The 288,358-nt window shown below is 39.0% G+C and overlaps 1 protein-coding gene and 1 pseudogene across 6 annotated transcripts; one reads left to right on the top strand and one right to left on the bottom strand.

The window, feature by feature from the left end:
• Positions 1–62,580: 62,580 nt before the first annotated feature.
• On the bottom strand, positions 62,581–274,878 carry PDS5B (PDS5 cohesin associated factor B). Of its 5 annotated transcripts, none has more exons than XM_084879314.1 (35): positions 274,704–274,878; positions 210,627–210,753; positions 206,858–207,061; positions 203,856–203,942; positions 203,646–203,743; positions 202,909–203,035; positions 183,751–183,831; positions 176,320–176,460; positions 173,847–173,962; positions 168,182–168,276; positions 159,903–160,048; positions 156,535–156,686; positions 154,777–154,890; positions 150,695–150,776; positions 147,790–147,838; positions 144,556–144,695; positions 143,045–143,160; positions 135,439–135,544; positions 132,056–132,216; positions 119,687–119,810; positions 115,986–116,144; positions 113,354–113,422; positions 111,615–111,751; positions 108,726–108,849; positions 98,812–99,016; positions 95,481–95,595; positions 92,994–93,126; positions 92,562–92,681; positions 90,993–91,055; positions 88,878–89,023; positions 83,611–83,716; positions 75,195–75,637; positions 74,994–75,104; positions 67,148–67,286; positions 62,581–65,149 (listed from the first exon to the last, which is right to left on the bottom strand). In XM_084879314.1, the coding sequence occupies exons 2-35, from the start codon at positions 210,732–210,734 to the stop codon at positions 65,114–65,116; spliced, it is 4,353 nt and encodes a 1,450-aa protein (XP_084735440.1). In that variant the 5' UTR covers positions 210,735–210,753; positions 274,704–274,878; the 3' UTR covers positions 62,581–65,113. The 5 variants fall into 5 exon arrangements, with proteins under 5 accessions (XP_084735440.1, XP_084735441.1, XP_084735438.1 ...); XM_084879315.1 differs by having other exon boundaries at positions 83,617–83,716; XM_084879312.1 differs by having other exon boundaries at positions 74,994–75,101; positions 274,704–274,838.
• LOC311620634 (D-3-phosphoglycerate dehydrogenase-like) lies at positions 262,212–263,813 on the top strand (annotated as a pseudogene). The gene has a single exon. The product of its transcript is annotated as a D-3-phosphoglycerate dehydrogenase-like (transcript).
• Positions 274,879–288,358: the final 13,480 nt, after the last annotated feature.

The raw sequence follows: 288,358 nt of genomic DNA, 5'->3' as shown, positions 1-288,358 counted from the left end.
TTGGAGTCACTCATAACTAATTGGCACATTCTTTAAGAGATGGTAAGTTCCTGCTGACAAAATGGAGCACTAAAAGTGTGATTTGTACTTCCAGTCTGGTGAGAGTGACACCAAACCTGCTGTCTTCATACAAACACAATCTACTGAGAAAACCTCTGTTTCCAGTTCTACTACTAATGCCACATGGCTTTTGTTAAGCTGCCTTAGTTACTTAAGGTTTGTTTTATCAGCTACCCCCAGATGATGTTTGTCCACTTGTCCTGGAGCCTAAAGATACATGAACTAGATTGCCTTTAATGAAGGAGAAAGAGCTGAAGAAGTCCATTGCCCCTATAAACATAATGCAAATTGAGACATCTGAGCCCAAGTGAAAAGTATAAGAAAGATTTCCATTTAAAAGGGAAATAAAGAAATATTGAATGAAAGTGTCTTAGCCTGAGTTCTTCCAGAGACAGACACCAAAATAAAGATTTGAGTATAAGTATTTGCAAGTCACAAGCAACAATTTCATGGAAGTATGAAAATGATATAGAGAAAGACAGCAAATAAAGTATGAATATTAAACCATCTCAAACAGTGGGTAGCTAAAGCTTAATCCTGCAGAGTCTGTTGTACCACTTGCTCTTGTACCACTCAGATGCACTTTTATTATGTTTTAAGTTCACTCTATCTGATCAATGCTTCTTCAAGATGATGACTTATAGGTTCAATGTAATCCCCATTAAAATACCAAGGGCATATTTCAAAGATCTAGAACAAACTCTCCAAAATTCATCTGGAGTAAAAGACTCCAATTAGCTGTAGCAATATTGAGAAAGAAGAACAATATTGGAAGGATCACAAGCACAGATATCAAGCTATATTCAAAGCCACTGTTCTCAAAACTGCCTGGCACCGGCACAAGAACAGACATATAGACCAATGGAACAGAAAAGAAAATCCAGATATCAACCAAAGCCATTATGCTCATTAATATTTGACAAAGGAGTCAAGACCATACAATGGAGTCAAGACAGTCTCTTCAATAAGTAGTGTAGGGAAAATTGATAGATACTTGCAAAAAAAAAATGAAACTAGATCACTAACTTACTCCATACACAAAAACAAACTCAAAATCTATAAAGAACTTAAATGTAAGATGAGAAACCATAAAAATCTTAGAAGACTTCATAGGCAGCAAAATAGAAGACATATGTTATAGTAATATCTTTACCGACACAGCTCCTAGGGCAATTGAAACTAAGGAGAAAATAAACAAATGGGACTAGATCAAAATAAAAAGCTTCTGCACAACAAAAGAAAGCATCAACAAAATAACAAGAAAGCCCACTTCATGGGAGAACATATTTGCCAAGGTTATCTCTGATAAGGCGTTGACGTCCAAAATTTACAGGGAATTCACACAACTTAACAAAAGGAAAATAAACAATCCAATCAAAAAATGGGCAAAGGACCTAAATAGACACTTTTTGAAAGAGGACATAGAGAAGGCCAAGAGACATGAAAACATGCTCAAAGCCACTAATCATCTGAGAGATGCAAATCAAAACAACAATGAGGTACCATCTCACACCTACCAGAATGGCTATCATCAACAAATAACAAACAAGTGCTAGAGAGGATGCAGAGAAAAAGGAACACTCTTGCACTGCTGGTGGGAATGCAGACTGGTGCAGCCATTGTAAGAACAGTATTGCATTTCCTCAAAAAATTAAAAATAAAACTTCCATTTGACCCAGTGATCCCACTTCTAGGAATGTATCCCAAGAAGCTAAGAAACACCAATCAGAAAGGATATATGCACTCCTATGTTCATAACAGCACAATTTACAATAGCTAAGATTTGGAAACAGCCTAAATGCCCATCAGCAGAGGAGTGGATTAAAAAAAACAGTGGTACATCTACACAGTAGAATCCTATGCTGCTGTAAAAGAGAAGGAATTCTTACATTTGCAACAGCATGGATGGAACTGGAGAGCATTATGCTAAGTGAAATAAGCCAGTCAAAGAAAGATAAATATCACATGACCTCACTCATTTGTGGAATATAATGACAGCATAAACTGATGAACCAAAATAGAACCAAAGAAGCATCAAACAGACTGTAAAACCTATGAGGGAAAGCAGGGTGTGTGTGTGTGTGTGTGTGTGTGTGTGTAAGAGATCAACCAAAGGACTTGTATACATGCATATGAGCAAAAACTATGGATTCAGACAGTAGTGGGGATGAGGGCTTGTGCTTGGGGGAGGGAGTGGCGGGGGAGAGGTCAATGGGTGAAAAAGGAGACTCATGTAATTCTTTAAACAATAAAAAAAATTTAAATGATGACTGATCACAACTTCTCATAGAAAAGGCTTACATCAGGAAGCTATCACCTCTATTGCTGCTGTTCACCTTACTGCTACTGTTGGTTCCAAGGACCAAAAAATGTAACTGATAATTTATCACCTCCATGTTTAGAATCCATTCTAGATTCTCCCCACTGTCAGACAATTCTACTGGTCTAGGTTGCTAGCCCAGCTTTTCAAGTTAGGTTGCTGACCTAATAAGGTAACACACACAGACTTTCATCTTTAACATGTCTAAGCCCCTGGTCATCATGCCCTTGACAGGCTATAGCTTCTTTATTTACCCATTTATAGTTATTTCTGGTAATGGAAGTATATCTTTCCTGCCTGTATTATGGAGCAACAACTCTATCTTTTCAAGATACCAGGGTCAATTATCTCTGTCAATATGGCAACTTTTTTCTTTGCCTGCTGATAAAATTACATGAGAAAACTAACACATTGAATAGCATCCATAACTAGATTTAGTAGAAATCTTATTGCATGGGGGAGAATCCAAGATGGCTGCTCGGGTAGGCACCTAGCCGCAGCCGCACGCAACAATTTCAATAAAATACAACTAAAATATAAAATGGACATTACCCAGAACTACAGGAAAGTTGACTGACTGGAAATTCTACAACGAGAAGCAAGGAGAAAACCAGAAGGAAGCGCGGAGGAGCTGTAAAAGCCCAAGGTACGGAGACACGCGGCGCGCGGAGAGGACGGAGCCGGAGAGGAGGGAGGCCGAGTGCCTGGCTGGCGTTCCCTAGCGGAAAGGAGATAAAACTCCAACTGTGCTAGGCCCCCGACTGCTCTGAACCCCCGTTCTAGGCCAGACCCCGGGGACCCAGGCTCATCCAGAGGGAGCTGGGCTGTAAGGCGGAACCCGGGGAAGCGGCGAAAGGAGGTCCCAGAGGCACGCACACTGCGCGCAGAGAAGGGACGGCCGGCTGTGCCGTAGGACTGCCCTGGCGGGAAGGAGACAGGGGCTCCAGACTGCTCTGAACGCCATCTCCAACTCCACTTCCAACTGAACTGAACCCCAGTTTCGGGCCCATTGCGGGAGAGCCTACACTGTTTGGTAGCAGGCGAAAATCGAGGGCACCTTTCTCTCAGAGGTGCTTGCAACAAGTACTGAAGGACCCTGAGTCTCAGGAGTCCCATAGGGCGGGGCTGATGGAAGCCAAGGCTGTAGGCTCCACCCTGAAACCCCGCCCTATCAGGAAAGCTGCCTGCGAAAATGCCTAAACCAAATAGATCACAAACGAAAGAAATGGAGGACAAAAAGCGACTGGATATAGAGTTCAAAACCACACTTATAAGGTTTTTCAAGAGTCTCCTAGAAAAGGCCGATAAAATAAATGAGACCTATGAGGATATGAAAAGGGATCAACAAGAAATAAAGAATACATTGTCTGAAATAAAAAATATTATACAGAGTCCTAAAAACAGAATAGAAGATCGCAAGAATCAAGTCAAAGATTTGGAACATAAAGAGCCAGAAGACACTCCTCTGCAGAAGCTAGAAGGCAAGAGAATCCAGAAAATTGAAGATAATGTAAGAAACCTCTGGGACAACTTCAAACGATCCAACATCAGAATCATGGGGGTCCCAGAAGATGAAAGAGAGCAAGATATCGAAAACATACTGAAAGAAATAGTGACAGAAAACTTCCCCCACCTGGGGAAAGAATTGGACTTACAAGTCCAGGAAGCACACAGAACTCCAAATAAGAGGAATCCAAAGAGGACCGCACCAAGACAAATCATAATTAAGATTCCAAGAGCAAAGGACAAAGAGAGAATATTAAAAGCAGCAAGAGCTAAGCAGGTTGTTACCTATAAAGGAGCACCTATACGATTGTCAGCTGACTTCTCAACAGAAACCATGCAGGCCAGAAGGGAATGGCAAGAAATATTCAAGGTGATGAATAGCAAGAACCTACAGCCAAAAATACTCTACCCAGCAAAGCTATCACTCAGAATTGAAGGTCAGATAAAGAGCTTCACTAATAAAAAAAAGCTAAAGGAGTTCATCACCACCAAACCAGAATTATATGCATTGCTGAAGGGGGTTCTTTCAGAAGAGAAAGTAAATAAAGATAAAAATTGTGAACAACAAATACGTAACTATCAACAAGTGAATCTAAAAACCAAGGAAATTAAAAAAAAAAATCTGATGAACAATATTAACTGTTGAATATAATAGAATCAGAGGTATGGAAGGGGAGTGAACTAATGATTCTTGGGGAAAAGGGGAGAGGAGGATGTGGGAAGAGACTGAACATAAACTGTGCACCTATGGATGAGGACAATGGGGAGTGGGGAAAGGGCAGAGGATGGGGTGGGAAAGGGGGGGGGAAGGAACACTTGTATAATATGAACAATAAAAATTTATTTAAAAAAAAAAAAAAAGAAAGAAATCTTATTGCATGCATTGGTAGAAGAGCCCTCCCTGGAACCAGAACCTCAAATCCAGCTGAGCTGAAGTGACAGAGGGGGCTAGAAGCACAAATTCTAAGTGGGCTACTGGAAGTAATGGTGAAAAGGGCAGCTATGTTTATATCAGGGGGGAAAAAACTTTAAGCCAAAAATGGTAACAAAGGACAATGGCGATCATTAAACAATAATAATGGGGTCAATTTATCAAGATTTATACAATAATCATAAATCTATGTGGACCCAACTTCAGAGCACCTAAATATACAAAGCAAATATTAACAGAAATAACAAAAATCAGAGCAAAAATATGAAATAAAGTCCAGAAACACATTAAAAAGGATCAATAAAACTAAGAGCTAGGTTATGTTTTTTTAATATAAGCAAAATTGGCAAATCTTTAGCTAAACTAACTCAGAAAAAGAAGAGATAACTCAAATAAATAAAGTCAAAAATGAAAGGAAGCATTAAATTAATACCACAAAAATACTAGTACAAAGGATTGTGACAATTATATGCCAACAAAGCAGATAACCTAAAAAAATAATTCTAGAAACATACAACCTACTGATACTGAATCATGAAGAAACAGGAAATCTGAAAAGACGAATACCAAGTAAGGAGATTGAGTCAGTCATCCAAAACCTCCCAACATGGGAAAGCCCAAGACTAGATGATTTCACTGGTGAATTTTACCATTTAAAGAAGAATTAATGCCAATTTTCAAACTCTTTCAAAAAATTGAAACTTCTAGGAGACCGGCAGTGCTGTTGGAATTGTGCTGGCAGCACTGGTTTGTTGGTAACTGGCTCCCCATTCTCCAGAGATTGGACCTGCAGGACTACTGAGGGAGTGAGTGGCTGCCACCTGGTTGGTTGGCTGCTGAGATGGGTTGGTCAGTTGAGCAGCACTCCCACTGTGGGAGTGCACTGACCACCAGGGGGCAGCTCCTGAATTGAAAATATGCCCCCTGGTGGTCCGTGTACATCATAGAGACTGTCAATTGATTGTTTGGTCATTCTGTTGCTTAGGCTTTTATATATATAGATATCAAATCCATATGTTAAACACCATAAACTTACACAATGTTATGTGTCAATTAAATCCCAATAAAGCTAGAAAATAAAATAAAATAAAGCAGAAACGACTAAGGCACCACACCCTGCGATGCCACAGGTTCCCTCCTAGGGGCCTTCAGGCTTCAAGGAGAGCAACCTGGCACACACCCAGGGGCAGCTGGCTCTGCTCCTGAGATGCTCCTTTAATACATCAGGTTGGGAGACGGCAGCACCTCCTCCCCCATATATGTAGCTTCTTGCATGAGTGAGATGAGAAACCAGCCTTGCACTAGCTCAACTCCTATAAAAATGGCATCCTGCCATTGGAAGGAATAGAACAGCAAAAGTCAAGGGAATTGGGTCTTTCTATTGAACAAAGGAAATAAAACTCAATGGCCCAATACCCTCTATAAATGATTTCTTACAGAAATCTTGTTTCTACCCAAAGCAGCTCCCACAGAGCCTTCTTACCCACAGGATTGCCACAGGCCCTTCTCCAGGCCTGGCCTGCACCAATCAGGCTCCTTATTCTGCAGATGAGCTCACTGAAGATCAAATGGAGCCCAGTGCCATTCCTCACAGAGTCACTGGGACTTCTTCTCTTCTTTTTCTTTTTTCATGGATAATTCATTTATACTTTACTTTTTTGTTTATAGATTTACAAATTGAGGTAAATATGTCTCCTTTTTTCCCCCATTGACCTCCCCCAAGCCTCTCTACCACCCAGCACATGCCCTCACCACACCACCCCCCAGCCCCCAGTGTCTTGAGTCCATTGGTTATGCTTATATGCATGCATACAAGTCCTTTGGTTGATCTCTGACCGCCCCCCTACCACCACAACTCTCCCCTGCCTTCCCGCTGTAGTTTGACAGTCTGTTCAATACTTGTTTGCTTCTGTATCTATTTTGGTTCATCAGTTTATAATGTTCTTTATATTCCACAAATGAGTGAGATCATGTGGTATTTATCTTTCACTGACTGGCTTATTTCACTTAGCATAATACTCTCCAGTTGCATCCATGCTATTGTAAATTGTGCTGCTATGAACATAGGGGTGCATATATCCCTTCTGATTGGTGTTTCTGTTTTCTTAGAATATAGTTCTATAAGTGGGATTTCTAGATCAAATGAAAGTTCCATTTTTAATTTTTTGAGGAAATGCCATCTTGTTTTCCACAGTGGCTGCACCAATCTGCATTCCCTCTTTCAAGTTGCAGAGTTAAATGGTTTATTAACAGATTTTCTTGTTTGTTTGTTTGTTTGTTTGTTTTTTATGTTGTTGTTTTTTTTAGGTAGACCTGTAATTCTGTAAACTTCCCTCTCAAGACTGCTTTCACTGTGTCCCATAGGTTTTATTTGTTTGTTTATTTATTTATTTTTATTAAGGTATTATATGTGTACATATCTTACCATTGTCCTCTCACCCCAGTCCCATACATGCCCTCACCCGCCAATGTTTTGCATCCATTGGTTATTCTTATATGCATGCATATAAGTCCTTCGGTTGATCTCTTATCTCTCCCATCCCTCCCTAACCTTCCCACTGTAATTTGACAGTCTGTTTGATGCTTTACTGCCTCTGTATCTATCTTTTTGTCAATCAATTTATAATGTTTTTTATTATCCATAAAAGAGTGAGATCATGTGGTATTTTTCTTTCATTGACTGGCTTATTTCACTTAGCATAATGTTCTCCAATTCCATCCAGGTTCCTGCAAATGGTAAAAATTCCTTCTTTTTTATGGCAGCATAGTTATAGATTTTGAATTGTGTTTTCATTGACTTTTGTTTCCAGGATATGTATTATTTCTTCTTTAATCTCTTTGGTAACCCACTCATTTGCTATCCAGCCTCCAAGTGTTTGAAATTTTGTGATTATTTTTATTGTATTTTATTTCTAATTTTATGCCATTATGATCTGAGAAGATGCTTGATATTATTTCAATCTTCTTAAATTTGGAGAGACTTTGCCTGTGTCCCAATATGTGGTCTATCTTTAAAAATGTCCGATGTGTGTTTGAGAAGAATGCATATTCTATAGTTTTGGGGTGGAATGTTCCAAAAATATAGATTAAGTCCATCTGATTTATATAGTTGCTTAACACAGCTGTTTCTTTGCTAGTTTTTTGTCTGCAGGATTTATACAGTGATGTTAATGGGGTATTAAAATCTCCTACTATGATTGTGTTGCTGTCAATATCTTCCCTGATATCATCCATTAGTTTTATTATTTTTTCTTTCATTTTAAATTATTTTTATTACTTTTATTTCTTTATTGATTAAAGTATTACATATGTGTCCTTTCCCCTGCCCCATTGCCCTCCACCACCTCCCACTCATGCCCTCACACATTGGTGTCTATGCCCATTGGTTAGGCTTATATGCATGCATACAAGTCCTTTGGTTGATCTCTCGCCCTTACCCCCACCCTCCCCTTCCTTCCCTCTGAGGTTTGACAGTCTGAATGATGCTTCTCTGTCTTTGGATCTGTTTTTGTTCATTACTTTATGTTGTTCATCATATTCTATAAATGAGTGAGATCATGTGATATTTATCTTTCTCTGACTGGCTTGTCTTCTTGTCTGGTCGCAATGGCTAGTACCAAAAATCAGAGTCCCCTAGCACATGTCAGGAGTCAGAGTTCCTATGTGCATGTGCTGAGAATTGAGTATCAAAATCTCTGTCACTTGGTGCAGCCTCACACTGAGAATCAGGGTCCCTGTGTGCACATGCACTAAAAATTGTAGTCACTGGCACTCAGTGTGCATGCAGTGAAAATTAGTGATACCATGCGTGCGCAATGAGATATAGAGTCCCAGTGTGTGCGCGCTGAGAGTCGTGACTGGTGCTCAGTGCTTCCTTTTGGGGCAGTGGGCTCAGGAGGCCTACATGCTGGAAAGGCGTGACTATGTTGTGCGGCAGTTGTCAAGTGTGGATTGGGAAGACTCAATTTTTGCGGCCAGGACCTTGAGCCTTTGGTTGGATTTGCACACGCCAGCAGCAGCTCACAGAAGCACCTGGGGGTTGTTTGCCAGGACAGAGCAGTCAGAGAGGCCCTCATGCTGAAGCTGCATGACCCACGATGTCTGTGGGCTGGCAGCCAGGAAGGGGGTAGTCCCAATTTTTACTGCCGAGGCTTGCGCCCTTGTTTGGATATGAGTGTGCCCAGCAGGGGCTCACAGCTGCACCCCAGAGCCGACTTTAGGGCGGTGGGCTCAGGAGGCCTGTGTGCTGGAAAGGTACAACTGCAGTGTCTGGAGCTCAGCACCCAGGAAGGGGAAGTTGCATTTACTGCTGCGGGAGCTGTGCACTGTTGGAGGGGGAAGTACTAGGGTCTGCAAGTCTGCGGGCGGGGCAGCGGGATTTTGACTGGAGCGGCTGCAGGACCGTGGGCAGTGTCCAAGGTCAGTCTGGGTGATAGTGCTGATGAGTTCCTAGAAGAGGCTGTTCTTCCCTTCAAGATGGCAAGGGCTCCATCTGGAATTCTTTTTTTGAGGCCAATTACAGGTTGTTTAATTAAGAATCATAAAAATTCCAATATTTTGTATTCTTAGCAATGACTCATTCTTAATTACCATCACAAATTGTTTTTCTGGAGCTCTGGAAAAAGAGCCACTTGATGAATAGTTCATTTATTTCTATGAACACTAGGCACTGTTCCTTGCTGTTGCTCATGGAGGAATTTTGATTGCTTCAATGGAGACAAAAAGTATATTAGATGACAAAGGAAAAGGGAGAAACCACACTTGGCTTTGACCTTGGATGGTGAGTGAGCCAGCTGTCTTTGCAGGCAGGCATGGCAGGAGAATGATGACTCCTCAGAAGAAGCCTGACCAAGGGCAGAAAAACAAAACAGAATTTCATTTATAATTTCCTAGGGCACTGAGAAGAGCAAATAACTCTAGGATGCCTCCCATTCTTTAAAAAACAAACAAATAAAAAACCCCACTAATTTTGTTTTTCTTAAGTTTTGACAAAAGAAGTTTCTTCCTAGCATTTCTGAATAACTGATGGGCAAGCTTCACCCTTGGTGCCTGCAATGGAATAACATTAGATCTCCCCAGACAATGAAGTTGCTGCTGGTTGATCCACCTGGACACCTCACCATTGACTGGCACAGGGTCTTATATCTGGTAAGTGCTCAAAGTGTTGCAGAATTACCCCTTTTCCTCTAAAATAACCAAAGATTGTCTGGTTTAAAGACAAGTCTCAGGACTCCAGTACTGTAAGGCAGTCCAAAGCTTTGTGGTCCTTGGACCTGCTGCTCCCCTTGGGATCTTGTGAGACATGAGAAATCTCAGGCTTCATCCCTGAACTTGAGAGTCAGAATCTGCATTCTGACAAGAGATCCTGGTGGTCTGCATGCACTCGAAGTGGGAGAAGCCCTCCTTTAAGAAGCTTGCCCTGGACTTCTGATTCACAGGTCAATAGCTTTGCATTCCTTGAGATATCTATCTCTGCAATACTATATTAGTCTGCTAGGGCTGCCATAACAAAATGATGACACAGACAGGCTTAAACAACTGAACCTAATTTTATCTGCGGTACTATATTACTCTGCTAGGGTTGCCATAACAAAATGGCACAGACAGGCTTAAACAACAGAACTTTATTTTCTCACATTTCTGGTTGCTAGAAGTCCACGATCCAGGTGTCAGCAGGTTTGATTTCACCTTGGCTCACAGAGGACGTCTTGCTTTGTGCCCACCTGGTCTTTCCTCTATGTGAGTGTGTCCCAGGTGTCTCTCTGTGTATTCCCTCTTATCCTAACATCAATCAGATTTAATTATGGCCCATTTAATACAACTACCTCTTTAAAAGCCCTATTGCCAAATACAGTCACATTCTAAGGTCCTGGAGGTTAAAGCTTCAACTTATGAATTGGGGAAGGGGACACAACTCAACCCATAGAAAACATTACTGTGTCCAGGCACTGTGCTAAGCCTGAGTTACAACCATGAAGGGGATAACCCAAAGATGGGCAAGCTTCTCGTTATCATTCTATGCAATTGCACGGATATCCCTGGTCCATTCTTCTACTGATGATGTAGGCATTTTATCATGTGGATTGAAGGAGGGGTTTAGTTCAGTTCTAGCTCTGTGTTTTTCATCAGCTCATGGTATGTTGCCATGTTGGCATTAAAATTTAAGTTCCCGGTCTACAGAGACTGACAATCTTCTTCATGTGTGCCTATAATGCAAGAAATAAATAAAAGCTTACCATCCTGGTGTTCAGTTCCCTCTGCTTCTAGAACAAGGTAGTTTTCTCCCTTTCTCTTAGTCATTCAAAAAAAAAAAAAAAATATATATATATATATATATATATATATATATATATATATATATATATATATATATTTGCTATATTTTATCCAGAATTTCTGGGTGTTTTTAGAAGGATATGAGATTATTTCGTTCTACATATTTTGAACTAGCATAGTTATTGAAAGTTGGTTCACTTCCTGCCTCCACTCACTTCCTGCCTCCACTCCCTCCATTCCATTTACTTCCCAACTTTAACAATCTGGCTTTGTGCCCCTCTCTCTGGAGCAGTCCATTCTAACAATATCAAGTGTGCACACTAAACTGATCCTTCTACCTAAAATCCCCCTGTACCGTCTTGACTTATTTATTGTACTTAACTCTTAGCTATTGATTAACCTGCAGGGCACATTTCATCTTCTCTAAGATTTTTCTTTAAACCTCTGTAATATCCCATGGACCTATGTCACATACAAGTATCTTTATGTGACATTAAAATAAAAGTATCTTTTAGTGTCTCCCTACTCATTATAAGATCCTTAAAGTCTGGGGCCATGATTTACTCAGTGTAGCCCCAGAACCTAGCATAGTATCAAACATATAGTAGGAGTTTAACTGAATCAGTAGTTAATTGAATCAGATCAGTCCCATAATTATTGCCTTTGGTAAGTTTAATGGTCCCCCAGGCTCTGGAAAACATTTTTGCAAGACATTGTTTGTGGAAGAAGAGGGAAGTAAGTAGAGATCAGAGCACTGTATACCGGGATAAATGACTCATTGTGCTCCCTCCACTTAGGAGAGCAGCCTGAAGTAGATGCGAAATTCATTTAAACTTAATGTTTAAATTTTCCCCCATGACTTGCCATAAAATGTAGTACAAAACTTCAGCCTGTCCTTCAAGGTCATCCAATATCTAACATCTAGTCTTCCTTTCCAGTATCGATAGACCTTCACTCTTTCTCCAAACTGATTATCAATCTCATGGTAAAACCCCTTGACCCAAACCCCTCCTTAGTCATGCTGTTTACAAGGATTCAAATAGAGACAATGTTGTTTTAAGCACACTGTTCAACTTTTATTTTTACTATTAGTTTACTTTATGTTGTTTAGATATATCAAATAAAATTTATATATATATATATATATATATATATATAAAATATATATTTATATGATATATGTAATATATATCAAATATATTTTATTTGACATAAATATATATATTTATATAAAATTATATATATTATATATATATTATATATATATATAATTTTGCCTTCACTACCATAAACTTTATATTAGAGTTGGCACTCAGTCTGTGAGCAAACCTCCCACACTACTTAATTCCCACAGCTCAGCTCCAAAGGACAGAAGAGCAGGGGAGAATGAGGCTGATGTTTCAGGTCATGGCTCCAAATAGCAGAATCATCTTTTCTCTCCCCACCACGCCCAAGGACCATGGCTTTAGTGAGCTCCCTGATTTGTGGAACTCTCTTCTTAAGATTTCACTTTTCCCAGTGAAATTGTTTTTGTGGTCAACTGAGACAATATCACATGAGAAATAATAACATGTGGCCCCAAATGAATTCAATTTGGCAGATGCAGAAACATGATAGCAAAAGAACAGCCTCTGAATACCTGGCTAATTAATGTCAAACAACTTCTGGTCTGCCTGAAGCTCATACTAGGAAAATGCCCCAGCAGGAAAGAACATTCGTGCTCTGCTGTCCACCCCCTCTCCCAGTACAGATGAGGAAACTGAGGCCAGAGAGGAAATAAGGTCAGAAACCTCATCTGCATCTTTTATTCTAGGATTTCTTTTTCTGGAAAAAATGTAGAAAGCACTGATGACCCAAAGAATTATTACCTTTGGATTTTCCTAAAAGAGAGTATAAGTCATAATGAGGCATTTTCAAACATCTTTAATCTATTGAGAAGCCAGTGAACTCCATTGATTGACATCCCAGAGATGTTTCTGTCCTCCTCCAGGTGGCCCCTGCTCACCACAGAGCCATGTGAATGCGGAATGTTGACATTGAGCTCTGGACACTGAGCCCCAAGCCCTGAGTTCTGAGCTTTAAACATTGGATGCTGAGCAATAAATAAGCCTCCTGGCTCTTAGCCCCTTGTGAAAGGAAAGCAACCATTCCCTGGGTCCAGCCAGTTGTCCTAGCTCTGATGGAACATGTCTCAATGCGGGGAGACTTTATAGATTTCCTCTACATTCAGAAAATATTCTGAATGTCTTTTCTACTCTTTCTTTATATGCAGTTCATAGCAGTCTCTAAATATCAACCATATCCTGAATTTGTTTCTGGTCCAAAAAGAGCTGCTCCCCTCCTTCTCTCCCAGCTTTGCCCTCAGGGCAGAGAACAAGCTTGGGTAACAGCCTCGTCCTGCTCCTCTTCCTCCTCTTTCTGTGGCTGCTGATTTTTCTTTTTCATAAGGCCATTCCTCTGGCCCCAATATTATTACTCTCTGCTTCCTCTGGCTTCTCAACAGAAATCTCTACTTGGTGTCGTCACTTGGCTCTCATTCGAACTGAGATCTAGGCATAGGAACTGAGTCACTGCACCCACCCTTATTCCCCATGGAGCCAGCACTTTACTGGTGCATTCAAGGAGCTCAATAATAAACGCTCTGATGATAAAGGCATGGGGGAGTGCATGAGTCACTGTATTTCTCAGGTTGCCTCCTCATCCCCACATGTTTCTCTCTAGACTCTGAAAGCAGAAACTTCATAAGCACAGTGCTCCTATGGGAAAATCTAGCCTTGAGTTTCAGGGACTCATTCGCTATTCAAACCTGGCCATGATTCTGACCCACTGGAAGTTTTAAAAAATTATTTTCACCTAAAGTTAACAGTACTGTATTGTATACTTGAATTGCTAACAGAATAGGTCTTAATTATTCTCACCAAAAAAAAAAAAATGTTAAAAATAAAAAGGTAACTTATATGAGAGTGATGGGCGTGTTCAACTAGACTGTGGTAAAAATTTCGAGATGTATAAAAATTCACATTGTACAGCTTAAATATAATTAATTTTTATTTGTTACTTATACCTCAATAAAGCTGGAGAAGAAAAATTATTTGTAAAAATGATGAAAAAGAATCCCTTTCATGCTATATTCTGTCCTGACTGTATACTTATAGGTATCATTCTGGACCTTTCAAAAAGCTCTTTGGAACTCAAATCTAGGACTCTGGAAAGTTCTAAAAAAGCAAACTCTGAAGTGAACAGGCTCTTTGAACAGGGAGGAGCAACAGTTTTGCATAAGGGCCAACTTACAGAAAATGTCTAAGGGCTGCATTTTTCTTCCTTGGTGAGAAGTGCATATGTAGTCATAGAACTTAGATTTACCTTCTTTATTGAATCAAAGAATATCCAGAGAGAAATTGTCAATTTTTCTGCCACATTCGCCTACAAATATTAATGTCTCAACTGACCTGAGAAATTGTAACCTGAAAAGGGACCTGGCCCTTGGTGTGTCTGCCTCGGGACAGTCAGCAGTATGTGGGTTCTATATGCAGGAAAGATTTCACAAAATGAGTCCAGATGAATTTTAGAGGACATTTAATAAAGCTTGGGACTGTGAAGCCAGAAAGAGCTGAAGAAATGAGCCTAGGCTGGTACCTTTGGCTCACTAGGAAGTCAGAGCAAAGGGGACCTTGGGGCAGGTTCAGGAGGTTTGTCTGGGGTGAACTGCCACATCACTGCTCCCTGGTTAAAGACCTCAAGGGGTCCTTTGGAGTTTAGGAGATGCATGCATGTGGGGAAAGAAGAGGTGGGGCAGGGGTAGGGGCATGCTCCTAGGAAGGAGCATATACACTAGGCCTTTGTTTTGAGGGGTTTTAAAGGCTGGGCTTTTAGGGAGTTCTTAGAGGTGGATCTCAACAGAATATTCATCAGCTTTAAGCTGATGCACCAAAATGAGATTTATTCTCATGACTTCATCTATCAATAGGTGTTGGAAAATAGCATTAATTGGATTTCTATTGTTTCCCTGATTAGGGTGATTTAAGCTATTTATCCTCTGGTTGGGGAGGAGAAATGCAAACCATTTACTCTTGTGTCCCTGGCTTGAGAAAGATAGGATTTACTAAATGGCTAAAACTGTTTGGCATCTTGATTTTTCTAGATGGCTGCAAACTACTCTTTGACTATCTGTCTGGGTTTCCCTATTCCACTTATCTTTGCTTACTGGCCTGTCTCAAAATGACACCATAAGTTTTGCATCCTGATGTCCCTGTCATTTCTTCCTGAGATATGGGGTAGGCAACAAAGCCCTGGCTTTGTATTACTGAGCCCAGTTGCTGACAAATTTTCAAATCCCAACCATCCTCATTCTGTATCTGAAACTGATCTTCCCTGTGCTCTGCATTCCAGCAGCTACTTACTCTTCAGATGCTAGTAGTAAGGGACTCCAGAATGTGCTAAAAATGAAATTTTAAAAAGTATGATGCATATCAACAAACGACAAGTGCTGTCAAGGATGCAGAGAAAAAGGAACCTCCTGCACTGCTGGTGGAAATGCAGACTGGTGCAGCCATTGTAGAGAACAGTATAGAGTTTCCTCAAAAAGTTAAAAATGGAACTCCTATTTGACCTGGTGATCCCACTTCTAGGAATATATCTCAAGAAACCAGAAACACCAATCAGAAAGGATATATGAACCCCTATGCTCATAGCAGCACAATTTACCATAGCTAAGATTTGGAAACAGCCTAAATGCCCATTAACAGATGAATGGATTAGAAAACTGTGGTACATCTATACAATGGAATACTACACTGCTATAAAAAAGAAAGAATCAAAGATGGAACTGGAGAGCATTATGCTAAGTGAAATAAGCTAGTCAATGAAAGAAAAATACCACATGATCTCACTCATTTATGGATAATAAAGAACATTATAAACTGATGAAGAAAAATAGATACAGAGGCAGAGCACCATCGAACAGACTGTCAAAATACAGCAGAAATGCTGGGAAGGGTTGGTGGGTAGGAAGGTAAGAGATCAGCCAAAGGACTTGTATGCATGCATATAAGCATAACCAAAGGACACAGACACAGGGGCCGGGGGGAGGGAGGAGGGTAGAAGAGACCAGGGGAAGGTCAATGGGGGGGAAAAGAAGACATAGGTATTACTCTTTGTAATTACTTTAAGCAATAAAATAATTTTTTTTTAAGTACGATGTGCCGTAACCAGTTTGGCTCAGTGGATAGGGTGTCGGCCTGCAGACTCGAGAGTCCCACGTTCGATTTCGTTCAAGGGCATGTACTTTGATTATGGTCATATCTCCAGTAGGAGGTGTGCAGGAGGCAGCTGATTGATGTTTCTCTCTCATCAATGTTTCTAACTCTCTCCCTCTCTCTTCCTCTCTAAAAAATCAATAATATATATTTATATGTGTGTGCGTGTGTGTGTGTGTGTGTGTGTGTGTGTGTAGTACGATGCATTATAAACCAGTTATTAGAAGAGCTATTCAACGATGGAAAGAGAAGCTCCGGGCCTTGGGGTTCAAAGCCTGCCAGGGAATGACTCCACTATTATTGTTTTGGTTTACAAAGAAATGCCACTTTTGTGGTGCTGAACTTATTGTTAGTTCTGTGATAATCAAGTCATAAACATTTAACAAGACCAGCTCAGGCATGTGCACATACACACACAAATACACACAACTAGTCTCTTAACTAGTTGGAAGAGAATGACAAGAGAACTTTCAAAAGGTCTCCGTTTTTATTTTTCCTTCCAGAAACTTAAAACACGCCCACACACTAGGTGAGAGACACTGGGGAGAATCAAATAATTTGTTGAAGTGACCCTTTTGAATTAGGCAATGGTTACACAATTCACATGTTACACACCAAGGGCACACCCTGTGCTACCCTCTGTGATGGAAAAAGGCTCGATGCTGAAGAGGCAGAGGAAAAAGAAGGAAGAAGGTTGTAGCTTTTCTAGAAGGAAAGTTTTTCATTAAAGCCTCATCCAGCTAGTGAGTTGGGATTGGGGGATCCCAATTGCTTCTTGCTTAGTGCCCCGCTGCTTCTCTCTGAGCACACTGGGCTGCACCAAGTATTGGTTTCTTTACCACTGTGCTCACCTAATGGTCACACTCTTATTTGCATGATAAATACAATCCTAAAATCTGACATTCTCCTTCTCTCTCCTGGTTGCTTCCATTATGTTGGGATTTTCTAGAAGGCTTCTGATTCTGCTTCTGCTCCTGCCTCTGGTTCTGCCCCCAGAGAGCTCCTCACTGTTCTTGTCTGCCCATTAACAGCCAGAAGAGAGCAGCACTAAACTGGCCCCTGGGATCAGGAGTTAATTGGTGTCTCATGCTCCCCAGAAACCTGCCTGTCAGGCACAGGAAGTAAGTGTAAAGACAAAGGAGACTCACCCTTGCCCCTTTTCCCCTCATTATAATTCTTAGCTCTCACAGTCCTGTATCTATGGTTTAGTGTTCAATAAATATTTCATCCCAAGCTGCTGATTCATGAGCCAACCCCTTGTTCCATGCATGGTCAGGGCCAAGATTCTTGAAAGAATCAGGTTGTTCCTATAGGCCTCCCTGGAGTAACAAATGTGACAAATTAGTTCATGAGTCAGACAAAGGTGAATTTGGATCTGAAATGTTCTTACAAACAAGAGGAGTTGGACATTATCCACCCACGCTGATGCCACAGCACATATTTTCCAGGACTGTGAATCAAATTCATTAAATCAAAGTCACAGATGATTTAAGTTACACTCAGCAAGGAACGTGTGAATCCGCAGTTCAATGAAGGCACTAAAAAAGAGGCTGTTGTCAATGAAATCCTATCTTGAGATTCAAGTTATTAAAGGAGAGTGTGAGGAATCAGCATATGTGATTGTCAACAAGCACAATTATGTGAGCAGGATAACCCTGCATAGGAGCCTGGCCTGAGACTAGGAGACCTCACTCTCCCGGAGACCTCTGGGCTGGACACATTGCTCAGGCAGGAAATAGAATGCATCAAAAAGGGAAATAAATAGAACTTGAGACTTAAAAATAACAAGTAGTGGCAGGAAGAACAAAGAATGGCCCCCAAGTCTAGAGGCTGAATAAATCGAGACAGAGAGGACAGTAAGGCAAGAGGAGCTGAAATGGAGATACTAGGGAGATGATGAGTTCAGTCTTGACACTTGAGTGACAGTCATTGGGTATTTATTTGTCTATTTCTATGTAACAAATTATCTCAAAACTTAGTGATTTAAGCAACATGCATTTATCATCTCACAATTTCTGTGGATTGGGAATCAGTCACAACTTAGTTGAGTCCTTCTCTCAGGGTCTTTTACAAAGTTGTGATCAAAGTTGTCAGCTGATACTGGTGTCCATCTGAGGGCTCAACCAGAGATGGGTTCACTTTCAAGGTGACTCATGTTGTTGGTGCCAGGATTCAATTCCTCATATGCTGTTAAGTTGAGGCCCCTAGTTCCTGGCTGGCTATTGATCCACTCTCAGTCTCTTGCCATGTGGGCCTCTCCAACATGGCATCTTCATCAAAGTATGAAAGCCAAAAAGGCAACAGAGAGAGTCAGCCAAGGAGGTATAAAAGTCACACTCTTTTGTAAGATAATTATAGAAATGACATCTCTCAACACTGCCAAATGACTGCAAGGAACCTGTGAATCAACAGTCTTCATTATATTTGTTATAGCAAGTACTCAATGTTGTATTTGCAAATAATACCACTGATAAAGGTTTAATCTCCAACATCTACAGACAGCTTATACAACTAAATAAAAGGAAGATGAATGATCCAATTAAGAAATGGGCAATGGACCTAAATAGAATATTTTCAAAAGAAGACAGAAGGAAGGCCAAAAGGCACATGAAAACATGCTCAAAGTCACTAATTATCTGAGAGATGCAAATCAAAATAACAATGCGGTACCATCTCACACCTATCAGAATGGCCAACATCAACAAATCAACAAACGACAAGTGTTGGTGAGGTTGTGGAGAAAAAGGAACCCTCCTGCACTGCTGGTGGGAATGCAGACTGGTGCAACCACTGTGGAGAACAGTGTGGAGTTTCCTCAAAAAACTGAAAATGGAACTCCCATTTGACCCAGTAATCCCACTCCTAGGCATATATCCCAAGAAACTAGAAACACCAATCAGAAAGGATATATGCACCCCTATGTTCGTAGCAGCACAATCTACAATAGCCAGAATTTGGAAACAGCCTAGGTGCCCGTCAGCAGATGATTGGATCAAAAAACTTTGGTACATCTACACACTGGAATACTATGCTGCCATAAAAAAGAAGGAATTCTCATCATTTGCAGCAACCTGGATGGAATTGGAGAGCATCATGCTGAGTGAAATAAGCCAATCAATGAAAGAGAAACACCACATGACCTCACTCATTTATGGATAATAAAGAACATTATAAACTGATGAACCAAAAGATAGATATAGAGACAGTAAAGCAACAAGCAGACTGTCAAATTACAGTGGGGAGGGGAGGGAGATCTGGGGGAGATAATAGATCAACCGAAGGATTTGTATACATGCATATAAGTACAACCAATGGACATAGAACTCTGGGGAGGGAGGGTATGTATGGGAGGGAGGGAGGGGGGCAAAAAAATAAATAAAAATAAATTAATTAATTAATTAAAAAAATTACTCAATGTTGTGAATACCAGGAGACAGGGTTCACTGGGGTGTGAATTGAAGTTTGGGAGTCATCTAAATGTGGGAGAGAATATAAAATTATTAAAGGAAAGAATGTATATGTCAAGGCCTGGAGGATAAGACACATTTAAAAATAAGAACAGGAGGTAGAAAAGCCTACAAAATGGAGAAAAGGCAAATTGAGAGAATAACTTCACCAAATCCAAGAGCATCCCTTTCTTTAAAACCTTGAAGGAAAGACATCTCCACCAGGAAGCTTTCTTAGATTTTTTTAGATTGATTTGGCTCTACCTGATCCTTCACTAAGAGACCAGAGTCCATTATGTGCAAAGGCTACCAAATTGAATGGGATCTCACCATATCTCGAAGGAGCTTACAAATTAGGGAGTTAAGACAAATTTATAAATATGAACATCAATAGTGGCATGAGAGTGGTACACAAGACAGAGTCACAGAATTGCATAGTGAGAGAGGTTGCTTCACTGGGGAAACTAAACTTCTGTATGTACCTGGCAAGGCTGCATTTGATTCTTCTTGTAAACGTATATCTGTACTTGGCTCCCAGGACATTTTGTGTGCCTCTGGTTTGTTTCCCCAGCTGGGTTCTATGCAGCTGAGTGAAAGCAGAGCCTGTGTTTTCCAGACCTTCCCTGCACTCTTGTGGGGCCCAGATGGTGTCCTGCGTTGGTCAGTTCTCAGGAACTGCCTGCCGAAGAAAAACTTCCTCTCATGTGATCGAAGCAGCAGCAACACAGGACACACACAAACTGTCTGAGAATACAGTATTTTTAAGGCATTTAGCTCTGAGCAGAGAAAGGCCTTCATGGGAGGAATGGCGTCTCTCTCCAGCATTCTGTGAAGCTTCTGGTGAACATTTCTTTATTCAGTGATTAGATTTCATTTCACAAAATCAATTCAGGAGAAAATCTCTCTAAAGGAAACCATTAGTAAGACCAGATAAAACAATAGCCACTTTTCAAATACCGCTGGAGGTCAACCACATCCCCAGCCCAGCTCAGACTCCATTTGTAAGGTGCCTGGAAAATAAATTCTTGGAGACACACACTATCCACTGCCCTTTCTCTGGCTGGGCCCCAGGGGGGTTGCTGTGAGAACAGGTCCTAAAACTAAACATAAAGGAGTAAACGTGGACAAAAGGAAAAATAGGCATCAAGGGTCACCTTTCTTCTGAGAAAAAAAAGGTTCTTTCTGAACCAAGGCTGAGTTGAGGCGAACATCTCTCAAAATCCCACGGGTGAGGCAAGAGGAAGACCCAAGAGCCCCACAGTGAGGCAGGAGGGAGGGAGCAGTTCGCTTTTAGCCCCAGGAGAGGTTGGGCAGTTGTTACTGAGTATGACTGTCCCCAAAGAAGGCAGACTCTGAGCTGACCACCTAAAGGATGCTAATAAGAATTAGCAAGTTGCCAGCATCCCATCTATCGCTCATTGATAATTTCTCTGGATTCCCAAGGCACCTATTTGATTCCCAATATATCACAAAAATCACTACTGAAGGTTTTTGTTTTTTTTTTAACCCTTTCTGACATTTTATGAGGCAGGAGCAGAAATTCACTGTGGACAGTCTAGGGACTGGGTCTGGAGACCAAGAATCAGCCTTCTTATTTTCTGCTAATATACAGGGGCTGGGCACTCAAACCTGCCTATCAGAGGTGGCTGAGCTTGCCTGCTTGCTTATTGAGGCCTCAAGTCTTGAAGTGTGGACTAGCAGCATCAGCCCATTAAAAATGCAGACTCTCAACCCTTCACCAGATTAGAAGAATCAGATTCTACATTTTATAAGACCCTTCCCTCAGATGATTCACACATGCCTTAAGAAGTTCTGCTCTAATTAATCCAAGAGCTGATTCTTTGAAAGTGAAAGGATAAACAAGATTGATGAACCCTTAGCAAAACTCATCAAGAAACAAAGAGAAAAATAAAATAAAGAATGGAAAATACAATATAACAACGGACACCACAGAAATACAAAGGACTGTAAGCAAATACTATGAACAACTATATGCTAACAAACTAGACAACATGGGCATAATGGAAAAATTCCTAAAAACATACACTCTTCCAAAACTCAATCAGGAAGAATCAGAAAGCCCAAATAGGTCAATAACAATTGATTAAATTGAAGCATATTTTAAAACTCCTAGCAAACAAAAGTATTGGACCAGATGGATTTACAGGACAATTTTACCCAACATTCAAAGAAGAACTAACACCTACCCTCTTTAAACTATTTCAAAAAATGAAAGAAGAAGGAACATTTCCAAGTTCTTTTTATGAGGCCAGCATTATCCTAATTCCAAAATTAGATAAAAACACTACAAAGAAAGAAAATTACATGATGAAAATTACATGATGAAATTATTCTGATGAACATAGATGCTCAAATCCTCAACAAATATCAGCAAATCAGATCCAGCAATATATTAAAAAGATCATACGCCATGATCAAGTGGGATTTATTCTGGGGATGCAAGGCTGATACAATATTTGCAAATCAATACAATATTTGCAAATCACATGAGCAAAATGAAAAATCACATGATCACATCAATAGATACAGAAAAAGCACTCAATAAAATCCAGCATTGTTTTTTTAAATTAATCTTTATTGTTCAGATCTTTACAATTGTTTCTCTTTATTCCCCATACCTCTTTTATACCTGGTTCCCACCCTACCCTCTGCCCTTACCACCATCTCCCCACTTATCCTCACCCATAGGTGTATGATTTTTGTCCAGTTTCTTCCCACACTCCTTCCCCCTGACAATGGTCAATTTGCATGTTACTCTTTTATTAGATAGGATACTAAGATTTGGAAACAGTCCAAATGCCCATCAGTAGATGAATGGATAAAAAAGCTGTGGGACATTTACACTATAGAATACTATGCAGCTATAACAAAGATGGATCTCTTAACTTTTGGGACAATATGGATAAACCTGGAGAATATTATGAAGTGAAATAAGCTAATCTGAGAAAGACAAATATCACAAGATCTCACTTTTTTTGTGGAATCTAATCAAGCATCTTCTCAGATCACAATGGCATGAAATTAGAAATCAGCTACAATAAAAATAGTAAAAAACAATCAAACACATGGAGGCTAAATAGCATGTTATTAAACAATGAATGATTACCAAAGAGATCAAATAAGGAATGAAAAACATCCTGGAAACAAATAAAAATGAAAACACAATCATCCAAAATCTATGGGACACAGTGAAAGCAATCCGGGTAGGGAAATTGATAGCATTACAGGTCTACCTCAAAAAATAGAAAGAGGAGAAACCAAGATGGCAGCATAAGGTAAACAACTAAATGTAGCCTACCACAACAATTTTAACATTACAACTGGAAAACAGAGCAAACATCATCCAGAACCACCAGAAGGCTGGCTGAGTGGAAGCTCTACCAACTAGGAAAGGAAGAGAAAGATCACTGAGCATCAGGAGCTGTGGAGGTGCAGAGATCTGTGCACGCGGAAAGGATGGCCGACTGAATACACTGCTGGCTTACTCACAGCACACGGCTAGCTTGCTTGTTCAGGAGGAAAATAAAACCTCCCTGTTGCACTGATAGCCAGTTCCAGTCAGAAATAAATTGGACTGTCAGGCAGTGGGCAAAACTCTCTCAGAGTGTGCATGGCCAGCAGCCATAGCTACGGGACTCGGCGAACAGGACCTCCTAGGGCAGGGCTGATGGGAAACTAAAGCTTGTCTGTGCCACCCTGAGACTCTGCCCCATCCAAGCGGAACACAGAAGCCCTCCCAGTGGCTAGCTTTCTCAACTGGGAGAAAAATAAAACCTCCCAACTGCACTGATAACCAGCTCTGGTCCAGGAAGAAACAAACTGTCAGGGAGCAGGCAAAACCCGAGAACAGCCTTCTCCCAAGAGGTGTGTGTGGCCAGCAGCCAGTGTTGCGGGATTTGGCAAACAGGACCCTCTAGGGTGCAGCTGATGGGAACCAAAGCTTGTCTGCACCACCTTGAGACACCACCCCATCCAAGATGAGCACAGAAGCCCTCCTAGCTGAGACACTGCTGATCCTCACAGCCAATTGGCTTGGAGATCAACTTTCCCCAGTGATACCAACAACAAGCAAGGCTTAACTACAACAAGACTGCACACACAGCCCACAAAGGGCTGTACCAAGTCTGTCCATCTCAGGTAATTGGGGATGCTGAGCTACTGGGCCCTGCTAGGACACCTAGCACTCAAAGCTACTCCATCAACTCAGGGAAGCAGCTAAAATGCAAAGACAAAGAGGCAGACCACAAATGAAGAAAATGGAGGAAAGCAAAAGAATGGATATAGAGTTCAAAACCATAGTTATAAGGTTTTTCAAGAATTTCCTAGAAAAGGCTGATAAGTTAAATGAGACCTATGAGGATATGAAAAGGAATCAAATAGAAATTAAGCACACACTGACTGAAATAAAAAAATATTATACAGAGACCTAAAAACAGACTGGAAGATTGCAAGAAACAAGTCAAAGATTTTGAATACAAAAAGGCAAAGGACACTCCTCCACAGAGGCAAGAAGAGAAGAGAATCCAGAAAGTTGAAAATAGTGTAAGAAGCCTCTGGGATAACTTCAAGCGTACCAACATCAGAATTATGGGGGTCCCAGAATAAGAGAGAGAGCAAGATACCGAAAACATATTAGAAAAAATAGTAAAAGAAAACTTCCCCAACCTGGTGAAAGAAATAGACTTACAAGTCCAGGAGGCACACAGAACCCCAAACAAAAGGAATCCAAAGAGGACCACACCAAGACACATCATAATTAAAATTCCAAGAGCAAAAGACAAAGAGAGAATATTAAAAGCAGCAAGAGAAAAGCAGGTAGTAACCTATAAAGAAGCACCTATACGATTGTCAGCTGACTTCTCAACAGAAACCATGCAGACTAGATGGTAATGGCAAGAAATATTCAAGGTGATGAATGGCAAGAACCTACAGCCAAAAATACTCTACTCAGCAAAGCTATCATTCAGAATCAAAGGCCAGATAAAGAGCTTCACAAAAAAAACCCAAAAAGCTAAAGTAGTTCATCACCGCCAAACCAGAATTATATGAATTGCTGAAGGGGGTTCTTTAGTAAGAGGAAGAAGATAAAGATAAAAATTATGAGCAACAAATACATAACTATCAACAAGTGAAACTAAAAACCAAGGGAATTAAAAAATCTGATGAACAATATTAACTGGTGAATATAATAGAACCAGAGGTATGGAAGGGGAGTGGACTGATGATTCTCGTAGAAAATGGGAGTGGGGATGTGGGAAGAGAGTGAACAAAAATCGTGCACCTATGGATGAGGACAGTGGGGGATGGGAAAAGGGCAGAGGGTGGGGTGGGAACCTGGTGGAGGGGAGCAATGGAGGGGGGGAAAAAAAGTACATTTGTAATCATCTGAACAATAAAGATTTATTAAAACAAACAAACAAACAAAAAAAAACAAAGAGGGAAGATGCAGCCACTAAGGCAAATATCCTAGTGACTTCTGAAATCATGGAAAGCTGTGGGCTTTAGGATGTGGGCACAGGTTCCTGATAGACTGGAGGCAGAGCAGAGCTGAGTGCCCAGTGTTGCCCCATGGCAGAGCCAAGCCAGTCTAGAAAAGAGAAGGAGCAGGGTGAGCTAACCTGCAGGGCCTAGAAACAGGCATCTCACAGTCCGGTCCCTTGGGACCAGCTGTTCACCCAGGGTGCGGTGCGTGGTGCTGAAGGAAGCTGCATACACTCTGTCCAAATTTAAGCAACATTCTCCATCTGGGCAGAACTAGACTGGCAGGATCAAGGCAGGTCCCATAGACACTTCCAGTTAGCAACTCCAGCCCACACTCCAGGCCTTCAGAGCTGGGAGGTACACAGCCCTAACAGGCCTTTTAACTCTCTTCAGCTACTCATTTCCATTTCTGTAAACCAGGGGACAATGTGGCTTTGTTCACAGCTGGGATGTCTAGGTAAAATACTGGATATGCTTCATGCCTGTCTGATAGTGCACAGCAATGCCCAGTTAGTCCTAGTCGTCTCCTGTCTGTCACATGTTCTCCCACAGGAAGCCCTGCTTCCTTGCCCTGGGAACACACATCAAGCGTCTGTATTCGTTATGCCCCGGCACATCTACATTTTTTCAGTACTCACTCACCATGCCTGGTTTTATCACAAACAGACAAGCAGCACCGATTAAATCTACTGTTTAACCATCACTTCTGTGGGTGCCTTCTCCCTTCCCTGAAGCATTATGCCATTCAGCAAATGCTGCAGATGCACCCCTCAACCAATTAGACTCTTCCAAAGACTAGAACCCATCCTTGGGCTGAATCTGACCACCAGCCCATCTTGATGTCTTGAGCTGGGACTCCCATCGTTCTCCCAATGAAAGGGCAACTTCCTCTGAATTTGTGCACATTTGGAATTTCAGACTATGCTATGTGAACACAGATTTCAAAATCTGTTTTTCTTTTATCTCAAGGCCAACCCTCAAAGTCCAGTTGAAAAGTTCAGCCGATGTGGTTCGCTTTGCATGATGAATGGGCGCCTTGGGAGAAGTTTGCCTGTTGGGAAGAAAGGCTAAGAGAGCTCAAGAGTGCAGTCTGCCGATGTAGCAATTGCTCCTCCACTCCTGGGCTGCATCCTCTTCCCTGGCCCTCGAATGGTGGAAGATATTGGGTAGGGGAGAGTAAGATATGAGTCACCCTTTTCAAATCAGCCTTGCTTTGACCATCAGAACCGAAGACTCTGAAGATCAGAGCAAGTCTATATTCCAAGTCTTCAATGGGCCATGTCCTTTGAACATGAAAGCCCCAGTGGAGGCTCCCAAGGCATGGGATCACTTAAGCAATGGTCATCCTAGGCCCAGGTCCCGCTGGATCCATGCTGGTGGAAGACATCACCTTTGCCCATGTGACACGGAGGGGTGGTTGAATTTACTGGTATTCCAGGATGGGCCTCCCTGTGGATAGTCCCACAGGTGATGGCGCGATGGAGCTGTTCATGTTGGGCCATCCACGGTCTCTGTGAACAGGCTCTATTCCCTCTCTAGTCCGGGAGAGAGGAGGGCAGGGGAAAATCTCACTGGTGTCCATGGAGGAACAAAGTCTTTGCCAGGACTGCAGGGGATGGAGAAGGTTGCAGGGTCTTCCAGGCTTCTGCCCACACCCTCTGGCTGCACACAGACTGAAGGCGGAGGCCCCAGGAGATACCATTTAATCTCCAACTGGGCCAGGGAGAACACAGGGGCCGAGAAACTGCATTCTAAAACAACCACGGTTTGCTTTTCCAGCTTGGGCTGGGTGTAATGGCTCCCGCAAAGAAGGATGGTGAGAAGGGCCATCCTGCCATCCACGGGGTGGTGACCAGAGAACACACCGGCAACATCTCAAGTGCATCCGTGGGGTGGGTTTCAAGAAGAGTGTCCCTATGGGCACTGGTTTGGGAGAGCAGCACGCATCCTATTAGTCGCTATGGACTGCAGCTTTCTTAAGTCTTTGGTTCTGCCTCATTAGGGAAATAAAGAGTAGCTTTTGGGGTACCTGACTCCGACTTGTCCCCAAGAGTCACTCCCGCACAGATGGCTCTTCTGTTTCCTCCCGTTTCTGCAACAGGCTGCAGGCTCACCCTGAGCCACTGCACCCCGCCTGAACGTTTTAATCATGTTGATTCTGCCAACCCAAAAAATATATTATTTTACTTGTATATATTTCCCTCTATCTCTTTTTTTAATGTCCTGTAGTTTTCCAAGTACAGGTCTTTTACCTCCTGGCTAAGTTTATTCCTAGGTATCTTAATTTTTTTATTGCAATGGTAAATGGGATTATTTTTTTAGTTTCTCTTTCTGTGAGTTCATTATTGGTGTATACAAATGTCATAGAATACTGGTTATTAATTTTGTATCCTGCTACATATTCATTTACTAACTCTAACAGTTTTTTTTTTGTGGAGTCTTTAGGGTTTGCTATGTATAATATCATGCCATCTGTAAATAATGATAGTATTACTTCCTCTTTTATAATTTGGATGCCTTTTATTTCTTATTCTTGTCTAATGACTATGGCTAGCACTTCCAGTATTATGTCGAACAAGTGGCATCCCTGTCTTGTTTCTAATGAAAATCAAAGAACTGAATCTAAAACTACACTATCCAGCCAGGCTATCATTCAAAATTGGAAGTGAAATCAGCTGCTTCACAGACAATTAAAAAAAAAAAAAAAAAAAAGACTAAAGTTTATTACCAACGAATCAGCAATGCAAAAAATCCTAAAGGGACTTTTGTACAAAGAAGTAATAGAAAGCGCAAGAGGAACACAACCATAAAGAATGAAAATGGCAACAAACAAATACGTATCAAAATAACTTAAATGTAGCTGAAACCGGTTTGGCTCAGTGGTAGAGCATCGGTCTGCGGACTAAAAGGTCCCAGGTTTGATTCCGGTCAAGGGCATGTACATTGGTTGCAGGCACATCCCCGGTAGGGGGTGTGCAGGAGGCGGCTGGTCGATGTTTCTCTCTCATAGACGTTTCTGGCTCTCTATCTCTCTCCCTTCCTCTCTGTAAAAAAATCAATAAAATATATATATTTTTTAAATAAATGTAAATGGATTAAATAGTCTAATCAAAAGACATAGGGTAGCTGAATGGATAAAAAAATATAACCCATATATGTGCTTTATGCAAGAGACCCAACTCAGAACAAAGGACTCACACAGTCTAAAAGTGAAGGGATAGAAAATAATTCTTCAGGCAAATGAAAATGAAGAAAGAAAAAAAAAAGAAAGCTGGGATAGCTATACTTATATCTGACAAAATATACATGAAAGAGAAGGCCATAGCAAGAGATAAGGAAGGCCACTTCATAATACGAAAGGGATCAATACAATAAGAGGCATTAACTGGTAAATATATATGCACCCAATATAGGAGCATACAAATACATTTAAAAAAAAAAAACTTCAGGAAGATATCAAGAGAGAGAGGGATAGCAATACAATCATAGTAGGGGACTTTAATACCACATTGACATCACTGAATAAATTTTCTAGAAAAAAAATCAACATGGAAACAGCAATCCTAAAATGACACACTAGATCAGATGGAACTAATTGACATCTTCAGATCATTTCACCCAAAAGCTAAGAATAAACATTCTTCCTCAAATGCACATGGGACATTTTCAAAGATAGATCACATGTTAGAACACAGGCTAAGTCTCTACAAATTCAAGAAGATTGAAATCATATCAAGCATCTTCTCAGATCACAATGTCATAAAATTAGAAATCAACTACAATAAAAACACTCAAAAACAATCAAGTACAAGAAGGTTAAATAGCATGCAATTAAACAATGAATGGGTTACCAAAGAGATCAAAGGAGAAATAAAAATACATCCTGGAAAAAAAATGACAATGAAAACATAACATCCAAATCTATGAGACACAGTGAAAGCAATCCAGGGAGCAAAATTCATAGCACCACAGGCCTACCTAAAAAAAAAAAAAAAAAAAGAAAGAAAAAAGAAAAACTTGTAATAAGTTATTTAACCCTAGAACTTAAAGAATTCAAAAGAGAGCAACAAGAAAAGCTCAGAGTAAATAGAAGAAGGACAATAATAAAGATCAGAGTGGAAATAAATGACAGAGGGGACAAACAAAACAAAAAACAAACAAAAACAACAACAACAATATAAAAGATCAATAAAATCAAGAGCTGGTTCTTTGAAAGGATAAACAAGATTCATGAATTTCTAGCCAGGCTCACCAAGAAGCAAAGAGAGGGAACCCAAATCAACAAAATCAGAAATGAAAGAGGAGAAGTAACAACAGACACCACAAAAATACAAAGGGTTGTTAAAAAAAAAATACTATGAAAAACTCTATTCCAACAAACTGGTCAACCTAGAAGAAATAGACATATTCCTAGAACAATACAATCTCTAAAACTCAATAAGGAAGGATCAAAAAACCTAAATAGGCCAATAACTACTGATGAAATTGAGGCAGTAAAAAGAAAACTTCCAGCAACAAATGCCCTGGTCCCTACGGCTTCAACAGGGGAGTTTTATCAAACATTCAAAGAAAAACTAACACCCATAACCCTCAAACTATTCCAAAAAATTCAAGAAGAAACACTTCAAAGCTCTTACTATAAGGCCAGCATTATTCTAATCCCCAAACCAGATAATGATGCTACAAAGAAAGAGAATTATAGGCCATTATCCCTGATGAACATAGATGCTAAAATCCTCAACAAAATATTAGCAAATTGAATCCAGCAATACATTAAAAAGATTATATACCACGACCAAGTGGGATTTAGTCCAGGGGTACAAGGCTGGTACTACCTATATCTGCAAAGAAATAAATGTGATAGAGCACCTTAAGAGACTGCAAGACAAAAATCACATGATCATATCAATTGATGCAGAAAAGTATTGACAAAAACCAGCACACTTTTTTGATAAAAACTCTCAGCAATGTGGGAATAGAGGGATCATACCTCAACATAATAAAAGCCTTGTATGACAAATCTTCAGCCAACATCATACTCAATAGGCAAAAACTAAAACCATTTCTCTCAAAAGCAGAAATTCAGAGAGTTTTGTAAAGCCCATAGACTTGCCATTATTGAGGTTATTTCATTAAAGCTAAGACATCACAGATTCTTATGCACACCATTATTTTCTGTCTAAACTAGAGGCTTGATGCACGAAATCCATGCAAGGGGCTTGGCCTTCACAACAGCAGTGGTTTGTCTCGGCTTTCATAGCCACTGAGCCCTCGCAGCCCTGGCTTCGTCTGGAAGGACATCCAGAAGGTTGTTTGGCTGTCCAGTCTAATTAGCATATTATACTTTTATTATTATAGATGCCAGCAATTAAACTATGACAAACCATTGTCAGTGAGATGCATCTTTATTTACATGATGCTAAAATGAATCCCCAAAAAGCACATCTTAGAACTGATAAAATACAGTAAGTGAGGAGATTAAAACAGTATAGTGGTGAGAAGGACACACACAGGATAATGTAATAACACAAGCTTGGCTGGCCTTAGGATAAAGAGAATTTGCTGATATTACATGCATGAATGAGGCAATCATTTGAGGCCATGTGCCCCTTCAGTGCCCTCAGATTCCAGCATCCAGAACTTTGGATTTTTCATCCAGGACAGAATGTCACTGCTGCCTACTTGGGTTGTGCAGCTTGACCCAGCTGCCTACTCCCCTCTGCCCCAACTGGAGCAAATTTCTCACAAATACCCATGGCAGAGAAGGGAGAGGAGACAAGTTCAGAAGCATCACCTACTGCCTTCCACAGAGTAGACAGCATTGGCTCTACTGATACACTGATAGAAAGAGCACTGGCATGTTCACTTCCTTGTTCAACTCTGCACAGCTTAAGGAAACTGAGATGGGCAGCAGGATGTTTCTTGATGATGTGTTTCCTAAGGAAATCAAGGGGGCTTTTGTCTATTTATATCCTTATGATAAAAGGATGTAGCTCTGGCTTGAAGTCCAGAGAAACTTACAGATTGAAATTTTTTTATCATCATTAGGAGACAGAACCTTAATTTCAGATCAGAAAACATCCCTTCTGTGTCACTCCAAAACACACACACACACACACACACACACACACACACACACACACACACAGTGAGATGGTGAGACATTTGCCAGATAAAAATATATATTATTTTTTATTCTGATATGTTTGTCAGGAGGTTTTTGAGACAAAGTCTAGACATGGTTAACTTTCAGTTTGCTTTATGGAAGTTACTTCTGGCTACACATTTGTCCACAGTATCTTTAAAAGCAGCAAACAAAGTATTTTCATTCGTGTTTCACTAGTAATTATGTTGCTTATAATTACTTTCTAAGTCAGTCTGTTTCACACAATAATGGTGTTTTCTTTGCCTATACAATCGAAAAGATAGTAAGAAAGTTCTTTGTTATCAAAAGGGCATATTCTTAACCTTTGTTATGGAGCAAAGGAGATAAACTAAAATGAAAATACAACCATTTTCATTGAAAACTCCTTGTTAAAATGCATTCTAGATGCAAAGGGAATAATACAAAGACAGATGCATCTAAATATAACAGGAGTAACAAAATACCAAAATGGAAATTTGACAGTGGGGACAGATTAAAAAAATTAATAATGCAGTCATGCTGTTTAAATGCCAAAAGCATTTCTCACCAAAATGAAAAAAGGAAATTGGATCATAATGAAGGTCACTACATAAGCCCTGTACTCAGAAAAATCTAAGTTTGTTTCTTCATTGAATCAACAAACATTTCCTGAGCACTGTGCTAAGTGCTGAAGACACAATAATGAGCAAAAGGCAGAAACTGGTTTGGCTCAGTGGATAGAGTGTCGGTCTGCGGACTCAAGGGTCCCAGGTTCGATTCCGGTCAAGGGCATGTACATTGGCAGCTGGTCGATGTATCTCTCTCATCGATGTTTCTAGCTTTCTGTCCTTCTCCCTTCCTCTCTGTGAAAAATCAATAAAATATATTTAAAAAAAATAATAATGAGCAAAAGGTCGCTGCACCACTGGAGCTTAGCACTGATCCCTGGGCTCACATGTGCGCGCGCGCACACACACACACACACACACACACACACACACACACACACAACACGACTTAGTAACACCCTGGGGAGCAGGGGAATGGGTGCTGCTTGGCAATTTCTCATCAAACTGTACAAAGCACAGGCAGACTCTGCAAATCCCACTTCTACTAACTCATCTTGGACAATTACCTCTCTGTGCCTCACTTTTCCCATCTATAAAATGGTGATAATACTAGTACACTTATCTATGGGAAAAGGCTCCACCCAACAATTTCTACACAGGGACCTCTCATGCCAACTGCACTTCATGGAGAAGCCTGCACTGAACTACCTGCTTCTGCACTGAGCTGCCTGCCTGTACGGTCTGCCTGCCATCTGTGACAAACCTTATAAAAGGGTTTCTGGAATCCTATTTCAACTAATAGGACTGAGGCTTTCTCCATCCAATTGGAGTTAAGCAGCTATATCTTATTCAACACTTTCACCAACCAATCAGAAAAGGTCCATCCTGAACAATCAGAAAAGTGCATTTTGTACCAAACTGCAAGGCTTAGGAGTCCTCATTTGCACGAGGACAGATCAATTAGGGACCAGGGACAGTGACTTCTGTTTACGTAAGCCATTTCCCCTCTGGCCTTGAGAGCACATCTTTCATTTCCACCAAAGACTAAAGACTGTGTTTTCCCAGCTGAGCTAAAACACTGTCTTGCTGAAGCACAGCAGCACAGGCCAGAGCAGACTGGCACAGAACAAAGCAAATCAGATCAGAGCAGAGCAGACCAGCACGGAGCAAAGCAGAACAGGTCAGTGAAGCCAGAGCAGAGCTGTCTAGCCAGAGAGGGGCCAGGCCAGGGCTGCCTCACAGCCATGCTGTGTCATACTGAGCTGTAACACTGTTGAGCTCTTCCACAGCTGTACTGTTTTCACATAAATGCTTTGTCACAACTGAGCTGTTTTGCACAGAATAAAGTTCCCTTCTTCAACACATCCTAAATTGAGGATTACTATTGGTGTCGAATTGGCAACAATGACTATTGGTTGGTGTACCTCATAAGAAAGTTGTAAGGATTCCATAAGTTAAAATACATAAAGCACTTAAAACAGTGCTAGAATAAGTAGATAAATAATAAACAGATGATAGACGATGATAGATAGATAGATAGATAGATAGATAGATAGATAGATGATAGGATAGGAGGAAACTTTTGAAGTATAATATGTGTCATTAAGTATAGTGATAGTTTCATGGGGGTAAATTTATCTCCAAACTCATCAAGTGTGTACATTAATTATGTATAACATTTTGTATGTCAATTATTTCCTCAATGAAGTGGTTGAAAACAGTGCTGGCCCTGGCTGGTGTGGCTCAGTTGGTTGAAGCGCCATCCTGTGCACCAAGGGGTGGTAGGTAAGATTTCTGTTCAGGGCACATACCTGGATTGTGGGTTCAATTCCCCGTTGGAGCAAATGTGGGAGGCTGCCAAAAGATGTTTCTCTCTCACATCGATGTTTCTTTCTCTCACACTCTCTCCCTTCCTTTATTTAAAAACCATCTATAGTTTTTAATTTAATAAAACAGTACTAGATGTAGTCTAGGCATTATTATAACAGTTAGTCATTGTATCCTTCCTACCTCTTTACAGTTTTGCTATAAGGTAAAAATTCTGTTGTGGAGCTTCCTAGGAACCCCTTGGTCATTTTTTTAAATTTCTCTCCAGTCTACAGTGGCGCAGAAACACCTGGAGAAAGCCCCAGCAGTGATCCATAGCAGGTGTTCAATGTATGTTATCCCTTCCTCCGTCCACTCCCTACTTAACATCCTGCCTCATTCTAACAGCACACTGAGCGGCTCTACTGTCACAATCTCATAATCCCCTTTCTTTGTTTGGAAGAGGGGGAATTTTATTCATGGATAGAATGTTCTTAATTTAAAATTTATTCCAATACATTTTTCCTACATTGCTGGTATCATTCTACCTCTATCATACATACAATAGAGATTAGCATGAGAAAAATTCTGCTTTAGCCAAAAATTTAGTATTTAGGTCAGAAATGAAATTATATTGTTTTCCTAATAGGAATGAGAATCAATGCTTCAAGGTGTGATAATGGATATTAGGGGTGTAATTCCCATGGACATTTTGTGGTGTAAAGAGGAAAAGTGCAACCAACAACAAGTGTTGGCGAGGTTGCGGAGAAAAAGGAACCCTCGTGCACTGCTGGTGGGAATGCAGACTGGTGCAACCACTGTGGAGAACAGTGTGGAGTTTCCTCAAAAAACTGAAAATGGAACTCCCATTTGACCCAGTAATCCCACTCCTAGGAATATATCCTAAGAAACTAGAAACACCAATCAGAAAGGATATTTGTACCCCTACGCTCATAGCAGCACAATTTACAATAGCTAGGATTTGGAAACAGCCTAGGTGCCCGTCAGCAGATGATTGGATCAAAAAAACTATGGTACATCTATGCAATGGAATATTATGCTGCCATAAAAAAGAAGGAATTCTCATCATTTGCACCTGGATGGTATTGGAGAACATCATGCTGAGTGAAATAAGCCAGTGAAATAAGAAAGAGAAACACCACATGACCTCACTCATTTATGGATAATAAAGAACATTATAAACTGATGAATCAAAAGATAGATATAGAGACAGTAAAGCAACAAGCAGACTGTCAAATTACAGCAGGGATGGTAGGGAGATCTGGGGGAGATAAGAGATCAACCCAAGGACATACATGCATATAAGTACAACCAATGGACACAAAACTCTGGGCATGTATGTGGGGTGGGGGCAATGGTATATGTACACAGATAATAATTTAATAAAAATTTTTTTTAAATGTTCTGTAAAAAAAAAAAAAGGAAAAGTGGTTGGGGGAGTTGGGACTGACTAAGAATATGGAATGCAGCGCATTTGAGGGCTGTCTAAAGAAGTGAATTAATTTTAATAATCAATTGGGCAAGGATTTGGAGTGAGGTGATCTCCCAGAGCAGGCTTCTCTCAAAAAAGAACATCAATGCTTTGATCTGGCCAGCCTGACAGGATGGTCAAGGTCCAAGCATCTGTGGCCGACGATGGAGATGTGGAGGGAATAGGTGGGACAAGGGAAACACAGTAATGTTGGGCAGGGACAGGCAACAGCTGGAAAGTCTAATAAAAACTTCCGAAATACCTTTACCATAAACAAACAAAGCTCAAACAGGCTCATAGACACAGAGAGTAGACTAATGGTTGCCAGAGGGGTAGGGGGTTGGAGGGAACTGGGTGAAAGAAGTGAAGGATAAGAAGTACAAACTGGTAGTCACAAGATAGTCATGGGGATGTAAAGTACAGCATAGGGAATATAGACAATAATATTGAGATAATTATGTATTGTGCCAACTGGGTACTGAAATATATGATTCTCTAACCACTATGCTGTTCCTGAAATCAAAACAAAGAAATAGTGAAAGTAAACTGTGACTTAAATATTAAAATTAAAACTAGAAAAAGGAAGCATGCCTTTTCCATCCAGAGCAGTAGCAAGTGCTCAAGAAAATGCTACAAACACCGAGGATCCCTCACTCATCTAGTTGCTAAGGCCTCTCTCTTTTCAGAACAGCCTCAGGGGCCCAGGGAGATATATCCTCAGGTACTCAGTGGCCTGCACCTACCGTCCATGAGGACCCACAGAGAAGAGAGCAGGAACCACTACTGAAATAATGAATGAGTGAAGAATGTAGTTGGCAACTTTATAGCATTTTTCTCCCAGGATCTGGTTTAGACATTTTAGCTGTTCAAAGAGAAAGTTTGAAGTATGGAAAGAATAAGAGAGCCCATAGGAAACACAAACAAGCCACACTTTGTGGGCTCACATCAGAAGGTTCCTCCAGTCAGGACACCACGTGGACTTAGAGAAGATCCTGAATTGGCTCCAGGCATTCACTTTGTCCTCCACCTCAGCAAAAGGCACTCCCAGAATCCTCCTGCCACCAGCCATTCATTGACTTTTGGATACCATACAGCTCCCTTCCATCCATAATACACAGTTTACCACATCACTGCTGTCTCCCCTTGACCCACCATGGCCCCCTTGCCAATCTTTTCCTTATTCCAGTTTCATCCTGCACTGTCCATACACCCACTTTCATTTGTTTCTCAGCTCCTGTTCTAGATATGCATGAAGATCAGACTCATTGTTTTTAATATACCAGGCTTTGTATACCCAAATGGGTTCTATCCTTCATAGCCCTTTGAGAATACACTTTTATTCCAATGATGCTGCATTAGCCTAAAGCAATATCAGCACTCCTCTGTGGATTTGTGTTCAAACATTTATCATCTCTAAAAGAACACTTACTTCATGGTGTTGTATCAGAGACACACTCACCTCAGTTTAATGCAAAAAGCTCTGGGCTTGGAATCAAATGACTTTGCTTTTTATCTTAGATGCACCATCCACAACCTTTATAAATTCAGTCAAACTCACAAGGCTTCTGCAACTTCATTTCTTAATGAGAATAGTAATAACTCTTCCATTTTATAGGCTTTTGTGAGGATCAAATGAAAACCTATACAATAAGAGGTTAATATGCAAATTGTCCCCTCTAATGGCAGTTCTACCAGGAGTTCTATCAGAGGACGGGGATAGCCGGCCAACCTCCCATGGCCCCTTTCCTCCACTGGCCCAACCTGATCAGCATGAATTTGTGCGCCGGGCCTCTAGTCCTATATAATAAAAGCCTAATATGCTAAGTGTCCAGTCGACTGGTCAGCCATTCAACCAACCAAATCGTAATATGCTAATGATATGCTAAGGCAGTTCAACCACTCACTATGACGTGCACTGAACACAAGAGGGCAGACACTCTGACCAGTAAGTTAGCTTGCTGCTATGATCTAGTTCACACATGTCAAACACAAGGCCCGCGGGCCAAATCCGGCCCGCTAGGCCTTGCAATGTGGCCCGCACAGCGCTGTCATCACTGCACTCCGCTGCGTTCCATCACAATGACGCGCGGTGACATAGGAGGCTTGTGATCTCGCCGGCCGCCTCGCCGGCCGCCACTTGCTATCTATTACACATGCACATAGATAACAAGTCACGCGAGATTCAGGAGGCGTGACCTATAGTCCGGCATCCGATGTGGTTGTGCGGGTGGCAGAGCAGAGGAGAGAGTGAGTGTGCGGGCATAAAAAATACACAGCAGAAGCTGCCAGTTCCTGGCATAAAGTGCAGGCATAAAAATCGCAACAGAATCTGCTATCTGTACCCAGCCAGGCATTTATTGACTGACTTTTTTTTTCTCCACTCCATCTGCCAAATCAAGCTATCCCTGTGCAGTTTTCAACTTTTTCCTTCTAACGCAGATTTCCAATAAACTACATCTTTTACTGCCAATATTGATCCCAAAATGTCCAGGAAAAGAAAAGTTGATGGTGAAGGCAGACAATTTAATGACAAATGGGAAAATGAATACATGTTTGTGCTTAGAGAGGGCAAACCAGTGTGTATATTGTGTTAGGAGACAGTGTCGGTGATGAAAGAGTACAATATACGTCATCATTTTGACACCAAACATAATGTTAAGTATGGCAAATATACTTTGGAAGAAAAGCATAAAATTGTTAAAGAACTAAAAGGCAAACTACAATCACAGCAGCAAATGTTTACAAAGGCTACAGTGAAAAATGATGCTGCAGTGAAAGCAAGCTTTATAATGGCTGAAGAAATTGCCCGTACTTCAAGGTGTTTTTCAGAGGGTGCCTTTTTGAAGCAGTGCATGCTAAAAGTGTGTGAGCAAGTATGCCCAGACCAGATACAGAGTTTTCAAAATGTCAGTTTGTCAAGAAACACCATTGCAGATAGAGTTCAAGAACTCTCAGGAAATCTATCATCACAGCTGGCCGAACAGGCATGCAGTTATCTCGCTTTTTCACTTGCTATCGATGAAAGCACAGACAACACTGATACAGCGCAGCTGTCCATCTTTATACGTGCTACGAAGACCGACCTCTCTGTCACTGAGGAACTTTTGGATGTAGCTGCCATGCATGGGACAACGACTGGTAGAGATACATTTGAGGCTGTGGAGAAATCTATAAATAATTTTAAATTACCCTGGGAAAAGTTGGTGGGGCTAACTACCGATGGCGCACCTTCAATGTGCGGAGAAAAAAAAGGCTTGGTTGGACTAATGAAGGAAAGAATGCAAAAAAGTCACTGCCACACACCCTTGATTACTTATCATTGCATTATCCACCAAGAGGCTATGTGTGGAAAAGTTCTGGACATGAATGACATAATGACCACAGTCATTAAAACTATTAACTTTATACGGGCATGTGGCCTGAATCATCGCCAGTTCCAGCAGTTTTTACAGGAGGTGGGTGCAGAGCATGGAGACGTGCCATACCACACAGAAGTAAGATGGCTGAGCAAGAGCGCAGTCCTCAAAAGATTTTTTGAGCTCAGAGAACAAATTGCTCTTTTCATGGAAAGTAAAGGAAAGCCCTTGCCTGAACTGTCGGATCCCGCCTGGCTATGTGATTTTGCTATGATGTGTGACATATGCGAGCATCTCGCCCAACTGAATCTGAAGCTGCAGGGACGCAAACAAGTCATCACGAAGATGTCTGACATGATCACAGCATTCCAGCGTAAACTTCAACTATGGAAGTCCCAACTGGAACAGGACAATCTTGCCCACTTTCCCGTTTGTTTGAGTATCTCAACCACTATTTCTGGTACTTTTCCTTGCAGTCGGCTGGCTACCAAAGTTAGCCGTTTACTAAGTGAATTTGAGCGGCGCTTCTCTGACTTTAGAACACAGCACTCAGGCTTTGACATCTTTGCCAATCTTTTTACAGTTGATGTCAACAATGTGCCCCATCACCTTCAGATGGAGATAATCGAGCTTCAGTCTGACAGTGGCCTGAAATCAAGGTTTCAGGATGTTGAAATTGAGGACTTCTACCCTCTACTGCCCCCTGACTCAATATCAGAGCTCCGACTTCATGCTGCCTGTATTCTATCCATGTTCGGGAGCACCTATCTTTGTGAACAGATGTTTTCAATAATGAATCTGAACAAAAACAAGCACAGATCACGCATTACCGATGACAACCTCCATGCTGTTTTGCGGGTTGCTACAGCCAAGAAATAAAACCGAACATTGACTCATTGATCCGGGGAAAACGGTGTCAGACATCTAGCCAGAAAGCAAAACAATGAGCATTTTAGGTACATTCCAATATTACTGTTTTGCTTGATACCAATATTACTGTTTTGCTTGATAGCATGTGAGTTGGTTAACAGCACTGTTAAGGAAAAGATTGTTCCACTCATTTTAAATTCACATTTCTGGTTAACATTGTCAGTTTATGACTGTTCAGTAAACCATTCGGCCCGCGATTTAGGCTGGATTTTAGATTTTGGCCCCTTCTCTGATTGAGTTCGACACCCCTAGTCTAGTTGATTGGGACTGAACGAGACAGGCCTGACACACCCTGGAACCCTCCCGTGTCCCTCCCTGGCCCTGAGCATGCATGGTAAGGTCCCTCAACCTGGCCTGCGCCCTCTCACAACCCAGAACCCCTCCCCCACTCAGGGGATGCAGAGAGCCAGTTCCAGCCCGATTCCACTGGTGCACGAATTTATGCACCGGACCATTAGTCTACACTAATAAAAGAGAAACATGCAAATTAACCATCACTCTGTAACACCAAGCCAAGCCACCAGCCAATCAGAGCGAGTATGCAAATTAACCCATAAAAGATGGCGAGTAAATCTGCATACGCAGGCAGGCGGACAGCGCCATGGCCTGCCCCTAGGGGTCCAGGTTCATCGAGGCTGGGGGAGGCCTGGCAGGGCCAGACACACCTGGCAAGGTACCAGTCCATCGGGGCCCTGGGAGGTGGGGTGGGCAGCACCAGATGCCACCCGTGTGGTCTGGGTCCATTGCAGGCCACAGGAGAGGTGGCGGCCTGCCTAGCCACCCCAGCAGGGCCCTGGGAACATTGTCACACAAGGGAGGAGCAGCCGGGTCTGCTTAGCCACTCCCATGGGACGCTGTGAACATCACAGCCCCGGGGAGGCAAGGCCGGCCTGCCTAGCCACTCCTGTGGGGCCCCAGGAATAGCCCTGTGGAGGGGAGACCAGCCTGCCTCGCCACGCCCGCGGCCCGGGAACATTGCTGCCCCAGGGAGGCTGGGCTGGTCCTGCTCAGCCACTCTGCAGGTGCGGGGCTGCTGAGACCCAGACCAAGTCTTTGGCCACAGATTCACAGCTTCACTGAGACCAACTCTGCCAGGTGCCCAGAGGCCATGTGGCTGGGCCACAGGGTGCCCGTTCAAGATGTGACACAGAGAGGAGGTGCAGGAGGAAATCCAGAGAATGGGAGGTGGGGGTTCAAGACTCACTTCCTTTGGGCTTTGTCCTTCTTGGTCTTGGTCCTTTTCTTTCGGAGCCCAAGCACTGCAGGAGAGAGGGATGGATGAAAGCCGAATGTGGAAGAAGAAGCAGGCCCGACTGCAAGGCTGTCTGAGGAACAGCCCCAGGGCGAGTGCCACAGCTTTGGTAAAGCTGTTGGCCAGGAGGCAGGCATTCCAAGGGGTGCCTCATAGCACCTCATCACCCCTCTATGAGGACACCCCACACAGGCGCTGCCTTCGCCAGCAGGCTCTGGGACACATCTGCAAATGCTACTACAACCTCTAGCATTCTGGGCAAAGAACTGACCCTATGCCCCTCTGGGTACCAGGCTTGCTAGGAGTGTGCTGTCACCAATGCCATAGATCAAAGGCAAAAATCTGATGAGGCAGGGTGCACCAGAGGGGGCTCGGGTTGGGGCAGGGGACCAGCAGGTAGGGATCTGCCTCGCCTGCAGAGAGAGGTTCTGCAGTGGCCCTAAGATGCGGGTGAGCTGGGCCAGGGATCAAGGGGCATGGAAGGACACCGGGCGGAGGGGCAAGGACCACAGCCCTGAGGCAGAGGTTGAGGAGTGGTGCCACCTCAGTGGAGGGGTGCTGCACTGCAGGGTACCAGACTGACTGACATGATTCAGAGAAGCTCCCAGTGCTAACCAGCCTCTCCCAGGCGGCCTTCACACTTCAGAGGCGGTGACTCCTATTCCCACCTTGACCCAAAAGCAACCCACGCTGTCCTGCCCCACGGCAGAGCATGCCTAGGCAGTGAGTGCGAAGCCTTCCACCTGCTCCGGAGACAGGGGGAGGGGGGAGGGAGGGAAAGGGAGTAAAGAATGGGGGCAGGTCTCCGGGAAGAGAAAAGAATGTGGAGTGTCCGCAATGAAGAGGTGCTTGAGAAAGAGGCTCAAGGGCCTGATGGGAAGGTTTGTTCTGTTTGCCCCGCGGCTGCCCCTTAGGAAGGACAGAGAGCATGGCTCTGAGGGCTCCCTGTGCACTGAGTCAAATTCCACAGCCAACTGGAATTGGCCTCAGTGTCCTGGATGTAAAATGGATGAAGTGTGTCCCAGTGCCTTCACTGAGCTTTGATGCCAGTTGAGGTACTATATAAGGAAAGTGATGAAAAAGTGAGGAAAAACAAAAATAAAAAGCAAACAACCCAAAAGAAAGACTGGGAGGAACCTGTAAACCCATTGTCACTTAAATAGGGAATTAGTCAATGTGTTGTAATGATGGTATGATGCCAGGTGGGTACTGGAAATATCGGGGAACACTTTGTAAAGTATATGATTGTCTAACTACTATTCTGTAACTAATATAAAACCTGAAACCAATACAAAATAATATTGAATGTAAATAAATGAAAATTGGAGTGAAATTTTTATAAATTTCAAAGTTTAAATAAAGTCTGTAAAGGAAGGAAGGAGGAGAATAAAAATAGTGTTTTTCATTTTATTATTTCATTATCTTTTCAGTACATGAAAAAGACAGTTGTCTTTGAGAGGGCAGGGTGGGGCGAGGATAAAACTCCTGACTCCACTGTGGAGCAGGGCAGAGTTATCCTCCATTAACTGGACCCTAGCCCAACCAGGGTCAGCCAAAGCAGTGACATCACCACCAGAGTAAAACCCCAGGACTTGGCAAAATTCGCTCTCTTCTGCCATGCTGCCGGCGTGAGTGGGACAGAGCCCATGCTAGCATGGAAAAGGCTCTTTTGTTTATTGCATCGGACTCGGCTCCCTGGTGGTTCTTGGGGATCACAAAGTCTGGGCGTAACAGTCTTTATATGGTACTTTTATACTTTTCTAAGTCATTATCTCATTTTAATTTCAGGGCAACTTAAAGACAAGATAATTATTCCCTCCACCATTCAAAGAAAGGAAATCTTGGTGTCTGGTCCCAATGATTCAATTGTCAAGCCCTTATTGTAAAGCAGGGTTAGTAACATTTTCTGTGAAGGGTCATATCTATACTAATAAAGGCCTTGGGGTGATCAGGCCAGCAGGGGAGGGTAGATGGGGGCAATCAGAGAGAGATGACCTGGATGGCACTGGATATGGAGACCACAGTATGGGTGCAGTGGCAAGGGTCTGTGACTAACCCCCCCCTACCCTGGGAGGGAGCAGCATTAACACCCCACCATCATCCAGCCTGGGAGGTTCGCCTTGATCTGCATTTGCAGGAGGGGCCATGTGGGGGCGCTCAGGACAAGCCTCCAGCAGAGGGGACTGAAGGACACACCCAGCATTGAATCTGATGGATCCCTATTTCCTGGAGGCACTAACAGCAAAGAGGAGAACAGGGACTGGACAATAGGACCAAGAAGGAGGAACACAGAAAAGATGCTCTGGTCCCCACCCACAGAACGGCTGCTGCTGACCTGACCTGTAGCAACCCAAGGCAAGGGGGAATGGGCCGGAACAGGGAATCTGCACCTCTATAATTGGGGCTGGTGGCATGGGATATCTGAGTATTTGGTCAGAACCTGGGCAGAAACCCCACTAGTGGGGGCTAGTAGTGCTGAAAGTTTGGAGTGTTAAGCTGGGCTGATATTTTGCTTGTTTGTTTTATTCCTCCCTGCTAAAGGTGACTGCGGTGGGGTGCAAACAAGCCAGGCAGATCTGCAGCATTGGAAAAAGAAGTGCCTGCCTCCACTCTTACAAACTATGGACACCATCCCCAACATGAGTGCATTCAAAACATTCTGGCCAAGACCAGGATACCCCTGCAGAGCCTATTTCCATTGGGGAAGGAATACCAGCTCAGAACAGGGACATTCAAGGAGTGAGACACGATATACCCAATCTCTGGGCAATGGAGGCCCAGCTTAGAACCATTCCCCATTGCCTCAGACTACATGTGGCTCCTTATCAGGCCTCAGGTAGGGTGCCCAAGGCCAGGCAGGAGCAATGACTCATATGGGCCTGCACCAGAGAACTTCCCGGGAGCCCCCAGGATACACTGGTACATGCCAAATATCAGATTCAATAACATCAGAGCAAATACAGTGAGCTCCACAAATGGTAAATCTAAAGGTTTGGGGGTTTTGTTTTTTTCTTTCTTCTCTTTTTTCTGTCTCATATCTCTTATTTCTCTTATTCATTTATTCTATTCTCTCTTTCCTTCTTTTTATTATAATTCTAATTTTTCTTGTTTTACATATGTTAATTTTTCTCTTTTTGCTTTTCCTGTTTTTTTTCCTATTCTATATTTTAATATATTCATTATTGTTATTTTTAAATTTTCTTTATTGAGTAAGGTATTTGATATGTATTCTCATCCCTCCACTGCGCGATCCTCCCTCCACCGCCCCCCCCCCCCCCAACCTCCCAATCATGCCCTCAACCCCTTTTGTCTGTGTCCATTGGTTAGGCTTATATGGATGCATACAAGTCCTTTGGTTGATCTCTCCCCTTACCCCCTTCCCTCTGAGGTTTGATGGTCTGATTGATGCTTCTCTGTCTCTGGATCTGTTTTTGTTCATCACTTTATGTTGTTCATTATATTCCATAAATGAGTGAGATCATGTGATATTTATCTTTCTCTGACTGGCTTATTTCACTTAGCATAATGCTCTCCAGTTCCATTCATGCTGTTGTAAATAGTAAGAATTCCTATTTATTACCACAGCGAACTATTCCATTGTGTAGATGTACCATAGTTTTCTAATTCACTCATCTGCTGATGGGGCACTTAGGCTGTTTCCAAATCTTACCAATGGTGAATTGTGCTGCTATGAACATAGGGGTGCATATATCCTTTCTGATTGATGTTTCTAGTTTCTTGGGATACATCTCTAGAACTGGGATCACTGGGTCAAATGGGAGTTCCATTTTTAACTTTTTGAGGAAACTCCACACTGTTCTCCACAGTGGCTGCACCAGTCTGCACTCCCAACAGTGCAGGAGGGTTCCTTTTTCTCCACATCCTCGCCAGCATTTGTTGTTTGTTGATTTGTTGATGTTAGCCATTCTGACAGGTGTGATATTATATCACATTGTTGTTTTGATTTGCATCTCTGGGAACATGTTTTCATGTCTCTTGGCCTTCCTTCTGTCTTCTTTTGAAAAGTATCTAATTAGGTCTGTTGCGCATTTTTGGACTGGGTTGTTTATCTTCCTTTTGTTAAGTTGTATGAGTTCCCTGTAAATGTTGGAAATTAAACCTTTATCAGGAATTACATTTGCAAATATGTTCTCCCATACAGTGTGCTTTCTTGTTTTATTGGTGGTTTCTTTTGTTTTGCAAAAGCTTTTTATTTTTATGTATTTCCACTTTATTTTATCTTTAGTTTCCATTGCCCTATGAGTGGTATCAGTGAAGAAATTGCTTTAGCATATATCTGAGATTTTGTTGCCTGTGGATTCCTCTAGTATTTTTATGGTTTCCCGTTCTATGTTTAAATTCTTTATTCATTTTGAGTTTATTTTTGTGTATGGTGTAAGTTGGTGGTCTAGTTTCATTTTTTTTTTCTGCACTCATCTGTCTAATTTTCCCAACACCATTTATTGAAGAAACTGTCTTGATTCCATTGTATGTTCATGTCTCCTTTGTCACATATTAATTGAGCATAGTGCTTTGGGTTGATTTCTGGTTCTCTATTCTTTTCCATTGATCTGTATGTCTGTACTTGTGTCAGTACCAGTCAGTTTTGAGAACAGTGGCTTTGTAATACAGCTTGATATCTGGTATTGAGAAGAACCTACTTTGTTCTTCTTTCTCAGGATTATTGCAGCTATTCAGGTTTTTTTTGTTTGTTTGTTTTTTATTCCAGATGAATTTTTGGAGAGTTTGTTCTAAGTCTATGAAATATGCTATTGGTATTTTAATGGGGGGTGCATTAAATCTATAGATTGCTTTGGGTAGCATGGACATTTTAATGTTGTTGATTTTATCAATCCATGAACATAGTATGTTCTTCCATCTGTTTATGTCTTCCTCCATCACTTTTTTCAGTGTCCTGTAGTTTTTCACATATAGCTCTTTTACCTCCTTAGTTAAGTTTATTCCTAGGTATCTTAATTTTTTTGTTGTGATGGTAAATGGGTTTGCTTTTTTAGTCTCACTTTCTGTAAGTTAGTGTATAGAAATGCCATAGATTTTTTTGGCATTAATTTTGTATCTTGCTACATTGCCAAATTCATTAAGACTAATGATTTTTTGATGGAGTCTTTTGGGTTTCTTATGTACAATATCATGACATCTGCAAATAAGAACAGTTTTATTTATTTTCCAATTTGGATGCCTTTTATTTCTTCTTTTTGTTTAATCACAATGGCTAGTATTTCCAGTACTACCCTGTTTCCCCGAAAATAAGACAGTATCTTATATTAATGTTTTCTCCAAAGTTGTGCTAGGTCTTAATTTCAGGGGATGTCTTATCTTTCCATGCGTTAGGTCTTATTTTTGGAGGATGTCTTATTTTCGGGGAAACATGGTATGTCAAACAGGAGTGGTGAGAGTGGTCATCCCTGTCTGCATCTACACAATGGAATACTATAACACTATTAAAAAAAAAAAAAAGGAACTTTTACCATTTGCAACAGCACAGATGGACCTGGAGAGCATTATGCTAAGCAAAATAAGCCATTGGGAGAAAGATAAATATCAAATGATCTCACTCATATGTGGGATATAATGATCAACATAATTCGATGAATAAGAATAGATCCAGAGATAAATGGTAGGGGAGAAGGGGTTTAGAGAGCAACCAAAGACTTGTATGCATGCATATTAGCATATCCAATGGACACAGGCACTGAGGAGGTGGGAGCTTGCCTGGGGTGTTAAGGTCTGGGGGGCGGGTCACTTGGGGAAAAAGAAGACAAATGTAATTTAAAAAGTAAAATAAAAAAAAACACAGAAAAAAATGTTAGCTATAAAATTCATAATGTCTTTATGAAAGATGAAAAGCCCATTTTTATGAAGAAAACAATAAAACTATATTGAAGGGAAAATCTTTTAAAAGATCTATCTTAGTGGGCCTAATCAGTATTATAGAGAAAACAAGAACAGTAAAAAAACAAAAAACAAAAAACAAAAAACAAGACATTGTTAAAATTAAAACTTAGGGTACATTTTCTGATCAAGTATAAAAACATAATATAGGTATAACAATTATGTTAGATGTTGGTATATGCATAGACAAATAAATCAATAAAATGAATCCAAAAACAGATCCAGATATATAAAGACATTTAATTCATGATACCTGTGCCATTTTAAACCAATGGAGATAAAGGAAACTATACAAAAAAAAAAAAAAACAAAAACAAAAACAAAAAAAAACCAACAACAACAAAAAAAACTGTATTAAGAATAGTATACACTTAAGGAAAAATTAAGTTAGAGAACAATTTTATACACAAAATATAAAATTAGTCTCCAGATGAATTGATTTAATGTAAAATAAAAAAGTCTAAGTATTAGAAGAATAAACAGGACAATACTTTGAAAGTCTTATAAAAGACAAAACCCAGAAGTCGTAATGGAAAATACTGATAGATTTGAGCTCACAAAGAGAAAAAATTTCTGAATATGATAGAAAAATTTTTTAAAAAATTTTAATCCTCACCAGAATTTTAATCCCATTGATTTTCAGAGTGAAATGGAGTGGGGGAGGGAGGGCGGGAAGAGAGAAATAGTAATGTGAGGGACACATTGATTGGCCGCCTCTGCACATGCCCTGACCTGGGTCGGGGATCGAATCTACAACCTAGGTGTGTGCCCTTGATTAGAATGGAGCTGGCGACACTTCAGTGCACAGGTCAATGCCCTAACCACTGAGAAACACCAGCCAGGGCAAATATACCATTTTAAAAAAATCACTACAAGATAACTTCCACATATTTAGCAAGAGAATACTGTGAGAATACTTGGAAGAGCTCGAAAAAATACACTTTTAGCATAGTATATGCCTGCCCAAAACTGCAGTACCTTCTTATAAGAAATAAAATGTATAGTGTGTCTAAAGTATAACTAATTCCTTTGTACCCAGATATAAACAATAAAAAGATTAACAACTAAAGAGAAAAATGGGCAAAGAATATTAATAATTCATAGATTAGAAACAGCAAATCAAAATGGAAACAGACAACAATGCTGTTTCATTTGTAATTGAAGAAATGCAAATGAAAACGAAGTAATTTTGTATTCACTGGGTTGGTAAAAATAAAAAACAGCATTAATTGGTGGACTTTTTAGAAAGCAATTTAGCACCCAAGTATAGGATCCTCAGGGGCTTAATGCAGAAGACTATATAGTGTTAAAGGAACTCCACAATTCTCTGAATAAGAATATGTTTCTGACAGGAAATCTGGCACTCTGGCACGAAGACATATACAAGAGATCATCATTTACCACATTGTTTGTAAAAGTGTAAAATGCAAATAACCCATCCACAGAACAGTGACTAATCAAATCATGGCATGTCTATACAATGGATATTATGCAACTGTTAAAAAGGGCAAGATAAACTGATGTGCTGCTAGCACTGTAGGAACATTAAGTAGAGGAAAAACTATGGAAAGGTACAGGATGATCTTTACATAAAAACAAAACATATATAGGATGTTGCCAAATACATATATATATATATATATATATATATATATATATACACTTTGAATAATTATAAAGGCAGTGTTTATTAATATACTTTTTTTTAATTGAGCTATCAGCTGTTAAAGTGTATATACTTTTTTTTTTTTTTTTTTTACATCCTGTATATATAAGTGAGAAAGTGACAGATTAAAATTCTAATCTACTGAACTGAGGAGTTATTTTCATATTTTGCTCTGAATGTCTGTGTTGTTTCTATCTCCTCCTTTTTATTCTTTAAAAACCACCATGTTAAAAGTTTCCTTATCTTCTGCAAAAGCTGTTGTCAATAGCACCCTTAGATAGCTAGCTTTGAAATTCAAAGACCTACAGAATGTTCTCCTAAACTACTTTTGTAAGAAAATCTCTCCACAATTCAAAAGGTTCTGATGAACAATAATAGCAGTTCATTGTAGTAGAGTCGGTGATATTGGAGGGGAGTGGACTGACTGTTCTCGGGGAAAGGGAGGGAGGAAGAGACTGAACATAAACTGTGCACCTATGGATGAGGTCAATGGGGGGTGGGGAGGGGGTGGAGGGTGGAGTGGGAACCTGGTGGAAGGGGGAAGAAATGAGGAACCTTTGTAATAGTATGAACAATAAAGATTGATTTAAAAAAAAAAAAAAAAAAAAAAAAGGTTCTTCACTTCAGCCAAATTGTTATCAATTACCAAATGAACCTAATCTGGTATGCACCCAACACCCATTCACATACCATCTAAAAAGTGCTAACAGTATTTCCTCCTGCCACAATTTTATACATGGTAAATATAGGCACCCAAGTGGCTCAATGCAGAAGACTATATAGTAAACCCAGTTAAATTTATTAACTCAAGAATTTATATTATGTAACATATTTACATTTTTCCCATCACTTTCTAAGACCTCAGTCTGACGCATTTTATGTGCTTTCAATAAATAGAAAGCAGCTTTGATTTAACTAAGTTATTTGAATTCTAGTCCAAATCAATGGTGTATTAAGACCATCAATTCTAATTGGTTCTAATTTGTGACCTTTGGGCAAATCTAGGTTTATTTGTAAAATGTTCTTAATATGTGTTCCTTACAATGGGAAATAATGTAGGGAAACAGGTAGCAGACTATTCAATTAAATGTGCCTAATATTATGTTCACCCTCTTGACTAAAAAATCCCAACACAATATCAGAATTGTTATCACTACTTCTTTAAAAAGTATTAACATTTATTCATTCAATGTTGACTTGTTGATTAGTATTTGAGGTGCATTCAGAAAGAGTATGGCTCTGGAATAAAACATTTGATCAAAATCTCAGCTACCATTTTAGCAATGAGGAACATTGAATAAACCACAATCTCTGTTCTTTGGGCATGCCATCAATTACCACACAGAGCTATAATACCTGAGATATTTACATGAGATAGTTGTAAACTAATTATCAGGTTCCTTCATAAGGTCTGTTATTTATCTACATTTTAATAACATAATTAATTTGTTTTATCAACATTTTTGAGTACTAGTGTTGAGTACTAGAAATAGACTAGTAAACAAAAACAAATATCTTCTCTGTCTTCATGTAGTTGACCATACTGGAAGCAGTGAGATTGTGCTAAGTGCTTATGGGAGAGGTAAGCTAAGAGGGCACATAATAGTATGTGTGTATATGTGGGGATGTTCCGTTCATGGACAATCAAGAAAGGCATCCTTAGGGAAAATGAGTAGGAAATAACTAGATGTAGCAGAGGAAGAGTGCTCTAAGCATAGCTTATAGAATATGCTTTATCTTTCTGGTGTCTATATACCTTTATATGCACTCTAATACCTCTGGCAACTAGGTATAAGGGACTGAAATAGTGTAGCTGGCACAGGTGATGAAGAAGAGACTGGCTAGATAGGAGTGACCAAAGATGCAGAGCTTTGTAGCACACATTATCCTAAATGCTATGGTAAACTGTTACAGGGTTGTGGGGGTTATACTGTTTTTGTTGCTATGCTGTGGGGGATACATGAAATCAGTATTTCACAATTGTGTAGGTTCACGATGAACTTAAATTTGAGGTCATGCAAGAGTAAATGTCAGCAGATCAGTATAGAGGCTGTTGTGGGGTCGAACCCTGGGTTCAAAATAAGACCACCAGAGGCTGATGATTAATTAAAAAAAGCAGGCAAGAATCTATTGAAATATCTGGCCAGGACAGACACGAGAGCACCACACGCAGGTGGTCTCCACACGACTGCCCTGTTTCAGGGGTAGGAAGTCCCTTTTAAAGGTTCAAACCACAGGAATTTTCCTTTGTTCTAAATTTTAAATTCTAAAGACTACATTCTAAAGACTGGGGTCAGCCCGCAGGGTCGTTGCTAGTCACATCCTGCTGGACATTGGAATTTGGCCCTATCTTGTGATAGCCAATAACACCAGAAGGAGAGCCCAGAGGTTATCTACAGTTTCTATCTCTGAAGGTTACTGAGTTAGTGGGAATTACTCTCCTGTGCTCCTGGTCCCAGGCAAGGGAAAATTGCCTTAGCCTCCAACTCTCCACCTGAAAGCTAAGGTAAATAGCTTTCTCTCCCCCCCGCCCCCACCCCCCCTGTGTTTAATCAGGTGCAAGAGCCAAACTAGAAGGGTTAAAATTCAAACAGCAGTTTTTACCAAAGTATGGTTGCCACTGTATTTCATTCCCCACTGGTTTTATGTGTATGAGTCAAATCATTGACTCATCCTACTTCCTTTAAGGGCATTTTTTTATTCTGCTCTTTCTCTCCAGTCCTATAGCACATTTAGTCTTACTTAGCTCTGGACTTTCTCACTGGCTAGTAAAAAAAAACCCAAAAACATTCTTACAGTTACCAAAACCTTTAGTACCACAGTCCCATTAGTACTGTCCTCACTGAAGTCCAATTCCCCTCCTGCAGGCATCAAGTCTCCTCCTGGCCTGTGTGGAGCCCAGGCTAGGGATCTCACGGTGAGGCCGCTGGTTGCCAGGATTCAGGCCGTTTTCTGTGCAGGAGCTGGAAGTGGTGTAGCCAGGTCTGGGTGCTGTCTACTTCAACAGCCGTGGGCGTGCTCAGGGTAAGAGTGTAGCATCCCTTTTAGGTTGGGTGAGTCCTTGGGCAGTGAACTTCTTTACCCACCCAGAGTCTCCAGGCTAGAAGGGGTGTACATGGTCCGCGGTGGGCACTGGCAGTGCATTTGGAACAAGCTTATGGGTGGCTCTCTGGGTAAACTGCAGAGCCTGTAAGGACTTGAGCAAGGGAATGGTTATGAATTCCAGCTTTCAGTTTCTCCCTGACCTTGGGAAGGATGGAGAAAGGTCTACCATACATGATCTCAAAATGGGGGAACCTATCCCAGTAGGGGGTACACTTGGCCCATAAGAGGGCGAAGGGCAGGAGGTTGGTTCATTTTTCACCAGTTTCCAGGATAAATTTAATTAAACTTTTTAGAGTACTGCTCATGCCTGTCCTAAGGCTTAAGTTACACTTTGAGATACCTTGCTACAAAGGTGGGGCTGTTATCTGATTCTATGACTACTGGCATCTCAAATCTAGGTATAATCTCTTGGAGTAATTTCTTGACTACTATAGAGGCAGTTTCTGTCTTATGCTTCAACCTAATCTGAGAAGGTGTCTATAAAAACTAGCATGTACAGTATTTTCCGGCGTATAAGATGACTTTTGAAACGAAAAAAAGTCAACCGAAAATTGGCCAGAGTCAGAGAGGTGGTCTATTAAAAAAAGAACTGGCATTGCCTCGGAAGTGGGGGGTAGTCTTATACAGCGAATATAGGCCTAAACCTATGTTTTAACTGTAAAATTAGGCGGTCGTCTTATACGCCGGAAAATACAGTACTTGTACCTCAATGCTGGTGGCTTAATCTCTGAGAAATCTACCTCCCAATGCTCTCCTGGGGAATTTCTCTGGGGCCCAAATTCCCAGGGGGACCCTCCTACCTTAGAATTTACTGTATCTGCCTCACAGAAGTTTAGAAGTCTTGGTGACACTTAAGAGGGTAACCTGGTATAACTGGGCAACTAACGTCCGACCTAGAGCCGCTGGGACCAGCAGTCTGTCATCTGGTAGGGGCCACCAACCATCTGGTCCTTTGATGGCTTGCTTCTGTTCAGCCAATTTCTCCTCTTGTTTGGTGTAGGTAGAGGTCCATCAGGGTTACTAAGACTTGTAAAGGCCCCACTGGCTTTTGGGCATCTTCCTTAGCAGTTTGGTCTATTTCCTCTGGCTTAAATTGTCTCCCCTTTCTGATGTTCTTTGCAGTATACTATTGCAACTGCCTTTGGGAGTCAGATGGCTTCAAATAAGCTAAAATCTTTTCCTTACTTTTAATGTTCTTTCTGGCTGAAGTTGGTAATCCTCTTTCCTGGGGGATGGCATTGTGTCCCCATTGAAGGGCCTGGATTAAGGACAAAAGTTCAGGAACTGTGCCCAAATGGTGTGGTCCAGGGTGACTACTGCTGTCCCTGTATATCAGATCCCATCCTGAACATAACTGCTCCCATCAGTGTACAATACCTCATCTGGTGATGACGGCAGGACATCTGTCAGTACTGCGTCTGTTACCTCTATGCAGTCATGAATGGGTTCCTCTGGATCATCTGGAAGCAGGCTGGCAGGGTTGATGGCCAGTGTCTTATGGAACTGGACGCAGGGCTGGTCCAGGAGAAGAGCTTGGCCCTGGGTGATTTTGGTGTTTGACATCCATTTCTCTGGAGTACCTCAAAAGAAGGGCCTCAACGGCATGGGGTGTTGTTAGGGCTAGCTCCTGGCCCAGAGTCTGCTTATCTGCCTCCTTCACCAGCAATGCAGTGGTGGCCACTGCCCAGAGGCATACTGGCCACCCTGCTGCCATAGGATCTAGCTTCTTAGACAGATAGGCAACAGGTCTCTTCCAGGGACCTAGAGTCTGAGTGAGAACCCCTTTGGCAATGCCCCTTACCTCACTCACTTCGTGACATCTGGCAAGGCTAGGGCAGGTGCTGAGACGAGAGCCTTCTTTAGCTCCTCAAAGGCCCGTTGTTCCACTTTGGTCCAGTTCAGTGGCTGCGTTACCCCAGTACCTGTTCCTTCGTAGGTCTACAGTCCTTCTTGATGTCCAAGGAAAACAGGCAGTTAGTCTGGTGGCTCCCTGGACTGATATCTTCTTAAAGGTCCTATCGGCTCTGTCAAGACTGAATAGACTGCCTCAGTGTCCACCAAAAAACTAATAGGTTTGCCTCTCATTTGTAAGGTTACCGTGGGGGCTTAATGGAAAGGAGCTCCGGTCCTGTCAGTCTTCTTCCTCTAAGTTAAAAAACCCTTGGAGTCTAAGTCTCCCTTTCTTTCAGACCATCTCTGTCTCTTCCGGCCTCACCTTCTGTCTCTCTCCCTCTCTAATCTGTCCCTTCCCATCTCATGCTCATGTCTCTCTCCCTCCCTTTCTCACATACACACTCACACTTATACACCCATATCACTTTCTCTCCCAATCTTTGTTTCTGTTTCTGTCTAAATCCTTTCCTCTAGAACTCCCAGAAGTCTCTGTCTTGTTCTTTCCCTCCCTCCCTTTCTCTCTAGACCTCTACTTCTGCTGTTTCCTTCTCTCCCTGCTTCTCCTTCTCATCACATGTACAACCTTCACAAAAACTTTCACTATTTTACATTAGCCTTTAAACTTTCTTTCTATGTCCTTCAAAAATGTATAACCATGCCTCAAACCTCCCATTATTTTAAAATATTTAGAAAAGGCAGAGGGAGGAGGGAGCAGGTCCACCACTCTGTTTCCAGGCCTCTAGCCGCTTGAAATTTAAACTGCCACATTCTTCCTACAGATAAAGATCTCAGATTCTGATAAGCCTGGAAAAGGGAATAGGAGAATTTCTAGTGCGCCTTTAAGCCCCCTAACAGAACACGATTAAAAGTGTCTAAGCAGTCATCGGGGGTTTTGGGGTCACAAAGGAATTTCTCTCCTCGCTGCAGCCGCCTCCAACTACTCAAAACAACCCCTTGAGGTGGGCGGAGGCAGGGAGGCAGGGAGCGCGCGAGTCCCAGGTGGTGAAGGAGGTGGCTTCCACCAGGGCATTTCCATCTGGCAGTCCGACGCTTGCCTCTTGCTAGCGAAGGTGCCGGGGAACCTGTGACCCCTACACTGCAATCAGACTCCCTGAACTTTCTGAAAAGCTCCTCTGTGTGTGTTTCCATTAATATTACTGATTTTAAAACTTTAACTTAAGAGTTGACACACACACACACACACACACACACACACACACACAAGGACCAAGTTGCCCTCAAAATATTTTCCTTTTCTTTTAAAGATTTTACAATGTACTGTAATCATTAATCACATCAAACTTAAATGGCCAATTGAGACAAATAGTTTTGATACCTTTCCTCCACCACTGACCAAGACTGAGTGACGGCAGAAATATGATTCATTTAGTTTTTGAGTTTGCTGGGCAGACTTGGTGACTTTGCCAGCTCAAGCTTCCTTCTTGTAAATAGTTAACTTTAGAATTTGGTCTCTGCTTTTAACCTTTTGTACCACAATTGTTACAACTTCATACCTTCAAATCAATAAATATAGACATAAATATTGTTAGGTGGGCCAATTCCCCTCTGACAGAAAGCAAAGCACCCCTGGGAAAAAGGAATCCCAGTGGCCACTCGGAGCGATTTGCTAGCTGTCAGAGCACTCAGCTTTAAACAAATAAAAGGTTTCTTTCTTTCTCTTTTTTTTTTTCTTTTTCACAGATTTTCACACTTACATGAACAAATAATTATACCTAAGCAGATAAACAAAATATCAAACAAACATCTGTACTTATACCTTTTCAGTAAACAAGTAACATTACAGTGTTTCAGCAAAACAGAAATGGCACTCATGTTGGACAAAGGAAATAAGATTAATACTCTAGGAACTGTGAGGGGATACAGACCGGCGTTGACCTGGGAAAAAGAGTGGTTAAATCAAAAGCATTAACATCAGAGCTGTATTCATATGTCCATTTCTTAAAGTCCTGAAAATTTTTCAAAAAACATTGAAGAAGGGAACACGGAGATACAGATAAACCTTGACTATTTTGATGGAGACCAAAACACAAAACACAAAACAAATAGGCCTGACACAAACATGACAAAACACAAGACAACCCATCTGGATACCTGGGGCCGAGGACAACGTAGTGACCTCCCAGGCCGAGGACACCGTCCTGTCCTCCGGCCAGAACCTGGAGGTTATGTCGCATCCAGCCCTCCAAGGACTCTTACCCTTTTGAGATCTCAACCTGGGCACCTTACCTCCTGAGACCGGTCTCCCTGATTTCAATAAATCCTTGTGTCTTCTCCGGCTAAGGTCCCTGAGAGGAGGGAGAGCTTCCTGCCCCTCCTGGGGGGTCCCTCTCTCCTCCTGCCGGAGGGAGAGGCTCCTGCCCCTTTTTTTGGGGGGGGGTCCCTCTATCCTCTTGCGGGAGGGAGGGCCTCCTGCCCCTACTGGGGGGTACCTCTCTCCTCTCTCTCTCGGGTATCTCGCTGGGGGCCTCCAAATGTTGTGGGGTCAAACCTTGGGTTCAGAATAAGACCACCGGAGGCTGATGATTAATTAGAAAAAGCAGGCAAGAATCTATTGAAATATCTGGCCAGGACAGACACGAGAGCACCACACACAGGTGGTCTCCACACGACTGCCCTGTTTCAGGGGTAGGAAGTCCCTTTTAAAGGTTCAAACCACAGGAATTTTCCTTTGTTCTAAATTCTAAATCCTAAAGACTACATTCTAAAGACTGGGGTCAGCCCAGCAGCATCTTTGCTAGTCACATCCTGCTAGACATTGGAATGTGGTCCTGTCTTGGATTGGCCAATAACACCAGGAGAGCCCAGAGGTTATCTACAGTTTCTATCTCTGAAGGTTACTGAGTTAGTGGGAATTACTCTCCTGTGCTCCTGGTCCCAGGCAAGGGAAAACTGCCTTAGCCTCCAACTCTTCACCTGAAAGCTAAGGTAAATAGCTTTTTCTCCCCGCCACCCCGCCCCCCCCCTCCCCCCCCCGTGTTTAATCAGGTGCAAGATCCAAACTAGAAGGGTTAAAATTCAAACAGCAGTTTTTACCAAAGTATGGTTGCCACTATATTTCAGAGGCAAAGAAATGATGAGAACATAAAGGTGATTACACTAGTGAGAAAAAGTAGAAACTTTCACATCTTCTGTGGTACATATATACTATGAAATATTAGCCATAAGAAAATGTAAAATACTGCCATTTGTGACTACATGGACCTTGAGAATATTATGCTAAGCCAAATAAGTTAGTCAGAAAAAGGTAAGAACCATATGATTTCACTCATATGTGGGATATAAAACTGAAATTCACGGACAGCAATACTGTGGCTATCAGAGGAAAGGTAGGTGGAAAGTAGTAAAGGGAGTCAAATATACAGTGAGGGCACACTATGCACTGTTCAGATCATGTATCAGAGAAATATACACTTGAAACCTGTATGACCTTATTTAACCAATGCCACCCCAATCAACTGAATTTTAAGAAAAGTAGAAAAGTTTCAGGAATAACCAGGGGATAAATTCAATATGACTTGATATGAGGATGAGGAATCAAAGCAACTTCTAAATTTCTCATGTGCATTATTAGTTCTATTTTAAGATATATGAAGATGATCAGATCTGGAAAAGTTATACCTTCAGTTTTGAATATGTTGAATCCAGTATCTTTAAAACTTAAAAAAAAAAAAAAAGTCAGATCTTGCCACTCTTCTACTCAAAACATTACAATGGATTCCCATCGAACTTTAAGCAAAACTCCCAAGAGGCATACAGGTATATTTTGGTTCTCTGTTTTCTTTTCTTTCCTATCTCTTTATCCCTTGGTCACTTTTACTTGAAACCTTATCCTTTCTAAAAACCCTGATGTACTCAAAGTTTATTCTTTCTTAAAGACTTTTGTACATGCTCATCCTTCTGCCTGTGATACTTTCCCCTCAGGTATGCATATGTCTTGATCCTCACTTAAAAGTCCTATGTGGATGTTCTCTTTTCAAAGAACCTTTTTTGGCCCTAGCCAGTTTGGCTCAGTGGATAGAGCATTAGCCTGCAGACCAGAGTCCCAGGTTCGATTCCAGTCAGGAGCAAGTACCTCAGTTGCAGGCTCCTCCATGATTGCAATTCGTGCTGTAGGCTGCCCGTTGATGTGTTTTTCTCACACAGGTGTTTCTCTTTCCCTCTCTCTAAAAATCAATGAAAAAAATATCATTGGGTGAGGAATAAAAAAAAAAAAATTACAAAAAACCTTTGGCTATTCTATATAAAATAGCCTTCCTACCGAGAGGCAAGGCTGGAATCTCCTGCAGCCTTGTGTGTTAAAAGTCTGTCTATAATATAACACAAGTCTTACCCTAAAGACTTTTGCAATATGTGGACTAAGTCTAACTAAAACTGAAACCCAAACCTAGTGCCATAGATTGAAGTGATGAATCTCTGTAAGGCCTAACAGAAAATAAGACAAATCCCCTTCTGGGAAGTGGGGTGCATTATATTAACTTCACATCTTCGGTTCTTTTGTACACACAGTCCTGCATAAAAGAAAAAAAATTACAAGGAAGAAATAAGTATGACTGGACAAATGTGACTGATAATCAAAAATATAAAAGAATCAGACCACAGGATCAGATCCAGAGATGATTCAGATGTTGGCATTACATAATTCAAATCTTTGTCAACAAATTCTTGTTATAAAAATAAAAGAATCAGAATAAAAAAATGGAGATTTCAATAGAGAAATAAAATCTATACAATATTTTGAAACTAAAAATACTAACTGTATAGGTTAAATGGAAAACTGGACACAGCAGAAGGTAAAATTGGAAAATCTGAAGATGTATTAATGGAAATATCAAAATGAAGCACAAAGAGGAAGACTGGAAAGAATAGAGAAAATAAAAAGCATATGGGACACAAAGTATAATATATTTATAATGAAGTGTGAAAAAGAGAGAAACAATAATAGAGTAGAAGTCATGTGAAAAGATAATGGCCCAAAATTTTTCAAAACTGATATGATACATCAATCACAGATTCGAGAGCTCAGTAAACCCTAAGCAAGATAAATAAAATGTTAAGAACCGTAAGTAGATTCATCATGGTCAAACTGTTTATCAAAGATAAAGAGAAAATCTTAAAAGTAGCCAGAAGAAAAAGACACATTATCTACAAATAGTAAAAAGGTTTTTGGTTCACTATGCAACAGAAAATATGAAAACCAGAAGAACAGAATTATAACTTTTAAATATATTTTATTGATTTTTTACAGAGAGGAAGGGAGAGAGATAGAGAGCTAGAAACGTTGATGAGAGAGAAACATCGACCAGCTGCCTCTTGCACACCCCCCACTGGGGATGGGCCCGCAACCGAGGTACATGCCCTTGACCGGAATCGAACCCTGGACCTTTCAGTCCGCAGACGGACGCTCTACCACTGAGCCAAACCAGCTTCGGCAGAATTATAACTTTTAAATGCCCAATAAAATTACTAATTTAGTAATTGTTGTAGCCAATAAACCAGCAGTCAGACATCCCTTTTGCAATTCAGGACCACTGGCTCCTAACTGCTCACCTGCCTACCTGCCCAATTGTCCTTAATCCCTTTTGCCTGTCAGCCTGATCGCCCCTACCTTGCCTCACTGCCAGCCTGATTGTCCCTACCTTGCCCACCTGCCGGCCAATGGTAAACTTTGTAATTGGAACAAAGTTTTGTAGCCAATAAAAATATCCTTTAAAAATGAAGGTGTGATTAAGACTTTCAAACAAAATCTGAATAAGTTAATTGCCACCAGACCTGCATTATATGTAATACTAAAAAAAAGTTCTACATGCTGAAGGAAAATTAAGAGGGGAGTAAAAAACTATAATTAAACACACAACACACACATACACACGAAGAATACTAATTAAATATATAAGTATAGCACAAATGAAATGAACTGTTTTAAAATTATTGGATTGTTCAGGAGGTAATAAAAGCATTACTATAATAGACTATAAGTCAAACATAATAAATCTGTAACCACTAAAAAAGATATAGTCAGGCATAAATAAAAAGCTAACAGAAGAGATAAAATAGTAAGAAGCAATTTACTGAGCCCAAGGAAAGAAAATTTATGAATAAAAAAAAGATTGGAAAGAGAAAATAGAAGATGGTAGATAGGCTTAAAACATATATCAATCTATACTAATAAAAGGGTAATATGCTAATTACACCAGGTCGACTGGACATCTTCCTTCTAGACAGTTAGGGGGCAACCAGGCCAGCAGGGGACCAGTTAGGTGGCAACAAGGGCGACAGGGGACCAGTTAGGGACAATCAGAGGCAGTTAGGGACAATTAGGTAGGAGGACTAGTGGTTAGGGGCACTCAGGCCAGAAGGCAGGGGAGCAGTTAGGGGTGATCAAGCAGGCAGGTAGAGTGGTTAGGAGTGATCAGGTAGGTACGCAGGTGAGTGGTTAGGAACCAGCAGTCCCTGATTGTGAGGCAGATGTACGACTTCTGGTTTAGGCCTGAAATTCATGTGTGTGTGTGTGTGTGTGTGTGTGTGTGTGGGTTCCCCTCAGACCAACCTGCACCCTCTCCAATCTGGGACCCCTTGAGGGATTGGGTCTAAAACAGTAGTCGGGACATCCCTCTTGCAATCCAGGACCACTGGCTCCTAACCGCTCACCTGCCTGCCTGATTACCCTAACCCTACTCTGTCTGCCAGTCTGATCGCCCCTACCTTGCCCCCCTGCCAGCCTGATCACACCTACCTTGCCCCCCTGCTGGCCTGATCGCCCCTAGATCAGGGGAAGGCACTGCCCTATTACCCCGCTGCTGCTGCCACTGCCGACCTGAGCCTCAGCCCTTTACAGCGGCTCATGGCTGCCTGAGCCTCGGCCTTCACAGCTGCTGCAGCTTTGTCTAGAAGGATGTCCAGAAGATGTCCACTCTCATTAGCATATTACCCTTTTATTAGTATAGAAGATTTGGGTACCATTACAATCAAGCAGAATTTGAGAAAACACATGATCTTCACTTTGGGCTTTGTCATTTTACAGAATCCTTTGTGCAGTATTTTAACTTCCCTCAACTTTCCTTTACCCACCCTTAAAATGCAATATATTTGGGGGAAGATGATCAGGAAAGTGATTCTAGTGGGTAAAAGTTTTTTGGAAGGGATAGGGTCATGAAAATATTTAAAAATTGAGCATGGTGATGATTGTACCACTCGGAAAATTTTTAAAAAGCAGTTTTTTTTTGTTGTTTTTTTTTTGGGGGGGGGCAATGGTATTTGTACAAAGATAATGTTTTTAATACATATATTAAAGATAATAATTTTTAAAAAGGTCATTGTACACTTTAGTTGATACGTACAGTCTATGAGTTATGTCTCAACAAAGCTGTTCTATTTCTTTTTAAATAAAAACCAGTCTTATAATCAATTGCAGGTATTTTCAGAGGGGCCCCAGGATTTGCTTACCGTGTCCCAAACCATGGCTGCGACTCCCAGTTGCCTCCAATTCTGGTGAATCTGGATGGTGTGGTTTGCAAAGGAGAAGGTACAAGAGGCTTGTGGAATTTCTGCAGCCCCATTCCTGCAGTCTCCTCTTAGGGCACCAGGGCCATTTCTACTATGCCAGCTCTCTGCTTCCTTTATCCTGTTGAGCAAAAGAATCCTGCATGCTCTGGCCAGAAAGTACATTCTCTCTTAGATGGTCTGAATCTTTTTAAGGTTGTTTTGTGGATTCAAAAGAATAAACAGAGATGTGAAAAGCTTTTGTCAAATTCCTTTTACATGGTTCTTCCAGTCTATGGGAAGTGGGATGTGGCTCTGAATTCATCCCAAAGGGTGTCTTTGGGCAAAAGCACCCAGAACAGCACAATCCTGCAGGATGCCCCACACACTTCGCTGTCAGGACTCAGGGGGGCTTGAGGGTGAGCGAGGCAGCGTTGCCAGCACAGAACTCAGGAGAAAGTATTACTTTCTACACTGCCCAGGCCCCTGTGGATTGCAGCTGCACTCGCCGAGGTGGGCAGGGTGTTCCAGCTGTTTTGTTTTGATCTGGCCTCCAACCCGTCTACTACTGACCGGTGCCTGCACTGAATCTGTGAACGGTTTGATGGTCACACTTTTCGGTGGGTGGTGGACGCACTCCAACCTCCCAGAGACTGGCCAGTTAGACACTGGCGGCTTCCGAGTCACTCATGGGGAAAGCGCGACCCTAGGTCCAGAACAGACTCCAGCATCCCAGGCTAGGCGGCCTTTCTGGGCTAGGGGCCACCCCCGGTCTGAAGGCCAGCCACGCCCCCTCAGCTCCCTACCCTGGTGTTGGCTGAGCCTTCAATTGTTTTGGATGTTACAGACCCTGGATCTTTATATATTAGGAAAATTATTGTTTCCTTTTTCTCCCACTATCCCTATAGAAAATGTAAGCTCACCAAGGGCAGGGGCTTAATCTATCTTGATCAAACTTTATCCTCCACTACTAGCCCAGCACATAGTAGACACTCAATAATTATTTGCTGAGTAAATAAATAAAACTGTCCTTAATTTTTCTTAGTTCTTACTTTTAAAGTTTATATTATACATTTATTTTCTTCAGTTATGCAATCCTTTCACTTAAAGAGTATCTAGTAAATCTGTCAGCCGAGATAATGCATGAGAAGTTTAAATAAAAAGTTTGAAAAAATGTTAGTGGGAAATATTCTCTTATAAAACAAAGGCTCCAAAATTAAAAATTATAGAAATTTGCCTTTCTTCATTAAGTAAACATATATGTAGGTACATAGGTTCACATAAATAAAATAATACAATTATATAGTAGCTTTCATGTTTATTCAACTTCACAGAAAATCCAATAATGTGTCTGAAAGTTGGTTATCTAAATACCAATTGTTCATTATGGTGACATAATACTATATGGTAAGGGAGATATACCTAAGTTAAACAAATTCTTAAATTGCTGACATTTTTCAAGTGGGCAAAAAGGAAATCTTAAAAATTATACTTATAAGTTGTAAGATGATACAGAATGTAATTTAACCTATAATACCTGGAACAACTTTTATAGCCACATTTGTAATTTACATATACAGTGGAGATCACTGAAAAAGCTTCTTGTTGCACTGCAGCAAAAAATTTTATTATAATGTAGATTAAATGGATTTGCCATAGAGAGCAGCAAGATAATCTCACTGAAAAATCACAAGATTTTAATAATGGAACATGTTACAGTGAGTTAAATGTTTTCTCAATTTCTTACAGTACATATTTCAAAATGAACATTATCACTGAAGAGTTTGCTAACCACTGTTAGCATTTAGTATTTTATACTTTTTACTTTACTTATGGTATGTGGCTCTCCAAATGTTAGTACATGAAATGTTAAGTTTAAACATAATAATATAATCCCTTAAGATGAAGACACAGGACAAAATTTTGATAATTATTGAACCTATTTTTCTACAGAAAAATGGAAAATATACATCATAATTTTCCCAAAAGGGAATAGATGTGTAAGAAATCATAGAGTCATTGGCATTAAACAGAATCTACAATGAACATTTTTGTGATCTAATGTACAGAATTAATATACAATGAAATCTGCTTAACTATGATCATGCAAATAAAATTCCTCCACAATTATTTTCTGTTGTTGTTGTTTTATAAAATGGTCTTAAAGATATACTTCCATAAACATTCCTGGTGCAATTTAGTCAATGACAAAAATACAAAGCTATCCCTTATTCTTATTTTATAGATTTATAACCATGCCTTTGTACTGCTGGAATAGAAACAGCGTGTTTGGGAGAACTGAGCTAAAGAAATGTTTAAAAACCAATGTATCTTGGTCCAACATTAGCTGCTTTGATATATAGCAGCCACCCATAATCACTGGTATCAGTACTATTGTAAATAAAGAATAGCTAAATATTGAGAGAAAAAGACACAAATAAAAACATTTTTTAAATAAAAGGCAGTTTCATTAACATGAAGAAATCTCTAAAAAAATAATAATCACATTAATTGTGATATGCATTGGAAAATAGTAAAATGTCATTTTCCAAAATAGTTTCTTTATTATATCCCTCGTCTATAATCACCAATCTTGGAAACATATCATAAACATAATAGTGTGTTACATGAAAATGCTCCATTATTCAATGTGATAAATTTAACAAGTTAGAATATGATTTTCTTTCTCATGTTAACTATGAAAAAAGAAAAGGACAGCACCTGAAATACTAAATGAATTTGGCTACACATAAAGTAACAACCTCTAAGTTTGGTTCAAAATACAGTTTACAAAACTGTAAAAGTATACTGCCTTATGTAATTTGTTTTTATAATTTTGCAACTTACAATAAAGAAAAGATCATCTCTAAATCCAAGTAAATTTCCACTTTTCCCTATCAGGACAAAGTGGAATTGCATTTAAAAAGTTCGTAAGACTGTAATACCTACTACAGTAGCTCATGTAGTTCGATATATCACTCCCACTTTGTCCTTCCTCCCAAAACAATGTTTTTGGCTCCAAAATAAAAAACAATAATAAACTCTTAATGAAACTATGTTATGGGGCAATCTATCATATACTATGACTAACTATGAATTTACAGAAAAGAGCACATTCCATTTTTAGCATTTTTTCATAAACATGCAACTCACTATAAAATACAAAACACTTGTTTTCAAGAACAGCCTTATAAAGACACATTGCATCAATAAAATTTTTTTTTTCTTTCTGATTACCTTTACATTGTTATGAAGAACTGGAACTTTCCTAATTTGTATATATCAGATTTTATATTATAGTGTATTAATTTGCATTTTCCGAACATGTTCAAGAGGAAATATCTATACACAATAACATTCTAGACTATTAAAAACTAATTCAAATTACAGAATTTTATTGATACAGATTATATGAACTGAAAAGGGATGATAAAATGGGATAAAGATTTCAGTACATTATTTTATAACACATTCTTTAAAATTAAAATATTTTAAATCTCCTTTTCTTAAAATTTTCATTGCCATAGGAGGCTAGAAAATTCTGGGACCAATACTGAGGTGTAAAATAATAAACTTCAGGAGTATTTCACAATTTGTGTGGTTTCCTCCCATCAGAGGCATCGTTCAGGTATAATAGCAGATGATTTAGCACCTCTGAAGGTTAAGGGTGCCAAGGGGTAAACACTAGGTAAGATACACAAGGGAAAGAGACCATTTATCTCTCCAACCAATAGTGACATCAAGAAAATGACACCATTTGTTGAAAAATAAATTTTTCACAGTAAAACTGCAGATTATACAAATACAAACACTGACAGATGACTGCTTAAGATCTATACTAACAAACTCTTTTCAAAGCAATAGATCCAATAAACAGGTACTGTCAGTTTAAAGCCACAGATAAAAGCTATACAAGCACACTAGAAGTCAGAAACATTAAAAAAAAAAAAAAAAAAAAAAAGGAAAAATATATTTACAACTTTCTTCTTTAGTTTATTTCTACATAGCCATAGCAAATTACACTTTCACAAGTCAATGTTATCACCATGCGTATGGCTAAAGTGTGACCACAAATATGAGGTCATCAAAGGGAGGTCCAACTGTCCACTCTTCAGCAGTCCCATTTTGTGCATCAAAGGTTTTATTCAGCCTCAAGCTTGATGAAAAATGATTTTTTGAGTGTTCACATAGAAATTATTAATTACATTTGTTCATCGCCTTTCTCTTTTAGAACTTCTCCGCCGTACCTTAAAAGAAAAATAATCAGATGCTTAATTAAAATGGGTACACATTTATTAGACATAGCAATAATAATAATTTTTAACCAATCATTATTCTTACTTGGTCCTGATTTTCTTTGCTTTTCTCTCATTGAAACTTTTCTCCTATTTTAAATTGCTGCCTTGGCATCACTTATTTAGACTTATATAAATTTGAATGTTCATAAATAGCATTACCCAGAATAGCAAGAGAAAAATCATTCCTTTTCTATTTCATAATTTTAAAAACAAATGATCAGAAGTCAATATAGACAGTAAGAAAATCAATTACAAATGTCATCTTTTTACTTATATTTCTGTGATAAGACAAAATTTGATACTTATGAACTTATGCTTACAGCTGTTGTTTTGGGAAAATAGTTACTGAGTTTAGATCCTAACAACTATCAAATACATATAAGTAAGCTAAAGTTCAGACATATTCCCATTAACTGGCAATAGGTACTGAAAGCATAAAACTTTAGTTCAAACAAGAGGAATATAAAAAGGATAGTATTTTAATTTAATTCACAGTATAGTTTTTCTTTGATGAAAAATAATTCACACCTTATTTTTACATCTCCCCAAACTGTTAAGAACCAAGCTCAGCTAGCTTGAGACCACAGTTCAGAATATTTTTCTGCAGTGTTAATTCATTCACATAAATAAATTCTGCTGCAGATTGGAGAGCTAATTATATTTTAAATAGGTTACAGAAGTGGGGATCAACTCTGGGACTTGATCACAGTACACTGATTTTTCAAATAAGAAGGCTGGCTGAGCTGATTCAAAGATTCAGCATTAGCATTATTAAGAGAACAGCTCTTACTTAAATGTTTATTTTTCTTCCACAGTAAAATATCTGAGATGAGTTAACTGGCAAAAACAATTCATTACTTAAAAAAATAAAAAAAGTACCTCAGGAAGTTCCACATTTCTACTTTTGTAAAAAAAAAAAAAAAAAAAAATGTCGATTACCAACGTTATGAATTCCAAAGGCTGGTTTTAGTAAAAACTATGATTTTATTCTATATGATTGACTAATTTCTAGTTTTTACTTTGAAATTTAAACAAAAAGTAATGAAACATAAATAATAGTATATTTATCAGATATCTAAAATCAAGGTATAAAATGCCTGAAGTGTCAGTATCATACTGGTACTTGTTTTTTCCACATCAGTTTAAACTTGACATTTGCACTTGCACTAAGCTACATTCATTATTCTCACTTAGTTTTAGATTTCCATAAAAGACTGTCTTCTGCATTATACAAGCTGGTAGATGAAAGAATGCTATAAAAATATATATTTAGAATTATAAGAAACATCAAATGCTAAAAAGATGTGACCAAATATTTACCAACCCTATTTCTATATTCCATACTACTGAGAAGGCTAACTTGAAACACAGGCAGATAGGGCAGGGATATAGTGGAAAACAATGGCAGGTGGAACATAGGCAGGGGTAGACATGGTAGTATGAGCCAGCCTAATCACAGAAACTATCAAAGCAGAAATAATAAAATGTTTCTGGACTCAAAGCCAGAGAGGCATGGGAAAACAAGTGAGGGCCTGCAGCAACAAGGTGTATGAACACATAGAAACAGAGAAAGTTAAGCATAGAAACAGAGAAAGTTCAGCATGGAGACAGAGAAAGAACATATAGAAACAGGGAAAGTTCAGGTCCGTCATTGCTGGGCAAGAACAACTGAGGAAATCAATCAGGTGAAGACACAGGTAGATATGGAGCAGACTTGTAGCAAATATATATTCCTGGGCTACAAGGCTTTACAGGGGCAGCCCATTATTAGAGTCCCCCTCTCCATGAGGGGAGTCTGAATCTTGTAATAAAATTTCCACACTTTTGCTTAAATCTGCTGGTCCACAGAGCTCAATCTTCAGCATCACGAGACATAGCCCCAGGAAAAATCCTCGGCTCACCTTTCCTATTATCACTATTACACATGGCATTTTAATAAAAACATACGTTTACTGTAGAAACTTCTTCTTCTTCTGTTTCTTCCTGTGGAATATCATCATTGACAGGAGAGCAACCCTGAAACACATCTATTTCTTCACTTGAATCATTTTCTTTAGTGGCTGCTTGTTTGGAGCGTCCTGTGCGTCTAGAGTAAAATACATGTAAGATACAATGAACATGCTGATCTTTTAAGTAGAATTACATCTCAGTAGAGGGAATGCTTTAAATATTTCATGAATTCTCAGATTTTCATTTTTATCCTCAATATCCTTATAAGAAGAAAAAATTTTTTAAAAAATTTATTTTTTCTGACTTTTAGAGAGAAACATTGATGTGAGAGGGAAACATTGATCAGGCTGCCTACTGCACACCTACTGGGGATTGAGCCACAACCTGGATATGTGCCCTACCAGGAATCAAACTGGCAACTTTTTGGTGCACTGGACAATGTCCAAATAACTGGCCAGGGTGGAAATATTTTTCTTATATCATGAACCCTAAAACAGTGTTTAATCTAGCATTTTCCATACAAACATCTACCAAGTAACAAAAAATAAGTGTGACTGAGGACAACACCATAAAGGAATGAAAAAATATAATGCAGACTCTGTTTTTAAAATCTTTCCTAAATAGTAAAAGGCATTTATATCTACTTAGCTGCTCAAAGCAGAAAATCCAGTCTTCCTTAATAGTATACAACTCTTTATCTGGCCCTGAAGATTTGATTTATAAGAAAATCTCAAATCCATTCACTAATCCATCCACCTCTAATGCTATTGCATTATTTCTAAAACATTCTCGTCTCTTGGTTCTTACCAAAGTAATCTTTTATTTATTTATTTTTTTTATGGTGATGCACTAAAATGAGATTTATTCTTTTAACTTCACCTATCTGAAAATGGCTATAATTGGATTTCTGCTATCTATCTTCCAGTAGGGAGATTTAAACCATTTACCCTCTGGTTGGAGAAAAGTGTAAAGCATTTAGCCTTTTTTGTTGTTGTTAATTCTCACTCAAGGATATTTTTTTCTATTGATTTTTAGAGAGTGCAAGGGAAGGAGGGAGGGGAGAAAGAGAGAGAGAGGGGGAAAGAGAGAAACATCAATGTGATCGGTTGCCTCCGGTTGTGCTGGGAATTGAAACTGCAACCTAGATATGTGCCCTTGACCGAGAATTGAAACAGACTCTTGGATGCTGGAGTCTAAACTCTAACTTGAACAACACTGGCCAGGGCTAAACCATTTATTCTTAAGTGTTCGAGGTTTAGAGAAGATAGACAGAATATATTAGATGGTGCAAATTGCTGTGTAACTATTTTTCTCAGTTTCCTTAGTCCTGGCTTACTAGCCTGTCTCAGTAGAAGTCCCTGATTCCAATAACAAATCCCCGACTAGTATGGAATTTTAACCAACAAAGTAATCTTTTTTTTAAAATATACATTTTATTGATTTTTTACAGAGAGGAAGGGAGAGGGATAGAGTTAGAAACATCGATGAGAGAGAAACATCGACCAGCTGCCTCCTGCACACTCCCCACCGGGGATGTGCCCACAACCAATGCACATGCCCCTGACCGGAATTGAACCTGGGACCCGACCCTTCAGGCCACAGATTGCTCTATCCACTGAGCCAAACCGGCCTCGGCACCAACAAAGTAATCTTTAAAAAAGATAAACACAGAACATGTCAAATCCCCCCGCCATCCCTCCCAAAGCTACCTTTTAACACAGTACTAAGGTCTTGCAGACAATCCTTGCCCACCTCTCTTCTTTCGAATCTCCTTCCACTCTCCAATTCCCCACAACTACAACCCAGCAAACTCTTGCCATCTTTCAATTCTGACAATATTTCCCTCACTTCATAAACTTCAAATACAGTGATCCTGCTACCTAAAATGTTCTTTTCCCTGAACTCTATCAGTCTAATTACTACTATTCTCAAGGAACCAACTTTATACTTTCTCAAGAGAAAACTCCTGATTTCCCAGCTCTCCCATTACATTCTTATAGCAGCCTAAGTTTTTCATGCAGGGCACATATAAAAAATTAGAATTGATATTTAAATGTGACTATTTTACAACTACATGCCCATTTACATGGTTAAGTTGCAGGAGGACAAGAATCAGGTGTTTTGCAGGAGGACAAGAATCAGATTGCCTAGCAATTAGTATTCTCTAAAACATACAAAGCAATAAATATGTGATCCCATCATTTAATAAAATGTATCCCTATTGACAAATATTTATTTTTTAAAAGGATATTATGTTACCACTTCTATAAGCAATCCAAAAGACATATTGTTCAGGCCTGGTTGGGTAGCTCAGTTGGTTAGAGAATCCTCCCAAAACACCAAGGTTATGGGTTCCATCCCAGACAGGCCACATATAATAATCAACCAATGAATGCGTTAAGTAAGTGGAACAACAAATCAATGTTTCCCTCTCTCCTCCTCTCTCTCCCCCTCTCCCTTTCTCTCTAAAATCAATAAATTAAAACAAAAAACAAAAACCACCAAAAGACATATTGTTCAATCCATACTAAAACCAAGCATTTTAAAATATTTCATTTATTTTTAAAAATTTTCCATTCCAGTTTAACTTCAGTATTTTATGTTGGTTTCAGGTGTACAGCATAATGATTAGACAATCCTATACTTTACAAAATTTCCCCCCTAATACATTATTGACTACATTCCCTATGCTATTCTTTACATCTCTGACAGTTCTGAAACTACCAATTTGTACTTCTTAATCTCTTCAACCTTTCCACATCTCCCACTCCCCCCACCCCGAAAACCTGTGTCTATGAATCTGTTTCACCTTTTTTCATTTGCTCTTTGGTTTCCACATATAAGTGAAATCATAATAGTATTTCTCTGAATTATACCTTTTAGGCCCATTCATGCTTTCACAAATGGTAAGATTTTGTTCTTTTTCACAACAGAGTAATGTTCGATTGTGTATTTGTATCACGTGTTCTTTACCCACTCATCTTTTCAGACATTTCGGTTGCTTCCATATCCTACATAATGCTACAATGAACTTCTGGGTGCATACATTCTTTTGAATTGGTGCTTTGGGTTTCTTTGAACAAAACCCCAGAAGTGGAATTCCTGGGACACAGTTTCACATTTAATTTCTGAGTACACTCCATACTGTTTCCAATAGTGGCTGCACAAATCCGCTTTCCCACCAGCAGTGCATGAAGATTTCCTTTTCTCCACATCCTTGCCAACACTTGTTTGTTGACTTACTGATGATAGCCATTCCGACAGGTGTGAGGTGATATTTCTCTAATGATTAGTGACATTGTTCGTATTTTCACATGTCCACTGGCCACCTGTATGTTTACTTTAGAGAACTGTCTATTCAGGTATTTTGACCATTTTTTTAATTGGATTGATTTTTTTGATGTTAAGTTTTATAACTTCCTTATTACATTTTGGATATTAACCCCTTATCAGATGTCTTATTGGCAAAAATGACTCTCACTCAGTAGGTTGTCTTTTCATTTTGTTGATGGTTCCTTTGCTATGCAAAACCTTTTTTTTTTAGTTTTATGCAGTCCCATTTGTTTCCCTTGCCAATGAGCTATATCAGAAAAAAATTATCCCATCTAATAAAAGAGCAATATGCAAATTAACCATCACTCTACAATACCCACAAGCCACACTCACCAGCCAATCAGGAGCAAGTATGCAAATTAACCCAACCAAGATGGCTGCGGCCACAAAGAGAGCAGAGGGAGGCTTGAGTTTCCCCAGCAATGGGGCAAGCCAAGCTTTCAGCAAACCCTGGCCGGCTTAGGCCTCTGCTAAGGCTACAAAGTTTCAATTATAGAAGATAAATAAATCGCATCAGAAATGGCTGTCTCCACTGAGTGAGCAGATTTGTCTTCCCTCCAGGCTACAAAGTTTTAATTGTAAAAGATAAATAAATCCCAGATACCAGGGCCTCCGCTTGGGTCGCTGGGGGGGCGTGTCCAGCTTGCAAACCACCACAGGCCCCTCACTCAGGCCGCCCTACACCCCAAGGGAACCCCCAACCTGATCTGGGACACCCTTCAGGGCAAACTAGCTGGCCCCCACCCATGTACGAGGCCTCTATCCTATCTAATAAAAGAGTAATATGCAGATTGACCATCACTCCAACACACAAGCTTGCTGCCCCCAGGTGGACACAAGATGGCCACAAGATGGGCAGCAGGGGAGGGCAATTGGGAGGGACCAGGCCTGCAGGGGAGGGCAGTTAGGGGTGACCAGGCTGGCAGAGGAGGGAAGTTAGGGGCAAACAGGCCGGCAGGGGAGCAGTTAGGCATCAATCAGGATGGCAGCGGAGTGGTTAGGGGGTGATCAGGCTGGCAGGCAGGCAAGCAGTTGGGAGCCAGCAGTCCCGGATTGTGAGAGGTATGTTTGACTGCCAGTTTAGGCCCGATCTCACAGGGAGCTATTGTGAGGGTGCTGACAACATGAAATGGAATTCATCCCAGCAGTGTCGAGTTCCCACTGAGATCCTCCTTTGGATGTGCCACTGGTTGGGTCCTGTCTCTGATGTAGTCTGCAGCATACCAGCAGGTGTGTTGGTAATGAGGCCTCTTGGGAGGGAATCTGGCGCAGGTCAATGTCAGATACGGCCTTAGATTGGCCTTGGGCTACCTGTTTGGAACTACAATGTTATGCAGTTTGTGGCTACCTCTTCTGGGCCTGGAAGTACATTGTGGGGGGGCACAGTGTGGACCAAGGCCAGCTTAATCATCATCATACGGTGGCAGGGCAGGAAAAGGCCCAAGGCACCCTAAGACCCAACAGTTGCCCACCTGTTAGGCTCAGTAAATAAAAGAACCTCTGGCCATACTCAAGTTGATTGAGATAGATTCTTACTGAGTGACTAGGTAGGAGTGAGTGGTGTTCACCAGACTGATACAGGTTCAAACCTGGAGTCAGTGCTGGGTCTGAGGCCACTCAGCAAATGTCCTAGACCTAAAGCATACCGAGTCTAGCTATCCCTTGTCCAGTACATACAGACCTTTTGGTGGGCAGGGTCTCAGGGAGTTGTCAGGGTGAGGCCAGCAGAATTCATCAGGCCCAAACAGACCAAGATTTTATTGTGTGAAGGAAGTTTCTGCACTGGTTGGGTATGAGAGGAAAAAATGTCCCTTGTCATAAAGCCACACAACTCAAGCCTGTCCCACATTCTGCCTGGACCTCTTGGAGAACCTGCGTGTTGGGAGGGTGGGCTATTAGATCTTCTATGAGGGGAGGGCACTGGTCAAGCTTGAGGGAAGATAAGGGACCGGCTCTCCTCCAAGAGCCAGATAACTCAGTCTCTGACACCAGTGGCCAGGAAGATGATTTCTCTTCTAGGTATGGGCTCGGGGGTGACAGGGAACAGGAGTTTGGGGGACTTGCTTTCCTCCAGGCTGATGCCATGTGGAGGTGATTGCTACACCAAAGAAAGATGCAATCTGTGGGCTATGTGAGAGAGGGACTGAGCGCAGTGTATCTCTTTAGCTCTTTCTGTGGAGCCATAAAACTCAGTCTCTCCTCACTCGCCAGTCATCTCTGAGCTGCCTTACTTCTACCACAACCAAGGGTGAGGACTGGCCCTTTAAAAGGGAGCCTGGATTTCTAGCAGAATTGTCTCTCCCCGGGAGACAGAATACCCACTGATTTTCACAATCACATTTTATGTGGACCCCTCTAATTGATTCTGTTGCTCTGAGCTGAGGTGCTTGGCATGTGGCTGAGAACCCTCTTTCCTCAGAGGGACTCACTCCTCCCTTCCCCCACCAGCTGAGCTATGCTTCTGGAACCTCAGCTGTCAAATAGTAGGAGCAGAGCCAGCATTGTTTGTGTCTCCGTCCTTCCTACCGTATTGAAGTGGCTTCTTCTCTAAGTCTTTGGTTATGACCTCTCTTCAGCAGGTTATTTAGGATGATTATTCTGTAATTTAATTGTAATTCCAGTTTGGTCCTGGGAGGAGGTAAGTATTACTTTCACCTACCCTGCCTCCATCTTGGATCTCCCCATGTATTTTTTTTTTTTTAAAACTTGATTTAGTTTTTCAGAGTTAACAGAAGAAAATACAGGGATTACACAGAAAATGATACAATGGTTCTTAATTCCAGAGGTCAGAAGAAAAACAGGCAAATGTAATGTTATTTTAACAGCTCTAAACACAAAGCTTCCCAGAGAAAAGAAGATAAGCTGTTAAAACAGAATAGTCTCTGTCTGTACTGACTTTTTTTTTTTTTTAATCCTCACCTGAGGATATGGTCGTTGAATTTTAGAGAGAAGGGAAGAGGGAGAGAGAAACAAAGGGAGATAGTGAGAGAAAGAAAAACATCAATGTGAGAGAAACAGATTGATTGTCTCTCACATGCACCCTGACCAGGGCTGGGGATTGAACCCACAACCCAGGTACATATCCCGACCAAGAATAGAGCCTGATACCCTCCGATGTATGGAGCAACACTCCAACCAACTTAGATATACCAACCAGGGTTGTATTGATTTTTTTGAAATTGACATTCTTTTTATTTTTAAAATATATTTTTATTGATTTCAGAGAGGAAAGAAGAGGGAGAAAGAGACAGAATCATTGATTCTGCACACCATACACGGCACTGAGCCCACAGGGCATGTTCTCTGATCAGGAATCCAACCATAACCTCTTGGTTCATAGGTCAATGCTCAACCACTGAGCCACGCCAACCAGGTTGTATTGATTTTTAAAAATAAATACTTGTCTGTTTTAGAACATTCATGTGAGAACTTATGTAGTTTTATGAGAGAACACGATAATAATTTAAGCCCAAATATAAATAAAGTTATGAGCCACATTTCCTTGTTATAAAATTAATCATGGGAATTTAACATTATTTAAGAATTCTTTGTTTATACCAATGATTTTCCATGGTTGAATCAAAACATAATGAAGCTGCCAAGAACATGTACTTACCTTTACTTTTTACCTGAGGAAAAAATTAAATGGAAGAAGTCATAAAGTACTGGCTAGACACTCAGGAAACTTTTCCTCTTTCTGTGGAATACACAGGAATAGGAAAAACTTCTAAGATAACTATTTAACTAAAGTTTGGTGGCAACTCTGAAAAATCAAGCCACTGATGTAGTTATATAATAGAATTACTCCAAGAAAAACTGAGGATTTCTTCACTAAAGGAAGACATGCCATTCTATTTCCACTTAAATAACTGAGAAGAAAAAGTACAAGATTTACAAATTACAGCATTAACTACTCTACCACTTGAAAATTTTGAATACAAATCGGTTATTGTAACTCTCAGATAAATATGTGACTGTGTGACCATCCAAAACTATCTGTGGATATAGATGTATTAAGTTGATTAAAACAAACAAAATCAAAACATCAAAAACTTGAGATCTGCATGTGGTAATTTAAGAAAAATAATGCCTGTTACTTTCTTATATAGTTCAAAGAATAAAAGCAAAAGCATAAAAGCTATTTTTTTAAAAAGCCACTGAGGAAAGATAGGAAGAAAAATTGTAGTGTGGAATTATAAGGCAAGCAGGTGAATATGCTATGATTATTTAAAAATATACCAACACCTCATAAGGTACCTTAAAATCTGAACTGGAAACAATAAACTATTTGCTATTCATAAAGATTTGCCTAAAACCTGTAAAAATATACAAAAGTTACTAGAGGGTTCATTGGAATATCAATCACCTAGGTAAGTACATAAAAACTTTAGCTTACCTAGTGTATTGGAGCTAAATATATTAAAAGCAACTCTATGTATATTTAAAAATTTATAAACGTCTGCAAAATAATTTGAAATTGTTTTGAAATTTAACATTATTTACAACTTACACATTTTTTTTTTGTTGTGATGGTGATGGCGTTTTTGATGGTCTTCCTCGTCCTTTCTGTGGTATGGATTGTGTGGATTCAACTGCACTAGTCTCAGGAGATTCTGCTCTGCTTTGGGGAAGACCCAAATGTGGATAGCATCAAATTATGATTTATAATATAGTAACTAAATATATGCAGTTTAGAATTACACATACTTACTTCTGTTGTGCTCTCTTTGAAGTTCGGTGCTGTTTGCTTTTTGACTTCTGTTCTGTGTTTCCACTTTGTCTTTCCTCTTCTTCCTCTTCTTCTACTAATGAAGGTCCAGATTTTTTTTTACTTCCTTTTTTAGAAGTTTTCATTGTTGGCTCTTCTTTTGTTGTACCTCCCCCAACAAGAGGTTTTGGTGGTCGGCCTCTTTTACCTTTTTTTGGTGGACTATTCTGTTCATCCTCATTTTCTAACAAATCTTCTTTGAGTCTCTTTTCCTCAGGCCATTGCGGCTCATCTGACTCTGAAGTTGTATGGCCTCTCTTCCGTCCACGCTGACTGCCTTTAGGTTTCTGTTCTTGTACCAATTTAGTCAGGTCATCCATACCTAATTTCTCTTCTGAATCAGTGGCTGGTGTTTTTTTCCGGCTTCTAGGTTTGTCCAATTCAGACTAGGAATAAAAATCACAAGTTCAAATATAAAATTGTTAGTAAGCATAACAAACAAAAAAATCTATTACACACTTTTGTCATAAAAATGTACCTAAATAAAGTATAGAGTTCTTAAATATATCAGAACCATAACTTAACTTGCTTTTATTAATTTTATAATTTAAAACATTATCTGGGATAAGAGGGTACTCATTTATTTTTACTTAAGCTAGAAAGCCTGAAATGGAAACTTCTCAAGACCACTATTTTATTACATTATAAATTTTAATGAAGGGCACATAAAAAGAACATTCTAATTCAATGCTAGAATAATAGAGGACTATATTAAAATATAATGGATCAGTTTTGATATTCAATTTGAGTAATTCTAATTTTACCACACAGTATATAGTAAGACATAAAATATCTATGTTCTATATCATGCTTTACATATCATAAAAGGACTATTTTTGTTTTATAAACAAAAATGGCAAAATATAAAAGTTAAACATTTATTGAGTTTTGAACACATTTCTGAATCAAAGATACTGTTTTATCCCAGAAACAAAAATAATTTTTAAAATCAGTCACTTTCAAATCTCTCTATATAAAAGCCTAAGTGACCGAATGGCTGGTGCACTGACCACCAGGGGGCAGACTTTCAATGCAGGAGCTGCCCCCTGGTGGGTCAGTGCACTACCATAGCCAACCTCCTGTGGCTGGCCAACTTCCCATGGTCCCCTTCCTTTCCCCTCTGATGGCCAACCCTAATTGGCCTTGATTGGCCCCAATCACCGTCCAGGCTAAGGGATCCTACCCATGCATCAATTTGTGTACTGGGCCTCTAGTTTAAAATAAAATCCTAGTTTACATTTGGAGAATTTATGCATTTACCAGCAGATAGAGACTGAGAAAATTCTCTAATGAAACGAAGAACAGTATGTATGAACATGTTTAATGCTCTCCATATACACACATACAATATAAAACACACAAATATATGTTTATATATTTAATTAACTTCCAAAGTTTGCACCAATTTACATTCTTAAAAATCATTGAAAACAAAAATGATCTGACTACTTATAATTTTTAAATATTTAATTAGTTGTGCATTCCCTATTTGTGAACTAATTATGTCATTGGTATTATGCCCTTTTCCATTTGTTTCCTGGAGTTTTAGTGTTTTAATCTATATTCTTTTACATTTCTGCATATTTTAAAACTTTATTTGTTATGGATGAAATTGTCTCTCTACCAGTTTGGCTCAGTGGATAGAGCGTCAGCCTGAGGACTGAAGGGTCCTGGGTTTGATTCCAGTCAGGAGCATGTACCTTGGTTTCAGGTACATCCCCAGTAGTGGGTGTACAGGAGGCAGCTAATCAGTATTTCTCTCTCATTGATATTCCTAACTCTCTATCCTTCTCCCTTTCTCTCTGTAAAAAAATCAATAAAAATTTAAAAAAAAATTGTGTCTCTAGAAATTTCATTGGTTGAAGCCAGAATCTCTAAGGTGATGTATTTGGAGAGAGGGCCTTTAAGAAGTACTTTAGTTGAGATGAGGTCTTGTGGAGTGAGGCCCATATGATGGGATTAGTGACTTTATGAGATTACAGGAGGGAGCTCTTTCTCTCTCTGTATGTCTTCATCATGTAAAGACACAAGAAGAAGGTGGCCATCTGCTAACCAGGAAGAAAGCTGTCATCAGGAACTGAATTGGTTAGAACTTTGATCTTAACTTTTCCAATCTTTAAAAATGTGAGAAAATTAATTTCTATTTTTTATGTTACCCAGTTTATAGTATTTTGTTATAGCAGCCCAGTCAGACATTATTTTATTATTATTTTTTTAATATATTTTATTTATTTATTTTTACAGAGAGGAAGGGAGAGAGATAGAGAGCTAAAAACGTCGATGAGAGAGAAACATCGACCAGCTGCCTCTTGCATACCCCCTACCGGGGATGTGCCTGCAACCAACGTACAGGCCTTTGACCGGAATCGAACCTGGGACCTTTCAGTCCGCAGACCGACGCTCTACCGCTGAGCCAAACTGGTTTCGGCCAGACATTATTTTTTACCTTGTTTTAGAATAGGATATGAGATGAGGTTCCAAATTGCTTTTTCCTACTTCCATTTCCAAAGAGATATTCAATTCTTTCAAAGTTACTGATTTGTAATGCTTCCTTTATTCTTTTTTAAAAAATACATTTTTATTGATTTTAGAGAGAAAGGAAGAGGGAGAGAGAGCTAGAAACATCAATGATGAGAGAGAATCATTGATTGTCTGCCTCCTGCATACCTCCCTCTGGGGATCGAGCCCGCAACCCTGGCATGTGCCCTTGACCGGAATCGAACCTGGGACCCTTCAGTATGCAGGCTGATGCTATATCCACCAAGCCAAACTGCCTAGGGCTTCCTTTATTCTGTATTGTGTTTTAAAAAGTAATGTTTTGGGGCTATTAAAATAGCACAATATTTTAATAATTATAACTATGTATCTGGTTGGGTTGATCTTATGATTTACTCCTCTTTTTGAATACATTTATTCTTTCACATGGACTTAAAATCACACTGGAATTGTAGTTACATATAAAACATATATTTTTATTGATTTCAGAGAGGAAGGGACAGGGAGAAATAGACAGAAACATCAATGATGAGAGTCATTGGTCAGCTGCCTACTGCAAGCCCCCTACTAGGGATCAAGCTCCCAGCGCAGGCATGTGGCCTGACCAGGAATCAAATTATGACCTCCTGGTTCATAGGTTGATGCTCAACCACTGAGTCCCACAGGCTGGGCCAATTATATAAAAATTTATCATCTTTTTTTTTTTTTTTTTTTTTTTTAAAGGTAGTTTTCTTATTTTTAGAGAGACCAAAAGGGAGATGGAGAAACATTGATGGGAGAGGGTAACATTGATTAACTTTTTCCTGCATACCCCCCACCAGGGATTGGGCCAGCAACCTGGGCATGTATGTGCCTTGGCCAGGAATTAAACTGGCAACCCTTTGGTGCACAGGTGAATGCCCAACCAATGGAGCCATACTGGCTGGAGCAAAACTGTCATCTTTTAAATACATTTTTCCTATGAAGGAACATAGCATGCCTTCTCTTTGTTAAGTCATCTATGTTTCTCAGTTTTGATATTTTCTCCACAAAGGTTCTATTTCTTTTTAAGATCACGTTTAGATCTATCTGTCTGTCATCTCTCTATCTAATTTTGTTGTTGTAGTGGTTATTGTGGTGAAGTCAATCCACTTTCCCCCAAGTGTATACCTAAAGAAAAGTAAAATCAACAGAGTGAAGTTAGTTATGTACATACATATATACAGATATGTGGCAACCATGCTAACCCCTTAGTTTTTCAATTACTTCTCTAGTTTTTCTAAGATAACAAAAATAAAAATAAATTTATCTTCTTATTCATGTCATACCTTTGACTTTTATTTCATTGTCTTCTTGAAATGAACATTCTAGTACAATTTTAAATAATAGTGGCAACAGCAGGTTGCTTGTTTTGTTCCTGACTTTTCATAAGAATGTTTCAAGTATTTTGTCATTAAGAATAATAACTTCAACTATATCATTCACTACTAATTTAAATAGACAAAATTTTTAGCATGTTAAGGATTTATCCTTTTGGTATTAGTTTATTAAAAATTCATCTGTGAAAATTTATGTTTTCTTTGGCATGATCTATGATTCCCTTTTTAGTGTTTTTCTTATTCTGTTTATTAATATGATATAACATATTAAGGTTTCTTTTTTTTTGCATTATAGTATCCTTACATTCCAAGGAAAAAAAAGACCTACAAATGATTGGTTTTAATTTGTTAGCATATATTTACTTTTTATTTTAATTTTTTCCATCACCATCTATCCCCTCTATCTCCTCTAACCCCACAATCACCACACTATTGTCTATGTCCCATGAGTTCTATTTTTTTCTTTTATATAATTAAAAATTAACTGTTGTCACTCAGAGATGGGAAGATAAAAGAAATATGCATTAAAACTAAATTTATGGGCCCAGAGCAGCTGGATCGGGTGCGGCCAGGCCCGGAGCAGCAGCAGCCAGGCCGGGTGCGGCCGGGCCCGGAGCAGCCGGGCTCAGAGCAGCTGGGTCAGGAGCGGCCAGGCCCGGAGCAGCAGCAGCCAGGCCGGGTGCGGCCGGGCCCGGAGCGGCCGGGCTCAGAGCAGCTGGGTCAGGAGCGGCCAGGCCCGGAGCAGCAGCAGCCAGGCTGGGTGCGGCCAGGCCCAGAGCGGCCGGGTCAGGAGCGGCCAGGCCTGGAGCAGCAGCAGCCAGACCCGGAGTGGCCAGGCCCTGAGCTTCCAGGTCCGGAGCGGCCGGGCCCGGAGCAGTCAGGCCCAGAGCAGCTGGGTTGGGAGCAGCCAGGCCCGGAGCAGCAGCTGCCAGGCCGGGAGCGGCCAGGCCCGGAGCAGCCGGGCCCGGAGCAGCCGGGTCGGGTGCAGCCAGGTCCGGAGCAGCAGCAGCCAGGCCGGAGCGGCAGTGGCCAGACCCAGAGCAGCTGGTTGTGGAATGGACCAGAGCAACAGAGGCCAGGCCCGGAGCAGCCAGGCCCGGAACAGCTCGCTCCTTGCCTGCCCCTGCCCCAAGGCTGCCTCTCAGACATAGCTGGAAACTTTTGGGGGAACTTGAGGGTCTGCTGAATCAAGTGAGGAAGGCTTAGATCTGGATGTGTTGAGTTAGTACAGCGCTGGGGTGTTGATCTGTGAGTGCCTTGTGTGGGGCCTGGATGAGGTTGGTTGATCTATTTGGAAATGTCTTTTGTGTGAAGTGTATCCTTGGGCATGTGGAGGTATTATTGATTTGAGAAAATGCTAAGTAACTGATTTACTATCTGAAAAATTTAAAGTTCTGAAAGTTTAAGGTCTCCTGCCAAAAAGGGGTTTTAAAGCTAATACCTTAATTTTAATGGAGAAAGGGGAAGACAAGCCCTTCCCACCCAGAACAGGTAATCCAATTCCAACCAGCAGCTATCTTTAAACAATGTGTCCATTTACACTTGAATGGCTACACCTTTTGATAGCCTAAGGGCAAGTTTACATGTAAACAAGTTTGCTTCTCAATTCCCAGGGCAGAAAAAAAACAAGGTTTAAAATTATTAGATTTTAAAATTTATTCTTAGAAGTGTAAAAGTTTATTAATTAAAAAAACAACAACAACAACAAAAAAGGAGATTGAAAAACCTGATGAACAATAATAGCTGTTCATTTTAGTAGAGTCAGCGATATGGGAGCAGAGTAGACTGTTCTTGGGGAAAGGGGGAGTGGTGGAGGGGGGAAGAGACTGAACATAAAATGTACACCTATGGATGAGGACAATGGGGGGTGGAGAGGGGGCAGAGAGTGGGGTGGGAACCTGGTGGAGGGGGAAAGAAATGAGGAACATTTGTAATAATATGAACAATAAAGATTGATTAAAAAAAGATTCCAAATATAAGTGAAATCATAAAAAAAACAAAACAAAACAAAAAAAAACACAACTAAATTTAAAGTGTCATCTCCAATTTTAAATGCTATAATTCATTTGGATGTCCAAAGATCTGAAAGGATGACTTAATTCCTTTACACTCTGAAAAAGGTTGGTAGTAAAAATGAAACCAATGCCTGCTTTCTTGAGAATACCATAAAATTAATCTAGTTTGCTAAGGCACTATATTCTCTAATTTCTTTTTTCATTTTGCACTATATTGTTTAAAGAGCAAAGGGAGTATAAAACTAAGGCGAGGAGCAAAAAAATGCTACTTGCAAAACTATGATTTTGAATATAAATATATAGAGAATTCCTTTGCAATTTATTATCAATATAAAGCTAGGAATAGCAAGGAAGACAGCACTCTTTCACTATGATTTACTGATATTAAAATTAAACTTCTATCTCATAATTCTCACCTCTCTGAGGATATTTTAGTTGAAACTAGATTAATAAGTTTCTAAAACTTTTGAAAATGAATGCAATGTTGCACAAAGGACAGCCAAAGGTCTTCATTATAACTATACAAATAAATTCCAAAAGGACAGAAATTCAAAACTGTTCAATGAAAAATAGAGACTGTATTTTGCATTGCTCCCTAAGGTAAAATTAGATATGGAATTTACAGAATAAAAAAATATTAAGAATTAATCAAAATCATTTCCCAAATTTGAGGGGATAAGGAGGAGTAGCATATGGATAAGGACGGCCTACCTGATGTTTCCAATAAATGAGAGATATTATAAGCTTTCTTCTACTAAGGCAAATTTCCAAGCACATGATGACCAACTCTTATAAATTATAATGAAGGAATTTTTGCACTAAATGAGAAGTAGCATTAGAAGATAAATACCTTTTCCAAATCAAGAGTTTTCTTCTATAAATCCAGGTAACAGCATTCCTTTCTGACTAAGCAATCAACTTTAATTCTGGTTGGCTGAAATTTTTAAACAGCCAATAAAAATCAGAATTTACATATAGGTAATAATGATTTAATAAGAATTTTAGAATTCTAACTTTTCAAGCGGAAAGAGAAACAATTTGGCAAAGTAAATTACTAGAGAAACTTGAAAAGAATTGAGAATAAATGTTCTTGGCTATGTAATGTTGAGACAGTAAAAGACAATTAGGGCAGTACTGCAAGGATGGGCAAAAGTAGGTTTACAGTTATGAGTACACAAAACAGAGTGTATTCCTGTATTATTATTTATTTATATATTATTTTGTCTTCTTTTATAAACCTATTTTTGCCCACCTCTGTATTTCAAAAAAAGCAAAAGTAATTATTTTACTAATAACCTTCCACTTTATTAACTGAGTAGATTGAAACACATTAACTTTTATTTTATGGTAATCATTAATAAAAATATTAATCTTTATAACAATTCATTTGGGCTAACTGATTTATTCTGATAAACCTTACCAGCTAAGTATCCACATGTTACAGATAAAGAAACGGATTCAGAGCGTTAGTTATTTTAAAAAGTTTAGAGCTAACCTAGAAAATAAAAATGTGCCCAATTATTAAGGCCATCAGTTTGTGTTGAAATATATAACTACTACCTTCTGTATCTGCACCAAAACCACCAACTTTGTCTTCAAATGACATAAATCGTATCTATCATATCAACTATCATTACTATTAAGATTTTAAAACTAAACAGGGACTATATGAGAACTGTAGCAATTCCTACCTTTATTAGAAGCTTATCTATAATAATAATAGCATAATATGCTAATTAGACTGGAGAGCCAGATGACCTTCTGGACAAAGCCAGTGGCAAGGGCTGAGTCCCTTGCATGAATTTTGTGCATTGGGCCTCTAGTTTAGTAATTAAAGGTTCAAGAAATCAATTAAAATGAGGGAGTCTTTAAATTCCCTCATTCTATTTCTTTTCTCTAAGGCTAATTCTAAACTTATGTTTTAAAAAAGCAAACAAACAAAGAACCCAGCAGTCTGAGTATAAAACTGGACTAGCATGTTCAAGTCCAAAGACCTAAAAAAAAAGATTACTTAGTAGAATGACAAAAGGCACAAGAAATTCAATATACTTAAGTTACATGGTAGAGGATCATCATAAACTCAAATTTATAATTAAAATCTTTTAAAAAAAATCATGTCACCCTGACCAGTGTTGCTCAGTGGTAGTGCCTCAGCTTGTGCACCAAAGGGTCTCAGATTCCATCCTGGCACATACCTGAGGTTGTAGGTTCAATCCCCATCCTGGTCAGGGTGAGTGTGAGAGCCTCACATAGATGACTTTCTCTTTCTCTCTCTCATAAATGTCTCTCTCTCTCCTCCCCCTACTGCTTTTTTCTCTCCTCTTTCATTCTCTCTAAAAATCAATGGAAAAAATATCCTCGGGTAAGGATTAATGAACAAACAAAAGAAAATCATGTCAAATTTGAGAGTAATGTTAAGTGGTTTCAGTGTAAAAATTATTTCAGTAAAATGAAAATAATAATAATTATAAATCAGACCAAATAGCTCACCCTTACAAGATCAGAGTCGTCTCTCTTGTCACTTTTTTTCGCCAACAAAGGTGAAGACATTGTGTAATCCTCATTTTCACTGTGGTCCATTTCAGAACTATCAAGCCTTTTAATACAATTTATAATTGTTATTACAATCAAATAACCTTAAAAGCTTTTTCTGTCCTCTAATGCAGCTTTATAAAATAAAGGTTCATTCCATTCAAAAAGTATTGGTTTTATTCTATCATACTTAGCACTAAATCAATAAGCAAAGAAGCAAGTTTAATAAAAAAGGAAAATAAAAACATCACAAATTTATTTTTTTCCTAATTCCTTTTAAAACCTAAATTCTATTTGGAATAGGAACATAAACTAAATTGAGACATTTATTAGCAAGTTGGATTGGCCTATATTACAACCTGCCCTGTCCCCTGCCTCTCCCCTTTCCCTAATTCTTTTTCTTCTTACATTATCACCCTGTAATACACTAAAAGCTACTAGGTTTATTATCTACCTGACTACTTTTTCCTGCTAGAATGTCAATGTGGATCTTTTGTCAATTTTACTTACCAACACATACTAATGCATGTGGATCAGTGCTTGGCACAGAGTAGGCACCGATAAATACTTGTTAAATAAATTAAGAGCACATTTTTTTCATGCATTGGTATAAAGGCTCAGTCTTCTATGCTGGGTGATTTCATCCTTATCTGGTTTTAAAACCCATTGAAACATTATGAAATCCTGGATTTCAATATCTAGCTAAGGTGCTACACTGAGTTCTAGACTCACATATCCAGCTGCCCACTCCTCACCACAGCCAAAATAGCTATTGGACACCCGCTGCTCCCCACTTCCCCAAAACACACATACACACTCACACACACACGCACAAGCACAGCCTGTTTCTCCTCAAGGATTCTACAGCTCAGTAAATGGTTTCTCTTTTTCCCAACTCCTCAAAATAAACACACACACACAGGCACAGCCTGTTCCTTCTCAAGGGCTCTACAGCTCAGTAAAGGGCATCATTATCTCCAGAGGTGATAAAAAATCCAGGATACATCCTTAAATCCCTCTTCTTTCTAAATGTTCACAACTAATCCATAAAGCAAGACCACTTTGATCTTACATCAAAATAAATCCTAAATTTCACTATTTACCATATTTCCCCCTTCCCTAGAAGATTATTAGCTGACTCCACACTGGTTTTTCTATCTCAATCCTAGCTTCTCTATTTTTCAATCACAGCACTATTTTAAAGAGCAAACCAGATCACTACACTCCATAACAGTATTTCCCAATTGTACTTAAAAATCAAAACCAAATTTCTTACATTCACAAAGTCCAAACATTACCTGGCTACCTCTCAACTTCATCTCTGACCATTATTATCATTCCTACTCTCCAACCAAACTGTCTCAAACACACTTAGCTTATTCTCGTAGAAAGAGTTCTAGCGAAGGGATGGGATTGGATGAAAAAAGGACAAAATAAGGATAATCAAAGAGTGAAAGAAAATTTAACCAAAGTATATTGAAAAAGTATAGCAGGAAACCAGGAGTCACTTGTTTTGAGTAACAATGGGAGATGAGGACAGACTAACATATAAATTATCTTAAAAACAAATAAGGGGAGCCAATTAAGATTTCTGAACAATGGAATAACCTTAAACCAGCAGCATTTAAAAAAAGAGAATCTAGCAATGATATGATCTAGATAGCTAGAGTAGTAAGAAAGGGAAATAGCCAAGTATAATAATTAAAGAGAATGAATAAAATAACAGAAAAGAGAAGTATAAAACACTATAGGGAAAAATAACTGGTTAAACTTAACAAGGGGGAGAGTCAAGGATAGTTTTGATGTTCTTAGTCTAAATGACTAGGCAGAGTTAGATCATCTATGATTATAACCAGAAATTCAAGGAAAAACCCCCAATAATTTAGAATTAGTTGCTGGTAAAGTTTTGGTCATTTTAAGTTATGAGGATATTCACTAGAAAATATTCAAATGATATGTGTAAAGAGTCACTTAAGTATAAGCCACTAATATATATTAATATAGAAATCTTGAACAAACAAGAGTTATAGATATTAATTCTGTCCTACTTCTATTGGGTCGGCAGCTAAGTAATTGCGGGTTTCACACATATACGGCTTCAGTTGAATTTTTAGGTTTGCAGACGTAGTACAAATGTAAAACACATTTTGTTATTTGATAGTTGGCTATTCAGCTGTTAATCAGCAAAAAAAGTTTTTTGATCTGTTTTGTAGTTTTCGTTTGGCGTTCGTTGAAAAATGGAAAATCAAAAGGAACATTTTCGTCATATTTTGCTTTTTTATTTCTGCAAAGGGAAAAACGCATCGCAAGCTCATAAAAAGTTATGTGCTGTTTATGGTGACGAAGCCTTAAAAGAACGGCAGTGTCAAAATTGGTTTGCCAAATTTCGTTCTGGTGATTTTTCACTCAAAGATGAAAAACGCTCTGGTCATCCAGTTGAAGTTGATGACGCCCTAATCAAAGCAATAATCAATTCGGACTGTCACAGTACAACACGTGAGATTGCAGAGAGCTTCATGTATCACATACATGCATTGAAAATCACTTAAAACAACTTGGCTATGTTCAAAAACTCGATACATGGGTTCCTCACGAACTGAAAGAATCACAGTTAAAGCAACGCATTAGCAGCTGCGATTTGCTAAAGAAACGTAATGAAAATGATCCATTTTTAAAACGACTGATAACTGGCGATGAAAAATGGGTTGTTTACAACAATATCAAGCGGAAAAGATCGTGGAGCAGGCCAGGTGAACCAACTCAAACAACATCAAAAGCTGATATTCATCAAAAGAAGGTTTTGTTATCAGTTTGGTGGGATTACAAAGGAATTGTCTACTTTGAACTCTTACCACCCAACCGAACGATCAATTCTGATGTCTACATTGAACAACTAACGAAATTAAACAATGCAGTTGAAGAAAAGTGGCCCGAATTGACAAATCGAAAAGGTGTTGTATTCCATCATGACAATGCAAGGCCACACACATCTTTGGTCACTCGGCAAAAATTAATGGAGCTTGGTTGGGATGTTTTGCCACATCCACCATATAGTCCTGACCTTGAACCATCTGATTACTTTTTGTTTCGATCTTTACAAAACTCCTTGAATGGTAAAAATTTCAATAATGATGATGATGTCAAATCGTACCTGATTTAGTTTTTTGCTAATAAAAACCAGAAGTTTTTTGAACGTGTGATTATGATGCTGCCTGAAAGATGGCAAAAGGTCATTGATCAAAATGGGCAATACATTACAGAATAAAGTTATTTAGTTCCATGAAAAAATTGTCTTTGATTTTTTTAAAAATCCGCAATTACTTAGTTGCCGACCCAATATTATACTATACAGTGGAATCTCCGTTCTCAAACTTAATTTGTTCTGGAAGGCTGTTCAAGAAGTGCTTTGTTCAAAAACAGAACCATTATCCCCCATTAGAAATAATGTAAGTTGAATTATTCTGTTCCAGACCACCAAATGAATTCCTGTTTTAAACTTTCCTATATCCAGTACATGTCTAATGTACTGTTTAATTTATAAACATATACTTCCTTTTCTTAATTTATAGAACCACCCCTTACTAGCCTTAAATGAATCATTTTCAGCACTCATTCCCGGGGTGTCTTTCAGGGTCAGTATGCAGCATCTTTGCTTGCCTCAGAAATGCTGTCACCTGCTAACTACTTTTTTTTTAATCTAAATCAACATCAATTCTGCCTTTACAATTGCCTGTGATCATTGCTTGTTCCACACCCTTAGCAACATTAGCACTCCTGATAGCCTCTATGTTTTAAAAATTGTGCTAATTGTTGATTTCCCCAGCAACGAAAGCATTCTTTCCTTTGTTACCTGAGAGACACTTTTCCTCTCACTGAGGTATCAACATGAAAGGGCTGTCAGGTTAAAAATGGAAGTTTGGTTGGACAAGCAAGACATTCTTTTCTGTGAACAACTTGGTCAAGAACCAAATAGTTAAAATGGGAAATGTTCCAGAACTGAGGTTTGACTGTATAACATTTAAGCACTCATTGTAAGGGAACTGGTAAGATACTTCAGTATGTTTCCTCCTTCCTTTACTAACTGATTGTGAACAATACAAAAGAAGCATTAAGTCTTCAATAATAACAGCAAAATCAATAAACAGTGGCAGGTTAGCCCTGTATAAGGCTCTGCTACTAACAAAGAATGTACTAAGCACTTATGGCTAAAACTAGAGAAAGTGTAAAATATGTTTCCTTTTTGTTTTCTTCAAACAAAAAGTTTTAATATACGCACATATTAAAAATAAGTTTAAATCTGCCGAAACCAGTTTGGCTCAGTGGATAGAGCGTCGGCCTGCAGACTGAAAGGTCCCAGGTTTGATTCCGGTCAGGGGCATGTACCTTGGTTGGGGGCACATCCCCAGTAGTGGATGTGCAAGAGGCAGCTGATCGATGACTCTCTCTCATCGATGTTTCTAACTCTCTATCCCCCTCTCTTCCTCTCTGTAAAAAATCAATAAAATATATTTAAAAAAATAAATAAATAAATAAAATAAAAATAAGTTTAAATCATACCAAAGAATGTAAGATGTTCTTCCCGTCTATAATAGATTACATCAACACTATTAAGATGTGATTTATGCCGAAGCCGGTTTGGCTCAGTGGTAGAGCATCGGTCTGTGGACTGAAAGGTCCCAGGTTCGATTCCGGTCAAGGGCATGTACATTGGTTGCGGGCACATCCCTGGTAGGGGGTGTGCAAGAGGCAGCTGGTCGATGTTTCTCTCTCATCGACGTTTCTAGCTCTCTATCTCTCTTCCTTCCTCTCTGTAAAAAAATCAATAAAATATATTTTTTTAAAAAAAGATGTGATTTATTCTTTTAAAAACTTTTTAAGCAAATTTAAATGCAAATCCTTTTTAAAACTCAAAAACACGTAACACTGTTCTTATTCTTTCTCCTTTCATTCAATAATGTATTGTTGAAACTCTTGATATTATCTACTTCATAATTTTTAATGACTGTGTATTTTACTGAATGGGTATACTTTTAACAGTTTTACAATTGCTAGACAATTGGATTACCCCAAAATATGAAAGGCTAAGATGGAGAGCTTGACTTCCAATGTTAAACGGTATGCATTGATTTCCACTCATTGATATTAAATGTTTTGGGTTACATTATTTTAGTTCTTAGTTTTGTTGGAATCCTTAAATATAAAGTAGGTATTTCTTATGCACTTACCTCCCTTTTATCCTTCCAGGAGAGCTTGGGTTTGAGCTGCTGCTTGAATTGCTCACAGTTTCCATTCGTGAAGATTTTGTCTGAGATTGTTTGCCTGCTGATGAAAGCGGCTTATTAACAGCTCCTAGAACATTGGTCGCTTTAGGCTGTAATGAAAAATGCATATCTCTATTTGATTAAAGCCAAAAGAAAGTTAAAAGACCATAAATAACATCTCTGTCAAAGTATTTATATACAAACTAGAGGCACGGTGCATGAAATTTGTGCATGGGGAGGCGGGGGTCCCCTCAGCCCAGCCTGAACCCTCTCGAATCCAGGATCCCTCTCACAATACTGGGCAGCTGGTTCCTCCCAACCAAGTACTAACCAGGCCCGACCCTGCTTAGCTTCCGAGATCAGATGAGATTGGGCACGTACAGGGTGGTATGGCCATAGACGGGCAGCTGATTCCTAATCACACACCTGCCTGCCTGCCTCGTCGCCCCTAACTGCCCCTCCCCCCCACCCCTGCTGGTCTGATCACCCTTAACTGCCCCACCTGCTGACCTGGTCACCCGTAACAGCCCCCCACTGCCAGCCAGGTCATCCCCAACTGCCTCCTTCCTGCTGGCCTGGTCAATCCTAACTGCCCCCCCCCCAACCAGCCTGATCACCCCTGTCTTCCGCTGGCCTGGTCGCCCCCAACTAACCCCCTCTGCTGGCCTGGTCACCCCTAACTGTCTCCATGCTGGCCTGGTTGCCCCCAACTGCCCCCCTGCCAGCTTAATGGCCCCCAAGTGTGCCCCACTGATGGCCTGGTTGCCCCCAAATGCAACCCCCTGCCAGCCTGGTCACCCCCAACTGCCACTCCTGCTGAACTGGTCATCCCCAACAGCCCCTCCAGCTGGCCTGGTTGCCCCCAAGTGCCCACCCTGCCAGCCTGGTTGCCCCTCATGGAATCTCCACTGACCTGGTCACCCACATTAACCCCCCTGCCAGCATGGTTGCCCCACACAGCCTGATTTTTCAGTTGTTTGGTAGTCCCTGGGCAGCTGGAGAGCTGAGGGGACTGGGGAATTCTGGGGGCAGGCAGGGCTGAGGGGACTGGGCATCACTATCTTGTGGCTGTGGGTGCCACCATCTTTGAGGGCAGGACAGTTAATTAGCATATTCCTAATTATTGGCTGTGGGTGTTGCCATCTTTGAGGGCGGGACAGTAAATTAGCATATTTCTGCCTTATTGGCCATGGGTGCCACAATATCTGTGATGGCCTGAGGGTCAATTAGCATATTCCCTCTTTATTAGATAGGATCATGAAAAAATGTGCCTATTAAGTAAGAATAAATTGGATATCACTTGAACAAATAAAAAACTATACAGGTAGCAGAATAGTCAAGTTTCTTAGTTATTTCAAAGCTTACATAGAAGTGAGAACAAATCAAATGTATAACAATGAGAATAGATTAGACTCTGGCTATGAAAGGACAGATCCTTTTTGACTTTAAAATTTTATCTTGATACTAGAGGCCTGATGCACCAAGATTCATGCAAGAATGTGCCTTCCTTCCCCTGACTGCTGGCACTGCCTTCACTCTGGCTGGAATCGCTTTTCATTCTGCCCTGTAGCTCCCTTTCTGTCTTCCTACACTGCCCAGAGGCCCAGAGTAGCTGGGGCAGGGTGGAATGTCTGCATCATCGCCATGGCAACGATGTAAGTGCTTTGTCCCGCCCCCAGCTGCTCGGTGCCTGTGTATGCAGATTAACCTTCCATCCTTGTTTGGTTAATCTGCATACTCACTCCTGACTGGCATCACCAAGGTATGGTCAATTTGCATTTACTCTTTTATTAGTAAAGATTATAGAATAGATATTTAAAGATCAAAGTCCCCAAGGGCTTTATTATAAAGCTAAAAAGGTCATGTATCTCAGCTTACATCTATGTAATTAATATAACAATTTCTTACTAGCAAATGGAAGATACCTAATAATTAAATTTTCTTACTTAAAAATATACCAATTTTTAAAGAAATACAAAAGACAGCATAGTTATTTAAATACAAAAATAACATAATTTTACCACTAATGAAACTAAAATAAACTGCCACATAACAATTGAAATGATTCTCAAAACATACTTTTCCAGGAGTGAAAAACGATTTCATTTCAGGAGGCAGATAATTTTTGGTGTTACTGAAGTTCTACAAACAAGGGAAAAAGTTATAGTTAGTGAACACTAAAACACTGTATCTGTGAGGGTCAAAAAGCTAAGAAAAGCCAATATCAGCTTTTGTTTTGAAAGACATAAAAAGTTTGTACTTATTAAAACTAATCAGTTAAAACACAAAATTTCAGTTGTTTTTAAATAATATACTTGCACTAATCTTGTACCACATAAGTCTCTTCATATCTTAATCACACCAAAAGTGAATGCTTCAAAGCGGACAATAATCACTTTTAGCTTCTGGATGAACCTACAAGGCCGTTCTAAATTTCTATACACTATATTAAGACTTTAATTGGTATTTTGATTAAGAAAAAAAAAAGACATTGGTGCTTTCTATACTCTCAGTTACTCAAGAGTCAAAGATAGCATCTTGAGAACACCTTTTATACTTTATACAATACTTGAGTTTAATGACAGTGGGAACATTCTTGTAGCATTCCAAGGATCTTGGGTCTATTCCAGATCTGTTCTCCACTAGTCTCCTCATACTAAAGTAAACTCTCGCACAAACTCCGAATTTAACTGACAAAACTTCCAGTCCGTATGTCCTTTGTGAAAATTAACACCCTGTTCATTTCAATATGTCATTTCAATCAAGACTTGCTTATAATTAACAGGTTATTTTTGTTATTAATTAATTGCTATTTTTAACAAATCTTAGCATTGAAAAAATACTATAATCTTGCAGATATAAATAAATATTATGTATCTACAACTATAGTCTACAGATTTAAATCCAAGAGTCATCGGTGGCAAACAATATTCAGGAATGATTAGCATGTGATCACACCACATGGCGCCCTGTTGTTGAGTGGCGTGAATTTCTGCAGCAGTTTTAACACAGGCCAGCCAACGTTCTAATGTGGGATGAACCACCCCCAGCCATTTACTCACGGTGGCTGGTGAACTCACACATTTATTAGACCTATACAGTATAAATTTAAAATTAGAGTAATACATATAGAAAACTTTTCTATGAAATTAAACTTTTCATATGTAATTTTAATAACACAAACCTGTTTACATAAGTAAAAACAGGTAAACTAATTTGTAGATTTTTAACATATGTATTCAAAAAACCTACTTTATTATATAACACATTTTTGGGTTTAATGGTCATCCTCTTGTCCAAATTAATCTGTTATATCAAGGTTTTACTATAGTTGTAGATCTCAGTCAAGACTGTATCTCTATCACCATTTAATGGCCATTTACTCATAGATCTACATGCTTTGATCACATTTTGTTGTGTTCTCAAAGTGGCATAAAATTTTGAACACAAACTCTGGATCCTATTAACTAGTTTCTGAACCTTATTTGTGCCTCCCGTTAGGCCCATATTCTGGTCTTAAACTACATTATTAAGATCTTTCCATAACATTAGTAGTAGGTCAGCTCTTGATTCTGCTCCTTCTTGATCTCCCTACAACCAAGTACTGATTTTACTTCAACTTACACAAAAAAATTCTAAAATGACTACCTTGTCAGGTTGAGTAAAAAAACGAGCTGGTAGTACTGGGTCTTTAGGAGATTCCAAACTGTATGTGGTGCTCTTTGACATGATGATATTCATGGCGACATCACACACAGTATACAGTTTCTGCAATGGTATTAAAAAAATTAGGTACTTAGGTATCCTAAAAGTCTAAATTGGAAGTAATTCTAGAATATGTACCTAATATTCAATTTTTAATGCAATAGTTTAAATTTAACATACACTGTTGTTTTCATTAGTTTACTAGTAATAATATTACTACTAATTTTATATTAGTAACTATATTAGTAAGTCTAATTACTATTAATCAAAATACTACTGATTATTTATTACTAATAGAAAAGACTGACATTGTATACAAAATACACTCAAGTGCTTAAATAGATAAGGAATAATTATCTACAAAGAATTACATACTTCATTCATTTTTGCATCATCTGGTCCTTGGGCATCTTTTGTTTGTTTAATATTTTCTACCATCTTTCTGATAAATGCATGACTGTTATTTTCATTTTTAGCCATTAATATTTCTAAAACAAACCAAAGACATCTAGAAAAATAAAAAAATAGAAAAGAATAATTTATTGTTAAATACAGATATAATAATTCTAAATATAATGAATGTCAGCAGTAAAAAAAATTAAAAAAAAAAAGCTTTAAGCCAATAGAGAAAAAAAAATTATCTCACACATACATATCACAACGCATCAGTAGTTTAAGTGTGAGTTCATAAGAACCCCTCTCAAAGTCTCACTGATTTTCCCAGGGCAGCAGGTTAAAAAGAAATAAATAATGAAGTGGTTTTAGCTATGACAAGAAAGGAAGACTACCTAAGGGAATAACTGGGCCATGAATAAAGTGATGCCTCAAATATTAAATATTGACTGTAGTTCCAATTGGAAGTCTTCAAGAAAATACAACTACCTTAATTTAATAATTGAGAGTCTTCATCAGTAAATTAGAGAGAGAAAAGTCATAGGTAACAACTGCACATACTTACTATCTTTGCTTAAACATGAAAAATTAAAAGAAAATTTCAATTTTAAAGTTAGCTCAGTTTAAAGTTAATTACAAAAAAAATTATATTTAAGAAAAAACACACAAAGGGTTTTGTCTGTATATTACTCTGCCAGAATGTGACAGTTTTAGCACAAAGGAGGAAAGTAATGGGAGAAGAGAGAAATGTGAAGCAAGATAACATTCTACAAGAAAAAAAAATAATAATAACCTTTAAGATCCAGGTACAGAATAAGCTCTTTTGAAGTGGCTTTCTCAAAGACTAGAGATAACAGCATGGCTGTATTGGGGCAATTTAGAGATATAGCCAAAAATATATAGTAAATTCCAAAGAATATTTTATCTATTTAAAAAACTAATTTTCTCTGAAAAAAAGGAAATGCTAGAAGTTTTAATTAGCTATAATTACTCTAACAGGACTAATTTTGGGAGAACTAACTGCATATTTTTAAAAAACTAAAACTATAGTAAAAGGGTAATAGCTTTTTCCCTTGCCAAGTGATCAGTCATTTGACATTATACTTGTCTTATAAGGACTTCTCTAAACTCCATATTTCTCTATTCCACACATAGATATATATTCTCTTTTGGCCTCTCAATAGTAATCTTTGAAAAAATTACAATTGTCATTAACTTTATTTAGAAATGTCACCAATGAATTAAATGGGAGTGTTGCCTGGTTATCAACTTAGTCCGTTATTAAATTAGACCATTCTTTCTTCCTTATAAAGAAAAATAGTGTCTGGAAAACAAAAGTGCTTACCATGTGAATAAAGGAGAATACTACTGTATTACTTCACCCCACATGAAAATCTATACAGAATTTCAAAAGAAAGTAGAAAACGATAAGAACTGTAATGGAAACTTTAAAAAAAATATATATATATTTTATTGAGTTTTTACAGAGAGGAAGAGAGAAGGATAGAGAGTTAGAAACATCGATGATGAGAATCATCTATCAGCTGCCTCTTGCACACCCCCTACTGCGGATGTGCCTGAAACCAAGGCACATGCTCTTGACCGGAATCGAACCTGGGACCCTTCAGTCCGAAAGCAGACGCTCTATCCACTGAGCCAAACCATTTTCAGCTGTAATGAAAACTTTTAATGGATTGCTTCAATAAAAAAGAAATGCTAGATTGGTAAAGAAACAGAGCAGTATCCAGTAATTATGCTAAATTAAATATTGGAAAATTATCTCTCTATATATAAAATAGAGAAATATGCTAATTAACTGGGATACTGCAACAGGTTCACCAGACAGGAGGTTGCACGCACAGCATGGGGGGCGGGGTGGCAGGGGCCTCCGCAAGCCTGCACTGGGGGAGGGCCGGATCAGCAGCAGCTGGGGCTGCTTCAAGGCTCAGAGAGGGAGGCAGGTTTGGACCAGCAGCGGCCATGGCTGCTATGGAGTCCGAGGAACACAGGGCCAGACCTGCGACTTGAGAGTGGCCACTGGACTCCTATTATAAGAAATAAAATATAAAGAGATGGTATGAAAAAAAGAAAAGAAAAAAAAAAGAGGCCTGCCTGGTGTGGCTCAGTGGTTGAACATCACCCTTAGAACCAGGTGGTCACAGTTTGATTCCCAGTCAGGGCACATGCCTGGGTTATGGGCTTGATCCTCAGCAGGGGAGTGTATAAGAGGGAGCCAATCAATGATTCTCTCTCATCATTGGTGTTTGTATCTCTTTCTCTCTCTTCTTTCCTCTCTGAAATAAATAAAAATGTGTTTTGAAAAAAAAAAATGAAAGAATAAAGAAAGAAACCTTAAGTTCCTAAAAAATAAAATAAATCTAATAAACTAATTGTAATTAAGATTCTAGTATCAACAGGAAAGGAAAAAAACTTTCAGAAAATATGAAAATGGAATGAAAAAAGTCTTACTCTTTAACATCTTTAAGTTGTTCAATATCCTGTACTTTGACATAATCTGGATCATGTGCCAAAAGGTGAATTGTATATGGAACAACATATTCTGGTAGAAGAGATAATAATTTTTCTGAAAAACAAACACACACACACACAAAACAAAACATCCAGGTTAGAAAACCAAATCTTATAAACCTTTCTTTTTCTTTACTCTGATTCAGTATTTCCTATATCCCAACAGTACCACATTATGGCTAAAATAAAAACATATGAAATAGCCAGTACTAAGATGTATTATAATTTAAACAATTTATTCATTCATTCATTCATTCATTCATTCATCATATACAATAGTGAAATGCCTATTAAATGCACTATATGCTGTGGTTACAAAGACTACTATTTCACTTTTCAAATGCATATGGGGAAAAGTGACTCAAACAAACTCTTAGACTAAGAAACATAAGATCTCTTTTTCTTATTACGAGCAACACTATGCTCAACAGTGCCTTCTTTATAAGCTTATGAGCAAATTAAAAAGTAGTAAATATTTCAGAGTTAGTGTGACACAAAAGTAGAAAGTAAAGGTTTTTGGTATTATTCGTATCAAAGTAAAAGTATTTGATCCTATCTGTAACAGAAAAACTGATATAAAAAAACATAAATAACATTTTCTAGGATATTTTAAATATCAAAGAAACATTTCTTTTAGTTTAAATTAAAATATCTTTATACAGGGTGGGACAAAAGTAGGTTTACATTTGTGAGTATATGAAACAGTTTTGTGGTTTGTTTTTTTTTAAATCTTCACATGAGGATATGTTTTTATTGATTTTTCTGTTCCTAGGGGGTGGAGGGTTAGGGAGAAATAGAGAAGAGGAAGAGGAGGAGAGTGGGGGAGAGGGGAAAAAAAGGAGAGGGGGAGGAGATAGAGAGATTTTGATGTGAGAGATAAAAATTGATCAGTTGTCTCCCATATGTGCCCCAGGAATTGAACCCATAACCTTTTGGTATGCAGGACAATGCTTCCATCAACTGATTCACCTGGCCAAACCCAGAGTTTATTCTTGCATTATTATTTTTTTAATTATTGTATTATTTTCCAATATGAACAACTGTAAACCTACTTTTGCCCCACCCTTATTTTAACTTTGATCAGCTATTACATTAGAGGTCAGAATTGTAAACCTAACTAGTTTAATAAGGTTATTATGCAAAAAACCAGGATTCATACTTTATACCATCTTTTCATATTTCCTACTTTCAAAACAAAAGTTTAAATTATACGTTCAACCTAGAGTATAGTAATATACGTGTCAATAAGGCACCAAGTTCTATTTCTAATCCTGAACTCAAAGAGAACAATTTGTGTGTAATATCCTTCATTTTAAGGAACGTATAGGAGGAAAAAAGTATCAAGGTTCAAATTAAGTGACATTCAAATTAAATTTTTATAAAATATTGAGTGCCTATAATATTTCAGGCTTATTATTTTAAGTATAAAGATTATTAAGACTAGACAAAGCCCTCATACTAAGGCACAGAGACAGAAGCTATCCTTCAATGTGGTAGGAGCCCTAAGACAAGAATAGCTAACCACTTCTTTTTTTTTTTTTAATCCTCACACAAGGATATTTTTCCCATTGATTTTTAGGGAGAGTGGAAGAAAGAAGGAAAGAAAGGGAGAGAGCCTGCAACCAAGGTACGTGCTCTTGACTAAAACCAAACCCGGGACCCTTTGATCCGTAGGCCAACCCTCTATCCATTGAGCCAAACTGGCTAGGGCCTGACTACTTTAGAGCATGCAGTATGGCAAGTGTTCTATATACGTTAACTTTTTTTTGTTGTTTTTGTTAATCCTCATTTTTCATTGATTTTTAGAGAAAGGGAGGGGAGGGAGAGAGGGAAGAGGAAGAGGGAGAGAAAGAAAGAAACACTGATGTGAGAGAGAGACATGGATTGGATGTCTCCTGCACAGGAATCACACCTGCAACCCAGGCACATGCCCTTGACCAGAAATCAAACCTTTGACCTTTCAGTGCAAAGATCAACACTCTAACCACTGAGCATCCCCACCCAAGGCTATTTACATTTTTTAACACTCACAACAACCATAGAAATGAGTATAATTAAACCATTTAAATTTTTTTTTTTTTTTTTTTTTACAAATAAAGAAATTATGGCTCAGATTGTTAAAGTAACACACTCAAACACAACCAGTAAATGGCAGAAGTGTGATTTGACTCCAGAGAACTCATTTTCCCCAAGGAGAGGAAGAGAAAAAAATAATTCCAATGATGGTGTAACTCTCAAACTACATTTTAAAGGACGCAAAAGATGCAAACCATGCTCCTTGGTTTTGTCTGTCTGGAAGGGGAGGCAACTTACAGGGAAACAGAGAAAAAGATGGCTACACAAATTTCAAACAATCCAGAGTATAAGAAGCATAGGACTTATAGTAGGGGATGGTTAGAGAAAAGTCTAAAACTCAGGTTGAGAGTAAAACTCTAAAGAGCCATGTTAATGAGTTTAAATTTGATTATATCAACAATAAAAAAATCAACACAGATTTCAAACATGATAGTGATATGATCCAATGTGTTTTAGAAAAATAATTTTGATAGCAGTGTGGCACACCTGGAGGTGGATTAGAGGCAGGAGACTTTATAAGAGGGAGGCAGACATGTACACACTAATCCAAGAGAAATACAGCTGAGAAGAAATGTTCAAGATATCCAGAGTAAGAATTAAGGATTTAGGGAAAGAAGATATGAAGAATGTCTCTGATTTTTAACTTGGATAACTGGATAGATTTTAATTAAATTAAAGTCAGAGAGTCACAAAAGCTAATAATGTGGATGGGGTAAAGTGAGCAGTTGTTTAAAAAGGCACACAACCCTGGCCAGTGTGGCTCAGTTGGTTGAGCACTGTCCCATTCACCCTGCAAGGTTGCCGGTTTGAACCCAGGATGCTGGTCCTGCACATCCGGCTGTGATGAGAATAATCAATAAAGACCAGAGACTGGTACATTTTTAAACTAAAAGATCATACTCTGACATATACATTTTACTGTTCTATTAAAAGTACCTCCATCCAATGTCACTACTTATTTCCCTCGGCCAGTTTATTTTGTCAGTTGCATAGAGATATGAGTTGATATTTAGATACCCACGCACTTCTATTTTAAAAATAAACTTTTTAAAGATGAAGCTATTATTGAAAAACAGTAATACTTATTTAATGAGGGCTAATTAGAATATAATAAATAACAGTTACATCACTTGGTGCTCTGAAAAGAAAATTGGCAAGCTGGAAAAACATACTTTTCATTTTCATTTGGGCTTACCACTAACAGCTGCATGCTGCTTCAGATACTCGCGTCTCACATTTATATTTTTTACCAGACACTGCCTGGCGTGAGCTCTTCGCTCTTTTACAGGATCTTTTGCACAAAGAGCACAGATTGCCATATACTCAAGTGGAAGTCGTAATCGGGAAAGGCCTTTGTGAAGTTTCTGAGCAAATACTTGTCTTACTTGATAGCATTCATCCTGTGAAGACATCATTATTCTACATATTATCACATGGCAGCAAAGAGTAACAAATTCAGATATAAAATGTACTCTATCAAGTAACCAGACCAGTAAACAGCAGCAAGTTTATCCACAATCATTGTTCAGCTCACAGGACTGATATGTTGTGACAAGTTAATTTCAAGGCAGAAGTATTTACCTGGACTCTAATCACTACTTGTTTAGAGGTGTCAGAAAATATTGAATGTACTCTTAAAACAGATAAAACTCATGAATAGCAATCCATCTCAAGTTAAATAAGGTAGGGGAAAAAAAATAAAGTTTAAATACTCTCTCATATATAGCTTTTTCATTTACTGAGCAAGATAAAATTTTAATCTATACATTTTATCATTTTAAAATGTACAACTCTGAAGGCAAGAATTTTCAGAAACACCTAATTACTTTTCGTTCTATAAATGAATCAATATGTTCATTATCACAGTTCCTCTGTCCTCCTGAAATCACTGTGATTTTTATCCTGCATCCACCTGTGCTCTCTTAAGCACTCTGGACATCTCCAGCATAGAAGTCAGTGTCTATACATATAACAGCCTAAGAGTGATCAACGCAACTAAAACAATTGAATTGACGACCGAACAGGCTGTTTGGGGTGACTGGCAGGGCGTCTAGTGAGGAATGACCAAACAACTGAGCAGCAGGCTGTGTGGGCAACCACGCTGGCAGGGGTGGGGGGCAGTGAGGGTGACCAAATGACCGAACAGCAGGTTGCATGGGGCAACCAGGCCAGTGGGGGGGGGGGGGGGGAAAGGAGGAGAGTGAGGGGTGTCCAGACCAGCAGAAGGGGGGCAGTGAGGAGCAACCAGGCTGGTGAGGGGGGACAGTGGTGGTGACCAGGCCATCGGGGGAACAGTTAGGGGTTATCAGGCAGGCAGGCAGGTGAGCAGGAGAAAGTGGTCCCAAATTGTGACAGGGATGTCTGACTGCCGGGATTGGGCCTACACTGGCAGTCGGACATCCCTTGAGGGGTCCCGGATTGGAGAGGGTGCAGGCTGGGCTGAGAAGACCCCCCCTCCCCCCTGCATGAATTCTGTGCACCAGGCCTCTAGTATAGTATTAAAATGACTGGTTTATATGCCAGTCCTTACTATGTTCCTCATTCCTTAAAGACATCTTTGTGCTCCTAAATCTAGCAGAGTATCCAGTACATGGATTATCAGAATTTTTTTTTCTAAACTAGGGAAAAGCCCCACATGACTTGTTTGCTCTTATTTTTAAAAATTTTTAAAGTATTAATATTAAAGTATTACAAATGTCCCCTTTTTCAACATTGACCTCTTCGAGCCCGCTTCCGCCCACCACCCAATTGTCTGTTTCCATGGATTATGCATAAAAGCATACAAGTTCTTGGGTTGATCTTTTCCTACTCATCCACCCTCCCCTGCCTTCCTTCTGAGGTCTGACAGTCTATTCCAAGTTTCTATGTCTCTGGACCTAGTTTGTTCATCAGATTCCATATGTGAGTGAGATCATGTAATACTCATCTCTCTCTGATTTATCTCACTTAGCGTAATACTAAGGTCCATCCATGCTGTTGCAAATGGTGGGACTTGTTTCTTTTTTATAGCTGCATAATATCCCATTATGTAAATGCTCCAAAACTTTTTATTCATTCATCTGCTGATGGGCACTTGGGCTGTTTCCAAATCTTAGCTATTGTACATTGCCCTGCTATGAACATAGGGGTGCACATATTTTTTTCTGATCGGTGTTTCTGATTACTTGGGATATATTCCTAGAAGTAGGATCACTGGGTCAAATGGGAGTTCCATTTTTAATTTTTTGAGGAAAATTCCATGCTGTTTTCCACAGTGGCTGCATCAATCTGCATTTCCACCAGCAGTATACTACGGTTTTCTTTTCTGCACATCCTTGCCAAAACTTATTGTTTGTTGATGATAGCCATTCTAACAGGTGTGAGTGATTCATCATTGTTGTTTTGATTTCTATCTCATGGACGATTAGTGACTTCGAGTATTTTTTCCATCTCTTGGCCTTCTGTATGACCACTTTGGAGAAGTGTTTATGTAGATTCTTTAGCCATTTTTAAATTGGATTAACTTCCTTTCATTAAGTTGTATGTATGAATTTCTTGTAAATTTTAGAAATTAACCCCTTATCGATGTATCATTGGCAAATATGTTCTCCCATGGAGTGGGCTCTCTTTTCATTTTGTTGATGGTTTCCTTTGCTGTGCAGAAGTTTTTTATTTTGAGGTAATTCATTTGTTTATTTTCTCCTTAGTTTCCTTTGCCCTAGATGTATTGGTAAACATATTGCTATTGTACATGAGTTGTCTGAGATTTTTTTGCCTTTGGTTCCTTCTAAAATTTTTATGGTTTCATGACTTAAGTCTTTTATCCATTTTGAGTTTATTCTTGTGTATGGTGTAAGTTGGTGGTTCAGTTTCATTTTTTTGCATGTACCTGTCCAATTTTTTCAACACCACTTATTTAAGAGTCTGTCTTTACTCCATTGTATGCTCTTGCCTCCTTGTCAAATACTAATTGAGCATAATGGCTTGGGTCCTTTTCTCAGTTCTTTGTTATGTTCTATTGCTCTAAATCAGTGGTTCTCAACCTTTCTAATGCTGCAATCCTTCAATAAAGTGCCTCATTTTGTGGTGACCTCCAACCATATTTCATAACTGTTATTTTGCTACTGTTATGAATTGTAATGTAAATATCTGTGCTTTCCGATGGTCTCAGGCTCTACATCAGCGGTCTCACAGGTTGCAAACAGCTAGCAGGGTCGCCTAACCATCGGAAAACATAGACATTTACATTATAATTCATAACAGTAGCAAAATTAGTTATGAAGTAGCAACAAAAATAATTTTATGGGTGGGGGTCACCACAACATGAGGAACTGTATTAAAGGGTTGTGGCATTAAAAAGGTTGAGAACCACTTCTCTATATACTTGCTCTTGTGCCAGTACCAGGGACAAAACAGGGATGCCCACTTTTACTACTCTTATTCAACATAGTACTGCAAGTCCTAGCCATAGTGATCAGACAAGAAGTAGAAATAAAAGGCATCCAAGCTGGAAATGAGGAAGTAAAACTCATATTTGCAGATAATATGACACTGTACATAGGAAACCCTAAAAACCTCATAAAAATAGATTTAATAAAGGAATTCAGCAATGTAGCAGAATACAAAATTAACACCCAGAAATCTATGGCATTTTAATACACTAATAATGAATGCTCAGAAAACTAAACTAAATAAATAAATAAATCCCATTTACCATTGCAACAACAACAAAAATTAAGATACTTAGAAATAAACTTAACCAAGAGGTCAAAGACCTCCTTCAATATTTAAAGACATTGAAAACACAGGACATTGAAAAAAGATGGAGGAAAATATAAATAAGTGGAAAAATATACCGTGTTCATGAATTGGTAAAATCAGTATCATAAAGCCGGGACCGGTTTGGCTCAATGGATAGAGCGTCGGCTTGGGGACTAATGGGTCCCGGGTTCGATTCCGGTCAAGGGCATGTACCTTGGTTGCGGGCAGATCCCCAGTAGGGGGTGTCCAAGAGGCAGCTGATCGATGACTCTCTCTCATCGATGTTTCTAACTCTCTATCTCTCTCTCTTCCTCTCTGTACAAAATCAATAAAAATATATATTTTTTAAAAAAATCAGTATCATTAAAATGTCCATACTATCCAAAGCAATCTATAGATTTGACATGACTTTTGTCATATGTGAGATAGAGAGTTTCATAATCACACCTCATTCTCCACCAATAACACAAGGGGTGAAGTGTTTCATATTTTTGCAACTTTATATTATTTCTTCTATCTTAGAATATTCATTTGGTTCTTCTTTAAAACCTATGTCACAATCTTGCCTTTATGTTTAAATCCTTATTTTGTGCATCTTATTTCATTTAATTTAAACTTCAGTTTCTTATGTGAAACGCATACTTTAACAAAAAAAGTCTAACTTCCACAGAAATATTGTGTATTATCTATTATCTACCATTACATTCAACGAAACAAAGTTAGTTAACTCATTCCTTCCTCAGTATCACTACCATAAGGAAGAGGAGTCTTCATTATCAATTATATATTATGAAGGAATTACAACCTATATAAATCCACCTATCAAAATATATTCACAAGTAAACAGATCACTCATTTAAAAATTAATCTCCAAATATTTCCCCCTTCACCCTCTACTAAGATGCATTTCCTAGTTAGACCTTGTTTTTGTCACTCTCTCACTCATCATTCAGGATACAATGCAAATGAATAACAAAGTCAAATTGTGAATCCCATGGCAAAGTTTAGGATTCCAAAAAATCATTAAAGTGATGTTAGAGAAGAAAAGTCAAATCATATGAAAGGAAACGGACAGAGTTAATGAGAAAAGATGATAAATTTGACATGTCATAAAAAGTAAATCAAAGTAGAATCATCAGAATGAAAATTTAAAAGGAGTGTTCCTAACCACTGAGGTTTTAAATGTTTGTTTTGTTATTGTTTTTTTTTTGCAAAAATAATTATTCTTGTGACTATATTATAAAAGTTAAAGGACAGAAGAATACAATTTTTATGCAGAAAAACACTAAAAAAACAAAAGCACCTGATACTTTCATAGTTTTGGTTTTAACAGATTATTAGTTCAATATTTTAAAATAAAGATGGTACCACAAAATATATTCCCCCAAAATAAAATTTGATACAAACTTTTACTCACTATTAAAGTCTTAATCTTAAGTATTAAATAGTCTGCATTTTAAGTAAATTCACTTTTAGTGATGTTTTCCAGTACAAATTATTTTCATGAATGTAGTACCTAGTATCTTGTAAACAGTTCAATTACTTTGTGTATTGCATTGTGTTATTACCATTTATTTTTATTTTCTGTTTTCCTAAGAGGTTATGTTCTTGAGGGTGGCAGCCATGACTTATCTCATTTTTGTATTTACAGAATCTAGAACAATGTACAGCACACAGCAGTACATACATATTTTTCATTAATTGCATTCAAATTCTAAAATAGCTAAATTATTAAAAATGTTAAGCTCCACATTATTGAATTTCTCTTCCTTTCTATTCAAATATCTTTAACAATGGACTCTGAGGCAAAATACGCCTTTAAAGAGTTCACCGCAAGTAAGAGAAATAAATCACAAGTACGTAAATAACTAACGCACAGGCACGTATGTATCAGAGGACTACAGATAAAAACACCAGGGAATCAGAAGGAGACCAGCTATGAAAATGAGGAAGAGTTTTGAGAAGATTGTGTCTTAGTCTTGATTTTTAGGAGTTGATAGTGGATTTATAGAAATGGAGGATGAAAAGAAAATTAGAGGCAGCATATGACAAACATATAAAAGAAAAAATATGCTAACTTTCACTGAAATAGGGTAGGTAAAAGGTAACGTGTGCTAAACAAGATTTTTAAGTGTATATTTGGGTCCAAATATTAAAATGTGTTTTTTTTTCTTTTTTATGAGTATAAGGCCCTAAATATTTTTTTAATAGGGAATAACATGATCAGAATCATGACAGGAAATTTAATCAATAATAAAGTCTCACAATACTACCTGAGAGCTAATGATGACAATAAAAGTAAGAATGATTAAGAAGTACATATATTAAGAATGATTAATAGATACAATAGATATGATAGGACAGAATTATCTGTACTTTGCTATGAGGTACAAGGACAAGCAGTCAAATATAAATCATGCTTGTGGATTTGAGAAATGCCATTCAGATTTACTTAAGGCCTACCAAAGCTCTACATGTCATAAATGAATAGATTTAGGAAAACATGAATTTAGTCTGACATTCACAGAACATGAAAGTTTGAAAAATATGTTTAGCAATGGAAGTGGGACCAGAAACTTAAAAAAAAAAAAAAGTTAATGCTGGTAGTACAGGAATCATTTACATAGAAAATGAGATGTCTAAAGAAGAATATCCTATATAATAAAAGGTTAAAATGCAAATCAACCGAATGTCAGAATGACCGGTCGCTATGATGTGCACTGACCACCAGGGGACAGATGCTCAATGCAGGAGCTACCCCCTGGTGGTCAGTGCATTCCCACAGGGGGAGTGCCGCTCAGCCAGAAGTTGGGCTCATAACTGGCAAGTGTAGAGGTGGTGGCGGGATCCTCTCCCCTCTCCGCAGCAGCGCTAAGGATGTCCCACTGATGGCTTAGGCCCCCTAAACCATCAGTCCGACATTCTCAGAGGGCTCCCAACTGTATGAGGGCACAGGCCAGGCTGAGGGACGCCCCACCCCCAAGTGCACAAATTCAAGTACCAGGCCTCTACTACAGTATAAGTGGAAAAGTTAGTCATGGACAGATCCTCATAGAACACTTACATTTAAAGGAAAAGAGAATGGCCAGAAAATGTAGTCAGAAAAATACAACAAAAAAAAAAATCAGGAGATGGAAGTCAAAGAGAGTTTCAAGAATAAAGACACAATAACTTGTGTCAAAACATGCAGAAAGGAGATGTACAATGAGGACCAATATTATTGGATTTGGAACTTCAATAGAGCATTTTTGGAAAACAATGAAGCCAAATGATTAATGAGGAGTAAGAGGATAACAGTGTAAGATAGACAAACATATAGATTACTCTTTCTTGAGGATTAGAGGTTTAAAAAGAAGAGATGTAGCTTAAAGAATTAGGGAAAAGTTTGGTTTAGAAGAAAATACGGTAACCAACCATATGTTAATAATTAAATTGAACCATTAACATGTTCTAGTCTACAAAATTCCAGAGCAATCTTACAACTTTCATCTTAATATATAACAAATACTATGCTAGAAAAGAAAGTCTCTAGAAGTTAATAAGCATGAATAATTCTAATACATAATGGACATTTAACAAATGGTTTACACTCAGTAAGTTTCAAAGTCCTTCTGTCTACTTATTTCCCTATTTTCTTGGTTTTTAAAAATTTTTCTACTTCAATACCGATAGCAACATTACCCTAAGAAATATTAGACCATGCCGAAACCGGTTTGGCTAAGTGGATAGAACGTAGGACTGTGGACTGAAAGGTCCCAGGTTCGATTCTGATCAAGGGTATGTACCTTGGCTGCAGGCACATCCCCAAAGGGGGTGTGCAGGAGGCAGCTGATCGATGTTTCTCTCATCGATGTTTCTAACTCTCTATCCCTCTCTCTTCTTCTCTGTAAAAAATCAATAAAATATATTTAAAAAAAAAAGAAAAAAGAAATAACAGACCAACAACCTGATAAATCAACAAAATACAAGTATTGTGAGTTTTAAAAAAAGTTATATAGGTTGTTTTCTCTTAGGAAATTTTACATATACCGTATTTTTCGGACCATAAGACGCACCGGACCATAAGACGCACCAGTTTTTAGAGAAGGGAAATGAAGAAAAAAAGATTCTGAAACAAATAGTGTCCTAAAATATTTTATGTGCATTAAAACCCAACATCACAGTCAGAAACACATGTAATCAACCCTGTAAAGTAAACAGCAGCATTTAGAACCATTTTAGAGCCGGGCAAGCACACAGAGACCACACAGAGCCGGGCAAGCAAAAAAACTTGTTTTTTACAGTATATGTGTAGGCTATATTTGGACCATAAGACGCAGGGACTTTCTCCCCCCCACTTCTGGGGGGAAAAAAGTGCATCTTATGGTCCGAAAAATACGGTACTTTTTAAACAATTTTCACTTTCTTGCAAAACAAGATGATCTCCAAAATTAGGAGAAAACTAAATCAGAAAATTATGGGCTCACCAAAATCTTATTTCTCAAATGGTTTAGTCTAGGGGTGTCGAACTCAATCAGAGAAGGGGCCAAAATCTAAAATCCAGCCTAAATCGCGGGCCGAATGGTTTACTGAACAGTCATAAACTGACAATGTCATAAACTGACAGCGGAGTGCAGTGATGACAGCGCGGTGCGGGCCACATTGCAAGGCCTGGCGGGCTGGATTTGGCCCGCGGGCCTTGTGTTTGACACATGTGGTTTAGTCTAATCTGAACACCAACACCAAAAGTAAAACAAAATATGTAGGATCTGGAATAACTTTTAAAGACTGAAGTACCAGAAATTGACAACATCATTATAATTAAAAAAAAAAAAAAAAAAAAAAGATTGTTTATAAATTGCAATTTAAAAATAAGTAGTTAAAGAAGGGGAAGTGGAAAAAAATTACAATAATCCTTGAAGTAATTGCCAAAAAAGAACATATATAACCAAATTAGGAATAAAAAACTCATACTGGAATATCATCTTTACTATTATGGAAGTCCATTTTCTTTAATTTTCTCAAATGATTCTAAAAATTTCTAAAGTGCCCTGGCTAGTGTGGCTCATTTGGTTGAGTGTCTTACCAGGCACCAAAAGGTTGCTGGTTTCATTCCTAGTCAGGGCACATACCCAGATTTCGGGTTTGATCCCGTCAGGGTATATCCAGGCGGCAACCTATCATTGTTTCTTTCTCATATCATTGCCTGTCTCTCTTTCACTCTCTCTAAAAAATAAAAAAAAACATATTAAGAAAAAACCTCTAAAATGATGTAATTCAAATGTAATGAAGTAATGTATTATGTTATTCTAATTTTTGGAAATTTTTACTCAATGCTGCGAGGGCCAAGCTCCTTGCATGAATTTTGTGCATTTGGCCTCTAGTCTATAATAATAAAAGTATAATATGGTAATTAGACCAGATGACCTTCTGGACAAAGCTGGGGCTGTGAGGTAAGCCCAGGTCCCAGGTGCCAGAGGGAAGCTTATGCCTGCAGCCAGGGAAAGGAAGACCTACTCTTGCAAAAATCCTGTGCATTGGGCTTCTAGTGAAACAATAAATTTCTATACTTTTTTCTTCCTTTAAAAAACTAAATACATTCAAGCCTCATTATTCACACATTCTGCATTTGTGAATTTACCAACTCACTAAAATTTAATTGCAATCTTAAAATCAATACTTGCAATGCTTTCGTGGTCATTCCCAAGTTAATGCACTGAGCAGCAAAATATGAGAATTGCCTGACACATGTTCAACTGAGGTTGAACAAGGCAATGCTCCGCTTTGTTGTTTCAGCTCTCATATTACAAACAAGTGTTCTTTTGGTGGTCTATAGAGTGCCTCATTTCTCACATTTTTGTTAATGACCTTGTTGTTAAATTAGCTTCTAAGCATAGTGCTGAAATGGACTGATTCTAAGAGCAAGAAGGCTGGGATGTACATTATGGAGAAAATATGTTTGTTAAATAGGCTTCATTCAGGCATAAGTTAAAATGCTGTTGGCCATGAGTTTAATAATAAAACAACTAAATATTAAGGTCCCTTTAAATATAAATACATATAAAATAAGGTTAAGGATGATTGACTGATAAAAATGTTGTGACTTGAGATATGCAGGAACCACCCCTGTATTTCCCTTATGAGCAATGGTTCAGTATTTGTTAATTCAGTGCTTGAAGTGACTTTGCAGAACTACTGCAAATAATAAGAGTCAACTGTAGTATGTTAGCAACCCCAAATTCAAGTGCTAGTTTTAAAACTCTAAAATGTTTCTCATATAAATTTTTCAAAAAGAGACATAAATGTTCAATATTTTTATCTCTATATCATGGTGGACTTCTTAGGTCAAAGATCATATAAAGTCATGTTCTATGTAGCCTTTTTCCTTACATTGATAGCTAATGCACAGAGCTGATACTGTTCTAATGTGATGATTTCATGGTAACAGGGTTCTTGTGCCAGCTTCACAATAGCACTCCCAGCAGCAAGTCTCAGACGTGACATATCTGGTTTACTGAAAAATAAGCAAGAAAGAATGTAAATTAGATTTCTAACTATGTGCACAAAAACATACCTGCTTTGTATAGCTAATTTTACAAAATCCTCTAGCCGAAAAAAAAAAAAAAGTCATAAAACAGTTTAGTGATGCTAAAAACATACTATATTTATTTAACTTTGGATATGATGTCTAATCCTGCAAAATTCTTCTGAACATAAGTGTACTAAAGTCATGTAATTCTCTCCTACAAAACAGCTTGTAGCCAAGCCTATTTTTAAAAAAATTTTTTTAATTTAAAAAAAATATATATTTTATTGATTTTTTAGAGAGGAAGAGAGAGGGATAGAGAGTTAGAAACATTGATGAGAGAGAATCATCGATCAGCTGCCTCCTGCATACCCCCCACTGGGGATGTGCCCACAACCAAGGTACATGCCCTTGATCGGAATTGAACCCGGGACTTTTCGGTCCACAGGCCGATGTTCTATCCACTGAGCCAAACCGGTCTCGGCTAGCAAAGCCTATTATTCATATGCTTAGTTGTTAGGTCTTAAGTCTTCCATTATGGATTATTTTTAGACTAGAGGTGTGGTTTGTGCACCAGTGAGGTCCCTCAGTCTGCCCTGTGCCCTCTCCCAGTCTGGGACCCCTCAGGGGATGTTGGACAGCCTGCTTTGGCCCAATCCTGGCAGGACCAATCCAGACAGGAGGGAGCCCGATCCTGCGTGTTGAGTGTCTGTCCCCTGGTGGTCAGTGTGCATCATAGCAACCGATGGACCGGTTGTTCTGTCGCTTAGGCTTTTATATATATAGTTATGTGTTTGTTTACAAATTAGGCATAAAAATGTCCTATCATGCTTATTAGTCAACTAAAACTACTATGTTAAATATAAAAGAAGTAGAATGAAAGCAGGTGTAGTGAATAAAACATTACTATTGTCAGCTAGAATCCAACTTTTCAAGTATTACCAAGAAGCTCCTTTTATGTTTAAGAAAACTTATGCTAAATGGGAAACATCTCAAAGAATAGTAAATTCTTGACTAGTAAATACATCTAAATAACCCTTCATAATACAGTGATGTACTTGATCAGTGGTTCTCAACCTTTCTAATGCCGGGGACCCTTTAATACAGTTCCTCATGTTGTGGTGACCCCCAACCATAAAATTATTTTTGTTGCTACTTAACTATAAATTTGCTACTGTTATGAATCTTAATGTAAATATCTGTGTTTTCCGATCGTCTTAGGCTCTACAGCAGCGGTTCTCAACCTGTGGGTCATGACCCACAGGTTGAGAACCACTTACAGGATCGCCTTAGAGCCTAAGACAATCGAAAAACACAGATATTTACATTAAGATTCATAACAAGCAAATTTACAGTTAAGAAATAGCAACGAAAATAATTTTATGGTTGGGGGTCAACATGAGGAACTGTATTAAAGCGTCACAGCATTAGAAAGGTTGAGAACCACTGATATAAAAGAAGAAGCAATGTTGGGACCGGTAGGAAGGGCCAAAATCCAGAACAAGTTGGTCCCTCGCCCACATTTGGCAACTGAAAATTGGGAGAAGTAATTTTGACTGTAGAGGTTCCCACTTAGAAGTCCCAGTTCTATACCAGGCTCCCCAGCTCAGGGTTTCAGTGTGGGGTGACAATGAGAAGTCCCCACTATATCTGCTTGTGAAAATCAGTGGGGATTATGGCTGCGACAGAAAGCTACTGGAGTCCCACGCCTTCCTCTTAAAGGCCTGAATATATTCAAACTCATCTGCTCTGAGCTCTAGCACTGGGGCAGCAGCTGGTAAAGTTCTAGGAAAAACAGAAAGGAACTGAATTGTCTGGCACAAGGGGGAGGTCTAGAGGGACAACATTTTCCCAGACAAAAATGCAGGCAGAGGTCTTTGTTCCTTTGCTGAGCCCTCCTAAAAGAGCCCACAAGCAGGGTTGTATCTCAGTCTCCACCAACCTGGCTAACACTGTTTTCTAGCCCTGGTAATCCTGAGTCCCCACCTCACCCAACTTGTGGGCCTACCCAGGCCATTTTCAGTGGCTTTCCCATACAAACGGGCTGTCTTGGCTACTGCTGCAGATTTTCTTAAAATCTCTCAAACAAGCAGCAGCTGGCCTTGGCGTGCCCTCTGCCCCTTCCTAAGTGGCCTGAGGCCTGTCACTATCTGCCACTATCCTAAGTGGCCTGAGGCCTGTCACTTTGTAGCTCATGGTTTGGGACAGGGCACAGGCAGCAGATGACCTTGGCTTACAGGCCTCAGAGCCAACAAACCCAGTGGATAACTTCAGACCATGGCAAACACCACCCATCCCCTAACCACCTAAAATACATACTTTCTTGTTTTAAGCAAAACAAGAAAGTATGTATTTTAAATAATTTACATCAAATAACTTTCTTTTCATTTGTATATATTTTTACTTCTGGAATCGACTCAATAAGCTGTCTTCTACCCAGTCTGCTTTTTTTCCTTTAGACATTAATTAACAAGAACATAAAATATCAGGTACTTATTGGTATACTAACATTTTCACATTAGTTTTTCAAAATTTTAAAAAGCCTAATATGAAGATGTTTTGTTTGAAATAATTAGTGTATATAGTAGTAACTTGCACAAATAATCAATGTACAAAAGCATATTACAATAAAAATATAGACATACATACATACATAGCAATAATTATTTTTTTAAAAGAAACTGAACCAAGCAATGATTACAGCAGATTTGAAATACTATGCAATCGAAATAACTTAAAACAATAATTTATACCTAATTTTCCCCTGTTCTGTCAAGTCTCCATCACTATGCAATATTGTTGTTAGCAATCTTAAAGTAGAAGTTCCTGATTTACTGTGATTATTCTTCATTCCAAGTAGCCATCGAACCATCATTTTAATTGCCTGTATCTATTTAAAAGACAAATTGACAAGTAAAACATTGCTACATTTTAAAGAAATTCTGTATCAAGCTTAATTTAAAAAAAAAAAAGCTTTTCATTGATGCCTTTTTGTGGAGAAAAAAGGAAAAGAAAAAGGAATTATTCTTTTCTGTATCTATGAAGATAACTCTGAATGTTTAAAATTAAACATGTCTCACCTCCTAGATAATTGACAAATAAATGATTTAACAAAAGACTTGTGTGTGTGTGTGTTTGATTTTCCCCAACATACACTCTATACTTTATAACCCTCAATAAAATCATACTAACTATGCTAGGCAAAAAAGTTAAGCTCCAAATTATATTCAATCTTTTGTATCTAAGAGATGGTAGATACCACCTTACATTTGTACTGTTTTTATAATTATGAAGTATCTAGGTTATTTGCAACAACCCTTTTTGAAGGATGCATATTACTTTTTCTTTTCTTCACACATTATCTCAGCTTTTTACAGTTCTAAGGCACAGAGACTGAGTGGATCTTGTCTTCTGCAGTGGCATGGACCAAACACTCTTAAAATGTCTCTCCTGTTCCATTTGGTAATTATGAACTTAAGTGCAGGTGGCCTGCCTTCCAGTCCATTGCTGCTCAACCACACAAAACTGCTGCTTGAGACCAATGCTAAGAAAACAGATTTATACTGGAACTTGAAAAATCAAGCACCATCTACACTAATAAAAGATAAACATGCAAATTGACAGTCTCTCCACTACGCCCACAAGCCAATCAGGAGAAAGTATGCAAATTAGCCCAACAAAGATGGCGGTTAATTTGCATACACAGACTCAGAATGAAGACTGAAGACAGTGTAGAAGGAAGCCTAGCGTTGCAGAAGGGAGCAAAGCGGCGGAGAAGGGAGGGAGGCTGCAGAGAAGGGAAGGAGGCAGCAGAAATGGGTGGGAGTGAGGCAGTGGAGAAAGCAGCAAAGCCCCCTTCTCTGCTTCGCTCAGGCCACAGGAAGCCCTCTTCTTGCAGGAACAGGTCAAAGGAAGCCCTATTCTTACAGAAATATTCCTGCAACGGGCCTCTAGTTCAATAATAAAGGAAGGGATGCTCTAAAGGTCTATCAGAATCTGAAGCTGGAATAATGTGATAAAGTACTTAATAATATGAAACATAAATCTTCTGAGAAGATTTTTCATCATCTTCACATCTTGAGCAGTGCATTGAGGTGAAGTTTACAAAAAAATCAAAATAAAAAGTTTTATCAAATCCTTTGGGAAAGATAAACAGTCTTCAAATCCAAATAACCATTTTTACTGAAGAGCAGAAGGTACATAAGAAAACCAGCATTGTCTTTTGCCATTTGATGGTTGATATCTAAAAAGCAGCAATATGGAGGTAGTTTACAAACTCTTTTTTTTCTCTCAAATTAGATTACATGCAACTGCCCTCAAGGACTTGGGTTTCTCATGACTGCCTTATACTCTCACAATTTATGGGTTAATGTCATACTATAAATATAAAAACTAGAATGGTTTTAATAGCCAACGTGGTAACAGGAATAGGAATGTTAACACCTATATTAAAAATATATTTTAAATAAAGAAATCTATATATATTACTCACTTTGACCATTGTTTCAGGAGAAACTTCTTCATCTGGAACCCAAAGCTTAGTTGTCTTTTTTCCTGGAAGCTAAACAAAAATTAAAGACTTTACAATGTGAACATGAATTCTCATGTTTAATTAATAGTGAATGAATGAAACCTTTATCTTCTGGTGTTACAGTTATTATATGTGGGGCGAAAAAACACACCTTTCTAACCCTATTACTCAAAAAGGCTGAAAGGCATAATTCACTAGCACCCACATTCAGCACTTATACATCCTCATCAGTTGGGTCTCTCTGGGTGGAGGTGGATTGACTTTAACATCCTACATACACTCTCATAAAAACCTGTTTGAGACTGAGTCAATTATTTAAGGCAGCTTGGCAAGGTCTAGGATAAAATCAACGAAACCATAAAGTATAGTTCTTAAATAAGAAGAAAGATATACACAAAGAACCTTGAGCAGGGGAAAAATTGAAAAGGTTTGCAGTTGAAGATAACAGAAAAAAAGCATTAATATTTTCATAGCCAAAATGGCCACACACACACAGTTACAAAGAGCTAAAAAAAATAAGAGGCCCAAAAGGAGACCAAATTATAGAAAAATTTTGAAAAACACAGAATATATAGTAAAAAAATCAACAGGGCTAAGTTAGTCTCCCTACAAGCACAGGAAAGAAACACCCCCTTTCCTACCCAACTCCCCCGCCCAGGCAGCACAATCACAGAATAATCTTGAAATGATAAACTACAGCTAGTGAAAGATGTGAATTTACAGTGGCAGCCAGGAAATCAAGTTAAGGTGACAGAAATGCTGAACCCAACGTTGGAAACCTGCAGATCCCATTTTTACTCCCAGCTGGAGTGTTATTTCCAGAGGCAGCCTAGGAAACAGAAATCAAACCCTTTGACAACAGGTTCCAGGAGGTAAGCTCTGCAAACAACATCCACTTTAAAGGTTAGGGTGTTTAACAAAAGTTCTACTCTTTATTGGGCTCATAGTTGTAATTTCTTTCTTCCTTTCAGCTTGATAACAGTGATTAAAGTATTTATTCACCTCTCAGACTTTCATCTTCAACGTCAGCTATCATGTGTATAAGCTATTACATGTGTAAGCAAAACCATCAGAGCACCAACCTCAAATCTCTTTGTTTCTCATCTCTTTAGAAACTTTGCCCTGCCAAATCTCATTGCTTTGGTATATTGGCATATCTCTGTTGCCTTCAAACTGATTTTTAAAAATAGTTTCCCATTCTTTTTATTTGTTCCAGTGGGAATATAGGCTAATACTACTTGTATGTGGCTATTGAGCGCTTGAGATATGTGAATATATTTGTAATTATATTTAGTTTATTTAAAATTTAAATGGCTATATGTGAATAGTGGCTAGCATAGAGAATGGGGCAACGGTAGGTCTATAGTTGTTTGCATGGAAAATACTATCTAATAAAAAAGGAATAAGCTAATTGATCCTCATGCCATCACAAAGATGGCAGTGCCGACAGCCCATAAGGAGGGAATATGCTAATTGACTGCCCTGCCCTCATAGATGGTGGCACTCCACAGCCAATGAGGGGAGAATATGCTAATTGATTGTCACACCCATTCTGTGTGCCTGCCTCCGGAGTCCCCCAGTCCTCTCAGTCCCCAGCCATCCAGGGTCAGCCCAAAGTGCAGTAATCAGGGCCGGCCGAGGCTTATGCTGCTGGCAGTGGCAGCAGCAGAGGTGTGAGGGGACATCGCCTTCTCCTGATAGCTGGGTTGCCTCTCACCCCTGAGGGCTCCTGGACTGTGAGAAGGGGCAGGCTGGGCTGAGTGAACCCCCTCCAGTGGATGAATTTTTATGCACCAGGCCTCTTATAATTTAATAATTATTAATTAATAGATAATATAAACTGTGTTTCAAATACTCAAAACTGTAAACTGTAAATATACTTTTGTCCCATCCTAAATTTCTGTTTCTTTCCTGAACATAATACCCATGATAAAGTTTAATTTATACATCAGGCACTGAAAGATATCAACAACTAATAAAAAAAAACAACTGTAACAATATACTGTGACAGAAGTTATGTGAATTTGGTTACTTTCTCAATCTCCCAAAATATCTTATTTTTCTGTATGTTCCATGTGGAGATGCTGGACAAAAGAATGATTCACATTCTGGGCAGGTCAGAAGACAGCAAGATATTTCATCAGGCTACTCAGAATGATGCAAGATTTAAAACTTATGAATTGTTTACTTCTAGAATTTTCCATTTAATATTTTTAGAATGCAAATGAGTGTGGGTAACTGAAATGGCAAAAAAAAATGCAATTGCAGATGAGGGGGGACAACTGTACTCACAAAAGGAAGAGAGATAAAATCATTTCTTTCCTAATATTTCTTCTCAGACCTCTCTTAATTAATTCACTATTGTATATAGGGAAAGGAACAACTATTGTCATGACAACCATACTGTGAACAAGTTTGTCACTCTTCACATTTTAAAAAAGAGATGTCATAAAAAATTAAACCCCTGTAAAGTTGAAAATAGATAGTATAATAACGCAGTAAATGGAAATGTTATGTCATTTCACTTCTCTCTTTGCTATGTAAAATTTTAGAAGATAACATGAAGCACACGAGTCTAAAAGATATGACTTACCCGATCATTCATGAGAAGATCTTTCACAATGAAAGTAGCTACCAAAGACTTCAAAGGAGCAGCAAATTGATCAGGTGCAAGGAGAGCAATATGACCAATAGTAACCAATGGGGTTATAAGATGTTCCAGATTGCTTGGATCTAGGCTCTTATGCAGAGGCTGAGAAAATGAGGAAAGGAAAATATATCCAACTCTGTAAATCCTATATAGTAAAAGCCTAATATGCTAAGTGTCAGATCGTCTGTTCAACCACTCGCTATGATGTGCACTGACCACCAGGAGGCAGATGCTTCGACCAGTAGGTTAGCTTGCTGCTGGGATCTGTCAGATTGACACTGAGCGAGACTGGCTAGACATGCCCTGGAGCCCTCCTGCAGTTCCTCTCAGACTGGCCAACCTCCCACATCCCTTCCCAGCCCCAATCGTGCACCAGTGGGATCCCTTGGCCTGGCCTGTGCCCTCTAGCAAACCGGGACCCCTCAGGAGATGTCAGTGAACTGGTTTCAGCCCGATCCAATAAGCCTGGCCTATCAAATCAGGCTGAAATTCATGCACCAGGCCTCTAGTATGAAAATAAACTGCTCACACATTTCATCTTCAAATTAAAAATATTACAAAATTTCAATACATATACATGGTATAGGTAGTAGCTCAAGCTTATATTTAAACTTCCATGTGTTACTTATGTCTAGAAAGCATCATGTTTAAATATCTTTGGTTTTGCTCATGTCATATTTAGAGGTAGGTAAAGAAACATTTCAGCACAAAGAATCATATATTTTATGACCACATCTATGAATATGTTAAGAGACAGCTGGGTTCACCAATATCCTCTTTATTTCTACTTTTTGACTATAGGTGCAGCCTCCTTGGCAGTTAGATTAGGATATGTGAATAAGTCTGGTTAACAGAATGGGAGTAAAAGTGAGATATGTCAAGCCTACACTGAGGCAGGTATGATCAATGTGTCTTCTCCACATTCTCTCTCCTTACTCATTGGCTGGCTGAATAGCAAGGATTCAGTGGGATTTAAAGGGAAGCCATTAATCAAAGAGTTAGTGTGCCTAAGCCACTGGCCATAATACAATCCAAACACCCTACTAGTCTTTCTCAGGAGCAATAAAAAGCTTTTATTATGTATAGTTACATGCATTTCTTGAGGATTTTCATAGCATTAAATATTGAATTTCATAACTAATAAAATTATTTTACTATTCTGACAAGAAACCCAACCAATATTCATTTTTCAGTAAAAAAGAATGAGGCTCCTCATATAAATATACAGAATGATATGTAAAGTGTATTGCTAAATTTTAAAAATCGAATATTCATTAGAGTGAGTATAGTATGCCATCACTGGTATAAGAGTAGGTGACAAGCCGAAACCGGTTTGGCTCAGTGGTAGAGCGTTGGTCTGTGGACTGAAAGGTCCCGGGTTCGATTCCGGTCAAAGGCATGTACGTTGGCTGTGGGCACATCCCCGGTAGGGATTGTGCAGGAGGCGGCTGGTCAATGTTCCTCTCTCATCGACGTTTCTGGCTCTCTATCTCTCTCCCTTCCTCTCTGTAAAAAATCAATAAAATATATTAAAAAAAAAAAAGAAAAAAAAGAATAGGTGACAAAATATGTATGTCTGTATTTATATTATTTGTATATGAATAAAACCTCTCCAAAAAAGTACATTATAAACTGATAACATCAGTTGCCCCTGAGAAAGGGAACTAGGTGGCTGGAGATACAGGAGTGGGATCCAGCACAAACCTTTTTGCTATTTGGATATTTGTTTTGTATCTTTCGAATATGAAAAAAGTGAATATACTTTTTTTTTTTTTTTAAATATATTTTATTGATTTTGTACAGAGAGGAAGGGAGAGAGACAGAGAGCCAGAAACATCGATGAGAGTCATCGATCAGCTGCCTCTTGCACACCCCCCACCGGGGATATGCCTGCAACCAAGGTATATGCCCTTGACTGGAATCGAACCCGGGACCCTTCAGTCCCCAAGCCGACACCCCATCCATTGAGCCAAACCGATCCCAGCTGAATATACTTTTTATAACAGATTTTTGTTGTTGATGTTAATCATAATCTGTTAGAAATTTTCATAAGATTTTTGTTGTTGTTAATCATAATCTGAGGATATTTTTTTCCATTGATTTTTGAGGCGAATGAGAGAGAGAGAGAAAAAATAATGTGAGAAACACAATGGTTGCCTCCTGCAAATGCTCTTACCAGGGCCTGGGAGGGGGAGGAGCCTGCAAACAAGGTACGTGCCCTTGACTGGAATTGAACCTGGGAACCTTTGGTCCTCAGGCCAATGCTCTATCCACTGAGCCAAACTGGCTATGGCCATAACAGATTTTAATGAAGAAATGATGCTCTATCCTTCCATACTGAACACCAAGAAATCTAAGTTTGAAAAAACAATAGAACTGTTCTTTTCCAACATATTAGGGCAATATAAAGCTTCATTAATCAAATGTATATTTAGCTGTGGTCCCCTTTGCTCAGTGGTTAGAGTGTCGGCCCTAGGCCCAAAAGGTCACAGGTTCAATTTCCAGTCAAGAGCAAATACCTAGGTTACAAGTTCCAGTTGGGGTATATGATGTATGTCTTGCTTTCCCCCTTTTCCCTCCCTCCCACTCTCTCTAAAAATCAATGGAAAAAATATCTTTGGGTGAGGATTTTTAAAAATAGTATATTTACATGAATGTACTTTTTGCTATTCTTGATGACTTCCCTCAATACTTTACTCATTGCACATAAGTTTCAGCTTGCTGTTTATATTTTAGACAAAAATCTGATAGTGCAAATTAGTTTCAATTAGTTTATTATAGTAGTGTGAAAATTTTCCACAATAAAATGATAAAATCATTTCTGAAAAAGCAAAATTAATGGCCAGAGCATAGATTAATAGTAACCTTATAAAGATCACATATTTCTATGAAACTTTTTTTCAGAAAGCTAGCCAACCTTGTATGTGATAGGAGGATTATATTATTAATAAAGGTTTCCTAATACTAAATGTATATTTATACATTGTATAAATACAATGTATAAGGTATAAATATTATAATGAATAAATATAAGTGTCAAAAATATTATACAATTGTTTGATATCTAAATTTTAGTTGGCACAAAGAATTCATTAATAGCTATTATACTGATGCAATTCTAAAAATACAGCAGCGCCAAGGCCGGTTTGGCTCAGTGGTAGAGCGTTGGTCTGCGGACTGAAAGGTCCCAGGTTCGATTCTGGTCAAGGGCATGTACCTTGGTTGCGGGCACATCCCCGGTAGGGGGTGTGCAAGAGGCAGCTGGTCAATGTTTCTCTCTCATTGACATTTCTAGCTCTCTATCTCTCTCTCTTTCTCTCTGCTAAAAATCAATAAAATATATTTAAAAAAAAAATAATAAAATAAAAAAATAAAAATAAAAATACAGCAGGTCCTCGAATAATGTCATTTTTCTTGAGATGCCATAGGAACTTCATTTTTGTTTATATCAATCAGGCAAAAGTAAAACTGTTCTTGTTATATACCATTTCACTTCACTTAGCAGAACCTATCAATAAAGTTGAAGACTTACTGTATACTATAAAATGATGTAACTCCAAATGAGAACATTCTAAATTCTGCAAAATCATTAGTATCTGTTTTTTAACTATAACGTATGAAACAAAAATTCTTTTTCTCTTTACCTCAAATATCTGTGCAAACTGGGTCTCTTTACTAGAAAATATTGCATGGATACAATGAATAGCATATTTGGCTTGACGAGGAGGTCCCTTTTTAGATTTGTGATGTAAAACAGGAAGCAAAGCTCTAGAAGAAAAAAAAAGAAAGAAAAATAATAAATCAGAAAAATCAGCATGACTTCCACTAGGCACTGTGATGTTTATATTTTTAAAGTAACATTTTGTAAGGACAAAAAAGTCACAATATCTACTCAGACTCACTTTCAATCATCTATACTTTTGCTTTATTAATACCTATATTAAAAATATAACCCAAATATAAATATTTTCCTTTATATTTAACAATTACAAATACAAATAAGAATAATGACTCATTTCTTCTGTTTAATGTGAGTCCCAATATTCTTTTCTCTTTTATCCTCACTGCTCTCACTCCAGCTAACCTGCCACCTTACACATAAGAACAATGTAAAGTGACCTAATTGTTGGACTTAATTGTTCCTTCTTTCTGAAGTTTCTCTTTCTCTTCAGTTCATCTTTCAATTGGTCCCAGAACAACCTATGTAAAGGGAAATTTTATTATTTAACTAATACAAATTGAGTGCCTACTATGTGCCAAGCAGTATTAAAAGTCCAAAATCCTTGCCTTCATGGTACCAGCATATTGGGAACAACACAAATGATAACATATAATTAGCAAAATATGTGTCATGTCCAATTGTGATAACTGCTGTAGAAGAAAATAAAGAAAAAGAGGATAGACATATGGAAGAGTGTTAACATTTCAAATAGGGTGATTACAGAAGACCTTTCTGATAAAGTTAATTAAGCAGAGTTCTGAGGGAGTTAGGGAAGAAGTCATGTAGCTACCGGAAAAACATTCATATATCATATCATTATAGTACACAAAAACTTAATATAGACCCTGAATAAATCAGAACTTCTTAGCTCAACCATTTTTCAAATAATCACAGTGAGATAAACTTTTGAATCCTCTTCCTTGCCTAATGCCAACCCAATTCTCCAGTACTAAGAAATCAGAGATAGAATAATTCATCACAATCATAATAAAAGTCTCAGAAAAGATATCAACAGCAAAGTATGTTTAAAAAGACATATAATAAATTGAGGAGAAATTTTGCATTTTATATTAAAGGGATTAATATCCTTAACATGTAAAGTCCTTCCACAAATAGAGAATGAAAAGACCAACAATATCATGGAAAAATGGGTTGGATATAAAGAGTAGAAAGCTCTTCAAAAAAAGCTAGACAAGCTGCCCAATGATATGTGACAGGATGTTTACCTTCACTTATTTTTAAAAAATACAAATTAAACTATTCTGAGAAGACTTTAGATTATGAAAATATATCTGAGACTGAATTTACTCTATCTTAAAAAGTAGAAAACAAGATAAAATATGTTAAAGGTTTCAGACACTGGGCAGGAGGCAGCACTGTACTATAAGCCCTAAAAGATGTGAAACTAGAAGAACCCTAAATCTGTACCCACATATTGCATAGAGGTAGTTTCCAGACTGTAGTGCAAACAGAAGTAACCAGAATAGAGCTTAGTGGTCACATGGCCTTGAGGAGAATAGAGACAGAAGGTTCAGGGAGGCCATGGGAGCTATACTTTCCATGGCAGAATACCACAGAGCAGGGAGTTACAAAGAGAGAAAGGAAGCTTGAGTTCTGAGCATCCCCAGAGGGATAGCACCAAGTCTCTGGCTAAATAATGAGCAATGCCATGCATGAGTACCAGGAAAAGAACGTTGAAAACAAGTAGGCAAAACAAACAAAAAAACCTCTTACACATACAGGGCTGGTAATAATTCATGTTTCCACCAGCCATAGTAGAACAACCTTGTCATTTATACCTAGGAGAAAATTAATCAATGGAAACAGGTCCAGAAATGGCATAGGTGACGGAATTAGCTAAGACATCAACAACCCAACTATTTTAAATATGCTCCATATACTCAGGAAGGTAAGAAGAAAATATAAACATAGTGAACACAGAAGTGAAATACATAAAAAGACCCAAATGTAATATACGGAGTGAGCAAATGCAGGTTTACAGTTGTTTGTATGGAAAAATGTATAATACAAAGATTGAGACCTAAGATGGCAGCGATAGGATAGCAGTGAGGAAGAGAGCGTGGATGCGTGGGGCGTGTATGTATGTGTGAATGAGGGACAGTTATTCCGCAGGACTGTTGGGGACTGGCGGACAGGATCCCCTAGCCGGGCAGCCTGTCCTACAGCTGAAATCTCTCCCAGGGAACCCAGCCTCATCTCCACCCGGGGAGACCTTGGACACCACCTGGGACCCTACAGCCACACCAGCCAGAGACCAGCTGCTTCAGCTGCAAACCCACGAACACTAAGACTCCAGCCTTCCCAGCTGTAGGGGGAAGGCTGGGGGGGAGACAAAAATGGCAGCCAAAAAGGCAGAGCCTTTTCATGGAGCAGACAGAAGAAACAGCTGAACTGAAAAACATACACCCGGAATTGGTGAATGAAACACAGCTGATAAGACAATCCATGGACAGAAAGGTCAGAGGTTGCCTGGAGCATTGGGGATCTGGGCTGGAGGGAGAAATGCGAGCAGTCAGGACTAGAGTGTCAGTGGGAAATGGCACTGCAGCAACTCCAAGTCCCTTGAGGACACGTGGAGCACTCCAGTGCTGCTGGCAGTGGGACTCTAGTTCTAAGCTCATAGCCGTGGGAGGCTGTGCCCAGAAAGGCAGCCTGATGTTCTGCAGTGGCCACACAGGGCCAGAGGTGAGAAGATGTACAGCAGCTCAGTTGCTCTGTCTTTATCTTTTCCTTGCTAAACCCAATGCATAGGATTTTTCAATTACACTCACTCAACTAGGCTGCAGAATAGGGGAAGGTGGTTTTATAGCAGATGGAAAGCAAAATAGAGGTGGCGATCAGGAAGCCAGCTCAGGGACAGTCTGATCCCCTAACCCTGACCAGACATTTTTCTCCTAAAGACCAGGGCCCTCCTAGCAATGCAGCCACACTCAACCTTGAGCTCGACAGGGACACAAAGATTCGAAATAAACCCTGTGAGCCCATGGGGACTGGGATGAGGGGCAATTTGGTTCCAGAAACGAATACAGAAACAACGCCACCTAGAGGCCATGTCAGAAATAGACCCTTGTGTAAATATTGAAAGAAGACAAAAAAACAAAGCTGGCAGATTGATCCTGCCTGTCTAAAACCAAGGCTGTGGCATCTGACACAGAGAAGCAGAGGATCACTGGGAACTACACACAGTGCTGATTACCTAACAGGAAACTGAGATGTGACAGACAGAACAGTAGTGAAGGGTCTTAAGCCAGCCCACATGGGTCATTAAAACTCAGCTGAAGTGAACAAAATTCACTTCACTTAAAAAAAAAAAAAAAATATATATATATATATATATATATATATACACACATACACACACACACACATATATATATATATATATATATATATATATATATTTTTTTACAGAGAGGAAGAGAGAGGGATAGAGAGCTAGAAACATCAATGAGAATCATCGATCAGCTGCCTCTTGCACCCCCCCACCACTGGGGATGTGCCCACAACCAAGGTCCATGCCCTTGACCGGAATCGGACCCGGGACCCTTCAGTCTGCAGGCTGATGCTCTATCCACTGAGCCATACCGGTTTTGGCCAACTTCACTTTTTTAAAAATAGATTTTTATTGATTTCAGAGACGATAGAGATATTGTCTCTGAAGATAGAGATAGAAACATCAATGATGAGAGAGAATCACTGATTGGTTTCCTCCTGCATTCACTCTTCTAGAGATTTAGCCCATAACCCAAGAATGTGTCCTTGAAAAGAATCAAACCTGGGACCCTTTAGTCTGCAGGCCAATGCTCTATCCACTGACCCAAATGGGCTACTGGCACTACACTTTTCTTTTTATCTTTTACTTAAGAAACCAAACTTTTTCCTTTTATTTTACTTTTTAAAATTACTTTTATTATTATTATTACTAGAGGCCCAGTGCACAAAATTCGTGCACGGGGGTCGGGGGGGGGGGGGGGGGATAGAGGATGGTGGTACCCCTCAGCTCAGCCTGCACCCTCTCCAATCTGGGACCCCTCGAGGGATGTCTGATTGCCCATTTAGGCCCATTCAGTTGGACATCCCTCTCACATTCCAGGACTGCTGGCTCCCAACTGCTTGCCTGCCTGCCTTCCTGATTCCCCCTAACCACTTCTGCCTGCCAGCCTGATCACCCCCTAGCCACTCCTAAGCCAGCCTGATTGATGTCTAACTGTTCCCCTGTCAGCCTGTTTGCCACCAACTTCCCTCCTCTGCCAGCCTGGTCACGCCTAACTGCTCTCCCCTACAGGGTTGATCACCCCCAACTGCCCTCCCTTGCAGGCCTGGTGCCTCCCAACTGCCCTCCCCTTATGGCCATCCTGTGGTGGCCATCTTGTGTCCACATGGGAGCAGGATCTTTGACCACATGGGGGCAGCAAGCTTGTGTGTTGGAGTGATGGTCAATCTGCATATTACTCTTTTATTAGATAGGATAGAGGCATTGTGCATGGGTGGGGGCCAGCTGGTTTGCCCTGAAAGTGTCCAGATCAGGGTGGAGGTTCCCCCGAGGCATAGGGCGGCCTGGGTGAAGGGCCTGTATTAGTTTGCAGACCGGCCACGACCCCCGGCAACCCAAGTGGAGGCCCTGGTATCTGGATATATTTACTTTCTACAATTGGAAACTTTGTAGCCTGGAGCAGAGCCAAGCCTCCTGCTAGCTCTGTGGCTGCAGCCATTTCTATTTGAATTTGTTTACCTTCTATAATTGAAACTTTGTAGCCTTGAGTGGAGGCTTAGGCAGGATAGGGCAGGCAGAAAGCTTGGCTTCCTCCATTGCCGGGGAAACCCAAGCCTCTCTCCTGCTCTCTGTAGCTGTAGCCATCTTGGTTGGGTTTATTTGCATACTCACTCTGATTGGCTTGTGGAGGGGAGTGATGATTAATTTGCATATTACTCTTTTATTATATAGGATATTACTCTTTTATTAGATAGGATAATAATCAACATAAACTGATATACAAAAAATAAATCTAGAGATAAGGTAGTACTGAGCAGACTGTCCAACCTCGGAGAGAATGCAGGGGAGGGGGGAGAATTAGAGATCAGTCAAAGAATTTGTATGCATGCATATTACCATAACCAATGGACACAGCCAATGGGGCAGTGGGGCTTGCCCTCATTGGTGGGAGTGATGGGGATAGGGTGTCAATCAGAAATAAAGGAGCCATATTTAATACTCTAAGCAATAAAAAAAAGAGAAAAATACAAAAATAAACAGTATTTTTACAGAATCACAACTGTAAGCCTACTTTTGCCCACCCCCGTATATTATAGAAGAAAAAGATCAGGGAACTTGAGAACAAGGCAATAGAAACTATATAAAACTAACCAAGAGAGGGGGGAAAAAATAAGAAATTAATAACATAACTGTCCTGTAAAACAGTATAAGCAGTCAAAAACACATGTAATCAGTCTCAGAAAACAGGAAGTGAAGAGAGGAAAACAATATTTGAAGAAATTTCCAAAAATTTCCCAGAGAATTTGTCATGTAATTAAGAAATAAAATTAAAATTTTGAAAGAGTACCTACTTAAAAAGTAAAATGAAAAAAACAAGTGTGTACCCATTTGGTTGCATAACTGCATTAAGAAGAATCATTCCAAGTAACTTAAAAACAAAGGATCTGACTATGTATCCCTAATGTGATGTAGCCTAGGACAAAAGAGAATTAACTAAACAAATAAACAAACAACTGTATTTAGGAATAACATCAGTGGTGCTGCTATTCTGAGACTGTTATGTATTTATTATGGGATAATTCAAATGAATTATTATGTAATTATCATAGTTACCCTCAGCATAGTGAATCAAATGAAAAATTGAAGAGGTTCAATAAAAACCTTGAAGACCTAAATTTGAACTGGAATAATTAATATAAACACTCGAGGCACTTTATCTTCCAAAAAACTAGCTGTGCCCACTTAATAATCCTAGAAAAATGACCCACACATTAATTAGTTATTATTACCTTACAGGACTCATTCTATTAATACTATTCCCATATTCCAGGTCTCAAGCAGGAGATACACAAGATGGGCCTGGAATGTCTTGTCAAAAAAGATTGCAAAGAAATTACAAAGATTAGTGGACTGTTCAAAAGGATTCAGGGTTCAACCTAAATAGGCTCTCAGATATAGACGGGATAATATGAGTATCAATAAAAAGTAACCAATGCAAATGACTGAAACATAAATACATGTAAATTCATGGGTTTATAATGATATTTTCAAAAGACAACAATTAGTTGGTCACATTTGGAGTATGCTAGTCAAGTGCCTCTTTGTTTTGAACATCCTATCTAATAAAAGAGTAATAGGCAAACTGACCATCACTCCAACACAAGATGGCTGTGCCCATGTGGACACAAGATGGCCAGCAGGGGAGGGCAGCTAGGGGGGAACCAGGACTTCAGGGGAGGGCAGTTAGGGATGACCAGGCCTGCAGGGGAGGGAAGTTGGACGGGGCCAGGCCTTCAGGGGAAGGCAGTTTCAGGGGGCATCAAACCAGTAGGGGAGAGCAATTAGAGGCAATGAGACTGGCAGGATAGGACAGTTAGGGGTGACCAGGTTGGCAGGGGAGGGAAGTAGGGGGGCACCAGGCCTGCAGGGGAGGCCAGTTGGGAGAGGGGGGGGAGGACCAGGCTGGTATGGGAAGGCAGTTAGGGGTGACCAGGCTGTCAGGGGAGGGAAGTTAGGGACAATAGGGATAGTATGGGAGCATTTAGGCATCAATCATGCTGGCAGGGTTGTGGTTAGGGGATGATCAGGCTGGCAGGCAGAAGTGATTGGGGCAATCAGAAAGGCAGGCAGGCGAGCAGTTGGGAGTCAGCAGTCAAACTGCCTGGTAGGATCAGTTTGGGCAGTCAAACATTCCTTGAGGGGTCCCAGACTGGAGAGGTTGCAGGCTGGGCTGAGGGACACACACCTCTATGCACGAATTTTGTGCACTGGACCTCTAGTTGTTTAATAACATAAAAGAATCAAGCACATACTACCGTGTTTCCCCAAAAATAAGACATTCTCCGAAAATAAGACCTAGCACATGGAAAGATAAGACATCCCCTGAAAATAAGACCTAGCACAACTTTGGGAGAAAAAATTAATATAAGACACTGTCTTATTTTCGGGGAAACAGGGTAGTATTCTGCCTTTTCTAAATAAATATAACACTGGGGAACCAAAGAACACATGTAAGTTCTCCTTATAAAAGTATTCAGCTAATAAGTGATAAAGGAATGGCTGAATTACCACTGATTACTAAGGATCATCTAACATCATAAAAAGATCATCTAACATCATAAAAAAGAGCAATATTATGTGTCTCCTGGCAAAAGATCATACTAATAACTATAAAGCAGTTCTGCAACAAAGAAAGTGGAAGTGGATTCCAATTAGGCAACCAGATTCAACTATCATTTTACAGAAAATATATAGAACCCTTAAAGTATGCTCAAGACATACAATTTGCAAAATCAGTCTGTGTGAAATAACATAGTTTTTTTCTCAAACATAAGGACAGAAAGAGAACTGGAGGAGAAACCTACAAGAGACAAGGCACTTAGGAGTCATTTATACCAATAACAATGTGAACATGTTACTTGGATCTTTCTCAAATAAACAAACCATTTTTAAAAATACTACATTTTTGAGAAAATTGATTCAATATTATTAACATTAAGCAACTACTGTTAACTGAATTTGTAACAAATATAGTGTGATTATTATTTTTCTTTCTATATTAAGGTATTACATGTCCTTATCCCTCCATTGCCCTCCCCACCCCCCTGCTCATGCCCTCATCCCCCTGGTGTCTGTGTATTATGATTATTTTTTAAGAGTTATCTTTAGCTGGCCCAAGTGACTTAGTTGGTTGAGTGTCCTCCTCTGTACCCAAAGGTTGCCAACTCAACTCCAGCATGGGCACATACCTGGGTTTTATCCCTGGTTGGGCCAGGGTCAGAGGACAACTATCAATGTTTTTCCTCCTTCCCTTCCATGTTTCCTCCTTCCCTTCCAGGGTCAGAGGACAACTATCAATGTTTTTCCTCCTTCCCTCCCTTCCTCTCTCCCTCCCTTCCTTCCTTGTATATCTCCCTTCCTTCCCTTCCTCCCTTCCTCCCTTCCTTCCTGTCTTCCTTCCTTTCTTATATATCTCCCTTCCTCTCTCCCTCCCTTTCTTCCTAATCTCCCTCCCTCCCTTCCTTGTTTACCTTCCTTCCTTGTATATCTCCCTTCCTCTCTCCCTCCCTTCCTTCCTAGTCTACTTCCCTCCCTCCCTCCCTCTTATACCCCCCCCCCCTTTCTCTCTCCTTTTAAGTATGTCCTCTGGTGTCAATTAAAAAAAAAAAAAAGATTCTCTTTTAGAGAGACCCCAATGTATAGATGAAATAACAAGTCCGGGGCTAGCTTTCAAATATAAAGGGAACAAAGGGAGTGAGTAGAATTGTAAATTCAACAAAAGTGTATAATATATTATTAATATATAAAACTGGTGAATACATGATAATCCATTATAATGTTCTACCTACTTCAATAATAAAGTGTAGAAAACAGAGTCTCAACAAACTGCTATCCTTTTGGACTATGATTTGTGGCTTGTTTGTGAAATGAAAAATTATTACTATCTGGTTACTTTGGTAACTAAACTCCCCATAAAGAACTATCTTCTCATAAATCAGATGTTGAAGATGCACACCCATGATCTCTTTTCATAGTAATCAAGAGAAAAACTTCAGGTTACACACAAGGAAGAAGCAACTCTGGCTGGGATTTTTTTTTTCTTTCATTTTTTTTTTATTAAGGTGTTATATGTGGACATATCTTACCATTGCCCCCTCTGGCTGGGATTTTTAAAGATAGTATAAAATAAGGAATTCATATAATTCATTAGCAAAAATAAACAATCTTATAAAAAAAAAATGGGCAGAGGACATGAATAACCACATCTCCAAAGATGACATACAGATAGCCATCAGACATATGAAAAGATGCTCAACATCACCAGTCATCAGGGAAATATGAATCTAAACTACAAGATACCACCTCAAACCAATCAAAATGGCTATTATTTAAAAATTCAACAAATAACAAGTGTTGGTAAGGATATGGAGAAAAGGGAACATTTAGGCACTATTGGTGGAACTGCAAATTAGTGCAGCTGATATGGAAAATAGTAGGGAGTTTCTTTTAAAAAACTAAAAAACAGATCTACCATATGACTCAGCAATTCTATTCTGGGTACCAATCCAAAGAAAACAAGAACACAATTTTCAAATAGACATATGCACCTCTATGTTCAACTAGAGGCCCAGTGCGCAAAATTCATGCATTGGGGGGGAGCGGGGGGGGGATGTCCCTCTGCTCAGCCTACACAATCCAGAACCCATCAAGGGTTGTCTGACTACCGGTTTAGTCAGACATCCCCCTCACAATCCAGGACCGCTGACTCCTAACCACTCACCTGCTTGCCAGTCTAATGCCCCCAACTACTCTCCCCTGCCAGCCTGTTCAACCCCAACTGCCCTCCTCTGCTGGCCTGGTCACCACCAACGGCTCTCCCATGCTAGCCTGGTAGCCCCCAACTGCCCTCCCCTGCCGACCTGGTCGCCCCTAACTGCCTCTGCCTCAGCCCCCACCACCACAGCTTTGTCTGAAAGTCGGACATTTGGAAGATGGCTGGTCGACCTGGTCTAATTAGTATATTACTCTTTTATTAGCACAGAGATTATATAGGATAGGATTGCTTAAGTTTGGGGGGAGGAGCCTTTTTCAGCAGGAGATGCTCTTGGTAGACAAAAATACATAATCCCTATATCTGGACTGATAGTCAGCCATATGCACTATACTGCCCAAACTAGTCATTGAAAAATTAAACCACTTTCTTATACCTTATACCAAACAGCTGTTGCCCTCAAAACCCCTCCTCAGCCCCCACCTTAGGTTCTGCCTTCGCAGTTCACCCTGATTTGGCTCTGACTTGTTGGTTTCTGTGCCAGTCAGCGTCAAAAGCTCCGCCTCCTAGGCAGCCATTGGCTCCTGGCAGTTCACCCCAAATTGGTTGACTTGTCAGTTTCTATGCCTGTGTGTTATCAAAAGCTCCACCTCCTTGGTAGCCACTGGATCCTCTGGAAAATCCAGAACGGCCCTGCCTTCACATCAGCTCCAGCCCTTCAGTCATGCCTCATTACTTTTTCATATATGACTCTTTCCCCCCTTCCCTTGATGTTTGTGAAGTCACTTCTATAATTCCTAAAAGTTTCTTCAACTCTATCCAGATATTTTCCTAGAATGTAAGCTTTCCTTCATCTACAGATTAATTTTTTTCATTCATTTTAAACAAGTTTACTTTCTGTGTGTGAATATTTCACACTTCCCATTATTCTGCTTTCTTCTCCATGGAAACCAATTCTAGCTTTTCATTATCTGCTATTCATTCTCTTTAACTGCCTTCATTTTTTTGCCTACTATCTCCACATTCTATGCGATTTCTTCATGGTCAATCTATAGCTTACTGGTGACATTTTCTATATTGTTTACCACTTGCTGCTTGCAATAAATTATATTCTTTCTTTTTTTTTTATTAAGATATTGAGTGTGTACATATCTTACCATTGCCCCCAACCCACCCCACACCCATACATGTCCTCACCCCCCATGTTTTACGTCCATTGGTTATGCTTATATGTATGTATACAATGCCTCTGGTTGATCTATCTCTCCCACATCTCCCTAACCTTCCCGCTGTAATTGAACAGTCTGTCTGATGCTTTACTATCTCTGTATCTATCTTTTTGTTCATCAGTTTATAATGTTATTTATTACCCATAAGTGAGGTAGTGTGGTATTTTTCTTTCCTGACTGGTTTATTTCACTTAACACAATGTTCTCCAATTCCATCCAGGTTGCTGCAAAAGGTAATAATTTCTTCTTTTTTTATGGCAGCATAGTATTCCATTGTGTAGACGTACGATAGTTTTCTAATCCAGTCATCTGCTGACGGGCACGTAGGCTATTTCCAAATCTTACCTATTGTAAATTGTGCTGCTATGAAACATTCTGGCATGTTTCAATGGTCATTTATTTAATGCCTTTGTCTTATTTGCCAATAGTTTCTAAAATTAAGTTCACATAAACAGAAAGAAATGTTTAAAAAATTTACTTGAGACAGTCCAGTCTCTTTTTGAAGAAAAGGGTTTATGCAATTATTCAACATGAAGAACCATGCTACCCCAACCACAACTAATTAGACAGTGACTAAGCCAGAAGTAATGAGGTAAATACAAAACCAACCATCAATGACTATGATGATATTAGGACCAACTATCAGATATGATTCTCGAGAACAGTGAGGAGAGATACATATGAAGTAGGCAAGTATCCATATAAAGTAAGCAGGGGTCCATAAAGAATACAGACTTACTCTTTTGAGCTATTATAGAACCACTGTTAGAGATCCATAGAGTAACAGTGCAATTTACAATCCTTAGAAATACGGACATACACATACTGCTGTGAAGATGATTATTCCATGCTTCCCTGCTTCCCTATTTCAAATACAGCACTGCTTCTGAAAATTTCGATCCAATACTCTAAACCACAAAAGAAAGTGGAAAATACGATGGAAAGTCCTATTAAAATTCCTTTGGAATTTCCCACCAGACTTTAAATTCAAGTAATATGTTTATTCTACGCCACACTACAATAAGGGCCTGCTTCACAATAAAATTATTGTCAATAAAAGTTTTAAGCAAAATTAATGCTTCAGAAAGAAATTACAGGTTCGGGCACATTTTCATGAATCTTCTAAAATACCAATATGGTCCTAGCAGGTTTGGTTCAGTTGATAGAGCGTCAGCCTGCAGACCGAAGAGTTCTGAGTTCAATTCCAATCAAGGGCATGTACCTCGGTTGCAGGATCCTGGCCAAGGTCTTGGACATGAGGGAGGCACCCAATCAATGTGTCTCTCTCACATCGGTGTTTTTCCTGGTCTCTCTCTCTCCCTTCCACTATCTCTGAAAATTAATAGAAAAAATACCGTTGGGTGAGGATTAAAAATAAAGATATAAATAAAAAAAATAAAATACCAATGAGTTCTCTCAAAAAATGAGAATCTAAACAAAACAAGACTTAAAATAATCTAAAAATTATTTCGTTAAAGTATAAATATTACATAATCCAAGGAACAGTAAATTATTTTCCTAATTTCCAGAATATTTATCAGAATAAACTCAACTCACGATCTAATGTGTGGGAAATCCTCTTCAATTTTGCTGCCTGTGTTTTTGAAAATTTGGAGTGCAGCTTCTGCTACTTTTTCATCATCCATTTTCAGACAAGCCAGGAGAGATTCAAATGTTTCAGCAGAATGAAAGGAGATGGGATGTGTAAATGAGAGTACCTAAACAACGAGTCATAAAAATGATTTGTAAACACTTTTCATCTCCACAATATAAATCCAAAATATCACTTATTAAAACTACTGATCAAATACAAGACTAATTACACTAACAAGTAAATGAGAGCACTGTAAACAAAATTTGAAACATGCTCAAATATATAACAGAAATGTTCCCATGTAAAAATGTTGAATGATCTAAAAAACTCATTTCTTTCCAAATTAAATTACCGTATTTTTCGGACCATAAGACGCACTTTTTCCCCCCCAGAAGTGGGGGGGAAAAGTCCCTGCGTCTTATGGTCCAAATATAGCCTACACATATACTGTAAAAAACAAGTTTTTTTGCTTGCCCGGCTCTGTGTGGTCTGTGTGCTTGCCCGGCTCTAAAATGGTTCTAAATGCTGCTGTTTACTTTACAGGGTTGATTACATGTGTTTCTGACTGTGATGTTGGGTTTTAATGCACATAAAATATTTTAGGACACTATTTGTTTCAGAATCTTTTTTTCTTCATTTCCCTTCTCTAAAAACTGGTGCGTCTTATGGTCCAGTGCGTCTTATGGTCCGAAAAATACGGTATATGCTAATATAATTCTACTTAAAGTAATTTGAGTTTCAATTCATGTTTGTTTAATTTAATTTTTAAAGGGAAATAAAGGTAGAAGAAAAGGGCACAAAAATAGAATTTAACAAAATATTTCTATTTTCCTAAATAAAAGTTATTAAAAGAGACTACCTAATAACATTTTTGAGAAATAAATTAACCTAGGGAAGTAAAACACCAGGTAATAAAAGCTTACAATAATCAGTCAACATGGTATTAAGAATAGAAGAAATAAAAAAAGGAAAGCAATAAATAGACCCTAGCATATGTAAGAATTTAGATTATATAGAATGTAATACATTATAGAAAAGGCAACAAAACATAAATGAGAAAGGATGGAATTTTTAAATAAGTAGTCCTGGTAATACTGGAAGAAAACCAAATTAGACCATCCTCCAAAATATATAACTTCAAAATAAATTTCAGATAGGTTAGATTTCAGATTTAAACAACAAAAACAAATAAAATTCTCTTAAAATCATGATATTTTTTTTAAGCTTACTTGGAATCAAATGTGGACTAAAAAAACAAACTAGTAGAAAAATATATTATACATAATGCCATATTTATTTATAAGATTTAGAAACAAACAACATTATTTAGAGATATATAGGGATAGTAAAACTATATAAAAAAAAGAGAATAATAAACCCCAAATTGAGGACAATTATACCTAGGAAATATAAGGGGAAACACATTCACAAAATTTCAGTAGTATTATTGATACTGTTTAAATCAGCATTCCATTTACTTTTCACGGGCATTCATTTTACTAATATACTTTATAACTTACTTTATACTTAAATAGAATACATTAAATAGAATATATGTATATTCTATAGACATTAAATATGTCTTATGAAACAGCAAAAGAAATAAAAAAAAAAAGCTCACTTAAATCAGCTAAAAGGAAAAAAAGCCAAAAATCAAAAGCTTATAAAATGTCAACAGAAAATAAACAGAGGATAAAAATAATGAATTCACAATAGGCAAAAATACCAATGATTGACATATAAAAGGTGTACTTCACTAGTAATAGTTACGCAAATTAAGGTTATCTTTTTCTTATCAGATTTTTTCTTATCAGAATTTAGGAAAATTCTTAATAATTTTTACTATTCCATGTTTGTGAAGACAGGAGATATACACTTTCATACACTGCTATTGTGTATGAAGAAATTGGGCATGATTTCTCTGTAAAGAAATTTGACCACCTATGTATCATACCTAACCACCTATCAAACTATGAATTTTGAAAATGGTCATTCTCTTTGAACTAGTAATACCCTTCTAGCATTAAAATCAATCAATCAATCAAACAAACAAACAAAAAAAGCAACATATAGGAGATATTAGATGTATTTATTTTAGTAATGCTAATAGGAATAAAATAAAAAATATCTAAATATCTAGCAATAGGGAAATAGTTGGAAGCACTATTATATTCCAAAAGTGGAACAATCACCATTTCAAAAAATGTTTATTTACTTATTTATTTTTAAATATATATTTTAAAGAGAGGAAGAGAGAGGGATAGAGCTAGAAACATGAATGAGAGAGAGTCATTGATCAGCTGCCTCTTGCACACCCCCTACTGGGGATGTGCCCACAACCAAGGTACATGCCCTTGACTGGAATCGAACCTGGAACCTTTCAGTCCACAGGCCGACGTATTCACTTAGCCAAACCAGTTTTGGCTATTGTTTTTACTATGAAGCAGATGCTGCACTAAACAATTTAGATACATGACTTAATTTAGTTCTCTGTAAGATAAATACTATTATTTTAATCAATCATTACAGATGAGGAAACGGGGCAAATTTTAACTTCTCCTAAGTGTAATCTACTAAATGAGAGCCAAAAATCAGATGTTCTTTGACACTGTTAAATAAAACAGTCTTGCCCTAGCTGGTTTGGCTCAGTGGACAGAGCATCAGCCTGGGGCCTCATTCCTCTCAAGGGCATATTCGGAGTTTCTGGTTGGAGCCCCAGTAGGGGGGCTGGCAGGAGGCAGCCAATCAATGACTCTATTTCATCATTGATATTTCTATCACTCTCTCTCTCTTCCTTTCTCTCTGAAATCAATAAAAATATATTAAAAAACAAAGTAAAAACAAAAGTCTTAAAAATTGCTAATTTAATAAAAGAAAACCAAAATATAAAATTGTATATTGTCAATCTCAACTATATAAAAATCTACATTTTCAAATATTAAAAGGAATAAAAAAAAAACCTTGTTTGATAAGCTTATGAATGTTTTTGTTCTTTATAATTTTGTATTTTCTAAGTTGTCAACACCATTATTTCTGTAATGAGTAGTACATTTGCTAACAAAAGACAAAATGGAGATTTAGGGAAAATTGTCTCCTTCTCAGATAGAGATAGTACCTGCTTTGCTCACTAATGAAACCTTTAAATTAGTCTACCAATTCTAGGCTACCATATACAATTGAAAACAAAAAATATGTAGCTCATATAATAGAATACACAATTTATAAATTACCTAGTGATTGATAAAATTTTACTTTAGATTCTATAAATGTAAGAAGCAAGACTCAAGAATAAAAATTATAATTATATGTTTAACAGTTAAGTAATTTAAATACTTAAACAATTTACCTTAAGCAGTTCAAGACCTGCCCTGATGGCTTGATCAGTTGGAACACCCTCATCTTCATCATCTGCTGTCCCATCTATTGATTTGTTCACTTGCTTAATAAGAGCACTAAAGTATGACCAAAATAAATAAGCAAATAAATAAATAAAATTATTAACTGTACTTTATTAGCAATGTCTAAGGAAAATAATCCTAAAATATTTTCTACATAGCCTACATTCCAACCACATACAAATTTGTTTCTCATACATTACTGCAAAACAAAAACTATAATATTTTGAGATGCTTGTTTTCAAACAGTATTTGCTTTTGTCCATTCAGATGAGGTAAATATATTATTTGATTTGATATTTATTAAGGCTATCTATATTTTTGTTCTTATATTTTCCATGGAAGGCCTATGCCCAAACACATAAATGATAACTCTCTTCTAATTATCTAAAATTCACTATTGCTCCAGTAAATAGAACAATCTATACTGAGATAATGTACAAATGACAACATTAAACACTTTCAAACCATTTATTAAGTATTACTGTATGTTAGATACTGCTGTAAGAGACAGACATACACAAACCTGCTATTGAAAGGTGTAAAAATACATAGGTAACAGATATACAATAAAACCTCACTAGAACATTAGAATAGATCAAAAAGGAAACAGTTTTAAAATTTTCTTCTAAAAACAAGTTTAAGTTATTGTTAACATAATCATTTCATAAATGCATATCAATTATATAAAACAATTAGTCACACTGATAGGTATTAACATAAAATAAACATCAGATTAGAGATATAATATATCAAAATACAAAAAAAATAGATTATTCAATGTTTGCTAATATGTTTACTAGATCATGGTTTCTTCAAAAATATTAGGTACTAAAAATTTAAGGACAAGCTAGAAGTGAAATTTATTTGTGTCTGTTATGGAATCCTTTTAAATTTACCATCCCTTTAATAATTGGTATCTTTGAGAATGTTTTCTCTCCTTTTCTGACCATTTTCTCTGATCAATCGTCATATCTCCAATTATTCCTAATAAAAATCTTCAGGCTAAATCATGTTCCCACATTTTCAGTAGCCCCAAGGATTTTTACCTAGGTGTACCATAGGAATGAAAAATATCACAGATACAAATTTAAATGAATTATTTTCTTCCATGAATTCTTGCATGCTCTCAGTTTAGTGAGAGAAGGACAAAAATAAACAAATACATAAAATCATAATCAAGAAACAATAAGGAACTAGAAAAAAAGGTCAAGCCAGGACCGGTTTGGCTCAATGGATAGAGCGTCGGCTTGGAGACTGAAGGGCCCCAGGTTCGATTCCGGTCAAGGGCATGTACCTTGGTTGCGGGCATATCCCCAGTGGGGGGTGTGCAGGAGGCAGTCAAGACCAAAAGTGAAGTTATTTCACCAAAAGGTATTTCTGAAGAGGTACAATTGAGCTAACCAGAAAAACAAGAGCTAGACATATAAAAAAAATCTGAATAAAACTATAGACCTGGAAAAAAAGAGAATTAACTAAAAGATTGAAAAAAATACTAAAAGTCAGTGAGATGACACCAACAAAACATTCCCTAATCAACAGTGTTTTCTATATTAGTCAGTCACCTAAAAAGATATAGAAAAAAAAAATCTATTCACAATGGCAAGTCAAATACATAAAACTAGAGGCCCAGAGAACAAATTCATTCTCTCGTGGGGTCCCTGGGCCTGGCCGGCAATCAGGGCCAATGGGGGCCATGGGAGGTTGGCAGGCCAGCAGGGTGAGGGGCCATGGGAGGTTGGCTGTGGGAGCTCATTGATTACCAGGGGACAGCTCCTGCATTAAGTGTCTTGCCCCTGGTGGTCAGTGCACATCATAGCAACTGGTTGACTGGTCATTCGGTTGCTAAGGCATATATAAATATATATAATTAGTAGACCTGCACACGATTAAATCGCGCGGGTTCCCTAGGCCTAGCTGCAACCGTGGCCACGTCTGCTACCCAGCATCACTCCTCCATCTCCGTGGTCCCTGCCTTGTGAACCTACATGCTAACAGCCCCCGCCACACTAGGCTCCTCAGCCTCTGCTTCCCATGCCCTGCAACGCTCCTCAGCCTCCGCTGCCTCATGATGCACCATGCTAACAGCCCCTGTCGAAGCTCCACACTCGCCGCCACATCCCGCGACACTCCTTCGCCTTAGTACCTTCTCAAAGCTCCACGTTAATAGCCCCACCCCGTTCCTCTCTCTTGCCTCTGCCAACCCCATCCTGCCATGCTCCTCGTGCTCCTCCACCGCCCCGCCCATCTGCCTCCACCACCCCATGACTCTCCTCTGCCTCACCGTGAGGTTCCTCAGCCTCCGCAGCCCCACCCATGAGAGCCGAACCGATCCTTTGGTTGTTTGGGCCCATAGCTCCCACCTTTCAGCCGCTGCCATGGGCGGCTAGAGGCCCACAACTCCAGCTCCCTCAGCTGGTATTGGGTCGAAACTCCAGTCGTTACGGACCCAGGGTTTTTATATATTAGGACTAGTGGCCTGGTGCATGATATTTGTGCACAGAGGGGAGGTTCCCTCAGTCCAGCCTGCACCCTCTCCAATCGAGGACCCTTTGGGGGATGTCCAACTCGCAATATGGGACCGCTGGATCCTAACTGCTCACCTGCCTGATTGCCCCTAACTTCCCTTGTCTGCTGGCCTGATCTCGCCCCCAATAGCCCTCCCCTGCCGGCCTGATGCCCGTAACTGTCTCTGCCTGCCTGATCTCACCCCCTATAGGCCAATTTGGTTCTGATTGGTTGGTTTGTATGCCAGTCAGCATCAAAAGCTCTGCCTCCTAGGCAGCCATTGGCTCCTCACAGTTCATCCAGATTTGGTTCTGATTGGTCAATTTCTATGCCAGTCAGCATGTCTAGGCCTATCTCAGGGCTTGATTAGAGAGGTGGGACTGAACAGCAGCCCCAGTGGAGGCCTGGAGAGAAACAGAGGCTTGGCTGATGGCAAAGCCTGGAAAGAGGGAGGCAAGGCTGATCAACAGCTGCCCTGGAGGCTGCAGATAAGACCCTGCCTCTCTCTGGGCCTGATCCATAGCCCCATTGGTAGTTAGTGCTGGGTTGGCAGCCAGTGCTGGGTCATCATGGTAACCCAGCACTGACTGCAGGACTGACTTCTAGTGTTTGATCAAGCCTTCAGTCAGTCGTTACGGACTCTGGGTTTTTATATATTAGGATGAGTAGGAATAAAATGGTTTAAATGCATAGAATCTGTATATAAACTCTTAAAATTATATAAAAAAATAGCATACAGATTCAAATACAGAAACTTAATTTCTAAAGGCTGTTCCAGAAATGATTTTTTCAAAATCAGAAATAATGTAAATTGAATTATTCCTTTCAAGACCCCCCACAACGATTCCTTAGTTTTAACTTTTGTTATTGACAATACATGTCTAATGTACTGTTTAATCTATAAGGAAACACTTATTTCCTTAAATTTACCAAATCACCCCCAACTAGGCTTAAAGAAATCACTTTTATACTTTTTCCAGGTCAGCCTACAGCATCTTTGCTTATTCATGTCACTGCCTCCAAAATGCTGTCATGGGCTAACTGCTTTTTGTTTATCCAAATCAACAACAGTTTTTCTACCTCTTCAATAGTCTGTGATCAGGCCGAAGCCGGTTTGGCTCAGTGGTAGAGCGTCGGTCTGCGGACTGAAAGGTCTCAGGTTCGATTCCGGTCAAGGGCATGTACATTGGTTGCGGGCACATCCCCGGTAGGGGGTGTGCAAGAGGCATCTGGTCGATGTTTCTCTCTCATCGACATTTCTAGCTCTCTATCTCTCTCCCTTCCTCTCTGTAAAAACTCAATAAAATAAAATTAAAAATTAAAAAAAGAATAGTCTGTGATCATTGCTTCTTTCCTTTAGTAACATTAGCAATCTTGATGGCCAGTTTATGTTTTTAAATTGTGCTAACAGTTGATTTCCCCCGAAACAAAAGTATTCTCTCCTTTGTTGTTTAAGAGACACTTTTTGTCATGCTGAGGTATCAGCTTGAAAGGGTTGTCAGGTTGAAAACTGAAGTTTGGTTAGACAACAGACATTTTTTTCAGTGAACTTGGTGAAGAGCAAAATTGTTGGAGAAGGGAGACATTCCAGAAAGAAGTTTGACTGTAAATGAAAGCAATTATTTTCCTAAGATGGAAACACAATATTATACAAGTGACACTTTTCACTAAATCCATAAATATCTCAGGGGAACATAATCTGATGTGGGATAAGATTCAACAAACCCATTTTATGGTTCATCTGAAAAAATTTATTATTTAGGAATAGCCAATAAATTTTAAGGGGGAGGAATGAAAGAACTGAGTCAATGAGATAAAAATACATCATAAAAGCCTCAAAACACAAAGACATTGAAGTGAAATGTAGAAGAGTCCAATCATATAGCAATTTATGCTATAATAATGAAACATTTACCATCAAATGGGGAGGAATACATTTTTTAAATAAATGGAGTTGATACAAGTAGTTACATATTCAAGAGGATGACTCTCTACTTCCACCCTATATTAAAATAAATTATAGAGCAATTAAAGATTTATTGTCAAAAAACATAATCACTTAATATAATACCAAAGGGAGAAAGAAATATAAAGACAACTGATAGATTTAATTATATAATTTAATGTTATTAATGTCAAATTTTAATGTCAATCAAACTGAGTTAATAGCCTTATTTTATATAAAGCATTCTTATAATTAATAAGAAAAAAAGACAATTCTTCTAAGTTCCTCATAGAAAAATAAAAAGTGCAAATGTAAAGCAGAGATGTACAACTTTATTAGTAATATATTTTATTATAAAAGAGCACTTACATAATACTTATAAAATGGCAGACTGAAAGGTTAAAAGCCACCATTTGGAAGAGTTAGGTGATCTGGCCACTCACTGAGTATTGGTGGGGACTAAAGGTGGAAGCTTTTAGGAGCCTATTTGTAATGGAGTGGTTAACCAAGAGGGCTCTGGAGCCAGACTTCCTGGATTTAAATGCCATTCACCACTTCCAAGCAATGGGAAAGTTATTCAACATCTGTTTTACTCACTGTTCCTTATCTGAAAAATGAGAATAATAATATTTCTTGACTTATAAGTTAAAGGAGGCAAAACATGTAAGACATTTAGAATGATCCCAGGCACATTACAAGCACTCACTGTTATTCTTATTTATGTTTTAACTATGGGCTATTGATTGCTAAAGCTAAAGATGTATTTTTGTCTTTCTCACTATTTGTGGTATGTATTATTTCTGAAAACTTCCTTCATCTTAATTTTCAACATATTGCAATACCCCAGAGATTTTCAACAGGTGTGCCATAATACGCAATACTTGACTAGTCAGGGACACTGACCTCTTTTCCTTTAGACTGTTAAATAAAAAGAAATGACAATAGCCAACACAATAGCCATCCCATGTGAATGAATCAAAATTATACCTATTTTTTTGACTGTTTGATTGACAAGAACTATATTTTTTGGTGTGTTACAGAATTTTTTTTTATTTTTTTTTTTTTTGGTGTGTTACAGAATTTTAGTAATTAGTTTATGTGTGCCATTAGATGAAAGGGTTGAAAGTTGTTGCAATAACCTAACTTTCTTACATTTCTCTAATTTTTCTACTGTTATAAAACCACAAGATTCAGTCCTTGATCTTTGGATCCTTTTCTTTCTACAAAATTCCTTGCTCAGAGAAGCAATCCAGTCAGTTTCACATTAAACTCAAATTACCTTGTTTTTGCCGAAAGTGTTTGCCACGTCCAAATAAGAAGCAAAAACCTTCCTTACACCTCCTTGAAAACCAGCTCCCTTTCATTTTATTTTTAAAGTTATTACTATTCTCTTTATCATTTGGACCTGAATCCTATACCTCTGACTCTTCCTCGTCTTTACTGATGACCCATTTTTTAAATTGTTCTTTTCAAATCTTTCTCAAATATGACTCTTCCTTTCCATCTCACTACCACCATTCACAGACAAGTGTAAAACAATGGTTTAGCAGTCTATCTCTTCTCCTGTCCTCCTATCTATCAACAATCCATGGTTCTCAACAGAACAAAGAGAAAAGTAAGAGCTTTAAAGGTGGATTTTAAGTGCTTTCCACAGTCTAATTCCAGTGATTTTCAGATCATTAGAAGCACTTTAATAATTCTCTAAACTGTAGTTTACATAGATGGTAATCATTTTCTAAATAGCCTTGTTTTTCCCAATCCAGTTAGCTTGGTTTACATTAATCTCAATGCTTAGAATATTTCATTTCCTATCTCTATAGCAAAAAAATCGTAATCATTCTTCCTCTTTGGTCAAATACTATCTCTTTAGAGAAATCCTCTTTTAATCATCTGATGTTATTTGCACTAATTTTATGGATCTATTGTATAATATAATCTCCTGATTAAAATTCGTTATTAGTTTAGTACACAGAGGCCGATAAAAAGCAGATAGTATGCTTTGACAATACCTAACTGGAATTGTTTTGAATACAAAAGGCACAAAATTATTTAATTAATGCAATTCAGTCTGATTCAGATTGTTTTTCACACTAATAAAGAAGATTCTAGTATTTTGTTTTCTTTTTCAAACCACAGAACCCCATCTTCAAATGAAAATTGATACAATAGGAGTTCAAAATAACTAATGGATAGCCAAAGTAGGACCTCCCTACTTTGGGGGGGGTGGGGAGAGGGCAGGGGAGAGCATGGGCCAAGTTATACCCTGTTCCCTTCACCTCCAACTAGAAGGTCCCCAAAGGGGACCATTAGTATTATTTTTTTTAGATTCTAATATAGTTCTGAAAGTTATTACTGATGACTAATAAAGCAGTATGCTATACATATATTAAAATTAGCTTATTTTTTTAACTAGTTGAAACATTTCATTTTAGGAACAGTTTTTTTTTTTTTAAAAGCTCTTCTCATATTTTACAAAAGGGAATTAAAGACATAAAAATAAAAATAAAGTATTTTCCAAGATCACAGTGACATCAAAGCTGAAACTTTATAAGAAGGTTGGTTTAAAATTAACATCTCCAGTTCTTAAATATCTGAAAATGTATCATATGTTTTTTATAATATGCTCACCTAGTTTTCTTTTCCTGAAGGTATACTTGTATTACCTAATCTATGAAAGCTAATAAAAAATAGGAATTCTTGGTACACTGATAACAGATAAAAAATAGGCTTGGATTAATAATTCATCACATAAATTAAAACAATTTATTGTATTACCTAATCTAAGCAAGCCAACAAAAAATAGGAATTTCTGGTACACTAGAAACAGATAAAAACTAGGCTTGGATTGGTAATTTCTCACACAAATTAAAGCAATATTTAAAATTAAAATAATTAAAAACTAAATATGCACAAATGACCATGTATATACACATATATGAATAGATATGTTATACAAAGATATATACAGATGACTTTAAAGACATTATGTTTATACATACCTATATACAAATAAGTGTCTCGGTATAGCAGGTAATCATCAGTGACTTACTAAAGCATGAATGAATGTACAGAATTAAAGATGTAATATTTTTATAGTCAAATACCTGATAGATTCAGTATCTATGTGCACAGGTGCTATCCTCTCCAAAAGAAACTTGATCATTTCCAGAAAAGGATTTGTAGGCTGTTTGGGGTTGCCCAACTTCTTAGTTATTTCACGCTGTAATGTAGATTTGTTAAAAATGTTACACAAGTATGTTTCAATTATTAAATTAAAATGTTAAGCACCTACCATAATTAAAACCATGTATTACTGGTACTAGAGAAATTAAACCAAAAGAAAATGAATAAGTCCAATAAAAACTAAATTAAGAATTTAGCATATGAGAAAGGTAGCATTTCAAGTAGAAAAAAGATAGATTATTCAGTATATTATATTGAAATAACTGAACAGACATTTAAATAGAAACAGAGTTAGACCCTTATCTCATACCTTACAGCAAAAATATTCTAATAGGATGAAAACAAATGTGAAAGAATAAAAACAGTGTCAGTAGACAGACAAACTTTAGCAAACACAATCATCAGGGGAGCTTTTGGAGCTACAGATTCCTGAGCCTCATTGTGGAGATTTCCATTTAGTCAATCTGGGATGGAGCCAAGAATTATTTTTTTTAAAAGCCTCTTGAAAGAAACGTGGGCAACAAATTAAAAAAACAAAACAAACTGACAATATATTTTCATTGACTTGTAATAGGATGAGATTTCACAAGCAGTGATCGAAAGGAAAAATTCTTGAGGAGGCTATTGATACACTCAGCTAGATAAAAAAAATTATGGCTATGCTATATACATTAAAATAATGCAAAATAACACAAAATTTAAACTTTAATTGAAAATAAAATTTAAATTAAAAAATAAAGTTATAGTATGTAAGGCACAACATAAAAGGACAAACTACAACTGACAGAAAATTATTTGTGGCTAAATTTACACAAAATGCCATGAAAAACAAATCAATAAGATATATATTCTAGATAAATAGGCAAAGATTAAAAACACAAAAGAAAAATGTGTAAAAGAACTATAAATAGCTAATACACAGGATAAAAAATAGTCAGATGACTAGCAGCCAAAAATTACAAATCCTATCAAAATAACTGTTTTTAAGTTTTACTTACTTCTAACCACAAAATTGACCAATACAGAATTTATCCTAAGGAAATAATGAGGACTATGTAAAATTATGTAGCCATAAAGATCTGAATTAAATTGTTCTTTAATCAAAAACTGGGAGAAAAGTCTACATATGTAATACAGAGGACTGTTCAATAAATTACAGTAAATATATTCAATGTATGCTCTATTGCTATTAAATATCATACTGTAAAAGACTATTAATGAAAGTATAACGAATAAAGCATTTATTTCAGAGGGATATACACCATATTATAAACAGCAATAGTCTCTATAAGAAAATTATAGTTTATTTATATTGTAATATTTGTGACATTTTCTATATTTTATATGAAGAATATAAATTTTATAAAAGGGAACCAAAAGAAAGGTTTGAGGGTTTCTTGAAACATTAGCTCTTTTACATTTTTCTTCTTACCACACAACCTTCAGCCTGTTTGCAGGAACATGTTGGACTAACAAGTACTTCCAACTGTTTTCTAATTTTCTCATCATCTTCCAACACCTGCGTGAATTTCTTCATGAAATCCTGAGCCTTACCAGGATCTGGCAAATTTCCTAAAATTCAATTAATATAGAATTTAGAAATTTCTCAAAATTTTGGCTCAAAATTAAATTAGCTTCAGATAGAATCACATCTGAGCAAGTAATACCAAAGCACAGATTCACTTTTAATAGTCAGCTTATGTCATAGATTGAATTGATTCTGATTAATAATCCTAATTTGCATCTATACTGGGAAAGACTGAACTGGCTATCCTATATAATAAAAACCTAATATGCAAAAACAAAACAAAACAAAACAAAAAACCCCTAATATGCAAATTGTCGCCTCAACTGGGAGTTCAACCACTAGTCATGATGTGTGCTGACCACCAGGGGGCAGCACAAAATATGGTGGGCATCGGCAACTCAGCACTGGCAGCAGGCAGCAGTGGAGGCCCTGCCAGCCCTGATGGGCCCCATGAGAGTGGGAAGTGGGACCATAGTGGAATGGTAGAGCAGGGAGCAGGTTGTGCCAGGACAAGGCGAGTTTGAGCTGGGCCTGATCACCCCACAGACGGTGACCAGTGTCCATTACAGAGAAAGGGCAAATAGCAAAATTAAAATATTTCTTCTAAGTATTTTCCTTTCAATGTGCATGAATCTGTTCACCAGGGCACTAGTTTCTAAATAATTCCTTGTAATATTTAAGGGCATTAAATGCCAATCTGAATAATTCCATTATCTCCTTGAGCTTCCTGCATACATTGTTCTTTTGTAATTCACAGCAAGAGATCAGTAAGTTTATCCTTAAGAAATGATTTCCTGCCGAAACTGGTTTAGCTCAGTGGATAGAGCATCAGCCTGCGGACTGAAGGGTCCCGGGTTCGATTACGGTCAAGGGCATGTACCTTGGTTGCGGGCACATCCCCAGTGGGGGGTGTGCAGGAGGCAGCTGATCGATGATTCTCTCTCATCGATGTTTCTCACTCTCTATCCCTCTCTCTTCCTCTCTGTGAAAAATCAATAAAATATATTAAAAAAAAAAATGATTTCCTTGTACTCCATTGTTTATTATTAAACCATCCAGATAATCCATATGTACACACATACTATCTGACACCAACACATAAGCAATATGTTGCAGGTGTTACTGCCAGACATGCCATTATTGTATAAAAAAGAATGAGTTTTTGTAGAACCAATAAATTTTTATACTATTCTCCTAATGTGTCCATGTATCAAAAACACTTACGATAGCTAATAAAATATTGATCCTAGAATCTTTTTTTCTGGCAACTTACAATTGCTACAGAGAACCAGATAGGATACTTGAACAGAAATTATAATATAGAAGTACGAACTTTAATAAAAGTAGAAATTCAACTGAATCTTAAAATGTAAGTAGAGTAAATGTGTCTTCAAGTTCACATACAACTCTGAAATTCCATTTTAATTCTTGGCTAGATCACTGAATGTGTTAAGAAGAAATTTCCCCCCTAAATAATTCAGTGATAACTTTTTTTATGGTTCTCACAAAAGATCTACTTTATTGTTTTCAAATGATTTTAGGAAATGTCCCTTTACAGCTCCTCCACAGTGGATAAGCATCCTATTAAAGGTTACAGAAAGGCCTACCATTTTAACAAACAAAACAAAAAGAGAGATGGGAGTGTGGAGGCAGGAGAGGAAAGAAGGGAGATAGGAAAGGGCGGAGGGAGAGGGGAAAGACAAAAGGAACAAAAACCCTTTAATTCTGTATTCTATAAATGTACTTGACCAAAGAGTCTCCTTTTCTAACAATACAATTAACTCCTGCAGGATACTAGCAATCCCCAGAACAGAATTATGGAAATACTAAAATTGTTTGAAGAAATGGATGGAGGTAAGGAGAGGAAGAGAGAAAGAATATAGATGATATCCTTTTTAGGGGTAGTGTCCATACCCAAACTGCAGAGGAGATAGTTGTAAAAAAGCAATAGTACAATTCACTTGCTGTAAGTTATCCAAAAGAACTGAAAATGTATTTATGTATAACTGACTATGATTAAAATATACTTTGGGCTTAAAGCCCTACTTATGGAAAAATTCTTTTCACTTAGTCTAAAATCCAGGAGTTAGGTCTTCAGTGTGTTAACACTACTTCCATACACATCTTGAAATATTTGTTAACATCTCAAAAATCCATCTAACCTCTCGTCATTATTACTCAGTGGAAGCTCAGCATCCTGGTGTTTATTTTCCCTGTCCCTTTGTGATCCATAGTGGTAGAAAGAAAAAAGCAAATGTCCTGCAAAAACAACTGCTATTATCTCTCCCTGCACTGAACCAGGAATATGCTATATAATCCTTTTGTCTTTACTGTTCAATGCAATTAAGTAATGCTTTATTTTAAATCACTGAAAGTAAAAAGGCTAATTAATAATTGTTTTCAAAGAAACTCTTTTATAATCATTATAAATTTTAGCTCAAAATGAAATTAGCTTCAGATAGATTTGGTGTTACAACAAGCAACAAATTCACTTTTAGAATCAGTTTATGTAATAAATTGAACTAATACTCAAAAATAAATTTATGTACCGTATTTTTCGGACCATAAGACGCACTTTTTTCCCCCCAGAAGTGGGGGGGAAAAGTCCCTGCATCTTATGGTCCAAATATAGCCTACACATATACTGTAAAAAAAAAGTTTTTTTACTTGCCCGGCTCTGTGTGGTCTCTGTGTGCTTGCCTGGCTCTAAAATGGTTCTAAATGCTGCTGTTTACTTTACAGGGTTGATTACATGTGTTTCTGACTGTGATGTTGGGTTTTAATGCACATAAAATATTTTAGGACACTATTTGTTTCAGAATCTTTTTTTCTTTATTTCCCTTCTCTAAAAACTGGTGCGTCTTATGGTCCGGTGCGTCTTATGGTCCGAAAAATACGGTAAATCCTTTATCAAGATCTTGCATGTATTAACAAACAAAACATTTCCATCTGGCATGCAAAATAAATAAAAAAATCTGAAAAAAAGGGGAAGCTGAGCTGTCAAAAAAAAAATCAAAAACTTTTTAGTTTTTTCCTATATTATTATATTCTAAAATGGAAATCCATGAAAAACTTGAAATTATCAGAAATGTTTCAACTAAAACTTAAATTTTACATATAATATTTGAAATAACTTACTTGTAATGACCATCACTTTTGAAAATATGGCCTTGACACTGGTATCTGTCTGAAAAGTCACAGAAAAAATGCAAAATTAAAATTTCCTAATAATAATCTTCATCATATTCTTCAGAACATTAGATAAGCATAATCTACAAATGCTCCAGCCTTACCACCACTCTATGCTCCTTTTTTACCTACGAGAGGCCCAATGCATGATATTCGTGCATAGATGGGGTTCCTAGGCCTGGCCGACGATCAGGGCCAGGCCAATCAGGGCCCAAAGGCCCTGGTGGGGTCGGAAGAGAAGGTGACGGTTGCCGGGACAGGTGAGGAAGGAATGGACGCCGGATGCTGATACAGCCACCAGGCAGTTCCCCATCGCCCCCCTCCCCCACCTCATTTCCTCACCATCAGGCTGCCACCACGGTGGGCAGGTGGTGGGACGAATGGGACCTGCCAGCCAGAAGGGAGAGGGCTCAAAAGGTTGGCTGCTGGCCACGAGGAGGGAGTCGGCCCCCCGGGAAAGCGGCCGCGTCTGCTGCCATCCAATTTAAAAAGATGCTATTAACATGAACAATTTTCCCAGGAGTGCTAGTTACTTGCTATATCAGAGTATTATTCCAATGCATGAACATGTTCACCACATTGTACTGCATGTAATAATACACTCTGTAAAATCAAATGTATAAAAGAAGTTTCAAAAAATGCTACTTATTGGTTGGTTCAGGTGTTGTTGTTTTTTTTTCAAAATGTCACTGAACAACTCAACTCTAAAATACAGAGCTCAAAAGACACGGGGGTGAAAAAAACAAATAAACAAACACACTATCCTATTAAAATGGCACTTGCTGAGAGGAACTAAGAAACAAACAAAATCCTATATAACAAAGAGGTAATATGCAAACTGACCATCACTCCAACACATAAGATGGCTGCCCCCATGTAGACACAAGATGGCTGCCACAAGATAGCCAACATGGGAGGGCATTTGGGAGCAACCAGGCCTGCAGGGGAGGACATTTAGGGGCGACCAGGTTGGCAGGTTGGGCAGTTAAGAGTGACCAGGGAAGCAGGGGAGGGCAGTTAGGGGCAATGGGGCAGGCAGGAGAGCATTTAGGTGGCAATCAGGCTGGCAGGGGAGTGGTTAGGGGGTGATCAGGCTGGCAGGGCAGAAGTGGTTAGGAGTAATAAGGCAGGCAGGCAGGTGAGTGGTTGGGAGCTAGCAGTCCTGGATTGTAAGAAGGATGTCCCAGACTGGAGAGGGTGCAGGCTGGGCTGAGAGAGATTCTCCCCCTCATCAAGTGCACAAATTTCGTGCACCAGGCCCCTAGTAGAGTATGAGAGAGTTAACTCCCAAATATTTGGAATTTAAAATACTTTGAATAAGATTTCTGTTTAATTTGGGAGAAAAGAGATGGTGTGCTGGGCTTTCAAGAAATTGATCCGCATGAGCCGGGACAGGTTTGGCTCAGTGGTAGAGTGTCGGCCTGCGGACTGAGGGGTCCTAGGTTCGATTCCGGTCAAGGGCATGTACTGTGGTTGCAGGCACATCCCCAGTAGGGGGTGTGCAAGAGGCAGCTAATCGATGATTCTCTCTCATCGATGTTTCTAACTCTCTATCCCTCTCTCCTCCTCTCTGTAAAAAATCAATAAAATATATTTTTTTTAAAAAGAAAGAAATTGATCCACATGAAAAAATGTTATCAACAAACTTATAATCCTGAAAATTACCAAGTCACTTTGAATGACACTAAGCAAATCAATTTAGTTAATAAACCAGAAGGACTCCAATGCTGAGCTAAGTAAGAAAAAAATACTATCTTAACAGGCTAAATAATGAAGAAGACAAAAAACATATATATCGATTATTAAGCATCTAAGAGTCTTCCCAGTATAATAGGAAGAAATATAAACACCCAGAAGTTAAATAAAACTTTGTATTTTTTTCTAACTTTATAATGTATACTATAATTCTTGATAGAAGTGAATATTAAGTAATTCCTCATTTATAAGAAAGGGTTACTATAAGCCACTCAAATAAACAGTGCAAACTCATTAATTTTTATAGCAAATGGACAAATTTACACCTAGGAAAACAGTAAACAACTCTGCTTTATTGATCTCTGTTCTATGAACATTAGGCATACCTTATGAAGGATGGGAGAATTTCTAAACTATGGACTAAAAAAATAAATGAAAAATAACACTATATTGTGTTTCCCAGGCTCAATTTAAAATGGCCAGACACACTGCTTTTCATGATTTATACATTTTTAGGCTTACAATCACCTAGAATGTTTAAAAAAAAGAAAAGAAAAGAAAAAAGACCATCCTAAAATCATTCTAAACGTCCAAAAAATAAAATATGATACATCAACGGTATGAATAGCCCTATTACCTTATAATCATGAAGAACAAGAACAACATTAATGTTACCATAATATTAATTGTAAATAAAAATATCAAGATACTTAATTCTACATACTAAAACTTTCTAAAACCACAAGGCTATACAATCACAGAGAGGAAATTTTAGTGTGGCAAGATAAAAGTATATAATTTTACTCTGTTACCTATGCTTTTAATGATGTGCAGTTACTCTTTTGGTGTGTATGTTTTTCAAATTTAAAACTACAAAAACAAAACAAAACAAAACACACACAAAGAGAAAAAAATCGAAACCCCTTAATTCTGAGTCCTCAGAAGCATTCTTTTTCCTATTGGGTATTACCTTTTACAGATATAAGAAATTTCAATTTTCCATACAGTAAGTTTCTTCAAAATTTCATGTCTTAAATGAGAAACCATAGCTTCTAGAGTCTGAACTGTCCCACTCAGAAATGCCTATTTAACATACAGCAGTAATGGTTAAAGATAAAAAGTAACATCAAAGGAAAAGTTTTCATTAAATTTAACTTACTTTGGGTTGCTTAATTAAGTCAAGCAAATCCTTTACTTGATGTCTGAGCAGATTTTGACATTTCCACATTTCATTTAATGCTCTGAAAAAGACAGACACATAAATTTAAGTAACAAAGAGTAAAAATCCTTCCAGAACATTCTTAACTATATTAAATTTTTTTTGTCAAGTTCAAGTCACAAAAGGAAATGACAGAGATGAGATAAAATAAGACTAAACCAAATGATGATGTATGGAGAAAAAGCAAAGCATCAAATAGAACAGACAATAACATTTAAGAAGATACCTGCATCAAAAGAAAGGGATTTGTGGTATCATTAACAAAAATATGTTTGTAGGCTAGGGTGTAGAAATTAGCTACAGAGATTATAAACTTGAGAAATAAAGGAATATAAGGAATACTTGGTGAAGTAAGGTCCTATGGAGGCAGACAGGACCAAAAAAAAAAATAAAGACACATTCTCTAAGAGAATAGGAATAATTTTTCCTAAAACAGAAATATTGTATTTGTTGCATTATATATGTATACAACACTTTATTTGACATACATGATGTAATATATTATGTATTATATATATTTAAATAATACTCTATATAGTGAATGATTTTTTTACATGGCAAAAATTTTGATTCCTCTTAATACTTTAATTGTTTTCAGGCAAAAATGTAAAAGAAATCATACAGGTGATCAAGAAAATATATGTAAATCACAGAAAAAAGTTAATGTTGTTGAAATTAAGTTATATAAGAGCAGAACCAAACAAAAAGGATAATTTTCATATCCAAATAATACTCTTCATTATTGTTTTCAATTATCTGCACTTTTATTAACCTCCATTATTCCACATATGAAGCACTGCCATAAAACAATATAGAAACATACAAAACTACTTTTTAAAAATAAATAAAACAATTGTAAATTGTTTCATATTTTCATTCTCCTCCTTAACAGTATGTTTTAAAAATACATTTGGCTCATCTAGCATGGCTCAGTGATTGAGCATTGATCTATGAATCAGGTCATAGTTTGATTCCTGGTCAGGGCACATGCCCAGGTTGTGGAGTCGATCCCTAGTGTAGGGCATGCAGGAGGCAGCTAATCAATGATTCTCTCTCATCATTGATATTTATCTCTCTCTCTCCATTTCCCTTCCTCTTTGAAATGAATAAAAATATATGTTTTAAAAAATAGAGCAAGCAATCATCAGATCTGTATGGAACCACAAAATATCCAAATAGCCAAAGAAATCCTCTCTGAAGTCAATAAAAAGATATCTATATTTTTTTTAAATAGCTTTTTCCCTAACTGGTTTGCTCAGTGGATAAGAGCGTCGGCTTGCTGACTGAAAGATCCCAGGGTTTGATTCCAGTCAAAGGCATGTACCTTGGTTGCGGGCACATCTCCGGTAGGAGGTGTGCAGGAAGCAGCTGATCGATGTTTCTCTCTCATCGATGTTTCTAACTCTCCATCCCTCTCCCTCTCTATAAAAAAAAAAAAATCAATAAAATATATTTTTTAAAAACTTTAAAAAATAGCTTTTGGAGTTTTTAAATAAATTAGTATAGATTTGGATATTTAAATTCCTCCTAGTAGTCACCTTAAAATGGTAAAATGCAGTATTGGAGCATTTTCACCTAATAAGTGAAATTTGAGTTATGTAATTAAAATATTAATTTTCAAAGAAATAATAGTCATCTGTGAAATACTTTTGAGCTTCAAAATCATTTATTCTATCTCTTTCTATACACCTTATCATTACTTTCATCTTCTGAAAGACATGCATTTTAAAACATGCGTTAAAACAAATCATTGCCTGTTATAGTTATTTGTTAATTTAAAGATGAAATCTCATGCAATTCTAAAGCTCATTACAAATTACTAGAGGACTGGTGCACGAAATTTGTGTTCTCGGGGGAGGAAGTATTTCTCAGCCCAGTCTGCGCCCTCTCACATTCTGGAAAACCTCGGGGGATGTCCGACTGACGGCTTAGAATTGCTCCCCAGGAAATTGATCTAAGCAATCAGTCAGACATTGTTAGTGCTACCGCAGAGGCAGGAGAAGCTCCTACCACCACCGATGCACTCAACAGCCAGGAGTCTGGCTTCAGGCACACTGACCACCAGGGGGCAGCTCCTATGTTTAGCATCTGCCCCTTGGTGGTCAGTGCTCATTACAGCGATGGGTCATTCTGCCGTTCAGCCGATTTGCAAAATATCCTTTTATTATATAGGACTAGAGGCCCAGCACAAGAAATCGTGCAAGACCCAGGCCCACCACACTGCCACGGGGCAGCGGGACCCCAGACACTCGACCTGCCATGCTGCCACGGGACTCTAGACCTGCTGTGCTGTGAGACCATCAATACATCTCCTGGTGACCAGTTGTTTGGTCATTATGGCATTATGGCCACAGGTCTTTTATATTATAGATTATTGTTATGGCTTAAATAAAAAAGCAATAATCACTGACTCAGATTTTCTATTCCAACATATTTAGAGAGCCCATCCTCTCAAAAACTTTAAGTTATAATTAAGCAGCCAAGACAATTGTCCTGTGTCTTTCTTTCTAAATAATCCTTTTAAAAACAAACAAAATTATACCCTACAAGCAATACTACTATAATAGGGAGACAAATACCTATTTTTAAAATATGTTTTTATTCATTTCAGAGAGGAAGGGAGAGTAACATCAATGATGAGAGAGATCATTGACTTACTGCCTTCTTGCACACACTCTATTATTTATTTAACATTAACCTTAATTAAAGTTCTATAATGTAAAAAAACCTATTAAAAATTGTTTATTCTCACGTATGCTATCTAACATTTCAAGCAGACAACTAATTCCCTCACTGGGGCTTCTCCTTGTTTGCACCAACATAGTTTATGCTACCTCAAAGAAAAAGGCAGGTACCTTTGGCTGCGGTCAGAAACCTGTGCAAATGATGAAGATAACCTTTCTCCAACCTTCTGCTCTAAGTTGGCCCATCAGATTCAACAGTACAAAAACAGTCTGGATAAGAGTCTGTCCAATGAAGATCACAACCAGGACACCTGATACCTGCACTTATTCTTGTCCCTAACAGTTGTTCTGGGAAATTTGGGGAAGGGGGACATACACATCCTGAACTCAAGCCTGCCTCAATTCTCTTTTTCCTAAGTTAAGACTCCCTCTCTGGGGAGATTGCGAGCCCCGACTCCTGACCAATCACATTGCACCCGTCTTTGCTGGCCTGGCACAAGTGCGTGTCATAGTGTGGTTGTCCAGAAGGTCACTTGCAGGACGTTCTGTTTGGTCATCCAGCTGTTCAGTCGTTCAGTAGATTTGCATATTGTGCTTTTTTTATTATAGATAAGATGAACTGAATCCCACAGGGGTAAGTTTACTTCACAGTGTCACAAATAGTAAGAGACACAGACAGGATTTGAACTCAGTTCTACTGGTTCCACAACTCACTCTTTTTTCACTGCATATATTAAAATTTCCTAACCTTCAGTATGATTCAATTAGCAATGTCTCTTCTATGTCCAAAATGCCAATTCTATACAAAGATACCCAAAAATATTTTTTGAATAAAATATGGTTATAAAAATTTGCTTCTGCTAGCCCTCATGCCAAACTATACCACTATGTTGAAGCATGCAGCAAAAAAATATGTACTCTACTGCCCTATACCATAATGCAGATCAGCATCAGATAAAATAAAGGTAGTATTTTCATAGTATGGACCTTTCTAATGTCTTAAGAAAAAAAAGGCACCAAAAAGAAGGTACATCAATATTTCTCAAGATAATAATATGAAAAAGGGAACAGAGAAAAATCAAATCCTAAAAAGAGTTCACCACAGCCAGCTCTATTTTTTAATTACCTACAAAAACCCTTGTTAATCTCATGTCGATAGTAGTACTTAATGAGAAAAATAGCTGTGTATTTAAGTTCTGAGCATTTAAACAATGTTTAGGTTTTATATTACATAAATTGTTTACATTTAAAAATACCATTGTTATTCGCCCCCCACCACAACCAAAAATCCAGTATATTATAGAAGATGGAAAGAACAATTTGACTTCTGAAACATACTTCACAGCATTTAAATCCAGTGTGGCATACAAGTAATATAAGCACTTCATCCGTTCTGTAGTTTCCAAATTATGGGGAACCATGTATTGAGCAAAGATCCGTTCAACAAGCAATCTAGGAAAGAACATAGAGAAGACATTGTCTTAATTTTTTTTAATGTATTAAATTTGTATATAAAATTTCAAAACACATAAGGAACACATATAATAGAAATTTCTCCTAAGTGGAGATGAGAGTTCCAAATAAAAAATTTATGTAGGTGAAAATAGGAATCAATCAAAAATATGTAATGACTAGGGTGATGCCAGGTGGGTATCTGAAATAGCAGAGGACTACTCTGTAAAGTACATGACTGTCTAACCACTTTGCTGCACATCTGAAACAAATACAAAATAATGTTGAATGTAAACTATAATTTAATTTAAAAAAAGATACAAGAATAGGTGCCAAAAAAGATTTTAAGTGGATACTACTTTTGCATGAGCCTAGGCAAGTCATATATCAAGAACTCAATTTTCTTATCTAAATAATAAAGGATTAGAAAAAACTACATCAAGTTCTTCTAAACATCTCTTAAAGTTATAAAGAAAAATTTTAAAGATTCTTTGAATTTTCTAGTAATCATGATGAAAAAAGTCCTGATTAAATGTATGGAAAGTGCTATCAAATTGTATTGCAAATCCTTATATACTAATGGCTATGCACTCAGTCCATAAACTTCAATTTATAAAATAATAACTATGGGATTTCTCATATAATGTTAGCCTAAGATACACAGATTCTACTAACTATTCAATTTAAATACATACAAAAATCTGAACTTACAATGGAATAGAAAAATACAAGGATTATATTCAGATGTGTTTTAAATATATACCTATAAACTGTTTTTTATCTCTGAGTAGGAATGTTTTTTTAAATCTCTATAATACAAAGGATTTATTTTCATTTATATTTTATTTGAAAAAAAATAATTGTGATCCCTATAATACAATTACTTAAGAAACAAAATCTTTATCTATAAAAGGCTAAGTGATCAACTTGTACAAATGATCTCCGGCCCAGCAACTGGTACATATGATGCACACTAGAAATTTAAAAATAAATGTTGATTGGCACATACGTGATACAGATAAAGCTCTCACTGGTACCAACTGCACACATGTGTTCCAATCTGTCATCATCAATCTTGAATTTGGTTGTTTTTGTTGAGATCCAACATGAACCACATCATGATTTATTCATTGACCACCTGACCGATCAACTGGCCAGTACATATGATGTGCATGGCAATTTAAAAATAAACACTGACTCACAAATGAGTGATACATATAAAGCTCTCACTGGCGCCAATCATACATGTGTTTTAATTTTAAAACACTGTATTATATAAACTATTTTGACATGTAATTTTTTGCAGTAATGTAATTACCGGACGAATCTTTCTTCTAATTGATTTCATTTCAATGTGCACAAATCCATGCACCAGGCCACTAAGTATAAATTACAATTACACACACTGTTACTTTCAAAAATTATTCTGTCCTAAGATAATATACAAATGAACATAAAATTGTATCTATTCCTAAAGTTATACGCATATTACTGCTTCATTTACGGCTTTAAAGGAAGGAAAATAGTTACTCAGTACCTTTAATTTGCAGTTAAAACTGAGGAGGGAGTTTAAAATGATAAAGAAAATAGTTTTGTCCAAAACAACAGATCAACAGTTATATAACCACCAAAAATTTTACTTACCGATCATCAATACTATTTTGATAATATATATGTAACAATTTGTCTTTGATCCATGAAATCTGTTTTGCAGCATCTTTTCCAGCAGCTGATTGTAAAGCATATTTCTTATAAATCTGGGCAAGTCCCATCATGGCTTCTTTTCGCACTCTCCACTTAAAATAAAAACAAAGGTGTTTACTTATAATATAAAAATGTTTTCATTATATTAATTCTAAATTCTAGGTATCTAGTTTCTAGTGTACTTGATACAATTTATTTTCCAAGTTACTGAATATCAATTTATAATAAGTAGATGAAAAAATGCAATGTATCATTTTAATATACCTACTATAGAAATAACAGATATATCAACATGCATAAAAAATTTTAATGCTTTAGTGTCTTAAACCATCATCTATACATAAAAGCAAAAGCTAATCACAATCTATGTAAAGTATGCTTGAAAATATGCTACATCAATCTTGAATTTGGTTGTTTTTGTTGAGATTCAACATGAACCACATCATGATTTATTCATTGACCACCTGACCGATCAACTGGCCAGTACATATGATGCGCATGGCAATTTAAAAATAAACACTGACTCACAAATGAGTGGTAAAGCAAAGAAAAAGCTTGATTGGATAAATTATGACTTACTTCTTATAATTTTTTCCAGATTCCTTAAATGTAAGTATGCTAGTACATTAAGCATACATATATTAAAGATATACATATAATATTGGCTTTATCAACTGCTAAATGTAGACACATCATAGCTTCATTTTATATATCTGGGAATTATATTCAAGTATAAGAGAACTGTACTCAACTATCTATAATAAAAGTGTAATATGCTAATTAGACCGGACAGCTGAAGGACCTTCCGAAACTCCATCCTGACAAAGCTGTGGCAGCAGAGGCTGGGGCTGGGGCTGAGGTGGTTAGGGGCGATCAGGCAAGAGGGCAAGCAATTAGGGGTAATCAGGCAGACAGGCAAGCAGTTAGGGGCGATCAGGCAGGCAAGAGAGGGGTTAGGGGCAATCAGGCAGGATCAGGCCTAAATTGGCAGTCGGACATCCCTGAGGGGTCCCGAATTGCAAGAGGATGCAGGCCGGGCTGAGGAAGTCTGCTGCCCCATACATGAATTTCGAGCACTGGGCTTCTACAATAGTTTTTTTAAAATAAATACAATTGACTAAAGCATGTTTAACACTGCTTAATTATTATGGGATGAGCATATTCTTTAATTTTATGTCAACACAACACTATAATCAGTGGGATGTTTCTAATAATTAGAACTTCATTAATATGCAGATTATTCATTTATCCTTTGCAGACTCTCATTTATAACAATATTCTTCCTTTTATCTTTAAATTAATTATAGTAGATTAAGAATAGGCCTTATCCATCTACCACATACACATTGAAATAAAAGACTTCAGAAGTCTTATTCGTAAAATAAGTTCAATTTGTAAAAATTTTATCACTAATTCCATCTTATCTCTACCTCTAATTCTCCAAACTCCTGCTTGGAGGAGAATTTAAAGATAGAGTATATTCTAAGACTACCAAAAACATAAATATATTCAATTATATTTTGGTATTCAATATTTATATGAATGAACCAAGCAACCCTAAAATGAACAGAAGTATAGATGAGCCGAAGCCGGTTTGGCTCAGTGGTAGAGTGTCGGTCTGTGGACTGAAAGGTCCCGGGTTCAATTCCGGTCAAGGGCATGTACATTGGTTGCGGGCACATCCCCGGTGGGGGGGGTGTGCAGGAGGCAGCTGGTCGATGTTTCTTTCTCATCGACATTTCTGGCTATCTCTCTCCCTTCCTCTCTGTAAAAAAATCAATAAAATATATTAAAAAAAAAAAGTATAGATGAATTATGATCCCAAAATACACACCTCAAATTCCAAGTCACTTAGAAGGCTGTTTTCCTACTATTATGCAAATCTCACTGTTTCATACCCCAGTGAAATAGTCAATGAAAACAAGTCTAAATTAATCAGTTTAAATAAGTTGTTCTTAATAGCCATAGATTTGGAGGGAAAAACCATGCAATTTCTGCCCATCTACCACAACCAGCATTATCAAAGATAATTAAATTTTGAGGATAGCATAATCAGCCTCATAAGCAATTATTAAAATATAGTTTACACAAATATAAACAAGGCAAGGGTCTCTTCAGAAGCCGCTGATTAATGAGTGGAGCTAGAGGATGCACACTAAAAAAGGAAGGTTTGGACCTAGTTGATTTGGGTCAGTGGATAGAGCCTGTGGGCTGAAGGGTCCTGGGTTTGATTCTGGTCAAGGGCACATGCCCGGGTTGTAGGCTCAATTCCCTGTAGGAGGCATGCAGGAGACAGCCGGTCAATAATTCTCTCACCATTGACGTTTCAATCTCTATCTCCTGCCTTAAAATTAATAAAAATATTTTTAAAAAAAGAAGAAAAAAAAGAAAAAGGAAGGTGTGGCCCTGCCTAGGTGGCTCAGTTGGTTGGAACATCATCCCACACACTAAAAAAGGTTGCGGGTTTGATTCACACACCCGAACACACACCAATTATGAAGAATACGACAGGCAATGGATAAATGTTTCTTTCTCAAATACATACATACATACATACATACATACATACATACATATATACATACATTTCCTTGGGTGAGGATTAAAAAAAAAATGGAGGAAAGTTGGGGTCACAGGACATAGACTAGAAGCATGTCAAGTTTAGTTTTGAAAAACTGAAGACATCTTTTCTTTTTCTATTCCATGGAAAGAAGAAAACAACCAGCAAGAGGAGTAAGAACCAATACTCATATGAAAGGAAAAAAGAAAAGAGAGCCAACTATATGAGAGAAGCTGTCTCAAAGGCCTTTTATATATGTCACTTATTAAAACTAGTATACAAGCTGACTATGTGACTACCACTGAAAGCCACCTCATTTTTAAAATGAGGACAATCTTAATAAAGGAAAATAAAATTTAATGTAACAAAAAATAAATCCTTTCATAAACACTATTTTAAATATTAAAATGCTTATTCCCCCAAAAGGGTTAATTACATTTAATTCTTTTTTTTTAAATATCTTATTGATTTTTTTTTTTACAGAAAGGAAGGGAGAGGAATAGAGAGTTAGAAACATCATTGAGAGCAAAACATCGATCAGCTGCCTCGTGCACACTCCCTACTAGGTATGTGTCCACAACCAAGGTACATGCCCTCGATCAGAATCAAACCCGGGACCCTTGAGTCCACTGAGCCAAACCTCTCAGGGCGGGCTAATTACATTTAAATCTCAATATTTTTAAATGAAATACTATGAAACTTGAAGTATTCAAAATGACAAGCTATAATAATTATTACTCCTACTTACCCGTTTGTCTAAAGTTCTCTCTCTGACAAAATTAAGTAAGTGATCATTGACCAGAAGAATATCCTTTTTAGCAGCTGTAACTATAGACACAATAACATCATGTCTAATAGCTTCCTCAGGGTCATGTGACCTCACTTTAAGATACTCTGAAAGATAAAGTTTTAATTGATTGAAATAGAGCTTTAACAATTGAAATGTCTTTAAAACTTGTGTAAGACCTTTGAAAGTAAACCACAACAAAAACAAAACCTAAGTAAAAGATTCAATGTTTTGAGTAAACTGGGAGCAACGAAGGAGGAAGAGAGGAAGGAAAGAAAAAAAAGGTCAGTCCTTGAGTCAAAACAAAGTTTACATACAACTGAGTAGTAAATCCCTTTCCCATTTGCAGGGCAGGGTAGTTTTTCAAAGAGTTCCTAACCTCATTAAACAAAGCAACCATATAAATGAACAGCAAAGTATACCAACATTAAATATTTCACCTTTGCTTTTTATTTAAATTGTTAAAACATTCATGTCAAGTAGTTCTACTAAGAAAGGAAAGTATGCTCAAGTTTCTATTCCTTAACTAGGGAAACTTTCAGTGAGGTTATTGACAGTATAAAATTTAGATATGATCATCAGGAAACAGGATTTCAGAAAACACCATAGGCAATTCCATTTAACTGAACGAAGAAAGGCCAAAGGGAAGACAGAAGAAATAAAACATTTAAAAATTATGAGTGCATAGGAGTTCAGATCTTGCACTGAGAATGCTGAAAGAAAAATTAACCATCTTCAGTAATCATATATTAGGCTTAAGGAAAATGTCACACAATTAAATATAAATTTTAAAAAGAAAATATTCAGCTTTTTTTTATAAGAGCAGTAAGATAAAATTTTGTTGTTTAGATTTGGAATAATAAATATTGCCAGGCCTATACACAACAAATGGTGCTATATATATATATATATATATATATATATATATATATATATGTGTGTGTGTGTGTGTGTGTGTGTGTGTATATATATATATATATATAAGTCATATATATATATATATATATATATATATATATATATATATGACTAATAATATGCAGTGTCCCCAGGGGAGTTCAACTGGACCTGTGCTGACCACCAGGGAGTGGCATAGAACAAAGGAAGGCCCTGGCCAGCAAACGGCAGCCAGGGAAAGGAAGCCCCAGCCAGAAGGTGGAAGGCCCAATTGGCCTTGATCACCAACCAGGCCTAGGGACCCTAACCATGCATGAATTTCGTGCACTGGGCCTCTAGTAAAATATAATTTAACAAATACTTATAATGTAAACACTCATAAAAAAACAATGTTCAGGTCTGAAGCCCATCCACTTTGAGTATTCTCTACTAATAGAAATTATTCAAAAAAATGAGAAAGACCATATGCTGCTAAAGAAATGGAAAGGTTATTTTACCTAACTCAGTAAAGAAAGTTATTTTTAGCATATCTCAAATTCCCCACCAAGATAAATATAGGAGTTTTATCTTTCACTGTACTTGTTTTGAACACAATACATACTATTTTAGGTACCCTCAAAAAAGAAAAATGCAATAACCATCAATTTTGAAATGCATCCCAATTTCTCAAAAACAATCATTCATAAAACAGGTATACCCAAGAGCTATTAATTTATATTTACTGTGCAGTAAAAAGGAAAACAGGAGAAAAAAGAAATTATCAATAGTTACTTAGCATGAGAAAGTATCTAGTACTCTTCACAATATGACTATGTCCCTTAGACGTAACTGAATACAAACATGAATCTCACAAAAACACTTTATAATAATAAAGTCAACCACCCACCAACAGAAAATAACTGGGGGAGGTGGAGGACTGCATGTAACATTGTTGATGTGTACTATGTAGTTAGGCTTCCACTGGCTGTTTCTGTACTGAACATGTACAGGTGTTTTCTCCTGTCATTATTCCCTAAACAATAGCTAACAACAGGGTGATCTGATCATAAATTTCTAACTGGGCAGGGTCATGGTGGGCAATCATGCTACAGGCCTATTACACTTTTAATGAAATGTTTTAAGCCAGCCCTTGCTGGAAACCAAATCAGTTTCACTGAAAAAGAGATGTTGACAGGAAGCCAGGAAGGCTGGTCAACAACCTTAATTGCTCTAACCTTTAGTTGAGATTTTGTTAGCTGAAGCAGAATCTACCTTGTCCGTGAAAGTTTCTGTTATTTCCTGCCTAAGGGCTACATGTAAATTTCTGTTTATGTTGCTTAAGATGTCTTCCCCAAAGCCTCAATAAAAGGGGATGGCAGGGCCAGAGCAGCAGTTCTCCCACTAGAGTTGGACTACCGCCTGGCCCCCCAAATCGCCAAATTGAATTTCTTCAAGTCTCTTCATTTGTGTGCGGCCCTTCTCCAGAACCTGAACCCTGAATTGGAACTCTTTCTACACGGGCCGTGAAAGAGAGTCCTATAAGCCCTGTCTATTATTTTTGTGCACCTAGGTTAACACACATTTGAAATATTAACCATCAGGAAAGCACATACTGGGAGAACGAAGATGGCAGCATAGGTAAACACACCTAATCTGCTGCCATGCACAACAATTCAAATATACAACTATAAACCCAAGCCTTAAACTCAAGGGAAATCTGGCTGAAAGGAAGCTCTACAACTAGACTGAAAGAGAAAGAGGAGAATTCAGGACACAAGTGCTGAAAAACTGAGGTAGGGGGGCGCGGAGGCTATACGGGTTGGCGGTGGATCCCATATGGCGGAGAGCATTGCTTTCTTCAATCCGAAGAGATACAAGGTCCAAATCTCTCTGAAATCCAGTTTCTGGGGAGAGGCGAGACTATCTGCCATCGGTCAGAAAGTGAGGGTAACTGGCTTGCAGAGCTTAGCGCAAGAATATTTGTTTGCTGTGCTGTGGTGTTGGACTTGGGGGGACACGGGGACACAGATTGGAGAGGCGGCTGATTGGCAGCCATCGCTGTTGGCCAAGCCCGAGCCTAGTGACACCCTGAGACTCTGCCTTGAGACTCCGCCCTTCACAACACATCCAAGCTCCAAGCACCGGCTTTTGCATATGAATGGCCCTCTCAGTTGCAGTTTAACCTAGCAAAGGAGGAGAGAACTGTGGGTCACACTGTAGCTCCTGCAGGGTGCAGTAGCTGAACCGCAGGCATTGGAGATCCAGAAGCCAGTGTTCCTAGTGCTCAGTTTTAACCTCTCACACCCATGAGTGACACATTCGGGAGGCGGCCTCAGTGAGCACCAAAGCCCCACTGAAATAAGGTGTGTCTCCAGAGCAGCAGTATTTCCTTTATAGACACAGCGGGTCCTCACAGCCAATTGGCCTGGAGATCAATTCCTCCCCGTGTACCAACAGCAATCAAGGCTTAATTACACCAAGACTTTGCACTCAGCCCACAAAGGGATATAGCAAAAGCGACCACCTCAGGTGATTGGGGAAGCTGAGCTACTGACCCCTATAGGTCACCTACCACACAAAGCCACTCCATCAACACAGGGAGGCAGCCAAAATGAGGAGACACAGAAGCATGTCACGAATGGGTGAGATTGAGGAAAGTAAACTACTGGACGACACAGAGTTCAGAATCACATTTATAAGGTTACTCAAGAATTTTCTAAAAACCTTTGAGAAACTTGATGAGACCTCCAAGAAGCTTGGTGAGACCTTCAAAGACCTTAATGAGAATACCAAAAATATGGAAATGAACCAGCCAGAAATTAACCATACACAGTCTGAAATAAAGAATATACAGAAACTCAACAATAGATCAATGTGCCTCAAGAATCAAACCAAAGATCTGGAATATAAGGAAGCAAAAATCACCCAACAAGAGAGGCAAAAATAAAGAAGAATCCAAAAGTGTAAGGATAGCATAAGGAGCCTCTGGGATGGCTTAAAGTGTACCAGCATCCAGATTTTTGGGGTGCCAGAAGAAGAGAGCAAGCAGGATATTGAAGGCCTTCTGGAAGAAATAATGACAAAACTTTTCCCTACCTGGTGAAAGAAATAGACCTGCAAGTTCAGGAAGCGCACAGAACCCCAAACAAGAGGAATCTAAAGAGGACCACACCAAGACACATCATAATTAAAATGCCAAGGGCAAAAGACAAAGAGAAAATCTTACAAGCAGCAAGAGAAAAACAGCTAGTTACCTACAAAGGAATACCCATACGACTGTAGGCTGATTTCTCAACAGAAACTATGCAGGCCAGATGGGAATGGCAAGAAATATTAAAAATGATGAACAACAAGAACCTACAACCAAGATTACTCTACCCAGCAAAGCTATCATTTAGAATTGAAGGTCAGATAAAGAGCTTCAGAGAAGAAAAAGGAGTTTATCAACACCAAACCAGGATTAAATGAAATGTTGAAGGGCACTCTTTAAGAAGAGGAAGAAGAAAAAGGTAAAGGTAAAAAATTATGAACAAAAAGACATCAAATGCATACCTACCAAGTGAATCTAAAAATCAAATGAATAAAAAATCTTAAGAACAAAATTGACTGGTGAATACAATAGAATCAGGGACATAGAAAGGGATTAGACTAACAATTCTCAAGGGTAAGGGGGTCTGAGGGGTGTGAGAAGAGATTGGACAAAACACCTATGGATGAAGACAGTGGTGGGGGTAAGGGCATGGGGTGGGGTTGGGAACCAAGTGGAGGGGAGCTATTGAGGGGAAGGGGAAGAGGAACAACTGTAATAATCTGAACAATAAAGACTTATATTAAAAAAAATATTTAAATATTTATAAAAGTAAAAAGAAAAAGAAAGAAAGCACATACTCTAAAGTATCCTGTAATCCAATCCCCAAATTGCTTCCTCACACCTTCATATAATCTTCCTTACTTTTCCTTTCTAATTTTAAATGCATAAAAGAAAGTACAAAACTGTTATTCTCAGGAGCATCTGAGATCTTGCTCCCTGCTTATATTGTCAAATTTGGCTAAAATAATCTCATAAAAATTCTCTATAAATTTGGACGTTTCTTAATTCAACAAAAATCTTCAAAATAACCTAAGGACTAAAATGATTATTGATGAAATAACTCATAGCTAAAGTATTTTTTAAGTAGCTATTAAAGAAGAAATCACTGTCCGGCCCGTGTGGCTTGAGTATTGATCTATGAACCAGAGATCTTAGTTCTGTTCTGGTCAAGGCACATAGCTGGGTTACAGGCTCAAGCACTGGTAGGGGACAAGCAGGAGGCTGCAAATCAAGGATTCCCTCTCATCACTGATATTTCTCTCTCTTCCATTCTCCTTTGAAATCAATAAAACTATTTTTTAATCAACACATCTACCTATTATTTAGTCAATAATAAACTTTGCATTGAAGTTCTGACTATGGAAAAAGTTGCTCAATTTTTTTTATACTTAAAAAAAATCCAGAATACCTAAAGAATTACTACAAATCAACAACAAAAATAATAAGTCAATTAAAAAAAGATAGGTTTAAACATTCACTTCATAAAAGAAAATAATTTTAAACATTCACTTCATAAAAGAAAATAATACATCAATATGTAGATAAAAATGATGCTCAATCTCATTAGTCAATAGAAAATGGCAAATTAAAACCACAAAAAAACAAGACCTATGAGAATTGCTAAAATTAAAAAAAGACTAATAAAACAAAATGACAGCAAAGATACTTTACAAGTAGAACTCTCAAATATTTCTCTTGTAAGTAGAATATTTCTTATGAAGTTAAATATGTATTTATCCCATGACCAGCAAATTCACTCCTAAGTGGTTCCAAAAAGAAAAACATAAAATCCACAGAAATACTTGTATAAGAATATTCACAGTGATCTCAGTTATAATAACCCCAAACCATAACAAACCAGATATCCATCAAAATAAAAAAAAAGAATAAATTCATTATGGTGTATTCACAACAATGAAATATTGCTAAAAATAAATAAACAATATAAAAATACCAAACACTAGCAACTAGAATTTTAAACTCTTGATAGGATACCCTTCTCTGGAGAATCTGACTAGTTCAAGAGGCATTACCAAGACACAACCCTTCAAATTCACACTAGAGTAAAGGTCAGAGTCATATAGTCAGGGCTTTCTAATCAGCTTTTCATTTAGCTCCCACTCTTTAATTATGAGCAAATACCCATGGATGGTCAAGCACTTAAGGAAAACCTCTGACATGGAAAATAGAGAGAAAAGCAAATGAAAAGTTAGCTGAACAGACATTTTGTAGGAAAAAAAGAAAACCTGCCCAAAACACTGATTAGTTTTCAGAGAATATTGCATAAATAAGACAAGAAGAGAACGCCACGGTGAAAGGGACATCGATGTGAAAATAGGAGGAAGGATACAAAAGGAAGATAGACAGATACACAGATGTACTCACAACAGCCTGCAAGCACAAGGAAAGGAATAATGAGAAGGAGAGGGGACATGAAAAAGAGGGAGGAAGCATGAACTGTCTTATGAGCAATACTATAAAGCAGCTCACAGAGCAAGCAGTTCACATTCACATATGAGTAGGCAGATAGAGGGTTTCAAGGTGGATATTTCTCCCTCCCGATGATAAATACCTACTGTTAGAATCTGAATGACAAGTCAACAAAATGTGAAAGCAACAATGAATTGTTAAAAATATTACAAAAAGCTAAATTTCGCCAAAACTGGTTTGGTTCAGTGGATAGAGCGTCAGCCTTCGGACTGAAGGGTCCCAGGTTCGATTCCAGTCAAGGGAATGTACCTTGGTCAAGGGCATGTACCTTGGTTGCGGGCACATTCCCAGTAGGGGGTGTGCAAGACGCAGCTGATCGATGATTCTCTCTCATCAATGTTTCTAACTCTCTGTCCCTCTCTCTTCTCTGTAAAAAAATCAATAAAATATATTTTTTTTAATTTAAAAAAAGCTAAACTTCGTAATTTTACCAGAAGGAAGTACTAAGAATTAAGACGAAACTGTGAGCAAACCTATAATAAAAGCATACTATGTTAATTAGACAGGATGTCCTTCCAGACAACCTTCCGGAGGAAGCCAGGGTTGCAAGGGAAGCCCGTGTCCCAGGTGCCAGAGGAAAGCCAGTGCCGGCAGCAAGGGAAAGGAAGGCCTACTCTAGCACAAATTTCGTGCATTGGGCCTCTAGTACTGTATAAAAAGGGCAGTTACAAATGTAGTAAACGTTGATATAAAGTAAAAAAAAAAAAAAAAAAAAAAAAAAGATGAAATAATAAGCAATAGTGTGACAAATGAGAAGAGTGTTCAGAATTTTAGCTTTCAGAGGTCATTGACTGATCAGAAAGCTACTAGAGAATTTTGATTAACTTTATAGATTTCATTAATCTATTATTCATTGAAAGAACAAAAGTGAATGTTAACCTCTAAGCACATGGAGAAAAAAATTGAACAAAAGAGAAGAAATCAGAACAAAAGTAAAGGCATAGAAAATAGAACACAAAATAAGAAAGCAGAGATAAGTTCAACTACATCAGAGTCAAAGGATTAAATAAAAATATTAAAGCACATGACAATAATATATATAATTTATGGAAAGATATAGGTGTAGCCTAAATAGAAAACCATGAACAGGATGCACACCAAATTTAGTAGAGTGGTTTCTGTAGAAGTAAGAAGAGAGTATAGTTTGTAAGAGGCATTTTAACTAAATGTAAAATTTATTTTCTTTTATTAAATATCTTAATCCAATGCAGTAAAATGCTAACATTTCGAGGAAAACATAGAAGCTATTTTATTTATTTATATTTTTAGAACTATTCCCTAACTTTGAAATAGTTAACAGAACAATAATAGTCAAAGCAATGATTTCTCATTATTACATAAATATAAAGTTCTGAACTGCCTTATAATTATACAGATTTCAAAAACTTTACTTGCATTTTATAATGGTTAAATTAGCTTACAAAATAATGACTCTCTCCTAAGTTCCCCAAATATTGGAAAATGTTAAAGTCTATATTATAACTTAGTCACAGTCAAGACCTGTTCAAATCCAAATGCCTAAAATATCTTTAGAAATATCCTTAAACTACAAAATTAATATTGTCTCTGATAAAACCAACATTTTATAAGTGCTTCTAGCCTAAGTAGGCACTGGGAAGTAAAAATTCTAGCTTCAGAAAGTAACTCTGATGATGACGAATTGAAATAAGACTTCACCTATAACAGAAACAAACAAAAAAAAGGTTGTTTATCCCCCAAATATTTAAAATGGATTTTTTCACCAAAGAGAACTAGAAATATTTGTTATTATGATATACAGTACCTGTTAAGTCCTTTGCTAAATCAGGATGATTCATGAGACAGTGGCTAGCAAATTTTACACATTCCAGGCGTATTGGTACATGAATATCATTAAACCTGATGAAATACAAAGGCACAGTGATCTTTAAAATTAGAGAAACATGTGTTTAATCTGCAATCAATTTATATTAAATCCCTAATTAAAAGAATAACATATAGGATAATTCAAAGTGGACTCAGAGATTTTATCAAAGTTTTTGATATGCCATTCTATACAATTTTATCTAATAAAAGAGTAATATGCAAATTGATTATACTTTCATTACATCCACAAGCCATGCCCACCAGACAATAAGGAGAAAATATGCAAATAAACCCAACCAAGATGGCTGTGGCTACAGAGAGCAGGAGGGAGGCGTGGGTTTCCCAGACAATGGAGGAAGCCAAGCTTTCCACCTGCACTTGCGGGCCTAGGCCTCCACTCAATGCTACAAAGTTTAAATTATAGAAGGTAAGTAAATTCCAACAGAAATGGCTACAGCCTTGGAGCAAGCTTGGCTCACTCCAGGATACAAAGTTTCAATTGTAGAAGATACATAAATCCCAGATACCAAGGCCTCCACTTGGGTCACCAGGGGGTGTGGCCTATCTGCAAACCACCACAGGCCCCTCGCCCAAAGACTCCACACCCCAAGGAACCCCAACCCTGACCTGGGACACCCTTCAGGGCAAACCAACTGGCCCCCACTGTGCACCAGGCCTCTCTCCTATCTAATAAAAGAGTAATATGCAGATTGACCATCACTCCAACACACAATATGGCTGCCCCCCTGTGGACACAAGATGGCCATCAAAAGATGGCCAGCATTGGAGAGCAGTTGGGAGGGACCAGGCCTGCAAGGGAGGGCAGTTGTGGGCGGTCAGGCCAGCTGGGGAGGGCAGGTGGGAGGAACCAGGTCCCCAGGGGAGGGCAGTTAGGGGTGACCCAGGCTTGGAGATGAGGGAAGTTGGGAGTGACTGGGCCTGCAGGGGAGGGCAGTTAGGGACAACCAGGCCTGCAGGGGAGGGCAGTTAGGGGCAAACAGGCTGACAGGGGGGCAGTTAGACATCAATCAGGCTAGCATGAGAATGGCTAGGGGGTGATCAGGTTGGCAGGCAGAAGTGGTTAGGGGCAATCAGGAAGGCAGGCAGGTAAGCAATTGGGAGCCAGCAGTCCTGGATTGTGAGAGGGATGTCCCAGATTGGAGAGGGTGCAGGCTGGGCTGAGGGACACCCCGCTCCACCCCGTGCACAAATTTCGTGCACTGGGCCTCTAGTAGAAGGGTAATATGCTAAGTGTCTTACCAATTGGTTGACCCTTTGATCAGTTGCTATGACACACATGAACCACCGGGGCAGACACTCCAACTGGTAGTTTAGCTTGCTGCTGGGGTCTGGTCGATGGGGACGGGGCCAGTGGGTCAGACACACACTGGAGCCCTCTGATGTTCCCTCTCCAGCCAGCCAGCCACCATCTGCCCCAATCTGCCCCAATCCCAGGCCAAGGGACCCCACCTGTGGATAAGTTCATGGACTGGGCACTATTATGTGTATAAATGTTTTGAAACCTTATTAAACTAGGACAATCTCCTGTGATAACTATGTACTTTAAAGGGGCATGTTTAAATACATATTTGATTCAAATACAAGAATTTAAAATGACAATTTTTTCTATAAATACTATACTTTAAAATGTTTATGAAAGTATAATGTATGTACATAGTTCATACCGTGTTTCCCTGAAAATAAGACATCCTCCAAAAATAAGACCTAGCGCATGGAAAGATAAGACATGCCCTGAAAATAAGACCTAGTGCAACTTTGGGAGAAAAAATTAATATAAGACACTGTCTTATTTTCGGGGAAACAGGGTAGATACATTATATAAATCTTATACTAGTTTTAAAAAGAAAACTATTCCTCAAAGTATTATTTTTACACAGAAGTATTCACAAATGTGTGGTGATCTGGTACTCAAGCGTATTATTTTACACTAGAGGTCCAGTGCATGAAATTTATGCATGAGGATGGGGAGGGGGGACACCCCTCAGTCCAGCCTGCACTCTTTCCAATATGAGACTCCTGGGCAATGGTCAACTGCAGGTTTGTGCCTGAGCTTTTAATAGTTGACAGCTTCATTGTTGTTTCTTTCTTTTCATGCTTCAACCCATTAGGATTAGTAGGTATTCAAAGTGTGTATACATTTTGGGGGGACACCCTGTATATCTCTAGTCAGCAGTGAAAGGAACCAATGGCGGATTTGGAACCGCCAGACATGTGTCCCCACTCCACTTTCCACCTTCGAGGGCAGTGGGAGAATCAATGTTATTTCTCATTAACTTGGAAAAGCACATCCTGTCACCTGCTATCCAGCAGGAGCGTGATAGGCTCTGAGAGAGCAAGGCTCAGTCAGGGCAGCCTTCACTCATGGGTGCTGGCACCCAAAGTGCACATTCCTCCTCTGCAGTTGCCCCAACTTTCCCACCATTCCTTGCCTCCTCTGGGTTCCTGATCTTGAATACTGACCGAAGGCACCTGAGCAAGGGCAGCCTGCAACCACAAGGTATGTCTGTCCCTACCTGCTCCCACCTCAGCACCTGCATTAGCCCATGGAGGTAATCTCATCGCTGCACTGGCCTCCGCGGGAACATGATATCACCACTCCACCCTCTCACTGTCATCTCACAGGCACCCACCCTCAGCACTCAGAACATTCAGACACTCACTAAAGGACGAGAGCATGCTGGAGGGAACGTGCGCACATCCTGTGGGGGGTGTAGGCATGCTGGGGTTGATGGAAGTGTGGCGGAGAGGTGAGGGGAACTTGCATACACCATGGTCCAGGACTGTGACAGCGTGCTGGGGGACGTGGTGAGGGACGTTCGCACACCATGGGGGAAGAAGAGGATGTGGCCCGCCACGGTGACTATCTCTGCACCTTCTGGGCCAGGAGGCGGGACTTACACAGCCACTCCTCAGCACTGATGGCCAGCAGGCAATTCTTCAGCTCAGCCCGTAGGCTCTGCTCGGCACCCACGCACTGCCATGTGGGGAGTACAGGCCGCCCTCTGCCAGCCTGCCTCCCAGGCCCAGAGGCTCTCACACTGCCCACGGCTTGGAGTGTGTTGCCCAAGGCGACAAAGGCGGGCGTCATGCCCTGCCCTGCCCACTGGCCTCTCCATGCCTGCGCGCGCTCCCTATCGGCCTAGACAGAGCAAGGTGCCTGGCTTCGTCACCTTGAGCAGGGCTCCGGATAGGTGGGCAGGCGTCCCGCCCAACCCCTGGCTGCTCAGAACTTGTGAGCTGCCCATAGGCCTGCCATCTTTGTCAGGTTAATTTGAATACTCACTTCTGATTGGCTGTGTGTTGCAGAGATATGGTCAATTTATTATGTTTGTCTATTATTAATATAGATAACTATATTATAATTGTACCCAAATTAGTCCTATCCAGTTAACCATCACAATTATTACATACCCATTAATATCAAAGTCAATTTTTATATGGAAATGTAATACATTAGCATCTCTTAAAAAATTTGGATGATATGTCATTTAAGTATCTTTTAATTTTATATTTTCCCTTCATTTCCTTTTTTTTTTTCCATTATAATTTAGTGAAGCAACTGCTTTTTGTTTGTGTATAGTGTTTTCAAGTTAAAATTTTGCTAATTTTATCATTCTGATGGGAATTAACAGGCTCCCTTTTCTCCTAAGTTTATATGGCTAGGATCATATAAAAGTGATCATATTAGGTTCATTTTTTTTAGGAAGACTACTTTATAAATGGCATTATGTTCCTCTATCAGGAAGCATATGATATCTAATTGTCTCTAAACATTGACATTCAAAAATAAACAATAAAAATATTAAAGTGAAGTGAGAACTTTCCACTTGCTATTTTCAGTCTTAATTCTGTAAGATCAAAGGTTTCCAAATCTTATATTGCCTATTACTATAACACACAAAATTTAGCATTTTATAAAGAAAATAAGGCTTCAAAATAAGAACCACATTACTCATAAAAGCTTATTACTAGAAAAAAAAGTTTTATAAAAAAAAGAAATTATAAATTCTAGCCTATGATCTCATAAAATTTCTTGAGTGTTTTGAATCAAGATACAGTTTACCATTTCTCAATGTACCATAATAAATAAAATAAATTATTTTTAAGAAATATTCTAGCTCCTTGAATTTGGTAATAATGTAAAAGGTTTTTGTCATTACAAGTAAAAGAAAAAAAAATTACAAAGTAATAGAAAGTGGACATACATTTAAATTAGGATTTTTCTTACATAAAACCTATTAAGTCTGGGTAGTCCAAGTCCTGATTTAAAGTTATACTTTAAATGTTTATATGTAAAAATTGTATTTTTGTTTTAACACATTAAACAAATGGATTTTAAATTTAATCTTATCATCTAATTACACTTGTAAAATATTTTGCTTTACCACTCAAGAAGTTTCCACTGTATTAGAAAAAAATCTAAAATAAAACTCAAAATGACAATAGGCTAATATTTGTTAGTTTAATATAACTTGTAAATGTTATTATTTATCTATAGGAGATAATCAGATTAAGAATTTAGCCCTTAGCCAGTACTTATAAAGACTTATGTAGTTATTAGAAAACAAAAAACTGTTATTAAAAAACAAAACAAAAACTAAAGACAAAAATTTATCATAATTCAGTGACAATTCTGGGGTTCGGATAGAAATAAAAGTGGTAACAAAAATAAAAATATTGTCTTGGCTAGTCTGACTCAGGGTTTAGGGTGTTGGCCACAGAACGAAGAGTCTCAGGTTTAATTCCCAGTCAAGGGCATGTACCTTGGTTTTAGGTTCAATGCTAGGCCTGTTGGTGCACATGCAGGAAGCATCCAATTGATGTGTCTCTCTCACATCAATATTTCTCTCTCTCCCCTTCTCCCTCTCTCTCTTTCTCTCAGTCCTCCTTTCCTCCCTCCCTTCCATTCTGCCTGACAATCAATGGAAAATACATCCTCAGGTGAGGATTAAATTAAAATATTCTAATACAAAGCCACTTGAAGTGGCTTTAATATATTCAAGGTCAAGGATACCTTTAGAAACATAAAGAAATGAACCCTTCTCACAGAAAAGAGAAATAAGCAAACACACTCAAAATTTGGCAACCAATTTCAGGAGGTTTGTGGGTCATTAAAAGTGTATGAGGAACATAGGTTATCATTTCTTTAAAAGAGGAAGAAAGCTAGGAGGAGGAACATACGTAATCATTCATTTACTCATTTTGTGACTGTCCTTACAATATGTATCTCAAATAATCTAACCAAATATAATTATTTTGTGGAGGGGTTATCTTTCAAATTAATGTATTTTTAGTTAAAATTAATTACTGCTACATAATAATACATTTTAATTCCATGATTATAATACTTTGTGAGGGAACTTTAAATGTACCATTTTTTAAAAATTATTGAGGACAAGATAAGATGAAAAACAAAAGGAAAATTGTAAATGTGACTAATCGTGATCAGCATTCAAAAAATCCAAAACATAAAACATTTTTTATGATTTCAGAGAATAAACTTAAATGTGGATGGTGTTTTAAAGAGATATAAGTAGATATAAACATACATGGCTTTTAAACAGGACACCAAAATCATATACCTGCCCAAGTAACACTGCCAAAGTGGTTTGTTTTGAGAAGCCAATTCTGAATCCTTTGCCCCAAACATTTTTGCTAGTAGTTTAACAACTTGCAGGCGTTCATCATTATCATTGCTCTAAAACAAAACAAAACCATAGTTTTAAAAACATGAATTAGATATATCCAGAGTAATTTTTTCATTATTTCTCTTATCTTCCAATTGTACAGAAAACCTTCCATAAACTCTAGATGAAATATTATATATAAAAATGATCAATATAGTTTTCACAAAATTAAATCTTCAATGCTCTGATCATCTCAAATTACATCAAAGCAGTACTTCCTACATGAAAATACATCTGAAAGTTTGAGTGAATATTAGAGGTTCCCACTTTACAATTATTTTTATTCAAAGTCAAATTCAAAAACTAACTTGCATCAAACTCTTAAAAAAACTATTTGTGGTTTTTAAGAACAAACACTGACAAAGGACAAGCCTTCCAGTAAACAGAGAATTCCATATAATTGTCCAGGTTAAGCTCTTTGTAGGAATAAATATATGCTGAACAAAGGCGGGCGTCATGCCCTGCCCTGCCCACTGGCCTCTCCATGCCTGCGCGCGCTCCCTATCGGCCTAGATAGGAGAGTTCATGCTCATATACCAGATTCATAATGGAGTTCAATAATATGATGAAGTCGTAGACATGCAAAAATTAAAATTTGTTTTCTACACTATATTGTGGGTTCTCTAGGGATAAGAACTCAATTTTACTGTTACTGATTTTGGTAACTGCAACAGATGATAGTGGTTAAATGGATAAGCAAATTCTAGAATTGAATATATGACAATTGAGAATATTAAAAAAATACACACTGATATTCAAGGTGTGAACAGCATTATATGATATTTAAAAAATTTTAAACCAATGCTTCAGCCTCGCATTGAGAGCTCCCATAATATGACCTAATTCGTTTCTACTATCTAATTATTTTCAACCCTGACTGCACATTAGAATGACCTCTAAGGCTATAAAAGAGCAAAACACACACAAACACACAGAAAAATAAAAAAATAACAGATGCCTGAACCCTATGACAGAAATTCTGATCAACTGGTTTGTTTTAATGCCTGGATATGAGCTTGTTTATAATAGCTCCACAGCTGAAGACTCTAATATGCAGCCAGGAATGATTTAAATATACTTTATCACTGTCATCCAACTATATTTCCCTGTGTTCTACAAATTCACCCAGCACCTTCCTACCTCTATATGCTTCTGCATGATGTTTCCTTTGCTTCAATTGTATGCTGTTTGTAACTTTTGTGACACTTACAATATCTGGCCCTTTATTAGATCTGGATTAAATTTTCTTCTTCCTTTCAGACTAGATGTTAGATTTGCTGAAAGTAGGAATGATAATTCCTTATTTTTACATTTCTTAGAGTATTCAATATTTTTATTAGAGAAAATAAGACCAATATATAATTAAAGGTATGCCTGCCTATGCCGCATCAAACTGCTAACTACATTAAAAAAAGGGGAGCAGGGAGGCAGTTAAATCAAATAACTCACCTAAGAAATATACCAAAAATGCACCCAAGAATAAAACAAGAATTCTTTTTTAACTTCCAAAATAAACTGTTTATTTTGTTGTTTTTGAAAGACAAATAAAAAATTTTAGAAACAAAATATATAACAGAAATAAGAACTTTTCTGTGTGATACACTGGATCCACAAAGATTATTAATTATAAACAGCTTGAATTTCCTGTAATAATTTTGAAGAAAAAAGGATTATCCCCCAAATCTGCAAATGAAAATAATAATGTCAAGTCAATGGTAATATGTTTTTAAGAGATTAAAAGCAAAGGTGCTTTTAACATAGGAATGTATAAGATATTACGCACACAAAAAAATATTTCACATGATGTGGATAACAGACCCTAAACTATTTTTATAGCCCAGTCAAGGGGTTTTGAGAATTACTATAAACTTGAAAACATTAGCGTAGTGCAGGGGTCCTCAAACTTTTTAAAGTGGGGGCCAGATCACGGTCCCTCAGAGAGCTGGAGGGCCAGACTATATGAACTACTAATTCCTACTGTAACACCTCGGCTGTGCTCACTGCCCAAAAAACCTGGCGGGCCGGATCAGACTCCTCTGCGGGCCGCATGTGGCCCGCGGGCTGTAGTGTGAAGACCCCTGGCGTAGTGTATAGTTATGACCTTAAAACTGAGTCACAACCTAGAATTTATCTTGACAATATTCTGAGAAAAATACCATCCTTCCAATAATTAATTGAGCAGCTACTATTTGCTAGGAATCATGACAGGCTTTCAAGATAAACAAATAGTCAAGGCACAAATATGTAATTTAAATAATAAATACATACCATTACTTCTGTAATCCTCAGATAAAAGCATTATAAGAATTAACAAGCCATAAATAATAATCTTTGATAGTTTATAGAATATTATTTTTAGAATAGTTACCTTTAGTTTGAATTCAAGCTGGGGTAAAACTGAGAGCAGCAAATGACTATCAATATTATAGAGTTCCAAAATTAAGTCAAAGACATGTTCTGACAAATCACTGATAGATGTTTTCCCAAGCATCAGAACCTGGTTGAAAAACTTTTGGGGAAAAAAAGTATCATTAATAGAAACACCATAGATAAAATAAACTTTCTAAAATCTTAAGTATTATTCAACTAAATTATAATTTCATAAAAAGTCAAAGTAGGCATATGAAAACATTTTCTAACAGTAAGTAGGAAACCATTTCAGCAAGCATGTCAAACTTGCAGTCCAGGGGCTGCTTGCAACCCTCAAGGAAAATTTTTGCTTTCCAGCTAATATAACAGTATGTAAGAAATGTTGTAATAACAATTTTGTGACCTAATTTTTACAATATCCTGTTGTATATAATCCTACCTTATAAAAGAGTAATATGCAAATTAACCATCACTCTGCCCAAGCCATGCCCACCAGACAATCAGAGCAAGTATGTAAATTAACCCCAGCCAAGATGACTGCAGCTAAAGAGAGCAGTTGAGAGAGGCTTGGATTTCCTCAGCAACAGAAGCCATGCTTTCCACAACCCCTGGTCGGCTTAGGTCTCCACTCAAGGCTACAAAGTTTCAATTATAGAAGATACATGAACCTCAACAAAAATGGCTGCAGCCGAGTGAGCAAGGCCTTGGCTCCGCTCCAGGCTACAAAGTTTCAATTGTAGAAGGTAAATAACCCCCAGATACCAGGGACTCCACTTGGGTCACCAGGGGGCATGGCGGACCTGCAAACCAACACAGGCCCCTCGCCCAGGCCACCCCACGCCCCAAGAGAACCCCCACCCTGATTCGAGACACCCTTCAGGGTAAACCAGCTGGCCCCCACCCATGCACCAGGCCTCTATCCTATCTAATAAAAGAGTAATATGCAGATTGACCATCACTCCAACACAAGATGGCTGCCCCCATGTGATCAAAGATCCTGCCCCCATGTGGATACAGATGGCCAGCGGGGGAAGGTAGTTTGGAGGGACCAGGCCTGCAAGGGAGGGCAGTTGGAAGTGATCAACCCTGCAGGGGAGGGCAGTTAGGGGTGACCAGGCCGGCAGATGAGGGAAGTTGGGGGCAAACAGGCTGGCAGGGGAGCAATTAAGACATCAATCAGGCTGGCATGGGAGTGGTTAGGGGGTGATCAGGCTGGCAGGCAGAAGCGGTTAGGTGCAATCAGGAAGTCAGGCAGGCAAGCAGTTGGGAGCCAGCAGTCCTGGATTGTGAGAGGGATGTCCGACTGATCACTGATCGGGCCTAAATGGGCAGTCAAACATCCCTCGAGAGGTCCCAGATGGGAGAGGGTGCAAGCTGGGCTGAGGGACACCACCACCCTCTAACCTCCCGATCCCCCAGTGCATGAATTTCATGCACCAGGCCTCTAGTTATTAATAATGAACTACAAAGTTCTCTAATGACTGATCTATAATCATGTTGCATTCTTTTCTCCCTTACACACGGGAGCACCATTTCCCTCCACTAATTCTAGCAGCGAATATTTTAGCAGCCGACTGCTGTGTCATTAGTCTTGTACTAACTTGTTTGGTATGTGCAACAGGAAATATTTTGCTTTCGAAGAACAATAAAAACAGGTTTATTTGCGTTACACTTATTAATTTGTGCAGTTCTTCAGTGTCTGGTGAGTTAATGTTCAAGAAAAAATATTGATTTTTATTAAAACGTTTCTATTATTTTGTGTTAATAACTAGAGGCCTGATGCACAGAAATTCATGCAAGAGTAGGCCTTCCTTACCCCAGCTGCCCCCACTGGCTTTCTTCTTGGCACCTGGGACCCAAGCTTCTCTCGCCCTGGCCAGCCACAGGCAACCAGGACCCTGGGTGGCTTCACCCGGGCCAGCCACAGGCACTTAAGATCCTGGGCAGCTTCACCCCTGCCCTGGCTTTGTCAGGAAGAACATCGGGAAGGACATCTGGAAGACGTCCGGTCTAATTAGCATTAATCTTTTATTAGTATAGATTACTCATTTATTTTAGCCCTTTGTATTTAGCATGTCTATATCGAAATAAATCTACGTTTCTATGAAAATTGAAAGCTTTGTTTTTTTTGTGGCCCACATAAACTTAAATCTTGTTTATTTGGCCAATGTTAGGCTCCTAGTTTGACATGCTTGCACTACAAGTTATATGAAAAGATAAAACAAGAAATTCACATTATACACAATTTAAAATAGCATTATCAATAAACACTCTACTACCAAACACATTATTCCTCATTACAGTCTTTCTATATTTTATCCTGCATTAGTTGTCTTAATTCTTCTACTAGATCATTCCTTAAGGATAAGGATGACTTGCTCACCTTAACATGTATAGAAACAATAGCATAGAAGACAAAGCCTTACACCTTCACAGTAAGAACTAATTTCATTTTTAAGATATGTAATTATATATTTACTAGAGGCCTGGTGCACAAAAATTCATGCACTTTGGGGTGGGGAGGGTCCTTCAGCCCAGCCTGAACCCTCTCACAGACTGGGATCCATTACTCCTTACTGCCTGCCTGCTTGCTGCTCCTTAAGGCTCAGCTTGCTGCTCCTTAGCACTGCCTTGGAGACGAGAGACTCCCACCACAGACACTGTGCTCGCCAGTCCTGAACCTGGCCTCTGGCTGAGAGGCACCCCCTTGTGGGAGCACACTGACCACCTGGGGGCAGCTCCTGGTTTGAGTGTCTGCCCCCTGGTGGTCAGTGCATGTCATAGCGACCAGACGTTCCAATGTTCAGTTGACTTGAATATTAGGCTTCTATTATATAGAATAATGCAAAACTTCTTTCTGATCCTTTTTGATATTTATACTCTCATAAATAAAATAAACAATGCACAAGGTTTATAGCAAAAATTCAAATCCAATTAAAAGCACATATAAACACAAGGAAAATAAAAATTTGAACCTTTTTTTCTCTATAAGCAGCCAACTCACACATTCAGATCATCCCACTACTGAAAGTGGTAATGATGCATGGCATAATGATCAAGTTCTTAAGTATTTAAACTCTTTCAAATATGTAAAAATTAACCCAGGGAATATATAACATATTCTCAGCATAGCTTGTCTTCTGGAAGAACAAGTTAAGGATTCTTTACACCACATAAGCTGCCCTAATCTTTTCTCTTTGTGACAGTTTAACACACAACTTGGTTAAAAGGCTTTCTACATGGAAAGTATAAAGTCAAAGACTTCACATTTCTATGTCTCTTCTGCTTTATTTTAGTTCTTGGGTCATTCTTAAAGTTTCTTAGGCCTATAAACCTGTATAAACTATTTATGCATGCAGGGGGGAAAAAAGAACAAGTTCTGTTTTACTATTCATTCTTTTTTTTTATTTATTTAATATGTTTTATTGATTTTTTACAAAGAGGAAGAGAGAAGGACAGAGAGAGAAGCATAGATTAGCTGCTCCTGCACACCCCCACTGGGGATGTGCCCACAGCCAAGGTACATGCCCTTGACCAGAATCGAACCCGGGACCTTTCAGTCCACAGGCCGACGCTCTTTCTTTATTGGTTTTAAAAACCATTTGTTTTCCCCTCTTTTTTATCAATTTTCTGGGAAAAGAACTTCATGACATCAAACATTAAATTCTCATTTAGGTTGAAAATACAGAAACTTTGCTGCTTCAACTCACAAATTTTCAACCATTTAAAAACAGTAAATCTAGTTTTCCTTAACAATAATAATAACAACAACAACAACAACAAAACAATAATCCCTCCCAATATGGCCACCTTGGTGATGAAAACATCCTCTTCTATCAGTCTGGGAAAAGCTCATTAAAAAAAAAAAAAAAAAAAAAAATGATTTCTTAGTTTCTTTCTTACAAATTCCATCAAAAACATTTATTTAACATTTATATAATCTCCATAAAGCTAAGGACCAAGTCAGTCTTCTTCACGCCCTACATGAGGGCTTACAAATTAGTGGAGGAAGCAAATAATGATTTGATTAAGTATTGCCTTTCCAAAAAAAATTTTTTCAATTACAAGCGGGTAGTAAATATTCATACTAGAAATTAAATTATTTTAGAAGAATTGCTTCTTAATGAAATGAGTATGTGTAAGGTCAGTAATAAATTCTACCTGAGACTTACGCATTTAAATTTAATTACAAAAGTGTTTTCACTGTTTAACAGTCTCTACCATATGAAGTCAAGCATTATTAACCCCAACTTACAGATGCAAAAACTGAAACTAAGGAAGACTAAGCAATTTTTTTTAAGACTAAGCAATTTAATAAAATCTTACCTATATCAAAATGGACTTGATATATTTTTTCCAGTATAAGAAAATAATTTTGTGCTATCACCTAAAACTTCTGACTAAAATGATCTGGTAGCCCTGACTGGTTCGGCTCAGTTGATGGAGTTGTCATCCTGCAGACTCAAGGGTCCCAGGTTTGACTCTGGTAAAGGGCATGTACTTTGATTGTAGGCACATACCCAGTAGGAAGTGTGCAGGAGGCAGCTGATTGATGTTTCTCTCTCATTGATGTTTCTAACCTATATACCTCTCCCTTCCTCTCTGTAAAAAACCAATAAAATATATTTAAAATAAAATAAAATGATTTGGTGAAAAATAATTTACCAAGTAGTGATCCATATAGAAAAGTTTTGAATTGTCATTATGTACTTTTTAAATTTTTAAATATACATATATTTTTTTTAAGCTTTCTGAGTCAAGTTATAATTTTTATTTATTTTAAAAAATAATCTACATGCATAAATCACTAACTATAAAGACCAACGTGAATGTGTCTATACATAAAAATGAAAAAGACAAAAATAAAAAACAGAAGTGGGTTTCATTGTTAATAATAATAATTTTTATTATCTTAGTATCTTACCTCTATTTTTGCTAATTTTCAAGTAGGAAGGTAAATAAATATTGGCCATTACATATGCAAGTTCAAAAGCTTAAGAATAACTTAATAATACTCTTAAAACTATACTCATTTTATCCTGTATCAAGACAATTAAGTTTACTAGAATTCTAGTAATTTTACATGTATAGGTGTGAGGCAAAAAAAATAAGTCTTACCAAAAACAAAACAAAACAAAACAACAATTCTTAACTTCACAGCTAACCCTCAAATAAAACAAGGGATAAGAAAATAGGAGAAAGAAGAGATAACAAAGTACTGGGAACATATATGTAACTGAAAGTGTTCCTAGGCCATTCTATTAATTCTGTTCCTCTGCTTCTGATAAAGATATAACATGAAAGTACAGATGGGGGGATTATATTTTTGCAAACAAGAACTAAAAGCAGAAATATAACATAGGGTATAAGTAATTAAGAAAATGTTTTTATACTGATTATCTGGGATGGCTAAAAGTCCTATCTTAGTCCTTTTATTTACCTTTTAAATTTTATTATAATACTAGAGGCCCAGTGCATGAAATTTTATACATTGGAGGGGGTCCGTCAGCCTGGCCTGCCCCATCACAGTGCAGGAGCCCTCAGGAGCTGGAAGTAACCTGGCGATCAGGAGAAGGTGACACCCCATCACACCTCTGCTGCCGCCACTGCTGGCAACACAAGCCTCGGCCAGCCCTGGTTACCTGAGCCTCATCTGAGGGTTGCCTGCACCTTGGGCATTGGCTGGAAAGCTGCCGTCCGAGGCTTACCTGTGCCTCAAGCCCACCCTGGGGGACTGGGCTCTGCCATCTTTGAGGGCGTGGCAGTAAATTAGCATATTCCCTCCTTATTGGCTGTGGGTGCCAACATCTTTGAGAGTGGGGCAGTCAATTAGCATATTCCCTATTGGCTGTGGGTGCTGCCATCTTTGTAATGGCGTAGGGCCAATTACTATATTCCCTCTTTATTAAATAGGATTTTCAAGCATGCACAAATGTTGAAAGTATATTATAAGGAACCTAGTAACCTAACTCCAACAAATACTACTATTCTATCTTGAACCTTTTTTCTTTGATTATCCAACTCTAGAAAAGATATTAACATGGTATGGTGTTATTTTCTTTTTATGCCAGAAAAAAGTATCAAAGAAAGTTGTGTTTCCCTAAAAAGCATCCAAGCTTGGCAATATTAATTTAAATAATCACCAGGAGAAGCTCACCTAGTGTTTCTAATGGGCATGGCAAAAGAATACCTGTGGCTGGTGTACACACTTCAACTACTATTAACTCAATAAAGAAGAAAATTCAATCCACCCAATTTAACCAATATACTCCCAAGACTTACAAAACTTAAATAAATCAATATTTAGAGTTCCTTGACAATCTTGGAGCTATTAAAACAAGTTACATAATTTGATTATCCAGCTTCTGAAAGTTCACCCTCCAAAACAATTTATAAATCAAGTATATTTTTCCTAATCATGTGCTTAGAATCACTTAAGGCCATAATCAGAAACAAAAATTGGGATTTGTCAAGGTACTGTTGTCTAAAGTATGTCACTTTTCAAAGCACATCTTTTCATGATGTAGCTTATATACTGAATTAATTTTTGTGTAGTACAAGAAAAAGCCTCCAATAATTTCAGAAAAATTAAGTACCTAAGTAATTATAAAAAGTTTTCTTTCTAACTTTTTTCAAAAAGATTTACATCATTTACATATTTGAAGGTAAGTGAAAGCACGAAGTAGATGGAGAGAAAAACTGCTATACAATGTTCTAGATTTGTTCCAAAAGGAACCATTCACATGAAAATACAATGAATAGTGCAATCTAGATTTGTGCAACTCACAGAACTGTGGAGAGAAAAAAGTTACAATAAATTTCTATCAGTGAACCTATGTGTTAGAATACATTTATTCTGAAAACAAATACAAGATTGTCAATCTAGTCCTAAATAAGCAGATTTGAGGTGATTTTGAAAGGGCTCATTTCATTGTAATTCTTCCCTTTTCTTAGAGAAGATAGCTTTGTATGGAATTTCCCCCAAGCAAAATAAGATAGCCAACTTTCACCAAATCAATAACATCCATACTTGCCATCAATTTTCAGATCTTCATATTAGTTCATATCTTCCTTTGGTACAAATCAATTTAATCTCCAAAAAGCAGTAAACAATTTCTCTTAATAATAAAAAGTTCCATATATTTTATCTAATTACATTTAACACTAGAAAACAGTATATCTTGCTAACTAAATAAAGCTGTTTTGGTTCCTAGGCAATTTGAAAGAAGCACAGAACAATTAAACAAGATGAGTGTTAACTTTCTAGAAAATGTTAACAAAAAATAATTTTAAATAACGAGAAAGAAAATACATTACTTAATAATTAAAACAATACAAAATTTAAAAGCATGTACTACTTGTCAAAAACTGCTTCTAATAGTCTTTAAAAGTTTGGCTAATTCTTTGGACAACTAATTACAAGACTTACATTGGTAATATATGGTTCAATAGCTTGAGCTGTCCTCTTCAGTAAAGCCTTTGCCAAATCATATGCTTGTTTGTTCAAATTCTGAAAAACATAATAATATCTATATTATATTTCTCTAACTATGAAAAGCAAAATAGTACCTGTATGCAAAAACAAAACAAAACAAAACAAAAAAACCACTCAAATAAATGAATGAAAAAATGTCTAAAATTCAGAACAAAAGAGAAGGCAGAGACATGTTTTTCTCTTAGAACTAACTGATCCACTAAATCATAACATCCCTTGCAAGCAAAGGTAAATACATTTTCTTCATAACAATGTAAACCATATAGAAAACGTCAATAAATATTTAGTAGATTCAAGAGGAGACAGTCATTCTAAGTCTATATATTTGTACACAGCTGAATATAAATAAATACAGGTTGTTTCACTCCAAAAACTCAAATGCAAGGGTTAAAGTGAATAAAATGGGGCGAAGGAAACCTATTGTGCTTAGCAGATATATTACCAAAAGCTTGCAGTCTTGAGCTCCGCATAGCCTAGATAACTAAAAAACAGACCCATCAGTCAAGCTCGGTGCATCAACAGAAACTGCCTGTTACCAACAGAAGCTGATAAAAACCTTGACTCTCCCTCCAATTGCCAATTACTCATTTTCCCGACTCAGCTCGTCTGCACCCAAATGCTTGAAATAAAATTTCTTTTGATACATACAGCCTCATGTCATAGCTGCGTGAACCTGACCCACAGGAAACCTTTCACAAAACATCCTGAGAATAAATTGGGTTCTAGTGTGGGGAGGAAAGGGGGAGGGAGGTGCGCGGGGCTGGCAGGTGTGTCCACAAAAGGGGAAATACAACATTTGGGGCAGCTATGGGAAAGGAGATTTACTCAACACATCTCAGAGCACAAGTAAATTCAAGTATACAACAAGAAACATAAAGAGTAAATTATGTAAAGAAAAAAGGCACAGGAAAAAGTATCTTAAGAAAATGTACTTCTGAATAAATTTTGACGATGACAGAAAGAGTCATGACAAAATATCTAAAATGAAATCAAGATACATTCTAGTTTAAACATTACAGAGACCAGGGATGAATATCCTATAGAATCCTATGTAATAAAGAGGTAGTAATATGCAAATTGACCATCACTCCAACACACAAGATGGCCGCCACAAGATGGTCAGCAGTGGAGGACAGTTGTGGACAATCAGGCCAGCAGGGGAGGACAGTTAGGAGTGACCAGGTCAGCAAGGGAGGGAAGTTGGGAGAGACCAGGACAGCAGGGGAGGGAAGTTGGGGGCAATCAGGCTGGCAGGGGAGAGCAGTTAGGTGTGATCAGGCTAGCAGGTGAGGGCAGTTAGGGGCAATTGGGCCAGCAGGAGAACAAATAGGTGTTGATCAAATTGGCAGTGGTTAGGGGATGGGGTGATCAGGCTGATTGGCAGAAGCGGCTAAGGGCAACCAGGTAGGCAGGCAGGTGAGCAGTTGGGAGCCCGCAGTCCTGGATTGTGAAAGGGATCCCAGATTGGAGAGGGTGCAGGCTGGTCTGAGGGACACACTGCCTTGCCTCTCCCCCCCCCCCCCCCACCCGGTGCATGAATTTCGTGCACCGGGCCCCTAGTATGTATATATGCTGAAACTCACATTCAGCATACTTTTAGATTTGTATTGTTATTTATGTTGTATTACTTCATTCATTTCTCAAGCTACTTAGTATTTTACTATATATGCTAGTTTACTCATTCTTTTATTCATAGACATTAAATTACATGTCTTATACATGCTCCTTGTACATATAGTACTTTTCTGTAAATCCTATCTTCCATTTTGTTATTTATTTATAGAAATTTTCTATAAATTTGACACACTAAACCTTTGTCAATTATATGTATAACATGCCGTAACCTACACTTGTCTTTCCAAGAAAGTTTTTGGTGTTTTAGAGCATATAGAACTAAAAAAATTAAATGTGATCAAACGTATCAATCTTTGCTTACTTGCCTTGTGTTTTATATCTTAAGAAATTATTTTCCACTTTGTGGTTAAGATACTGTTTTATGTTTACAAATAAAATTTTAAAGACTTGTTTCTCAGATTTAAATCTTTATTCTACCTATAATTTATTTTTAGATATGGTGTAAAATAAGAATTTACTATTGTCCTGGCTGATGTTTCTCAATGGTTAGAGCAATGACCTGTACACTGAAGGCTTCAAGTTGAAGTCCCAGTCAAGGGCACATAACTTGGGTTGCAGGTTCAATCCCCAGCCCTGGTAGGGGCAAATTCAGGAGGCAACCATCAATGTGTCTCTCTCACACTAATATCTCTCTCCGGCTCACTCTCCCTCTCCCGTTTCCTCTCCCTATTTCTCTCTCCCTCCCTTCCACTTTCTCTAAAAACCAATAAGAAAAATATCCTCTGGTGACAATTAACATAAATAAATAAATAAATAAATAAATAAATAAATAAATAAATAAATAAATGAAGCTAATTATTATTGTCCATATAAATAATCAATTGTCCTAAAAAATCATTCATTAAGTAGTCTGTTTTCCCTCCATCAACCTGTAATACCCACATACTCAAGTTTCCATATAACCAGGCAGCCATTTAAAAATTCTCCATTACTTCCTTATATCTTTTTGTCTATTACTGCCTGCTTATAGTAAATGAACCAGAAGGAAACAATGTCTTAACAGTGTGTAAGATCAGTTCCTACTTTCTTATTCTTATTCTTAAAAATTGTTTGGCTATTATTGGTCATTTGCTCATCATGTAAATTTTAAAATCAGCTTGTCAAACTACAGAAAGATGCACATACACACAAACACCTTCAGCTTCTATTCTGACTGAATTACGTATTCATATGCAGAGCTGTCATCAGTATGATGCTGGGTTTCCAGTCCCATAAAACAATAACAAATCATGCAACACATTTAAGTCTTCTATTTTTTCATTCAACCAATGATTCTCAACATAAAGATCATGTACATTTTTGTTAAACTTCTAAGTAGTACAGTCTTTGTTTAAAGCTACAAATGATTTTTTTTTTATATTATACCAGCAGATCTTTATATATTGATCTTATATCTAACAACTTCGCAAAATTTTCTCATATTGGAAACTATACTTTCTTCTGTACAGGCTGTCATATCTCTGCAAATAATTTCAGTTTCGTGTCATCTTTATAATACTTTTTAAAAATATATATTTTATTGATTTTTTACAGAGAGGAAGAGAGAGGGATAGAGAGTTAGAAACATCGATATGAGAGAATCATTGATTAGCTGCCTCTTGCACACCCCCTACTGGGGATGTGCCCGCAAACAAGGTACATGCCCTTGTCTGGAATCGAACCTGGGACCTTTCAGTCCGCAGGCTGATGCTCTATCCACTGAACCAAACCAGTTTCGGCAATCTTTATAATACTTTTATCTTTTATTTGTCTGTCTTGTTTTAGTCTACTAACTTAAGACCTCTAGTTTGTGGTGTATAGAAATAGCATTCTTATCTTTTTTTTTCTTTCTTCCCCCCCCCCCCCGCCCCCCGAGTGGAAGGAACATCTTTATAATATCCCTAACTTTAAAAAGGTTTAAACATTTCACCATTAAGAACATATATATTCTTATCATACATATCCTTATCAGTTTAAGGAGGTTCCTTTCTACTTAAAATCTGCTAAGAACTTTTATCATAAATTATACTGAATTTTATCAAATGATCTTTTCTGCATGCACTGATATTATTTCTTTTTGATCTGTTATTTTACACAAATATCTTAATTTACTGCTAACATTTACCAATGTAAATTCATTCTACAAAAGCCAATTTTGCTTCGTATCAATAGTACTTTATAACATTATGGATACTACTATTATTTTATATTGAATTTATGTTATATTTCAAATTAAATTAGCCTATGGTTTTCCTTTGTTGTTTGGTTTAGTCTACCTCCCTATGGAAATTATACACTCACTAGAGACCCAGTGCACAGATTTGTGCAAGGGTGGAATCCCTGAGCAGAGCCTTTGGGGATCAAGCGAAACCAGCAGTCCAATGTCACCTGCTGCTCCTGCCTAGCCCAGTGGTCACAAGCCACATGTGGCTCTTTGGCTCCTTGAGTGTGGCTCTTCCACAAAATACCAGGTGCGGGCACGCACATACAGTGCGATTGAAACTTTGTGGCCCATGCGCGGAAGTCGGTTTTTGGCTCTCAAAAGAAATTTCAATCGTTGTACTGCTGATATTTGGCTTTGTTGACTAATGCGTTTGCCAACCACTGGCCTGGCCCAATGACCACCAGGGGGCAGCTCCTGTGTTGAGCATCTGTCCCCTGGTGGTCAGTGTGAGTTATAGTGACCAGGTAACCAGTCATTGGGTTGCTTAAGCTTTTATATCTATAACTAGATACCCAGTACACAAATTTATGCACGGGAGGGGTCCGGCTGGGTAGGAGATGTTTGGCTGGGTGCAGTGCATATTATAGCGACTGGTTGTCTCAGTCACTTGGTTTTTAAATATATCCTCCTGTATAATAAAGAGCTAATATACAAATAGTCATCATACCCTCATGCCATTACGCCATAACAGCTCAGACACTCAACACTGGGGAGTGGGGAATGGGGACCAGTCAGGCATAAATAAGCTTGCACGAGATGAATAAGGATCAGCCAGGCTACAGCCCAGGAGAGGGACAAGCCACCCGCCCCGTGGTCCCAGGTGCCAGCAGCTAGGGCTGCAGCGTGGGAGAGGACAAACTGCCCGTCCCACAGTCCTGAGTACCAGTGGCTACGCCTGTGCCTGCAGCCTGGGAGATGGACAAGCCGCCCGCCCAACAGTCCAGGATGCCTGCAGCTGTGGCCTGGGCAAAGCCGCCTACGCACGGTTCCCTGAAGCTGCAGCTGGCTGGCCCGCGCAAAGCCAGCCTGGGTCCTGGATGCCTATAATTGGCCAGAGGGAGGGAAACCCAGACTAAGGTGACTCTGACCAGCCTGAAAAGGAAATCCTAGGTCCCAGGGGTGGGGAAGGGTAGAGGCAGTTAGGGACAATCAGGACAGCAGAGGAGTAGTTATGGACCATCAGGCCAATAGGGGATAAGTTAGGGGCAATCAGGCAGGCAGACAGGAGAGCGGTTAGGAGCCAGCAGTCCCAGATTGCAAGAGGCAGTCGGACATCCCCCTGCAATGCACGAACTTCGTGCACCAGGCCTCTGGTTCTATATAATAAAGAGGTAATGTGCAAATTGACCCTCATGCCATCACAAGATGGGCAACCCCACATCATCACAAGATGGGTGCCACAAGATGGCGGCATCCAAGTTGTTACAAGATGGCCGGCAGGGATGGGCAATTGGGGAAACCAGGCCTTCAGGGGAGGGCTGTTGGGGGTAATTGGGCATGTAGGGGACCAGTTAGGTGCCAATCAGGCTGGCAGGGGAGTTCTAAGGGGTAAAGAGGCTGTCAGGCAGAACCAGTTAGGAGCAATCAGGCAGGCGAGTGGTTAGGAGCTAGCAGTCCCAGATTGTGAGAGGGATGTCCCAGATTAGAGAGGGTGCTGGCAGGGCTGAGGGATAACTCCCCGCCCCCATGCACAAATTTCATGCAACGGGTCTCTAGCATGATTAGACTGAACATTCCTCTGGATGACCTTCTAGACAAAGCCAGGGCTGTGAGGGCTGAGGTGGCCACTTCAGTGGGCAGGGGCCAAGCTCCTTGCATGAATTTTGTGCATTGGCCCTCTAGTATATAATGTGAAACATTCCTTTCTTTCTATAATCTGTAAAGCTTACTGAATATAAAGTTATATGCCACTTAGATGGTTAATAGAAATCTGATAATAAATTTAAGTTCTTTTGTGGTCAGTTTGAGTTCTGCAGCTGATGGCCTGAGCTCACACCCCCAGTCTCGCAGCCCTGCTAGCACCCTGCACTGGCCTGGTGCCACCCTCTCACCAGCTCCACCATCTTGCTTGTGGGCAATTGGTCAGGGCACGGCAACCCAACCGCCTCCCTTAGCACCTGGGAGCAGGGGGCAAGCCCCGCCCCCTGCCAACTCTGCTGGTCACTGTCTATAGCCAATCAGTTAGGGCCGGGCCCCTGCTTAGCCCCCTCAGTGCCTGGGGGCCAGATGGAAGCCCTGCCCCTAGCCGCCACTGCTGATTATCATCTGTGGGTCAATCAGGCCCCCAACTGCATCCACCCTGGCCTGGCACCACCCACTCACCTTTTCGACCATCACACCACAATCCCACTCTATTCACACTTTTTTTAAAATCCTCATGCAAAGATGTTTATTAATTCCAGAAAGAAGAAGGGGAAGAGAGAAACATCAATGTGAGACAGAAACATTAATCGGTTGCCTCCTGTGTGTGCCCAGACCAAGGACCATACCAGCAACCTAGGTACGTGCCTTAATGAGGAATCAAACCCACCACCTTTTGGTGCAGGGGTTAACACTCCAACTTACTGAGCAAACCTGGCCATGGCCCTATTCAATCTTATATGCTATTTGTATCCAATGTTTTAAGATCATCTACACTAATAAAAGAGAAACATGCAAATTAACCATACCTCCGCTACACCAAAAAGCCATGCCCAACAGCGAATCAGGAATGTGTATGCAAATTAACCCACCCAAGATGACTGTGGCCATGGAGTGAGCAGGAGGCTTGGGTGTCCCTGGCAATGGAGGAAGCCAAGCTTCACGCCTGCTCTGGTCAGCCCTGGCCTCTGCTCAAGGCTACAAAGTTTTAATTATAGAAGATAAATAAATCACAACAAAAATGGCAGCAGACGCAGGAGGCTTGGGTTGCACCCAGTGATAGAGGAAGCCAAGCTTACTGGCCGGCCCTGGCCTCTGCTCAAGGCTACAAAATTTCAATTATAGAAGATAAATAAATTCCTGATACCAGAGCCTCCACTCGCCGGGGAGCATGCCTGACCTGCAAACCACCACAGCCCAGGCCACCCCACGCCCCAAGGTAACTGCCACCTTGATCCGGGACACTCTTCAGGACAAACCAGCCTGCCCCCATCCATACACCAGGCCTTTATCCTATCTAATAAAAGCGTAATATGCATATTGACCATCACTCAAACATACAAGATGGCCACCAGAAGATGGCCAGCAGTGGAGGGCAGTTGGGAGGGACCAGGCCTGCAAGGGAGGGCAGTTGTGAGCAATCAGGCCAGTAGGGTAGGGCAGTTAGGGTTTACTAGGCCAGCACAGGAGGGAAGTTGGGGGCGACTGGGCCTGCGGGGAAGGGCAGTTGGGGGTGGGGGGGGCGGTGGGAACCCAGCCCTGTAGCGGAGAGCAGTTGAGGGGGACCAAGCCTGAAGGGGAGGGCAGTTAGGGATGACTAGACCTGCAGGGGAGGGCAGTTACGGGCAATCAGGCTGGCAGGGGAGCAGTTAGGCATCAATCAGGCTGGCAGGGGAGTGGTTAAGGAGTGATCAGTCCAGCAGGCAGAAGAAGCAGTTAGGGGCAATCAGGAAGGCAAGCAGGCGAACAGTTGGGAGCCAGCAGTCCTGGATAGTGAGAGGGATGTCCGACTGCCCATTTAGGCCCGATCCTAACCGAGAGGCTGGGCTGAGGGACACAAACCCCTGTGCACAAATTTCGTGCACTGGGCCTCTAGTTTTCTTAATAGTCCTTTAATTAATTATTATAATCATTATTGCTGTTGGTGTCTTATAATATACGGTACTAGAGGCCTGGTACATAAAATTCATGCGAGCATATCGTCCCTAGATCTCACTTATGATCAAGGCCATCTTCCCCAGCTGCCCGAAGGCGGACCCACCCCCTGCCACCACTCAGCCCCGATTCCCTGTTCGCCATCGGGTGATTGGTGCCTGATGGCCACGGGAAGGAACCAAGAGGTTAGCTGTTCCTGCCGGCTTACCAGCCTTACCCCCGCTGTGGGTGGCCATCAGGTGATCGGAACCTGCCGGCCGGGGAAAGAAACCAAGAAGTGGTACATGCACCTCATAGTGACTGGTCCAGCGGTCATTCTGCCTTTAGAGTCAATTTGCATATTACCCTTTTATTATATAGGATAGAGGCCTGGTTCACGGGGTTGGGGACCAGCTGGCCTGCCTTGAATGGAGCCCCAGATCAGGGTGGGGGGTGGAGCCAGCTGGGGCAAGGGGTTTGCAGGCCTGCCATGTCCCCGGCTTTGTCAGAAAGGATGTCTGGAATACATCTGGTCTATTCAGTCTAATTAGCATATTACCCTTTTATTAGCATAGACTAGTGGCCCAGTGCCATTGAAAGGAAAATTAGAAGAAATATTTTAATATTGCTATTTGCCTTTTCTCTATAACAGAAGTATCAGAGATGAAAGAAAATTAGTAAAATGTGTATCAGTGAGAGCTTTATATGTATCGTGCATGAGCAAGTCAACATTTATGTTTCAATTATCAGTGCATGTCATATGTACCAGCAGGTCAGTCTGTCAGTCAGGCGAATGTATGGTCAGTTACTTAGCCATATATATATCCTAGCCCTGTGGTAATAAAGTTCCATTCTGTCATCTATCTAAGCTACCAAAAAGTCAGCAGTTTAAACTTTATTCCATTGTTAATGATTATGATTTATAGGTTATTCACGTTTTGGCATTCAACAATTTCTCCAGTATTTGCTGGGACTGTAATTGACTTTTATTTATTCTGCTCATGACACTAATTCCCCTAACACAAAAATTAATTATTTCATCAATTCTGGAACACTTTAAGCAAATTTCTATTTCAAAATCTATAAAACACTCTACTTGGTGCTCTGAAATCACTATTAAACATATTAGACCTTTCATCTATATTTCATGTCTTAGCATCTTTTATTTTTTTTATCTCTTTATGATTATAAAATTTCCTCAGATTGATCTCCCAAGTTTCTATATTGTTTATAACCCAATAAATATTTTAATGATAATGACCATTTTTTCATTTCTATTTTTTCCCTAACTTCTTTCTCCTCCTTTCATATACACTAGGTGACAGATTTTTATGATCTCTGAACACATAAAAATCTGGCCACTCAGTGTATTTTTCTTGAGTACCTCATTTATATTTGTCAGAGGAATGGAGGTGTGAGAGAGTACCTTGACCTCTCCCCCTGATTTTCAACAAGTTAACCAACTATAATTCAACAAAGAAATTCCTGCTCAACATAGACACAAGTCTGATAGACCCATGCATTGAAAGACCTAAAGGTGGGCAACCAGGAATAAAGGGGAAGACAAGATGTGAGGAAAGTGCAAAAGGCCACAAATAGGCAGCTGTGCAACAGTGAAGTTCCTGGCTTGGCCAGAAGAGGGGAGAAAGATGGCCTAGCAGGCACTTCCTTTGGCTGGAATGGTGAGGGAGTAAACTGTGATTCAGCAGACGCCTGACAGAGCACGGGGTTTTTTCATGGGGCTCTCCACTGGCAGATGGGCAGTGGTGCTTCTGACAAAGAAACTAAACCACAGAGCCCTGCTACCACTTGGACTCCCAAAACTAGCCTCCCTGGTGCTCTCAGAGTTGTATCTAGGAGCATATTATATTTAAACTAAGAGCTAATGTACAATAGTAGAAGCACTGTTTCTTCTGTGATTCATCCTTGGCAGGTGCTTAGGGTGGAGTCACTATATGGTGGATAAACAAAACCCACCAACAAGAAGCTTGGCTATACTATCTTATGGAAGTTCAAGACTAGGAGATAATGGAGCTAAAAGAAAATATTGCAATTCAGCACCATCTACTGAAAACAGAAAGACCACTTCAGAAAAAGCTCCTATTGGCCATACTTACAGGGAGATAAATGCCTAGGCAAGTGAGATCAGCAAATCCCATGAATAACCACGGTAACAAGAATGACCAGAAAGAAAATGGGAAATCCTTAGCAAGCAAGCTGGTGGACACAAGGAAATATGTGATACAAATGACAGAGATTTCAAATTGTGGTTCTAAAAATATTCAATGAGATGTGAGAAAAGGCACTCAGAAAACAAATCAATGAACAAAATGAGTACTTTACCAAACAGATTGAAACTTTAAAAAAGAACCAGTCAGAAATCCGAGAAATGAAGTATGCAATTAAGGAGATTAAGAGTGAACTAATGAGCACAGAAAACAGAGCCAACCAGATGGAGGAAAGAATTAGTGATATCAAAGATAGGAATTTAGAAATAACATAGAGTAAGAGAGAACTGAGCATAAAGAAAAATAAAAAAGCTCTCTGAGAACTATCTGACTAAAGCAGGAAATAAAAATATTAGAATTATAGGTATTCCTGAGGAGTGAAAGAAAAATTAATTTATTTCATCAATTCTGGAACACTTTAAGCAAATTTCTATTTCAAAATCTATAAAACGAGGGAACAAGGAACAGAAACTTTATTCAAACAAATAGTGGCTGAAAACTTCCCAAACCTATGGAAAGAACTATCAGGGGTCCTCAAACTTTTTAAAGTGGGGGCCAGATCACGGTCCCTCAGAGAGCTGGAGGGCCGGACTATATGAACTACTAATTCCTACTGTAACACCTCGGCTGCGCTCACTGCCCAAAAAACCTGGCGGGCCGGATCAGACTCCTCTGCGGGCCGCATGTGGCCCGCGGGCCGTAGTTTGAAGACCCCTGAACTAGATCCTTGAATCCAAGAAGCACACAGAACACCTCGCTACCTCAATCCAAAGAGGTCCTCTCCAAGGCACTAGGTATTGAAGCTCTCAAAAATTAATGACAAAGAAAATATTCTCAAAGTAACCAGAGAAAAGAAAGAAGTGACCTACACAGGAAAACCCATCATAATTTCATCCAACTTCTCGGCAGAAACTCTAAAGCCAAAAGAAAGTGAAATCAAATATTTAAACATTTGAGAGAGAAATTTCCAACCACAAATAATAGATCCAGCAATATTATCCTTTAAAGTGAAGGAGAAATAGACGATCCCAGACATATAGATGTTGAGGGATTTTATTACCAGAAAACCTCCACTGCAGGAAATACTCAAGAGAGCTATTACACTTGAAACAAAGAACATAAAGTCACAACACTAAGAATAACATCACCAAAAAACTTATAAACGAAGAAGGGTTAAAATTCATAAAAGTATGAATTGGAAAAGAAGGATGAAGCGCAGATGCCTTCAAAAGAAAAAACTAGAAAAACTATAGTGTATATACAGGTTTATTTTTCATATACCTAATAGCAACCTCACACAAAAATCCCTAAATCAAAACACATAGCTTAAAAAAAAGAAGAAACACAGAGAAGTATGAAATACCACCAAACAAAAATGACAGAAAAGTAACAGAAAGAACCCATGGAGTCACAGAGATACCAGAAAATTGAAGATAAAATGGCTATAGTAAATCTCGAGACATCAATAATTACCCTAAATGCAAATGGCCTAAATTCACCAATAAAAAGGCACAAAGTAACAGAGTGAAAACAAATCCCAACCTGCAAGAGACCCATCTAAGCTGCAAAGACAAATGGGTAGGAAATAATTATCCAAGGAATAACATCCACAGAAAAGCAGGTGTAGACATACTTGTATCTGACAAGATAGTTTTAAAGAAAAAAAGATAATATGTGATAAAGATGGACACATCTATAATAGTCCTATCTACTAAAAGAGTGCTATGCAGATTGACCATTACTCTCACACACAAGATGGCTGCCTCCATGTGGTCAAAGATCCTGCCCCCATGTGGACACAAGTTGGCCACCACAAGATTGCCAGCAGGAGAGAGCAGTTAGTTGGGAGGAAGCAGGCCTGCAAGGGAGGGCAGTTGTGGGCAATCAGGCCAGCAGGGGAGGGCAGTTGGGGCGATCAAGCCTACAAGGGAGGGCATTTAGGGGTGACCAGACTGGCAAAGGAGGGAAATTGGGGGTGACCAAGCCTGCAGGGGAGGGTTGTTGAGGAGACCCAGGCCTCCAGGGGAGAGAAGTTGGGGGGGGGGGGGGGGGGGAGGACCAGGCCTACAGGGAAGGGCAGTTAGGGGTGACCAGGCCTGCAGGGGAGGGCAGTTAGGGGCAAAGAAGCTGACAGGGGAGCAGTTAGGCATCAATCAGGCTGGCATGGGAGTGGTAAGGGAGTAATCAGTCTGGCAGACAGAAGTGGTTAGGGGGAATCAGGAAGGCAGGCAGGTGAGCAGTTGGGAGCCAGCAGTCCTGGATTGTGAGAGGGATCCCAGATTGGAGAGGGTGCAGGTTGGGCTGAGAAACACACACCCCCATGCACGAATTTCGTGTACAGGGCCCCTAGTCTATAATAATAAAGTCATAATATGCTGATTAGACCAGACATCCTTCCAGATGTCCTTCTGGGATGAAACCGGGGCTGTGGCTGTGGGATCGAGGTAGCTGTGGCAGTGAAAGTCTACACCTGCACGAATTTTGTGCATTGGGCTGCTAGTTATAATGATAAAGCAGACACTACATCAAGAAAATGTAACATTTCCTAATATATATGCACCCAACCAGGAAGCACCGAAATATATAAAATAACTACTCAGAGAATTAAGGGGAGAAACAAGCCAAAGAAAACCATAGTTGAGTCCTTTAATACTAAATTGATAGCTCTAGACCAGGGGTCTTCAAACTACGGCCCGCGGGCCACATGCAGCCCCCAGGGGAGTCTGATCCTGCCCGCCAGGTTTTTTGGGCAGTGAGCGCAGCCAAGGTGTTACAGTAGGAATTAGTAGTTCATATAGTCCGGCCCTCCAGCTCTCTGAGGGACCGTGATCTGGCCCCCACTTTAAAAAGTTTGAGGACCCCTGCTCTAGACAGATCAGCCAAAGAGAAAATCAATAAAGAAATATCAGCCTAAAAATAAAATACAAAACCAAATAGACATACCGTATTTTTCGGACCATAAGACACACTTTTTTTCCCCCCAGAAGTGGGGGGAAAAAGTCCCTGCGTCTTATGGTCCAAATATAGCCTACACATATACTTTAAAAAAAAAGTTTTTTTACTTGCCCGGCTCTGTGTGCTTGCTGCAGCCACTGTCCATTCCTCCGTGCCCAGAGTGTCTGCCCCGCTCTGTAAACCCCGAGTGGTAGAGGAGTTCCCATGTATGTAGTCAGCCTCCATGCCCTCGCTGCAGCCATATCTCCATGTCAGCCCAGGTGCTGTGTACAGTAACTGCGTAATCCAAACCGTAATCATCGCCTGTACCCCTTGCTGGCCCGTACTCCGTGCCCGGAAGAATGCCGCGTCTATTCCCCCAATCATTCCTCTCCGCCCTCTGTTGCCGTGCTTGACTACTGGGTAGGCGTACTATAGATCTCAGCAGAACCTTTACCATAAATCAGGGGTCTTCAAACTGCGGCCCGCAGAGGAGTCTGATCCGGCCCACCAGGTTTTTTGGGCAGTGAGCGCAGCCGAGGTGTTACAGTAGGAATTAGTAGTTCATATAGTCCAGCCCTCCAGCTCTCTGAGGGACCGTGATCTGGCCCCCACTTTAAAAAGTTTGAGGACCCCTGCCATAAATCTTCAACTTTATTCTAATTTATTACTGAAGTCTCTCGTTATTGTGTTTTACAGTACATTTTGTCTTTTGCTGACTGTATTTGTTAATAATGGTTCTAAATGGTTCTAAATGCTGCTGTTTACTTTACAGGGTTGATTACATGTGTTTATGACTGTGATGTTGGGTTTTAATGCACATAAAATATTTTAGGACACTATTTGTTTCAGAATCTTTTTTTCTTCATTTCCCTTCTCTAAAAACTGGTGCGTCTTATGGTCCGGTGCGTCTTATGGTCCGAAAAATACGGTAATTAAAATTTACAGAACCTTTTATCTCAGAACATCAGATTATACATTCTTCTCCAGGGCACATGGAATATTCTCAAGGATAGACCACATGTTGATTAGGCCACAAAACTACCATCCACAAATTCAAGAACGTTGAAATCATACCAAGTTCATTCTCCAATCACTATGCCTTGAAATTAGAAATCAAATGTAAAAAGGGAGTAAAGAAACCCACAAATACATGAAAACTAAAGAATATGTTACCAAATAATGACTAGGTCAAAGGAGAAATAAAAGATGAGATCAAAACATATATAGAGACAAATGAGAATGACAATGCAATAGATTAAAACTTCTGGAATGCTTTGAAAGCAATAAGAGGAAGTTTATCTCATTACAGCCCTATCTCAAGGGGAAAAAAAAAAAGAGAGAGAGAAATCCCATGTAAAAAAACCTCACATCACATCTTAAAAAACTAGAAGAGGAAGAACAAAGCAGCCCAAAGTCAGCAGAAGAAAGGAAATATAAATTACAGCAGAATTGAAGGAAATGTAGAGAACAAAAAGATTACGCACAAAAATTAATAAAACAAAGAATATTAGGAAAGACTATATGCCACCAAATTCAAGAACCAAGAAGAAATGGATAAGTTCCTAGAAATATATAACCTTTTCTAGACTTAACTCATGAAGAATTGGAAAATTTAAATAGACCAATCAACAGTGAAGACATGAAATAACCATCAAAAACCTTACAAAAAAAACAAAAGTCCAGCTGAAACTGGTTTGGTTCAGTGGATAGAGTGTGGGCCTGGGAACTTAAAAGTCCCAGGTTCGATTCTGGTCAAGGGCATGTACCTTGGTTGCAGGCACATCCCCAGTAGGGGGTGTGCAAGAGGCAACTGATCGATGTCTCTCTCTTATCAATGTTTCTAACTCTTTCTCTCTTCCTCTCTGTAAAAAATCAATAAAATATATTTTTAAAAAATTAAAAAAGTCCAGGGGCAGTGTCTTCACCAATGAATTCTACCAAATGATCAAGGAAGACATAAACCTATCCTTCTCAAATTTTTCCAAAAAACTGAAGAGGGAATACTTCTTAACATCTTCTATGAGGCCAATATAACCCCAATACCAAAACATAGCAAAGATAATACACACAAAAAAGAAAACTACAGACCAATATCTCTGATAAATACAGATACAAAAATTCTAAATAAACTATTATATCAAAATCAACAGTACATAAAAAAAATAATACATCATGATCAAGTGGTGTTCTTTCCAGGGGCACAAGGATGGTTCAACATACTCAAATCAATCAATGTAATACAGCATATTAACAAATTTAGGATAAAACAGAAAAACACTGGATAAGTTACAAGATCCATGTATGAGGAACCCTCAGCTAATATCATACTCAATGGTAAAAAATTGAAACGTTTTTCTGTAAGATCAGGAACAAGACAAGGATGTCCAATCTCCTGACTCTGATTCAACACAGTGCTAGAAGTCCAAGCCAGACCAATAAGGAAAGAGAAAGAAATACAAGGCATCCAAATAGGGAAAGAAGAAGTCAAACTCTCACTTTTTGCAGACATGATTTTGTATATAGAAAACCCTAAAGACTCCACCATAAAACTATTAGAAACAATAAATAAATACAGTCAAGTTGAAGGATACAAAAATTAATGTGCAAAAATCCATTGCCTTCAAAACAAATAAAACTTCAGAAAAAGAAATGGAGGAAAAAATTCCTGTTGCATTTGCAACCTAAAGAATAAAATACATAGGAATAAACATAACAAAGACTATGAAAGATCTATATACTGGAAATAATAAAGTATAATTAAAAGAGATTGAAAAAGACACAACAAAGTGGAAAAATATCCCATGCTCATGGATTGGATAAATCAACACAGTTAAAATGGCCATATTACCCAAGCCACTATACAGATTTAATGCAATCCCCATCAAAATCCCCATTAAAGAAATAGAAGAAGAAATCATTAGATTTTTATGGAACTACAAAAGACCTCAAATAGTCAAAGCAATCCTGGGGGGTGGGGGGGGGGGTGGAGGGGGAGGAGAAAACAAAGCTGGAAGTATCATGCTGACTTCAAATTATACCACAGAGCCTTGATAATGAAAACAGCATGGTATTAGCAGAGGAAAAGACACAAGATCAATGCAACAGAATAAAGCCCTGCTATAAAACCACATGTATATGGACAGATATTTTGACAAAGGAGCCAGAAACACACAGTGGTGTAAAGACATTTTCCTCAATAAATGGTGCTGGGAAAACTGAAAAGCCACATGCAAACAAATGAAATTGGATTATAGTTTGTCTCCATGTGCAAAAATTAATTCAAAATGGATCAAAGCCCTAATATAAGACCCAAAGCAATAACTAACATAAAAAACAGGTTCCAAATTTATGGACCTTGATTGTAGAGAACCTTTTATGAAATTTATCCCAAAGGCAAAGGAAATAAAGGCAAAAATAAATGAATGAGACTATATCAAACTAAAAAGCTTCTGCACCTCAAAAAAAAACTGACTGTAAATAAAAAGGCAGCTTATCAGATAGGAGATGATATTTGCAAACAGTAACTCCAACACAGGTTTAATTTCCAAAGAACTCATAAAACTCTCCAAACAACCCAGTCAAAACGGAGGAAGAGGATCTGAAAATAAGACATAGGAACAAGAAGACATAGGAACAGCCAATAGATATACGAGAAGACATTCAACCTGACTGGCAATTAGGGAAATGCAAATCAAAACTACAATGAGATACCACCTCTCACCTGTTAAGAGTGGCCCGTATCAACAAAACAACCAATTACCAAGTGTTGCAGAGGTTGTAGAAAAATGGAAACCCTCATTCATTGCTGGTAGGAATGTAGATTGGTACAACCACTATGGAAAGCAGTCCAGCAATTCCTTAGAAAATTAATAATAGAGCTACGAGAGGACTCAGTAATCCCTCTCCTGGGTATATACCCGAAAATCTCAAAATCATGTGTTCACGAAGATATATGAGCCCCTATTTTCATTGCAACATTACAGTGACCAAGACATGAAAACCACCAAAGTATCCTGAGATAGCAGACTGGATAAAGAAAAAGTGGTACATATACACAATGGAATATTATTCAGCCATAAGAAAGGCTGAAATAGTGTCATTTACAACAACATGGATGGACCTTCAGAACATTATGATAAGAGGAATAAGTCAGAAAAAGCTAAGACCCATATAAGTTCACTCATTTGTGGGATATAAAACTGAAACTCATGAACACAAATAGCAGTTTGATGATTACCAGAGGGAAGAGGATCCTATCTTATCTAATAAGAGAGTAATATGCAAATTGGCCATACCTCCACTACACCCACCAGACACGCCTACCAGCCAATCAGAGTGAATATGCAAATTAATCCCAACCACGATGGTTGCGGTCACAGAGAGCAGGAGGGAGGCTTGAGTTTCTCTGGCAATGGAAGAAGCCAAGCTTTCCGCCTGCCCTAGCCAGCCGAGGCCTCCACTCAAGGCTACAAAGTTTCAAGTATAAAAGGTAAACAAATCCAAACAGAAATGGGTGCTGGCAGGAGGCTTGGCTCCACTCCAGGCTACAAAATTTCAATTGTAGAAGGAAAATAAATTCCAGATACCAGGGCCTCCTCTTGGTTTGCCAGAGGATGTGGCTGGCCTGCAAACGACCACAGGCTTCGCCCAGATCACCCCATGCCCCAAGGGAACCCCCACCCTGATCTGGGACACCTTTCAGGGCAAACCAGGTGGCCCCTACTGTGCACCAGGCCTCTATGCTATCTAATAAAAGAGTAATATGCAGATTGACCATCACTCCAACACACAAGATGGCTGCCCCCATATGGTCAAAGATCCTGCCCCCATGTGGACACAAGATAGCCACCATAAATGACCAGCAGGGAAGGGCAGTTGGGGGTGATCAACCCTGCAGGAGAGGGCAGTTAGGGGTGACCAGGCCGACAGAAGAGGGAAGTTGGGGGCAAACAGGCTAGCACGGGAGCAGTTAGGCATCAATCAGGCTGGCATGGGAGTTGTTAGGGGGTGATCAGGCTGGCAGGCAGAAGCAGTTAGGGGCAATCAGGAAGGCAGTAGGCCAGCATTGGGAGCCAGCAGTCCTGGATTGTGAGAGGGATGTCCGACTGCCCGTTTAGGCCCGATCCCAAAGGGATGCACCGGGCCTCTAGTTATATGATAATAGAAGATTTGACTTTGAGTGGTGTGTACACAGTATTTACAGATCTTATAACAGAAACTCACACCCCAATAAATTGAAAAATTTAAAAAGTTAATTTCTTTACATTAAAAAAGCAAACAACCAAGCAACAAAAAATATCTAATACTGCTATGTGCAGTGTCTGGGTTTCAGCACTTAAGAACTAATTTTAAGCATTTGGAAATTTTGCATTATGCGGTCATTTTTATTCATTGAAGCATTAATTTGTGTGAATACTGTATAGCTATAAACTTAGATTACATCTTGCTAGAAAGGGTTTAAGTTTGCATGGATCTTTATACTGATGATTCTTGTGGCCCTCTCTTTAAACTTGATCCCTGTGAATCACAGAATCATATTTCCAACTGCTTACTGGAAAGTTAGTTATTTTCATGATCATGGTATCTCCCCTGGCAAGTAATTAGGAAAATGAGTTATTTTCAAAGAAAAACACACATATTCCTCTTGATTAACATCACTGAGGCAAGAAATACTGTCAGCAATATATTCTCTATCTTCAAATTAGTAGAAACTTCCCTTTTAATTTCACCCCTCCTGTTAATCTACACTAGGGACTATTTGCTTGCAGCATCTCCCAATACAAAGTTATATAATAGTATTTCAGTACTATTAAACTCAGTTCTTGAAACACGTCTCATCCAAAATGAGATATTACAAAGTTATTACAGATATTTTATCACACGAACTAAATTATTTCCTTTCATTACATTTGTGGCTAAGTGTATCACTTTTATTAAACACAATTAATATTTATCAATACGAATCAATGAAACAGATTCTCCAAAACTAAAGTAAAAGAAGGATAAGTTGTATTTACAACAGAAGTACAAATTCTAGACCTTAATATTAATAGGCTTTAGCCGAAACTGGTTTGGCTCAGTGGTAGAGCGTCGGTCTGCGGACTGAAAGGTCCCAGGTTTGATTCCGGTCAAGGGCATGTGCCTGAGTTGCGGGCACATCCCCGGTGGGGGTTGTGCATGAGGCGGCTGATCGATGTTTCTCTCTCATCGACCGTTTCTAGCTCTCTATATCTCTCCCTAAAAAATCAATAAAATATATTTTTTAAAAATATATTAATAGGCTTTAAATATATTTCAGTATATATTGCTACTTACCTTATGGGCAGGGACCAGATTTACCAAAACTGTATCCAAAAGCTCCTGAGATACTGTATCACCTTCACAAATAATGGAACTCATGAGGTCTACCATGTGCATATGAACTTTCTGATTGTGGCCATTGCTGAAATTCAAAATAGATATTTAGGGTGTAACTAAAATATTCATTATTTAATCATAACATGGTATTAATAAACATTACACTTTATTAAAAAGATACTAAAATATTAATTATATCAAATTCTATATATTCATTTAAAGCTTCCCTAGCTCCCAAATCTTCTAATAGTATCCAAAATCTTTTTTTAAACTGCATTTCCTGGATTACTTTCCCCTAATTTTAACAAGTCTCAAAATCAAAAGTAATTAACTCAAATACAACTTTATATTTAACTTCAGAAAATCAAATTGCTTTGCTGAAGTTCATTATAGTAATTTTAAAGAACACACAAATAATTCAACTATTCATATGAATTAGTCAGTAATACATGTTAATAAAAAGATAAAAACATAACCCTAGAAATATTTTTACATTGGTATAGATTGTCTTAATGCTACCCTTGTATTATTTTCTATATCACAAACTTGATTATTTGTTTTTAAATCATCTATAAAAATGTTCATGAATTTTTAAGTTACAACTCTTAGCCTTCCAATATTTATAACAAACAGTTTACGCAGATTCGTCTGTAAGTTAAAAACCCTTCATATTTTAAAAAGTTGCATAAACTTACTTTATAACTGAAAATAATGTTCTGTATAATTGTGTAAAAATTTCATTGCTATCTTCCAACTCAAAGCATATGTTATATGACTTGACCCAAGCAATGTTCTAAAATAAGAGGTAAAAAAGATGAAAGATAAACACTTTAATTAATACAAATGTACCAGCACAAAAAAAAATTTTTTTTTAATGCCATTTCAAGATATGATATATTGCTTACCTCAAGTAAATAAAAATACCTATTGAATTGTGGGCTCTTTGTATCCTCTAACCCCTTCAACTGCCTTGTTATAAACATAAATATATCCTAAAAAAACAACAACAAAGTATTGTTTAGATTATAGAATGCTAAATTAAAATATCCAATGCTAAAGCTAATTCAGCACTAGTATCTATCCTAATAAATCATAAACAATCAAGAAAAAATTGCATTTGGCTGAAAATTTTCAAAAGGACATCATATGAAAATACCAATTAAATTACTACCCCTGAAATTTTTTAAAAGGACATCATATGAAAATACCAATTAACTTACTACCCTTCATAGGAAATTAGAAATCATTTACTCTGATCTTAAAGTAGAGAAAAATTTCATCTTAAGGCAAGTTAAAATAAAATAGACCTAAAAAGTGAGTGAACTAAAATTTATGCTAACTTTATCAGAATAAAAGAGGTAGCACTGACTGGGAATTGATCAGCTTTGCTAGAACAGCACCTATGGATGGCAATTATATAGCAAGAAAACAGTTTAGGAGCCTTAAAATTCCAAAATAAAATCTCCAAGTAAAAAGACAATAGTTCGCAGAAGCTTAGAAATCTTAAGACCTTTAAGAAGTTAACTTTTAAGCTTCCCATCTAATTGTTCTAATTATTTGTCTCTCCCTACCAGTTTTCAATCTATCTCTATCCCTTGCTTTCTATTTTGGGGTTTGCTACCCACCTCCGATTGAAGGGAGGGGCAGGTAGGAGGAAATGAGTTCATGTGTCTCTCTCATGGGGATCTCTCTCTCTCTCTCTCTCTCTCTCTCTATTTCTCTTCTTCCCTCCCTCCCTGTGCCTCTACCCCCTGCTAGCTCCTTTCCACTTTTTCTAAAAAGCAATGGAGAAAATATCCTCTGGTAAGGATTAACAAACAACAACAAAAGAGTAGAAAAATGTTTCCCTTAGAAGTAAAACGATAAACAAGCATATTTTTTTAAAGGAAAGAAATGTAATATGCAGATAACTAAGTATATTTTTAAGAAAAACACTGTCAAAAGTACATTCTTCAAAAATGATTACTTTGACAGTACTGTGAAAAATATGTCCTCCATGAATAAACCCTTCTGGTTTGACTATGGAAACTGTCATGCTGACTACCTGAAGATGGAAAGGCAACAGTCATTTATAATCTCTCCAACAATCATTGACCTAAATGTGAAGTTAGGTGCAAAGGGTTTTCCTATGACAACAATAAACCAACAGTGGAAAGGTGAGAATCAAAGTGTCACAATTTGCCAAAACCAGTTTGGCTCAGTGGATAGAGCATTGGCCTGCGGACTCAAGGGTCCCAGGTTCGATTCCGGTCAAGGGCATGGCATGCACCTTGGTTGCGGGCACATCCCCAGTAGGGGGTGTGCAAGAGGCAGTTGATTGATGATTTTCTCTCATCAATGTTTCTAACTCTCTATCTCTCTCTCTTTATTAAAAAAACAAAAACAAAACAAAGTGTCACAATTTTCTATTATTACTACTATAGACTTAGAAAATTGTAACTTTGATGCAAACAGAGTGAAAACTATTCCATAAATACTTAAAAACACCCTCAAAATGAATACTTTATAAGTACTACCCCAATAAAATGAAAAAAAAAGTATTTATAATTAAGACCCCCAAAACAGACCAGAAAAAATAAGATACTCTTAATTTTTCAGCTATGAAGTAATCCAAAGACTCTAATCTCAACTCTTCAATGTTCTTCTCATAAATTGTCCTGAGAAATACACAATAGAGGTAGAAGAAATCATGTAGCAGCACTAAGTTACACTTCTCTCTTCATGAGAATGCCAAGAAGACACCAGGTGAGGAAGAGCCACAGTCAATCAAATACAATCACTCCTTACCAATTAAGTACTTCCAAATGAGTCATTCAAATTAGAAGTCAAGATATACACTTGGGTGTACGACTACACAAATCAGCTCCCATTAGTTACTAAAGTCTCTATCATTCTCAACTCTTTCAATGTTTAATTCTACTTTTAAGTAACAAATACTAGCTCCTACCACCACCATCCTGAGATTGTTTTACCAATCAAAAATGTAAAGCAAGTATATCCATCAAGTCTAGGCATTCCATAGTCTAATTTGGCAGACATGATCAAATAAGCAGGTTCCTCACTCCTATATCAAGAAGCAATTGCATAAATTAAAGAATCAAGTCTTGTTTTTTACCAGAAAAACCTAGCTCCTGACACATAATTAAGATCAATATTTATTAAATAAACCTAAATTGACTGCCATTTTTTCACACTGGGTATTAATTATCTTCCCATGGACTCATTCTCTAATCAATTTGTCACAATTCTCTTTTACTGTGTCTTTTGTTGTCAGTTTTTCTAATTTTCTGCCTAACTTACCTTATTAATTTTTCTTATTGTATGCTTTTTCTACAGCTAGATTAATTGCGCTATTCCACTTTTTTCATATTTTAAAGATTTACCACGCATAAGGCTTTATTACACCTACTATAATTAGGTCTTTTTCTTTTTCATTAAAATTTTGTTCATATTATTTTCTTCAACACAATTCAGATCAAACCTTCCATTAAATGAATTAGGATATATATAAATGGATTATATATATTCAGATTTATAATGGATACTGTCCTATAAATAACAAACATGGTCTTTAACACAGTTTTTCAAAAGGAAAAACAATTGTCCCCCAAGTAATATGGAAATAAAACTAATGACGACATATGAGACTTCCAAATGAGACATTATATATTAAAGTATAGAATAAACACCAGAAACTGTTTTCTAAAAGTAAGTACTTAATCGCAATAAGCATTATGGGGAGGAAGTAAATTCTAAAGAAAACAAGAAGTTTCACAAAAGATTTCTCAGCTAATGTTTAATGTCTAAGAAGCCAAAGAAATTACCTAAATACTTTAACTCCCATTTTAGTTAGGAAGATAAATAGAAGTATCAGTCAATCTTGGCAGTTCTTTAAATCAGTACTTGCCTTTAGTTTATCTGGAGATGTGTACGGAGCTTCAGGAGCATAAATCCTGAAAATATCAGCCAGGCAGCAGGCTACCAGTAGGCGAACATCTTTATCAGGATGCTTGAGAAAAAAGTCTGAAGCTAGATGTAAAGCGAGGTTTAAATAAAGCTCCTTTTCTTCTTCAGAGTCCTGGTCCATATCCATGAAAGTTTTCACAACCATCTATACAAAAACACAATAATCAAACAATGAAATCCTTCATGTAAAAATAAAGTTATTTAAAATAAAAGCCATATTAATTGCAAAGGTTAAACTTTCAATAAATATACTTTTATTTTCCCCTGGAAGTGTCTACCTGAGAGAACAAGATTCTTATAAAACTCTAGGGTAAATAACTTTTCTTCAAAAGATAAAGTAAAATACTTTTAATTTATGCATACCAGCTAACCAGATTTAAAAAATTTAAAGCTACCTTTACATAGTGCTTCTGACATCATTGATACAACTGGAATAAAAGGAGTATGTCCCTTCTTAAAAACACATCCTCTTAATATATCTAATCCTTTTATTAAGAGAAAAGTATACGTCTAAAGAAAAACCTAGAATGACAATTTACTTTTCCATCTGAGCCATAAACCACCCCAGATACATGGATTAATATATTCAGCTAAAAAAAAGAATATGTAAATAGATTCAAGAAAGGATGGCAAAGATGTATCCCTAAATGTGGGAAAGCTATCCTGAGAGACTACCATAGCATCCAACAAAGTATTTCTTGTGCCGAAGTAAAATATAATATGAAATGGATAGTTCATTAGTAGGACTCAATAGCATGTATAGAATGAACCTACTAGAAAGGTTCCTTTTCCAAAAACATTTACATTAAAGAAGTGGGATAAACATAAGAATGGGGAGAAACAGTACAGTTTAAATTCTGTGAAGATCTCCCTCTAATATCAGTACGAGTAGTCTCTCCGTCTAAACTATTACCACTTCAAATAAGACAACAAAATTGCCTAACTTCACAAAGGCACAGGAAAGTTGACCATCTGGCATCCACTAGGTGGTGCTGCAAATACTAATCAACAACCAGGGCTAGCCACACCAAGTTATCAATGTCTAGGAAATGGTCCTGGAGACATGCTGCAAGGATTTCCACTCTAGAAAAGAGTAGAGAGCTAGACATAGAGCTAGACGTCTGAGTAATAAATGTCCAATGTCTTACTGAATTCTCAGAACAGCCTTGAGAAACTGTTCCTCATAGAATAGACCCTCAGTTCTATTATGTCAGATGCCAGAATCAAAAGTACACTAAACCTTCCAGAGTATAATGTGCAGATTACTCTCTTAACTTTTTAATTTTATTACTTTCAATATATATGCTTTGATGACCTATTGTATTGTGAAAAGAGACAAAAAAATACCTATATGCAGAGAGCTATTTCTTTCTCTACAGTGAATCTTACATATTAACAAATTGTTATAATTTATACCAGTAAAACTAGCAGTTGTACTCGGACATGTTAAAAATTATTATCATCCCACACCAAATCCTGTTTATATTTATATAAGAAGTTTGCTAAAATAGTGGTAAGTGTAAATTAGGAAAATTAAAGAAGATAAATTATATTAACCAAAATACAGTTGGGCATAAATATCTCAAATATAATGAAAGCATTTATAATAATAAAAGCCTAAGCAACCATTGCAACTGAACATATGATTGAACAGGCTGCATGGGGTGACTAGGCCAGCAGGGGGGTTAGTGAGGGACGACCAAATGACCAAACAACAAGCTGCGTGAGGCGACCAGTCCAGCGGTGGTAGAGGGGTAGGAGTGTGGGGGAGGCAGTGAGGGGCAACCAAACAGGAGGGGCAGTTGGGGGCGACCAGACCAGCAGGAGGTGGGGACAGTGAAGGCCAACAGAGGAAGCAGTAAGGGGCAACCAGGCAAGCAGGGGGAGGGGGAGCAGTTAGGGGCAATCAGGCAGGCAGGCAGATGAGCAGTTAGGAGCCAGTGGTCCTGAATTGTTAGAGGGATGTCTGACTGTCAGTTTAGGCCCCATCCCCAGAATTGAACCTAAACCTGCAATTGTACATCCCCCAAGGGGTCCCAGATTGGCTGAGGGGACACCCCCTCCTCCTCCCATTGCACAAATTTCATGCACCGGGCCTCTAGTACTACAAATACTAAATGTAAGCACTATACAAAATATTCTGAGACTAACAAATAAGTTTACTCAAAGGCTAGATAAGGGGGAATTCCTCACTACTGCCTACAACTTAAATGGTGGTATAAACTCATCAGTAACTCATGAGTCCTCTGAATTAAAAAAGATGCCAGAGAAAATAACATCTCTAAAAGTCGTTGTACACTAATCAACTTCTAAGTTTAGTCTCTGTGTTTAATATAAGTTTCTTAGCAAATAATAGGGTTGTTTACCTACCACAGCTAAAATATAAATAAATATCAGGAAATAAATGTATTTGTTTCCCTAAAAATTCTAAAGGTCAAGAGATGTATATACACAGAAGAAAAAAAACACAACACCCTATACAGAAAGGGTTTGTAGCTTGACTATTTTTAGTAAGATATATACTGATTTCTGACTAGATAAAATATCCACATACTGGTAAATTGAACCTGCTCAAAGATATATTTGTGTTTTAATAACAAGCATGTGATATTTGACATCCTAATACTTTAAGCATAAAACTATAACACAATAAGACTTCACCATGAAATTAGAGAAGTGGTTTATCTTCTAATAAAAATAAAGCATGTAGCAATAGCTATAAAACAATATATTGCTTTAAAGTTCCTGGGCCTTCGTTGATTAATTATGGCAAGTTTCTTATCTTGAAATATAAGTAAATAATGATAGATCAAGTAAAATAAATGACTCAGTTGATTCAACCAAGAGGGGGGAAAAATACTCAAAAATTTTAAAAATACAACTGGTAAATCAATTTAATATTCTCCTTGGCCACTCTCTTCCTTTAGCCATTTTAACAATCAAAGACCTTCACTGCCATGAAGGAAAAGGAGAGATATTATTCTAATACATAGGAAGAGGCTCTAGCCATAGAATGACGGCCTCATTTATAAAAGTTCACCATCAATGTTGATTCATTCATGTATGTCAAAACAGAGAGAAAAGATACAGTAAGGCTCTTTAACCTACTCTTTTTTTTTTTTTTTTTTTTAATATATTTTATTGATTTTCCACAGAGAGGAGGGGAGAGGAATAGAGAGCTAGAAAAGTCCATGAGAAAGAAACATCGACCAGCTGCCTCCTGCACACCCCCTACCGGGGATGTGCCCGCAACCAATGTACATGCCCTTGACCCGAATCGAACCTGGGACCCTTCAGTCCGCAGACCAACACGTCTATCCACTGAGCCAAACCAGTTTCGGCTTTAACCTACTCTTAAATAACTTATGAAAAAGCAAAATATAGCCTGAGTGTTCAGTACAAAATTTTAAAACTTCCTTTTTCATAGGAGACAACTTTCTATTGGCAAAAATGAATATGAATATTATGGATTTTTTTTCTTTATATTAAACTATAGTAGACCATAGAAAATCTAAGCCTCACCTTTCTAATTGCTCTCCTATTAACAATAACTAAGAAACCATACAATTCTTTATTGATCCTTTCCCTCCCATTCCCTGCTTGGATTTGCTTTTTAACGTTACCCTAACAAGATACAGCACTAATCGAGCCCCACACCCTTAAAGGGATGTGGGGGAGGGGGGGCCCAAACAAAACCCAATTTTACTCACCTTTAACCGTCTCACCATCTCCTCTTTCGATATTTTATCTGAGATTTCCTTGACGCCAGGAGGATAAGTAATTTTTCCATCATTGGTCCTTGTCTTTGAATGAGCCATGATGGAAATATTTTTACCCCTAAAAAACAAGAAAGTGATTAATTGCAAATCAAAAAATTAAAAAACATTCATAATAAACATGAAAAGTAACATTCCTAATTCACAGTAATTCACTTACCTAATTAATGAAAAACATTTTATTGAACATTTCCCAATTTATTTTCATTTTTATTAGTGGCAAGCTAGTTTATTTACATTAACCTTCCAACTACAAAAACTAAAATTGACAAAAAATGTGCAAATTAAGTATATTTTTAAAGTGCCACAAATTTCTCTGTTAAAATCTAAGAGAATACAGAAACCCAGGGAAATAAATGGAGCACTGGAGCATTATACTATATCCATTTATGCCCACTGGACACTTGTCAACACTGAGAAATCATCTAGAGTTCAGTTTTGGTGTTCTTATAGGGCAAGGAGAGTGGGAAAATCTAAATCTGTTGAGGTAGAATGCCAAATAACAGACCTCCTGACATTAATGTGGAATACTACGCCATCCCCCAAAAGATAACACCTGCGGGGGAAAAGAATAAGCCAAGGGTCAAATGTGCCCTTGCCCCCATCACCACACACAGGGGACAGCAGAGAAGGCTGCCTTGGTATTAAGTAAAAAACTAATACAAGGGGGCAAGAGCTCAGTAGTGTTGACCATGGGTTCACATAATTAAGTAGTTCAAAGAACCTCAACAAATGAACTAACTCAGTGACCCCCTTACTGGTTATATCCCCAGCACCTAATATCAATAATTCCAAGGCCTGGCCAGCATTGCTCAGTAGCTCAGTAGCTAAGCACTGACCTATGAACCAAAAGGTTATGGTTCAATTAATGGTCAGGGCACATGCCCAGGTTGCTGGCTCAATCCCCAGTGTGGGGCGAGCAGGATGCAACTAATCAATGATTCTCTCTCATTACTGATATTTCTGTCTCTCCCTTTCCCTTCTTCTCTGAAACTAATGAAAGTGTATTCAAAATAATTCCAAGTCCTGCCTAGGAGAGCATGTTCATTCTATGCCTTAATGACATTTCTAGGACAGTGAACATTATCAAGTCAAAAATAACTAAGTGCCTAAGGAAACAAGAACCACTATGAGGAAGAACCAGCCGAAATATCAGGCGTCAAGACAGATCCACAAACACTTAAAATATTATAATTATCAGATTATTTTATAATTTTATAATTATAATTTTAAAGAAATTATAATTTCTTTATAATTTTAAAGAAATAAGACAACTGAATAAAAATTATAAAAAGTAAATTAACATATTTGTATGAAAAAACATAACTTCTAAAAATGGAAAAATAAAGAACTGACATTTAAAACTCAATTGATAAGTTTATTAGCAGATTAGAAAAAGCTATTAAAATTAGTGAACTGGAAGAGAAGAAGAAATTATCCAAAAATATAGAAAAGGGAAACATAAAAATAGAAAAAGGTTAGAAAGGTTAAACTTATGATTCATGGAAGTATAGAAGAAATTAGACCAAGGCCCCTATTTGAGAATATCATAAAACACCAATCCACAAATTAAAGAAGCAAAGTATTAGTAATAATAAAACAAAGAAAATCTTAAAGCAGACATATTACCTTGACATGAAAAGTATTTAATTTAAACTAAGAGGTTCCTTCTCAACTGCAATAATATAAGCCAAAAGACAGCAAAAATGTCATTTTCAATATGGGGAAAAATTTTGATTGCAGTGCTCAAGTTTACATTAACATATATAGCACAGAGAACATTGCTTAACACAGAGATTTTTAAATTTAAATATAGAAAGCTTACAAAAAAACAATTCTACCTAATAAAAGAGTAATATGCAAATTAACTATCACTCTGCTCCACCAGCCACACCCACCAGCCAATCAGAGCATGTATGCAAATTAACCACAACCAAGGTGGCTGCAGCCACAGAGGCTTGGGTTTCTCTGGCAACGGAAGCAAAGCTTTCCACCTGCCCGAGCAGGACTAAGCCTCCACTCCAGACTACAAAGTTTCAATTATAGAAGGTAAAAAAAATCCAAACAGAAACGGCTGCTGCCATGGAGCCAACAGTAGGCTTGGCTCCACTCCAGGCTACATAGTTTCAATTGTAGAAAGTAAATATATCCCAGATACCAGGGCCTCCGCTTGGGTCGCTGGGGGGCGTGGCTGGCCTGCAAACCACTACAGGCCCCTCTCTCAGGCCACCACATGCCCCAAGGGAACCCCCACCCTGATCTGAGACACCCTTTAGGACAAACCAGCTGGACCCCACTGTGCACCAGGCCTCTATCCTATCTAATAAAAGAGTAATATGCAGATTGACCATCACTCCAACACTCAAGATGGCTGCCCCCATGTGGTCAAAGACCCTGCCCCTATGTGGACACAAGATGGCCACCACAAGATGGCCAGCAGGGGAAGGCAGTTGGGAGACACCAGGTCTGCAAAGGGAGGGCAGTTGGAGGTGATCAACCCTGCAGGGGAGGGCAGTTAGGGGTGACCAGGCCAGCAAAGGAGATAAGTTGGTGGCAAACAGGCTGACAGGGGAGCAGTTAGACATCAATCAGGCTGGCATGAGAGTGGTTAGGGAGTGATTAGGCTGGCAGGCGAGCAGTTGGGAGCCAGCAGTCCTGGATTGTAAGAGGGATGTCCGACTGCCCTAAATGGGAAGTGAGACATCCCTCGAGGGGTCCCAGATTGGAGAGGGTGCATGCGAGGCTGAGGGACACCTCCCCCTTCCACTCTGTGCATAAATTTCGTGCACCAGGCCTCTAATAAAAATATAAGTACAAAACATTGAAAGTAAAAAAATAAAAATAAAAATACCACCATGCAATGACTAAGGAGAGTAACTTAAATAGAAGTCTTAAAATAAAAATTTAAAAGGTAAGCTCCAGGACCCATTCCTTGGTATTAACTCAACAGAAATACATACAATTGTTCACCACAAGACAGGCATAAAAATGTTCATAGCAATATCACTTACAATAGTCAAAACAGAAAGCACAAATGCCTATCAACAGCAGAATAATAGGTAAATTGGAATATAACGTAACAGTTATAGAGTAAATAAACTACTGCTTCAAATATAGATTAACAATACAAAGAAAGTTATATAAAAGAAGCCAGGCATAAAACATGGTACAGCGTTAAACAATGCTACATGAATTCAAAACAAGGGAACCTAATCTTAAGTCAGGACAGTAGAAACCTTTGGATAGATACATAACTAAAAGATGACTAAGAAGGGATTTCTTAAATATAGGTAACGTTGTTCCTTATCTGGATGCTTGTTACACTATTATTTTCACTTGTATAAAGTTATACTTATAATTTTTACATCTAAACTATATTATATTTCAACAACAAAAAAGAAAATCTCAAAACATTCCAAAATTTTAAAGTACTTCCTATAAAGCAAACAGGCACAGGATCACCACAGTCAAAAATCACAGGCAAATCTTACAAATTTTTTATATAACATTTGAAAATTGAGTAAATTGGAGAAAAACTTCACCTTACCAAAAATAATCAAGGAAAAAAATACTTTTAAGAAACTAAATAGTCAATAAATCTTTCAACACAATAAAATAACCAAATCTAGATGGCTTTACTAGTGAGTTCTACCAAATAATTGAGGAATACAATATTGCCTTTATCTATGGTTTCACTTTCCAATTTGTTGCCTGCAATTAATAGTGGTCAGAAAGTTTCATAAACTATATATGCGTACTGCACAGTTCTGAGCAGCATGATGAAATCTCACACAGTACCACTGTATCTTGCCCAGGATATAAATCGTTCCTTGCTCAATGTATACACTCTGTAAACACTACTCACAGTTAGTCACTTAGCCATCTGCATTAACAGATTGATTGTTGTAGTATCCCAGTGTTAGTGTTCATAATTATTTTACTTAGTAAGGGCCCCAAAGTGTAAGAGTTGTGATGCTGGCATTTCGGATATGCCAAAGAGCAGCATAAAATTACTTCCTTTAAGTAAAAAGGTAGGTATGTGTAGGAAAAATATAGCATATATTGTACAAGGGATGGCAAAAGGTTTGTTCATATGGAAAAAAAATTAATAATAAACAAGAATAAACTTTGTTGTGTACTAACAATTGTAAACCCACTTTTGCCCATCCCTGCATAGGGTTAAGTACTTTTCATAGTTTCAGCCATCCACTGGGGATCTCGCAACATATTATCTGAAAATAAAGGGAACCATCTGGAATTTTGTTACATGAAGGACTAGAAAACAAGGGAATCCTTTCTAATTTTATGCAACAAACTCCCTACACATTATACCAAGACCCAAAGTGAAAAATAAAAAGGGGGAAAATTTTTCACAGAATAATCTTGTTCATAAACATAGATGCAAAATTCCTAAACAAAATATTAGGAAACCAAATAAACACACAAACACAGACTGAGGGGTCAGATTATTATGATCTTGGAATGCATAATAATCTGGCCACTCAATGTATATCCTATACTATAAAAGGCTAATATGCAAAGTGTCCCCTCGACAAGGAGTTCAACCAGCAGGCAGGCTGGCCAACCACCCATGTCCCCTCCCCCTGGCCAGGCTGGTCAGACCCCACCCATGCACAAATTCATGGACCGGGCCTCTAATATACACATACACACACACACACACACACACACACACACTCTCTCTCTAGAGGTCTGGTAACGAAACTGGGGGAGGGGAAGTGGTCCTTCAGCCTGCTTGCACCCTCTCACAATCTGGGATGCTTGCCTGCCAGCCTACCTGATTGCCCCTAACCACTCTGCCTGCCTGATTGCCCCAACTGCTTGCCTACCTGCCTGATCACCCCTAACTGCTTTTGCCTGAACCCCACAGCTTTGTCTGGAAGGACGTCTGGAATGATGTCTGGAAGGTCACTTGGCTATCTGGTCTAATTACCATATTACACTTTTATTATTATAGATAGTTGCCTTGGTCCAAGCTGTAAGGACCTGCTTGTCATAGAGATAGAAAAGTTTTAATTTTTACTCTTCATTATGGCAATTAACTAACACAGATGGCCACCAAAGAGGTGACTTACCAAAGTGTGTATAGCAAATGGTGCTGTTAAGTTCTCTTCTGTGAAAATATGCATGTCGTGCATTGTATCTGCCTGAGTACATGAAAGAGTGAAGTTTCTGTCTTGGCAATCATCTGAGTGAATTATCTGAGACCCCAGCCCAGTCTGGTTTGCTGCTCACAGAATAATAGAGGTCTTTTGTTTTTGTTTTTTCCTTTGTTCCATGTAAAGACTGCCTAGAATTTGCAGGATTTCTTCCTTTTAATTTTTACTAAACACTCTTGACTTTACTTATGTCTCTCACCTTTGCTTTAACTCCTTCCCCCACCCACAGCAGTAACTTGCTCCAGGCTCACTTTGCTCTAGGAGTGTCTGGGAGATTGCATGTGTCTGCCACAAGAATTATGATTACCAGCATTCCTAGTGCTCCCTGTACTCTGGGCTTCAGCTTCTGGTCCCAGAGCTATTCCCAGAACTACGATTCCCAGAATACCTGGTGCTCCTAGCACTCTGCGTTTCCCCTTCTGGTCCAGGGACTGGCCCCAGAACTACAATTCCCAGAATTCTTGGTGCTCCCCAAAGTCTAGACTTCCACTTCCAATCCAGGGGCTGCCACCAGAACTACCATTTCCTGAATTCCTGGTGCTCCATGCACCCTTGGTTTCCACTTCTGGCCCAGGGGCTGTAGAAACCAAAAGGACTGGGAACTCCAGCCACCCCGACTGGGCTGACAGGACCAGATACTCCAGCAGAGAGGCTGAGCAGACTGGGCCCTGCCATCTTTGTGATGAAGTGGTTAATTTGCATATTACCCTTTTATTACATAGGATATATGTGTGTGTGTGTATACCTACACTAATAAAAGAGAAACATGCAAATTGACTGTACCTCTGCTATGCCCAAAAGCCACGCCCACCAGCCAATCAGGAGCAAGCAGAAGGTTTGAGTTTCCCTGGTAATGAAGCCAAGCTTCCCACCTGCTCTGGCCACCCCAGCCTCTGCTCAAGGCTACAAAGTTTCAATTATAGGAGATAAATAAATCCTAACAAAAATGGCCCCAGAGCTGGAGAGAGCAGGAGGCTTGGGTTTCTTCTGGCAATGGAAGAAACCAAGCTTCCTGGCCGGTCTTGGCTTCTGCTGAAGGCTATAAAGTTTCAATTATAGAAGATAAATAAATCCATGATACCAAGGCCTCCACTTGGGTCGCCAGGGGGCATGGCCAGCCTGCAAACCACCACAGGCCCCTCACTCAGGCCACCCCACACCCCAAGGTAACCCCCACCCTGATCCGGGACATCCTTCAGGGCAAACCAGCTGGACCCCATCTGTGCACCAGGGCCCTATCCTATCTAATAAAAGAGTAATATGCAGATTGACCATCACTCCAACACACAAGATGGCTGCCCCCATGTGGTCAAAGATCCTGCCCTTATGTGGACACAAGATGGCCACCACAAGGTGGCCAGTAGGGGAGGGCAGTTGGGAGGAAACAGGCCTTCAAGGGAGGGCAGTTGGGGGTGATCAAGCCTGCAGGGGAAGGCAATTAGGAGTGACTAGGCTGGCAGGGAAGGGAAGTTGGGAGCAACCAGGACTTGTAGGGAAGAGCAGCTGGGAGGGACTCAGGCCTGCAGGGGAGAGCAGTTGGGGGGAAACAGGCTGCAGGGGAGGGCAGTTAGGGGCAATCAGGCTGGTAGGGGAGTGGTTAGGGGGTGATCAGGCTGACAGGCAGAAGCAGTTAGGGGCAATCAGGCAGGCAGGTGAGCAGTTGGGAGCCAGCAGTCCTAGATTGTGAGAGGTATTCCAGATTGGAGAGGGTGCAGACTGGGCTGAGGAACACCTCCCCCTACCCCTTGCACAAAATTTGGGCCTCTACCTCCCCCTACCCCTTGCACAAAATTTGGGCCTCTAGTGTGTGTGTGTGAGTTCTATTAGATTAAGGTTGGAGATGAGAGAATGATGAGGACTTTTATACTGATGTCAATGTTTCAGATGCTTATTATGTTCACTAAGGGGTTAGTTAGGCATTGCATCAAAGTAATACACACACACACACACACACATATATAAAATGGGTTAATCCCAAAGTTTACAAGGCTAAATTTACCATATAAACAAATTAAAAAAGGAAAATCACATGATTATCTCAATGCATAAACAAAAAAATGTTTGATGAATTTCGACATCAATGCATGACTGAAATAAAAAGAAAACATTCTCAACAAACTAAGAATTAAATGAAATTTTATTTTATCTGAAAAAGACAGGGTGCTACAAGCCACATACAACATAAGATGCCTATTGATAATCCACTGAAAGCTTTTTACTTGTGATCTAGACCTCCACACAAGCATACCTTCTATCATCTATTTAACACTGTAATGGAGATGCTAGTCAACAAAGAAAAAGTAGAATGTAAAGGTAAAAATGAACAACACAGTCATTATTTGAGATAAAACTAGTGGCCCAGTGCACAGATTCATGTTCATTGAAAGGAAATTAATTATAAGAAATACTGTAATATCACCACTCATCCTTTCTCTATAATAGAAGTGTCAACAAAATTCATGAACTACAATGACAGATCGAGACACACATGTGTGACTGGCACCAGCAAAAGCTTTATATGTATCACACATGTGCAAGTCAACTTAGCCTTTTATATATAGAGAATAAACTTGCTTAATTAGACCTGCTTTTTGATTTAGCTAAACTTTTCCAGCCCTGTGAAGCACTGTCTGCAACACAGCAGTAAATATCAACACGAAGCAGATTATTATTTAGATCATGCAGGGAGAAGAAAGGATAAAATATTAACTGCAGCAGTGTTTGACAATATTCTGCACAGTGAGAAAACCTGAAGTCATTTTCAAGTTCCACCATTTCTTACTTCTCTTCAATTGGGTCAAGTTTCTAAACTTTCAAAATCTCCATTTTCTGGCTAATGAAAAGAAAATAGGATTCTACTGAGTCTCCCATCTACCTACTCCAGAACTTCTGTGAGAATCAAATGAGATGAGGCCTGGGAAAACACTTCACGGACATTTGGCTAAAGTGTAAAATGTTTGCACCTGGCTATAAAGCGAGTCGTGTTCCTGGGTTGAAGAAACTGCAAGGAGGCTAGCTGCTACGGGGAGGAAGCCGGGCATTGCTATGTGATGTCATTACCCAGCGCCCACAGCCACCATTTCGGGGCTGGGCCAGGCTGTGGGCCGCATTTTGCTCCATGGGGTCTTGGCAGCATTGCCTGCGATTTGGTGGGTTGCTTCTCTGGGGTGAGTGTGGGGTCTGTATCCCACTTGGGGGAAGCCGAGTGTTGCTTTGTTGGCACCAAGTCCACAGTGCTGTTTCTTTTTAAATAGCCTGTGTCATCCCTCTGGTGGTCAGTGTGCATCACAGTGACCGGTCGGATGGTCAGAGGAACACTGAGCATATAAGTATTTATATATAGATAGATGTACGTAGAAACACCAAAGGGATTTACGAGTAACATGTTAGAACTCATAAGACTGAATTTAACAAGTTTGTAGCATAGAAAAGTCAATATGCAAATATCAATTACCTACAGCTACTTATTGATGAAAAACTGAATTCCTCTCTGAATTCCTCTCAAGATCAAAAATAAAATACAAGGATATCTGCTCTCACCACTCTTATTCAAAATAATACAAGAGGCCCCCTAGCCAGTGCAATAAGATCAGAAAAAATAAATAGCATACAAATTCCAAAGGAAGAAATAAAACTACTTCCATATGACAAGATGGCCTACATAAAAGTTTTAAGGGAATCTATTAAAAGAAAAAAAAACCGCAAACAAGTTCAACAAGTTTGCAGGTTGTAAAGGTTAACACACAAAATCAATTGCATTTCCATATATAGCAAGGTACAAATGGAAACCTAAGTTAAAAGCACAACACTATTCTCAGTCACCTCCATATCCCCATTTAATGAAATACTTCAGTATAAATCTAACAAAACATACAAAGGATTGGTATGCTAAAAATTACAAAATACTAATAAAAGAAGCAACAGAATATCTAAATAAATGGAGCCATATACCATGTTGATGAATTAGAAGGCTTACCTTATGAAAAGATGTCAATTCTCCCCCAAAGTGATCTACAGGTTTAGGGATTCTACTGGTAATAACATCACAGCAAGGCTTTTCTTATTGACAAAGACAAGCTTATTCTAAAATTTATACAGAAAGATAAAGGAACTAGAATGAAATTATTTTTCAAAAGAATTGATGTGGGAGGAAATCTTTCTACACAACTTTTAAACTTTCTATACAGGCTCAATAAACAAGACAATATATTAGAGAGAAACAGACACATAGGCCAAGGGCATAGAATAAACAACCCTGAAAGAGATCCACAAGTATGTCGAACTGATTTTTTGCAAAAGTGCAGAAGCAAATAAATGGAGTAATAACAGTATTTTCTATATTTAGTGCTGCTGGAGCAACTGGATATATGTACACACAGACACACACAAAAACCTTAACCTAAATATCTCATACTTTATATAAAAATTAATTTAAAATAGCACTGGCCAGTGGCTTGGTTGGTTGGAGCGTAATCCAGTAAAGCAAAAGGTTGTGGGTTCAAATTTGGTAATAGCACACACCATGGTTGTGGTTTGATCTCCAGTCAGGGCACTATGAGAGACAACTGATAGATATTTCTCACATCAATGTCTCTCTCTCTCTTGCTATCACTCTGTTCCCTCCTTTCTCTCAATATATCCTTGAGTGAGGATAGTAAAAATTAAATAAAAATAGAGGGTATATTTAAATATAAAAAATAAAAATGAAAACCTGATAAATTGACTTAAAAATGTTAAAACTGATTGTTATGAAAAAAACAACAAAACCTGTTATAATAATCTAAAGATAAGCTACAGATTTGTCTTTTTGAGAAGGTTAAATAAATGGAACCAGATTTGGAGAAAATATCTGTAAATATATATTTGACAAAAGACTTTCACCTAGCATATATAAAGAACTCTCAAAATGACACTATAAGAAAAAATCCAATTACAAATTGGGCAAAACACATGAACAGACAACACTTAAGGATAGCTAGTAATCAGATAAAAAGATGTTCATGTGATTAACAAGTTAAAAAAATATTAATTTAAACCACAATGAGATATCATTATATACTATTAGCATGGCTAAAGTAAAAAATAGTGATAGCATTAAATGTAGACAAGAATGTAAAGAAACTGGATCCATCACACACAATGCTGGTAGAAATGTAATGTAGTACATATAGCCATAGGTGAAAATAGTGTTGCCGTTTCTCGCAAAATAAACATGCATTTCCAAACAAGCCAGAAATTGCACTCTTGGACATTTATCACAAAAAAATAAAAGCTTGTGTTGATAAAAATATGTACAAAAATGTTTATAGCAGCTTTATTCATATAACCCTCAAACTGGAAGCAATCCAAATGCCCTTAAATCCTATATAATGAGCTAATATGCAAATGGTTGTCACGCCATCATGCCATCATGCCCTCATGCCATAATGGCTCAGACACTCAACATTGGGGAGAGAGGAATGGGGACCAGCCAGGCTGTGGGAGCGGGACAAGCTGCATGTCCTGTGGTCCCGGTGCCAGCAGCTGCACCTGCACCTGCGCCTGCACCTGCGGCCCAGCCCTGGAGGACAAGTCACACGCCCCACAGTCCCAGGTGCCAGCCACTAGGGCTACAGTCCGGGAGAGGGAAAAGCCACCTGCACTGTGGTCCCTGCAGTCCTGGGCGCCAGTGGCTGCACCTGTGGCCTAGGAGAGGGACAAGCTGTCCGCACCGCAGTCCTGGGCACCAGTGGCTGTGCCTGTGCCTGCAGCCCAGTAGAGGGATAAGCCACCCACCCCGTGGTCCCAGGCACCTGAGCTGCAGCCTGAGCAAAGCCTGCCCAGGTCCTGGGTGCTTGTAGGCAGCCAGAGAGAGGGAAGCCGGAGTCTCAGGTGCCTGCGAACAGCTGAAGGAGGGAATCCTGGGTCCTGGGCGTGGGGCAAGGCAGAGGCGGTTAGAGGCAATCAGGCTAGCAGAGGATCAGTTAGGGGAGAGCAGGCAAGCAGGCAGGCAGGCAGGCAGGCGAGCCATTAGGAGCCAGCAGTCCCTGATTGTGAAAAGCAATAAGACATTCCTCGAGGGGTCTGGGATTGGAGAGGGTGCAGGTAGGGCCGAGGAACCCCCTCCCCGTCCCGATGCATGAATTTTGTGCAACAGGCCTCTAGAATGTAAATAATTAAAGAAATGCATATCCATACAAAAAATATTACTTAGCAGTAACTGACTTACTGATATAAGTAAAACTTACAGACATACCTACTGGAAGAGCCAACCTCAAAAGGTTAAATATTATATGGATCCATTTATTTAACATTCTTAAAAAAACAAAACTATAGACATGGAGAACAGATCAGTGGTTGCCCGAGGGCTTGGGTGAAAGTAAGAAGGAGCATAAGAGAGCTCCTTTATAATTCTGCATCTTGATTTTGGTGGTGATGGTGACATGAACATACACACCACTCACACACAGAGGAATTTTCATACCAAAACAAGAAAACTGAATCAGGTCTATAACTTAATTGACAATATCATTCCAGTGTCAATTTTCTGACTTAATATTGTACTACAGTTACAGAAGATGTCATCATTGATAGAAGATAGTGAAGAATTCACAGGACTCTATGTAATATAAAAGTTATAAATCTCCCTCTCTGAAATCAATGTGTGTGTGTGTGTGTGTGTGTGTGTGTGTGTGGTGTGTGTGTGTATACATTTATAAAAGAAAAAGAAAAGGACAATTAAGTCTATAATCACTTCCCAAAAGACTTTAAAAAGCAAATCAATTATATTCATACTAGAGGCCTGCTGCATGAAATTTGTGCACTTAGAGAGGGGGAGGAGTTCCTCAGCCCGGCCTGTGCCCTCTCCTAGTGGGAGAGCTGTTAGGGGATGTCCGACTGATGGCTTAGGCCTGCACCCTGGCTTCCTTAGCACTGCCACAGATGCAGGAGAGGCTCCTGCCACCATCGCTGTGCTCCCTATCTGTAAACCTGGCTTCTGGCTGAGTGGGCATTCCCCCTGTGAAAGCACACTTACCACCAGAGGGCAGCTCCTGCATTGAACAGGACTGGGCCAACACTGGCTCTCTGACATCCCCAGGGATCCCAGAGTGTGAGAGGACGCAGGCCAGGCCGAGGGACCCCACTGGTGCACGATCAGAGGCAGGGAGAGACACAGGAAGTTGGCCACCTGGGGAGCGATTGCAAGAGGGCTCCAAGGCATGGCCTGCCCATCTCACTCAGTCCCGATCAGCCAGACCCCAGCAGCAAGCTAACCTGGTTGGAACATATGCCCCCTAGTGGTCAGTGCAAGTCATAACAAGTGGTTGAGCCTTAGCATATCATTAGCATAGTAATACACTTTAACTGGTTGAACAAATGACCAGACAACTGAACACTTAACATATTAGTCTTTTATTATATAAGATGAATAGTAAGCAAAAGTTTTAAAATAGTTTACATTGAAAAGCATAAATTACGCAGAAATTAATCTAACAAAAGATGTACTTTTACAGAGAAAATTATAGTTTTAGTAGAGGCCTGGTGCACAGGAGGAGGGTCCCTTAGCCCAGCCTGCACCTTCTCCAATCTGGGGCCCCTCGAGGGATGTCCAACTGCCCGTTTAGGCCCAATCCATGCCTAAATGGGCAGTCGGACATCCCTCTCACAATCTAGGACTGCTGGCTTCCAACTGCTCACCTGCCTGCCTTCCTGATTGCCCCTAACTGCTTCTGCCTGCCAGCCTGATCACTCCCTAACCACTTCCCTGCCAGCCTGACTGATGCCTAACTGCTCCCCTGCCAGCCTGATTGCCCCTAACTGCTCTCCCCTGCAGGCCTGAGTCCCTCCCAACTGCCCTTCCCTACAAGTCCTGATCGGCCACCGACTTCCCTCCTCTGCCGACCTAGTCACCCCTAACTGCCCTCCCTTGCAGGCTTGATCGCCCCCAACTGTCCTCCCTTACAGGCCTGGTCCCTCCCCACTGCCCTCCCCTGCTGGCCTGAACATTCACAACAGCTATCCCTGCAGGCCTGGTCCCGCCCCCCCAACTGCCCTCTCCTGCTGGCCACCTTGTGGTGGCCATCTTGTGTCAACATTGGGGTAGGATCTTTGACCACATGGGGGCAGCCATCTTGTGTGTTGGAGTGATGGTCAATCTGCATATTACTCTTTAATTAGATAGGATAGGGGCCTGGTGCACAGGTGGGGTCCAGCGGGTTTGCCCTGAAGGATGTCCCAGATCAGGGTGGGGGTTCCCTTGGAGTGTGGGGCTGCCTGAGTGAGGGGCCTGTGGTGGTTTGCAGGCTGGCCAGGCCCCCTGGCAACCCAAACAGAGGCCCTGGTATCTGGGATTGATGTATCTTCTACAATTGAAACTTTGCAGCCTGGAGCAGAGCCAAGCCTTCTGCTTGCTCTGTGGCGGCAGCCATTTCTGTTGGGATTTATGTATCTTTTATAATTGAAACTTTGTAGCCATAAGTAGAGGTCTGGGCCTGCCAGGGTGTGCTGAAAGCTTGGCTTCCTCTATCACCAGGGGCATACCTATCCTGCTGCCACCACTTCTGTTTGGGTTTATGTATCTTCTAACAATGAAACTTTATAGCTTTGACTGGAGGCCTAGGTCGGCAAGGCAGGCAGAAGGTTTGGCTTCCTCCATTGTCTGGGAAACCCAAACCTCCCTCCTGCCCTCTGTGGCCATAGCCATCTTGGTTGGGTTTATTTGCATATTTGCTCCTGATTAGCTTGTGGGCATGGCTTGTGGGTATAGCAGAGTGATTATTAATTTGCATACTGCTCTTTTATTATATGGGATTATATAGGATTGACAGAATTAAGAAAGAAAATATAAATAAATGAAGACATATCATGTAGAAATCTCAAGTACTGTAAAGTCAGCAAATCTTGCCACACTAAGCAATCTATAAAATCCTAATAAAGCTCAGGTTTACATTTTTTTAAAATTAAAGGTGTATTCAAAAGGCCAAGAACAGCAAGATATTTAAAAAAAAAAAAAAAAAAAAAAAAAAAAAAAAGTGAATGAATGTGTTCTACCAGATAGTAAAACCCACTACAAACCTAAAGTAATTTAGATTGTGAGGGTTTGGCACAGAAAAAAAAACAAAAAAAAAAAAAAACAGAATGTAAAATTATTTTTTTTAATATATTTTATTGATTTTTAACAGAGAGGAAGGGAGAGGGATAGAGAACTAGAAACGTCAAGGAGAGAAAAACATCGACCAGCTGCCTCTTGCACACCCCCTACTGGGGATGTGCCCACAACCAATGTATATGCCCTTGATCGGAATCAAACCCGGGACCTTTCAGTCCGCAGACCGACGCTCTACCACTGAGCTAAACCGGTTTCGGCGAATGCAAAATTATTAAACACTAGAGGCCCGGTGCACAAATTCGTGCATGGGAGGAGGGGTCCCTTGGCATGGCCTGTGGCAATTGGGCTGAAACCGGCATTCCAATGCCGCCTGATGCTCCTGTCTGCCATTCCCATGCATCCCAGCCCTGCTGTGCCTGCCGTGGGCTTGCACCCAGTCAGTTCTGATCAGAGAGGCTCATGATGCCACAGCAGTGCTCACCAGCAGGAACCCTGCGTCTGGAGCCCGTCCCAAGGGGGGTGGAGGGACTGGGATGCAGCTGTCAGGAGCTACCTTGCAGCTACTTTAATATCATTTCTTCCTTGTGGAGCATCGAGGGAGGGGAAGTGGCCACAGTGTCGAGAACGACTTCCTGGAGGCCGGTGGTGCTGTTGGGATTGTACTGACAGCACCAGTCCATCAGTGCCTGGCCTGTTCTCTGGAGACTGAACGAAGGAGTCAATGACTGCTGCAATGCTGTTGGGCCGCTGGGATGGGTCAGTCAGCTGAACGGCACTCCCGCTGTGAGAGTGCACTGTGAGAGTGCACCAGGGGGCAGCTACTGCATTGAGTATTTGACTGGTCATTTGGTCACTTAGGCTTTTAAAGTTTAGATCCTAAAAACAAATCCACAAAATGTGGAAGTTACCGTATTTTTCGGACCATAAGACGCACTTTTTTTCCCCCAGAAGTGGGGGGGGAAAGTCCCTGCGTCTTATGGTCCAAATATAGCCTACACATATACTGTAAAAAAAAAGTTTTTTTACTTGCCCGGCTCTGTGTGGTCTCTGTGTGCTTGCCCGGCTCTAAAATGGTTCTAAAAGCTGCTGTTTACTTTACAGCACATGTGTCAAACACAAGGCCCGCGGGCCAAATCCAGCCCGCCAGGCCTTGCAATGTGGCCCGCACCGCGCTGTCATCACTGCACTCCGCTGTCAGTTTATGACATTGTCAGTTTATGACTGTTCAGTAAACCATTTGGCCCGCGATTTAGGCTGGATTTTAGATTTTGGCCCCTTCTCTGATTGAGTTTGACACCCCTACTTTACAGGGTTGATTACATGTGTTTATGACTGTGATGTTGGGTTTTAATGCACATAAAATATTTTAGGACACTATTTGTTTCAGAATCTTTTTTTCTTCATTTCCCTTCTCTAAAAACTGGTGCGTCTTATGGTCCGGTGCATCTTATGGTCCGAAAAATACGGTAATATATAAAGACAGTGACAGGACATATCAGTAAGAACAGACCAGGGAGAACAAAATAAAAGTTATAAATATCATTATATATGCCTCTTTCCCAGGAAGATCCTGCATATTCCTTCCTTTTATTGAACACCCTATTTATTGAGGTTCATTTAAAATCAATGATTTTTATCACTGATGTTTCTCTCTCTCCCTCTCTAAAATCAGTGTGTGTGTGTGTGTGTGCGCACGTGCGTACATTTATAAAAGAAAAAGAAATGGTCAGAGGAAAAAGAGCTTGCAAAGGAATCTGAAAATAACTGAAGAGGTAAGTAGAGGACCCTGGAAAAAGTTGTGTCAGAAAGTAAGGCATAACCAAGTTTCAAGACAGGGAATGGCCAACAGTACAGGATGCTACAGAGATCTGAAGATGAAAAACTAAAAAAAATTCATTAAGGGATTAGCTGTAATTGGCATGAGGGTTGATGAAAATGTTCTAAAATTTGATTATGGTGATGGTTGCACATTTCAGGAAATCCACTAAAAATCATTGAATTGTACCCTTGAAATGAGTGACTTTTATTAATTTTATGATATGTAAATTAAACATCAATAAAATTGCTTAAACTTTTTTCATTTAAAAAAACTCATAAATTCTGAGACACTTCTATATCTACATCAGCAAAAATGACACTAGACATATCTCATATCATAAACAAAATGAATTGCAGGTACATTAATGACCTAAATATAGAAGCAAAATGTAAAAGCTTTTTGAGTATGATAACGGAGAACAATTTCATGATCTCAGTTTAGAAAAAGCATGAATTGTCTAGGAAGAACCAACCTCATAGCTGTGTTTCTTTAACCAAAGAAGATAGGAGCAACAGCCGAAACAAACTATCCCAGGAGAAGGAATATCAATATGACAGGATTCCCAGTTTTCCACAGAACCTGGAGTGGAATGAAAGAAAGTCTCTCTGCCTTGCCTCAACAAAAGCAAAAGCTGCTCATCACCCATAACAACAGATACACAACTGTGACCAAAGACTACAGTTAATTAATGTAGACAATGTGCCTTTGTAGAAGCTACCTATATACTCAAAGTTTATCAAATGTCTATTATACTTTCAAAACTCTTCTTTAACAGTAACTTTAGGACAAAATGAGTAAGATGAATCTCAAAATGTAAAGGAAACAGATATCCCCTTAAATAATTAAATCATAATAAATTCTAAAATTATCGTTACCGAATTAGCCATACACTTAGAAAAATAAGACTGAAAGCAAGCCCACTTCTATAAATCAATGGGGTGAAAGGATAGAAAGGACACAGAAAACAATGTGAATAAATCTTAAGAGAAGAAAGTTGATAATGTTTCTGGTATGAAATATGCCCAAAGGAAAAGGTGGAAGGAAGTACAAAGGAGCTAAAAAGGAAAAGATAGGAGCCAATAAAGGAACAGATCATTCAGTTTGCACTTCAGTTTTAAAAGCAATGATACTATAAACAGCGTTTTGAAACACCTCTGTAAATATATAGAGGCTGTTACCTCACACACAGTAAGACATACTTACTGGCCCTTGTCTACTAAGCAAATTCTATGTACCTTAGTACTTTAAAGTTTCAAGTCTATGTTTTAACTTCCCCTAATTTCTCCAGACAGAGTTAGGCAAACTTTGAAAATATAATTAGCCTTCATCATGTCATACTTAATAAGCTTTTTATTTCTATATCTCTTTCTGCTACTGCACTATAAGCTCCTTAAGGACAGTATATCATTTTATACTAGCATCTATTACAAGCCCTAGCACAAAGTAGGTGCACAAGAAATACTGAATGCATGAATGACCAAAACTATACTAAGAAATGGTGGCTACAGACTACACAGAGGAGATGTCAAATATGTACAGTAAAACCAGTTAGGAAATTGCTACCAAATTCCAGGTAAGAAATAATGAGTAACTGACTGCAAGCAATGACTGAAAAACAAGAAAAGTTATTCAACTATTTATGATTATAAAAGAGAAGTAAATGATGACAAGATTCAAAGCTCTTGTTCCTAGAAAGTCAATTATTTAAATACTTATTGAGATTTTACTTGGTTCAATATACTATGCTAGGCATTAGACATACAACAATAAGCAAAACAAAACTTCTGCCCTCATTATAATAGAAATAGGGAAAAGTTAGAGAGAGACATTAAATCTTGGAAAAGAAACATGTTTGATCTCGAAGGTAACTGGAGATGCAGTTCTAAAAAAAAAGTCAAGTTTGTGGTTTAACAAAATCAAGAAAGAAAATGTGTAGAGTGAACCTTGAGAAAATATCTATATTGATATGGGAGTGGGGGAAATCAGAAAGGAAAACAGAAGAGTCAAGAAAGGTAGCAAAATTAAAATGAAGTGTTTAAAAAAAAAAAAGTCTGAAGATGGAGAGATAGTACACAGTGCTAATTACTTCAGAAATACATGTTACTAAAACATACAATATGACCTCAGCAAATACTCGTTAGAGTTTGGGAAAGGTAATCTTTAAGAAAAAAGTGTATGGAAAAGACTAAACACAAAATTACAAGGTAAGAGGAAATAAATGGAAAGGAGGAGAGAAGAAACAGAACAATGCCAGTAGGAAAGGAGGCACAGAAGAAATAAATTGGGCTTTCAACTGTTATCTTTTAAAAATCAGTGAAAGAAAGATACTGGAATAAAAACAATTTTTTAAAAATCTATATAAAACTGACCTGTGTCAGAATTCATATCATATACTGTATATACTATATAACAGCATGCCAATTAATTTCTTTCTCCATTTTAAAAATGTTATTTACCAACAATTTATAGTAAAACCAGAATAATCTAAGTTTCCCTGCTTTTTTTTTTTTTAAAGTTTCCCTGCTTTTAAGAGGTAATTTAAAACAAATAATTCCAGAAAGCAGTTAATTTTAAGGATTATTGTATGCAAATTGTTATAAAGATTTATAATTTTATGTCCACATGAACAGTAAATAAAACACAAGGAAACATTCTAATACTAAAGAGCTTATATAGCCCAATCGGGTGTAGCTCAGTGGTTAAGCGTTGACCCAGGAACCAAGAGGTCACTGGTTAAGATTCAAGGTCAGGGCAAATGCCCAAGTTATGAGCTCGATCCCCAGTGGGGGGCATGCAGCAGAGAGCCAATCAATGATTCTCTCTCATCAATGATGTTTCTCTCTCTCTCTCCCCCCCCCCACTTCCTCTCTGAAATCAATATATGTGTGTGTGTGTGTGTGTGTGTGTATATATATATATATATTTTTTTTTTAAGAGCTTATACAACCTTTGAGTAAGTTCAAATAAAATGATCACTAAAGGGTACATATTGATTTTTTTTAAATCATACTAATACCCCTGAAAAAGAAAAAAAAAAAAAAATACAAACTCATTAGATACTAAACAAGAAACAGCAATAAAACTACTTAAGATCCTTTCAATGAACAGAAAAGAACAAAGCACTGACTGGATTAAAGAACAAGGGCAATAGCAGTAACAATAATCATATTTTTGAATTGATCTGGGAAGAAATATAGACGGGATCTGTAATTTTAATGATGAGTTTTCTTAAAAATCTAGTATGTGTCAAGAAGTTCAGAGTCACAGAAACTAAATCAAAACACTAATAGAATCCCAATTTGACCATGTTTATTAAAAGCAGTTTTCCCTCCTGGAACTGTACTCCGGGTTTGAGGTTTAATTAAAAGGAAAACAAGGTTTTAGGAAGTCTGGTTAACTGCAAAAGGCAGTCTTCCCACAACCAGTACCTCTTATAACCAGCAGATGGTGCCCTCCATAAGGAGAACCCTTCCACTGCACAGTCATTACACAGAATAGGAAGTTAGGTAGGTATTCTTGGCCAGGAACAGCTAAAAAGCTAATAGGAGTATTTCCTAAGGAAAAAAGAAAAAGACAAAATAAATTATGCTATTCTCTTAAGGCCATTTTACATATTTCCCAACTATTCAAACAAAAAGCGACTCTTTTTCTACATACAATGTCACCACTAACCCACCATTCAGCTTGAATTAATCTTTATTAATTAAAATTAAGTGTATATAAGTTACCCCAGTTATTGTTATGTGTTCTGATAAAACAAAGTAATTTAAATGATTAAGGAAATCTTTTTAGAAAGGTTACCCATTCTGTTCAGATTGTTGATAATATTTACTTATAAAAGGTTAAACATAGTTTTACTCTCTTATTTACATTCTTTTGAAGGACAATCAATGTTTTAGAAGGGAGTAGAGTTAAAATATTAAAAAGAAAAAGAACCCTAGGCCCTGGAACATCTCAACTAACACCACTTTCTAACTAAGAAAACAGAAAATGTTTTGTTGAATCCCTTTATGGTAATACTTTTCATATTAATTATAATAATATCTCTTATTTATTGAATTATTTCCCTAGTAAATAGCTCAATGTCCCATTCAGTAGTGGGGGGAAATGATGTACTTCATTATTCATATAAGACCTCAAGCACACATTCTTGCACAACCCACCATTCTCAGAATGCCTCTACTACATTGAGAAAACAGAAGCTGTTAAACAGGAACTTTCCCAGAATACCATCATGAATCTACTACTGCCCACCTGCTATGTTTGAAACCATTCCTGCTTCTTTCCTATTAAGAGAAAGGAAGAGCAGGAGAAGACAGTGAGGACAATGCTGGTCCAGATCTGTGGGAGAACTAAAAAGCTAATGGGAGTATTTTCTCAGAGAAAAAGAAGACAAAAGAGTTATTCTCTCACCCCATCAAAACCTAATCCCATCACAGGTACATAAAATCCCATCTTCACGTTCATTTCGTCTCCTGTTTCCCCAGTTTCTACTACCGTATTTCCCCGAAAATAAGACATCCTCCGAAAATAAGACCTACTTACAGGTTTCCTTCTGAGTGAAATATAAGGCATCCCCCGAAAATAAGGCCCCCTCCTTCCCCCCAGGCTAAACATGAGAGATTTGGTCCACTGATTCTGAAAGAAATGGAGTCAGAAGAAATTCAGCAGGAAATTCAGGATTGTTATGATGATGTTCCAGAAGATGATGACATGATTGTCATTGAATAAATGAGTAAATTCTTGATACTGTAGGATTCACAGTTTGTCTGGTTTGTGTTGACAACTACCGTACTACCGTACCGTATACAGGTAATAAATTTCCTTTATTTTCATTTAACAATAAATGTGTACCGTATTCTTCTTCATGGAAACAAGACATACCCTGAAAATAAGACCTAGAGCATCTTTGGGAGCAAAAATTAATCTAAGACACTGTCTTATTTTCGGGGAAACAGGGTAAATCCTTTCTCTCAATATTCAATAATACTCTCTTCTTGAGTAGAAGAAAGGCATTCAAGCAGTAAGGGAAAGAAAATACAATACACCTGCTTAGACTACAAACATCCCTCAGCTACTGTCTTCTCTCTCAAATTACCTTTACAGCCAAGCTTCTCAAAACATAATCTACTTTCTACCTTCACATCTATAGTTCTCACTTTTCATACTGATCTAACATTGTTTCTAACATCCCCAGCCCATCACTGGTAATAATGCTTTTTCCATAATCATCATAGTAGACTTCAAAAATGATAACAGATTTTCCCTTCCCTGTATTTACACCCTTACAATTTGATTTTGTTGCTCCTCCCATGAGTATGTTTCCAACCCTTGAACTTGACATGCTCTTACAACTGGCTTTTGCCAACAGGCTATTGACAAACTTAATAAGTACTTGTGCCTTTGGGCTTACTGACTTGTTGCTCTTGTAACTTTGTTCCTAGCATGTGCACAAATCTGGAAGTTATCTACTAGAAAGCGAGAGATAATATGGAGAAAGGTCTCAGTAATCCCAGCCATAAGCAAACCACCAGGTAACTATTTGTTTACCTAAAGATGCAAGAGTGAGATCAGCTGACGGTGACCTAAATCAACAGAACTGCCCATCTAATCCAAACTCAAATTGCTAATCTTCAGAATTGGGAGCTAAATGATGTGTGTGTTTTTAAGCCATTAAGTTTTGGGGCTTATGTAGTAAAATATAACCTTTTAAAAGTAGTTCACTTCCATATTGCCAAATCAAATAAACACTTTCCTAATCCTTATTTCAGTGACCTCAGCAGTATGACACAGTTGACTGCAATGTCCTCTTTGAAACACCCTCTTTCTATCTACTATACTTTACCTTAACCTCCTTCCCACTGATCATGCTTGTGTTGTGTCCTTTGTTGCTTCCTTCTCCTGCACAAGTTCATTTCTGGTCCCTTTATTCACTTTTTAATCTGTGTTTTTCTTCCAATGCTTTTGCCCTAAGCTTTCTTAAAGCTACTCCAGAGAGTTGAAAATAATAAATACATATCCCATGTATTTATTATTTTTTGAACTGCAGTCCACACATACAACTGTCTACTTAACATTTTCACTTGGGTATTCTCAAAGGCATCTTGAATATAAAATACTCAAAACTAAACAAGCATACTTTCTCCCTATTAAAACAACAACAAAAACTCCTTTTTCAATCTTCTATCTATAAATGGTGTCTTAGTATATCCCAATTTGTTCCTCCCAGAAAACTGGGAGTGACCCTTGACAATTCTCTTTCAACATTTAAAAGCCCCAGAGTCCTGTAAATGTAACCTGCAAAACATAAATGAAGTCCACCCTCATTTGGCCATCATTTCACCACAACCTAATCTAAGCCACCTTCTAATTCATTCTTCATACAGCAATCAGATTAATCTTAATATGCGAATTTCTTCAATCACTGCCTTACTTAAGAATTTTAAATAGGTTTCCACTGCCCTTAGAATAAATTCTAAATATACTAATCTGACCACCTTCTCATTATATTTCTGTTACCTCTCTCTATTCCTTTATGGCACCATGCCAAGATCCTTCCATCTCAGTATGTGCTATTCTTTATTTCAAAACCTTTTTCTTCTTTGTCACTCTTTTCATGCCTGTAACACTGACTTTTCAAGACTCCTATATCAATTTCTCAGGAACATGTTCCCAAATCACCCAAACTAAATTTAATCCCTACTACATGCTATCACACCACCCCTATAGTTTTCCTTCAGAGAACTTATAATTGTAAATATTTATCCTTTAATATCTATTTCTCTTTCTAAACTGTAAACTGTATAAGAATAAGAATCCTATTTAGTTCACCTCATGCTTAATACAACCACGGGCAAAAAGCAAGAATTCAACAAATATTCCTTAAAAAAAGAACATTTTAGAGAGAGGAACAGAGGTGGAGGGAGAGAGGGGAAAAAAAACAAACAAACAAACAAAAAACAAAACACATCAATTGGTTGCCTCCCATATAAATCCCAACTGGGGACTGAACCAGTAATCTGGGTGTGTGCCCCTTCTGTGAAACCACTGCATCTATGGATCATTTACAGGACATATTTTCTTTCATAGCACAATAAATCTAAGCATTTTTTATCAAACATCTAGATCCAACAGAACTTCAAACATAACATATGATCCCACATTTTAAGATTTATTTTTAAGTTTTGAGGTATAATTGACACATATTAGTTTCAGGTGTATGAAATGATTCAATTATGTATATAGTGGATAACATTCATCACCATACATACTTACAAACTTTTTTGTACAGATACTTTTAAGAGTTACTGTCTTAACTTTTAAATAAATAATACAGTATTAAAAACTATAGTTACACCATAATGCACAGACTATACACTAAATTCCATGACAAATTTTGTAACTGAAAATTTGTACCTTTTGACCTCTTTCACCCACTCCCTCAAATCTGGCAACCACCAATCTGTTCCTAGTATCTATGAGTTCAAACTTTTGGGTTTTTGTTTTAAGATTCCACATATATAAGTAAGATCTGTCCTTCTCTAACTTACTTTATTTAGCATAAATGCCCTCAAAATGTCCATCCTTATTGTCACAAATGGTAGGGTTGCCACTTTTTTTATGGTTGGAAACCACACACCATGTTTTTTTTAATCCACTGAGGCACACTTAGCTAGTTTTTGTGTATTGGATATTTTGAATAATGCTGGGTTGAACATGGGGGTGCAGATATCTCTTTAACTTAGTTTTCATTTCCTTCATATAAATACCCAGAAGTGGAATTGCTGGGTCATTCTATTTCTAAATTTTTTACATTAAAAAATGTCCTCAAAGCCATACTTTTTCCCAAAGAGGCTACACCAATTTACAATCCCATCAACCATGCACAAGGGTTCCCTTTCTCCATATCATTGTCAACTCTTACTATTTCTTGTCTTTTATATAATAGCCATTCTAACAGGTGTGATATGACATTTCATTATGGTTTTGATTTGCATTTAATTGTTTCAGCTGTTTTCTCAATATCTTTATACACTGTTAAAATGTTTTTTTTTGGAAGAAAGATTGCCTTTGAAAGCTTCAAAATATTAATGTGCTGGAAAAAGGGCATTTATGGCCAATAATACTTCTGCATTAGTATTATTTCTCCACCTAACAATTGTAAGAGCTAATTTATGATACAGAACTTGTACTGTAGCAGAATGATATTAACAGAATGTTTTAACTAGAATGTGCATGTGAGTACACATATTTGTAAAAACGGTATTAAAAGAAATTGAGACCTGTTAATCTAAGGTTCCATATCTCTGATAAGGAGTTTGGTTTTTCTGATAATAGGACAGTTATTCTCTGTTTTTCTTTGTTCTCTAAGAAACATAAAGAGCAATCAGATTTGTATTTTAGAATTTCCTAAGACAAAGTCATACTTACTGAAACATAGCAGGAATATACCTGGGACTAAAGGGGCTCAAAGAAACAATAACAAGAAGCTCTGAACGACTGGAAAAGGACACACTATACAATTCACTGTTTAAAACATGCAATTCACTGGTTTTTTTAAATTGTAACTAGTGGCCTGGTGCACAAAATTCATGCACATTAAATGGGGATTAGAGGAAATATTTTAATATTGCTATTTTCCCTTTTTCTATAATACAAGTGTCAGAAATGAAAAAAAAAATGTATATGAAAATCTTCCTCCTATCAGAGTCTGGGGTGCACCACAGGACCCAGAGTCAAGTCCCCACCTACCCATGGGTGCCCCAAAATCGCTCAAGACCCAGACCTGGCTGGCCCCCCAATTGGACTAGATCCAGATCCGGCCAGTCCCACCCTTGTCAAGCCCCTCTGGGCAAGGGGCACAGCCTCAGGTCCCCTGGCCAAGCGCTAGGGTGGGAGGTGGGGGAGCCACAGCCTGAGGTCTCCCAGCCCAGGCTGGGGCAGAAGGCACGCCTTGAGGTCCCACAGCAAGCCCTGCCAGGAGGGGTGTGGCCTGACGTCCCCCATCAAGCCCCAACTGGGTGGAGGGCACAGACTCTGGTCCCCCAGTCCAGCGCCGGGAAGGCGACACAGCCTCAGGTCCGCTATTAAGCCCCGCTGGATGGGGGTGGGGTGTGGCCTGAGGTCCCCTGGCTCGGGGTGAGGGGAGCAGCCTAAGGTCCCCTGGCTCGGGGTGAGGGGAGCAGCCTAAGGTCCCCCAGCCCAGCACTGGGGGTGGGCGCACCTGAGGTCCTCCATCAAACCCCACAGGGCAAGGGGCGCAGCCTGAGGAGCCCCAGCCTAGCACTGGAGTGGGGGGCACAGCCTAAGGTCCCCTGGCCCAGCACAGGGGTAAGGGGTGCAGCCTCAAGTCCCCTGGCCCAGTGCCGGGGCAGGGGGTGCAGCGTGAGGTCCCCCTGCCAGGCTTCAGGGTCAGGGTTGTGGCCTGAGGTCCCCTGGCAAGCCCCACCGGGCTGGGGGTGCAGCTTGAGGTCCCCCAGCCTGGGGCCAGAGCTGGGGGTGTGGCCTCAGGTCCTCCTTCAAGCCCTGCCGGGTTGGAGCGCGTTGGAGAGCGAGGCCTGAGGTCCCCCAGCCTGGCGCCAGGGTAGGGGGCAGGCCTGAAGTTCCCTGGCAAGCCCCACAGGGGCGGGAGAGTGGGGCACAGCCTCAGGTCCCTTCTCCTTAAGGCTTGTTACGGTGCATCCTCCACCGGGGCGCATCCATCTTGTGTTATGGAAAATGCCCCTGCCTCTGCTGTGGGTGCCACCATCTTTGTGGCAGAATGAGTCAATTTGCATATTCCCTTTTATTATATAAGATGTTTAATAGTAGAAAATATATGTAACAAAATTTGCCATTTTAGCCATCTTTATAAATGTGGCATTAATTAAGTGTTGTGCAACCATCATCACTATATTTCCAAAACATTTTTATCACCACAAACAGAAACTTTGTAACATTAAGCAATAACCCATTCATTTTCTCCTTTTCCTAGCCCTTGACAATCTCTAATCTACTTTCTATCTCTGAATTTGCCTATTCAAAGTACAGCAGATCCTTTAATAATGCTGCTTCATGCAATGCTGTTTCAGTATAATGTTGATGAGATGCCATAGAAACTACTGGTTTTTTTATGTTTTTTTGTCGTAGTTCCAAGAACCTAAGGATGATGTTAAGTGATGACTTAACTGTATCTCATATACAGTATTTCTCTCTTTGTATCACTTAGCATAATGTTTTTAAGATCCATCCATTTTCTGTCACATATCAGAGCTTCATTTTTCTTCTTTTTGGGCTTATAAACAACAAGCAATTATTTCTCATAGTTCTGGAGGCTGGGAGCCCAAGCCCAAAATCATGGTGCCAGCAGATTCAGTATCTGGTGATAGCCTATTTTCTTTTTTTGTTTGTTTTTTATAATTACAGTTAATATTCAATACTAGAGGCCTGGTGCATGAATTTGTGCATAGGTGGAGTCCCTAAGCCTGGCTGGCAAATTGGGCCAATCAGGGGACCAACCTGCCTGGGATAGGGAATGCAGGAGGTTGGCTGACTGCCCAATCAGGGCCAGTCAAGGGGGGCAGACCAGAGGGAGGGACCGCAGGAGGCTGGACTCAGCAGCAAGCTAACCAGTGGCAGATTCCACAAGGAATCAATCGGGCTCCCTCCTATCTGAGTCTGGGTCTGGGTTGTGGGGGAACCAGATTCGGGGTTGTCGGGGCCCCCAGCAGCAAGGTCTGGGTCAGTGTGTGTCAAAGCTACTGGCTGGTCATCCAGTCATTCAGTCATAAAGGTCACTTAGGCTTTTGTTTATATAGATTAGTTTAAGGTGTACAGCGTATTGGTTAGACAGGTATATAACTTATGAAGTAATCCCAAAGATAAGTCTAGTACCCACCCGACACCATACATAATTATTAAAATACTAGAGGCCCAATGCGTGAAGATTCATGCAAGAATAGGCCTTCCTTCCCCTGGCTGCTGGTTTCCCTCCAGCACCCAGGACCTGGGCTACTTTGCTCTGGCTACTGCCAGGCACCTGGTACCCAGGCTGCTGTGCTCCAGCCACCACCAGGCATCTGGGACCAGGGCTGCATTGCTCCGGCCACTGTCGCCACCCACTGAGGGTATGCGCTGAGCCAAGCAGCCACTCAGAGCACACCCCCACCCCTGGTGTGTGTGTGTGTTTGCTGGAGCTGGGAACAGCACAAAGTCCCCTTATGCACATCTACTCATGCAGCTCCTCCTGAGTAGTTGTGATGCATATTCCTAGAGCCGGTCATCAAGACCAGCTAATTTGCATATTGTGTGTGTGTGTGTGTGTGTGTGTGTGTGTGTGTGTGTGTGTGTACTAGAGGCACGTTGCAGGAAGATTCCTACAAGAACAGGGCTTCCGGTGGGCTTCCCTCCCACCACCGCCCCCTCTCCCACCTCCCAGCCCTTTCCCTGCCACCTCTGCCCCCCAACCCCAGCCCTTCACCTCCTGCTTCCGCCCCCCCCGCCCCCCCCCCCACGCTTTCCCTCCCGCAGCCGCCACTCCCCTGCACTTTCCCTCCCACTGCCACTGTTTCCCTGGACTTTCCATCTCGTCGCTGACTGGTGCTTTCCCTTCCCTTCCGCCATCTCTGCCCCCCACCCCACGCTTTTCCTCCCAAGCCGCCTTGCTTTCTACTTTCCCTCCCTCTTCCTTCTATGCAGTCTTCAGTCTTCACTCCTCACTCCCTCAGCATATGCAAATTAACTGCCATCTTTGTTGGATTAATTTGCATCCTCGCTCTGATTGACTGTGGGCGTAGTGAAGGTACAATTAGCATTTTTCTCTTTTATTAGTGTAGACATTACTAGTGACCTGGTGCACGAAATCTGTGCACATTAAAAGGGAATTAATTAGAGGAAATAATTTAATATTGCTTTTTGCCTTTTCTCTATAATAAAGTGTCAGAGATGAAAGAAAATTAGTAAAATATATATGAAAAACTTCCTCCTGTCAGAGTCTGGGCTTACCATGGGACCGAGAGTCAAGACCCCGCTCACCCACATGCACCTCAAAATCACATGAGACCTAGACCCAGCCGCCCCTCCCCCCATTGGGCTAGATGCAGACCCAGTCAGTCCCATCCTTGTCAAGCTCTGCTGGGCAGGGGGCATAGCCTCAGGTCCTCTGGCCCGGTGCCAGGATGGGGGCCATGGCCTTGAGTACCCCAGCCCAGACTGGGGTGGCGGGCGTGGCTTGAGGTCCTGGGACATGGCCTGGGATCCCCTGTCAAGCCCTGCTGGGTGGGGGGCATGGCCTCAGGTCCCCCATCAAACCCCACTGGGTGGGGGCGTGGTCCGAGTTTCCCCGATCCAGCACTAGGGGTGCACCTTGAGGTCCCCTGTCAAGCCCCACTGGGTGGGGGGCACGACCTGAGGTCCCCTGTCAAGCCCCGCTGAGTGGGGAGGTGCAATCTGAGGTCCCTCGTCCTAGTGCTGGGGTGGGGGACGTGGCCTGAGGTCTCCCAGCCTGGTGCTGGGGCAAGGGGAACAACCTGAGGTCCCCAAGCCCAGCACCAGGACAGGAAGCACACCTTGAAGTCCCTGTCAAGCACTCTCAGGTAGAGGGTGTGGCCTGAGATCCCCTGTCAAGCCCTTCTGGGTGGGGGACACGGCCTGAGGTCCCCTGTCAAGCACCACAGGGGCCAGAGAGGGTGTAGCCCCAGGTCCCTGTTGATTGGTTGTTAAGGCACCTTATGGGAACTTGGCCTCATCTGTGGGTGCAGCCATCTTTGTGATGGAGTGATGGTCAATTAGCATATTCCCTCTTTATTAGATAGGAAATAGATAATTGACTATATTCCCTATGCTGTACTTTACATCTCAGTAACTGCCAATTTGTACTTCTTAATCACTTAATATTTTTCACCTAATCCCCAACCTCCCTCCCAGTTTGTTCTCTGTATCTATGTTTATTTCTGTTTCATTTAGAATTTCATTCTTTTTTAATAACTAAGTAATATTCTGTTGTACATACCGTATTTCCCGGCGTATAAGACGACCCCCTAATTTTACAGTTAAAACATAGGTTTAGGCCTATATTCACTGTATAAGACTACCCCCCACTTAAAAGACTCACTTAGCCGTCAAGATCTGCAGGTAATTTTTGTACAATTTTGGTCTTTTGCCCCCAGTTTTCGGTTGACTTTTTTTCATTTCAAAGGTCGTCTTATACACCGGAAAATACGGGTATACACCGTATTTTGTTTATTCATTCATCTGTTGATGGACTGTTTCCACTTATAAATAATACTGTTATTGTAACTGGAACCAATGTTCAGTGGCTTGCCTCCACAAAAGCCAAACTCATGAGACAACTGTTGATGAAAAAGTAAAGTGGTTTAGTCAAGTGCCAGGGACCTGAGAAGATGGGAGGAATCTTGTTGCAAAGCTCATCTTCACATCTCAGTGCGGCAGAGGAAAAACAGAACAAAGAAATCAAGGGGAGAGGGTTAAAAAGTTCTCTATGTGCAGGCCAGCACAGTCCGTTCCGATAAGGATCTTGAAAGTGATTAATAGTCTGGTGTGCATCATCTTTGTCTTCATCATCTTGGCTTTAAAGTTGATGGCCAGCAAATGCCCCCGAACTGGGATGACTGAAGGTTAGAGTCTGCATCTTCTGAAGTTAGATAAACATGCTGTTTATCTACAAGCTACATATTAAGAGTCAGCATTTACAGAAACAATGTCAAAGGCATGGTGGGTTATAATTACCCACTATTACACTAGGACCATGAGTGTACAAATAGCTCTTTGAAACCCTGCTTCCAATTACTTACACTGGGTTTAATGGATTCTTTGGAGAAATGTCTATTTGAGCCTTTTGACCATTTTTTGATTAGGCTGTCCTTTTGTTGCTGAGTTGTAAAAGTTCTTTACATTCTGGATATTAACTCCTTATCATATATATGATCTGCAAATAGTTTCTCCCATTCTGTAGGTTGTCTTTTTACTTTCTAATAATGTCCTTTCATGCACAAAATATTTAGTTTTTAAAGAAGCCAAATTTATGCTTTTTCTTCTTTTATTGCTCATGCTACAGGTATCACTGCTAAAAACCTAGTGCCAAATCCAAGGTCATGAAATGCTACCCCCATGTTTTCTTCTAAGAACTTATGGTTTTAGCTCTTTAAGATTCACTTTGAGCTAATTTTTATAATGGTTTGAAATAGGGATCCAACTTCATTATTTTGCATGTGGAATTCCAGTTGTCCCCATATCATCCTCTCTCTCTCACTCTCTCCTACCCTCTCCTCCCTCTCCTCCCTCTCCTCCTTCTACTTTGTTTTTTTTTTGTTTCCTCAAGAAACCTATTAAAAGATTATAAAACCAGTTACTGAATTTGTTAAAATATTTTTGGAGGACCGAAACCAGCTTGGCTCAGTGGATAGAGCATCGGCCCGTGGACTGAAAGGTCCTGGGTTCGATTCCAGACAAGGGCATGTAACTTGGTTGCGGGCACATCCCCAATAGGGGTGTGCAGGAGGCAGCTGATCGATGTTTCTCTCTCATCGATGTTTCTGACTCTGTGTCCTTCTCTCTTCCTCTCTGTAAAAAATCAATAATTTTTTTTTAATATTTTTTTAATATATATTTTTGGAGGGAAATTGTCAACTCTCATTTTATTACCATTCCTATAGTGTGACCGCTCAAAATATACACTGAGTAGTCAGATTATTATAATCTCGGAATGCATAATAATCTGGCCACTCAGTGAATATCCTATACTATAAAAGGCTAATATGCAAAGTGTCCCCTCGACAAGGAGTTCAACCAGCAGGCAGGCCGGCCAACCGCCCATGTCCCCTCCCCAAGGCCAGGCTGGCCAGACACCACCCATGCACAAATTCATGCACCAGGCCGTGTGTGTGTATGTATCTATGTATGTGTACACATACATAGATACATACACACACACACACACACACACACACACACACACTGGCCAGATTATTATGTGTTCTGAGATCATAATAATCTGGCCACTCAGTATATCTATGCACACTTTGAATAATTATCAATTCCAATGGATTAAATGTGAAAAGAAAAAAATACCAATTGAGCTACCATCTGTATACATTTTGGGGGACACCCAAATCAAGAAATTGAGATCAAGAGAAGTTTGGTGACTTTCCCAGAATCAGAAATTTTCTGAATGACAGAATTTGAACTACACCACAACTGCTTACATGGGTTATATTACTGTAAACAGTTACAGGAGCATATCTAATTTCTTGGTTTTATTTATTTCAAAAGCAAAATATAGAGTACTATAATTATAATACATAACTAATAAATCACTAACAAACTATCTCCAAAGAGCCTAAGATAAATAAACAAAACAGAAATATCAACTATAAGGTTAACTTTGTCCAACAATTATAAGAGTTCCTCAAGGAAAGTAAACCTTTTTCTGATACCTGCGTCCTCAATGAACTCTGGTTTGATCTAGAATAGGGGTGTCGAACTCAATCAGAGAAGGGGCCAAAATCTAAAATCCAGCCTAAATCGCGGGCCGAATGGTTTACTGAACAGTCATAAACTGACAATGTCATAAACTGACAGCGGAGTGCAGTGATGGCAGCGCGGTGCGGGCCACATTGCAAGGCCTGGCGGGCTGGATTTGGCCCGCGGGCCTTGTGTTTGACACATGTGATCTAGAAGAAAAATCTAAGCAAAGTAATGATTCTTCAAACTTATTTTAATCATGAAATTCATTCTTCTAACCAAAATCTTTTAATGTCTAACATATTTAATAGAACAAAAACAGAGCTGTTCTGGCTGAAATGGGTGGTGGGTACCCCAGCCCCCAATTTCTCTTGTTAAGAAAGACCTCAGGAAACAATTTTGAAAACTACTGATAAGTCACATATTGTTAGAAATGTGAGCAGCTTTCTAAAATGTATTAATATCTATTAAATGCTAATGACACAGTCCCTTCAACCTATCAATCCCTCTCTTCCTACTATCTCATAGTAATAAAATCAATATAAACATGCAAAAATATTTATTTCAGCATAGTTTATAGTGGAGAAAAAACATGAAAAATACCTGATATATCAACAATGATAAAGCTAACTGAAGTATGGTATATCTTTACCATGGATTATTATACAGTTATTACGAAGAACAAATTGTATCAGATCATCTACAACAGTAATTTTCAAACTATCTCATGGCACACACAAACTAATAAAATTCTGCAGGATACCAAAAAAAATACATTTTTTGCCGATCTGACAATCTAAGGAAAAAGATGTCAGTGCTCTTGACTAAATAGTCAGTCAGGTATTGCATGTTTTAAAAATTCTTGCAGCACACCAGTTGAAATTGCTGATCTATACTGAGAAGTGAGAAAAGCATTAGTATTCTCAAGTGTGTATGTATGTACACATGGTATGTGCTGATAACACTTTTGTAAGACAAGCACTACCACTACTACACTGAAAATAAAAGTACTTCTGAGGAGATAGGGGAAAATAAAAAAAAAATATGTACAGAACTAAATGGCAAATCATTTTAAAATCATTTCTACTGTAAGTATGAAAAGACAAACTTAAACATGCCTTGACTTTGAGAAATGCTATTTCACCAGTATTTGTAATAAAATGTTTTTTAAAAACAATCCTTAAAGAAAAACAATTAATCTACAAATATTGTGTATTGACTATCCTTCAAGTTTTCATTAAAATTGAACTTCATTAAAATTGAACAGACTCAAGGTTCTATACTGTGGCAAGAGCCAAGAGTTTAAGTTTTCTGAACTGTCAAAGGCACCAATGCCTTTAAAAAAAAATAAAATCACAATATATCTCCATTACTCTTTTTCTTTTTCCTTCCTTCCTCTCTTCTTTCTTCCACCTCCCACCACAAAATCCTAAAAGGTACAGATAAATTAAATTAGATGTCTCAATCCTCATCCCACCTAATCACTTTACAAGTCTAAAACTCTATAATCTTATTGTGTTATATACTTTCAGTTGTTTGCAATTCTTACTATTCAGTTCTCTTAAAATATCAGTTAAAATGATCTGTTCTTCACACATATATTAATAAATGCAATTACTTAATTACTCAAGTGAAAAGTAATTTTGGATCTCCCCCCTCCCAACACACACACACACACACACACACACACACACACACACACACATTTTCCCAGGAAAACAGCAGAAACAACATCAATATTAATGGTTCTGCTTTCACTTGGAAAGATATTTCTTTTCAATCCCCTGACAAACAAATTTTCTTCCATTGAAAGGTTAAAAACTCAAAAAATGAACTACATTGCAAAAATACCAATCAGAAATAAACTTGAAATTACATACTGTTTTCTGAGATGCAAATACAGTTCAGAGATCAGTTTTGTACAATATCTGTAATTTTATCCTACAAAGATGGCTCCTTTATGTTCTATAAAATGCAGATAGTAATTATTTTCTTAATCACTGAATAAACTGTGAAGTACTATACCTGAAGTTATTAAATTGTGCACCAAGACACATCTCAATATATATACCCCAGTCACCATGGCAAACTCATAGGCATTGTGGGATATTTTTAATTATGAAGAAAAACACAGCAAATCCTCATATCTATCAGACATCAGTATCTCAAGGTACTTCCATATGAAGATTCTTTATTCCTTCTGAAGGTACTGCATCTTTGAGAAACTGGGTTTGAGGAGTTGTGACAAAAAAAAAAAAAAAATACTGTATGAACATCAACATGAAATAAAAAATAAGGGTGGCAGTGTCAATTCTGATTCTAAGACTTGAGATCTTGTACATGCCCAACAGATAACCATATCCCATCACTAAGCACTCTTCTCTCCCTCCCCCCCCCTTTCTTTCTTTTCCCTTCCCTCCCTCCCTTTTGTGAAATTGGTATTTTAGAGAAAGGAAGTGGGGAGAAAGAGAAAGAGGAGGGGTGGCATTGATCCGTTGCCTCCAGCACACAACTCGATTGGGGATAGAACCCATAAATAACCCAAATATGTGCCCTGACTAGTAATCAAACCCGCCACCCTTTGGTACACAGGAGAGTGCTTCATGAGCCACACCAGCCAGGGATGTAACTGTTGTTATTTAAAAGATAAAAAAGGAAGCATTTTTTTCTTTCAATATATGTGCAATTCTTAGACCATAAATATTTATTAAGCTTTTTGTACCTAACTAAAACAAAACTATTAGGCATTATTTCTTGGCTCAACAAAGAAAAAAAGATGAAACGTTAAGGGTACTATGAACAAAGAACTTTTAAGAACCTCACTGTATGTTTACAAGAGATTCTTGCAGACATAATGTAAGTGGCACTATGGTACATCTTTACCCTATCTTCAGTGGAGACAGGGCAAAGAAAATAAAAAAAGTTGAGAAAATTGAAAGAAACCATACCAAAAAAAAATGAGGCTGCTCTCCATCAGATATCCGTCTAGAAAAGCAGCAGACAAAACTAAAGGTTAAATACAATAATTAAGAAAATATCCAAATGTTGCTTATATTATGTTGATTTATTTAAAGACAAGGCTAATTCGTCTCAAAGCTTTGGTTATCTCAATGGTTTGAAATACTCTTTAAAAGCTGAGCCCTAGTTTAAAACAAAATTTGCCACCAACTTCTAACATTATAAAATATCTAAAAAGCGGAGGTCTCTGTTTTTAGCTCAGGGGCAGCATAGGACCACAATCTGACTTTCCTCCTCCTTACCTGTAGTAGTGTTCACTGGAACCTGTGGGCTTCAACAAAATAGCTTAACGTTGTTGTAGAGCTTCAATTAGAGCTCAGCTTTATACATCTCATTTTGAATAATTATTTCCTTGGAAAAGCACATTACAAGCTGTAGTCTAAAGCTATAACAATGACTTTCAAACTTTTCTAAATTTCAATACAACCCAGTATATAAGTACACTTCAAGAAACAAACAAAACAAACAAAAAAAAAGACAAAAAAAAAACCCACAACCCTGATTACATAACATTCTTCTTTTGTGTAATTCATTCTGAGATTTTCTATTCTAATTGAAAACCGTTTACAAAAGTCTGGCCTGAAAAGTGCCTCAATGACTTCTTAACCTAGGAAGAAACATTACAGTGCGTGGGGATGGAAAAAAGGTTAAGAACAAATATGAACAAACAAAAACATAGTATTTCCACCTCATAGTGCATACCAAAAAACAAATATAAACAACAAAAGGGGTGAATAGAAAGTAGAGAATATGCATAAAAATCTTATCTCTGGTTAAGAAAAACTTTTCAACCTGAAAAGAGATAAACCTTCATATCTTTTTCAATGAAACTCCTGATTTTATGGTGGGCAACTAGATTGTAACATTTATCTCTCCTCTTCCCCAAATCCATTAAAATGGCCAAAGAAATATAAAATGAAATATAAAATAAAAAAATGTAAGTGGTGTTAGAAATCAGATCACTTACTATGTTTATAAAATATCTAAAAAGCAGAGGTCTCTTTTTAGAGAACTGGCAGAACTCAGCAAAACAACTCAGAAATCACTGGGAAGAGGGTGATGCTGGAATGAAGACAAGAGGGTCAAAGTTCCCTGCCTTAGTCCCACCATAATTAACAAACAAGCAAACAGAATCTTCTAGGAACATACTCCTACCTCTACAGCAACTCCTTTCCAATTCATGTTAATAATCTCAGAGAACAAAGCAAACAAGATTTTGAAAGCCCACCAGAAACCAAAATAGAAATAAGATAGGTTTTGCACCTGAACTTTCTTGACTTGGCATAGTCTCTACAAGATAAATCAAGTTGGGATTTTGTGACCCAATACTCTCTCAGGAATCTGTCTTGACACAAACTTTGCCAATAAGCTCCCCAGCCCACATACCCTAACAATATTGCAACTTTTTTTTAAGCTTCTCTCAGTTAGTTCACTTACCATACCAGAGATAACCCACAAAAGAAAAAAACAAACAAAACAAAACAAAAACGGGCCAAAAAAATTAAAACATTAATACAGAAACACAAAATCATTTAAATTTTAATTAGTATTTTCAATGAAATATGGAAAGATTTGTATACATGATAACTAAAATAGACTACCATGAAGAGTAGCTATAATATTTAGAACAAGAGAATTCTGGGGATTTGAAAGCATAATACTCCAATACTCTGGGTTGTGGGGAGAGGTAACTAAATGTTAACAGAAGCAGGGAAGTCAGACTCATCCTATAAATGAGAATCCCAGAAAGTTCCCAGTATATAGAAAATCTAATTCTTAGTAAATTAAAAAGCAAAACCTTTGTGGAGTTAAAACAGAACAAAAACTTCTCAATTTAGGCTCCCAAATTTTAAGCACAATTATGAGTCCTACTCAAGGATCAGCGAACACGTAAGAAACAAACTACGACCCATGAAGACGCATGCCCTACTGAATTCAGGGTTCAAGGTTCTAAACCACAAGTGTCAAACACACGGCCCGAGGGCCAAATCCAGCCCGCCAGGCCTTGCAATGTGGCCCGCACCGCGCTGCCATCACTGCACTCCGCTGTCAGTTTATGACATTGTCAGTTTATGACTGTTCAGTAAACCATTCTGCCCGCGATTTAGGCTGGATTTTAGATTTTGGCCCCTTCTCTGATTGAGTTCGACACCCCTATTCTAAACAATTAATGTGTATTCATTTATTTTATCCTCACCAACAACCCTGTAAGGCACATATGTCAAACACAAGGCCCGCGGGCCAAATCCAGCCCGCCAGGCCTTGCAATGTGGCCCGCACCGCGCTGTCATCACTGCACTCCGCTGTCAGTTTATGACATTGTCAGTTTATGACTGTTCAGTAAACCATTTGGCCCGCGATTTAGGCTGGATTTTAGATTTTGGCCCCTTCTCTGATTGAGTTCGACACCCCTACTGTAAGGTAAGCAATCTCTTTTCCTAGAGAGCAAGGCATAAACAGATTAAGCAACTTGCCCAAAGCTGACTAGCTACTAGCTTTTAAGGGCTGGGGTAGGGACTCAAACACAATCAAGTCAGCTCCAGAGCCCACATTTTTACCACAGTACTGACTCTCAAAGGTAAATATTAGATTTTCATAGCAAAAACAAAAAGCTTGGTACAAATGTTGGGTCTATCACCAATCTTGGCATCTTGTTAACTCAAGCAACTTAAGTCTGTCTCCTCAACTATAAGTATCACAGGATTATTATGAGTATTTAGTCATGAATATAAACACCTGAGTGATTATTATAAGTAAGAATAGTTAACACTTACTGTACCCTGTTTCTCCGAAAATAAGACAGTGTCTTAGATTAATTTTTGCTCCCAAAGATGCGCTAGGTCTTATTTTCAGGGGATGTCTTATGTTTCCATGAAGAATACGGTACACATTTATTGTTAAATGAAAAAAAAGAAAATTTATTACCTGTATACGGTACGGTAGTACGGTAGTTGTCAACACAAACCAGACAAACTGTGAATCCTACAGTATCAAGAATTTACTCATTTATTCAATGACAATCATGTCATCATCTTCTGGAACATCATCATAACAATCCAATTCCTGAATTTCCTGTTGAATTTTTGTGACTCCATTTCTTTCAGAATCAGTGGACCAAATCTCTCATGTTTAGCCTAGGGGGGGGGCCTTATTTTTGGGGGATGCCTTATATTTCACTCAGAAGGAAACCTGTAAGTAGGTCTTATTTTCAGAGGATGTCTTACTTTCAGGAAAACATGGTACATACTGGCATATATGAAGACAATACCTACCCTAAGCACTTCACAAAGGTTATTTTATTTTTTAAATTTAATTATATACTTTTTTTATTTTTCATTTTTTTCACTTTATAGTTCAGATTATTACAGTTGTTCCTTTTTCCTCCCAAAGCTCCCCTCTAACCAGTTCCCACTCTCTCCCCCCGCTCTTATCCTCCCATTGACCTCATCCATAGGTGTAGATTTTTGTCCAGTCTCTTCCCACACCCCGACACCACTTTCCTGCAAGAATTGTCAGTCCACTCCCTTTCTATGCCCCTGATCCTATTATATTCACCTATTTATTCTGTTCATCACTTGGTTTTTAGATTCACTTGTTGATAGAAGGTTATTTTATTTAATCCTCAAAATAATCTCAGAAAGTATCATTACTCTCACCATTTTTACAGGTGAGAAAACAGATTCAGAGAAATGAAGAGACTTGTGCAAGATCAGAATGATAATAAAATGACCCCAATTCTCTATCCCTCCTAGTATACATACTCGTGTAATATGACACTGCAATTCATTTCCATTAAGAGGCAGAGTTCATTTCCCCACACCTTGAATCCTGCCTGGCCTCCTGACTTGCCTTGGCCAACAGAACATGGCAGAAGTGACATTGCATCAATTCCAAGTGTAGCCCTCAAGAGACCTTGCATGCTTCCACTACCTCTCTTTGAATACTGCCACTACCATGTGAACAAGCAAAAACTTGCCTGATGAATGAGTCATCCTTAATCATCTGGCAGAGAGCCAGCCAACCACCAGAAATAGAAGTCACCCTAGACCAGCCAGCCCCCAGACAACCTGCCAAGTGACCACAGATATGAGTGACACTAGATGAAATCAATTTGGTTAAAATGAGTCCAATCTAGCCCAGATGATCAGAAACATTCATCTGATCCACATATTCATGAGGAATAACAATATACACTGAATCGTGAGTGGGTGGAGGTTATAGAATAATAGCCAACTAAAATTCATGGTAAGTATGAGAGCTGACTCCAAACTCACTCTCTAGTCACTACACTATATAACTTCCAGTTTCAGAGTAGACATAACATGCAATGCTACTACTAAAATACTTTATTTTGTGGGAAAAAAAAAAAAAGTCATTTATACTCACTATTTTATATTATGTTAAAATAATTTATAAAACAATTCAAATGATAAATATAATTCTTGTTTTCTTTAGGAAACCAAAAAAAAAAAGAAAAAAACAACAAAAACAAATAACAGACCTAAAATTAGATCACAGTTACTAACAACCATCTGTTCATTAATTATTAAGTATTATATAATAAAGAAAAACTACATGTACTTTTCTGGATATATTTACAATTCACTCAATATAAATAAATACCTGTGAATAGGGTATCCTGATTAACTCCCCAAGTATTGTAAAACGTATATATTAATTTGTATTAATTCAATCTCACTCTTAAATAATTTACTTTGCTTCCCAATATACAGTACCAGGTATCTACCCACCTATATGCATCTATGCCCACACAGTTCCTTGGTGGATCTTAGCTTTCACTAAGGGATGCAGCAGGGTTCCATTAAACTGGAAGTTGAGACTGCCACCCAGCCACTTTGGCCTTTTCATGCCAATGAATCAACAAAGAAGAGGGTTACAGAACTAACCAAGATGAGTGACCTTACCAAGAGGGGAAGCTAGGTTGCTAGTATGTAAGAGGCTAAGGAAAAGTATGCAGGGGTTCCTCTAGGATGCCATTTAGCATTTCAATGTATTATACTGTGATTAAAGTCAGTGGAAACAATACAAGCAGGACTGCTAATGATCCAAACCTTTAAGGAATAAAGGTTTGGGTCACTCCACCAAGCAAAAACCACAACCAGCTAAGGTAGTACTTGCCAAGAACAGAGGGAATGTGAAATGACAGATGGATTAGACAATTATAGATAACAGCTACAACCACATCATTAGCTGTAAAAATAAAAATTCTAATGAGTGTATCTTCTGTATATTGATGTAAAAAATTTACACATATATTAACCAACTTATTTATCTCCCTTTCTATAGTCATCTCATAGTAGCTAATCTCATATCATATTTCAGTATTTTTTTTCTACTTATTTTGAGAGTATGTTTATTAAAGCTGATAGTGAAACAAGGAATGGCTTAGGGCAGAAGCAATAGGAGAGAGCCTAGACTGGGCTTATCTGTAAATTAAATGAGATTAAAAGACGTGTATAGGTACCATGGTGACAAGATAAACTGTGATGGCTTTTTATTGTCATCTTAGGTAGGCTGAAAGTACATTTCTCCAAATTCTGTCCCCTGCATGGTGTGGGTTAGGGTTAGCCTATAAAGAAATTCTCATGAGTTTAAGAAGACAAAGGTGAAGTAGCAGAAATGTTCAAGATGTCAACAATTTTCACGGCTATCTGGGCTCACTTTCATTGACCTGGGGCAGCAACTTGGCCCACAGTTCCTCCAGTTCTGGTCAGCTCTCCTTTGCTTTTCCAAATAATACGGGGGCTGGTTTATGTGCAGATCTATTATGAGGTGCGCCACACTTACTACAAGTTACCTGTATCAAAGTTGCAAGTCTGGAAGCAGTGAGATAGTGATAAAGTTTCAAGTGTGTGATCACAGGTTCCAGCTTATTTCCTTAAGTTTCAGATCTTTAGAGGTTCCAATTTAACCTTACTCTCCCACACTTCACATCTATCTTCCCTTCTCAAGAGCCAGCCCTAATGACTGATTTCAAGCCTACCATCAGACTCAGAAGTGAATAACCAGTTCTTACAATTGGTAAAAATCAATCAAGACAATAATTTTACTTCTCTTTAAACCCTAATTGATAGAGATGGAAATTTTATTTAGGGCTAAACTATAATAGAAAGAGCTAAATGTGTCCACATGTCTCTTAACTGAAGAGAAAAAGTCCAATACCATCATTGGGGTTTCATCATGTAACTCACTTTCTTTTGTCAGCAAAAATATTTAAGGATTTACTTGAAGAACATTAAGGATTTATCTCATATGAAATAGGCCTCTGTGATCCATCTTCAACACAGTCAACTTTTAATGGAAACAGTTACTGGATTTTCACAGGGCAAACAGAATATAGGGAGGAGGGAAAAGGGTAAAAGAACGAAGAACTGTGTACATGAGCTAGCATCACAGTGGAAAGCCCGAGGTGCCTGTGGAGACAACTAGAAAAGGCCTCAGCCCATTTTTTTTTTAAATGGCCTAATGGGCCAAGGCCGGTTTGGCTCAATGGATAGAGCATCGGCTTGGGACTGAAAGGTCCCGGGTTCAATTCCGGTCAAGGGCATGTACCTTGGTTGCGGGCATATCCCCAGTAGGGGGTGTGCAAGAGGCAGCTGATCGATGTCTATCTCTCATAGATGTTTCTAACTCTCTCTCTCTCTCTCCCTTCCTCTCTGTACAAAATCAATAAAAAAAATTTTTTTAAGTTATAAATGGCCTAATGGGAGACAATGAGAACTGAACTATCTAGAGGGAAAACTGTTAACCCCATAGTATTCAGCCAGTGAAGAACTGGAGGGACTCTCGAACCCTACAGCCTGTGCTTTGTAATCACTACTCTGTGTGTGCCTGTTCAATCTGGCACCCACTCTTGCAAGACCATATTAAAAGTCTCATTTTTGCCATCTTCTGTATCCAAATCCATTACTTGAATTTGGACAGGTGTGCATTTCTCACAACCTGAAGAACATAAAGTTTTGAATACATTTACTTTCTAAAGTAGCAAGTTCAAATTTTAAAATATATCTTCTCACAAAATTATTTTTACACTAGAGGCCCGTTACAGGAAGATTCCTGCAAGAATAGAGCTTTCTGCGGCCTTCTCCGACCCCTGCCTGCTTCCCTCCCTCCTCTGCAGCCCCGCTTGCTTCTCAGCAGATTTGCTCCCTTCTGCAGTGCTTGGCTTCCTTCTATGCTGTCTTCAGGCTTGGCTCTGCACCTGGATTAGTAGCCACCTATTAATTTGTAGCCACCTATTAATTTGTTTGGATTAATTTGCATACTCACTCCTGATTGGCTGGTAGGCGTGGCTTGTGGGTGTAGCAGAGGTACAGTCAATTTGCAGGTTTCTCTTTAATTAGATAGAATTAGATAGGATTATAAGAGAATAGGCACTGTACAAATTCAAGAGAAAAATTTAAAATCCACACATCTTAATAAATTTATTTAGGCTACCTTAATGTTAACCTTATACTTACGCTACAAGCATTAAATTAGCAGATGCATGCACCATCTCTACAACCAACTCAACCAGTTCCCTCATGTACATACTTTTAAAAAATATCTGTTTAGCTAAAGTCAGAAGTATAAAGTCAAACATTTGTAGAATAATTCTAAAGGGTCCTCCGGACCTGAGCTATCCAGCTAACCATTTAAAGTTAAATAAATGTCCAACAGTCCGTTCATGAACATGAATTTTGAAACAGGAACAGCTGAACATTCACATTTTAGTACTTTTTCCACAGAGTAGAAATACCAAGAGAAGTAAAGGTCAAAGGCAGTTGAAAAACGACATTTTTCTTCCATTATTATCTAGAACCAAGTGTCCCACTGCTGTCTATTAGAGATTGATGCTATTAAAGAGGAAAAGAAACAGCAACAGAAATATGGCTCTTGCCCTAACCGGTTTGGCTCAGTGGATAAAATGTCGATTTGCGGACTCAAGGATCCCAGGTTCGGTTCTGGTCAAGGGCATATACCTTGGTTGCAGGCACATCCCCAGTAGGGAATGTGCAGGAGGCAGCTGATCGATGTTTCTCTCTCACTGATGTTTATAACTCTCTATCCCTCTCCCTTCCTCTCTGAAAAAAAATCAACACAATATATTTTTTAAAATATATGGCTGTCCCTTTCACCAGTCTTTATAAACATTCTTTAGCTCCTGGCTTTTCACTATGTATTGTAACTGAAGCAACAGTAAATTTCTATCTTGTTCTAAAAATGTGCAACCATAAAAAAAGGTAAGTGAGCAACTATGCTTAATGGCCCAGTTTGAAATGAATGAAAATGAGTCTGTGAAGATTTCTAGTAATAGTGGAGTAAGCTTATGCCAATTCACTAATCTTCCACAGAATAACAATTATAAACTCTAGATAAAGTACTTTTTAAAATGATCTGAAGGTAAAAGAAAATAAGAGCTTATTTTGGAAATTGGAGATTTGACCAGTGAAAGAAGGTAGGTAGGTACCAGTAGAGATTCAAATTTATACAGCTTTTCCCCTAAGACACTCTTAGTCTACAATAGCACAAGGTCACTAGAATTCAAGCAGAAAACTACAGTTTTATTAAAGTTCATGGCCACAGAGTGACTGTTAATTCAAAGGAAAAATCCAGGAAATGAGTGAACCACAGCAGGGAAGGCTCAAAAACTAATATAAACACCTTCAAAATTTTCACTGTCCTACAGCATATGCTCAGGGAAGATATCAAAAAGCCCAGCAGAAAACAACTGGAAAGTTGAAAAACTTGCAGCAATTTCAGCTTCTGCCTACTGCAAAGTAGACATGAGCCTGAAGTTTAACCGAGTTACAAGGACTTCGAAAACACCTCACTCTTTTTACAGATCCATCTTAAAGTATAAGATCAAGCCTTCACAAACCTGTAGTATAATTTTAAGCAGAATTACAAAGATCTCAGGAGAAGAGAGATTACTTAAACGTCACAAATTTGGTGGAAAACATCAACTTACAAATCAATAAGCTCAGCAAATTAAGCAGAATACAAAAAAGAAATTAAAGAAAAATACACATCAAATTGTTAACAAAAAAAAGTTAAAGACACACTGGTGACCAGAAGACAGTAAAAATACATTTGACCCTTGAGATGTGGGGGTTTAGGAGAGTCAACTCCTGCCTGGTCTAAGATTGAAATAAAACTTAAGTTGGCCCTCCTCATACTTAGATTCCCAACCACAGATATTATAGAAAATAGCATCTTCTAATCTGCATATAAGAGAACCACGCAGTTCAAATACATACTGCTCAAGAATCAGCTGTACATCCTTAAAATGATTGAAAAAGAAGACTGTCAAGAAATATTCTTGAAAAATAAAGAGTAAAACATATGCATATTCAACTAAATGAAAGTTATCATTACATCTGTACAAAATGTAATGTTAAAGCAAGTTCTTCAAGCTGAAGGGAAAAAACATCAGAGGAAACTTAGATGTACACAAAGAAATAAAGAGAGTCTGAAAATAATAATGTAGGTATATATAAAATCTCTCTTATTCTTTTCTCTTAGATTCTTTGAAAGGTAACGATTGTATTTAAAGCAAAAAATAGCACTGTTGATGCAGAGACAGGAGCAATCAGGCAGGCAGGCAGAGAAGTTAGGAGTGATCAGGCAGGCAGAGAAGTTAGGTTGATCAGGCAGGCGGCAGGTGAGTGGTTAGAAGCCAGCAGTCTCAGATTATGAGAGAGATGTCAGATCGCCAGTTTAGGCCCTATCCCACAGGGGTCCCCAATTGGAGTGGGTGCAGGCTGGACTGAGGGAACCGCCTTCCCCACCCCCATGAATTTCGTGCACCAGGCATCTAGTAAATAATAAAAAACATAAAGCACATATGCACATACATCGAAATGATGGAACTTTTTATTTTTTAAATAAATGGGAGATGGCAATGTAACGACAAAAAGACATACATCAAGTCCAACATAACCCAAGAACTGTCTGTACACAAACACACACACACACATACACATACAGGGATAAGCAAAAGTAGGTTTACAGTTATGAGTATGTGAAACACAGAGTTCATTCTTCTATGTGTTTCAAAACACAAACCCCTGTCAGAAGTGATATATCATTACTTTTAGCATATTCTCTTGGTATATATAGTCCAAATACAATATTCAAGATGACTATAAAAGGGTGCAAAGGCCAGGAGAGACAGGGGTCAATGGAAGCCATGTTAGAGGCTGACTACAAATACTACAATATTAGAAGTTAGTTTTCCCTAAATATATCTACAAAACAACACAATCCCAATCAAAATTCCAAAAGATTTTTTTAGAATAGAAATTGACAAAACGATTAAGATTTACATGGAAACACTAAGGAATTAGACTGGGGATTCACACAATTTTAGCAGATTCACACTATTTGATTCCAAGACTTGTGGTAACAGAGACAGTATGATATTGGCATAGAAGAAACAAATAGGTCAATGAAACACACTGCATCCAGAAACAAATCTGTACATATAAATTCAAATTCTGAAAAAACAAAAACAAAAACAAAAACCCGAAGTCATTTCAGTACAGGAAGGTTTTCTCAAGCCATAGTATTAGAATTGGATAAATGTCATTTTAAAAACGAACCCTAACCCTTACTTCACACCATGCACAATAATTAATTAAGATGGATCACACCCCTATATGTAAAAGTTAAGACTATGAAGCTTCTAAAAGAAAGCACCGGAAATTTATTTCCATGATTTCGGGGTAGGCAAAGGATTCTTAGAATCCAAAAAGTATGTTCTGTTAAAGAAATAAGTAACCGAACTTCATCAAAATTAAAAGCTTCAGTTCATCAACATATACTGTTAAGAAAAAACAAACTACAAACTGGGAGAAAATACTATCAATACTTCATCTGTCAATGAACGTGTATTGAGATATTGTCAAACCTCCAAACCGATGGGTTCCTCTTTCCCAGATTGAACCAAAATTGATTGAAAATATTGGGGAAAGGGGATGAAGGGCACAGGGCAAAGAAATGTTACATTATTGCTGACATGTACTATATAGTTAGGCCTACAATGGTTGCATCGCACTGTGCATACACTTTTTTCTTTTCAACATTCCCTAAACAATGCAGTATATAACTATTTACATAGCACTTACGTTGTAGTCAGGTATTATAAGTAATCTAGAGATGATTTAAAGTACACAGAAAGATGTATGTAGGTTATATGGAAGTACTGAGCCATTTTATACAAAGATCTTGAGCATTTGCATGTTTTGGTATCCATTGGGGTCCTGGAACCAAACCCCCATAGATAATGAAGGCAACTATATATTAAGAATTCTTACACATCATATGTAATAAAAGCCTAAAAGTCAGAACAACCAGACCAGTGGAACAACTGGCAGAATGACTGCTCACTATGATGCACACTAACCACCAGGGGACAGATGCTCAACGCAGGAGCAGGCCCTAGGCCAGCCAAGGTGGGTGCCAACAGGGCCCCCTCACTCCTCGATCGCCCCGCCGGTAACCCCACAGATGGGCCCTGATCGCTGGCCAGGCCTAGGGACCCTACCTGTGCACAAATTTTATGTGCCAGGCCCTCTAGTCAATACCAATCTAAAATCACCATTTTTTTAAAAATGTGCAGAAAATTTACATAGGTAATCTACAAACAAAAAATACTAATTATCAAAAACAATACAGAAAGGTATTAAACATCACTAGCCATGGAAATAAAAAACAACTACAAACATATTTCACACCCATTAAATGGCTAAAATTAAAAAGACTAATTAGCCAAATGATGGCAAGGACATAGAGCAGTGTTTCCCAAACTTCTCTCATGATGGATGAGAATCACCTGGTGGAGTTGTTAAAACACAGATTCCTGAATCCCAACTAAGAAGTGCTAAACTAGAATTTTTGGGAACATATAGGTAAAATTGCATACCTAACTTAGTGCTCTGTATATAAAATCTGTCTTAGAGCACTAGTTAAGTATACAATTTTACCTATATGTTCCCAAAAATTCTAGTTTAGCACTTCTTAGTTGGGATTCAGGAATCTGTGTTTTAACAACTCCACCAGGTGATTCTCATCATGAGAGAAGTTTGGGAAACACTAATATAGAGCAACTAGGGCTCTCATATATTCATGGTAGGAGTATAAAATGGAAAACCACTTTGAAAACCTAAAGTGGAAGGTTTATATACAATTTAAACACATCTGCCTATGAACCAACAATTCCAATCCTAGGTATTTACTCGAGCGAAATGAAAACACATGTTTGCAAAAAGATTCAAAGAGACCTTATTCTTAACAGTAAAAAACTGGAAACAACCCATCAACAGGCGAAAATATAAACTTTAGTATATTCATCTAATGAAATACTACTCAGCAATAAAATAAAAATAAAAGCCTTGATATATCCAACATCATGGATGAACCTGGAAATATTTGTTAAACAAAAGACACTAGATGCCAAAAAGCACAATCTCTGTTGTTAGAAATCATAGTGCTGGGATGGACGGCAGAGAACTAAATAGAAAAGGCAACCAGAAAATTTTGGGGGATGATAAAAACGCTATAATTATCTTTTGGGCAACGGTAACATGGGTATAACTGTCATATCTCATCAAAGTGAAAACCTACGGTCTGTACATTTTATCTTATTCACTTTACATCTCAATATCAGTAAAATAAAAATAAATTTTAAAAATGAATTTGTAAGCTCTTTATGTTACTTCTCCTTAGTCTTGGGTTGTCCAAAAGTATACTTAGTGTACATAAACATACATTTATATGCATTCAGTAAATACTTACCACCCACTATATGCCAAACACTATACTGAAGTTCTAAAATAACTAAGTCCATGCCCTCAAGAATCTAATAAGGAAACACAGTTAAATAATAACAACACACAATGAGAGGTTTCCATTACAGAGATACACACAGTCTTGTGAGGAAAAAGAGTACCCATCATACATTGCCTGACAGAAGAATTAGGTTTCAGAAAGCCTTTCCATTAGGTGAAGGATGAAAAGACACTGCAGAGAACCAAGATGGCAGCATACATAAACTCCTGTACTTGCTGCCTCCCACAACCACATCAAAATTACAACTAAAATACAGATCAACTATCATCCAGAACCACAGGAAATCTGGCTGAGTAGAAGTACTACATCTACAGAGGTAAAGAAGAAAGTGCATTGAGACTGGTAGGAGGTGCAGAGGCGGGTAACAGGCTGGACTGGAACCTGAGTGTGCCGCTTTTTTAATTGGAAGGGAGATTGCCTCTGTGGAGACCGCCTGGAGGAGCAAGGGATAAGAAGTCTCTACTGGCCAGAACTATGACTATAAAAAATCAGTGCGGATTGGGGCTGAGTGATACACAGGCTGCTGGAGACCCAGCTGCTCCTCTTAAAAGGTCAGCATAACATACTGAATTTACAGCTCTCACTTCCTCTGAGCTCCACTGCCAGGCGAGGCTCCGGGGGAACCAAACACATATGGGGAGAAACTGGACTGTCTGGCATCTGGGGGTGGCTTTCTTCCAGATGAAGGTGCTCACAGCAATCATTGTTCCCGTGCTGGGACCTTCCTGGTGCAAGGCTGACTGGTAGCCATTCCTGTTTGCTTCACCCTAGTGATTCCTGAGATCCCGCCCTCCCCTACCCAATTTACAACCCCACCCAAGCTGTATGCAGCGCCTTTTGCATTTAAATGGTCTGTCCTTTCTCAGGCTAAAACTCTGCTAAACAAGCTGCAGCTGGGTCAGGGAGCCCCAAACATATCAATCAAAGACCCAAAATCCAGCACCAGCACGAGCCTGCTTTGCTTTACAGCTGGGCCTCATCTGGGCACTTTGAACCTAATGAAAGAAAAGGACTCTGCAGAGCTCTCTCTAGCTCCTGCTGGATAGCCCCAGGCAGTGGCTAACTTTTCACCTCCATGAAGGCCCAAAAGCCAGTGTACCCAGTGGTCAATGTGAGACCATACCAAATCACAACTCTTCACATCTATAAGTGACACACTCAAGGGACAGACTCAGTGAGCACCAAAGCCCCACTGAAGCAAGTCCTGCTCCATAAGGGTGTCTCCTGCACAGCAGGTCTCCCACTGTAGTCCCAGGTGGTCCCCATAGCCAATTGGCCAGGAGGTCAATTCCTCCAAATGATGCCAACAGCAGTCAAGGCTCAACTACCCTGTTTTCCCCGAAAATAAGGCAGTGTCATATATTAATTTTTTCTCCCAAAGTTGCGCTAACTCTTATTTTCAGGGGATGTCTTATCTTTCCATGTGCTAGGTCTTATTTTCGGAGGATGTCTTATTTTCGGGGAAACACGGTACAAGACTGTCCACATAGCCCACAAAGGGGTGCACGAAGAGTGTCCAGCTCAGGTGATTGAGGAGGCTGAGCCACTGGGCTCTGTGGGACACCTACTACACAAGGCTACTCCATCAACTCAAGACTTAACAGCTACCCAATACATAGGAACAAACATAAGGAAGCATTCAAAATGAAGAGACAAAGAAACATGCCACAAATGAAAAAAATGGAAGAAAGCAAATTACTGGATATAGAGTTCAAAACCACAGTTATAAGGTTACTCAAGAATATTCTAGAAACTTCCAAAGAATTTAGTGAGACTTTCAAGGATCTTAGTGGGAATGCCAAAAAAAAATGGAAAAGGACTAGTCAGAAATTAAGCATATGCTGACTGAAATAAAGAATAATATATGGGGATTCAACAGTAAATTAGAGGATCCTGAGAATCAAATCAATGATTTGAAGTATGAGGAAGCAAAAATTATCCAACAAGAAAAGCAAAAAGGAAAAGGAATCCAAAAATATAAAGATAGTGTAAGAAGCCTCTGGGACAACTTCAAGCATACCAATATCTGAATTATGGGGGTGCCAGAAGGAAAGAGAGTGCAAGATACTGAAAACCTATTTGAAAAAATGACAAAAAACTTCCCCCACTTGGTGAAAGAAATAGACTTACAAGTCCAGAAGCGCACAGAACCCCAAACAAGAGGAATCCAAAAAGGACCACACAAAGACACATCATAATTAAAATGCTAAGGGCAAAAGACAAAGAGAGAATCTTAAAAGCAGCAAGAGAAAAACAATTAGTTACCTATAAGGGAGTGCCCATAAAACTGTCAGATGATTTCTCAACAAAAACTATGCAGGCCAGAAGGGAGTGGCAAGAAATATTCAAAGTGATGAATAACAAGAACCTATAACCAAAAATATTCTACCCAGCAAAGCTATCATTTAGAATTGAAGATCAAATAAAGAGCTTCACAGACAAGAAAAAGCAAAGGAGTTCATCACCACCAAACCAGCATTATATAAAATGCTGAAGGGAAGAAGAGAAAGATAAAAATAAAAAATATGAACATCAAAGTGACAACAAATACATACTTATCAACAAGTGAATCTAAAAATCAAATGAATAAAAAATCTGATGAGCAGAATAAACAAGTGAATGGAATAGAAACGGGGCATGGAAATGGAACAGAATGACGAGTCTCAGAGAGAAAGTGGTGTGTGTGGGGGGGAGGGGGTGTAGAAGAAGAGATCAGACAAAGATCTTATATACATATATACATTACCTATGGACACAGACAATAGAGTGAGGAGGGGCTGGAGTAGGGTAGGAACTGGTGGAGGGGAGCTATGGGAAGCAAAAAGAGTAACATCTGTAATAATCTCAACAATAAAGATTAATTTTTAAAAAGTAGAAGAAAAGCAAGACACTGGGCATGTGAACAAGCAGGAATTCTATCTAATAAAAGGCTAATATGCAAATTGGCCCCTCGACTGGGAGTTCGACCAGGAACGGGGCTGGCCAGCCAACCATCTATGGCCCCTTTCCCCAGCTGGCCCAGCCTGATCACCCTCACCCTGATCAGGGCAGGCCAGCCAGAACCCACCTGTGCACAAATTGGTTCACCGGGCCTCTAGTAGACCATTATAAACAGAGAAATAACACGTGCAAAGACAAAGGATCTAACACAGCAGGGAGCTAGAAGCAGTTCAGTGTTTTTTGGAGTGTAGAGAATGCTTGAGGAAATAAAAAGAAATGCTGGCATGATAGGTAGGTACCATGCTAATGCCAACGTATTTATTTGGATTACAGAAGCAGGAAAGAACCACTGAGTAGTTGTGTAAGTCAGGAAATGACATTCAAATATGTAATTAGAAATATCACTGTTAACAATTATGAGAACCTAAAAGGTAATGTAATTGGAAGCAGAGACCTGTCAGAAGACAATTGCAGGACAAGCAGATCATGATTACTATTAGTAACAATGGCACATAGATAGAAGAAAAAATTTAAGAATCCCCCAGACAGGAAAATGGGGAAAAATTAAGGTCAGAGAGTTCACAGGAAAAATAAAAAAGGCTCCTAAACATATGAAAAGATGCTCAGTTTCACTCATAAGAGAAATGCAAATTAAAACTACACTGACTTGAGATAACATTTTTCACCTATTATATTGACAAAAATCTAAAAAGTATGTTGGCAAGGCTATAGGAGAAGCAAATATCTCTATAATAAAGAGCCAGCGTGTAACACTGTTACGATCAAAGCTCAACCAGACCGGAAGTCAGTGTTGGGTTCCCCTGGCAAGCCAGCACTGACTGCTTCTGCTATAGGCATGGTGCCCCAGCACTGACTGCTGAGGGGGCTGCGAATAAGGGGGAGAGAGAGAGGCAGGGACTGACACATTGCTTCTGTGGCAGCTTTTGACCAGCACTCTTTCTCTCCCAGTCTGGCCAATAGCCACGCCTCCATTTCTCTTCAGGACTCCACCAAGGCTGATCAGCCCTGCCTTTCTGATCAGGCCCTGTTGATAGGCCCAGACACGCTGATTGGCATAGAAACTGACCAATCAGAACCAAATCTGGGGGCTTAGAGGTGTTTCTGTCCAGGGAGAGCAATTGATCCTGAGGCCAGCTCCAGCAATGGCCTCCGCAAATCTACAGAAAATGCTCATTAGTGACAGCCTGGACCCTTGCTGCTATAAGATCCTGCAAGACAGAGGGCTGCAGGTGGTGGAGAAGCAGAATCTGAACAAAGGAGCTGATAGCTGAGTTGCAGGACTGCAAAGGCCTTATCTTCCTTCCGCTCTGCCACCAAGGTGACCTCAGATGTCATTAACGCATCAGAGAAGCTCCAGGTGTTAGGCAGGGCCGGCACCTGCGTGGACAATGTGGATCTGGAGGCTGCCAGGAGGAAAGGCATCCTGGTCATGAACACTCCCAATGGGAACAGTCTCAGTGCTGCGGAGCTCACCTGTGGGATGATGATGCGTCTGGCCAGGCAGATTCCCCAGGCGACGGCTTCGATGGAGGATTGCAAATGGGACCGAAACAAGTTCATGGGAACTGAGTTGAATGGAAAGACCCTGGGAATGCTTGGCCTGGGGATGATCAGGTAGCTGTTCGGATGCAGTCCTTCGGGATGAAGACTGTAGGGTATGACCCCATCATCTCACCAGAGGTCTCAGCCTCCTTCTGTGTTCAGCAGCTGCGCCTGGAGGAGATCTGGCCCCTCTGTGACTTCATCACTGTGCACACCCCTCTCCTACCCTCCATGACAGGCTTGCTAAATGACAGCACCTTCGCCCTGTGAAGAAGGGCAAGCGCACGGTGAACTGCACCCGCAGAGGAATTGTGGATGAGGGCGCCCTGCTCCTGGCCCTGCAGTCAGGGAAGTGCGTGGGCACAGCGCTAGACATGTTCAGGGAGGAGCTGCCTTGGGACCATGCCTCGGTGGACGACGAGAATGTCAGCAGCTGCCCCCACCTGGGCACAAGCAGCAAGGAGGCCCAGATCCGCTGCGGGAAGGAAATCGGGGAAGAGATCCCTGTCCAGTTTGTGGACATGGTGAAGAGGAGAGCCCTCGCAGGGGTCGTGAATGCCCAGGCCTTTACCAGCGCCTTCTCTCCACACACCAGACCTTGGATCAGTCTGGCAGCTCTGGGGACTGATGCAAGCCTGGGCAGGGTCCCCCAAAGGAACCATCCGGGCCGGTAACACAGGGCTTATCCCTGAAGAATGCTGGGAACTGCCTAAGCCCTGCAGTCATTGTCGGCCTCCTCAAAGACCTTCTAATCATGTAGATGTGAACCTGGTGAAGGCCAAGCTACAGGTAAAGGAGGCGAGCCTGAATGTAACCACCTCCCATAACCCCACTGTGCAGGAGAGCAAGGATGCAGGAAAGGCCTCCTGAGTGTGGTCCTGCCAGGTGCTCCTTACCAGGCTGTGGGCTTTGTCCAGGGAACCACATCTGTGCTGCAGGCACTCAACAGAGCTGCCTTCAGACCAGAAGTGCCTCTCTGCAGGAGTCTGCCCCTGCTCCTGTTCTGGGCTCAGCCCTCCAACCCTGCCATGCTGCCTACCATGAGTGGGTTCCTGGCAGAGGCAGGCGTGTAGCTGCTGTCCTTCCAGACCTCGGTGGTGTCCGATGGGGAGACTTGGCATGTGATGGGCATCTCCTCCCTGCTGTCCATCTTGGAAGCCTCGAAGTAGCATGTGACCGAGGCCTTTCAGTTTCATTTCTGACCTTGGGGCTCACCAGGACCAGCTTTGGGGGCTTTGTGATCAACATTGACAGGTCACATTCCCGGAGCTGACACCACTTATGTGGTCTGACCCCTGTAATAACCACTTACTAAGCAGCCCACCACACCTCCCCCCCCCCCCCCCCCCCAAAAAAAGAACCAAATCTGGGTCAACTGTAAGGAGCCAATGGCTGCCTAGGAGGCAGAGCTTTTGACGCTGACATAGAAACCAACCAATCAGAAACAAATTGGCCGGCTGAGGAGGGCAGTTGGGGGCAAGATCAGGCAGGCAGAGGCAGTTTGGGGCCATCAGGCAGGTGAGTAGTTAGGAGCCAGTGGTCCCAGATTGTGAGGGATGTTCCCCAAGGGGTCCCCAATTGCAGAGGGTGCAGGCTGGGTTGAGGGGAACCCCCCTCCATGTATGAATTTCATGCACCGGGCCACTAGTTCTCTTGTATTACAAATGCAACCTTTATGAAGGGCAATTTAACAGAATCTTACAGTATCTACCAAAATTCTATCAGTTATTCTTTGACTCACCAATTCCACTTTCAGGAATTTATCCTATAGTCACACCTCTGTATGTACAAAATGATACCGTTTCCCCAAAAATAAGATAGTGTCTTATATTAATTTTTTCTCCCAAAGTTGCACTAGGTCTTATTTTCAGAGGATGTCTTATTTTCAGGGAAACATGGTATATGTACAAGGTTGCTAATAAAGCGTTTTTATTAAGGTAAAAACTAGAAACAACCTATCAGTCAATGAACTAAATTATGGTACATAAATAAAAATGAACACTGCAGCTGTTGAGATACATACTACCACTTTATACATCAATATGAAAAAAATCTCAAATACATTGTTAAGTGAAAAAAATAAAGGACAAAATGGTTCAAGTTTTCAGAATTAGTGTAAAACGTGTGTGTGCAGGGATGGAGGGAAACAAGGTAGACTGAACACATTTGTGTATGGTTGTATTTTTTAAATCCCCAGGAAAATATATAAGAAATCAATAACATCAGTAAATTACTAGGAACTAAGTAGATGTAGACTTTTTATTGTATTTCTTGTTTTAGCTTTTTTGCTTTTGAAGTACTGTACATAGAGTATAAAAGAATAAAACTTTGGAAATGCTGTAATATTCAACAGAATTTGGTAAGTTATGTGATGTGAGAAGTACAAGAGATGAAGAGGTCCGGGTGACTTCTAGGTTTCTGACTTGGTAACAAATCTAGTCATCCTCTACAACTAAAAAGAAAAGAACATAAAAAATATGTGTGTTATTAACCAAAGCATGATGTTAAACAGTAGAGGAAGACAGTTCAGTTTTTAGACATGTTGTACTGGAGGTATTGTGTCCAACAATATATTAGAAAAAGAAAATTTGGAGAGAGGTGAGAGATACAGTTGTTAGTAGAAGCCTAGAAGAGGAAAACACTTATCTGAGCCTCATTTATCTAGGAATCATTTATTCTATGAACCCAATTATCCCAGAGAATAAACTAAAAAAGCAACTAACTCAAAGTAACAGCATGAGGCCACATATTCATATCCTTTTCTCACAGATATCAGGCTCTCACTGAAAGCTTATTTAATACATTTAAATAATTCCCCAAATTCACAACAAATTAGAAATGTCAAAAAAGGGTGTGGGTACAAGCTATCGAGGCAATCATTTGACAGCAGCACGAAGCAGTAAAAACATGATGATGATGATATTACCAATACCTCAAACAGCATACTTCAGAGAAGCTAAAGTCTCATATTTTATTTTCTAACATTTGGTCAAAATGATCCCTCATTCAATAAGTTTTTCATGATTCTTGCACTCTTAGCCCAACATCATCATTCAGTATCCTTTTATCAAATTTTTCATTTCAAGTATTTGTTTACACCTTCCTGAAAGCACTATATTCTGCCTTGTTTTATAATTATAACTGGTATTTTATAATACATTAGTGTCTTTCCTCCTACTTGAATTACATCTCTTAATTGAAGAAATATCATCTCTGTATCTCTGAGCACAATTTTCTTGCATAGTATATAGCATGCAAATATCCATCCACCCTTGCCTCTCTAATGAGATATGAATGACTGCCATAAAGTCTCCCTGCCCCAACTTATAGTCGTTTATTACAAACTTGCACATTTGGCATCACAGTAAGCATTTGGCTTGGCTTATCTAATGAGATAAGGGGTGATAGGAAGTGACAGATAATGGGCTTAGAGTTTCTTTTATGAAAGACAAAAATGTTCTACAATCAGTTTGAGGTGATAGTTGTACAATCCTGTGAATGTACTAGAAAACAATATAGTATGTGATATTTATCTCAATAAATCTGTTTGTAAAAATGGGATATCTGCTATTATCCCTACTTTACAGATTAAGAAACTGAGGCTTGGCAATTAGGTAATTTACCCATGGTGACACAGCTAGCTCATGATGGGGACAGGATAAAACCCCCCCCCCAGACTCAATTCTTAAAATAACCTATATGCTTAATGTTCTTCTGCCTTCCTTAGAATAAGACTTCACTCATCAAGCCTTAATATGCTCTACTTCTTTATCCAAGGCTTAAATGCTAGTGACCTTCTAAATTCCAAGTGGGACTACAAAGCCTTGACTTAATTATGTTATACCATAAAGGCAGGAAAGAAGTAAAAAGCTGAAAAGAAAGGTAACAAATAGAAGAGAAGGGAAAAAAGTACTCAAGAGCTAAATTTCAACACTTGCCATTTTAAGCATAAGATTACTATTGTATGACTGCTATCATAAAGTTGGTGGACAGGCCTAATTAAGCTTAGTTACACCAGGATTTATCAACCTTTGCACTATTAACATTTTGGGCCACATAATTTTTTGTTTTGGAGTGCTTTCCTAAACAATGTAAGATGTCTAGCAACATCCCTGGCCTCAATTCATTAGAAGCCAGTACCATCAATCCTTTCCCCACCAATTACCTCTCATTCCCCACCCCACCTCCACTCTGACAACCAGAATGTCTCTAGCCATTGCTAAATGAACAAATAAGAACCTCTTTTTCTTTTTAATCCTCCCCCAAGGATATGTTTATTGATTTTTTTTGTTTTGTTTTTTAATAACTGCTGCCTGGTTGTTTATTTCAATGGAGATCCTCCCCCAACTCTCCTCCTCCCCCCCCTCCTCCCCCCCTCCCCCCCTCCCCCCCTCCCCCCCTCCCCCCTCCCCCCCTCCCCCTCCCCCTCCCCCTCCCCCTCCCCCTCCCCCTCCTCCTCCTCCTCATCCTCCTCCGCCGCCGCCGCGGAGACTCAGCAATGTTTATTGATTTTTAAAGAGGAGAGAAGGGGAGGGAGAAAACGATTGACTGGTTGCTTCTCCTGGGCTCCCCGACCTCACAAACCTGACCTCCCCAACAGATTAAACCTGACCCACTGGGCAAGGGCCAAGAATCTTTTTCTTAAATAGCCTTAAGATAGCTTTGAAATATAAAAAATGTATATATTTGAAGTATACAACTTGATATTTTGATATATGTATACATTGTAAAAAGATCACCACAATCAAGCTAATTAATAGCATCTCTACAGTTACTCTGGGGGCAGTGACAGATAAGAGCCTTTAAACCAGTGTTTCCCAAACTTCTCTCATGAGAATCACCTGGTGGAGTTGTTAAAATACAGAATCCTGAATCCCAACTATGAAGTGCTAAACTAGAATTTTTGGGAACATATAGGTAAAATTGTATACTTAACAATTGTGCATGAAAGCTTAGAGCACTAGTTAAGTATACAATTTTACCCATATGTTCCCAAAAATTCTAGTTTAGCACTTCTTAGTTGGGATTCAGGAATCTGTATTTTAACAACTCCACCAGGTGATTCTCATCATGAGAGAAGTTTGGGAAACACTGCTTTAAACCAATCACCTCTGAAGACTACTAAGAAAAAAACTCATTTCATTTAAAAATGGAAATTAAGGAGAAAATAAACAAATGGGACTACATCAAAATAAAAATCTTCTGCACAGCAAAAGAAACCACCAACAAAGCAACAAGAAAGCCCACTGCATGGGAGAACATATTTGCCAATGTTACATCCGATAAGCGCCTAATCTCCAAAATTTATAGGAAGCTTATACATCTTAACAAAAAGAGGATAATCCAATCAAAAATGGGCAAAGAACTTAAATAGACACCTTTCAAAAGTTGACATACAGAAGGCCAAGAGACATATATACATGCTCTAAGTCGCTCATCATTCGAGACAAGCAAATTAAAACGGCAATGAGGTACCATCTCATACCTGTCAGAATGGCTATCATGGATAAGTGCTGGCAAGGATGTGGGGAAAAGGGAACCCTCCTGCACTGCTGGTGGGAATGCAGACTGGTGTAGCCACTGTGGAAAATAGAGTTTCCTCAAAAATTTAAAAATGAAACTCCCATTTGACCCAGTAATTCCACTTCTAGGAATATATCCCAAGAAACCAGAAACACCAATCAGAAAGGACATATGCTCCCCATGTTCATAGTAGCACAATTTTAAATAGCTAAGATTTGGAAACAACCTAAGTGCCCATCAGCTGATGAATGGATTAAAAGCTGTGGTACATCTACACAATGGAATACTATGCTGCTGTAAAGAAAAGAAAGAACTCTTACCATTTGCAACAGCATGGATGGACCTGGAGAGCATAATGCTAAGCGAAATATGCCAGTCAGAGAAAGGTAAATATCACATGATCTCACTCATTTATGGAATATATGAACATCATAAACTGATTAACAAAAATATATACAGAGACAAAGAAGCATCAAACAGACTGTCAAACTTCAGTGGGAAGACAAGGTAGAGGGGTAGAATGGGGTCGGGAGACAAGAGATCAACCAAAGGACTTGTATGCATGCATATAAGCATAACCAATGTAACCAATGGACACAGACACTAGGGAGGTGAGGATATGTGTCAGCGTAGCCAGGGTAGGTCAATGGGGAGGGGGGGGGGAGGAGATATATGTAATACTATATGTAATGCTTTAAACAATAAAATAAATTTTAAAAAATAAAAAGTGAAGCTGGGTGTGGGGCAGTATATAGGAATTAGAGACAAATCCCACATAGTGATGCTAACATCCCCAGATTTCTGTACAATTCAGTATGTACAGCCTCTGAACTCTAGCAGAGTATCAACTGATAAAGATCAGAGACCAGATGTAAAGACTGCTAGAAATAAGAACTACTCCCCCTTTGACTAGTATGAAGAAAAATAAGTTTCCCTGATAAGAAAGACTGAAATACCAAGGTCAAGACTGTCACCCTGCCAGGGAAGAGGAGCAGCAAACCAAATAACAGTATATATAAAAATGAAATAACAATTGAGGGTGGGAGAGGAGAGTGGTAAGACAGGACAAGCAGGAGACAGAGCTGATTCTATACAAAATTTGCTCTATCAAATTTACCCTTCCTGCCTTTATATATCTTCTGTTAACACCAAGTTAGGGGCTTTCAAAAACCTCATGTTGACCTTTGGGTGTTCAAAGCCTAGCACTGTAGCCTCTCCATTCAGAGCATTGCTCCTCCTCAAGGTGCCATGGGCTCCAAATTCTTACTCCTCTCTAAAAGTTCCACATCATCCAGATCATTTTAGATAAGAAGAGTGGGTGTGGGAATACAAGTAAATTAAGCTACTCAACCTAAAGTCTGTGCTGCAAGGACCCTCTACCCAATAAGCATAATTTTTTAAAATATATTTTATTGATTTTTTACAGAGAGGAAGAGAAAGGGATAGAAAGTTAGAAACATTGATGAGAGAGAATCATCGATCAGCTGCCTCTTGCACACCCCCTACTGGGGATGTGCCCACAACCAAGGATACATGCCCTTGACCGGAATCGAACCCGGGACCTTTCAGTCCGCAAGCCGATGCTCTATCCACTGAGCAAAACCGGTTTCGGCCCAATAAGCATAATTTAAAAAATATGTTTAATCTCACTCATAATCAAAGAAATGCAAACCCGAAACAAGATGTAAATTTCACATATCAAACTGGCAAATAATTAATAAAGTCCAATACCAGCATGCATGTAAACAAGTATACTCATGAACTGCTGGTTAGTATAAAATGTTACAACCTCATTATCACTTAAAAGAAGTCAGTACAAACAAATTATGATACATACTTATAATAAATTATTCTACTCATTTTTTTAAAATTATATCAATATGAAAAGAACTGTGATATTAACTAGGGAAAAACAGTAAATTGCAGTTAAAAAAGTAACCAGCAGTACGATATAATACAATTTGTATAAAAATTTTTTGAAAAGTAGGCTTTCTAGAAACAGATAATAGTTACCTTTTTGTTTTTTAAATTGACTTTTATAGTGAGAGTGAGAGGGAAACATCAATCAGCTGCCTCCTACTAGGGAGCCTGCAACCGGGCATATGCCCTGACAGGGAAACTGATGGGTGACCTACTGGTGCACTCAACACTCAACCAACTGAGCCACACCAACCAGGGCGGTAGTGAGTGCCCTGAAAAGGTAAAAAGTAACTTTTATTTTTACTTTTCTGTATCATTAGAATTTATCATATACATGTATAACTTTCAACTTAAAATATATAATTAATGTTCTCTATTCCCCCAACCTTAACCATCTCTTCAACCCCTACCCCTGTATCTGAAGGCTAACTAAAATTCCTTGACAGAATTTTAAATATATATCTGAGGCTTTTCTTTAAAATCTGAACACTCACTTCTCTTAAACCTCCTCTGACATAATAGAAGAGAAAAAGAATCCCTACAATAACCACAAACTCAGTTTCTTTCAAGCCCTAACCATTCCCCCACAAAGAGATATAATGGCGATAATTACAATATTCCCTCTTCTATCAGTTATACATCTAATTTTGGCCAATTTCACTCTCCCACATTAAAAAAATTTTAAAAAAGCAACCCTTATAGAATTACTTAACAGCAGGTTTTTCTCATCACCTTGGTGTCAGGTGGTCAACCACTACTCTAAACTTCTTTAAGGCAGAGTCCTATTTACTGCATCAGCCCTGGTACTGTACATATATGGAAACTAAATATTTGTTCATTGTAACTAAATCCGTCCAGAACATTCCCTGTCAAAGGGAGAGGCAGGTGAGCGGAGTACTTAGAGGTCATGGGACTTTAAAAAGATGCCTCAAAAACATGTTCCTGCTTCAATCTTTCCCCTTGGCTGAACCAAGTATTTTAATTATTGCTTAGATTAATGTCTAATTAGTAGAGCACAATAACTATTAAGGATATTTTTAAATATCTCAGATTAATGGCTTTAAGATTTACTTTAAACAACTAAGTTTTACACAACTGAGTTTCCTCTTCATGATTGTCTCACTGTACATGATCACCCCTGCCAACTAAAACAATTACAGTCTCAAAGTAGCATACTTATCCTTAATTTTGAACTATTTAGTGAGAAAGTGTTTTAAAACCTTCTTTTAAGTATGGAGGGAAATAGCTATAATCAGATGGTTTGTAAATGTATAGTGTGAGGAAAGACTTCTAAGATCTAAAAAGTCAGAATTGTGAACTATTAAGTTTCTTAACTAGGCTTAAATAGTAAATACATTCTCAGAGAAATTACAGGATTTATTTTTAGAAGTTTTAATATTCCAATCAGGAATACTAAACCAAAAACTTACTGAATTCAAAGTGATAAATGATTGTGTAACAAATTGTGTTTAAAAAGCTAAAACACACTCATACACCACATGCATCTTGTAACAAAATAAAGTTCAATACTATCTTTTCCAAATTAACATTACTCTGGCTCATAAGTTTTACGAAAAATAAATAAATGCCATGTCAAGTAATTTTACCCAATGAAAAAGCAAGCAGCTCCAGTAGACAGAGACATGCAAGAGGTTATCTTCTGAAAAAACTAGAGAGGAACTGAATACTGAACAGGAATTACTAAAACCAAACTTTGAAAACAATAACCTTGAAACATTATTTCTTGATTGAATGAATGAAAAGAAAATGGGAGAAGGGAATGAAGAATAACATGCTATTTGGCAATAATTTTAAATATTACTTAAATCCTAAATAAAACAATGCAGACTATGGGGAAGCATCCAAGCTTCCAGGAAAAATAAGGGCTGCCCTTATTGCCACCACATGAATATGAGTGTGACTTTGGAAAACCAATTAAATTACAATCTGAATCTAATTTCTCATGTATATGATGAGCTGGAGATCATGGTAAATTTACCTTATAGCTATCTAACACTAACAAAGGAAAACACAAATTTATTCTTTTCTAATATAAATACAGTACTTGTCATCCAAGCCAAATCACAGTGAGCACTCCTATTAGTTCCAGAACACATGATCAATACTGCCCAGTTGGCATGGCTCAGTTTTTGAGCAACAACCTATGAACAGGAGATGACAGTTCCATGTCTGGTCTGGGCACATCCCTGGTTGCAGTTCTATCCACAGTGTGGGGTGTGCAGGAGGCAGCCCATCAACGATTTTTTCTCATCACTGACCCCTTTCTCTCTCCCTCCCTCTTCCTCTCCTCCTCCCCCTCCCCTCCCTCTCTTATACACACACACACACATATTTTTAAAGTGGTACTGAGGATGCTAAAGGACAATCCTAAATTTCCAAAAGAGAGAAACAGAAAGAATACAACCTCCTAAAATATTCCCCTCTTCACAAAGCTTTAGGTGTATTCTACCATTTCACTCTTCAGCAGCGCAAGGCCTAATATAGGGTATCACTTTATTTTAGGCTTAACAAATTATGTATTGATAAACCTAGTACTCAAAATGTTACTCTTCGTGACTATTAAAGTTACAGAGCAATTTTAAATAAACTTTAAAAATTAAAACAATTTTATCCAATAGCCAACTTAGAACTACATGTTAAAATAAGTTTAGTACAAACTGTCTCGTGACAAAAATCAGTGTAATCTCCACATTATCTCCTCTAATTCTAGGGGAAAGTCAAAGAAAAGACTTAGAAATAAAAGCTACAGGAAAAAACAAAAGCTGCTGTAAAAAAAACAAAATTAATATAAGAATCAACTTCAACAAAATAGTGAGAAAATAAAAAGGGGGGCACAAAAGTGCTTAAAAAAAAAGTCAGTACAACCACTGCCTTATCATTAAGTACACCCTTCAAGTAAAAAGAGGATAATTATTAAACCATAAAAAAGGCTCTCCCAAAAAATTTACTACTTCAGTAATCAGAGACTCTGACATGAATCTTACAGTGTATATTTGTAAATGTATTTCGAAGGAATAATGTTCTGACTTAGATGTGTTTTTGAGAATAAATCAGTTTTAACATTAGAAGTCCCATGCTGAAACTCTCACCTATATACTCACCATTACACATTTTAATCAAGTTTTCTGCTAACACCAGGCGCTAAAAGGTTAACAGTTCCACAAACTGACCTGCACACTCCACAGGAATGCTCATTTTAGTGTCTCGAAAAATGCTAACATCCCTGACATTAAGTACTGCATCCTTTCTGGCCCTTATTTTAATACCACTTTTGTGTTTTTAACTATTTTATTTTACTTGAGTTAATCTAGAAAATGCTCTACGTTGGAACTACATCTACATGTACTAATTGAGAACAATATTACCCTTCAAGTTTTAAATAATTATTACTTATCTACAGTTTGCCTCATTTATAAACACACGGGTTTTTAGAGGTTTTTGGACAGTAGAAAAGACGCCCAACTCACTCAAGACAGACGACCACTCCTGGAAATTAAGGGCTATATCCAAAGTTTCTTAAACTATTTAATGAACAGGGTAGGTTGGTTCAGAACAGCTCTGACCATTCATCATTTTATTGTAAAAATACGAGCAAAGCGCTCACAGTAGGTTCTTCAAAACAAAAATGAGGCGGCCCTTCCCTGGCTGGCGGGGCCGGGGTCGCGCACCGCACACGGCGGAGGACGCCGCGCACCGGGCGGAGCAGAAGGCGCTCATTTCCGAGCTCAGGCTCAGCCATCGATCCGCCGCCGCTGCCCAGCGTGGCTTTCGGGTTTGTGCCAGAAGTCAGTAGCAGGAACAACAAACAAGGTTTTTCTCCTGACTAACAACTTTTCAAGTGCCACCAAGATCAAAAAGTGCGAAACTGTTAACTATTTCCAATTGCACGCCATTCTCCGTGCCGATCCAAGCCGGGGGCTTCCTGAGGAAACCTCGGACCCCGGCGTCGCCCGGGACAGACACTGCACCAGGACCGGCTGCAGCTCCACGAGGTCCGCGGCTCCCCGACCACCGGCGCCGAGACACGCGGCGAGCGGGCTCCTCGCCGCCGACCGGCCAGGAACCGCGCAAAAATGTCACCGCCGCAGCCCCTCCGCGCCCGCGGCAGATGCGGGGCGGCGGGCGGGGCGCGCGGGGCCGGGCGGCGGGCGGCGGGCGGAGGGCGCCCGGCCCGCACGCCGCGCGGCCCGCGCTCCCGCCCCGCGGTCGGAAGGGGGAACCCGCCGGCGGCACCGTCCGCCGCCCGGGAAGCAGCCGGGCCGGGGCGGGGGAGGGGCGGCCGGCCGGACCCCCGCCCGCCCGCGCGCAAGGTCACCGCCCGCGCCTTCGCCGCCGCGGGCGCCCGGCCGGGCCACGGCGGCAAGTTTAATTTCCCTCGGCGGCGGCGGAGCCCGCGGCGTGGAGCGCGCCCTCGGCGGCCTCCCCACCCCCACCGCGCAGCCGGCCCACGCCCCCGGGCCGCGTCCCGCCGCCGGAGCTGCAGCCCCCGAACACGGAGGCTCGCCGGACTGGGGGGCGGGCGGCGCTGAGCCCTGCCACACACAGCCGCGGTGGCGGGCGCTGAAAAACGGAGCACGGCGACCAGAAAGGAGAGACGTTTTCTTTCCGTTAACTGAACTGTTTCCTACCTCCGGATGCCCGACTGGCTGCTCCTCTCACTCCGCCGCTCTCCCGTACCCGCCGCCGCATCCAGTCGTCTCCTCCCCCCCTCCCCTTCCGCAGCCAGCCCGGCCGTTCCTCCTCCTCTCCGCTTCAAAATGGCGCCAAGCGCTCTTCGGCGGCTGCTCCAATCGAACTGCCGCGGACAGCACCCGGGGGCAGGCAGAGGGCGGAGTGGGTGCGCAGCGCCCCCTAGCGACCAGGCTGCCCTGAGCACGCGCGCGCCTTCCGCCTCACCCGTATTCGCGCGCGCGCGCTACTGCACTTGGCTCCGCCCCGGCGCACGCGCACGCGCACGCAGCCGCACGGTCGCGCTGCCGCTGTGGCCGGTCCCAGAACCGCCTCTGTCACCGTGTTCTCTGCCTCTGCGGCTTTCTTGCCTTTTGCCAAAAGCCACTTAAGTTGTTATTTATCTCTAACTTTTTGTTTAAAAGTTGTGCATTTTTAAAAAACACTGACATTCAGTGATGATGTCTTAAGTAAGTAAATTTGGTATTAACTGCTTAGCTCCTTCCTCACTCTGTTCTCAGAAGGCCGTTCGCTTGTTACGCCGTGGGCGGTGACGTCACCCATTCTGAGCGCTGTGCAGGCGGGAGGGGGAGGACGGACCGCAGCCTGTAAAAACACATTCCATCCACGCGTTTTGTCATCACAATTGCACTTGTGTTAGAGGGAGAACCAATGTGAAAACCTCAAGGACGCCTTCCAGGAGGGTGGGTTCCTAATCCCCTCACCTAGGAGTGTGGCTCCCCCGCCAGCTTTTGGGGAGTATAATAAGGGTTGTTGGGGGGGGGGGGGGGAGGCGGAGAGCGGGAGAGACAGATAAAGTTAATCTGGCAATTACTGTTGGGACAAAGAAATAAATGTTCAAGGCCTTGCCCTGGCCAGTGTTTTCAATGGTTAGAGCATCCGCCTGAGCACGGAAGGGTTTCAGTTGGATTCCTGTTCAAGGACAGTTATCTGGGCTGCGGAGGAGGCAACCAACCTATGTGTCTTTCTCACGTGACCAATCTATGTGTCTTTCTCACGTGTTTCTCTCATGTCTCCCCCCAACCCCACCCCACTCTCTCTTAAAACTACCCTCCAGTGAGGGTTTTATTTTTTTTTTATTTTTTTAAATATTGCTGAAGCCGGTTTGGCTCAGTGGATAGAGCATCCACCTGCGGACTGAAGGGTCCCAGGTTCGATTCCTGTCTTCAGCAGGGGGCATGTACCTTGGTTGGGGGCACATCCCCAGTAGGGGGTGTATAAGAGGCAGCTGATCGATGATTCTCTCTCACTGATGTTTCTAACTCTCTGTCCCTCTCTCTTCCTCTCTGTAAAAAATCAATAAAATATATATAATTTAAAAAAATATTCAATGAAACTTAGTTTCTTTTTTTAAAATATATTTTATTGATTTTTCACAGAGAGGAAGGGAGAGAGATAGAGAGCTAGAAACGTCCATGAGAGAGAAACATCGACCAGCTGCCTCTTGCACACCCCCTACCGGGGATGTGCCCACAACCAACTTACATGCCCTGACCAGAATCGAACCTGGGACCTTCTAGTCAGCAGACTGACGCTCTACCACTGAGCCAAACCGGTTTCAGCTGAAACTTAGTTTCTAACAAAAGAAAATTTCTGTGTGTTTCATACGACAACAATTGGATTTACAAAACTTAGTAATAAAAATCTTAATTTATAGCAACATTGTTTAGTCAGCCAGGTGTGGCTCAGCAGTTGAGCTTCCAGGAGTCAGGTTTGGATTCTGGTCAGAGCACAGGCTGAGTTTCAAGCTCCATCCCCAGAAGGGCCCGTGCAGGAGACAGCCAAGGTATTATTTTCTCTCATTGATGTTTTCTCTCTCCTCCCTTCCTCTCAATGAAATCAATTTTTTAAAAATTTAAAAAATAAAACAACACTGTTTAGGAAAACTGGAATGTGAAATTGGTATTAAAACAAAAATAAATGTCAATATGTTTAGGGCTTTTAAAATTACCAAGTATGGAGGCCAGCATGTATATGGGAAATGTCTGTACATTCCTCTCAATTTTGCTATGAACTTACAACTGATCTAATTTTTTTTAAAGTCCAAAAAATAACCACACCCAAATTCATCAGTAGTAATAAAATTATATGTGGCATAATTTAAAAAAAAAAAATAAGTCATTCAAAAATCAGTTGTGACTGCTGTCTACCCTGACAAAGAGAAATCATGCATAAATGATATTTTAAAATGCTTATTTTATACTAAGTTGGTCAGGAGAATTATCTTTGATTATAAAGAACCACAAATCCAATCACCACCTGTTTCTTGTTTTCTATTGCTGCTGTAACATATAATAACATTTGTAGCTTAAAACAACACAAATTTGTCTTCTAGTTCTGAATTCAGATAGCTGGCACTGGTTTCCTGTGCTAAAAATCAAGGTGTTGGCACAGCTGGATTCCTTTTGGGAGGGCCAAAGAGAATCCATTTTTCTGGCCTTTTTGAATTTATACAATTTGAAACAAAAAACAGTAAATTGCAAGTTAAAAAGTAAAAGCTGAAACTGGTTTGGTTCAGTGGATAGAGTATTGGCCTGCGGACTGAAAGGTCCCCGGTTCGATTCAGGTCAAGGGCATGTATCTTGGTTGCAGGCATATCCCCAGTAGGGGGTGTGCAGGAGGCAGCTGATCAATGACTCTCATCGATGTTTCTAACTATCTCTCTCCCTTCCTCTCTGTAAAAAAATCAATAAAATATATATATTTTTTAAAGTAAACAATGCTATATGAATGTGGTCCTTTAGAAACAGAGTACTTAGTGTTGCAACTGTATTTATTGAAATATCTGAATATCAAAAATAATGTAAGTCAGAATCGCTTTTAAAATGCACTGAAAGGCCCTGGCCAGTGTGGCTCAGTTGGTTGGAGTGTTGTTTTGTACACCAAAAGGTTACAGGCTTGATGTCTCTCTATCTCTCCCATTCTCTCTCTCAAATCAATAAAAGGGCATGTCCTCAGATGAGGATTAAAAATAAAATGCATTAGAAGTAAAAAATGTATCAGTATATAAAAAGAAAAACAGAGAAAAAGAATTTCCAAATGGCTATGTCTGATCAGAGCAAATATATCATTTTACTTTTACATTGTTGTTTCACTCCAAAAAGCAGTAAAACATTTATCATACATAGTAAAGCATGCTAGGCAGTTAGTAAAGGAGGAGACTGAAACCACCTAGATATAGGCTATTACTTATCTACACTAATAAAAGAGTAAGATACAAATTGACCATACCAGGAGTGAGTATACAAATTAACCCAACAAAGATGGTGGGTTAATTTGCATATGCATGTGCTGAGAGGCTGGGGGCGGGACGCTTACATTGTTGCCATGGCAATGATAAAGGCGGTCAGCACTGCCCCAGCCCCTCCAGGCTTCTGGGCAGCCGGGGAAGGCAGAAAGGTGGCTCAGGCTAGAGCGAAGGTGGTGCTGGCAGCCAGGGAAAGGAAGGCCCATTCTTGCTTAAATCTTTGTGCAGTGGGCCTCTAGTTCCATATAATTTAAGTCAATGAAACTGAAAATATGACCCCTGCCAGTCTACACCATTGCTAAGATTGCCACAAACTAATTATTTGGGTTAAGGTATTGAATCTCCATAAAACATGTTGAAATGTGGTTTTGTTACTTGAAAAACATAATCCACTAGCCATTGGTATTTATGAGCAGAGATTAAACTGAGTAGAAATTAATTTTTTGATACTTATGCATTAGGGCAGCAAATAATGGATTGTAGCAATTTTGTCCAACCCCTGAAATCAGACTCTATTCATAATGCAGTCATCACTGAAAGAGGACAGGGGCTTTCCTCCACCTTCATCCCAAACTCAGTTCCCAGAATTCCTCCTAGTTCTGTACTCATCCTGTGACTATTTAAAATACAAATATTCCTGGAAGAATGCCACATTCACCTAAAATCTGGGGCAATGATTCTACCCTGGGTTGTGTGGAAGAAAACCCAAATTACCTGGAAATTTTCTGCAAACTGCACATACCTATCAGCCCACACTGCTTCTGGCTTTACATCAGCAGGAGTTGTTTTTCTTTCAGTGGAGAGACAGATAAGAGAGGCAGGGCTTAGAAAGGCACTGGGATTTCCAGCCAGGTAGAAGAGCGAGAAGGGAAAGGATGCCACAAAGGAAAGTAAAGAGAAGGGGTTCAGAGATCACCTTTGCCTTCTTCATAATACAACTTCATACCAGAGCTAGCAAACTTAAGCCAAAGCAGTTTCCTTATGATTTTCTTTCTTTTTAAAACATCATCTTAGAGGTCTCATCTTGATATTCTGGACCATATTTTTACCTACCAAATAACCAATAGTACTTCTAATCTATGCAGGTTCTTTTGTTTGGTTTGTTATTTTTCTTTATATTTTACTTTTTTCCCCCCATTAACATTTACCCCACCTATTCCATCTTCCACTATTACCACCTACCCATAATCACTTCACCGTTGTCCATGACCATGAGTTCTTTCTCTTCTTTTTTGCTCAATCTCTCCACCTCCTCCCCTTTTTTTTTTAATATATATATATTTTAATGATTTTGTACAGAGAGGAAGGGAGAAAGATAGAGAGTTAGAAACATCGATGAGAGAGAGTCATTGATCAGCTGCCTCTTCCACACCCCCTACTGGGGATATGCCCGCAACCAAGGTACATGCCCTTGACCAGAATCGAATCCGGGACCCTTCAGTCCCCAAGCCGACACTCTATCCATTGAGCCAAACCGGTTTTGGCCATCTCCTCCCCTTGTACCCTCATACCTTCCCACCAGAGCTGTCTGCCTACTCTGTCTATGAGTTTATCTCTATGTTGCTTGTTCAGTTAGTTCATGAAATTCCACATATGAGTAAAATCATATGGTGCTTTCTCTGACTGGCTTATTTCATTTGGCGTAAAGTTCTCCAGTTCTATCTATGCTGTTGCAAAGAGTAAAATTTTCTTCCTTTTTATAGCTGAGTTTGGGCTGCTTCCAGATCTTGGTTATTGTAAATAATGCTGCAATGAATACAGGAGCACATATATTTATATGCTTTTGAATTAATGTTTTGGGTTTCTTGAAATAAATTCCCAGAGATGGAATCATTGCATCCTAAGGAAGTTCCATTTTTAATTTTATAAGGTAACTCTATAATACTTACCACATTGGCTGTTCCAATCTGCAGTCCCATCAACATTGCACCAGGGTTCCCTTTTCTCCAAAATACTTACCAACATTTGTTGTTTGTTGATTTATTGATTTATTCTGAGGGGCCTGAGGTGATATCTCATTGTGGTTTTAATTTGCATTTCTCTGATGATCAATGACTTTTAGCATCTTTTTATATAACTACTAGAGGCCCAGTACATGAAAATTCATGCACTGAGTGGGGGGGTCCCTCAGCCTGGCCTGTCCCCTCTCACAGTCTGGGAGCCCTCAGGGGTGGGAGGCAACCCGGTGATTGGGGAAGGCAATGCCCCCATTACACCTCTGCTGTTGCCACTGCCAGCAGCACAAGCCTTGGCCAGCTCTGGTTACATGAGCCTCAAGGCAGCCCTGGGCAGCTGGGCAGTCAACAACCGAGACTTGCCTGCGCCTCGGGCCAGCCCAGGAAGCTGGAGGGCTGAGGGGACTCTGGAGACAGCTGCACACACCTGCCGTCCCAGCAGGGCTGAGGGTACTGGGCGCCACCATCTTTTGGCTCTTTTTAAGGGCAGGGAAGCAATTAGCATACTCCCTCCTTATTGGCTGTGGTGCTGCCATCTTTGCAACAGTGTGAGGGTCAATTAGCATATTCCCTTTTTATTAGATAGGGTTGACCATCTGTATGTCCTCTATTTATTTTTTAAATATATTTTATTATTTTTTACAGAGAAAGGGAGAGTGATGGAGAGCTAGAAACATCATGAGAGAGAAACATCGATAAGCCGCCTCCTGCACACCCCCCCCAGGGGATGTGCCCGGAACCAAGGTACATGCCCTTGACTGGAATCGAACCTGGGACCCTTCAGTCCACAGGCCAACGCTCTATCCACTGAGCCAAACCAGTTTCGGCTGTATGTCCTCTTTAGAGAAGTGTCTATTCAGGTACCTTACCCATTTTTAAACTGTATTTGTTTTCTGTTTTCTTGATGTAGAGTTTTATAAATTCTTTATCATTTTTGTATATTAACCCCTTATCATATGCATCAGTGAATATGTTCTCCCATTCAATGGGTTGTGTTTTCATTTTGTTGAGAGTTTCTTTCGCTATGCAAAATCTTTTTAATTTTATGTAGTCCCATCTGTGTATTTTTTCTTTTGTTTCCATTGCTTGTGAAGATATATCAGAAAAAATATTGGAATAAGAAATGTCTAAGATTTTACTGCCTATGTTTTCTTCCACTATTTTTATGTTTTTAGTCTAACATTTAAGTCTTTCATCTATTTTGAGTTTATTCTTGTGTGTGGTATAAGATGGTTGTCTAGTTTCATTTTTTTGCATCTATCTTTCCAATTTTCCCAACACCATGTACTGAATAAACTATCTTTAGCCCATTGTATGTTTTTTTCTCCCATTGTCAAATAGTAATTAAAGGCCTGGTTTGTTTCTGGGATCTCTATATTGTTCCATTGATCTGTATATTTGTTTTTATACTGGTCCCATGCTGTTTTGATTACTGTGACCTTGTGGTACAGTTTGATATCAAGTAGCATGATCCCTCCAACTTTATTCTTCTTTCTCAAGATCACTGTTGCTATTCGGGATCTTATGTGATTCCATATAAATTTTTGAAATATTTATTCTAGTTCTGTTAAATCGGCCATTAGTGTCTTGATAGGAATTACGTTGAATCCGTAGATTGCTAATCTCCTGTGCAGATTCTTATCTTTTTGTTTGTTTCCTGAAGTATTCCCTGGGCTCTGTGTATGTGTATTATAAAAGATCATTTGGATAAATACACTGACTTGCTAGATGTAAAATATCATAGGTCACTGTTGTAATTGAAGTTCTGAGCTGCTGGCTGAGTATTCCTGAATGCACAGGGCAGAACACCCAAAGCAAAGATTGTAACTCTTTTCCATAGCCAGTACTCAACATGCGTGCAATCTGAAGCCAAAGCTTTGTTAATGAGAGGGAATTTCAGTTATTTACAGAGAAATATGATAGTATACAATTTAAAATCTTCCATTATTAAAAAGTAAAAAGAAATCAGTGAAAACAATTTTAATACTTCTTTTATTTAATACATTATGGTTTATATAAAATATTGTCATTTCCACATGGAATCAATATAAAAATACATCTCTGAGATATTTTTTGTGTTGTTTTTTTTTTAAATAATTCATTATTGTTGAAAGTATCCTATCTAGGAAGAAATGAGGAACCTTTGTAATAATATGAACAATAAAGATTGATTTAAAAAAAAAAAAAGTATCCTATCTAATAAAAGAGAAACATGCAAATTGACCGTATCTTCACTATATCCACAAGCCACACCCACCAGCCAATCAGGAACGGGTATAGCAAATTAACCCAATCAAGATGGCGCTGGCAATGAGCTAAAGCCAGCAGAGGCTTGGGTTGCACCCGGTGTGGAGGAAGCCAAGCTTCCTGCTGCCCTCACCTGCCCTGGCCTCTGCTAAAGGCTACAAAGTTTCAATTATAGAAGATAAATAAATCCCAACAAAGATGGACATGGCCATGGAGCCTGAAGCCAGTCGGGGGTTTGGGTTGCCCCGGCAATGGAGGAAGCCAAGCTTCCCACCTGTCCTGGCCTGACCTGGCCTCCATTCAAGGCTATAAAGTTTCAATTATAGAAGATAAATAAATCCCAGACACCTGCTTTCAGCCTGTGCTTGGGTCACCAGAGTGGGATATGGCTGGCCTGCAAACCACCACAGGCCACCCCATGCTCCAAGGAAAACCCCACCCTGATCCAGTACACCCTTCAGGGCAAACCAGCCAGCCCCTACCTGTGTACCAAACCTCTATCCTATCTAATAAAAGAGTAATATGCAAATTGACTATCACTCCAACACACAATAAGGCTGCACCCCTGTGGACACAAGATAGCTGCCACAAGATGACCAACAGGGGAGGGCAGTTGGGAGGAACCAGGCCTGTAAGGGAGGGCAGTTGGGGGGGACCAGGCCTGCAGGGGAGGGCAGTTTGGAGGGACCCAGGCCTGCAGGGTAGGACAGTTGGGGGGGAGGGGGAAGACCAGTAGGGGAAAGCAGTTAGGGGCGATGAGGCTAGCAGGGGAGGGCAGTTAGGGGTGATTGGGTCAGCAGGGGAAGGCAGTTCAGGGGGACAAGATCTGGAGGGAAGGGTAGTTGCAGGGGACCAGGCCAGCAGGGAGGGCAATTAGGGGTGACCAGGCTGGCAGGGGAGGGCAATTAGGGGTGACCAGGCTGGCAGGGGAGGGCATTTAGGGGCAATAAGGCTGGTAGGAGAGCAGTTAGGCATCAATCAGGCTGGCAGGGGAGTGGTTAGGGGGTGGTCAGGATAGTAGGCAGAAGCAGTTGGGGGCTATCAGGAACGCAGGGAGGTGAGCAGTTGGGAGCCAGCAGTCCTGGATTGTGAGAGGGATATCTGACTGCCCGGTTAGTATAGACAGGCCTCTAGTCTATACTAATAAAAGGGTAATATGCAAATTGCTCAGGACATCCCCCAAGGGGTCCCAGATTGGAGAGGGTGCAGGCTGAGCTGAGGGACACTTACCCCCATGCACAAATTTCATGCACCAGGCCTCTAGTTACATATGTCCCCTTTTCTCTCCTATTAACTCCCTCAAGCCTGCCCACCTCCAAGATCTTCACCATCCTATTGTCTATGTCCATGGTTATGCATGTATAGCTTGAATTCTGGTATTGTGATTCCTCCAACTTTGTTTTTCTTTCTCAAGATTGCTGCAGCCATTCGGGGTCTTTTTTTTTTATTCCAAATAAAATTTTGGAGTATTTTTTCTAGATCTGTGAAGTAGGTTGTTGGTATTTTAATAGGGATTGCATTGAATCTATAGATTGCCTTGGATAGTATGGATATTTGAATGTCTTGATTCTACCAATCCATGAACACAGTATATTCTTCCACTTCTTTATATCTTTTTGTATCTCTTTTTTCAATGTCCTATAGTTTTCTGAGTACAGGTCGTTTGCCACCTTGATTAAGATTATTCCTAAGTATCTTAAGTTTTTTGTTGCAATAGTAAATGGGATTATTTGTTTAGTTTCTCTTTCTGAGAATTCATTATTGGTGCATTAAAAAAAAGGCATCAATTTTTGGATGTTGATTTTGTATTCTGCTACATTGCCAAATACATTTATTAAATCTAATAGTTTTTTTTGTGGAGTCTTTAGGGTTTTCTATGTACAGTATAATTTCATCTGTGAACAATGAGAGTTTTACTTCCTCCTTTCCAATTTGTTTTTATTTCTTATTCTTCTCTGATTGCTGTGGCAGTACTTCCAATACTATCTATAATAATAAAAGCATAATATGCTAATTAGACTGGATGTCCTACTGGACAAAGCCAGGTTCCCAGGCACCAGAGGGAAGCTGGTGCTGGCAGCCAGGGGAAGAAAGGCTTACTAATACCCTTGTACAGATTTCGTGAATTGGGTCTCTAGTATTGAATAAGCTTGGTAAAAGCTGCCATCCCTGTCTTGTTCCCATTCTTAGGAGAAATGGTTTTAGTTTTTGTCCATTGAAATCATATATATATATATTTTTTCATACTCCTCTATTGGGTGCATATTTGTCTTAATGTATCATTCCCTTTAGTATTATGAAGTGGCCTTCTTTATCTCTTTTTATGGCCTTCATTTTGAAGTCAATTTTGTCAGATATGAGTATTGCTACCCTTGGTTTTCATTGCATTGTTTACTTCATGCCACTCCCTTCTGACCTAAAGTGTTTCTACTAAGAAATCAGCTGATAGTATAATGGCAGCTCCATTGTAGGTAACTTTCTAGCTTCTCTTGCAGCCTTTAAAATTCCTTCGTCTTTAATGTTTACAATTTTAATTATGATGTAGTTAGGTGTGGGTTTTGGGGCCTTCACCTTAATTTGAACTCTGTATTTCCTGAACTTGTGTGACTCTTTTACCATGTTACGGAAATTATTTCTTAAAACAGGTTCTCTATCCCTTGCTTTGATTTCTCTACTTCTGGCACCCCTATGATGTAAATGGTGTTACATTTCAGGTTGTCCCAAAGCTCCCTTAAATTCTTCCCCTGATTTTTATTTTTCCCCCAATTGCTGCTATGAATAGTGCTTTTTTCTACCTTGTTTTATAAGTCACTAATCCATTCCTCAGCTTCTTCTAGTCTACTATTGAATCCTTCCATGATGTTCTTTATTTTAGTTATGTCATACCTCATTTCCAAATTATTCTTAATTATTGTCTCAACCTCTTTTCATGTCGATGTAGCTCTCATTAAATCCCTATCCTTCTCATTAAGTTTCTTATAATTCTCACTGAGTTGTTTGAGCACAGTTATTATCATTCATTTGAATTCTTAATCTAACAAATTGCTTGCCTACATTTATTTTAGTTCATTTACTGGTGATTCCTCCTGATCTTTTATTTAAGGTTTTTTTTCTTTGTCTCCCCATTTTTGCTGTTCCTTTGTATTTGTTTCTATCTATTATACTGCTATGCCTCTCAGACTTTGTGGGGTTGTCTTATGTAGTAGGTGTTTTGTGGGACCCAGTGGTGCAGTCTCTTAGATGTCCTTAGCTAGGTGCTCTAGGAAAGCCCCCTCCTTGAAGTATTTTGGTATTCCTGTTATAATTGGGTCATGAATATTATTGTCTCATTTGTGGATCGAATCTCCTTGCAGGCTGACTGACTATGTGGCTTACCCACAACCATGTTGCATGAGCTGTTGCAAAGGTGGTGACAGAAAACAAAATACAACACAACAAAACAAAAAACAAAAACATATGCAAGACCCTGCTGCTTTTCACATCTGGATGTTATGTGAGCCTCGGGTTTCAGCTCTGGTGATTTGGATTGTGGAACCCAGCCTGCACTCTGGTCCTCAATCTTCTGAGGAAACAGACCCTCCCATAGTCCAAAGCTCCCTATTCATTCTCAGCCTGCCAGAGCTGAAAGCTGGGTCAGCCCCTATCACAACCTGGCCCTTCTTACAGGTCTCCAGGTGTTTTCATTCCTTCCTTGATATAAGTGTCCTCAACTGAACCTCAGTTGGTAACTCTGGTGTGTATTTTCCACTTTAGTTTTATTTCCATTCTGGCCCTGGGAGGAGGTGAAAGAAAGTTCTGCCTATTCAGCCACCATATTTTCTCTCACCTTTCTTTTCTGAAATACAGTTTCACTGGGTTTAAAATGCTAAGTTAATCTTTTTTTCATTACTTTATAAATCTTGCTCCAATACACTACATCTTTAGATTCTATTTTTATGTTAAATTTTCTTTCTTCCTGACTATATGGTAAAACCTTTGCATAAAATATCATCTAATCACATGACTTGAAAAGAGAAAGCCTTTACAAAATGTTTGCTGATTTACCTCAATCACTGTTTCACATAAACCAGTGCTATCTTCCATCCATCACTTCAAACCCTAACTCTTCTTTGAAATTTAATATTTCTTGTGACTCCCTAAATTCTTTCCCCTCTTTCCTATGAACTTCCTTGATAAATGATGAAACAATGTCTGTTTTTTATTCACTCAACAATAACCTATTGAGTACCTATAATTTTCCAGAGAATATCCCAACTGTTGGGGATACAGGATAGAACAGACATTTTACTCATGGGGCCTACCTTTGATTGAGGAGAAACAGATAATGAGTAAGTAAACAAATAAATTAATTTTACAGCGTAATGTGTACAATGAGAAAATTAAAGGACATGCTACAATAAAGAATAAAAAAGGAACACTGTGAATAGGAAGGTTAAGAAAGGTCTTTTAAAGGAAGCAATAATATATCAGAGACTTGAAGATTAATACTGAAGAATAAGTTATATATTTGATTGAAATACTACTCAGCCATAAGAAAGAATGAAAGCTTACCTTTTGTGACGGCATAGATGGATCTAGAATGTATTATGCTAAGTGAAATAAGTAAGACAGAAAAAGACAAATAACATGATTTCATTTAGTTGGGTAATCTAGAAAAATAAAAAACAATATAGAAATAGACTCACAAATACAGAATACAGACTGATGCTTGACAGAGGAGAGGGAGGTTGGGGGGTGCTGGGTGAAAAGGGTTAGGATAGTAAGAAGTACAAATTGGTAGTTATAGAATAGAATGTAAATTGTTGCATAGGGAATATAGTCAATATTTTAATAACTATTTATGGGGCCAGTTGGGTATTTCAAATATTGGGGGAACACTCTATAAAGTACATGACTATCCAACCATTATGCTATATGTCTTAAAGTAATACAGAATAGTATTAAATGTATAAAAATACAATTAATTAAAATGGTAAAAATATTTAGTCAAAACTGGTTTGGCTCAGTGGATAGAGCATCTGTGGACTGAAGGGTCCTGGGTTCGATTCCGGTCAAGGGCATGTACATTGGTTGTGGACATATCCCCAGTGGGGGGTGTGCAGGAGGTGGCTGGTCGATGTTTCTCTCATCATCAATGTTTCTAGCTCTCTATCCCTCTCCCTTCCTCTCTGTAAAAAATCAATAAAATATATTTTAAAAAATAATAAATAAATAAATAAATAAATAAAATGGTAAAAATATTTATTTGGTGATGTGGGAAATGTAAGAAGAATCTGGAAGATCTGGCTCCAATTTGGGTCTAGGTTTTTGGAATTTGGTCAGGACTGACTACATAATTTTCAGGCCCATGTGCAAAGTAAAAATGGAAGGCCCTTTATTCAAAATACAACAAAATGGTTCCATCTAAGATACAAAGATATAAAACTTTCCTGTCCACTGGTTTGTATTTGCCACTTAATGTAATGCTCCTTGGACACGGAGAGATACAGGGCAAGTGTAGACCCTCACAGCTATCAGGTCCACTGCCTTTTGACTTGATGTGTGTAAGAGGAAGCTCTTTACCCCAGCTGGGGAGGCGGGACAGTTAATCTTCCTGTGATAAGGGCTTATTGCCCCATTCCATGGTAGATAGATAACTTTCAAGAGATTCCATTCTGTGAGCTGGTTCACCCTGAGACCTGGTTCAGGGATGGCTAAAGGGCTCTCCCCTCGTGAGTCGCCTGCCAAACATGCTGGGTTGCTGCTAGCCCAGCCCATTCTCTATATTTCTATGCCCAGAATTCCTCTACAGTCAGAGGGGATCGGTGAAATGTGAGCCTTCTTCCTTCAAAGTGACCTGATGGCTATTCCAGATAAATAACAGCAGTGGCTAATAGAGGGCTATAAGGTCAAGAGAACCCTGCGGGCAAAAGTAATCATCCAAGAACTCATCCTATAGAGCAGTGTTTCCCAAACTTCTCTCATTGTAAACAAAACAGCCTAGTACTAGCACAAGAATAGGCATATAGACCAATGGATCAGAACAGAAATCCCAGAAATTGACCCACACCATTATAGTCAATTAATATTTGACAAAGAAGGCAAGAACACGCAGTGGAGTCAAGACAGCCTCTTTAACAAATGGTGCTGGGAAAACTGGGCAGAC

Source organism: Pipistrellus hanaki (assembly GCF_964339955.1).
Source record: "Pipistrellus hanaki genome assembly, chromosome: 3".
Classification (NCBI taxonomy): domain Eukaryota; kingdom Metazoa; phylum Chordata; class Mammalia; order Chiroptera; family Vespertilionidae; genus Pipistrellus; species Pipistrellus hanaki.
This window is presented reverse-complemented; position numbering and strand designations above follow the sequence as displayed.

What these genes read in the sequence shown, in the direction of transcription:
- PDS5B (XM_084879314.1), bottom strand. Translation starts at nt 210,734, where the DNA reads ATGGCTCATTCAAAGACAAGGACCAATGATGGAAAAATTACTTATCCT. An exon ending in AGCTTGAATTCAAACTAAAG is followed by an intron (nt 173,963 to 176,319) that starts GTAACTATTCTA and finishes GTTTTGTTTTAG; the next exon opens with AGCAATGATAATGATGAACG. An exon ending in AGAGAACTTTAGACAAACGG is followed by an intron (nt 156,687 to 159,902) that starts GTAAGTAGGAGT and finishes TTTTATTTTAAG; the next exon opens with TGGAGAGTGCGAAAAGAAGC.